Source organism: Lonchura striata, chromosome 30, assembly GCF_046129695.1.
Source record: "Lonchura striata isolate bLonStr1 chromosome 30, bLonStr1.mat, whole genome shotgun sequence".
Taxonomy (NCBI): domain Eukaryota; kingdom Metazoa; phylum Chordata; class Aves; order Passeriformes; family Estrildidae; genus Lonchura; species Lonchura striata.
Genome location: NC_134632.1, coordinates 778,500 through 1,056,572, shown reverse-complemented (window position 1 = coordinate 1,056,572; position 278,073 = coordinate 778,500). Strand labels below are relative to the sequence as shown.

At 55.2% G+C, this 278,073-nt stretch overlaps 7 protein-coding genes across 11 annotated transcripts; 5 read left to right on the top strand and 2 right to left on the bottom strand.

Annotated features, from left to right (window-relative positions):
• The first annotated feature begins 35,499 nt into the window (after positions 1 to 35,499).
• On the top strand, positions 35,500 to 37,205 carry LYZ (lysozyme). The gene is made up of 4 exons (XM_021527728.1): positions 35,500 to 35,695; positions 36,033 to 36,191; positions 36,426 to 36,504; positions 36,918 to 37,205. The coding sequence occupies exons 1-4, from the start codon at positions 35,545 to 35,547 to the stop codon at positions 36,976 to 36,978; spliced, it is 450 nt and encodes a 149-aa protein (XP_021383403.1). The 5' UTR covers positions 35,500 to 35,544; the 3' UTR covers positions 36,979 to 37,205.
• Positions 37,206 to 46,335: 9,130 nt separating this feature from the next.
• Positions 46,336 to 103,592, top strand: CACNA1S (calcium voltage-gated channel subunit alpha1 S). Its single transcript, XM_077789048.1, has 44 exons — positions 46,336 to 46,725; positions 51,210 to 51,315; positions 60,678 to 60,817; positions 61,311 to 61,444; positions 62,460 to 62,612; positions 63,161 to 63,366; positions 64,505 to 64,608; positions 66,981 to 67,129; positions 68,085 to 68,166; positions 68,654 to 68,814; positions 70,043 to 70,268; positions 70,833 to 71,040; positions 71,313 to 71,433; positions 71,844 to 71,958; positions 72,085 to 72,178; positions 72,916 to 72,985; positions 73,217 to 73,349; positions 73,636 to 73,765; positions 74,440 to 74,499; positions 75,456 to 75,562; positions 75,954 to 76,041; positions 76,249 to 76,356; positions 77,135 to 77,187; positions 77,437 to 77,583; positions 78,755 to 78,956; positions 80,983 to 81,141; positions 81,432 to 81,542; positions 81,972 to 82,055; positions 84,453 to 84,509; positions 87,283 to 87,411; positions 87,969 to 88,034; positions 88,523 to 88,614; positions 89,470 to 89,629; positions 90,283 to 90,410; positions 90,830 to 90,926; positions 92,770 to 92,872; positions 96,902 to 97,003; positions 97,101 to 97,225; positions 98,160 to 98,288; positions 100,498 to 100,697; positions 101,177 to 101,241; positions 102,107 to 102,201; positions 102,773 to 102,889; positions 103,120 to 103,592. Exons 1-44 carry the CDS (start codon positions 46,565 to 46,567, stop codon positions 103,378 to 103,380), a joined length of 5,538 nt encoding a protein of 1,845 aa, XP_077645174.1. The 5' UTR covers positions 46,336 to 46,564; the 3' UTR covers positions 103,381 to 103,592.
• A 4,765-nt stretch (positions 103,593 to 108,357) lies between these two features.
• Positions 108,358 to 159,064, top strand: KIF21B (kinesin family member 21B). Of its 5 annotated transcripts, XR_013341256.1 has the most exons (36): positions 108,358 to 108,447; positions 125,299 to 125,521; positions 125,811 to 125,993; positions 128,169 to 128,318; positions 128,545 to 128,679; positions 129,001 to 129,168; positions 129,641 to 129,756; positions 130,309 to 130,504; positions 131,404 to 131,593; positions 131,702 to 131,765; positions 132,605 to 132,826; positions 133,092 to 133,173; positions 133,563 to 133,680; positions 133,944 to 134,135; positions 134,720 to 134,919; positions 135,071 to 135,178; positions 135,848 to 135,916; positions 136,295 to 136,524; positions 136,926 to 137,073; positions 137,172 to 137,366; positions 138,183 to 138,284; positions 138,401 to 138,566; positions 138,839 to 138,899; positions 139,206 to 139,263; positions 139,676 to 139,881; positions 140,343 to 140,417; positions 140,543 to 140,656; positions 141,293 to 141,331; positions 143,378 to 143,514; positions 143,767 to 143,947; positions 147,143 to 147,307; positions 148,843 to 148,960; positions 149,658 to 149,828; positions 150,257 to 150,456; positions 150,856 to 151,114; positions 151,665 to 159,064. XR_013341256.1 is itself a non-coding variant. In XM_021527657.2 (35 exons), exons 1-35 carry the CDS (start codon positions 108,410 to 108,412, stop codon positions 151,717 to 151,719), a joined length of 4,875 nt encoding a protein of 1,624 aa, XP_021383332.1. In that variant the 5' UTR covers positions 108,358 to 108,409; the 3' UTR covers positions 151,720 to 159,064. The 5 variants fall into 5 exon arrangements, 4 of the variants coding, with proteins under 4 accessions (XP_021383332.1, XP_021383330.1, XP_021383333.1 ...); XM_021527657.2 differs by lacking the exon at positions 150,856 to 151,114; XM_021527655.3 differs by lacking the exon at positions 151,665 to 159,064 and having other exon boundaries at positions 150,856 to 151,259.
• Positions 159,065 to 163,369: 4,305 nt separating this feature from the next.
• Positions 163,370 to 167,148, top strand: ELF3 (E74 like ETS transcription factor 3). Its single transcript, XM_021527729.2, has 9 exons — positions 163,370 to 163,456; positions 164,173 to 164,341; positions 164,945 to 165,166; positions 165,395 to 165,478; positions 165,570 to 165,683; positions 165,798 to 165,887; positions 166,435 to 166,551; positions 166,711 to 166,906; positions 167,009 to 167,148. Exons 2-9 carry the CDS (start codon positions 164,179 to 164,181, stop codon positions 167,127 to 167,129), a joined length of 1,107 nt encoding a protein of 368 aa, XP_021383404.1. The 5' UTR covers positions 163,370 to 163,456; positions 164,173 to 164,178; the 3' UTR covers positions 167,130 to 167,148.
• Positions 167,149 to 223,886: 56,738 nt separating this feature from the next.
• GPR37L1 (G protein-coupled receptor 37 like 1) lies at positions 223,887 to 228,853 on the top strand. Its single transcript, XM_031506965.1, has 2 exons — positions 223,887 to 224,576; positions 227,569 to 228,853. The coding sequence occupies exons 1-2, from the start codon at positions 223,950 to 223,952 to the stop codon at positions 228,379 to 228,381; spliced, it is 1,440 nt and encodes a 479-aa protein (XP_031362825.1). The 5' UTR covers positions 223,887 to 223,949; the 3' UTR covers positions 228,382 to 228,853.
• Positions 228,854 to 230,988: 2,135 nt separating this feature from the next.
• Positions 230,989 to 248,282, bottom strand: ARL8A (ARF like GTPase 8A). The gene is made up of 7 exons (XM_021527659.2): positions 248,068 to 248,282; positions 239,047 to 239,127; positions 237,962 to 238,035; positions 235,751 to 235,844; positions 234,599 to 234,666; positions 233,097 to 233,167; positions 230,989 to 232,984 (listed from the first exon to the last, which is right to left on the bottom strand). The coding sequence occupies exons 1-7, from the start codon at positions 248,188 to 248,190 to the stop codon at positions 232,935 to 232,937; spliced, it is 561 nt and encodes a 186-aa protein (XP_021383334.1). The 5' UTR covers positions 248,191 to 248,282; the 3' UTR covers positions 230,989 to 232,934.
• Positions 248,283 to 256,185: 7,903 nt separating this feature from the next.
• PTPN7 (protein tyrosine phosphatase non-receptor type 7) lies at positions 256,186 to 264,599 on the bottom strand. Its single transcript, XM_031506958.1, has 9 exons — positions 264,469 to 264,599; positions 263,939 to 264,122; positions 263,429 to 263,513; positions 262,842 to 262,918; positions 259,767 to 259,904; positions 258,882 to 258,992; positions 258,149 to 258,306; positions 257,225 to 257,338; positions 256,186 to 256,706 (listed from the first exon to the last, which is right to left on the bottom strand). The coding sequence occupies exons 1-9, from the start codon at positions 264,597 to 264,599 to the stop codon at positions 256,613 to 256,615; spliced, it is 1,092 nt and encodes a 363-aa protein (XP_031362818.1). The 3' UTR covers positions 256,186 to 256,612.
• Between the last annotated feature and the right edge of the window lie 13,474 nt (positions 264,600 to 278,073).

Genomic DNA, 278,073 nt, shown 5'->3' with positions numbered 1-278,073 from the left:
GACAATTTCAGGATAAATTATGGCATCACCCTGAACCAAGCAGTGTTGGCTGGTGTGGAAGAGCTGGATAGAGGACAGGGCTTGTCCTAGGAACTGGGGACACCTTCCCCAACATAATGCTGGAAATGAAGAAATGTTTCCTCAGCGGGCAAAGCCAAGTCCCCCCCACCTCCAGCTGTGCCTTTTCCAGAGGGAAGAAGCCTCTCCTGCTGCTTTTCCCCTCTCCTGCCATTGCCAGACGGATTCAGGAAGGGAAGCAAGGTCTGGAAAATCATTTTTGGGATAACCTCAGTTTCAGCACAGCCCAGCGCCCTCCTGGATTTCGGGTGAGAATTCCGGCTGCGCTTCCAGAGGGGACAAAGTGGCTGCACCGCCCGTCCCTGCCGGTGGCACCGGCTTAGCTGTGCGCGGCCTTCCTCCCCTGGGAGGCCGTTCCTCATCCTCGGAGCCCCCGGGGCTCAGCCCGGGTGCCTCGGTGCCGTGCACAGCCCGTGGGGCCGCCGCTGCACCGGGCCCGGCCCGTCCCGCCGGACCCTGCTGCTCGCACGGCGGCGCCGGCGCCCGGCCAGCCTCGCTCAGTCCCCGCGGCCGCAGCGCCGTCCCCGCCCGGCCGGCGGGACCCGGACCCCGGGACCGCCGGGACCGCCCGGGACCGCCCGGGACCCCCGGCCCGGGACCGCCCGGGACCGCCCGGGACCCCCGGCCCGGGACCGCCGGGACCGCCCGGGACCGCCCGGGACCCCCGGCCCGGGACCGCCCGGGACCGCCGGGACCGCCCGGGACCGCCCGGGACCGCCGGGACCGCCCGGGACCGCCCGGGACCGCCCGGGACCGCCCGGGACCGCCCGGGACCCCCGGCCCGGAGCCCCCGGCAACGCCCGCGCTTTGGGAATGGTCGGGCGGGCTCCCTATGGCTTCGGCCAATCAAAAAAATCGCTTCGGCGCTCCCCGCCAATCAGAAGCTGTCGCTGGGTAGATTAGAGAGGGATGTAGGGGCGGAGCGGATCACGCGCGCTTCCAGCCAATCACAGTGGAGGTGAGCGGTGATTGACAAAGGAGCTAACCAATCAGCTGGCGGGACGGTTCCTTAAGGAGAAGGCGTGACCGTGCTCTGATCGACAGCTCCTCCAACCAATGGCCGCCGCCCTGGCATGGCCAGTGGGACACGCCCCCCGACGGACGGACAGCAGGACAGGCCGATGGACGGACGGACGGACGGACAGAAAGCGCGACAGATGAATCGACAGGGAGGCCCCGCCCCCTGCCCTCCCAGCGCACAACGCCAGCACGTGGAGGCGGACGGACAGACAGACAGACAGACAGACATCCTTCCTTGCAACAGCTGGGACGGACAGACAGATACATACCCGTCCCTGCGTCCCCCGGGATGGACACACGGACATCGCCCTCTGCATTCTCCAGGATGGACACACAGACAGACACAAGCTCTGAGTGTTTGATATCAGTAATAATTAAGTGTGGCACAGGTGCAAAAGTAAAATTTTAGGATTCTAGATGAGGGGTCCAAAGGGGACAAGATGGAGGAAATTGGGTGTGTCTTGTCCTTTTTCTCCTTCTTCATGCCCTCCATGTCTCACTGTGGTGTTGGCATTTTTCTGTTGGTTCAGGCTGGGGACACACTGTCCAACGGAGGTGACAGATATTGGCACGTTCTTGTAAATGCAGCCCAGGGAGTTTCTGGTATTTAATGTTTGTCACATCCCACTGAGGGCAGAGCCCCACACGCTGCCCTGCAGGACAGAGCTGGGCAGGGCAGCAGAACATGTGAGAGATAAACAGAATAAACAACCTGGAAACCAGCACAGACCAATTATGGCTTCTGCTTTGGCAGCGGGGCTGACAGACAGAGACTTTTACTTACAATCTCAGAATCATCAACACCTCAGATTCTGACATTTGGGAGCAGCTGCTGCTGTGAAAGAGACTGGGAGAGTGGGAAAATCCTAAATGTGAGAAGGAAGATGCAAAGCCACAGTGTGTTGTTAAGGGCTGCTGGGAGGAGGGGATAATCCAGGAATTTACCTGTGAAATCTTTGCTCCTTTTCTGCCAGGGTCGGGATTAAATGTGTGAGATGGTGTTTCTTGTTGGGACTCAGATGTTTATCAGTTCTCATCCATGTCACAGTCTCACAAACCCTGAGTTCTGCAGCATTTCACTCCAACAAACTAAAAATGGAGCCCTGTCTCTCTCTCTACCTTTAAGGATGTGAAAAATGCCAATCACTTATTTTTTTAAAGTTTAGAAGCTTAATAATAGTAAAATGGTTATAAAAATAATAATACAATTAGGGTAATAAAGTTTAGAGTTAGGACAATTACAAGACAATAAAAAGCAAAGAATTACAGATGTCTGGGTGCTCTTGGACGCTAAGTCAGGAAAAACATGGCTTGTGAACAAAGGAATCACCCTTAAAAAATACACTTGTTGCATATTCGTACACCTTCATGGTTATGCAACATTTTATTTAAAACAAGAAACTCTGTCTGTTTTATGTCAGCTGTTTCTTTTAACCTCCATGGTGTCTTCGAGTCTGATCAAGGCCTGAAGAAATTCACTTCTTCTGATAAGAAACCACAAATTCCTCTCCTTTGGAAGATTTAGGTGTTCCTCGAAGCGAGTATCTCATTCATAAAATAAAACTTCCCCACATACATAGTCTCTATTTTAACATTATGTTGGAACCTAAAACTATATTTAACACACTACTTAAGAGAATTAATACAACATCACTTTCTAACATTACACATATAATATTCATTGTAATAGTTGCAAAAAGCCAGTCATGAAATATGCATTTTTCACAAGGATAAGCTGTCTAATTAAGAAATGACACCTAAATTATTGTTACTTTTAACCCAATAACCAACCACCTGTGCCTGCAATGGGGACTTTTTAATCCAATTACAGAAAGCCACCCAAACTCATGGAGGAGAAGGTGAAGAAGAAGGACCAGACACCACCCTAAAACCTCCATCATTCTTTATATATTTTACTGTATTCTAGAATCTTAAACTCTGAGTTTTCCACCCTGTGATGTCACACACTTCTATGCAAACTCCACACCCAGAGCTGCAGCTGGAAACGCTTCGGTTCAGCGCTGGACTCTGTGACATGGGGAGAAAGGGAAGCTTTGTGGAGTTGAGGAAGTGTCAGTCACTGGTGTGTTTGTGAGTTTATAGGCTGCAAGGCTGCCCTGGCTTTGAGAGGAAAAGGGTTTTAAAATCATAGGGATTTAGAGTTAATAGGAAAAATAAGCTTAGTAGGCCCTGGAAAAATAAACACCCTAAGCAGAAGAATTTGTACTTGCTAGAACTGCACCTGTGTAGCTAGTGCAAGATAATTGATGTAATTGTTAGATGTGATGATTGTTTAGTAATTAAATATAATTGCTGTTTAATCATAAGAATAATAATGAGAAACTGTGGTCAGGAGCCTAAGAAAGATCACGAGAAACTCATGTCAATGTATACAATAGAACAATACAAGTTTAATAATTAATATGTAAGTTATATAAGGATAGAATATAAAATACATTCAGCTCAAAAGCCGTGTCAGAGTCAGATTTGGGTCTGTACCCCGATTCCCAGAGCTCTCAATAGAAGCACCTGCAGATAATCATATCTGTGATTCTGTGTGCTCCTGGACGCTGACAGCTGGGCTGTGTGATGCTGCTGGCCCCTGTCTCTGCTCTGTTTCTGCTGCATAATCAGCTTTGCACCTTTGAGACAGGTTCAGAGAGCAACGCGGGGAGAGAAGAAGCCTGGAGTTTGTTTTCAGAACCTGCTCTCACTCCTGCACACTGCTGCTCCTGGACTGTGTCCTGCGGACAGACGGACAGACAGAGGGACAGAGCTCTCCCTGGCTTTTAGTTAGTCTGAGCTCGCTGAGGCAGAGAGGTTCCCTGGACTGTGGGTTTCCTTTTCTTTGGAGCTGTTTAAACCTGCTCTGGACTGAAAAACGAGAAGAGCAGGGGCAGCTCGCACCTACAGTCCACTGGGATGGGCCATTTCCAGGGACTGGTAAGAGACTGATAAGAGACTGAGTCAGCTGAGCTGCAGCCCATGAAGGAGACTTTCTGAGTTTGTCTCTCTTTTGGAGCAGCCAGAGATTTTATTGTTTAATATTACTTTTTTTTAATTTTTTTTTTTTTTTTTTTTTTTGTGCTGGTGAATGCTTTGCCTGTTTAATAAACACTTTTCCCCACTTCTCTTCAAGGAGGTATTTTCCCCAAACCAGCTGAGTCGAGGGGCTGATTGAATCTGCTTCCTAGAGGAACCCATTTGGAGCTTCTCTCCCAATTTTGCCCTCAAGCAGGACAAAGGGGCAGGTGAAGACCAGTACTGGCTGTTAGTTCTAGGAATTTTTGGATGTTTTGGAGGTGTTGGGTATCTGTGAGGATGAAAGACCAGGTTGGTGCACAGATCTCTGGGGACAGTGCACATCTCCAGCAAGCACGAGGCAGGTTAATATTATCCCACTGTGGCTGTGAGTTGTTTTCTGCCTGTTTGCTGGACAGATCTCTGCTGGCCCCACGGAATAAATGTGTGCCAAGGACTCTTAGCCTTGGGCCAAAGGGCACACACAGGTGTCACCTACATCACCCTGCACTTGGTCCATGACCTTGGCTATTCGGGAGGTTTCAGGACATGGTTAGTGTGAAAAATGCTGATTTTAGAATTTTTAAATGTTTAATAATAATAAAATGGTTATAAGAATAGTCATACAATTAGAGTAATAAAAATTTAGAGTTAGGACAATTACAAGACAATAAAAAGTAAAGAATTACGGACATCCAGATGTTTTTGGGCACTGAGCTGCCAAAAAGCTGCCTTATGAACACTTAAAAGCAACAGCCTGTTGCATATTCATATCTCTTATACATGATGCATAAATTCCTTGCAAATTAAGAATTTTTCTCGTTTTTATCAACTTCTTCCCCCTAATCCTAGTGGTTCCATAAAGACAGAGAGAAGGTGGAAGAATGTTTGTCTTTCCTGATAAGGAGGCTGTAACTCTTCAGGTTTCATGTTGCTGTTATCTCTGTGCAAAGAGTTTTTGTTTATTTTACCCCTTTTCTTGAGCTAGTAAAAAAATATCTTACATCACAGCTAAAACAATATATTACACACTACTTAAAAATGATTAATACAGTATTACAAAGTAACCCTCCATAATATATATGGTTTATTATACATATACATAATATTTGTGAAGAGCCAATCATAAAATATGCATTTTCCAGAGTTGGGGTGTGTTGTACATTTCTCGGTTTAGGGGTCTGAAACAAAGCAGGGACCATGTCACAGGACATCACAGGGAGGTGTTTTCGTGGCACAAAGCAAAGGAAGCATTCCCTGGAGTTTGAATGGACACACCTCCCTGCACAGGTTGAGCCAGCCAAGGGAGGTCTCAGCTGGCTCTGAGCTGGCACTCAGCTCTCACTGTTTGTGAACGAGCTTTTTGCTGGACCATTGGAAAAAAATCCATTTTCACTGAGTCAAGGATTTCCAATTCTTGAGGTCCATAGGATGCTTCAGGGAGAAGTTTGGTCTGGACACCCTTCCCCCAGTGGGATGGTGATGAATTGTGAAAGATCTGCAGAGGCATTTTGGGGTATTGGCCGATCATCTACTGGCAAACCAACCCAGCAGGTTGAGAATGGCTCTTCAGGACTTGAATAAGTCAAACAAATGGTATCCAAGCCTTGGATGCATTGGCCAAGGTCACCCAAACATTGGTTTTTGGTTGACTCACGGGCAGGCTCGCCTTACTTAAAGCAAACAACAAAGTAATAAAGCACAAGTATGATATCTGATTTAATTTCATATTTCTCTTTGGTTTCCTTTCTGATTCAAGACACTTTCTTTTTGTCTTTTCCCAATTCTGTTTTGGGACAGGCCAAACGTAATTAAAATTTCTGTGGCCTTATACCTCATTTGAAATTCTGAATTTAGCACGATCCACACCGCACTTTTTCCAACAAGGCTCTACAAGACCAAATTTACAATTGCAATTCTGTCCCTGGGCTCTAAATGTGACTGCACAAATAGCTGAGAAAGATGGACTGATGCTGTTTTGTGCAGTTGAAAAGCTGTGAGGAGAACAAGGGGTAATCCTGCAGCTGCTTCATTCCTGGCGTGGTAATTTGTATTCTCCCTTGTCTGAGGTGGGAATTAGGGGTTTCAAAAGGAAGCTGAAGTTTCTTCTAAACTGCGTGTTGAATCCTCTCCTTTCAGCCTTGCATAGAGACCTTCAAGATCCACTGCTTAAAAAAGAGTTCCTAGAAAAATGGAGATGGTGCTGGGCATCACTTTTCCTCTGCAGTCTTAAACTGTGTGACTCACATTGGTGTTATGCTCTTTATTTCAGTTGTTGGATTATAATATTATAATATTATAATTTATACCACTACGATCAAAAACTATTTCTTAATTATAATACATTATAAGCATTTCTTATAACTTTTACTACACTGTACTATAACTGTTTTAAAATCAATAGTTTAAAATTACTCTTCACAAATTTTGCTACAAGATATCTTTTATGATTCTATTTTTCTAAAATATCTATTCTTTTGTATGACTATCTTTTAAAACTTACTTCTAGTTCTATCTCTATTTCAATAATATCTATCTCATTCTATAGCATTTCTAAATCAATATTTGTTATCTCCAAGTTTACACACAAATACATACTATGTAAACCTTTTATCAGACTTCAAGATTTTTCTACAGATTAATTTCCCACAGGTTTCTCGTTCACTTTTGAAGGATGTCAACAACACGGTGCAAACTGGAGCTTTCTTTCCAGACTAAATGTACAATCACATTCCTTCACTCTGGCAGTGCCCAGCTTCGAAACTCGCCACGTGCAGCAGCTCACACAGTGAAAGTCCTAGGGAGAAAAGCAAATATTCACTTTCCCCTTGCACCTTACCAACTGTGCCAGCTCTGTGCACCCTGAACTCCCGCAGTTAGAGCCGAGAACATCCTGCTGGTCTTTCAGAGGAGGTTCTGGAAAAAGAGGCTGTGCTGGAATTCCCTTTCCTTGGCAGCATAAAGGGCACAGCCAACAACGGGACCATTTATTTTCCTCCCAGCCTGTGCTCATCACCTCCTGCCAGTGCCCAGGGCCGGGAGCTGTGCCCCGGCAGGAACGGGCAGGGAAGGGCTTCCCTTTCCCCTGGCACTGCCCCAGCATCTCTAAAATTCTCTTTATAACCACAACCACACGATGCCGCTGCCGCCTGGCCAGAGAAGGAAACCAGCCCAGCCCAGCTCGGACACACCCCGAGGGCAGAGCCAAGATGCAAACCTCCCTGCTCTCAAATCCGCTCTGCCAGAACAAAATTATTTCGCTGATCTTCCCCTTCCAAGTGCAAATCCTTTCCTTGCACTGCAACACAAACTCGTTTCTGCTCATAGATTTTTTCATTCTTGCAGAGTGATGCTACAAACTTGAAAGCATTTGTCACAAACCTAGCTCACAAAGTGCCACCTGAGCAAGATCTTGCTGCCTATGGTTTCAACTGCACCGCTCCCCCTGCTAGCTGCACCTGCCTCCTCAGCTCTACCCTCATAATCCGTCTGTCCCACAGGATCCAAAATGAGCACCACCCCTGACTGCTCAGACACTAAAGGCAGCAGGACAAAAAGCTCAATAGTTTTGGCTTTTGAATTCTCGCTGTAACAGTTCAGCAGCACTAACCAATACAACTGTGTACTAGGAAAAGCAATCAATATCAAGACCACCCAATGTGGGGATCCAAAATTGTTTTCTTTGCCAAAGAATGGAGCTATGAGTCCACCTCAAAAGAAATGGGATTGCCTCCTCCAAAAGAGAAAACTCCTGTGAATTGATCCCTTTCAGAGATGCCAGAACGCTCTCACACTGTTACAGTACCTTTCCCTGGGCACTGTATCAGATGCACGGCAAGAATGAGGATTGCCCAAAAGCCAGGTATTGCCAAAAATTTAAGAAAACCCCCGCTTCTGAGATGTGGAAATGACATGCCAAATTGAATCTTTCAGCAGGCCACCTCATATACAGACACCAACTCCATCTCTGTGCAAGCTGCTAGGATGCTTCCCTACCAAACAAACAGGGATGGAAAGCTGATAACACCTTTTACTTCCACTAGGCAACTTCTTATCTGAATGTCCTGGTTTGAAAAGCCAGGTGTCTGCTAAGGAAGGCAGGAGCCTCCCTCGAAATGGAAAATGTAAATCCCTCGCTCTGAATTATTATAATTTTGAAATTAAGGCGCTCTCAGGCAAAGATATGGGAGTAGGAATAACAGTTCTTTAATAGGAATATTAAAAATACAAATGCAATAGTACAAAAAAGAAAACAAACCACTGCCAGAGTCAGAGCAGCCCTGTCCCCTGTGGGTCAGGGAGGTGGCTCAGCCCCATCCCAGGGGGGCTCAGCCCTCCTGCAGTGCCAGCTGTGCTTCTGCTGGAGCAGGATCCTGCACAAGGGGGGAGTTTTCCTCTGGAGCTCCAGGGCTGGGGGAGATGGGCCTGGGCTCCCCTGGGAATGCAGGGGGAAGGAAGCTGCTCCTCTGGGAATGCAGGGGAAGAAAGCTGCTCCTCTGGGAATGCAGGGGAAGGAAGCTGCTCCTCTGGGAATGCAGGGGGAAGAAAGCTGCTCCTCTGGGAATGCAGGGGGAAGGAAGCTGCTCCTCTGGGAATGCAGGGGGAAGGAAGCTGCTCCTCTGGGAATGCAGGGGAAGGAAGCTGCTCCTCTGGGAATGCAGGGGGCAAAGGCTGCTGTGCTGTTCTCAGGTCAGATTGGATCCAGGTAGGAATGCTTGGCTGCTCCCCTGGGCAGAGCATCTCCCCATGGATGATGGAATTTTCTCAGCCATGCAGGGACACTCACTGGCCATGGACAGAAGATAATTAATAATTAATGGCTCATGAACAGCAGAAATCTCGTGGAGGGATGATTGGCTGTGGGAGAGATAAAGAAAAGTGCCCAATGAACAGCAGAGAACTGCCCCAGCTCTGACAGATGGTGACAGAATGCACATCCCATTTCCAACCTAAGACACTGAAACACTGGGTTCTGTGCTTTCCTTCCCATACAAAACCACTGCTGTCCTCATTCAGGAACTTACCAGCTGAAAGTTGGGGAGCACCACCAGTGTGAAATATTTTCAAGCACTCTGAGTCCTTTGGCCTTGCCTTGCCTTCAGCACCATTGCCTGGCTTTGCCCAGCCCATCCTTGCCTGGGTCTCCCTTGGCCTGCCCTGGCTTCAATTTCCTTGCTTTTCTTTGCTTTTCCTGCCCTGCCCTGCCTTCCATCAGGCTATGCAAAACAGTCAAAATTTAGACAATTCTAGGCAAGGCAAGAGAGAAGAAGGGAAGAGAAGCCCAGGGAGGGGAAAGCGAGAGGAATGTTGGGTGAGGGGAGGTTCAGGAGCTGTAGGAAGGGTGGGTGTAGGAAGGTGAGTCCAGCCAGGCAGAAATATCTTGCCACACGTCAGCAAGGAAAACAAGTGAAGGGTGGAGCATGGACGTGCAAGGGAATGCAAGGCAAGGGAGTGTTCTGGTTGGAATATAAAACCAGTGAGAGACTCTAGGTCAGAAATACAATTTATTAGGAAAAGAGAAAAAAGAAAGCAAAATACATGCAATAATACAAAAGAAAACCCACTGACAGAGTCAGAATACAACCTGATGCCCTTTTTGGTCAGGGTGTTGGTAGCTGTCCAAATTGGAGTGGCTGCAGTCCTCCTGGAAATCCAATGGAAAAGCCTGAGTCTGGTGTCCCAAAAACCCAGATTATATCCAGTTAGGAATGCTTAGCTCCTCCCTCTGGGTGGAGCATCTCACAATGGGATGCTGCAACTTTTATCAGTGCAGTGACATTCAATAGCCCATTACAGCTGATGTCTCCCGGGAGGGAGGACTGGTTGTGGAAGAGATAAAGAAAACTGCCCAATTAACAGAAGATAACCGCCATACAGATGGCAAATAGAATATATCTTGCCTTTCAGTCTGGGACAGGGAAGCTCATCCATCGTGCTGTTGCTCCCAGAAGAAAGCAAAAGCTGCTGGCACAGACGGGTCTGGATTGCCTTGACCTCTCGTGGCTCCTGTGTAATCTTCTCCTGGATCCCTGGGGCTATGGCAAGGAAATGTGAGGAGCAGACAACAAGGCCAGAACTGGAAAAATGGGGTGGGGAAGTCAAGGAGGAGGATGAGTGAGCAAGTCAATGCAAGGCAATCAAGGGAAGGAAGGGAAAGAAAAGGACATTGAGGGGTAAGAAAAGTAAAGGAAGCGATGATCGGAAATTACATGGGAATTCAAGGCTGGGTAGGAATGGCAAGGCAAGGAAGGATACGTACTCCAAGAATGGATTAGCATGGCTCCTCCTTGGATCCACCTTTTTAGAGCAAGAAGATTCCTTGGTTGTGGTTTTAGTCCTTTTTTATCATTATCTTCAGTTTTGGGCCTTGGTCCATACTGCCTTCAGACAGTGAATGCCGATAGTTGGCAGATCTGTACAGGTGTCCTCACCCCATGTTCATTCCTATCTGTGAAAAACACCAATCACTTGGTTTTAAAATCTCAGAAGTTTATTAGTAATAAAATAGTTGTCAAAAATAGTAATAAAATTAGAGTAATAAAAATTTGGACAATGAGGATTAGGACACTATGAGACAATAAAAGCAAAGAATTACGGATGTCCAGATGTTTTTGGACACTAAACTGCCAAAAAAATGCCTTCTCAACAAAGGAATAACCCTTAAAAGCAATAGCCTGTTGCATATTCATATATCTCATCCATGATGCATAAATTCCTTGCAAATTAAGATTTTTTTTTCATTTTTGTCAACTTCTTCCCCTTAATCCTGGTGGTTTCATAAAACAGAGAGAAGGTGGAAGAATGTTTCTATTTTCCAATAAGGAGGCTGTAACTCTTCAGGTTTTGTGTTGCTGTTATCTCTGTGTGAAGAGTTTCTTGATTATCTCATCTCTTTTTTGAGATAGTAAAAAAATACCTTACATCGCATAATTTCTATTTTAACCTAAAACTATATTTTACACACTACTTAAAAAGGATCAATACAGTATTACAAAATAACCCTCCATAATACATATGGTATTCAATTTAATATTTGCGAAGAGCCAATCATAAAATAATGCATTTTTCACACATCCAAGCAGGCATTTTAACACAAGCACACTTATATCAGCTATTTCACTACTCTGTGAAATACTAAGCTTTATTAACGACATTAATACACTAAGCTTTATTAACGACAGAAATAAAAACCATACCTTTACAACAAATTTACTTTAGCACCACACATATAAAACCCATTTTAATATCAAAAAAGCCAATATTACAATATGTATCTATAACAGAATGGGCTATTTTTTTTCAGAACTGAGGTCTGTGAGTGAATGATTGTTTCCTGAGGAGTCCTGGCTGCTGTGGTCCAGGGGCAGAGCTGGCTGGGTGGTTGGGTGCAGCCATCCACTGGAGCTGCTGTCCATGGCTCTGGCAGCCTCTTGGGGCAGGACAATGTTCCGAATTCCCACCTGGAGTCTGAGAAGCTCCAGGGTGTGGGTCTGTCGCTGCAGAGACGGACACACGACAGACACACACTCCTGCAGTGACAGCAATGGCTTCTTCTTCATTATAAGTTGTTCTCAAGTTTTATACTTCTTAGCAAAACTTGATCTTAAGTCATTAGTTATATCAAAACAGCTCATTAAATTCATTGAGCAAAGCAATAGCTTATTGTATTTTATTGGTACAAAGCGATTAATATCAACAATTAATTGGCAAGAGTTTACAACAAATCATTAAGGCAGGTATTCTCTAACTGCAAATATCCCCTATGTGTCTATTTTATTGGTTTCCATGCTAAAAGCCTTGCTTTCTTCCTTGCTCTGGATAAACTCATATTTCATCAATTTTTTTCTTCTGTTAGCTCAATCGTTTGCCCTGCAGAGCAGCTGCCAAGCCTGTCCACAGTGCCCTAAAGCGAAACATGAATGTGGTGCCCTTCAGGACTGAAAAAGGAAGTGCAGCGTTTCCTGGAGATTTTCTTTATTTGTTAGATCTCAGATTCACACGACTTTTAACAGCTCATTGGCAGGATTTAAGCACATTGACATTTAAAGTCAAGCACCTGCCAGCTGCCCTCCTGAGGTGTGGCTGGAATCCACCTGTGAGATTCTATTCCCTCCACAATGGAGAAAGCAATTTTTTCTTTTTAATTTAGTGATGAAAGCAACTCAGGAGTCACAGTGATGTTCAGCACCTGTTTTACCTTCAGGTGCCACCTCATCCTTTCCCAGGCTGTCAAATGGCAGAAGGGATACATCAAACCAGCCCCACAAACGCATCCTGCCCCTCTCTTTGACCTGGAATGACAGCACGAATCCTGCTGGGCCATCTCCCCTGCTCTGTGTGAGAACCACGGTGGTGTCTTTACATTCCAGGATAAGGATTTTGTTATTTTTAAGTAACTTTGGAGCCACCTTAAGGCTGGCTGGAGGAGAACAGCAACATCCTCCCTTTCTTGGGTGTTTTCTCATTCCTGTGTATCCCATTTAAGTGATATTCTCACAATCTGGCAAAAAGAATCTATCACTTAAGTTTGGGCTTTGGTCTAATAGTCAAGAATATCAATACTGAAAGTCTTCCTGAGGTTTGGCTCAGGCCCCTAGATGCATTTTATAAAACTGCCTCTGGCCACTGTTTAAATTTACTTTTCCTTGCCCCCTGGTGATCTTAAGTGCTGAAACTCTGCAAGGGGCGGGTGGGCTGTCCTCCCTCAGTTTGCTCCCTCCTTTGGGGGGTGTGGTTAATGTTTGCTTCTTGGCTTTGCAGAGGAGAAATGCCATTAACACCCCAGCAGATTGGCACTGCTCTTGTTGGAAACCAAGGAAAAGCTTCCTGCTGCCTGACCTTGCAGGTGGGGCAGCCTGGGTTTGTCAAACCCCTCTGCAGAACCCAAAATTACCCTAAGCAGTGATGCTTTAATTAATACACTTATTTATTTAATAAATACAGACTGAAACTCAGTGATGCCGGTATTAAATCAAGGGTTTAAAGAAACTAAAAGAGTTAAAAGTTTAGCTAGATTTAGTTAGGAGGATAGGAACGATTTATAATTATTAAAAGTATATCAAGAAGAATAGAAGTAATGGGGAATAGTTAATTATTAGCAGATGGAGTAGTTAAGGCTAAGATATAAATAACTTACTTGTCTTATTGTGTTTGAAGAAGCAGGATAAAAATTTGGAGCTATTGTGAAAATGAAGAAACCGTGGCTTGCACCTGTGTCCTGGAACCAGCTAAGACCAAGTGGGGGAGTTTGGATGCAGCCCAGGGTCAGAAAGCCTGACACAAACAAAAGTGAAAAGGCCAAATCGAGGAAAACATATTTGCTTTCATCTTAAGAAGACCACTCCCCATTTCAAAACCCACCTACCATTTGAGGAACTGTGTGTGAAGGAACTTTGAACTAATTTAAATACATTTTAATATGAAGTGGGAGTAGGTGGGACTAGGTAATGAATATGTATAGGTGTTCTGGGAATTAGATGAATTTGTAAGACTTTTTTGGGTAAATACATATTGGATTAACCCCTTTTCTGACCCAGAGATGGGGCAACTGAGAGATGTTTTAAAAAATTTTATTTTATTGTCAGTCTCATGTGAAGAGTGAGACAATGCAGGAGTTATAATTCACACCATCACAATCAGAAGCCAACTATTTCCTAATTACAGCTCATTATAAGCCTTTCTTGGCCTATCAGGTTTTGCCACACCATTCTGCAAATGCCTTAAAGCCAATCATCTAAGATTACCCCTTGTGGGTTCTACTACAATGCCTCTTTCATAGTTCTATTTTTCTGCAGTGTTTTGTCTTATTTGTAAGGCCATCCTTTGAAATGCGTTTCTATTTCCATTTCTCTCTCAACAACGTCTGTCCTATTCCATGGCATTTCTAAGTCAGCATTTCTTATCTCGAGGTTTACATACAGACGTGAGGCTCACACTATGTGAGCCTTCTATCAGGTTTTGACAATTTTCTACAAATCCATTTCCTACAATTAGGGACCGGGGCTTTGTGATTTTCCACGTCTTTGGGAGGCAACTTCTCCTGTGTTCGACACTTCCAATAAACAGAACTTTGTAACTTTGACTACTTGGAGAGCTCTACTCCCTGCTTCAGTATGGATTGCATTCTTCCCACCCGGGGTTCTCTGTCCAGCTCTGGGGCCCCCAGCACGGGAAGATGTTGATCTGTTGGAATGATCACAGGGCTGGAACCCCTGTGCTCTGGAGACAGACTGAGAGATGGGGCTGGTCAGCTTGGAGAAGAGAAAGCTCTGGAGACACCTTAGAGGCCCTTCGAGTGTCTGAAGGGGCTTACAAGAAAAATAAAATTGTGGAGGGGCTTTGGGCAGAGGCTTGGAGTGACAGGACAAGGAGAGAGTGACTTCCCACTGAGAGAGGGCAGGGTTAGCTCAGATATTGGGAAGGAATTCTTCCCCATGAGAGTGGAGAGGCTCTGGCACAGATTGCCCAGAGCTGTGGCTGCCCCATCCCTGGAAGTGTCACAGAGTGGCTTGGACAGGGCTTGGAGCACCCTGGAACAGTGTGTGAGAAATGACCCTCACTTTTAAAATGTTAAAGGTTTATTAAACTTTAACAAAAAAGTACAACAAAAGGACTGCATAAGGAAAAATTACAGCATTGGGAGACCCCGTGACTACCAGCCATGTGCTCATCTTCAAGATGGATGCTCCCCTTTTCTACCTCCAGCCACTCCTGGAGTCCTGTCCATGACTCCTTCCTTGCTGCCTGGGGTGCAGATCACTTTCTCACACCTCGATTGTGAAGTAATAAACGGAATAAATAAATAGACTCCACAACCTGGGGTAGTTATGAAGTGGGTATGTATTGTCAGCGCCTGGCACAAGTGAGATATCTCTCCAAAAACTTGTGCCCCGAGCCTCAGTCTGACCCACACCTTTATTCACAAAGGTGTTTCATATGCAAAACATTACACAACTTTTCTATGCATATTCAACCCCTGGCCCTGCCTGCCCTCACCTCTCATGCTAAATAGGTCCACGCCCTTCTGGGCATATGTTGGTGGTTGCATGGTGGTGGTTGCATGGGGATCCCTCTGTGGTCTCTTGAGGCTGAAGATCGTGGTCTTCCTCATGGTTGAACTTTTGAACTTTCCCTCTTTGCACGTGCACTTTCAGTCCTTTGGTGCTTATCTGAATATGTCTGTCAGTCTTGATAGGCTTGGAGACAGGGGAGTTTCTTTATCTGGGTAATTTGCTTCTCCTGGTCTCCTCTGGTATTGTTCTTTACGCAAGTCAGAAATTTGCATTTTCCTATGCCCTTTGTAACGTGGCAAAGGTTTCTTAAGTAAAAGGTTAAAATTCAACACATAATTCTACAAGCTAAAATATAAATGCTTAATTCATTTTGTTAACTTAAGTGAACTCCAAAAATCTCCATTTCAGTTGGAGCTCAGGTGTTGCCACAGTAAGGATCCAACCCTCCCAAATTCCCGAGTGCCGAGACCATCCCATGATAACAGTGAGGGGAGGATACATTACAGTAACACAGCTCTGCATCTCCAAAACTTCCTTAACACACACAGAATGTTCACCCTCACTGTGAGAGCGACCGCCTCATTGCTCATCCCTAACGACTGGGACTGTGCCCATGGAAGGGGGTGTTTGTGGTGCCTTCCAACCCAAACCAGTCTGATTCTATGATTCATTGCTGTTGGTTCTGTGCTTTTCACTCTGAAGGCTGGAAATGCAGTTTTCAAGTGGGCTGCAGCTCTCAGGACTGAAGGCAGAGCTGCTGGTCTGTGTGTTTGCTTTTCACCTCTTCCCCTGTCCTCTCCTCTGCCTTTCCCTGTGTGAGGCTACTTTTGTGGTTCACCTTTTCTGGTGAAATGAGCTGTCACACTGTCCCAGATTGAGAAGCAAAATGTTTTCTATAACCATCTGTGTAGCAGTTGTTTTCTGTTAATTGGGCAGTTTTCCTTATCTCTTCCACAACCAATCCTCTCTCCGGGGAGACATCTGCTGATAATGGGCCATTGCATTTCACTGATAAGAGCTGTAACATCCATTGGGAGAGGCTCTGCCCAGAGGGAGGAGCCAAGCATTCCTACCTGGATATAATCTGGGTTTGGAACACCAGACTCAGCCTTTTCACTGGATCCCAATTGAAACAGCTGTTTTTTTCCACTGGACCTTCAGAAGAAGACTCGACCCTTCTACAGGATCACTGCTCTGACAGAACCACATCTGCCACTCCAGGAGGAGCCACTCCAGTTTGGACAGCTACCAACATGCTGGCCAAAGGGGTGTCAGGTTGTATTCTGACACTGCCAATGTTTTCCTTTTGTATTATTGCATGTATTCTGTTTCTTCTCCCTTTTCCCAATGAAATGTATTTCTGACTTGGAGGCTCTCACTGGTTTTGCTTTCAAACCACACCCAAACTGAGGGGAAGGGGCCAGGGGCAAGAGAGGTGTTGCAGTGCTCAATTTGCAGATTTCACCATCAGCCCTGTGCAGCAAACACAGCATGTCCCTAGGGCAGCCAGCCCTGCAGATTGTTATTGCCTACAGCTGTTCCTGTGAATACAGGACTTCACAGAGATTCACACACTACTGTGCTTCTTGTAAGTGGAATTGTTTTTATTCCTGCTAGGTAGCAAGTGCCAGCTGATAGCTTGAGGAGGAAATCATAAAATCATGGAATCTCCTGAGCTGGAAGGGGCCCACAGGGATCACTCAGTCCAACCTCTAGCCCTGCACAGACACCCCAACAACCCCACCCTGGGCACCCCTGAGAGCGCTGTCCAAACACTCCTGGAGCCCTGGCAGCCTCGGGGCAGTGCCCATTCCCTGGGACCACAACCTGGGATCCAGATTTGATTGATTATTAGTTCAGGTTTATGAGATGTAAATTTTGTAGTAAGAAATGAAAATGTTGATTGATTGCATAGGGTGTTGTACTATGTTTAGTAATTTGATGTTTACAAAAATATTTTATGGATGTCTGTGAAGTTGCAGGTGCTACCATTCTTGTGGAAGAATGTACCAGCGGAGCTCACTTTTTCTATTTAAATTGAGAGAAGCATGGTTTAATTTCACTTAAAATGTGTTCTTTTGCCCATTATAGCTTGGAGTGGTGTATTCTAACCTTTTAAACATTAAAAAAAAAAAAAAAAGCAAACCAGATCTTTGACTATGGCTAAGTGTAGGTGGAGCACCTGAGCTGGTGAAAGTCAGATAATCTCTCACTGATATCCACAATTAGTAGAGCTGTTGCAATCAAGACCTAGAAATACAGAGACATTAAACAAAGGCAGCTCAAGAACCTAGCAGTCAAGATAGAGAATAATTTTCTTCACTAACACTTTTTTTCTTTTGTTTTTTTTGCATTTAAAAGTGTATAATTTAATAAATACAGATGTATTTGAAACTCAAGTCATATCCTTCCTAGTTTATGACAAGTGTGTGGCAGACAGGACTTTTCCACTTAAAGAGATGCTGAGCTGGAGTGGAAAAAAAGGTTTCATGGAACAGGTGTGAAAGAATAAAAAGCAATAAAAGGGCTTCTCATTTTGCCTGTTGTGTGGTATGAAAATTCCAGCAGTGGCAAATCCCTCCTGGCTCTGAGGGAGCAGTGCAATATGATCCTTTATTCAAGTATTCATGCTGTATAATTATGACATGGAGGAGAAACCTTACTGGAAAATTCTTCTCCTGACATGGCTCAGCTGTGATCTCTCGGGGTGTGAGCAGGGACAGTTGCAGGTACAGGTGAACGTGGCATTGCAGCATCTCCCCCCACAGCTGCAGGGTGGAGGGGCAGCTGCTTTCCTATGCAACTGTGCAAGATTCCAAAGATTTCCTGTTTCTGCAGCAGGAGAAAACCAGAAAACCATCTGGACCAAAGAGCTTTTTGGTGAAGGAGAGGGTGGAAGAATGACATTTCCTAGAATAGCCAATATCGTGGTAGACATGCAATTTCAATTTTTAATTTTTTAAAAATTTATTTTAAATTACTTTGTTTTGTTTTGATTTGATTTTTTTTTGTAGAAGCTTAATTCTGCACTGAGGTGAAAGTCAGCTGGAACCTACACTGCTGGCCTTCTTCTGCTTAATTCTTCCTTAGTTCCTTCTCTCCTCTGACTGAAAATCTGCAAGGCTGACCAAGCCAGCCAACTGTGTGTCTGACCAGCCAAATACAAGGATGTCGTTCCCAAATAGGAGTAAACTTCAGCCAGAGTAAAAGCTGCTGAGAAAGTCATGAATCATATCCCATTCTGCAAGTCAAATTCTTGACTGTTTTCTTACTTCTGTAAATTAATGTAAATTACTTTAAAAGGCACTTAAAATGTGTAATTTTCCATACCAGTAAATTCTTGGTGCCATAAGGGAAACTTTGTGCTGAGAGGGCCCTATAAACATATGACAATGTTTGCATATATAGATTTTGTTTTCCTTCAGATAAAGTTATCTCTTAATTTCAAAGATTAGCAGAAGGATATTTGGATTTATCGTGACCTGGTATAGAAGTGTCAGCCCTCTGCTGCAGGTACAGCATAAGGACGCAAGTTGTTTAAGCACTAAATTAAAGTTTTACTTTCCATTTAGCTGTCATTTCCCCCCTCCCTCTTAATTCTTATCTTTAAAATGACAGTTTAAATATTTGCTTACCAGTGCCATGTTTACCCTGTTAAGATAATCTACTTACCTGGAAGGCAGGAAGATGAGATGACCAAGAAAACTTTTAGGAGAAGGAAGCCAGCAAGAGAGCTGGACTTTGGACAAGGATAGAGTGGATAAGGGGGAGCAGCTTCAAGCTGAAAGATGGTAGATCTAAATTGGATATTGGCATGAAATTCCTCCCTGTGAGGGTGGCAGGCCCTGGCACAGGGTGCCCAGAGCAGCTGTGGCTGCCCCTGGATCCCTGGAAGAGTCCAAGACCAGGTTGGATAGAGCTTGGAGCAGCCTGGACAGTGGAAGGTGTCCCTGCCCATGGCAGGGGTGGAACAGGACGGTCTCCTGTGGGAAATGGATTTGTAGAGAATTCTCAAAGCCTGAAAGAAGGCTCACATGGAATAGGACAGACATTGTTGAGAGAGAAATTAAACAAGTTTCAAAGGACAGCCTTGCAAATAAGAACTGGATACTTTGGAGAAACAGAACTACAAAAGATGCATTGCAGTAGGACCCAGGAGGGGTAATTTTAGATTATTTGCTTTAAAGCATTTACAGCATGGTGCAGCAAAAGCTGATAGGCCACAAAATGCTTATAATGTTTTGCAATTAGGGAAGAGTTGGTTTCCAATTGTGATGGCGTGAATTATAACATCTGTATTGTCTCACCCTTCACATGAGATTGAAAATTGAATAAAAGTTTCTAAAATGCCTCTCAGTTGCCCCATCTCTGGGTCAGAAAAAGGCTTAATCCCACAGTCTCCCGGGTTTCTTCATCCCAAACTGTTCTGGAGTTCTAGTTTATGTTCTTCAGCTGGCCAAAGCTGAGGAGGGAGAAGAGGAAAGGGAAGCACAAGAGCCCAGCTCCCTAAGGAAGTTTCAGAGGGTGAGGAGGACTGTTGCAATGGGGTTCAGAATGGACCCCCATGCTTTCTAACCTCCACACAAAGCCTGGATTCAGCTAGGTCTAATCTTAGCCTCAGATTATGACAATGGTTTATATTTAATGGAATTATCTCTATAAAATCAATAGTAGTTAATACTGAACAGCTAAATAGATTTTTTTTATTAATTCAACATGCCATCAGTCACTTACTGAGGATCTGTTGCAACTAAGAAATCTCTCTGCCTTGGGCATGGAAGGACCTCTTATTTTCAGGCAAGGGATCTGAAACCCTGAGTGGTGCTCCAGTTCAAGGGGAGAGTCACTGGTATGCAGTCCAGCTGCCACTCAGGGGCAGCTCAAATTTGCCTTACGCCAGTGGTAATATTTATTAGAGTGAAGTAGTTGGCTGCTAGTCAATAGTTTAGAGAAGATAGATGTCTTTGTTTTTGCTCTGTTATCTTCTTCTGTACCTTCGTTATTTTCCACTTCTGGGCTTTGAAACCACATTAAAAATATTTTTACAAGGCACCTTTACTTCCTTGTACCTAAGCCAGGAGCATTCCAGCTCACAAATCCATCACAGGGCGTGGGACCCGTTGCTCCATATCTGGTCTGATCCAAAGTACAGCTGATGGGGTCAAGTGTATCCATAAGAGGCACCTCAGCAATATTTGTAAAATAAATATTTTGTCTTGGGGCCTCAGTTACCATCTCTCTCTGTCACTGGTTATGATTTTTTTTTAATAGACAGGAGAGTTTTCTTCTAATTACAAAATTCAGTGTCAGCACATGACTGGTTGTGACAAATGGAGATGAGAGCTTAGACAAGTCCTGCCTTTGACTCAGATTTCTGGCAGCAGCTCTGTTTGAGGTGGCTTGCACCCCAAATGTCTCTCACTTGCAAGTTCTTAAGAATGGTGAATTACGTCTATTACAAAATTAATTATTTATTGAATAGACACAAGATTAACAGACTTCGGACTTTAAACAGTTTGCTTACTACACAGGATGAAACAAAACCAACTGCTAGTAGGTAAAAAGGTACCTATATTACAGCTAGTGAAGAAATAGTTAGATTAGGAGTCAATGTAACTTAGCATGGAATTGATGATGGAACAAACATAAGGTCCTTTCAACTCAGTTCCTGGGAAAATACTTCCGGAATTTGCATCAAACTCTGAGGAGAAATCCTTCACATTTCCAAGGTGCATGTAGGAGACTTCTGCCTCCATGAAAGTTTGTGCAGCTTTTATAGTTTGTAAAGTGAAGTGTCTGACAGTCAGAAATTCCAGCTTATATCTGCACATCTTGTTCTCAAGGCCAGTTGTTCATTGTCTGTTGGAACCCAGCACATCCCTCTGGCTGCCCTGGCTGTCCCCAGACCCTGGCAGGGGGCTCAGAGACCTTGGCATGAAGTAAAAAATATCTCTGGCTTCGATTTTAGCTCATGGAAAATACTGCCAACTCTGTATGAGGAATTACAAACCACAAGGGTTTGAGTAGTGTGATAGTTAACACAGGGTGAAAAAGTAGAATTTTGGGGCTTTTAAGAATGGGATTCAAGGGACAAGATGGAGGAATTTGAGTGTGCCCTGACCTATTTCTCCTTCTTCTTGTCATCCATGTCTTGCTGTGATGGTGACACTTTTCTATTGGTTTAAGGCAAAGACACACTGTCCAACATAAATGATAGACATTGGCACATTATTGTAAATATAGTACATGTAGTTTTTGGTACAAAATGTAAACACTGCCCTGAGGGCAGACAGAATGCCATGGCCAACCTGCTGGACAGAGCTCAGCAGGTCAGAGGAAGAATGTTCTAGATAAGGAAAAGAAACAACCTTGGGAAGCTGACCCTATGCATTCCGACTCCTTCTTTGGCTGCATGGGCTGCGAGAAAGACTTTTACAGCCTTGAGGTCACCTTGAAACCACAGACCCTGAGAATTGTCCACTGGGAGTTCCACCCCCGGTGCCAGAGAGAGAGAGAGAGAGAGACAACTCACCAGCCAGGGACAGCTCAGCAGTCAGACAGGCCAGCCTGGTTCTCTCACCAGCTCCTGTGATGGGAGGACAATGCCCAGAGCTATGGCACCAGCTGCTGGACAGACCAGACCAGCTCTCCTGTGCTGGGGGATGTCCTGCCACACTGGTTTCCAGGTTTCCAAGCAGCAGCTGGAGTTACTAAGCAGATATTACAGCTCTTATTGGCTTTAGGCAAAGGACTTGGGTTCACACCTGGCTTTTTGGTCCTTTCTTCAGTTATGTGAGACCGTGGTGCATACATGAGCATGTTTTGTTGGATGGCCCATCAGAAATGCCAGCTGGGTCTGTTCTAGCTGCTGTGGTTGTGTTTGGCAAAGCCTGACCCTCTCACCATGGGTGTATCAGTAGGAGGCCTGAAGCTGAGTGAAGGGAGCTCCTTTCTTGCAGCCTCCTGCACATCTCCTTTGCTTGTCCATCGGGCAATTTTGGCTTTCCTTACAGCAGCACCATGGGACCCATCAGTGCTGAGGGTACCAGGGGCTTTGCCCTCCATCACCACAATCCCTTCTAGAGCAGATTACAGTGACTTGAAAGGAAAGGGAGGCAACAGAGGCCATGTCTTTGTGGTTCCCTTTTCTTGGAGAACAAAGGGGATTTTGCATGCAACGCGGGTCTGAGCAGGGTGGTATTGCCCAGACTATAAACCGTAAGGGAAAAAGCACTCAATGCATCTGAGGGTAAGCTGGGAAGAGGAAAAGGAGAAGAAAGGAGAAGTTAAGGATATTTTGTTGTTGCGGCAAACAAGATGAATGCAATGGCACCATTTGTGCATCCAGTCTGGTAATTATTTCAGCACTATGCACAGTTTGACAGAAGTTAGTAACAAATTTCCCACAGTCTTGGAGCATAATGGGAACAACTGGGTAGAGGAAGCAAGCTCAGGTTAATACTTCTGTCCAGCAAAGGCAACAGCAATAAACTTCTATAGATAACAGAAACTGATAGGAAAGGTATGGTTGTTCTAACCAGAAAATCACCTCCGAGTTAGTCACTGGGCAACAAAAGTCTGTCTTTCACACACAGTTGTAAGAAACTGGGCTTCACATGTTCCAGGGTGTGTGGTTCCATTACTCTAAGGTGAATAGGGCCCAGCTCGTGGCCTCAGGGAACAAGTGCCTGCTGACACTGATGCTGCTGAGGCTGAATTGTAATAATTTCCAGAGTTCAGACATGTGTAGCCCTGTAGCAACCTTCCAATCTGTGACAAATGATACTCACATCCAAAAACATTTAAAAGGTTTATTAAAACCTTATCAACAATACAACAGAAGACTGAATAGAGAAAATATTACAGCACCAGGAGCAGAAGATCTTTCCCACCATGTGCTCAGCCACACAATGGAGGTTTCGCCTTTTAACCCTTTAGCCCCTCCTAAATTTCTGTCCATTGACTCCTTCTTCACTGTCCAGTGGTGGAGATCACTTCCTGACATCCTGATTGGAGGTCAGCTGTTGCCATAGTAACAATCCCACCCTCCCAAATGTCCCAAACCCAGGCCACCCCTGATAACAACACAAAGGGGGTAAAACATAACTATAAATCTATAAAACTTAACATATATACATAGTTGCCTTTTAATTGTGAGAGTCACTCATCGCATTACTCATCCATCACACAATCCAAACCCTCCTGCAATTGCAGGATGAATCTGTGATTGATTCTTGGCCTCTGCAAGCATCCTTTGCTTGTTTGTAGATAACTTACTAGTCAGGTGGTGGGATGGACCATCTAACCTTAAGGCAGACCTCCCAGCAGGGCCTTTTGCAAACCAAAATGGGGATGTACAGCTGCACAGTTGCCACGTGCCTATCGCCCTGGGCACCCCAATTGTGAAAGCAGAGCCCCCACGGCTGTGAGGTCAGAGCAGCTGCCTGCACAGCCCTGTGCCATGGGGACAGAACCCAGGGTGGCTGTGTGGCTGTCACTGGGCAGACATCATGTCCTGCTGCAGCTGAGGAGGCAGAGCTGAGTGCAGAGGGAAGGGGAGGAGAAAGGCTCACCAGACAAACCATTGGAGTCTTCCAAACCACTGGCAGAGGTGACTGTGGAGCTCAGCAAGTGCCCAATGAGCTGGTATGGAGTGGGCTGCTCCTGCCCAGGGTGTCAGGTTGGAACAGGAGGATGGATGTGGTTGTCAGTGGGGTTGGAGCTGCATGGGGAAGCTGAAAGGTTTTCTGAAGACCAGCCCCATGATGTGTGAAGTCCCCTTTCTGTGGGGATGGGGCCCAGCTGAGGAAGAGAAGAGACTCAAGAGACAGACATAACTTTGCTCTGGTTTCTTTTCCAAGAGATGTTCTTCAGGCTTATGTGGCAGATGCCTTTGAAATTTTCTGAGCCCATACCATCCTCACAGAGTGCACACTACAGGTTTCTACTGTGGACAGGATGGGAATGTCTGAGGGCCAGTGCAAGCAGAGGGGAGAGCAGAGGGTGTTCCCTAATCAGCAGCCCAGGGCTCTCACTTGGACGATGAAGCTTGAGCACTGCTTGTGCTGTGGCCAGTCTCAGGCAGTCTCTCCCAAAGCCTCTTGGCAGTGTCACTTGATGCTGTTGAGGCAGGACGGTATGAAAGAACTCCAGTTCAGAAGGCGAGAGAGTAAAACTCTGATTTATTTCAAATATATCACTCTTACAGAGAGCATCATCCAGACCAGTTCCATTGGTCCCAGAGCAAAAACATCTTACTCCATTGGTGTGCAGTGAATGACGCTCAGTGGCAGAACTTATCTATAAACAATGTGAACAAGAGAGATAAAGAATTATTTACATTCTTTCCCAACTGTTTCCCAAGCTCCTGCCTGGTTAGAAACCCTCAATTTTCTCTCTGACTGAACTGAGAATATCCACAGTCACTAGCACACCAGAGCCTGAGCCTCCAGCTTTGGCTGCAGAAGGACAAACTGCTGCATAGCCAAGCACTCAGGGGAGAGCCAAGCATCTGCAGGGGAAGGGTTTTCCCCACCTCTGGCAAGGGACTGTGCACATGTGGGAGAGCTCTGGGACCAAAGTCAGGCAAAGCTCCTGTGCTTCCTTGCTGTGAAGGGATTTGCCTAAATCTTGGTAATTGACAGCCCCAGGACTCTCTATCTTTCAGGGAAAAGATGGTGCAGCTGAAGAAGAGCTTTAAAGTCTTCATCGTGTTGCTCTCAGTGACTCTTGGTGAGTTTTCACAAGCAAACAGCTGAGAGTGACAGCCTGGCTGTGCTGGATACCAGCTTTTCTTCGGGGCCATTATGTGTGGAAACTCCTGTGGCCCAAGTGCTCGCTGAGGGTGCCCCTGACTGGCTTGTGGACCACCCAAAGACTCCCAGGTAGTCTCACAGCCGTGCTACTGCTCTGGCCGCTCGACTGAACGGCTTGCTGCAAGGCTGAGAGAGAAGGGCCTAGGTTATTTCCAAAGCTGAACTGGGGATGCCCTGAGGGGAGGGGAGGTGCAAGGGCAGGGGTGGGCAAGTTCCTCTCCCAGCCCCTACAGCCTGGTCCTGCTGCTGACTAAAGTGAAACAGGGAGCAGAACTGGGGCAGCGAGCACAACTGCAGGCCATGCTGCCATGTCCCCGAAGCCTGGGCTGATGGCCCTCAGTCAGAGGCACATCCTCTCTCTGCACCCCACGTTCCAGCCCCTCAGCTAACCTGCTGCCTGACCCCCAAGGCAGCAGGGAGCAGACAACCCTGCAAACCCCACTCCAGTGACTGCCTGGAGATGTGAACTGCAGGTGCTTTCTGCGGGACTGCCCTGTCAGAATGGTCACCGTGGACAAAGGGACTCGTGGAGGTTAGTGACTCGTGTGGGACAGGCCCCTCCTGCAAGGGAGTGCTGCTGATGGTGGCTGGATAAATCTGAGGCTCTTCTGCTTCTACACAGCATGACCAAGAAGAAGCAGATTGTTTTGCCTGCCCTGGGAAGCCATGGTGGCTCTGGCAGTAGATGTTCTAATTGAGATTTTTCTCTTTCAGAAGCTGCAAAGTGTATTTCCGGCAGAACTGAAAACCTTCTGGTAAGAGAGATTTCCTGAACTGGAACTGTGTCTGTGCAGAAGTGTCAGCTGACCTTGTGCTACCTGTGCTCAGTTTCCAAACGGCAACGGTTCCTGTCCTTCTGTCCTGCCTTGGCCTTTTGCTCAGCTTGGGCTGGAAAGAAGCACTGGCAAAGCAGGGAAAGCACTGGGCTCAGGTGCTTCACAGAAGGAATGGGCTGCTTTGACAAGATCTGCTTTTCTGTTCCTCCAGGAATTCACACACTTTGATTGAAACCCAAAAGTTGCAGAATCTGCTGGAAGAGGTCACTCAGCTGAGGGTGGAGATCAGTAGCTTGAAGGTGACCATGCCATTTTGGGGAAAGACGCTTGGCTGGGCAGAATCCCTAAGAAAGCTCTCCTTGGTATTGCTGGTGGGGTCAGAACGTTGTGGCCACAGACCCTGTTCCTCATGGCTGCTGTCATCAGCAGAGTTTGCCAGCTCTGCGGGCATGGCTGGCCATGCATGGCTGACACTGAGCTCTGCCTCTGTGGGTGCTGGCGGCATGCTGAACTGTCCACTGACGTGGTCCTTTCCTGTTTGCTTGTGGCTTTCCCAGGAATTGAGCCAGATGGCTTTGGAACCCTGTGTCAAGATGGACTGGGCCCTGAAGAGCTCTGGTAAGGACACGAGCAGCCCGGTCTCTTTGCCCTGTGCTTGTCTGTGTCCTGCCCACAGATTCCACAAGGGCAACTGGGGTTGCCTCCACACACGTTCCTGGGGGCATGGCACAGAAAGGACAATGTTCCTGTGTGGATGGAGGGGGTCTCTTCCTCCCCACTGCACCTGGAGAAGGAATGGCTGGCTTGTGCTTTGCTTCCTCCCAGCTCTCTTAGCCCTGTGGGAGAGGCAGTCACCAGGCATGTGGCTGCTGTCATTGTCCCCCAGGGCAGGGTGATGCAGACAGGACATGGAGCTGCCCAGTGGCACCAGAAATGGTGTCTGAGCACCAAGCCCTGCCAGTCTCTAGCTGCTTGCAGCCATTTGCCCTCTCTTCCTTGCCGGAGCCACCATTGACACACAAAGAACTTCCCAGACCTATGACTGCAAAGACAGTTTTATCTGCAGGATTTTATGCTTCTTCTGGACTGCCAGCCCTCCTGATACTATTCTGCAGGTATCTGAGCAGAAATCACCAATCTTCTCTCCTGTGAATTTGGGAACCATTCTTGAGGGCTCTCCCCTCAGCCCAGTGCTACTGATGAAGCCCACAGTAGATTGGATTCCTGAAACCAGAGCTGGAACACGGGCTGGGCTTGCTGAGAAGCAGTGTTTCCTCTCCGGAGGGGTGTGGAGCCAAACTGAGCTGTACTGCTGCAGTCCACCCACAATCCTTGGCCACAGCTGGGTGAAAGGATTTCTTTCTACCTGGTGACCCTGTCTCCACTGTCAACCCCAAGAACTGCTTTCCAGGGTGGGAGGTGGGAGGAGTGATGCCCTACAGAGTCCCTGGGCAGAGGTGTTTCTGCTTGTCCCTGAGTAAGATGGTTTTGTAACCAGTATTCTCTGTTCTACCATGCTGAACCCACTTTGGCAGGCAGGGAAGTCCTTCTGTCCATTTCCTCACATGCCCCTTATTTTCAGGCTGAAATAGAGCCCACAGACATGTCAGCCCCAATGCTTCAAGCTACATGGGTAGTTGTGTTGACCCACACATCACTGCTCTTGCATTCTTTTGCAGCCAATTTTTTTCCCAGGAAACTGCTGGGCTTTCAAAGGGCATCAGGGCCAGGTTGTCATCAACTTGCCAGCACGAGTCTACCTGACTGCCATCACAGTGCAGCACATCTCCGAAGATGCCTCTCCAAGTTGGACCATCATCAGTGCCCCCAAAGACATTGCTATCTTTGTAAGTCTGCTGGGCACTTCTGCTGGGGGTCTGGCCCAGGTGGGAGCTCAGGGCGAGGTCTTGCTTGCTTTTTGTGCATCCCCTGAGCTCTGTGTCCTGCACTCTGCTGAGCACTGCTGTGCTCAAGATGTCCATTCTTCTCAAGATTCCTTCTGGCCAAGCACCTAAGGGTTCTTGGCCAAAACACAAGGCAGAGACTGAGCTCTACCCTAACCAATGCCAGAGCCCTGGGAGAGGCTGGGTACATACGAGGGCTGGTCCAGCCTGTATTTTCCCTCTTTGCTGGGATGAGCCCGACTTGCTCTCCTTGTGCTTTGCTTCCAAGGGAGTGGATGCAGAGAGAGAAGAGGAAACTCTCCTGGGGGTGTTTATCTACAATGTGGAAAAAAACCCCACGCAGACTTTCCCTCTGAAGGTATGCTCAACATGTGGGGGCCAGGGGGCACGGAGCAAAACAGGTTTTCTTGCAAGTCCGTGGTTGGGAAGGTGCAAATGTTTCCTCCCTGGGCAGAGGGTCCTGGATCGCTGCTGAAAGAGGCCTGGTGGGGCTTGGAGGGCAGAGTAGCATGTGGTTGTGGTGGCTGAAGGACAGGGTCAGGCCCATGGCAACACAGCTCCTGAGAGATCCCTGGCTGCAGCCAATGCTTAAGAAAAGCCAGATGCACAAGCAGCCACACCACCCAAACAGCAAACAGACCTTGTGCCATGGAGAAACTGGGACAAGTGGTGGCAAAAGCCATCAGGCATCACTGCTGTTCCACTCTGTGTCCTGCTGACAAGCTGGACAGTGTCACCCCTGCACAGAGCTCCCCTTCTCTCCCATTGCTCTCTGTCTGCCAGGAGGAAGGCAGGCAGAGCGCATGGCAGGGGCTCAGTGGGGTGACACACCAGTGAGTGACTGACACACCAGTGGGTGACACACCAGTGGGTGACACACCAGTGGCGTGACACACCAGCCCCATGCACAGAAGCACATCCTCAGCCCGTGTCATCACAGAGCAAGGGGCAGAGGGAAAGGAGGAGCAACCCCAGCTGGGCCAGCCTGCAGAAGATTCCAAGTGCCTTCCCTTGCCCCCAGCCTCTCCAGCAGCCCTAGTACCAGCAGGGAGCTTCAGATCCCTATTGCTTCTCCCAGCTTCTTTTGGGAGCTTGGGAGCAGAAACAGGGTTGGCAGGGTAAGACATGTTGATTTCTCTGTTGATTTTAACACCCTCCTTTTCCCTCTTCCCAGACAATGCTGCTCCCCAGAGCCTTTTCACGTGTCAAACTTCGTGTGAAGAGCAACTGGGGAAACCCGTGGTATGCCTGAATTTACCGAGTGAAGGTTCATGGAAAGATGGAAAACCAGAAAGCCTCAACCCAGGGCCAAGACAAATAAAGAAGAAAACACAAAAGAAGAAGAAAGGGCAGGGGGGAGAAGGGAAATGGGGAGAATGATGTGGCAACCCAATGTTGATTTTAGAAGATGCATGTGGGACTGTGTCAGGTGAATTTTAGGTAAGATATTAGGAATTACAGAAACCCCTCTGTTGAAAGGGATCCACAAGGTTCATCAAGTCCAACTCCTGTCCCTGCACAGGACAGCCCCAACAACCACACCATGTGTCTGACAGCTGGCTCAGTGTCGTGACCCATTCTCTGGGAAGCCTGTTCCAGTGCCCAAACACCCTCTGAGTGAAGAACCATTTTTCTGGGTGAAAAATACCTTCTGGGTGAATCAGAATCTGCTGAGTTAGAGGGGACCCACAAGGATCATCAAGTCCAACTCCTGGCCCTGAACAGGACCACCCCAACAAGCACACCACATGTCTGACAGCTGACTTGGTGCAATAGCCAACTCTCTGGGGAACCTGCTCCTGTACCTGACCACATTCTGGGTTCTGCTTCTTCACCCAGAAAGTTCTTCACTCAGAAGGAGAAGGTTCATTACCCAAAGGTTCCTCACCAGTTACTTCTGGGTAGTTACAGGCTCTTTGGGAGGGGTAGGCAGGACAGAAGAAGTGTAGATGTCCCTTCCATGTCAGGGGTTCCATGGTTCCATGGCTCCATGATTCTATGACCAGTTGTTTCCATCCCATCTCTTGTAACCCCCTGACACAGTGCTATATGTGTCCTATCCCAGAAGCAGAGTGGAAGCCACAAGTCCAGGGTTTAAGACAATGGCAGAATGCATGGAAACATTTACTCCTTGACCATGGATGTGTAGTGAGAGACTAATTTGTGCCAGAGCCTAGCACTGTTGACTAAAACAAATAAAGCCATAGGCCCTGGGAATTGTACTTCAACCTTTGCTTGACCAGTAGAACTGTAAGCAGTAAATAAGGAAGCAAAGGATGGGGACTCTACCACCTCCCTGGGCTGCTCCTTACCACCCTTTCAGTGAAGAAATTCCTCCTGATGTCCAACCTGACCCTCCCCTGGCCCAGCCTGAGGCTGTTCCCTCTCCTCCTGTTCCTGTCCCCTGGAGCAGAGCCCGACCCCCCGGCTGTCCCCTCCTGTCAGGAGCTGTGCAGAGCCACAAGGTCCCCCTGAGCCTCCTTTGCTCCAGGCTGAGCCCCTTCCCAGCTCCCTCAGGGATTCTCCAGCCTGGCCCCAGCTCCCTCAGCTGCTCTTTATCAGACTTATGGCATATGACTTCTAGCTTGGAATTCTCTGCAAACCCCTTTGTAGCAACCTTGTGCTGCTTTACTGTCACTTAAGACAAGAATTTAATTATTTTGTTAGCAAAAATTCAGCTAAAAAAAATAAAGTCTTCTTAACAGCAACGTAGCATTAAAAAGCATCATTCTTTATTCAGTCAGATGCATGGGGGATAGCTCCTCCCAAAGCCGTGCATGCTGAGTACAGGAAAGTTTCTGTTTATATTCTGTATTTTTTATGCATATTCATTGATTATCCCAGACTAAACATTCATATGATAATAATATGATACATATAATTATGCATATGATTTTTAGACATATATTTTTTTATACATACATATGATTTCCCCAAAATCCTTTACACATTCATTCTTCTATCCTGGGGTTCTCTCTGGTGGTCCTTGGTGGTTGTGTGTTGGAAACTGAGGTATTGATGATTCCAAGATTGTAGAAAGTCTCTGTCTGTCAGCCCCCTGCCAAAGCAGAAGCCATCATTGGTCTGTGCTGGTTTCCAGGTTGTTTATTCTGTTGATCTCTCACATGTTCTGCTGCCCTGCCCAGCTCTGTCCTGCAGGGCAGCGTGTGGGGCTCTGCCCTCAGTGGGATGTGATAAACATTCAATACCAGAAACTGCCTGGGCTGCATTTACAATAACGTGCCAATATCTGTCACCTACGTTGGACAGTGTGTCCCCAGCCTGAACCAACAGAAAAATGCCAACACCACAGTGAGACATGGAGGGCATGAAGAAGGAGAAAAAGGACAAGGCACACCCAATTTCCTCCATCTTGTCCCCTTTGGACCCCTCATCTAGAATCCTAAAATTTTACTTTTGCACCCGTGCCACACTTAATTATTACTGATATCAAACACTCAGGGCTTGTAATTCATGCTGTAAGATTGAAAACTCTTTTCCATGGACAGAGATCACAGCCAGTGTCTCTGGGGGCTCTGTCCAGGGGGGTTCCTGACCCCTGCCAGGGTCCCAGGGCAGCCAGAGGGAAGCCCTGGATTCCCACAGTTGTGGACCCCAAGGTTCCAGGTGACCTGGCTGAGTTGGCAGGACACTGAGGTTGTTGGTGAATTTCCAGTTCTTCTTACACAACAGTCATTGTGCAGTTTCCATAGGCCAGTCATTCTGGAACAAGCTTTGTGTCAGCTCACCAGGTGTAGGCCATTTATCATCTGGTAACAATTTTATTTATGGCATTATCTTCATTCTTCCCCTTAACCCAGAGTTTCAAATTTAAAAAAGGAAGAACTTTTAACTGTGGTAATAACATTTTTAGTACTCCCATAAAAAAAAAAAAAAAAAAAAAAAAAAAAAATCAACTCGGGAAAAATATTCTTTCACATGACCAGTGTATGGAAGTAGCTTGCTTTATTCAGTTGAGCTTCAAGTCTGAGTTGCTGGGGAATCCCCTGGCAGCAAAAGCTCTAGCAAGTGTCACTGTCACCTTCCTTATGAATCAGACAAGTAAAGCAATCTTATATGGAAATACCAGCAACTAGTAAGGAAGCCAACTTTAAGCTATGGCACAGAATGAGCAGTGAACAGCTGAGCAGTGAACTGTGCAGCAACTAAAATCTACAGGTGTTACATTTCCCGCTGTTCCTTCAAATAATACAGGAAAGCTACTGTTGTGGATGTGAGGCTCTTTTTTTTTTTTAATTTCCTTGAAGATTACGAGTTTAATTCTTATCTGACAGCTGAATCTCAAGTCACAAAGTTGTGCAAAACTTTGTTTAAAAAGTCCAACCTTTTAAACAAAGTTGGTCTTGGAAACAAGTTATGGACTATGCAAGGGTAAATAAAATAACAAATACATATTTCACAGTTATTTTCAAATTTTATAATACCTGTCAATCATTTCAGACCCATTTACTCAAGTGTAAAGCCAAGCACTGAAATTTCACACTAAACAAACTGTCTCTAGGCAACACATTCTAGAAGTGCCTTAATAAAGGAGATCCCTTTCCCAGAAATAATAAAAACTTGCCTAGAATAAACCACAGTCATCACTGAAACTGTGGGAAAACCAAAAAGTCTCCAACAACATTTTTAGTGTTAGGGAATCAATGCATTACTTCATTCTGGACAGGATGTTGTTCTGGCCAGGATGTGCAACAGAAATAATTTCATCCACATAGCCCGGGTTATGCAGGGAAAATCCATGATATGGGAATTTTACCAGATTTTCCACAAACTTTATACAGTCAAAACCCATAGAGATACATTGATTCAAAGCTCATTGGTTCCAGGTTACACAGGCCATAATATTTGGTTTCTTAATGGTTACAGATCTCTTGGACTCAGATGCTAATTAGATCCTCATTCTTATCTATATCTTATCTATCTTTTCCCAGATCAGGTGTTATGTTTGGAGTTGATGGTTGTTTATGGTCGTTGATGGTTGTTACCTTTTGTGTATCTTTTGTGCTACCCCCAGCCTGCAGAGATGTTAAGCTCATCAGGCCTGGAGTGGTAAAACAATCTTTTGACAAGAAACTTAAATTCCTTTCCATCTGGGCAAAGGCAAACAAAACCCCTGACTAAAGTTATAAAAAAATTGTAAACTTAGAAAATTATAAGTTATATAATAACTTAATAATAATGTAATTATTAAATTATATATGTTTATAAAAATTATAGATTATATTATAATATATTATGATATTACAATATAGTATTCTAATATTATGTATTATTATATTCTATATTATTATATGATATTATATATTATTATATAAAGTGTATAAATAATATAATAACTTAATAATTATATAATAACTTATATAATTATAAGTTAAAATTTCCAACAAGAGGACCCCCATAACATCTCACTGAGCTAGAGGGTTGTAGAAGCATGGACTCCTTTTTTCCCTAGAATTCACGGCAAAGGTGAAGCCTTTGCACAATTTCCTCCAACTTAGGTGCGATGGCAGTTGATATAAAAATACATAAAGAAACCAGTGAAATTATTTCTCCTGCCAATGGCCTCTCTGACTGCTAGAGAAGAAAAAAGAAGCTCTTCTATTCAACACCTCATCCACAATCCCCTCCCAGATACTCTGTTAGCACTCAATCCTTCCTTCTTCAAATTGTATGGCAGCATTGTTAGCATGAAAGGATAGAGCTTGCTTTGCAGCTAGAGGAGGAAATAAACCATAGAGGACACTTTCAGGGTCTAAGAAGCCTGAAAACATATAGAGGGAATAGAATTCCTGCATCCTGAGTTTGCCAGCCAATGTCCTGGTTTAGCCACCAAGCCCCACACAGCCGCTGCCTCTCTCCCTTCCCAGAAGGAACAGAGAGAGAATCAGAAGGGTAAAAGCTGGAAAATTTGTGGATTGAGATAAAGACAGTTGAATATGGAAAGCAAAAGCCACGTGTGCAAACAAAGCAAACCCAGGAATTCACTCCCTGTTTCCCAGGGCAGGCAGGTGTTCAGCCATCCCACAGAGAGCAGGGTTCCAGGCCACATAACAGTGACTCCTTCCCCTCCCTCCTTCTGCCCCCCACGTCATGTACTGAGCATGAAGTCGTGTGGTGTGGAACGTGCCTCTGGTCACTTTGGGTCATCTGTCCCAGCTGTGTCTCCTCCCAACCCCCTTGCCAGCCAGGCAGTATGAAAAGCAGAAAAGGCCTTGGCTCTGTGTGACCACTGCTCAGCTGGGGATGCCAGCCTGGCCAGGGAGAGAGAAATGGCAATGGTTTCTCACAGTGGCTTGGGAGAATTTGTAGGGAGTTGTAGGAATGTGGTCACTTGTTAGTAGAACCAATCTGCAGGTGGTGCTTTTCCACCTTGTTTTTCTGTTCTTCTCAAGGTGGTGTGTGAGAAAAATGTTTTGATTAGCTAGCCAATCAAATAGAATGTATCGTATTTGTCTATATAAGCCAGAGAATCCTTTGTATTAAAGCTTTTTTTTTCTCCTCTTGCAATTCAGTCTCTCATCTGTTCTTGTGTCATTCTTGAGCAAGGGTGACACTCAGCAATAACAAAAACATCTCCATTATCGTCCCTACATTCAGCACAAATCCAAAATACAGCCCCATGCCAGCCACTGGGAGGGAAATTCCCTCAGCCACACCCAGCACAGTCACTTTTTGCTATTTCAGCATCAGACATGCCACTATGAGAGACTCCTGCTACTGAGCTGTGCCATATCTTCTTAGCATTATGTCTTTGATAACCATTGCCTCATTTCAAGATTCTTTTCTTATCCTTATTTTCTTGCACATTTTGATGCATGCAGTAGCAGAAAGAAAACTGATGTCAAAGGCAGCCATCTTGAGGTAGTGACTAACGAAGTTAATGTCCAGTGATCAGCCATGGCTTGTAAGAAACAGTCCATGCAAACAAAAACATAAAAAATCAGGTTTCTTTCTACTGTATGGAGTTTATTTTTCAGAAATGTTTTACAAGGGATTGTAGGAAGATGAATTAAGAACACAAAGCTGGCTACTCCTTCTTCACCTCCTTCACAGGAGGTTCTATTCAAGGACATTTTCCATGGTTGATTCTTAACTGATTGCCATTTATCTCAATGTGGGATCGGAGAAGGTGAGGGGAGCAGCTTGTAGACTTTTTAATGGGAGTACTAAATTAGGGAATATTATTCCTAGACCATGATGGGGAATGCAGCCAAGACATCTGACCCCCATTGACCACGGCATATCCCAGATCATACATAGTGTCCTGCTTGAAGTATAAACCTGAAGGAAGAAAAAGCAAGGAGGGGGACATTTGGAGTGATGGTGTTTGTTTTCCTGAACCACTGTTAATGTGCTGGAGCCTGGTTTTCTGGAGGAGGGTGAACATCTTCCTGCCTTCCTGGGAAGGAGTGTGTTACCTCTCTATTTCGCTTTTTCTTGCATGTCTGGCTTTTTCTTTCCCCATTAATCTGCCTGTATCTCAACCCACAAGTTTTCTAACTTTTACCTTTCCCATCCCGCTAGGGTGAGAGAGATTGAGTGACCTATCAGACTGCTGGGGTTAAACCATGACACTCACACAAGGGAACAACAGCTTTTGATCCATGACATTTGGGATTATATCCAGCTGAGGACTGCTGGGTTGTCTGGGGAAGACATATACCCCAGCCTTGAAGGACCAGGGAAATAGGTACTGGCACCTTCCAGGAATTTGTTTTGGAGTTTGGCCCACTTCCTTATTGGCTTGTTACTGTAAAGACTGCCCAGACTTCCCAGATATGCTTGCTTAACCAGCTGATCCTCCCCCTGGGAGCAGGAATAAAAGGCTGGCACTGCTGGCAGTCCTGGCAGACAGGCAGCTCAAACTGCTTTGGCACATCTAGCTGTGGAGTGCAAGATGAGAAAGTCAATGCTCTTCCTTGGCTTTCTTGTTTTCCTTGGTCTGGCTCTGCCAGGCACCCAGGGAAAAAAAATTCCCAGATGTGAGATGGTGAAGATTCTACGTCAGAATGGCTTTCAGGGCTTCGAGGGCACAACTGTTGCTGACTGTGAGTATAATGAGCTGCCACTGCACCCCTCTGCCTGTACCACCTCTGTCCATCTCAACTTCTTTTTGATCTTCCAGCAGTACTATTCTGTCCCTCCATTTCTTTGACTTCATCTTTTCCTCATCCCCTTCCTTGCTCCCTTCTATAGTTCACATAACAAATACTCATCTAAAGTTTGTCCTTCCAAGAATTTACCCATCCTGTTCTCAAGGTTATGATATCTCCAGTTTAATTACTTCTCCCCACTCCATTCATCCTGAATAGTGTCATACCTTTCCTCTTACTTACCCTCAGCATACCTTCATGCCCTCCTCTGGGATCTCTCTTCCTCCTGCAGGGATGTGCCTGGTGAAACATGAGAGTGATTATAACACGAAAGCGTACCATGACAATGGTTCAAGCAGGGACTACGGCATCTTCCAGATCAACAGCAAGTACTGGTGCAACGATGGCAAGACCTCTGGATCCAAGAATGCCTGCAAAATCAGCTGCTCAAGTAAGTGGCAGGACAGAACAAAGAACCTGTCTGTGTTCATTCCATGAAAGCACCTGCTCTGTCCATGACACCCGCCTAGCAGCTGCTCTGGGCATTTCTATCTGTCCTTCTTCCACCCATCTTCTCAGTGTCCCACCTACCCTTCCTGATAGACACCTTTCCTTCTGCCAGTCTGTCCCTGCTCTTCCTCTGCCCCGTTTTCCTCCACACTGATCTTTTCTCCTTTCTCTACAGAATTGCAAGATGATAATCTTGGGGATGATATTCGGTGTGCCAAGAAGATTGCCCGCGAGGCTCATGGCCTCAGTCCCTGGTAAGGATATTTGCAGTGGACACTGGGGAAGGGTGGGCAGAGGAGATCAATGACATTGCTGTTGACTGAGGGAGGCAGGGGGATCAGTGGATGGGAAGCTGGATTTGGTGGATTTGGTTCTTCTCTCCAAAAAAGGAGAGCTCTGGGAAAGGAGAAGATAGGAATCCTGTCTTGCAGCACCTGCTCTAATTCCCTAAACTGCCCTCCTCTCCCAGAGCTCTCCTTTTTTGTTCTCTTTCCCTTCCCCCAGCTCGCTTAGATTGAGAGCATAATAATTTTCATTTATTTGTATCTTTCAGAGAGATCTTTGAGAGTCTTCACCCAAGACTCTCAAAGATTAACCAAGTCTGTTTTCATAACCAATTCAATCATAATCGAACTCCTCAAGTTACACAATGTATTTGCTTTTTCAGGTATGGCTGGAAAAACCATTGCCGGGGCAAAGACCTGAGTTCCTTTGTCAGGGGCTGCTAAATCGCTCCACGGGTGTCGATTGTTTCCGCAGGATCACCAGAGGTGGAGAATGACAGCGTTTGGAGAGGCCAGGGAAATGCATGGGTGTGGGGAATTAAAAGCAGTATAAGCCAATAAGATAGAGTGGGCACTGTCTAGTGCTAACTCTGGAGGCCTTCACACTGCTGCAATGCAAACAGAGAACTTTCAGCTCACAGCTTAATAAAAACTGGTGTAGCAACAAGCCATTGCTGGTGGAGTTTCAGCCTTGATTTACTTGCATAATCCTGACACAAGATTTGGTTGCCCTACCAGGGCTTAGCAACATTAAGGACTTCTCTCTCCTTTTGTATCTTTCTCTGTTCTTCTTCACCCCTCCCTTCCTCCTCTCTTCCTTCCCCTTTAATTTTTTGCCTATTCTTATTGGAGTGTTTGTAGTGAGGAAATACAAAAGTTTAATGAATACTGCATAAGACATGCAGAATTATGTTGCCTTATGACTAAGACAGTCACTGATTAAGACAGATCACTGACACAGAGAGAAAACTATGCTGAGATGTGACATTACTCCTTAAATTTATCTGAGCATCTGCTCCCGGCTGGTATGAGGGATAGGGCACTGAAACATATGGGCACCTGGCCTGAGGGAATACAGCGTTTCTTATCTTTCCTTGAGGAAGTCAGTCAAACACAGCCTAGAGTGCAGGCAGCATTTCTGTGAGGAAACGATGGGTTGGAAAGGCTATTAGGGAAGGGAGAAGTTTTGCTGTTTAGTTTACAAGTCCTTTTGCCAAATGAAAGCTGGATTCAGAAACAGTGCATGAATGAAAGGTGGTAACACTGAAAAACCACGTTTATTTCTTCATGTGCTTTCTGCTGCTGCTAGGGGAGCAATGACTTCTTTGGTGCTTATGCAATAAAGGGATGCTTAAACTCATGTCTTGTGTGAATGTGTAAACCAACCATTAAGGGCACGCTTGTTTAGATGGATGCATCTTAAGAAAAAAAGCTGAAAGTAAACTTGCCAGAAGTCCCTCTTCCCCTTTTCCCCAGTGTCGGAGGTTAGGATCTTTCCTTTTAATTTTCTTTCTCTCATGGAATTTTTCTCCCATTTGTTGCCTAAGAGATGGGAGCATGGATTGTCCTGGGGTAACTCTCAAACCGAGACACAGATATTCAAGAGAGACAAAAGATATGGACACAGTGGCCAGGGAAGGGGTGTAGTTTGCTACAGTCCCTCAGCTGGGGGGTTTCCCTTGAGAAGGGCAGAGATGCTGCAGGATTTTGTCTGGGGGATTGGGGTGAAGCTCAGCTCTCTCGTGCTCTCTCTTGGGATCACAGTGGAGACAGGTGGAGTTTTGGTGCTGGAATGTTGCTGCGCAGAGGATTTGCTGCCACTGTGCAGATTTTGTCCTGCACTGCTTCTCCTTACTGTGGGTGAGATTCTGCTTGCAAGAACTGGGACCTTTCCAGCCTCACTGGGAAGGGGACCACAACCCCATCTCCCTTCCCAGAGCGAGCATCTCCCGGCTTCGTGCGGCAGCTGCTGGCGAAGCCTGCCTGCCGCTGCCCAGCCCCGCTGTTTTCTGCCCTTGCTCTGGGTTTTTCACCAACCTTTAACCCAGCAGCCCGTGCCTGCCGGGGCACCCTGCAGCTCTGCTGTGGCTCGGGGTTTCTGCCACATTTTGTTCACCACGCCGGGTGTGCCGCTGCCCCGCTGCTCCGAGCTCCGGCCAGAGCCCCTCTGCCATGCGGAGGGCACCGGGCCCTGCCCCAGGGCTGAGTGTGAGGAGTTTGTGAGGAGTTTGTGAGGAATTCCCTTCTCCATCCCCCTGCCCTCCTCCAGGGCTGTGTGTGAGGAGTTTGTGAGGAATTCCCTTCTCCATCCCCCTGCCCTGCCCCAGGGCTTTGTTTGTGAAGAATTTGTGAGGAATTGGTGAGGAATTGGTGAGGCATTCCCTTCTCCCTCTCCCCCTGCGGGAGCCGCGGCCGAGCTCGCGGCACAGCGCCCCCTGCAGGCGCGGCGGAATCACCGCTCCCGCCCTGCCCGGCCAGGAGCCGCCAGCGCCCCTGGCGGCCACGGCCGGAACTGCAGCGGAGGGGAAAGGGCCCGAGCTGGGAATGGGAATGGGAATGGGAATGGGAATGGGAATGGGAATGGGATTGGGAATGGGAATGGGAATGGGAATGGGAATGGGAATGGGAATGGGAATGGGAATGGGAATGGGAATGGGAATGGGAGTGGGATTGGGAATGGGATTGGGAATGGGAATGGGAATGGGAATGGGAATGGGAATGGGAATGGGATTTGGAATAGGAATGGGAATGGGATTTGGAATGGGAATGGGACTGTGACTGTGACTGTGACTGTGACTGGGACTGGGAATGGGAATGGGAATGGGAATGGGACTGGGAATGGGACTGGGACTGGGAATGGGAACGGGAATGGAAATGGTATTGCGACTGGGAATGGGAATGTGAATGGGACTGGGAATGGGACTGGGACTGTGGGACTGGGACTGGGAATGGGACTCTGGGGCTGGTGCTAGGACTGCCTCAGTGGGTCTGGGACTGCCTCAGTGGGTCTGGGACTGGACCTGTGGTTCTGCGTCAGCGGTTCTGGGTCAGTGGGTCTCTGGTTCTGGCTGTCACTGAGTCTCTGGTTCTGTTTGTTGTTGCTGTCGGCGTTCAGCCAGTGAAAATCCATCACAGGGTTGAACCAGAAGGGGGAATTACTTCATCACCTGTGCTTCTAATTGGGAACTCTAGTCAATTATGCTGATTTGGTACACTTATAAAACTGTGCTCATCCCATGGGGGATGGGGTTTTGTGAACATTTTTCCATAACTGCTCCTGGAGGCCTCCAATAAAGAACAGTTTTTCTATTAACTCCTGTACAAGTATTATCTCAAAAGTGTGTGTTGTTTCATTTATAGGTTCTTAAACATCCCCTTGACTGTACCAGTTGGGTGGTTAAGTGTCCCTGAGTGTACCAGAGCATAGTAAAGGTTGGAATAATTCTGACTGTAACAGTATGCCGAGTCTTTGCTTCTTGTTTTCTACCAGGGTTGGGATTAAATGTGTGAGATGGTGTTTCTTGTTGGGACTCAGATGTTTATCAGTTCTCATCCATATCACAGTCTCACAAGCCCTGAGTTCTGCAGCATTTCACTCCAACAAACTAAAAATGGAGCCCTGTCTCTCTCTCTAACAGGCCTTTTAAGGATAAACTGTCTAATTAAGATATGACACCTAAATTATTTTAACTAACCACCTGTGCCTGCAATGGGGACTTTTTAATCCAATTACACAAAACCACCCAAACCCATGGAGAAGAAGGTGAAGAAGAAGGACCAGACACCACCCTAAAACCTACATCTTGCTTTATAGATATTACTGCATTCTCAACCCTTAAACTCTGAGTTTTGCACCCCATGATGTAACACACTTCTATTCAAACTCCACCCCCACAATCCCAGTTCTGTCATTCCATTTTGGAAGCTTCTCCACGGCCTCAGGTCAGTGCAGTGTTCTCTTGGGGGTCAGTGCCTGGCAGCACAGAAAATCTCAAACTCTCACAGCCAGGGTTCCACCAGGAGGAGTCTCCAGTGACCAACCAAGATGGAGAACAAAGGAAACAGTTACCCCTGTTAGCCTTGGTAAATAATTTACCTGAGTTCTAACTTGAGTAGAATGGTACCATTGTTCCCAACCTGGGTTATAGCCAGGATGGAAATTTGGAATTGATAGGAAAGAGAATTTAGGCATTACTTTATCCTGGCCAGGATGTGCAATAGAAATTATTTCATCCACACGTGCCCAGGTTGTGCAGTGCAATTCATTCCATCACACATGCCTCTTTAGCAGACTTGTCACATATTTATACATACAAAACCCCAAAGAAATTGTCCTTCATTGGTCTTAAATTACACCATACTTAGTATTCAATCTCCTATTGGTTGTTGGTCCCTTTGCCTTCAATGCTCGTTTGGTTTTCATTCTTTGGTTCCCTTACCAATCCCCCACCCCTGACACCCCTCCTAGTGCAATCCCCACCTTTGAGAATCACTAAGGGATGTGACATATTTCACTGAACCTAAGGGGCATTTTTAGCAGGTTTCTTTGCACAGGTCAGTACAGATGTACACATCTCTGAATGTGTGTGAATTGATTCTGCTATCATGAGTCTGTTTGTAAGCCACTGTTAAAATGTAAAAAATTGAATGTTTAATTGGTAAATCAGTCCATGACTGTGTGCTGCTAAACCTTTTGCACCCTTATCCTTTTTGTACCCTGACCTTTTTGCACCCTCACTAAAGGTAGAATCCCCTCCATGTAAATCATCCTAAATGGATTCCAATCTGTTTTTCCTATACATATGACAGTCATGTAGTCAGCAACAGGGTGAACATCATAATTCAACTCCCTGAAGTTGCACTTTCACAGATTTGTATTAAAATCTGCTTTTTGCAGATTTTAAGTGCCCAAGCCATTCACTAGTGACACCAGTGGGCACACATGACTGTACACATGTGTGCACGTACAGACACATGGGAGAAATGATATTCAGTTCCAAAAAAATTAAAAGGTTTATTAAAACCTTATTAAAAATACAACAGAAGACTGAATAGAGAACATATTACAGCACCAGAAACAAAGGATTTTTACCACTCCCAAAGTTCTGTCCATCGACTCCTTCACTGTCCAGAGGTGGAGTTTACTTCTTAAATCTTGACCGGAGGTCAGATGTTGCCACAGTAACGAGCCGACCCTCCCAAATGTCCCGACTACCCAGGCCATCCCCTGATAACAGTGCAAGGGGGGGATTGTAAAACATAGCTGTAAAACTCCTTGTAACATCTACATATTATTTGCTTTTTAATTGTGAGAGACACCCATCACGTAACCCATCCATCACACCCACACATGTGTCTGGCCACAGAGATGAAGACGGGAACACCAACAGCACCAAAGCTTCATCCTGCTCCTTCTGGCTAATCATCCCTCATTCCTTGAGTGGAAAAATACACACACACATCCCCACAGGGGGATGTCCGTGCACACACGGACCCCTGAGCACTCAGGGCATCAGCGCCCCTGCCTGCCCGCGGCTCTCCCCGCGCCTCTCCGGCCGCGGGCACCGCCAGCCCCGGCGCTCGCTGCCGCCCGCACCTCGCAGCCAAAGGCGGCCCGAGCTGCTGCTCCGCTCCCGGGAGCGAGTCCCGGGCGGGGACGGAACCGCCCGGGCCCGCAGCAGCTCCGGCACCGAGGGCGGGCGGAGCTGCGGGGCCGGGCAGGGGCGGCGGACGAGCGGCAGAAGGGCTGGAGAGCGGCTACGGCAGCGTTTGGCTCGGCTCGGCTCGGCATGGCACGGCTCGGTTCGGCTCGGCACTGCTCGGCTCGGCTCGGCATGGCACGGCTCAGTTCGGCACGGCTCGGCACTGCTCGGCTCGGCACTGCTCGGCTCGGCTCGGCACAGCTCGGCTCGGTTCAGCTCGGCTCGGTTCAGCTCGGCTGAGCATGGCTCAGCTTGGCGTGGCTCAGCACGGCTCGGCTCAGCTTGGCTCGGTTCAGCTCGGCTCGGCACGGCTTGGCTCAGCTTGGCTTGGCACGGCTCAGCTCGGCACGGCTTGGCTTGGCACGGCTCAGCTCGGCTCGGCTCGGCACAGCTCAACTCGGCTCGGTTCAGCTCGGTTCGGCACGGCTCAGCTCGGCTCGGTTCAGCTCGGCTCGGCATGGCTCAGCTCGGCTCGGTTCAGCTCGGCTCGGCATGGCTCAGCTTGGCTCGGCTCGGTTCAGCTCGGTTCGGCACGGCTCAGCTCGGCTCGGTTCAGCTCGGCTCGGTTCAGCACGGCTCAGCTCGGCTCAGTTCAGCTCAGCTCGGCATGGCTCAGCTCGGCTCGGTTCAGCTCGGTTCGGCACGGCTCAGCTCGGCTCGGTTCAGCTCGGCTCGGCACGGCTCAGCTCGGCTCGGTTCGGCACAGCTCAGCTCGGCTCGGTTCAGCTCGGCTCTCGGTTCAGCACGGCTCAGCTCGGCTCAGTTCAGCTCAGCTCGGCATGGCTCAGCTCGGCTCGGTTCAGCATGGCTCAGCTCGGCTCGGTTCAGCATGGCTCAGCTCGGCTCGGCTCGGTTCGGCTCGGCACGGCACGGCGGCAGGAGATGCACCTGCGGGAGTCAGGCCCCCATCACAGCCCTTCTCTGTGGGACCTTCGCAAGGCCGTGCGCTGATGGAGCGGGAGAGGGACAGGCAGGCCCAGGAGGGTGCGAGGAAGAGGAGTGGCTGTGAGGAGGCTCCACCAGGAGGAAGGAGCCGCTCGCTGCCGGGCGGGCAGGGAGCGGCCCCGTCGGCACAGCGCTGTCCCGGGTGCGCCGGAGCCGTGCCGGGTCGGGTTTGGTGCCCCGTGCCAATCAGAAATTAGAAAACCTGAGAGAAGGCTCACATACTGTGCAGCTGTATGCAAACCCTGAGATGAGAAATGCTGACTTAGAAATGCCATGGAGTAAGACAGACGTTGTTGAGAGACAAATGGAAATAGAAACAAGTTTCAAAGGTTTTCCTTGCAAAAAAGACTAGATACTTTGGAGAAATAGAACTATGAAAGATGCATTGTAGTAGGACCCAGGAGGGGTAATTTTAGATGATTTGCTTTAAGGCATTTGCAGTATAATGTGGCAAATCTGATAGGCCATTATAGCTGATAATTATATTGTAATTAGGAAATAGTTGGCTTTTGATTGTGACGGCATGAATTATAACACCTGCATTGTCTCACCCTTCACGTGAGACTGAAAATGGGATAAAAGTTTCTAAAATGCCTCTCAGCTGCCCCATCTCTGGGTCAGAAAAGGGATTAATCCGACATGTGCCGACAGCTCCCGGCGGGGCTCAGGGCGGCTCAGGGCTGTGCGGGCCCGGAGGGGCTGCGGGGATGCCCTGCCCAGCCCCGGCCTCCTCCTCCTCGGGTTCCCGGTGTCCCGGGCAGATGTTCGTCCTGGGCACCCCCGCTATCTGGGCCCCGCGGCCTTGCAGACCCTGCACAGGCTCTTCTGCACCGGCACCAGCGGGAATAGGGCTCCTGGCTTGTGCTTAGGGTTTAGGGGGATATGATGGCTGAGTGAGAAGAGGGATCTGCCTCACAAGGAAACGGACCCCGCAGCAGAAATGATTTGACTCTGATTTGCAGAGCAGAGTGGTGTAGAAGGGGGCAGATTGCTGATTTAACCCTACTGGAAGCTGCCCTCGGCCACGGCGGGGGGTTTGGGATGAGATCGTCTGTAAGGTCCCTTCCAACCTAAGCCATTCCATGATTCTATGAACCCCTTCACAACTGAGGGCATCCTCCTCCAAAGTACATCAAAACTGGCTGGAGCAGCTGCAGGAGTTGCTCTCCCTGCCCTGGGCTCCCCCGTCACTCCTTTCTGGCCCCCAGCACAGCTGGCTGCACACCTGGCAAGCATTTCTGTCCCTGGTAGAATGACTCCACAAAGCCAGGGAGAGGAAGCTGCGAGCAAGGCAGCGCAGTGCTGTGGGTGGAGCAGCACCCTGGGATGCCCGAGGTGGAGCAGGGCACAGCTGGGCAGTCTGTAACAGCTGTAACAGCTGTACAACAGGGATGCCAGGAAAGCCCCAGGAAAACCCCCATGAAAACACATCTGGTGCCTCAGTCCCCTGCTGAGGAAGGTGCTGATAACCTGCCTCTCTCCTTAGCTCAGCTCAGGAATTTCCATACCATTCATCCAGTCAGGCTTTCCCAAGCCCAGCAGAGCTTGGCAGGACACAATCCAGCCTAGTGATGCTTCAGGTTTTGGCTTTTATCTTTTTCAGATTCTATTCTGCTTTAGTGTGTGGGTCTGGGCTTCATATTAGTGGATGGTGAGCTCTTTTCACAGAGTGGGGAGACAAAACAATTCCTTCTCTAGCTGGGGACCCAAGGACAGCTGATCCAGATCTCAGGTCCAAGAGCATAAACCATGTGGGCTGAAGAGAGAAAAACAAGAAGGATGGGACTGCATGGGCTGGGGCTTTAACTGGACAATTAACTCTAATATGCAAGTGGAGCAAAACATATAAAAGTGTGAGACCCCATGACCAGTCACCCATTTTGGGACCATTTTGGGTTGTGCTGCCCAAGGTGAATGTATTTGAGACCTCTTAATAAATCCCTACTTTATTCTTTAGCTCTGTCTAGTCTCTGTTCCAGGTCAGCCTTCACAAGGCAGCACTAGGCTGGTTGGGTTCCTGCATCCCAGACATCCTCCACACCCTGCATGCAGGACTTACCTCTGTAGGGCTGAGCAGGTGGTTGTTCAAATGACCAGTGCCAGCCAAGGGTTTCCTCTGTGCCTCCAGAAAAGCAAGCCTGAGCAGGTTTTGGACTCACCATGATTCCCTGGAGCTCTGAGATTGGGCTGTCCAGCCAGTGGAACGGACCAGCCTCGCTGGCCCTACAGCCCCAGTATGCCGTGGTGCCGGCAGAGGTGTGCACCAGCTGCAGGGGAGATCCTGCACAGGAGGGGCTGTTGCATCGCTGTAAGCTCCTCTCGCCGCAGTTCCCCGAGCGTGGCGTGCTGGGCGGCGAGGGAAGAGAACGGGCGGCCGCTCCCCCTGTGAAACTCCGCTGTCCCAGTCGGTGGTGCGGGGACAGACGGAGGCGACACGGGACTTGGGGGTGAACAGGATGGTTTTACTCAGTGAGCCCCAAGACCCCCTTGAGAGGGGGGGGCAAAGGTTTTATACAAGAACTCAGGAGGACGGGTGTAGGAACAGTAACCAATAAGGGAATAGCAGGGCAGGAGTTTAGGGCAGGACTAACATATCACAAACCTATCAGGGGAAGCAGGGGAGTGGAATAACACAAAGTAAGTAATAGGGTGTTGAGCCTCACTAAATAGACAGGGAATGCTCTGGAAGCAGGGAAGGGAGCTAGGAGGAATGACAGGGAAGGTTCCAGGAAAAGGGGTAGGGAAAGGGAGGATTGACAGCTTGGAGAGGAGAGGGTTAGGGAACAACTGGGGAGAGGAGGAGATTAGGGATGGGGGGGAACAGATATTGAACAAATATCAAATTAAAGAAGAGACACACCACTGCAAGGGGCTGATGGGGTGAGGGGGGGGAAACTTCCTTGGGAAGTGGCCAGAGCTGGCTTCTCCATCTCCCCCTGCACGATGTGATTCAGCAAATGCACATTGCCCCGGGCAGCCCGGCTGCTTCCCGGTGCAGGTGGGGACCTGGGGACAGATCTGACCTGGGGCACAGGCGCTGCTGTGTCGGAGCAGAGCCCAGCCCAGGCAGCCTGTCCCACCCCCAGCCCAGCCAGTGGCACGCCAAGCACTCGCCCAAGTCCCCATGTGCTGGGTACAGAGGGAACAGCTGCAGGGGCCCTTCTGCTGCCTCAGGAGCTGGGACAGCACCCAGAGCCAGGCCGGGATCTAAATTTAAACTCATGCTTTGTGTGTTTGTACATGCGAGTGCAGGCTCCAGCCCCCACTCCCCCAGCACCCCCCTGCTGCACGGAGGGCCAGAGGAGCTCCAGCCGGCGGGGACCTGGGGAAGGGGGGCTCCACTGCAGGGCAGCAGGGGAAGAGACAGCTAGGGGAGCAACACCATGGAGCCCTCTTCTCCCCAGGGTGACGTGAAGAAGAGGCAACAGAAGGAGAAGTCCAAGAAGCCGGTACCACCAATAGCTCCTCGTCCACCCAGGGCTCTGTTCTGCCTAACCCTGGAAAACCCCCTGCGGAAGGCGTGCATCAGCATCGTGGAGTGGAAGTATCCTCTGGCTGCAGGGCTGGGAGCAGTGTGTGTGTGTGTGTGTGTGTGTGTTTGTGTGTGCCTGTGAGCATGGCAGGGCTGCTGTGGGCACCAGAGCTGCCAGCCTGTTTCAGGCTTGTGCTGTCTGAGGCCTGTCAGAGGCAGCGAGGAGCTCAGGGAGCCTGTAGGATGCACTGGCAAAGGCAATGGCAGTGCTGCCAGGGCTGCTGCGGAAAGCTGGGACTGAGGTGTAGGTCATGGGGCTGAGGAGTGGGTCATGGGGCTGAGGGGTGGGTCATAGGGCTGAGGGGTGGGTCATGGAGATGAGGAGTAGGTCATGGAGATGAGGAGTGGGTCATGGGCTGATGGGTGGGTCATGGAGATGAGGAGTGGGTCATGGGGCTGACGAGCGGGTCATGGAGATGAGGAGCGGGTCATGGAGATGAGGAGTAGGTCATGGAGATGAGGAGTGGGTCATGGGCTGATGGGTGGGTCATGGAGATGAGGAGTGGGTCATAGGGCTGAGGAGTGGGTCATGGAGATGAAGAGTGGGTCATGAAGAGTGGGTCATGGGGTGAGGAGTGGGTCAGGCCATGGGGCCTTTGGTGGGGTTGGACAGGGACAGCCTGGGGGAGGTGAATGTTTTGTGTGTGTTGTGTGCTGGGAGCAATGTGGGACAGACAGGTGAGAGGGGAGGGGGTTTGGTGTGGCAGGAGGGGGCCCAGTGCCCATGCAGGGGTGGGGATGGGGTCAGGCTGGGGACAATGTGATACTCTGGAGTTTTGGGTGTGGGTAGGAAGACCCTGGTGAGTTGCTTGGGATGGCTCCTTGTGTTATCACAATCTGCCTGATCCCACAGCTGTGCTCCCAAATCCTTGCTGCCACCATTGTCCTCTCAGCTCCCTCTCCCATCCCTCCCCGGTACTGCTGTCACCGGTGAAGGCTTTTTGTGGGTGATGTTGTTCAGAGGGATAGTCTTTCTTTGTGCCTTTGGCTTAGTATTGTAGTTTGGGTGTTGCTTTTTGACCTTTTCACTGGGGCATTGTCGCTCAGAAGTACCAAGATGTCATGTTCCTGCCATGCATCCAGAACTATCACTTTGTTCACCTGTGTTTTATGTAAAGGAAGAGAATGGGAGATGAAATTTTTCACTTTGATTTCAGCAAAACTTTTGGGCTGTAGCAAAAAAGATGGACTGGGGAACAGAGTCGAGTTCTTCCACCACATCTTTTCTCATTTCTGTTGCTGAACCTTATCTGAATGTTCCTGGCTTTGCCAAGATGATCCCATCCCTGGCCAGGCTTTACTCTGGGAGGTGGCTTGGTCACCTTAGACTGGCTGTGTTGCTGTGGAGATACCAAAACCATGCCCAGAGATGCTGCTTTGCCCAAAGCCCAGGGAGCCTCTTGGCAGGCATGAGGTCACGCTCACAGCCCTGCTGGTGCTGGAGTTTGAGACCTCATTCCTTGACTGCAAGGGGACTCTCTGTCCTCCAGGGAGTGGAGCAGGGCCAAAACTGAGGAGTTCTCATTTTGTGTGTCTCTGGCAGGAGAAATGATGGTTCTGTGGGCGCACAGAAGGGAACTGTGCCTGTGTCTTAAACGGGCACTGAGAAAGGAGGGGAACTTGTGTGAATGCCTGAGTGGCAGTGGAGGAGCTGGAAATAGGATTTCCATCTTGCAGCATGCTCAAACACATTCCTCCTGCTGGGCCAGCACGTGCCAGAGCAAGTGCACAGCACAGGGAGGGTCTTCCCTACCTCGGTGCTCTGGGGGGACGAGTGGGTGCCCCACAGAACGGTGGCATGTGCAGGTGGTTGTGACCTGTGCAGGACAAATGATCCAGGGAATCAGGTTTCTGCAGTGCCTGGCTGTATTTATACCCAGATGCACCTGGCTGCCCTCACTCAGGGATCAGGGTATGTGACATGGTCGGGTCGTTCCAGTTCCTGGGGTTATTATGGTCTGCAGGGACATGCAGGCTGCCAAGGGGAGATTAGCTGTGAGCCTCTGGTGTGGGGGTACCTGCCTGTAGGTTCCAGTGGCAGTATGTGCTCCTGCTCCCTGGGCCCAGCACTGCTGTCAGAGCACAAAGCTGAGCCACAGGGTGGGCAAGGGGCTTTTCCAAGCAGTTGAAGGGTGGGGACCATCATTCCACTCAGCCCAGGGTGGGTGGAATGCTGACTTGAGGCAGAGGGTGTTTTGTGCTGAAATTTGCTCAAGAAATTCAAGAAATCTGTTCATTAGAACAAGGAAATGGAATGTTCTGCAGCTTACTGGGTGTTGTGTACAAGACAGTCCAACAACCTGATAGTTGTTGGGGCATGTCTGGCTTTGTGACACCACCCTGGTATTTCAGGTCAATCTGTAGCCAGGAGAACTTCAAGGCAGATGGGTGAGGACTATCGGGAGCCTGGAGAAACACAGAGCTGCAAGACACAAGGTCTAATTCCTGCTGCAAGGCAGATGTGGGGACCCTTGGATGCTGTGTGGTGGGAGCATGCTGGGCAGGAAGCAGTTAGACTGCAAGACAAGGAGATGAGGAGGATGCTGGGGCTCTGTGGCAGGAGGCAGACACGCTGTACCCAGTTACCCACATGGCTGGTTTTTTGGTTCAGTCTGTCCCACTGCCTTTCTGCCTCATAACTGTGCAAGAATCACAGGCAACAAGTGGATCCAGCTCCAGTTACAGGAGCTCCAGTGGAGGTCACCCTTCAAGGAGAGCTTGTCTTACCCTGTCCAAGCAGACAGGGAAGCCTCCAGGTCCTGGGCTCTGCCTCATTACCTGGACACAAAGGGGAACAGCTTTTCCAGCTGACTTCACTTTTTAAAGCATCATCAGGTTGATGGATAGAAAGGTTCAGAAAAGGGAACAAAGGCTGTGATGAGCCCAGGACACACCTGACAGCATGCAGGCTGGTGTGGATGGTGTGCTTCCCAGGTGGCCCTTGCTCTGAAATATTGGGCTGGACAGTGGTGTGGCCACCAGAACAGCCCTCAAGGGAGAATGCTGGGGGAAACAGAGAGTGGGGATCCTGGAGGGAGAGCCTGGCTGCAAATGAGGCTCTGGAGACACAGTTTGAGCTCTCTGGGGGCTTCAGGAAGGTGAGAGCTGAAGCTTCTCCAAGAGGTTTCAAGGCCCAACAAAACAGTGACAGCAGCAAGAGCCTGGGAGTGACCAAATTCCTGCCCCAGGGTTTTCATGGGGAAATAATAAAGTCACCCCATTCTGAGGTGTCACAGGGCCCAAACAGCCCGGTTTCCACCTGGAAGGGGGTGGGACAGTCCTCAGGCTGAGTGCTGATTCACTCCTGGGGACAGTACTGCCTGTCCAAGGCTGTAAGGACACTGGGGATGTTCTGCCACAGGAGCCCCTGGATGAACGAGCTGCCTTGTCCCAGATACCTTCATCTGGGATCACAGAGCCCACATGGATCCCAAGCTGCAGGAATCTCCTCATGGATGCCAAGTGCAGAGGGAGCTGGACCTGCCCTGCTCTGGAGGGGATGCTTGGGATGTCATAGTTGAGACAGAGAAAATAAAAAGCAACACATGCCATTTTCAGAAGGCCTCAAACTGCTTTTATTCTAGCAAATAGAATAAAACTCCTAAGTTTACTCACTGGTCACTAGAGACAAGCAAAGTGCTCATTGGAATAGGCAGTTGCAGGTTTATCTTATTTATCCTTCTTGCTTTCTTGGTTTCTATGTCAATGACCTTGGTAGAAAATTCTTTCGGGGGTAAATGTGGCAGCAGCTCTCTGGTCACAGAGAGCAGCAGAAACTTTCCCAGGCATCGTTCTGGGAAAGTCTGTGAGAAGATCAGAGAAAAGAATGAGAAGCAATTCTTACCTTCATTTGCTGCACCTGGTAGTGTGAACATGTGGAATGTGTTGTGGAGATTGGTTTACCAAAGGGTGAGTCCTTAATTAGTCAATGGTGATGGTGTTTGGACTGGAGGACCAATTAGGTCAACCTGTATCATAACTGTCTATAAAAGCAATGGGTTTCTTAATGATATAATATTAAAGAGATTGATCAGCCTTCTTAGAATCATGGAGTAAAATGCAAATTATTACCTGGCTGGGGATGCCCTGTGGTGACAGGTTTCTATGTCAACAACCTTGGTAGAGAATTCTTTCAGGGGTAAACATGGATCCTCTTATCAAACTTCTCTCTGGCTCACAGAAGTTCCTGTAAAACCTCTTCCACAGGTTCAGTGCCTACATTCTGAACAGGCTCCCGACACTTCGGGGTGATTCACTGAAGGATGAGGAGGGGAACACTGCCAGCTCTCCCCTCCCTTTGTCCTGTGTCAAAGCTGGCCCCAGGGTCCTGGCCCTGCAGCACCTGCGGATGTGCTGAGGCTGAGGTCTGGCTGCTCCCTCTGTCCCCTGCCCCTGTGGGAGGGTTGGTTCTCCACACCTACCCAGCCAGGACAGGACAGGGGTGGGATTATTCTGCTTTTTCTTTCCCGTCTGCACTCCTTAACACTTCCTCTTAGACCCTTCGAGATCATCATCCTCCTCACCATCTTTGCCAACTGTGTCGCTCTGGCCATCTACCTGCCCATGCCTGAGGATGACACCAACATCGCCAACTCCAGCCTGGTAAGGAGCACCTGGAGCCCTTCCCACAGCCCTGGGGGCTCTGTGGGCTGGTGGCTTGGGGTGACACTGCTGCAAGGTGGCAAGAGCTGGTCTGGGGCCATCTGCTGCCCCAGGGGGAGTCAGGCAGTGGCGGTCCAGCCAAAGCTGCTGCAGTCAATGGGAGGCAGGGGTGGGAAGAAGTGACTGCACAAAGGGTGTTCAGAGGGGCTGAAAGCACCTCTGGGTAGAGAGCAAAGGCAGCAGGTTGTGTGTGGAGCACACACAAAGGAAGAACTGATGCCAATGAAAGAAAAAGTTTCCTCAGCTTTTTTAAAATCACAATTTCAAAAGGAAACATCCTGTTCTAGAAAGGTTCAAATGATTTGTCTCAGCATTTTAGAATCATTTTATCTGACCTTTACTTTCAAAACTCTATTTTAATTTTGTTATCTTTTATTTAAGAGGGGAAAAACCTGTTTCTGTTATGCAGAAGGGTTACTTCTTTCCAATCATTCCATATTCTTCCACAGTTGCTCCAGATTTCCTGGAATATGTTGTTTTAATGTGACCCAGATCAATAGTTTACACTATTTTTAGACTGCCATGCCTTTCTCCTCTTCAGATCCCCACTGTGGTTCAGTCCACATTGATTTCCATTGAGAGACTGACTATGATGACTGAATAAAAACATCTGAATCCCCCTTTCACGGAAATGGGGTTTCAGGACTCCTCAGGGTAAATGCCCATGCAGGGTTAGATCCTGGCGTGTTCCTGCAGCCTCCTGGCTGGTCTGACCAGCCTCCCTAACCCCTCGGGCTGGTTTTGGATTTTTTCTTCCCTGGCTGGGGCAGAGCAGGCTTTGGTAGGTGCAGTTACCTCCGAGGAGAGGTAAAAGTGGCAAAGCAGGGCTGGGGCAGGTTGACCATGGGAAGCAGGAGATGGGGACAGTGGGGACGGGGCTTCCCCCTGGGAGAGGGCTTGGGGTGTGGCTGAGACCTGTGAGGGCAGAGCTGGGGGAAGCCCAGGGGTGTGGGGATAAGGGGATGGGGTGGCACTGGCCTCACAGGGCTCCCACAGGGGCTGATGCTGCCCCAGGAGCTTTCCCATGAGCAAGAGGCACATGGGCAAGGACCAAGTGATGTAAATTCATTGCATGAATGAAATTCCATCTATTTTTATTTCTTGTATATTGGTTTACTTATGCTATACTCTACTGGGGGATGTTTCATCCTGTTGCCACAGCAATAGGTATGAAGAGCCAGGTAGTCCCAAGCTGCTGTTCTTTCATTCCTGCCTGCTGTCCCTTTGTCACCATGTTCTGGTGGCTTTGTAGGAGCAGAGCCAGCTGAGAATTTAGCCAGGCACCCATCACCTGGGGCATCAGCCTAGCCCAGGCCTGCTGGTGGATCCCTGGCTGCTGAGAATTGGAGATTTTCTGTGCTGCCAGGCACTGACCCCCAAGAGAACTCTGCACTGACCTGAGGCTGTGGAGAAGCTTCCAAAATGGAATGACAGAACTGGGATTGTGGGTGTGGAGTTTGAATAGAAGTGTGTAACATCACAGGGTGGAAAACACAGAGTTTAAGATTTTAGAATACAGTAAAATATATAAAGAATTATGGAGGTTTTAGGGTGGTGTCTGGTGTTTCTTCTTCACCTTCTTCTCCATGGATTTGGGTGGTTTTGTGTAATTGGATTAAAAAGTCCCCATTGCAGGCACAGGTGTTTGGTTATTGGGTTAAAATTAAAAATAATTTAGGTGTCATTTCTTAATTGGACAGTTTATCCTTAAAAGGCCTGGTAGAGAGAGAGACAGGACTCCATTTTTAGTTTGCTGAAGTGCTGCAGAACTCAGGGCTTGTGAGACTGTGACATGGATGAGAACTGATAAACATCTGAGTCCCAACAAGAAACACCATCTCACACATTTAATCCCGACCCTGGCAGAGAAAAGAAACAAAGAATCCGCAGCCTGCAGGTAGTGAACAAAGGTTTGTGGAGGCATTTTCCTGCAGCAGAGAGGTGCTGTGATGTGTTTAATCTCTCCCTATCAATTTTCTGTCTCTTCATTGCCCAATCCTTTCTGGAGAAGGCTGAGTTTATAAAAACATGTTGAAAGTATTGAGAAGGCAAAATGTATGAGGGGAAACTGAGTCAGGGCAGTGAGGACACTGCCCCACATTTTTTATGTGTGGGAATTGGAAAAACAGAAACTTCCACAGACACTGAAGGGTTTGATTTGCAGCATTGGGAGAAGCTTGCATTAATGTAAAAATACAATACAGAGATATTAAGTAGAAAAATAATAAACCTATGTGTCTATAGTTGTAAATAAGAACATGCCTTAAGTAAGTGAGAAACTGTATGGGTAAGATGGTGAAATGTTTATAGAGTAGTAATATAATAGGATGGAGTAGGTTGGGAGTTTAGAAGTTATAACAGAAGTACCTGTGTACACGTGAGACAGAAGCCACTGGATAAAATTATCTGCAGTGCAGTAGAAGTGAGTAAAGGTGATAGGTCAGAAAAGCAAAATTGTCCATTGGGTTAGAAAGTTACATACTGCCTTGTAACAAAGAACTTGTGACTACTCTTGAGCTATGGCTGCTTCCTCCTCTAATATCTCACAGCCTCTGAGACTGATGTTTTGTTGCAATCTGAGGTATTGATGACTCTGAGATTGTAAAAGTCTCTGTCTGTCAGCCCCCTGCCAAAGCAGAAGCCATAATTGGTCTGTGCTGGTTTCCAGGTTGTTTATTCTGTTGATCTCTCACATGTTCTGCTGCCCTGCCCAGCTCTGTCCTGCAGGGCAGCGTGTGGGGCTCTGCCCTCAGTGGGATGTGACAAACATTAAATACCAGAAACTCCCTGGGCTGCATTTACAAGAACGTGCCAATATCTGTCACCTACGTTGGACAGTGTGTCCCCAGCCTGAACCAACAGAAAAATGCCAACACCACAGTGAGACATGGAGGGCATGAAGAAGGAGAAAAAGGACAAGGCACACCCAATTTCCTCCATCGTGTCCCCTTTGGACCCCTTATGTAGAAACCTAAAACTTCACTTTTGTACCCGTGCCACACTTAATTATTACTCATATCAAACCCTCAGAGCTTGTAATTCATCCTGTGAGATTGAAAACTCTTTTCCATGGACAGAGATCACAGCCAGTGTCTCTGGGGGCTCTGTCCAGGGGGGTTCCTGACCCCTGCCAGGGCAGCCAGAGGGAAACCCTGGACTCCCACAATGTTTATCTGAGCAATAAATCATTCTTAGCCGCAGAACAGTCCCATCCCTTCCTTAAAAGCAGCGACAGTGGTATTGGTGTGGGCAGGGCTGGGGTTCCTCTGGTCAGGGCTCCGTGCTGAGGGCGTGCAGGGCCTGCCCAGCCCAGCCTCCTCCAGGGAAGGCTCCCGCAGCCCAGAGCAGTGACAGCTCTCGGAAAAGCTTTAAAGCTGAGAGCTCCACAAGTGATGCCTTTTTGGGCTCCCTAAAAACAGAGCCTAGAGAAATGAAGAGAATAAAAAGCAGGTATATTTACTGAAGGGCCTTCAGGTACATTCCAGGCAGACAAAGCCCCCCTAGGGGCTACACCCAAAATGGACCATGGGTTTTTACACTTTTATAAGTTTGGGCCATTTGCATGTTGGGGGTTAATCTTCCAATTACAACTTCAGGTAATGAAGTCATTGACCCCAGGTTTGCTCCCCCAAGTCCCTTTTGTTCCCATCTCTGGCCTGAGGCAGTGAGGTGTCCTTGATTGCCAGGCCTGGAGAGGAATTGTTGTGTCTGCCCAAAATGGGGAAGCAGCAGCTCCCACTGTATGGAGTTAGGATTACAAATGGTTGAAAAACTGTGTGGTGTCCTCTGAGCCCAGCGCTGCCTCTGGGCTCCCCGAGTGGCTCAGGGCTCAGGACCAGCACTGAGCATCCTCACACTGAAGGGGCAGGTGAAGGATTCACCCCTGAGTGAGGGAGAGCAGAATTTGGGGCCTGGCCACTCCTCCTGCCTCCCTCCTCTGTGGTCCCAGCCAAAGAGAGTCTTCTGAAATACCAAATAATAAAAGAAATATGAAATACCACTTTCAAATAATGAAATACAGCAGGTTTAGATTAGATTTTAGGGAAAAATCCTTCCCTGTGAGGGTGGGGAGACCCTGGCAGGATTACAAATAGTTGAAAAATAGAAAAGCTAAAATCCTAAGGCATCACAAGGAGAGCCTCAGGAAGAGAGGATTCCTCGCAGACCTCTGCTGCCACTGCCTTCCTGGAGGACTGGAACACCTGCAGAGCAGCCACGCTCTGAGTTGCCGTGGCCAGCAGGGAAAATTGCAGTCAGAGTTTACACTAGGTTTAGAATTAGTCTCATGAAAGCTTGGTTAATCAGAACTCGTTTTTGGGGGTTGAAAAAATTAAATGCCATAAAAATGAAAATAACAAAATAACCATAACCATAAATTTTCTAAGAATCCATTTTGCTTTGTCCTGGAAGAAGTACAGTTGTTTAATTTCAAGATATTTCATTATTATTCTTCCTATATTAGATTTCGTTTGGTCCAGAAGGGTTTTTAAAATCCTGTTTGTATCTGATTTTGTCTTTTCTAATGGAATCAAAATTTCTTCAACCCTGATAAAATGATTTTTTACTTCTCAATTTGTTCACAGCATTTATTTTCACTTTTACTTGAGTTTCCCGAGTTTCAAACCCCACTTTTTTTCACTGGAAACCTTACTCCAGGAGCAAACAGCTTCAGAGTGTGTTTAGCAGGGCAGGTTACACACAGGGATTCACCCCAGAAAATACAGATGTGTGTGACCTGGCTGCCTGACCTCTGTTTATAAGCAGTGAAGGAATAAAGTCAAATTTAGAGTCCAGTTCATCTCACAGGGCAGCTGAGCCTTTTCTGCAGCTCCAGTGGGTGGTGTTTGACATGCTGCACACACTGAAATACCTGGTTTCCATAGAAACATAAAATTATAACATGGTTTGGGTCAGGAGGCTCATTCTACCCCCTGCCATGGGCAGGGATATTTTTGATTATCCCAGGCTGCTCCTGTCCAGCCTGGCACTGCCAGGGATGGGGCAGCCACAGCTGCTCTGGGCACCTGTGCCAGGGTCTCCCCACCCTCACAGGGAAGGATTTTTCCCTAAAATCTAATCTAAACCTGCTGTATTTCATTATTTGAAAGTGGTATTTCATATTTCTTTTATTATTTGGTATTTCAGAAGACTCTCTTTGGCTGGGACCACAGAGGAGGGAGGCAGGAGGAGTGGCCAGGCCCCAAATTCTGCTCTCCCTCACTCAGGGGTGAATCCTTCACCTGCCCCTTCAGTGTGAGGATGCTCAGTGCTGGTCCTGAGCCCTGAGCCACTCAGGGAGCCCAGAGGCAGCGCTGGGCTCAGAGGACACCACATCCCTGGCCACGCCAGCTCCCCCTGCCACAGGAGCCCAGGAGCAGCCCTGAGCAGAGTGGGCTGAGCTGGGTGTCAGCCAGTTTGAGATATTTGAAATATTTGCATTTATTGTGGAATGGTTTGGTTTGGAAAGGACCTTCAAGCCCATCTCGTTCCACCCCCACCATGGGGGGACACCTTCCACTGTCCCAGGTCACTCCAAGCCCTGCCCAGCCTGGCCTTGGGCACTGCCAGGGATCCAGGAGCAGCCACAGCTGCTCTGGGCACCTGTGCCAGGGCCTCTCACCCTCACAGGGATCAACTTTTTCCTAATATTTAAATGCACTGACTGTCAATTTAAAGCAAACTCTCTCCTCAGTTTAAAGATTTTCCCCATCAGTGGGACTCAAGGGTGACTGCTTGGAGGGAGGCCACCCTTTGAGACCACCCCAAAGCAGCTGTCCTGAGCTCTGTGGGCTTTGTAGGAATGTCAGGAGAGAGTGGGGGACAGAGCTGGAGCTCAGACTGTCAGGAAGACAATTTCAGTAGCATGGGTACCAGCCTGCTGGTGTCACAGACAATGGCTTTGGGTATTTTAGGTAGCATGAATGTTTGCACAAGGAGTATGCTTCTGAAAACCCCATTTTGGGTTGTATCTCAGCTCTGGGCTTGGGGAATTGCTGTGTTTCCAAAGCCTGAACTGGGCTCAGCTCTGGGGTTGGGGAATTCCTGTGTTTCCAAAGCCTCAGGTACAATTAAGTGACAGCAATGTGGGTGTGTGATGCAGTTGTAGGAGTCTCCCAACTTTCCATCTGCTCTGGGGAGCTGTAATTATCTGTGAATCCTACATGATGTAATTACCTGTGAGTCCTGTGTGATGTAATCACCTGTGAGTCCTGTGTGATGTAATCATCTGTGAGTCCTGTGTGATGTCTGTCACCCTGGGGCTGTGCCATGGGCATCTCAGCAGCAGTGGGACAGTTGCTTTTGGGCAGCTGACCGGTGTCCTACAGTCCCTGAGCAGAGTTTGCTGTCCATTGCTGGTTTTCAGGAGGTATTGGGCTCTGTGCCTGGAGGTTGGCATGGGTTACTTGCTGCAGGAGAGTCGTGATTGCATGTGGCTTTCCTAGAGCTTGGGGTCACCCTGGATCTCCTGGAGTCTTCCAGGAGCTGTGACCATGGGCAACACTCCTGCATATCTGTATGCACAGACTTGATAAAACTGCAGAAAATGCTGCTGCTGTGGTACTGGCACCTGGAGGGGTGCACATGCAGCTGTGTGAGCTATACCTGCCTCCCTTTGTCTTGGTTTGAAAAGCCAGGTGTCTGCTAAGGAAGTCAGGAGCCTTCCTTGAAATGGAAAATGTAAACCCCGTCCCCCTGCATTATTATAATTTTGAAATTAAGGGGCTCTCAGGCAAAGATATGGGAATAGGAATAACAGTTCTTTAATAGGAATATTAAAAATACAAATGCAATAGTACAAAAAAAAACCACCCCAAAAACAAACCACTGCCAGAGTCAGAACATGCCCTGTCCCCTGTGGGCCAGGGAGGTGGCTCAGCCCCATCCCAGGGGGGCTCAGCCCTCCTGCAGTGCCAGCTGTGCTTCTGCTGGAGCAGGATCCTGCACAAGGGGGGAGTTTTCCTCTGGAGCTCCAGGGCTGGAGGAGATGGGCCTGGGCTCCTCTGGGAATGCAGGGGGAAGAAAGCTGCTCCTCTGGGAATGCAGGGGGAAGGAAGCTGCTCCTCTGGGAATGCAGGGGGAAGGAAGCTGCTCCTCTGGGAATGCAGGGGGCAAAGGCTGCTGTGCTGTTCCCAGGTCAGATTGGATCCAGGTAGGAATGCTTGGCTCCTCCCCTGGGCAGAGCATCTCCCCATGGATGATGGAATTTTCTCAGCCATGCAAGGACACTCAGTGGCCATGAACAGAAGATAATTAATAATTAATGGCCCATGAACAGCAGAGATCTCGTGGAGGGATGATTGGCTGTGGGAGAGATAAAGAAAAGTGCCCAATGAACAGCCGAGAATTGCTCCAGCTCTGACAGATGGTGATAAACACCTCCAACTACATCTTGCAACCTAAGACAGGGGTTTATGAGAAAGATTGAGACAAACTTTTTAAGAGTGTCTGTTGCAAAGTTTTAAAGTGAAGGAGGGTAGATTTTGATTAGTTATAAAAAAAAAAAAAAAGAATTTATACTTTGGTGGTGTTGAGGTCCTGGCTCAGGTTGCCCAGAGAAGCTGGGAGTTTGCTGTCATGTCCCTCCCAGGCTGGGGGAGGCTGGCTGGGGGCAGGGGGCTGCCTGCTGCCTCTTGCTTGGCCCAGGTTTGAACCTTTCTGCTCCTCACTGGCTGCCCCTGATACCCTTGAAGCGGCACTGTTCATCTGCTGTGGGCTTCTCAAAGGGTCCTCTGAGGAATAGCAAGTCACCTTTTGATTCTGGGCAAGGACTTTTCAGAGGAAAATCCCTTCTAGTGAGAGACTGAGTCTGTTCTGCTGGAAAATCAGGGCATGGAATTGGCTTTTGCCGTGCTGGATCCTGACATCAGCCTCAGCAGCTGCATCCCACTCCAGGCTGGACCTTGCCACTCACCAGCCCCCACAGCTGCAGGGCTGCTGTAGCTTGCAGTGGGCTTTTCTGTTTTTCCTCTGCAGCTGAGGAGACACCCCACCACACCAGTGGCTGCTGGCATGGCTCTGCAGCCCCTCCATACCTGAAATGATCCTCATGGCAGTTGTATTTGCATGGGACTGAAAGGACAGGCTTTGGGGGACAGTCTGGGGGGCTTTTGTCCCCTAAGGGTGGGAGGTCAGCAGTTTTGATTTGCTGTGGCTAAAACCTTGAAGGCAGAGGCAATGCCAGGAGAATCTCTGCTCTTACCCTAGCTGCCCTCAGATCCAACAAGAAATGGCATTGTGTGGGTGACAGTCATGTAGGGACACTCAGCACAGTCACTGCTTTTGGACTCATTAATTGAGCCAGCAATGCTTCTCTCTTGAGCTCTAGCCCTGCCTTTGTCAAAGGAGTGGATTTTCCATTTGGCAGGGCATGGGGACCCTGGGAGGAAGGCGTGCTCACAGCACTACAGTATTCCCCAGTGAAGATCCACTCCCAGGCTGGTCTCAGAGAGAAATTTCTGCTTTTCTGAGGGCAATTCCCTGGAGATCCTGAGCAGTGATGCTCCTTGTCCTTCAGGGGATATAGGCTGAGGAGAGGGACCAGGAAACACCAGAAATAAAAATAGGCCCATCCACCTGGCTGCTTCAGGAGGCTTTTGGTCCCAGTCTGGAGGGGACATTGTCAGCAAGGGCAGTGGTGGCAGTGACAGGCAGAGCCAGCTGGGCACAGGCAGCCCTGGGCTGTGCTCCAGGGACAGATGAGCTGCCCTGGCCCAGCAGCTGCCAGGCTGTGCCAAGCCCCTGCACTGGGGTGCTGCCTGGGAGGGGGTGCAGCACCTCTGCCCAGTGAGCCCCAGGCCCATTTCTAGCTGGTCTGGCATTAAGGAGGAGTCCTTGAGCCCAAGACCTGCATTCCCGGGGAGCTTCCTGATCATCCCAGGCAAAAGGGGAGCCATGGTACAACTGGCTTTTCCCACAGGACAGACACAGCGAGCTCTCAGCTGGAGAGGATGAGAAGGGTCAGTGCTGCCTGTAGGAGGAAGGATGTGGGGGAATGAGAGGGTGAGCAGCAGGGAGGAGAGCCAGAGAGGAGCAGTGCCTTGGGCCACGTACCTTCAGGTGGCTTTGCTGGAGCAGTCTGTGGGAGCCAAAGCCTCAAGGGCAGGGTCCTGGCAGGGGCCATTAAAGGGCTGGGGGAATCATGCTGCAGGCCAGAGAGTGGCATGTGGTGGCTCAGCATGCCACCCTTGTCCCCAGATCCCCTTGGTGTGTGTGTGGGGCTGGTCCAGAGTCACTGGTGAGGAGGGGAGGTGACAGTCTGTTCTAATGGAGCATTCTCTCCTGCTTGCCTTTGCAATCCCCAGGAGAAGATTGAATATGCCTTCCTCATCTTCTTTGCCATTGAGGCCATGCTGAAGATAATTGCCTATGGCTTTCTGTTCCACACGGATGCCTATCTCCGAAACGGCTGGAACGTGCTCGACTTTTCCATCGTCACTCTTGGGTAAGGAAAAGTGGGAGGGCTGCTGCTGTTCAGCTTGTGTCAGGCCTCTTCCACAGCCAGTCAGGGGCTAGTTTTTGTGGTGATTGCAGTGTGTCTGGGGACACCTCCTCGACTAAGTTCATGGCCTTGTCCTGTGGGCCCCTGTTCCTGCTCTGACATCCACTGGGATCCTCTCTAACTCTAATTTCTTCCCGTCTTGACTCCTTCATGCCTCGTAGATCTCCTTGCCCGGGAGAAAGGGGGTGGCGTGGGGTCCTCCAGGGTTTGCACATGGGGTGGGAGCTCTCTGGCTGTCAGCAGTAGAGCTGGCCTTGCCAAGAGCTGCCCCCCGGGCGAGGCTGAGCACGGCTGGCAGCCCTGACCTTGCTTTGCTGCCTGCAGAGCTCTGAATTCTTGGCTCAGATTTCTCAGTCTCCATTCTCACGCCCTTCTCTTTTTCCTTGTCCTCCCTTCTGCTTCTCCTCCCTCCCTCCCTGTGCCCCGGCTCTTCCAGGCTCATCACCATGACCCTGGAGCAGGTCAACGTGAAGCAGGCGGGGCCTTCGGGGGGAAAAGGCGGCTTTGACGTGAAGGCGCTGCGCGCGTTCCGGGTGCTGAGACCCCTGCGCCTGGTGTCCGGAGTGCCGAGTGGGTGCTGGGTGCTGCTGCCAGCCAGGGCTGCTGGCTGGATGGAGCCCCGGGGCCTGGCCAGGGTGGGGAGCCACGGGACAGGTTTCTTGTTGTTGCTGAATCAAGCCCAGCCACGGAGTAGGTGTGGAGGAGGCGCGGGTTCTTCTTGCTCCTCCAGCTGGTGATTTATAGGAATGTGCCCTCTGTTGATGGAGTAAACAAGTTACTCTTTGTCTCCTTAAAAAGGTCAAAACCCACAAGTTTCTGTCCTCACTTTGGCCAAAAGACACCTCATAGGACCTTGGGGACTTCACCTCAAACTTGAGGATAGCTAATTGGACATGAGCCAAAAAGTCCCACCTAAGCAATTCACTAGAAAAAGAAGAGAACAAAAGAAGTGAATAGCTTTTGTGAAGTGTTTTAGCAGGAGCAATAACCTCTTGCCCTGGCTCAGTTTTTCTCTGTAAAGAACTTTTTTATTTTGCCTTTTATTAAAACTTTTTGTTTCCAACACTGTCACAGGAGCCATTCTGCTACTTTATGCCACCTGTGGTAGCTGAGCTATCAAGGGTATGATGTTTTGTCTATGACAGCCCATAAGACCTGACTCAAATAGATAATACAGTGATTGTCAGCCCTGGGGAGCTGCAGGCTGGCACACAGCTGGCTGCCTCCGTGGCTCAGTGGCAGTACCTTTGGGTGCCAGTGTGAAGGGGGCCAGGATCTTGCTCTGGTTTCTCAGAGCAGGGATCTTCTTCTGTAACTCATTAATACAGCCAGGGTGAGAGCACAGAACAAAGGGAGGGGCATAAAGCAGCCTTCAGCACTGCCTGGCTCTGTTGTGCTCTCCCACATGCTTTCCTGGTGGGTAGAAGAAAAGATTTCCTGCCTCAGAGATCTCAGTCCTGCCCCACCCGTGCCTCTCTTCAAGGAGCATTTCAAAGGCTGCTTATTGGTGGGATGGCAGGGATACAAGGTGCACCCCAAGCTGTTTAGGAAGTGGTTGACCTCCTCTCCCTTCACCTTTGTGCAGGCCTTCAGGTCGTCCTGAACTCCATCATCAAGGCCATGGTGCCCCTGCTCCACATCGCCCTGCTGGTGCTCTTCATGATCATCATCTACGCCATCGTGGGGCAGGAGCTCTTCAAGGGCAGGATGCACAAGACCTGCTACTACTTCGGGACAGGTGGAGCTGTGCTGGGGCAGAGCAGCAGAGCTGGCTCTGTGTGGTGCTGTGGGACCGCAGGGACTCTGTGTTTGCAGAAAGTGTGGTCTGGCCAGCATCAGGCCTGGGAGTGTGGCACGACTGAGGGACGTCTGAAACAGCACCCAGCTGGGTGTGAGGGGTGGTGAAAGGGGCCCAAATGGGGCCTTTTAACTGGTGCAAACTATGTAAGAAAAATGTCTGGAATAGTTGTTTCCTTTTCCCTCTCTCATTGCTCACGCTTTTTTTTTTTTTTTTTTGGTTTTGCATGCTTAGAAACACTGATCTGTGAGTTACTTTTTGTGTTAGCGTCCATGGCTTTCTGAAGTTTTAGCCCACCTCTCAACACATCAGTCTTTTTAGAGGCACAAGCAGCTGTGAGCAAGCCCAGCCCTGCAGCACATGGGTTGTGGCATCTTCTGCCTGCACTCCTAGCAGATGGAGCAGACCAGGGAGCAGTGTGAGGGGAGGAAGTGTGGGCTGCAGAGTTCGGCCACCCCTGCCACTCACAGCATGGCTTTGCTCCTCAGATGTGATTGCCACGGTGGGCTCGGAGAAGCCGGCGCCGTGCACCAGCTCGGGCCACGGGCGGCACTGCAGCATCAACGGCAGCGAGTGCCGCGGCGGCTGGCCCGGGCCCAACAACGGCATCACCCACTTCGACAACTTCGGCTTCGCCATGCTCACCGTCTACCAGTGCATCACCATGGAGGGCTGGACTGAGGTTCTCTACTGGGTACGTGGCTGGGCTTGAAAAGCCAGGTGTCTGCTAAGGAAGGAGGAGCTACCCTTGAAACAGAAAAAGTAAACCCCCTCCCTTCGAATTATTATAATTTTGAAATTAAGGGGCTCTCAGGCAAAGATATGGGAGTAGGGATAACAGATCTTTAATAGGAATATAAAAATTACAAATGCAATAGTACAAAAAAAAACCACCCCAAAAACAAACCGCTGCCAGAGTCAGAGCATGCCCTGTCCCCTGTGGGTCAGGGAGGTGGCTCAGCCCCATCCCAGGGGGGCTCAGCCCTCCTGCAGTGCCAGCTGTGCTTCTGCTGGAGCAGGATCCTGCACAAGGGGGGAGTTTTCCTTGGAGCTCCAGGGCTGGGGGAGATGGGCCTGGGCTCCTCTGGGAATGCAGGGGGAAGAAAGCTGCTCCTCTGGGAATGCAGGGGGAAGGAAGCTGCTCCTCTGGGAATGCAGGGGGAAGAAAGCTGCTCCTCTGGGAATGCAGGGGGCAAAGGCTGCTGTGCTGTTCTCAGGTCAGATTGGATCCAGGTAGGAATGCTTGGCTGCTCCCCTGGGCAGAGCATCTCCCCATAGGATGATGGAATTTTCTCAGCCATGCAGGGACACACACTGGCCATGGACAGAAGATAATTAATAATTAATGTCCATGAGCAGCAGAGATCTCGTGGAGGGAGGATTGGCTGTGGGAGAGATAAAGAAAAGTGCCCAATGAGTAGCAGAGAGCTGCCCCAGCTCTGACAGATGGGAATACAATGCACATCCCATTTCCAACCTAAGTCAACAGGAGATTGCTCCAGCTCCCACCCTCTGAGGGGGCATGGGCCAGACACAGCAATGACTGGTGGATGCTCCTCCAGCAATCACCATGTTTTGCAGTCCTTGTGAGACAGTTAAGCTGAAGCCTAAGCTTGGGGCTGATGTTTAAATCTGCTCCCAAAATCTTTGGGTCTGGGTGTAAATCAGACACAGTTCTAGGCAGCCAGGGCTTGGAGCCAGGTTTTTGTGCCACCATCCCAAGCACTCTCTTGGAGGGGGTAAAGATCCCAGAGTCTGTTGAGGGGCTCTGAGGGGAAACAGATGGAGGACAGTGCCTTCAGCATATTTCACCTTGCATCTCTTTTTGCCAGGTAAATGATGCCATGGGGAATGAATGGCCCTGGATCTACTTTGTCAGCCTTATCTTACTTGGCTCCTTCTTTGTGCTCAACCTGGTGCTGGGGGTGCTCAGTGGGTAAGTGCCACCCACTCCTTTCTGCCAGCAGAGGAGTTTTAACTGGTTTAAACTATACAAGAAAAAAAGCCTAGAAATTTCTGTTATTTTCCCTCTCTCATTCCTCACCCTTTTTGTTTTGCATGCTTAGAAACTCTGATCTGTGAGTTACTTTTTGTGTTAGTATCCATGGCTTTCTGAAGTTTTAGCCCAGCTCTCAACACATCAATCTTTTTTGAGGCACAAGCAGCTGTGAGCAAGCCCAGCCCTGCAGCACATGGGTTGTGGTGTCTGCTGCCTGCAGTCCCAGCAGATGGAGCAGACCAGGGAGCATGGCTGTGGGTCTGGACACTCCTCACAGATACCTCCAGCTGCCTTCCTGCTGTGGGCACACACAGTTTTCTCCTGGCCAGCCCAAGGAGAACATCTTATGATGAGTGCCAGGGATCCAAGGGAAGGATTGTTAATCTAATTACTACTTCAGCAGTCTCGTCCAAGTACACCAATGAGCTGTCATCAGTCTGTTATGACAATCTAGGCCAAATTCAATTAGTGTTAATTCCCCCAGTAGTACAGTTAAAACCTGAGATGTTACACTCAACCTCCCGTGCATTGCTGTGGGGCTGCTGCTGTCCCAGTTTTGTTGCTGGGAAATATATGTTGTCCTGAGAATTGAGGGGAGCTTTTCTCCTCAGGTCTGTGTAGGGTCAGGGTCTTTTTTATATGTTTCATTCCTTGTTTGTGCAAATGGATCAGACTCATCCCCTCTGTTAGTTCACAGGGTTAGTTCTACCCTAATTACTTGGATTTTTAAAGCTTCTTTTATGACAAGAACTGTGCCACTGTAACATTAAAACAAATTGGGTGTTACTAGAACTAAAACAAGCTTAAAACCACAAGAGAAACCACAGGAACCTGATGCTTTCATAGAGCTGACTGTAACTGCAGGACAAGCTGGACTATAGTCATCTGATCACGGAGTAAGTTACTGGCACGGTAAATGTTCTGAAATATTTTTGCAAAGACAACTAAATTACGTTTGAGATCAGCAAAATTTTTGTTGTAGTGTCTGAGACCTGTTACTAACACATGGCAACACCAGCATGGCTGGGCAGCAGGTCTACAGTCTTGCCAGACACCAGAGGAGAAAAGAAATTAATTGAAAGAGAGCAGGAAGCATGACAAGGAGCATGGCAGACCTGTTCTTTTGGTGTTACCATGAAAAGAGCGTCCAGTTTTCCTGCCATGTCACGAGCTCACCTTCTCCATATGGTCAGCTATGGGCAGATTTTTGCTTCCCAGGAGGGTGAGACCCCATTCTGCTGAGAAACTGTCCTGGCCAGGTGTCAGTTGGCCTGTCCAGCTGGAGCACCCTGCAGTGAGAAGCTCCCAAAGAGCAGCAGTGGTGGGGAAGGAGCCCTGCCTGCCATCGGGCATCAGGTGGTGGGCCCCCCGACCTTGACAAGAAGGAGGAAAGTCACTGGAGCAGTGTAGTGACAGTGCTGGTGTGTCTTGGTTTGAAAAGCCAGGTGTCTGCTAAGGAAGGCCGGAACCTCCTCTGAAATGGGAAATATAACCCCCCTCCCTCTGAATTACTATCATTTTGAAATTAAGGGGCTCTCAGGCAAAGATATGGGAGTAGAAATAACAGTTATTTACTCGAAAGACTAAAAATATAAATGCAAAAAATTAAAAATATAAATGCAATACTACAAAAAAACCTACTGCCAGAGTCAGAACATGCCCTGAGCCCCTGTGGGTCAGGGAGGTGGCTCAGCCCCATCCCAGGGGGGCTCAGCCCTCCTGCAGTGCCAGCTGTGCTTCTGCTGGAGCAGGATCCTGCACAAGGGGGGAGTTTTCCTCTGGAGCTGCAGGGCTGGGGGAGATGGGCCTGGGCTCCTCTGGGAATGCAGGGGGGAGAAAGCTGCTCCTCTGGGAATGCAGGGGGAAGGAAGCTGCTCCTCTGGGAATGCAGGGGGCAAAGGCTGCTGTGCTGTTCCCAGGTCAGATTGGATCCAGGTAGGAATGTTTGGCTCCTCCCCTGGGCAGAGCATCTCCCCATGGGATGATGGAATTTTCTCAGCCATGCAGGGACACTCAGTGGCCATGAACAGAAGATAATTAATAATTAATGGCCCATGAGCAGCAGAGATCTCGTGGAGGGATGATTGGCTGTGGGAGAGATAAAGAAAAGTGCCCAATGAACAGGAGATAACTGCCTCAGCTCTGACAGAAGAGAATAGAATGCACACCCCCATTTCCTACCTGAGACAGGGTGGCAGGGTATTTCAGGGCTTTCCTGCAAGGCCTGGCCTGGCACAGAGCTGTGGTTCCTGTGGGTTCCTGAGTTCCTCAGGGCCCTCCCTGAGCCTCTGCTGCTGGCCTTGTCCCAGGGAGTTCACCAAGGAGCGCGAGAAGGCCAAGTCGCGGGGCACCTTCCAGAAGCTGCGGGAGAAGCAGCAGCTGGAGGAGGATCTGAAGGGCTACATGGACTGGATCACCCACGCAGAGGTCATGGACAGTGATCGGGCCAGGGGAGAAGGTACCAGCTCTGCATGCTCACAGATCTTTAGCCTGAGGGGTGGGTTCCTAATGGTGACCACCTAGAGAGGCAAGGTGGGAATCTTTGAAGAAGTCAAAAAGACTCATTTTGCCTGAAAACCCATGAAACAAAATGCTTTGACTTCTGCAGGACAGTTTCCTTCCTCTTTTTTTTTTTTTTTTTTTTACATTTCCTGACTAATTTGGTTGAATCTGACCCAAACTAGCAATAATTTATCCCTGATGGTAAATCTCCACTTCAACCGCAGTGTTTAATACTTGCAGACCACAAGCAAGGCCTGAGTCTCCTTTGGCAAGAGGGGCTGAAAAGGCCATGAGAAACATGTGCCCTTGGTGTGCAGGGATACAGTGCAGGTCACAAGCTCTCACACTAGCAGATGCATGAATTTCTTGCCATCACTTGACAATTTCAAGGTATTAGAGGTGGCTCAGGGAAGGAGGTGGATGTGCAGGCATCCAGCCAAAAGCTCAGGAAGTCTGGGGAGCTGTACCACAGAGCCACAGGGTTTGCTGCGCCACCCTGTCTGGTGAAAGCACTTTTGATGCCTCAAGCTGAGTGATGCATGTGTGCAAAGAGCCTTGGGAAGCAGTGGGACAGACAAAATGCCTCTTCCAGAGCTGTGGCCCATGTTCTGTTCAGTCTTTGCTCAGATCCCAACTGGCCCCAGTTTTCTCCTACTTGCTGCTGTCCCTCTCTGAGCTGCTGCTGCTCCTCCTGCAGGGCAGGAGTTTCTCATAGCTTGTGCTTGGTTTGCACCTGACCCTCAAAGCCTTCTGCCCAAACTTTGGTTGCTGACTCCCTGGGGTGGCATTACTTGGTGGGGATTACTCACTTCTGGTGGGGAAGCTCTTCCTGGTGGACTTCTGGAAGAGGCTCCCTCCCACATGTTCTTCCCAAGGGCTCCAAGAAAAGCCTGTAATGTTATTCCTTCTAGGTATGATGCCATCAGATGAAGGAGGGTCAGAGACAGAGAGTTTGTATGAAATTGAGGGCATGAACAAGTGGATTCTCTACTTGTAAGTATGTTCTGACTGAACCATCTGCTTGCACCTGGGCTTCCACTGTCTCTCACTTGCTAGCCCAACTAGGCCAGGCTTTCCTGGTCAGCCCCCAGTTTTTGGCAGAAAGACAGGGACTGGGGAAGATGCAAACATTGGGGCAGCAAACAGGGAATTTGGCTATGGTACTGGCAAAAAGCTGCTCATGGTGAACAATGTCTGTTGTGGGAGCAGGCTCCCAGCATCCTCCCATGGCCTGTGCAGCACGGTGTGTAATTTAGGAACTGTGCCTGCAAGACCCCTTGGAGAGGGGCTGGAGGCCAAAATTCAGCCAGGAGGGCGAATGAGCTGCAATGCCTCAGTGAATGCACCGAGTTCCAGTGCAGGTTATGGTCCTTGTCCCTTTTCAGGGAGGGAGCAGGGGTGGCTTTGCCCTGCAGGCACAGCCCAAGGGGCTGGCTCTGTCCCACTGGCCACCTCTGCTGATCCTCTGCCATCTCTCCAGCCGTCAGTGGAGGCGTTGGAACCGAATGTTTCGTAGGAAGTGCAGGGATGTGGTGAAGTCCAAGTTCTTCTACTGGCTTGTCATCCTGATGGTGGCACTGAACACTCTCTCCATCGCCTCTGAGCACCACTTCCAGCCAGAATGGCTGACACGGGTGCAAGGTGAGCAAAGAGCCTGAGAGAGGAGGGCCCAGGACACCCTGCAGCCCCAGAGAGCTGTGTGAGCTCCTGCTGTGAGTGCACAGCCACACTGGCACGGCACAGAGGCTCTCGGGCACACTCTGAGTGTGTGTGTGTGTGGTCCTTGTTGTCCCCCAGCTCACACTGACCATGCTCTGTACCCTTAGGGACACGGTCTTGCGTGGTGAACGCACACAGAGCGTGTCCATTGGCATCTCTGCACACATGGCATGCACTCAGCTGTTCAGCTACACACATTTGTGCATGCAGCCCCACTGACTGTACCTGCACACACCCACACACACTCAGGCACATGGAGCACAGGTGTACCCACACACACACACAGACTTAGAGACACACAGAGCACAGGTGTGCACACACCCCCCTCACACTGAGAGGCACATGGAACACAGGTGTGCACACACACACTGAGGCACACAGAGCAGAGGTATGCACACACACACTGAGAGGCACACGGAGCACAGCTGTGCACACACACACCCCTCACACTCAGAAGCACACAGAACACAGGTGTACACACACACACAGGCACATAGAACACAGGTGTGCACACACACACTGAGAGGCACACGGAGCACAGCTGTGCACACACACACTCCTCACACTCAGAAGCACACAGAACACAGGTGTGCACACACACACACTGAGGCACACAGAGCACAGCTGTGCACACACACCCCCCTCACACTCAGAAGCACATGGAAAACAGGTGTGCACACACACACACTCAGGCACATGGAGTACAGGTATGCACACACACACCAAGAGGCACACGGAGCACAGCTGTGCACACACACACACTCAGGCACATGGAGTACAGCTTTGCACACACACACAGGCACACGGAGCACAGCTGTGCACACACACACAGGCACACGAAACACAGCTGTGCACACACACACGGAGAGGCACACGGATCACAGCTGTGCACACACACACACAGCTCAGCCCCTCATACCCACGCACACCCCACATGCCTGTCCTGCACGAGTTTGTGTGCACCGTACAGGTGTGTGCTCACACACACAGGCATGCAGCTGCACATCACCCTCTCGTCTTCCTCCTCTGTGTGGTCCTCAAAAACAGCAGCTCGGGGCTCAGAGGAGGGTGAGCACTGCCCTGTTCCCTGTCTGCCCAGCCGTGCTGGGGTTGAGGTCCCTGCTCTGACAGGCTGCATCTCCCACCCCAGACAATGCCAACCGGCTGCTGCTCGCCCTCTTTGTGGCCGAGATGCTGCTGAAGATGTACGCGCTGGGGCTGCGCCAGTACTTCATGTCACTCTTCAACCGCTTCGACTGCTTCGTGGTGTGCTCGGGGATCCTGGAGACCATCCTCGTGGAGCTGGGCACCTTGTCCCCCCTGGGCATCTCCGTGCTGCGCTGCATCCGCCTCCTCCGCATCTTCAAGATCACCAGGTTGGGGAGGGAGCTGTGTGGTTGCTGGTGGCTCAGGGTGCCCGGGCATCCCTCTCAGTTCTGGGGCATCGCTGGCCCTGTCCCCAGGGCGGGCTGCAGTGTGGACAGAGCTGGGAGCTGCTGGGCAGAGCAACAAGGCCAAGCTGGGGTTTGTCTCCAGGACGTGGTTTGACTGGGAGTGGAGAGTGGGACAGAGCTGAGGCCCCGCTCTAGCTCCGAGCTCTAGGATGTTGTGGATGGGGCTGCTGTGGGCCGGGACTCCCAGCTCTTCTTTGTGGCCCCAACCCACTGTGTGTTCACCCCTCATCCCCATCCTGCTTGCTGGTGCTCTGTGCAGGCAGTGATGTTATCTTACTTCTCACACCATGCCTGCAGCCTCATTTCTTCCTCCTGGAGCCTGCCTGGAGCAGTCCCAGAGCCCAGCCTGGGTCCAGAGTCCCTCTTTTTGGGCTGCTGGCACATCACCTTGGTCTGTTTGGCTAGGTTCCCTGTGCCTGCCTGCTCCTGCCCACAGCCTTCCCCGCTCTTTCACCTCCCACATGCCTCTGTCTCTCCTCTTCCCAGGTACTGGACATCTTTGAGCAACCTGGTGGCCTCTCTGCTCAACTCAGTCCGCTCCATTGCCTCTCTGCTCCTCCTCCTCTTCCTCTTCATCATAGTTTTTGCCCTGCTGGGCATGCAGCTCTTTGGGGGCAAGTTTGATTTCGAGGACATGAAAGTGCGGCGCAGCACGTTCGACAACTTTCCCCAGGCCCTCATCAGTGTCTTCCAGGTTTGGGGCTGTGAGAAGGGCAGTGGGAGCTGGGGGTCTCACCTGTGGGTCTCCAGGCAGGAGTTAGGTCTCAAGGGGATGTGGGTTTGTGGGGGTTTGAGACAGGAACAGGGAAATGCAGCTGGAGTTGTGAGGAGTCGTTCAGGTTCAGGGCTGTGCAGAAAGGAGGATTTGACCATGGGGCTGGAGCCAGAGGGGTAGGATCAGTCTGTGGTGTTCTGTCATGCTCTGCTGTGGATGCTCTTAAGTCTCTGTTACTGCTCTGCTCCCAGATCCTGACTGGGGAGGACTGGAATTCAATCATGTACGACGGGATCATGGCCTACGGGGGCCCGTCCTTTCCTGGCATGCTCGTCTGCATCTACTTCATCATCCTCTTTGTCTGTGGGAACTGTATCCTCTGCCTGCAAAGCCAGGCCCAGGCCCCATGGCACCAACTGCATAGGGCTGGGCAGGAGGGAAGCAGGGGCTCCCCTCAGTGTTTCAGTGAACCCTTAAGCTTTTCGGTGGTGAGAGCAGAGGAATAAACCACGGGCTTCAGGGCTTGCACTGGTGGTGGCTGAAGGCTGGGGACTAGAGGAAAGCTCATCTGGAGCAGGTCTGTGTGTGTGGCAGGCAGCGATTCAGCCAGAGAGGGCAGCCAGCTCAGAGCTCAGTGCTCACAAGGGATGGATGCTGGTCAGGGATCACCAGCCAGGGTTATCACAAGGGCTAAGCTCCAGGAAGGTTTCTAAGGGCACCCTGGAGACCATGGATGGCTCCAGACAGAAATCACACCCATGTCCTTAGCACTGTCCCCCCAGATATCCTCCTCAATGTGTTCCTGGCCATCGCAGTCGATAACCTGGCCGAGGCTGAGAGCCTGACCTTGGCCCAGAAGGCCAAAGCAGAGGAGCGCAAACGGAGGAAGATGTCCAGGTGAGTGCTGCCTTCCCTGCCCATGTCAGCTCCTGAATGAGCTGTTTGGGTGTGAGGGGACACAATGACCTTTCCCATGGCCCCTGCCCAGACCTCAGTTCCTGCTCTGCCCTCCTCTCTGCTTAGAGGGTACCCAGAGAAGACTGAAGAGGAGAAGCAGACGCTGGCAAAGAAACTGGAACAGAAAGTAAAGGGAGAAGGGATTCCCACAACAGCCAAGGTCAGTTCTGGTGGAGGTGAGCCTTGGAGAGCTCCTGGGTGGTGCCCTGGCTCCTCCTGCCACCAGCCAGGAGAGACAAAGGCTTGGAGCCAGTCTGGGTCTGGCCTCTTGAGCAGAATCACTGCTTGCCGTAGCATCCACTGGTGGTGGGTGCTCTCGGTGACAGGGGCTCTCTGGGGCCAGGCAGGACATGTTGAAACAGCTCCATTGTGGGGGATCCTTTCTCTCCAATGCACTTCTGTGGCCACAGCCAGTTGCCAGTGGCTGACATGGTCTGGTGCACACCAGTGTGGAGTGGAGCAAAGCAAGTCAGCAGCATCCCAGGTCTCCTTTATGTCCACACCAGCACCTCCCATGTGCAAACCCCTCTGTTCAGCCATGCTGGCTGTGCTGAGCTGCCTCTGAGAAGCATCTGGCCAGCAGCTACATTCCTATCCACTTTCCAGAGGTGCTTTCAGAAACTCAGGCGTTGCTCCCTATCTTATTCCCACCCCCCCCCGGCATATTTGCATGGCTCCAGGCTCTTGCCCAGCACACATTCCTGTTTCCCATCCTCTTTGCTTCGATTGCAGCATCCCCTCAGCAGGTTCCAACCTGGGCCAGCACTGTGTGTGCTTGCTGCTGTATGGGCCCAATGCAGAGATGCTGCTTTGTCCCACGTGGCTTCCAAGATGAGAGGCTCTGCCCAACAGGCACATGCAGCTGCACATCCTCCTCTCTGTCTCTCCTTGTTTCAGTTGAAAGTGGACGAATTTGAATCCAATGTCAATGAGATCAAAGACCCCTACCCTTCTGCAGACTTCCCAGGTAAGACTTGTGCCTGGCAGGGCAGCAGGAAGGCTGAGGAGATGCTGCAGAGGGATAGTGTGTGAGGAGCAAAGGATGCAGTGAACTTTCACCAGCCTTGGGGTGCTGAGGTCCTTCTGGCTTGCATGCCAAAGCAGGATCATGGGATTGAAAGACTGTCCATAAGGCCATATTCCCTCTCCCTCTCTGGATGATTATTTTCTTTTGCCTTTTTTAATGGTCACTCTACAGGTGATGATGAGGAAGATGAGCCTGAAATCCCCCTGAGTCCTCGGCCACGTCCCCTTGCAGAGCTACAGCTGAAGGAGAAGGCTGTGCCCATGCCTGAAGCTAGCTCATTCTTCATCTTCAGCCCAACCAACAAGTAGGCACTGCCCCTTCTCCCTGCCCTGTAGGGCCAGGCATGGCCCAGGTGTCCCTGGCACCAGCTGTTCACTTCAGGGTCTTGTTTGAGCTTGACAACCAGTTCTGAAGGGAGCCAGCTCATGGGGAAAAGCCTTCTGTGTGGAAGGACTGGTACAGACATCCTTCTGTGCCTAGGGCCTTCGTGTCCTCAGGGTTTAGCCACAGCCCTCTGCCAGGCTGCCACTACCCTGTCTGATGCCCCTCTGGCCCCTTGCAGCATCCCATGGCATTTCTGTCCCTGGCAGGTTTCGGGTGCTGTGCCACAGAACTGTTAATGCCACCTGGTTCACCAACTTCATCCTGCTCTTCATCCTGCTCAGCAGCATTTCCCTGGCAGCTGAGGATCCCATCCGGGCCGAGTCCTTCCGCAACCAGGTGCTCACAGAGATGTGGGGGTTTGGGATGGGTGGGGGAGACCTCATGGAGGCTCCCAGCTCCTCAGGAAGCAGGGATTTACTTGCCAGGTGCTTTTCCTAGGCTGGGATGCCAACCTTGCCTCTGGCAGGAGGTGCTGGATGTGCTTTCCATCCAGGGTGCAGCTGGGACAAGGTTTTACTGCTCCATGTCTCAGTTTACTTCTGGGTGAAAAGACCCACCTGACAGGGTGTGCAAGATTAATTTGATTTGAAACTGTGGTGGCTTACTGGGGAAGGAGACATGCTGTGAGGCAGCAAACTGGACCTCTGGCACGTGCAGTGCCCTGGAATGCTGCTGGCATGCAGCCATGGGAGCCACAGCTCCTGTCCTTCAAGGTACCATTGGGTCTCCAGGGCCTGGGGGATCTCACATGAGGCAGCTTCCCAGGGCAGTTGGGGTTTTGGAGATCGGATGCTTTCAGGTGGAACTCACCTGGTGAGGGAGAGCTTTGTCCCAGCTGCAGGTTGGGTCATGCACTGGAGAAAATCAGCAAAGCTGGTGCTGGGTTTAGAGACTGTTGAGCTAGGTGGCCTCCCCAGCCCACAGAGTGGGCAACTTCAGGATGTTTGAGCACACTGAAGCATTTCCCATGTCACCCAAGTCTCATCCTGTACTGGTGTCTCTGTCCCCAGATTCTTGGATACTTTGACATTGGTTTCACCTCTGTCTTCACAGTTGAAATTGTCTTGAAGGTGAGTCTGTGGTCTTGCCATGAGCATGGCCTAGCACACAGGTCTATGTGGATGTGACAGGTTAGTCAGAGAGAGAAACAGATAACGTTCCCAGGCATCATCCTAGGAAAGTTCTGAGAATGCTCAGAGGAAGAATTAAACCAATTCTTATCTTAATCTCTACACCTAGTGTTTGCGAACATGTAGAATATTTATATGTGGTGTTTATAAAAAAATATTTTACCAAAAAATGTTATTCCTAATTAACCAATAGTATAAAAGTGTTATTTATAAACCAAGCAAGTTCTAAGTGAACAATCCTACCTATAAATATGCAAAGTTCCTATTAAATCTCACTTTATACCTTCCAGTCATAAGAGTCAACGTTGCCTTTCTTCAGGCATTCCTAACTCAGCGGTGACAGGGCTAGACTTTTGTGGCTATGGACACTCACACTCCTGAGGCATTCATGCTCCTGAAGGTCTCAGTGAGGAGAAACTCCCAGCTGATCCTCCTGGAGAGTTCATTCATGCCATTTGGGTGGTGACCTGTCCCAGAGGCTGTGTGTCCTCTCCAGTGAGGTCAGGCAGCTAAGCCAGCTATGCTGTGACATGGGGACACATCAGCCATGGCACTGGCACACCAGTAAGAAAAAGAGACAAAGATAAAGTAGTGAAAATCTGTGGACAAAAGTTGCAACCCAAGCTGTTGCCACATGTTGTTCCACTCAAGGGTCTTTACTATTCTCTTCTTTAATTTGCTGACTGACTGGGAGAGTTTTGTCCCCAGCCTGTGCTGCACAGAGGGTTTCCACCTGAAGCCAGCTTCCTGCCTGGCTGCAGAGGTCTGAGCAGGACAGGGTCCCCAGGCCATGGAGCTGTGGGAAGTCCCTTGTTCCTTGTCCACCCTTCCTCCTATGGAGGAACCATCCCCCTGAGCCCTGTCCAGCCTCTTTCCTAACTCCTTCTGCTCCCCAGATGACAACCTACGGTGCTTTCCTGCACAAAGGCTCCTTCTGCAGGAACTCCTTCAATATCCTTGACTTACTGGTGGTCGCTGTCTCCCTCATCTCCATGGGATTTGAGTAAGCACCTCCATGTGCCACAGAGTGGGCACTGGGCTGTTCAGGCTGGTGGGGCAGCTGGGGATGGTGGAGGAGCAGCCAGCCAAATGTTCATCATGTCATGTTTGAGGGACATGGGCATGGACAACTGGAGGCATGCCCTCAAACTGGTCAAGGAGGTCAAAGGGCACTCCTTGAGTGTCAGACATATTTGGGTAGAAATTCAGTTTGGATCTGCTTTCTCCAGCTGCCAGAGTCACTTGGCCTTACGTGGGGTGATGGCTGCATGTCTCTGCCATCCCTTGTCCCTCGCTGCTGGCCCCAGCCTGCCCTCCTTGGCTGCCTGGTGGGGCTGTGCCAGCCTAGCCTGGCCAGGGAAGTGGCCCCAGCTCAGCTGTGCCTTCCTGCCCAGGTCCAGCACGATCTCTGTGGTGAAGATCCTGCGGGTGCTGAGGGTGCTGAGGCCCCTGCGAGCCATTAACAGGGCAAAGGGGCTGAAGGTAAGTGAGAGGCTGGGACAGGGGGACCTCCTCCCACGGCAGCCCTACAGGAGGCTGTGTGGCCGGCATCGTGCCCTGCTCCCACCGCCCATCTGTGGAAGGGATCTGCCCAATCCCTCTGCTCTTAGCAGGCTCCCACTCTTCCTGGAGTGGGAGGGTGTGGGACACAGAGCATGGTCACATCTGCATTGTCCTCCACCTCTGCAGCACGTGGTCCAGTGCGTGTTCGTGGCCATCAAGACCATTGGTAACATTGTGGTTGTCACGACGTTGCTGCAGTTCATGTTTGCCTGCATCGGAGTGCAGCTCTTCAAGGTGAGCTCAGGTGGGCAGGAGGGTCCTTCTGCTCAAGCACATCCTGGCCAGGCTCTCCTGGACATCACCTTGGGCATGGTGCCTGCCGGTGCTGGGGTCAGCACAGGATGTGCTCTCTGTGGTCTGCGAGAGGAGCCACAGAAGAGCCTGCAGGGAGAGGAGGGCAGGAAGCACCCAGGTCCAGACAGCACCTGTAAAGGACTGCCTCACCTCCCTTCATGCCTCAGTTTCCTCTTTCTAAGGCAGGAGGCACTTCTGACTGATTTCCTCTGTGCTTTGATTGTGGAGGGTTTCCTTTCTCACAGCACCGCTCCTTCTCTCTGGGGCTTGGCTGCTCTGAGGCAGAGCTGGCCCTGGCTGAGCTCAGTTTTATTCTAATAATTGGGCTTAAACTCTGAGCTGATGTGGGAAGAGCTTTCAGGACACCCAGCAGACTGAGCAGACCTGTCAGCATACCTTGGCTTTTAATTAATTCTCTAGGTACTGCTTTCTTCCCTATTTTCCAGAGAATTGACTCCCAGATAGGGTGAGCTAGACAGGCCTCAGCTCGGGGCCGTGGAAGGTTTGTTCCCATCTCCAGGCAGCGTTCCTTGGTCTCAGCCTGGGGCTGACCCCAGCTCTGCCCTGGCTCTGGAAATGCCTTGTGAACTGGCTGGGCCAGAGTCTGCATCAGGGTGGTGAGGGGGGGACTGACTGAGGGCTGGGAAATGTCAAAACTCCCCAGGGCTTCTAAGGTCAAAGCAACTCCATGGCCACTTCTGGTTTCTGTTGAATGCAGGGCAAGTTCTACAGGTGCACAGACCCATCCAAGCTGACGGAGAAGGAGTGCAGGTAAGAGCTCTCTGCAGCGCCCAGGTGGGCAGGGCCAGGGATGGGAGCTGGGGAATGTGGTGGGTGATGCTTGTGTTCCTGTGTGGGAGTGTTGCATCCCAAAGATGGACCTGAGGTGTCGTCCCGTTCTCTCTGGGGTAAATCAGGAGCAAGCACAGGGCTGTGCTCTCCTCCCAGGGCCCGAGGAGGGCCAGGCCCTGCTGCAGCCTGTGTGGCCCTGCCCGTGAGCTCTGTGTCCCTCTGCTGCAGGGGTCAGTTCATCAACTACGTGGACGCAGACCCCACGCAGATTGAGGTCCAGGACCGTGTCTGGATTCACAGTGACTTCCACTTCAACAACGTCTTCTCAGCCATGATGTCTCTTTTCACCGTCTCCACCTTCGAGGGCTGGCCAGAGTGAGTCTGTGCTGGGAGCAGGGCACTGCAATGGGGTCCTGGTTTGAAAAGCCAGGTGTCTGCTAAGGAAGGCAGGAGCCTGCCCTGAAATGGACAATGCAAACCCCCTCCCTCCTAATTATTATAATTTTGAAATTAAGGAGCTCTCAGGCAAAGATATGAGAGTAGGAATAACAGTTCTTTACTAGGAAAATTAAAATACAAATGCAATAGTACAAAAAAAAAAACAACTGCCAGAGTCAGAACATGCCCTGTCCCCTGTGGGTCAGGGAGGTGGCTCAGCCCCATCCCAGGGGGGCTCAGCCCTCCTGCAGTGCCAGCTGTGCTTCTGCTGGAGCAGGATCCTGCACAAGGGGGGAGTTTTCCTCTGGAGCTGCAGGGCTGGGGGAGATGGGCCTGGGCTCCTCTGGGAATGCAGGGGGAAGGAAGCTGCTCCTCTGGGAATGCAGGGGGAAGGAAGCTGCTCCTCTGGGAATGCAGGGGGAAGAAAGCTGCTCCTCTGGGAATGCAGTGGGGAGAAAGCTGCTCCTATGGGAATGCAGGGGGGAGAAAGCTGCTCCTCTGGGAATGCAGGGGGAAGGAAGCTGCTCCTATGGGAATGCAGGGGGGAGAAAGCTGCTCCTCTGGGAATGCAGGGGGAAGGAAGCTGCTCCTCTGGGAATGCAGGGGGCAAAGGCTGCTGTGCTGTTCCCAGGTCAGATTGGATCCAGGTAGGAATGTTTGGCTCCTCCCCTGGGCAGAGCATCTCCCCATGGATGATGGAATTTTCTCAGCCATGCAGGGACACTCACTGGCCATGGACAGAAGATAATTAATAATTAATGGCCCATGAACAGCAGAGATCTCCTGGAGGGAGGATTGGCTGTGGGAGGGATAAAGAAAAGTGTCCAATGAACAGCAGAGAGCTGACCCAGCTCTGACAGATGGGGATAAAATACACACCTCCAGCTAACCTGAGACACATGGGCCTTGGCCAGGGTAAAGAAAGAAGAGAAGCAGGGTGAGAAGCAGGACCAGTCACCCTGGCAGTGGTTGTGGAGCTGGCAAGGTTACCCAGGCTGTCCTGCCCCACCATTGTTGGATGTCCTCAAAGCTCTCTGTAACTTTCAAGAGGAGACATGATCTTTCCACCCCAATTAGGGTTTCTGTTGCTTCAATTTCCCTCCTGTAGGCTGCTGTACATGGCCATTGACACCAATGCTGAGGATGCAGGCCCTATCTACAACTACCGGGTGGAGATTGCAATGTTCTTCATCATCTACATCATCCTCATTGCCTTCTTCATGATGAACATCTTTGTGGGCTTTGTCATCGTCACCTTCCAGGAGCAAGGGGAGAATGAGTACAAGAACTGTGAGCTGGACAAGAATCAGGTAATGGGGCTGCTGGAACAGGACAAGGAGGACCAGCCCTGCATCTGGCACTGCTGGGGCTGGCTGATTTGGGTCAGCCCTTCTTTGTGGTGACACTGCTGACACAGATGAGTTGAACCTGCCCCAGGCCTGTTTGCTGCTGGGGCAGGGCCAGCTTGACCCGTGTCTGGCACAAAACAAGCCTGAGGGAAGGGCAGAGGGGACCAGGAACAGGGAGTGGGCCTCCCTGGACAGGTAGGGTGCCCAGAGTGAGCTGGAGCAGAGGGTTGTGCCCAGCTGTGGGCTCCACAGTACAACAGCAGCATGGATGTACTGGAGTGAGTCTAGCAAAGGGCCACTGAGATGGTGGAGGGTCTGGAGCATCTAAGGAGGGTCTGGGAGTGAAGTCTGGTGGTGAGAAGGCTCATAGGAATCTGACCTGTGGGTATAAACACCAAGGGGAAGGCATAGAGGAGACTGAGCCAGGCTCTTTTCAGTTTTTTTCAGTTGTGCCCAGTGATAAAATGCAATGGACACAAACTGAAGAAAGCAAGGAATTAAATTTAAACATTAACCCCCCCCCCTTTTTTTTTTTTTTTTATGGTGATGGTGGCTGTTTCCCCAGAGTGGCTGTGAAGCCTCCATCTTTGGAGCTTTTCAAAAGCCAGCTGTCCCGAGCAGCATGCTCTAGTTGGGCCTGCTTTGGGCAGGAAACTGTGACTTAGACCATATCCAGAAGTTTTTCTGCTGCTAGCCCTTATGTAGTCCTGTCATGCTGTCATACTGGTCAATGACAGCAAGGCTGAAGGCAGCAGAAGCATTGGCAGAAGATGTGGGACATGCTGGGAGGACACTGGGGCAACCAGGGAGTTGGCCCGGGAGTGCTGTCATGCTTCTGCACTGAGACAGCACAGGCAGCTTGAGCTGGGGGTGCCAGGGTGGTGTGAACCACACAGATACCCAGCAGAGATGGCCCTGGGCTGCTGGGGAGGCACAGGCCTGTGCAGCCATTTCAGTGCCCTCTTCACCCCTGGTTCCTGTGGTGTCTTCACAGAATTCATGGAATTACTGGGTTGGAAAAGACCTTCAAGATCATTGAGTCCAACCCAGCCCCAACAGCTCAACTCAACCCTGGCACCCAGTGCCACATCCAGGCTTGTTTTAAAAACACCTGGGGATGGTGACTCCACCACCTCCCCGGGCAGCCATTCCAGAACTTTATCACCCTTTCCATGAAAAACTTTTTCCTAATATCCAACCTGAATTTCCCTTGGTGCAGCTTGAGGCTGTGTGCTCTGGTTCTGTCAGTTGCTGCCTGGAGAAAGAGCCCAACCCCACCTGAGCACAGCCACCTTTCAGGAGCTGTGGAGAGTGACAAGGTCACCCCTGAGCCTCCTTTTCTCCAGGCTGAGCACCCCCAGCTCCCTCAGTTGTTCCAAACCCCTCTCCAGCCTCACTGCCTCCTCTGGACATGCTCAAGCATCTCAACATCCTTCCCAAACTGAGGGGCCAGAACTGGACACAGCACTCGAGGTGTGCCCTCACCAGTGCCGAGTACAGGGATAGAATGAGCTCCCTGCTCCTGCTGGCCACACCATTCCTGAGCCAGGCCAGGAGCCATTGGCCTCTTTGGCCACCTGGGCACACTGCTGGCTCATGCCCAGCCTGCTGCTGACCAGTGCCCCCAGGTCCCTTTCTGCCTGGGCACTGTCCAGCCACACTGTCAGGGTGCTCTGAGCTGGTCCTGAGAGAGCTGGGGAAATTTCCTGGGGAAATGCTGGGACAAGCAGGCAGGCTCTGCGCTGGAGGGGTCAGGCCGAGGGCAGCATGGCCATCTTTGGAGGCTGAAGTTGACTTTGGAAGCTGGTGCCATGTGGGTGCTCTGGGCTGTCTGTGCAGGAAGCACAGCGGTTCCACTCCCCATCGCTGTGCCTGTGGTTGGGCTGGGAGAAAGGGGTACTCCAGCCCTGTGGGGATGTGCAGCGAGGCTGGTGGTGTGTGTGTGTGCCCTGCAGTGGGCTCACAGCTGCCCTCCCTGCCTCCCCAGCGCCAGTGTGTGCAGTATGCGCTGAAGGCTCGCCCGCTGCGCCGCTACATCCCCAAGAACCCCTACCAGTACCAGATCTGGTACGTGGTCACCTCCTCCTACTTTGAGTACCTCATGTTCTTCCTGATCCTGCTGAACACCATCTGCCTGGGCATGCAGGTGAGGGTGCAGGGCTGGTGGGGGGCTCTGGGAGTGCCCAGGCCCTGCCATCCCCAAGAGACACTCTGGGCAGGGGGTGTTTGCCTGTGGTCTGATGGCTGGGTCAGGGCCTCTTGACCAAAATGGGACTGGTGGGATGTGGGGAGCCCAGAGAAGGGGCTGCAGGGGGGAAATTTCCTTTGTGCTGAGCCAGAGGCCTGGCTGTGGGAGGGGGGTCTGCATCTGGCACACATCTCTGAGCTCACAGTGGAGGCTGGATCATCTAATGGCTCCTTCTGCCTTATCCTCAGCATTACAACCAGTCTGCAGAAATGAACCACATCTCAGACATCCTCAATGTGGCCTTCACCGTCCTCTTCACCCTGGAGATGGTCCTTAAGCTCATGGCCTTCAAAGTCAAGGTGAGAGTAGAGCATGATCAGCATGGAAAGCAGGCCAGGCCAGGGGGTCCATTTATCCTGCACTGGGCATCTCTTGAGTACAAGCACCCCAAGACCCTTAAGGACCCCCATGCACAGGACCTTGGAGTTTCTGGAGGGACTGCTGCTTGTCAGGGCTACCCCTGTTAGCCAAATCTCACCCAGTTCAGTTGGCCATCATCTTCAGGGTCATGGCCATAGTGGGGTCATAGCTCCAGGATCCTGATCCACTCTCCTCACTTCACTGCACAGCAGGACAGGACCAAATAACTGAGCAGAGTGTGCAAGCTCTGATACCATCCCTTCTTCTGAGGATCTGAGTCACTGAAGAACCTTCTGGTACCCCTTCCTCTGTGTCCTCCTTGACTTTCACCCTTGCATGTTCACTCTTCTTTGGTTCCTCCCTGACAGGGCTACTTCGGAGACCCCTGGAATGTCTTTGACTTCCTCATAGTGATTGGCAGCATCATTGATGTCATCCTCAGCGAGATTGACGTAAGTGTCGGGGGCTCGGGCAAGGCTGTCCCCACCCAAGGCTGTGCTGGGACCTGCCCTGGCACGAGGAGGAGTGCTGGGATATGCCCAGCCCTGCAGGGGGATGGTGTCCTCCCTTCTCTCCCTGCTCTGCTTGGTTCTGAGAAGGGTCAAGCAAGGATCAGCACATGGCATGAGCCCATGGAGAGCACAGCTGGGGCCCTTTGAGCATTAAAGCACAGTTTAGACATCCCCAACTGCCCAGATGTCACATTGCCTCCTCCCCTCTGGTCTCCTGAATCTGTAGGCACTGGAGTCCTGTGCAGAACAGTCACTCAGGACTAGCCCATGAGCAGCAGGCTGTGTGCCAGCCCCTGCCCCACTGCCCCTGTGCATGCCTGGACACGGACCCACACATCCAGCCTCAGATCAATGCAGGTGGCAGTAAAGGGGTTCCACAGCTCTCGGTCCCCACAGGACTCTGCTGCCCAGGACAACCAGCAGACCCATCAGATCTCCAGACATTTGCTTTGTGTGTGTCCCTTTACACACACATACAAACACACACGCACACACACACATACACACACAAACACACACACCACACACAAACACACACACACACACACACAAACACACACACACAAATAAACAAACACACACACTACCACACACACACAACCACACACACACAACCACACACACACAACCACACACACACAAACACACACACACACGCACACACACACCACACACAAACACACACACACACACACACACACACACACAAACACACACACCACACACAAACACACACGCACACAAATAAACAAACACACACACAACCACACACACACACAACCACACACACACACCACACACTAACACACACAAACACACACAAATAAACAACCACACACACAAACACACACACACACAACCACACACACACAAACACACACACCACACACACACACACACAAACACACACAAATAAACAAACAGACACACAAACACACACACACACAAACACACACACACAAACACACACACACAAACACACACACACACACACACACAAACACACACACACACATACACAAACACACACACAAACACACACACTACACACTCTGGTGGGGTGTGTGTGCCTGTGTGAGCTCCAGCCATCCCTGCAGGAGCTCTGCAGGCTGTGAGCTGTGGTGCCTCAGGCTGTGCCTGTTTGGTGAGTGCTCTGCTGGGAGCATTTCCAAAGCAGTGCTAGGAAGCCAGCACGCCCCTGCCTTCCCTAGCTCTGGCACATCACACCTGGGTCTGGCCCTGCTGTGGGGGGTGTGTGCTTTGTTCAGCAGACCTGACGGGGCTCCAGAAGCAGCTGTGGAACAGGGGAGATGATGGATTGACCCTCTCCAGTGGCTTGGCAGTGTCTCCTCAAAGGGGCAGGGCTTGCCAGCTCCTGTGCACTGCAGGGCTGGCTCTGGTACTGCTGCTGCCTCTGCCACCCCTGCACAGGATCACCTTCCATGTTCTCTGTGCAGGAAGGTGAGCTTTCCAGAGGCCTTTGAGAGCAGTCACCTTCTTCTCTGTAGGGTATTCCATGCCTCACAGAGCTGGGATGAGCAAAACCCACCCACCATCCTCTCCTGGGAGAGCCCTGTGTCCCTCTCTGCACAGTCCTGTCCATCAGTGCAGCCATCCTCTGCCCTCTGGGCTCCTCAACCTTCATGCCAGTGCCAACAGCTTTCATTTGTCATCAGCTCCTCCTCATCCTTGCCCACCAGCTCTCTGTGCCTGTGCCTTGGTTTCCCACTGCCTGTCGGGTGTCCTTCCCCACCTGCTGTCACTCAGAACTGAAGTTCAAGGGCTGCTCAAGGCCCTGGACTCAACAGTGGTTTTCAGTCCCTCTGGAGCAGGAGAGCATTCGGCACATTTGCCAAAATCCTGCTGTCCTTGGGGGTGGGGATGCCCAGACACATCACAGGCTCCAGGGGGAGTCTGGTGCCCTGACTGGGCTGGCAGGGACTGGCCCAGGTGCTGTGCTCTGTGTGCTGCAGCACTGTTGGCAGCAGCAGGGCTGTGCAGAAGGCCAGGCAGAATTTGTGGAATGTTCTCTGTGGCCTGAGCTTCCTAGGTCCTTTTGCCCGTGTCTATGTCCTTGAGGGTCTGTGGGATGCCCAGGACACACCACAGGCACCGGGAGGAGTCTGTGCTCTGTGTGCCTCCCTGCTCAGCCAGATGCTGCCTCCGCCTCTCAACAGCCACATCACCTTGTCCCTGACCCTAAGGGATGGTGGGGCTGTGTCTGCCCTTCCCTATGCCCCTCCTCTTCTCCCCAGTTTCCATCTTACCCTTCAGTGTCTGTGTTATCTCCTTGTGTCCCTCCTTGTCCTTCTGCTGATTCTCTTCTTCTCTCCACAGACTATTCTGGCACCCAGTGGTGGATTGTACTGCCTCGGTGGTGGCTGTGATGGCACTGTAAATACCAGCTGAGTGTGCCTGCCTGCATCCCTCCCTACCTCTGGCCAGCCTTTGCATGTGCCCTGCATGTCACCGAGGCCACCACACCCAGCTGTTCCCTCTGGGCTGTAACTCTGCCCTCGCCGAGGGGGATTTGGGGTGACACACCACACACAGACTCCCCTTCCCACCCTGAGAGGTGCAAGGCTCTTCCCCAGCCCTCCTGGGCCCATCTGAAAGCCCAGCCCTGCCCTTCACCATCCCATCCCCTGGAACTGCCATGTCAGAGGAGCTTGCCAGCTGTAGGGCAGGAAAGATGGCCTTGGTCCTTCTGCCCCTCACCCTGGCTGCATAGCCTGCAGGGATGTTAGAAGGAAAGCCAGAAGGGATGCCAGAAGGGATGCAGCCTCTGACAGCCAGAGAAATGGTGAGAGGGGCAATCCCTGCCCTGTGCCCTCCCCCAGGGCTGGCTGTGTCCCCTGGGTGCAGCCCAATGTCCTGGGAGGCTGAGTGGGCCAAGCCCTGCACTGGTGGCCAAAGAGCACCGTGGGAAATGGATTTGTAGAGAATTTTCAAAGCTTGACAGAAAAATCATTCACAGCATAGTGAAGCAAAAGCTGATAGGCCAAGAAACACTCAAAATCTATTGTAATTAGAAAATAGTCAGCTTCTAATTGTGATGGCGTGAATTATAACATCTGTATTGTCTCACCCTTCACATGAGACTAAAAATAGAATACAAGTTCTTTAAACACCTCTCAGTTACCCCATCTCTAAGTCAGGAAAAGGCCTGATCCAACAGAGCACCGAGGGGTGCAGTGGCAGCGGGTGGCCTGGGTTGGTGTGAAAATGTGGAGGGAGCTGACTGCAGGGTACCACGTGCCAGAGCCTGTGCCCAGGGCCCGGGGCTGGGAACTGCAGAGTGCAAACTGGGATGGGATGGGATGGGATGGGATGGGATGGGATGGGATGGGATGGGATGGGATGGGGATGGGATGGGATGGGATGGGATGGGGTGGGATGGGGATGGGGATTGGGAATGGGAAATGGGGATGGGAAATGGGGATGGGGATGGGGCTGGGGATGGGGATGGGATGGGCTCCTCTGGGGCTGGTGGAGTGCTCCTGACCACTGTACTCACTGGATGGACACAAGGAACCAGGACAGTGAAAAAGAGCGATGTGGGAGAGGAGATGGTGTTTTCCAGTGCATCCCTGGGAGCTCGGAAGTGTTAGCTGAGGAAGGTGGAGCTACTGGGAGGGGTATTTACAGCTGGATTTTGTTGCCCTGAAGTAGCTGGGAGTTGTTGGGATTTGTAGTATTGATGATTTTGAGATTGTAGAAAGTTTTTGTCTTTTTGCTCTGTTGTTAAAGAAGAAGTTATAATTTATTTGTGTTGGTTTTTAAGGTTGTTTATTTTTGTTTATTTATAATATGTTTTGCTGCCCTGCTGCAGGTTTGTTTTGTAGGGTAGTGTGTGAGGCTCTGCCCCTCAGTGGGATGTTATAAACATTATATACTAGAAACTATGTGTGCTATATTTATAATAATGTGTTAATATTTGTTATTTTTGTTGAATAGTGTGTCTCTAGCTTAAACTAATAGAAAAATGCTAACACTATAGTGAAACATGGAGGGCATGAAGAAGGAGAAAAAGGATAAGACACATTTAATTTTTTTTATCTTGTTTCTTTTGGACTTTTAATCTAGAACTTTAAAATTTTACTTTTGCACCCGTGCCACACTTAATTATGACTTCTATCAAACACTCAGAGCTTGTAATTCATCCTGTAAGATTGAAAACTCTTTTCCATGGGCAGAGATCACAGCCAGTGTCTCTGGGGGCTCTGTCCAGGGGGGTTCCTGATCCCTGCCAGGGTCCCAGGGCAGCCAGAGGGAAGCCCTGGATTCCCACAGGGAGTGAGTAGCTTCGGGGGATGGGAGTGAGAGGGATCCAGTGGCAGCAGTAAGGCTCTGGCAGGCTAAGGGGATGTGGGAGAAGCATCCCAAGCTGTGATGGAGTCCAGGTAGGCAGTGCCAGCAGGGTCTGTTCATGGCTTCTGGTGGCAGAGACTGTGCCTGAGCCTGTGCCATGCTGGGGCTATCAAGGGAACGGGTGACCAAGCCCCCAGCATCTCCAACACCACTGTTAGGTGCTTCCAGACAAAACCAGTCCTTTCAGGCCAGGGGCTGTGCCTCCTGCCTGCCCACTGTGCCCTGAGCCCCTTCAGGGGGGATACCCACAGAGAGCAGGCATCACTGCACGGCCAGGTGACATGGCAGCACCCTGCCGAGATCTCTCCTGGTCTCTTCAGTCCCTCCTTTGGTTAAAGTCCTGCTGTAACATTCTCAATACAGCCCTTTTCTGCTTAAACAGCTCTCATTAGCCCTTCCTGTGCCTGGTGTCCCCCCTACACCTCACCCTACAAATCCAGGACATGCTGGGCAAGACCCTGGTGGGACTAAGCCTGTCTGTGGTGGCCCTGTGACCCTCACAGCTCTCGCAGTCCGTGTGGCAGCATGCCTTCCTTCCTGCATTATCCCAGTGTCAGCAGTGTGAGCGTGGGGCCCTGGGGAGGTGAGATCCCTGGGAAGGCTGGGGGAGAAGAGCCGGGGGGAGAAGTGCCAGCACGCCTTTGCAGTCTGATCCTGTGGGCAGGCAAGGGCACCGTGGCTGGTGCCTGGGCGTGGGATCTCGCCACCCTTCCTCCCCCCAGGACCTGGAGCCCTTTCCCTGAAGGCCTGGAGGCTTCAGCACTCTCTGTGCTGCAGCTCTGTGCTCTGCCTGCAGGACCCTGACGACAACTCCCGCGTCTCCATCACTTTTTTCCGGCTGTTCCGGGTGATGCGTCTGGTGAAGCTGCTGAGCCGGGGGGAAGGTGTCAGGACCCTCCTGTGGACCTTCATCAAGTCCTTTCAGGTCTGGCAGGAGCACTGGTCCCCTCCCAACAGGGCTGGCAGCAGTGGCTGACCCTCAGGCTGGTAGCATGAGCAGCCTGTGCTCGCCAGGCTGAGGAGAAAGCTCCAGTGCTGCTGCTGACCTCGGGCTGGGCCGGGGGCTTGTGGTGGGTAGAACATGGCCCCAGTGGGTGGGAAGGTGACAGCACTGAGTGTCAGAGCAGGTGCTGGCAGTACCTGCTGGGCCCGTTTGTCCTGGTCTGGCTGGGATCTGCAGCAGGTGGGTACCTCAGGGCATGCTGCAGCACCTGCTCACAGCCCACCCTGGGCACTGCCCTCCGCCCTGGGCTGCCCCGGGCTGTGCTGAGCCTCTGTCCCAGCACAGAGACCAGTGCTCCCATGGGGGCTGGCATCAGCCTTCCACGTCTGAGCACCCAGAGAAGGGTGCAGGAGGGTGTGAGAGGGGCAGGTAAGCTGTCCTCTCCCCACACAGGGACAGTACAGCTCCTGCAGCACCCCCAGAGCCCCAGCCCTGTCCCCGGGCTGTGTCTCACACAAGCCATGGTTCTTTTGTCACAGGCTCTGCCGTACGTGGCCCTGCTGATTGTGATGCTTTTCTTCATCTATGCTGTGATTGGGATGCAGGTGAGGGGCACAGGGGCAGGGGGGTGGGGATTGGTCTTCATCAGATGCCCTGAGCCTGATGGCACCCGGGGAGGTGGGACAGGGAGGGACTGGTTCCTCTGTTAGAGCCCATGATGGGACCTGTTTACCAGGTGTTTGCCAGCCCAGCAGCCTCCTGTCCCTGGGCTTCAGGCAGGGCAGCTGAGGCACATGGCAAAAAGCACTTTGGGAGTCAGTGGCACAACCCAGACACACAGGCACCAGTGCTTGTGCTGGTTCAGACCTTGTCTCCGTGGCCCAGATGAGGTGCAGTTGTAGTCAGGGGTGTTTTCAGCACTGGCAGGAATGTCCAAGTAGCTTCCAAGCCCCAGAGAACCCAGTCCCAATCTCAACCTCTTTTGGGGGTGCCCAAAGCCAAATAAACAAGAGGAAGTGGAGCTCAGGCACCAGAGGGTGGTTGGTGCCAAAGGAAGGACGGCACGCTGCAGACCTGCCACTGTGACTTACAGATGTTTGGGAAGATTGCCATGGTGGATGGGACCCAGATCAACCGAAACAACAACTTCCAGACCTTTCCACAGGCTGTGCTGCTGCTCTTCAGGTCAGTCTTGTCCTGTCATGTAAGCAGCTCCAGAAGGCTCTGAGCCAGTGGGAATGCCCAGCTTGGAGTGAGGGAGGACCAACATTTCAGTAGCTGATTTCTTTTTTGTCCTGCAGAAAGATCTTCTGCAGCAGTGGGAGCATTTCAGGACAGGCTGTGGGTTTTCTTGGTGTGGCTGGGCTGCTGGAGAGAGGGGTATTTTGGAGTATTTCCTTCCCAGACTGGATTTTAATTTGAGTATTGTGAGGAAACTCATGGGAAGCAGGAGCTCAGCCCAAAGCTTTCCTTGACTCCAGACACTTTCTGAAGCTTTCAGTGGCCCTATAGCAGCAATCCCAGAATCCTGACTGTTCTTTATTTTGTTCACAGACAGCCTTTTGCCAGTGATTCAGCCAATACACCAATTACTAATGTAAACCTGGGTGGCCTTCACCTAGCACTAGCTGTTCTCGTGTTGCATTGATGCCTCACACCCTTACAGGATAGCAGGCCTTCCTCCACTCTTCCTGGAGTGGATCTGCCATGGGTTTGCTCCGAGGGGCTGCCCATGTGCTTCTGATAACATGAACATTTTATGGGCAGTGTTACAAATCAAAGCTGGTCTTTAAGTGGCATTCTTAGGCATTGTTTCACCAAAAGCAGCTGGTAGTTATTATTTCTGCTCTCTACCTAGTGTTGTGGTAAGGTGGGAATCTAATTTACTCGATTTTTTAAAATATCAGCATATCACATCAGTGGAAGGTTTGGGTTTCCATACAAAAGCTTTCCCTACAGAAGTCCAGTCTGTTTGGGCTGGCCTCAGCCCTCCTGCATGCCCAGAGCAGTCAGGGTCCAGCAGCTGTCCCCTGTTCCCAGGTGTGCCACCGGCGAGGCGTGGCAGGAGATCCTGCTGGACTGCAGCTACGGCCGGCGCTGTGACCCCGAGTCCGACTATGCTGAGGGGGAGGAGTACACCTGTGGCACTGGCTTTGCCTACTTCTACTTCATCAGCTTCTACATGCTCTGTGCCTTCCTGGTAGGCATCTTCCATTGTTCTGTTTCTCCAAAGCATCTAGGCTTATTTGTAAGGCCGTCCTTTGAAATGTTTCCAGTTCCATTTCTCTCTCCACAATGTCTGTCCTGTTCCATGGCGTTTCTAAGTCAGCATTTCCTATCTCAATGTTTACATTTCTTATCTCAAGGTTTGCATACAGATACACACTATGTGAGCCTTCTGCCAAGCTTTGGGATTTCTCTCCAAACCCATTTCCCACAGCATGCTGGCTCCCACAGGGCCCCTTCGGCACCCCTGTCCTGCCTGGGTGTTGGTAGCCGTGTGTCTCATGGGGTGAGCCCTGAACCTCCTCCTGGGGACATCACCCCCAGCCCACCTACCCAGCCATGCTGTGAACTGACACTGCACTCCTGGGGACCCAGGATCTCCTTTCAGTGTCTTCCCTCAGCCTTCCAGAGTGTTTGTGTTGGCCTTGGCAAGGGTGGAGAGGGATAGGATGCTGATGTGCTTGTCCTTTCACACGACCTGCTTGAGCAGGAGGCTCCTCTCTGCATGGGAAGACATCATCAGCATCCTCTGACTCCAGGAGATCCCAGAACACATCTGCCCCTGTTTTCATAGTGCTGGTCTCTCTCCCCTGGCTGGGTCCTTCCCATCCCTTCCTCTGCCCTCAGATCATTAACCTCTTCGTGGCTGTCATCATGGACAACTTTGACTACCTGACACGGGACTGGTCCATCCTGGGGCCCCATCACCTGGACGAGTTCAAGCGGATCTGGGCTGAGTACGACCCCGAGGCCAAGTGAGTGTGGGTGGGCAGCATGGAGAGGGTGTTCCAGGGAGGGGGACACAGGCACAGCAGGGTGGGCTGTGGCACTGCCGACGAGCCAGGTTCCAGCATCACCGACCAGAGGTCAATGTGGAGAGAGTTGATGCAGGTCTGCTAAAAGCCATCAGGAGATTTGGGAACATAACTCTTTCAGTTCCCTCTTCATCCAGCTGTGGTGAGGCTGCTGACCCTTCCCATGCTCTGCACACCTTCACCTGCTCCCCAGGGCCACAGGGAGCGGCTGCTTTCCCAAGGAGGAGCAGAGGGAAGAGTAGGGATTTGCCCAGCACACAAGCACGAGGCAGATCCCAGGGATCAGCCCCCAGAGCAGCTCCCAGGCCACTGTCAGGCAGCTGTGCTGCCTCACTGCTGAGCTGGTGTTTCCTCTACAGGGGGAGAATCAAGCACCTGGATGTGGTGACTCTGCTGAGGCGTATCAACCCTCCCCTGGGCTTTGGGAAGTTCTGCCCACACCGTGTAGCTTGTAAGGTAAGAGCTAAGGTGGTGACAAGGTGTGTGAGCAAGGGACACCTTCCCCAAGCTGTCACTGTGTCCTCCTGGCAGACTGAGAGTGACAGTCCAGCCAGCTTACTCTCTGCTCTGACCTCTCCTTTTTAATGAGGGGGTGTATCTGGGGGCAAGAAGAGCTGCTACTGATAGAACTGAGGTGGTTCAGCTCCTCAAGATCAGGACTTACCTGTGCTCACCTCCTGCTTCAAAAACAGGGGCTGGCTCTGCCCAGAGCCCCCACTGCAGGGGACTTCCAGGCCACGGTGCAGGAGGGCAGTGCAGGCCAGGAGCATGTGGGCACGTCAGCTGGGCTGTAGAACTTGTTTCCAAGACCTGATGGTGCTTAGGGAGGAAGAAACCCCAACTTTCATAGGCGCTTTTCCTGGCTTAGCTCATTCTGAACAAATCTCTGTGAGCCTGTGTGAGGCTCATGTGTAACATGCATGGGCAGGAGCTCAGGCACTGGTGTCATCCCTCCTGGGGTTTGGGCAAACACATCAGGAGATTTGATCCCCAGACTCCTCACAGCAGCCTGGGACATGTTTTGGAGTAGGGAGTGCAATGCAAAATGACTCCCATCTCTCTGAAAGCAACTGGGGGGGTTCAGCCTGGAGAAGAGGAGGCTCAGGGGGACCTTCTTGCTCTCTACAAGTCCCTGACAGGAGGCTGAAGCCAGGTGGGAGTCGGTCTCTTCTCTCAAGTGACAGCACAAGAGGAAACAGTCTCAAGTTGCACCATGAGGGGTTTAAGATGGAAACTGGGGAAAACTTTCAATTAAAAGCTTGGTTGGACCCTGGGACAGGCTGTCCAAGGCAGTGGTGGGTTTCCACCCTGGAGGGATTTAGAAGCCATGTGGATGTGGTGCTTGTGTACGTGGTTTTTTCTGGTGGCCTTAGCAGTGCTGGGGGAACAGTTAGACCTGATGATCTCACAGTTCTTTTCAGACCTAAACAATTCTGTGATTCCATGATTTTCTCCCATGGCACCCATGTCCCTATAGGTTATCTCCCCCAGCTCTAGCCCCAGTTCAGCTGGCTGGGACCAGGAATGTCCCTGCCTCTGCAGTTGTGGTGATAGTAAAAGGGTTTTTAAATAATGGGGATTTAGGGTTCGAAGGAAAATTAAGCTTAGTAGGCCCTGAAAAAAAAAAATACCCTGGGTACATGTAGGCCTTGTACCTTGCTAAAACTGCACCTGTGTAGCTAGTACACGATAAATGATATAATTGTTAGATGTGATGATTGTTTAGTAATTAAATATAATTACTGTTTAATCATAAGAATAATCACGAGAAACTGTGGTCAGGGGCCTAAGAAAGATCACGAGAAATTAATGTCAATGTATACAATAGAACAATACAAGTTTAATAATTAATATGTAAGTTATATAAGGATAGAATATAAAATACATTCAGCTCAAAAGCCATGTCAGAGTCAGATTTGGGTCTGTACCCCGATTCCCAGAGCTCTCAATAGAAGCACCTGCAGATAATCACATCCTGTGATTCTGTGTGCTCCTGAACACTGACAGTGGTACCAGGGCTGATAGGCCAGGGAGCTCAGGGACTTGTCTGTGGGGTCAGACCCACCCGTGTGGATAAACCCCAGCCCTGCTGTTATTGCTGTTGTCTCTTTGGGCCAGAGCCCCTGGGCTGAGCCTGGGGGACGTGCTCAGCTTTGATGGCCCACGCTGGCAGCCCCAAGGGTGAACCAGTGCCACCAGTGCCACCAGTGCTGGGCATGCAGGGGGGCTGGGAGGGCTCCGTGCCCTGGGGGCTGCCGGGCTGCTCTGGCCCTGGGTCTCAGCGGTGGTTTCTGTGCAGCGCCTGGTGTGCATGAACATGCCCCTGAACAGCGACGGCACCGTCACCTTCAATGCCACCCTCTTTGCTCTGGTGAGGACAGCCCTCAAGATCAAGACAGAAGGTAAGCAGTGATCCTGGCTGCTTCTACAGGAGCCTTCCTTGTGGATTTCCCTTGGCTGACCTCCACATAGATTGCGTTTTGCTGTTGGCTGGGACCAACTGAATAACGACCAGGCAGCAATCTGACATGAAATTCCAATACAAGACATTCAGTGTCAACATTCTAGTGTTGCCTCAAACAGGAGAAAGTGCACATTAGGTTGGAAAGAAGGACAAAGCGATAGAGCATGATGAAAATTTTCCACTGTGCATGAAAACCAGCCACATGTCAACTTTTAATGGAAATCTAATGATGTTAAGCTAAAAGAGAGTTAAAAGAATGCTTCATTCTTCCAGCAGCTGACTATTGGGAGTAAAGATGTTGAGATTCAGGAAAAACCTCTGGTTTAAAACAGATGGGAGTACAAATTGTGGCTACTGCATCTGTCCACAGCTTGTTTTTACAATTCTCAATACCATGGTATTACCGCTGTCCTCTATTGTACAGGGACAGGTATGGTGCAATTCCTTCACTTAGAAAAGCCCACTTTCTATGAGTGGCTGTGGTCACACAGCATTCCCCACTGGTCAGGGAACTCAGGCACTTGTCTGTGGGATCAGACCCTGTGGATAAACCCTCAGCCCTGCTGTTGTTGCCCATGCCAGGGCCAGAATCCCTGGGTGCTGCTGGAGCTCACCCTAGGTCGGGGGTGGCTCTGTGTGCTGGAAAAGCTTCTCCTCCAAGCCGTGCTTCCCAAGAAAGGCTCAGCAGTCTCTGTTGTTAAGTCTCAAGGCAGTTTATTGCAAGTTATCTAAAAGATTTTCTTCTGGGGCTGCTGTGGTTTGCTCACAGCTCAGGCAGAGGCACACACACACCCTGACATCCTCTCTGACTCCGACTGCTTCTTCTCTCCCACCCAGGGCTGCTGCTGTCTTTTATATGGTACATTACGTGTTCCATGGTTACAGTTTTTCCCAATGCCTATTACCTATATTAAATGGTGCTTTTCTATCTTTTATATGGTACATTACGTGTTACATGGTTACAGTTTTCCCCAATGCCTATTACCTATATTAAATGGTGATTTTCTATCTTTTATATGGTACATTACGTGTTACATGGTTACAGTTTTCCCCAATGCCTATTACCTATATTAAATGGTGCTTTTCTACTCTAAACCAATCTGTGAGTGCCAACATCACCAAGAACATGGAGGTGAGGAAGGAGAAAGAGGGAGGACAGGGCAGGCCCAGATCCCAAATCCATCTTAAACCCTCTGACCCCCATGTACAAAACCAAAACCCCCCTGTACAGCACTCAAAAATTCTTCCCTCTACTTTGTGACTACTTCTACTATAATATCTAAGCTTTTGTGACTTCTTGTTCTTCCTGAAAGGTTGGTAAATCATTCCATGGTTCAAGCCCAAAATCACAGCTGTTTCCAGCTGCCTGCCAGGGTCTCAAATGCTTCTGACCTGGGCCCAGAACCTCCAAAAATGTCTGAGGGACATTTTGAGTTCCGACAGGGTGCCTGCATGGCCCTGCTCAGCCCGAGCCTGGAGGATGTGATCAGCTGGTGGCCCACGCGTGGCAGCCCTGAGGGTGAACCAGTGCCACCAGTGCCACCCTGAACAGCTTGGGAGTAGGGCTGGTCCAGCTCCCAACCTTTGAATTTAGCTTAGGGGAGGTGCTGCTGACCTGCACAGAGCTGGGGTGGTTCATGTCCTGGAGATCAGGACTTACCTGTACTCACCTCCTACTGAAGCGATACACAGAATAAATAAATAGACTCCACAACCTGGGGTAGTTATGAAGTGGGTGTTGTCTTGGTTTGAAAAGACAGGAGTCTGTGAAGAAAGGCAAGAGCCTCCTGTGAAATGGAAAAGGTAAACCTCCTCTCTCCAAATTACCACAATTTCAAAATTAAAAAGGCTCTCAGGCAAAGATATGGGAATGGGAATAACAGTTTTTTACTAGGAGAAAAACAAAATAAAAAAAATTAAAAATGTAATTAGTACAAACAAAACTAGTGATGGAGTGAGAAACCTGACACCCTGAGGAGTCAGGGGGTTGGTGATAGTCCAGGTAAATGGTGGCTGCTCCTCCTGGAGTGGCAGGTGAAATGCTGCTGGAGGGGGGATCTGGAGCAGGGTGGAGTTTTCTCTGAAGGTCTGGTGATGGAGTAGATGGGCCTGGTCTTCCTCTGGGGATCCAGCAAAAGGGCTGCTCTGATGTCCCAAAAAATGCTGATTTTCTGCAGGTAGGAATGCTTGGCTCCTCCCTCTGGGCGGAGCATCTCACCATGGGATGATGGAACTTTACCAGTCATGCAGTGAGACATTCCATGGTCCATTATCAGAAGATCTCTCCCCAGAGGTAGACATTGTTCTTGGGAGAGATAAGAAAACTGCCCAACCTCCAACAGATGGAAATAGAATACATGCTGATCTTACAAGCCAGGACAGGTGTGTATTGTCAGCGCCTGGCACAAGTGAGATATCTCTCCAAAAAGTTGTGCCCTGATCCTCAGTCTGACCCACACCTTTATTCCCAAAGGTGTTCCATATGCAGTACATTACACAACTTTTCTATGAATATTCAACCCCTGGCCCTGCCTGTCCTCACCTCTCATGCTAAATAGGTCCACGCCCTTCTGGGCACGCCTTGTTCCCTTGTTCACACGGGGATCCCTCTGTGGTCTCTTGAGGCTGAAGATCGTGGTCTTCCTCATGGTTGAACTTTTGAACTTTCCCTCTTTGCACGTGCACTTTCAGTCCTTTGGTGCTTATCTGAATATGTCTGTCAGTCTTGATAGGCTTGGAGACAGGGGAGCTTCTTTATCTGGGTAATTTGCATCCCTAGGCTTTGTTCTTTATGCAAGAAGCTTCAGGAATTTGCATTTTCCTATGCCTTTTGTACCATGGCAGATGTTTCTTAAGTGAAAGGTTAAAATTCAACACATAACTCTACAAGCTAAAATATAAATGCTTAATTAATTTTGTTAACTTAAGTGAACTCCAAAAATCTCCATTTCATTACTTCAAAGGTGTGGCACCGATGAGCTGGCTCTTCCCAGGGCCCTCATTGCAGGGGACTTCCAGGCCCCCAAATTTAGCTGTGCTGGGGAGGAGCTGCTTTCCTTTACCCCTTCCTTGCCAGCATAGTTTGCAGAGCTTTGCTGTGGGAAGGTGTCCCCACAGCTTGTTATGGGAATAAATCACACAGGACTCTATTTTCTTCATGGGGGAAAAAGGCTGTTCTTTATTCACATAACTGGTTTTTATACAGTCTTACAGACCTCGTGTGGGACTCCAATTGGTCAGTAGCTTTCTTGCCAATTACTTTTATTATTTAGTAATAAGTTATTATCCTGTATTGATTGGTCACTCAAACCCCTGGGGTGTAGGTGCAGGGAAAGTTGTTTGTGAGACATAGAAAAATGAAAACTACCTAACAGTGTAAAACCAGTTTATACAGGTGCTGGTTGTTTTTTACCCAGGAACAGGTTGTTATGTTAATGAACTGCTCACACCAGGATTGCTTTCACATGGGAACTTGCAGAGGGCTAGCCAGACTGATTTCAGGAGAGCAGGCCTGATTTTATGAAGCCTTTCTTTATAATTTTTCTGCTTCACTGCAATGCTTGACTCTGTGCCTGTGCTGTGAGCAGCTCTGGGCTGGGCAGCTGTGGCAGGAGCCAAGGCCAGGCAGTGGTGGGCTCCTGGCATCTTCCAGCAGGGTGCCATGGTGCTTCCCTCTGGCTGGGGTGGGAACGTGGCAGCCTGGGAGGAGCACGGGAGGTCTTGGAGGTAAACTGGGATTTCAGGCATAGTGAATCCTAAGGGAACACCAAAGGGGAGGTCAAAATCTGTAAAGTGTTCTGGCTAACATCAAAGCCTCACTCTTACTAAGCTCTTCTTTGTTGGGTGGGGAGACAGAGGGGAGCTGTCACACCCTCCAGGAGACTGGCCAGGTGTTCACGAGCTTTGTCTTCACTGCTGCTCACATCCCTGGGAATGAACTGCTCTGACCTGCTCGCTCTCCTCACAGGTAATTTTGAACAGGCCAATGAGGAGCTCAGAGCGATTATCAAAAAAATCTGGAAGCGAACAAGTATGAAGCTTTTGGACCAGGTCATCCCACCTATTGGAGGTATATCCCCAGGTGTCCCTTCCAGAGGGACAGAGCTGCTCCTGGCCACGGTCCCACTGCTCCAGCCAGAATCATCACGTTGGTTTCCTCCCTCCAGATGATGAGGTGACAGTGGGCAAATTCTACGCTACTTTCCTGATCCAGGAGCATTTCAGGAAGTTCATGAAGCGCCAGGAGGAGTATTATGGGTACCGGCCCAAGAAAAACCCTGTGGAGATCCAGGTTGGTGTGTGGGTGGTGCTGGAGGGGAGATTCTTCCTGGAGGCAGGCAGGGAAGGGAAGAGGCTTCCAGGGGGCTCGGAGAGCTGCAGGGAGCCTGTGCCTCAGGCCTCTGGAGGTGAGGTGGCCCAGGTGAGCCAGCACCAACGTGGCCATGAGTCCCAGCACTGAGGGGGACCTTGGTGTGCAGGCTGCAGAAAGCAGAGGAGGGTTTTGACTTTCTGCTCCACTCACTGCAGTGTAGCAAGGGCTTGGCAGGATCTGGTGCCTCACCAAGTAGTTTTAAGACCTGGAAAGTCCCACCCCATACCATTGTCTGTGCCAAATGCTGCTCGTCCATGCCCTTACCCACCTGCTCTGCTCCAGTCCCAGGGCCTTGTCCCTGCTCTGCCCTTAGCAGTGTGTGGAGAGCTCCACGTGCCTGGTGTTCTCTCAGCCTTACGGAGCAGCAGGGTCAGTGTGGCTGACTTTGAGTGGGACCACTGCAGTCAGAGAAGCCTGCACAGCAGGCCCAAGGGGTGCTGGCAGAGGATTTCTGTGCCTGCCCAGAAGGCTGGGATGTCCATGGTCTCTCCTGACTTTACAGGAGGAAATCACCTGTAGAGATAAAAGACCAGGCTCCAAAGGTGCAAAGCAAGGAAAAGAGCCAGGTCCCGGATCAGGGATGGAGGCCCAGCCTGCCCTTGGCTGTCACCAGCCCAACCCTCCATCAGTGTATTCCTTTTGTGGGACAGCTTGAGCCCAGAAACGGAGGGACAGCTGTGGGACAGCAGCTCAGGAGCAGTGTCACCAAGCACAGCCAGCTGCAGGCTGTGACCCGTGGCCTGTCCTTGGCAGGACACCTGGCAGGGGGAGCGTGCCTCACCACGCTTCCCTCTCCAAAGACCAAGGCGAGGGTAGTGGGGTCACCCCAGCCCTGCCTTCCTGTCCCCTCCAGGCTGGGCTGAGGAGCATTGAAGAAGAAGCTGCTCCTGAAATCCATCGGGCCATTTCTGGGGACTTGACTGCAGAGGAGGAGCTGGAAAGAGCCATGGTGGAGGCTGCCCTGGAGGAGGGGATATACAGGGTGAGTGCAGCCCTCAGGGCACAACACAGTCTGTGTCCCACCAGCCCTGATTTCAGAGTGCTGGTGGTGGGTCACTGTTGATTTCTTTTGGGGTTCTGAAGGTCAGGGTGACCTCAGACATCGTAAAGAGTATTTGCTTCCCTTGCCTGACCAGCCAAAGAAGGAGCCTAAAATGCTTCCAACTGTGCTTTCAATGTTGTTTATTTTTTCTGATCTAAACATTCTTTCTCTGACCTGCTGAGCTCTGCCTAGCAAGGAAGCCATGGCCATCTGCCCCCAAGCCTCGAGTGGCTCCCACCTTATATACTCAAAACAACACATGTATGTTTACAATTTCTTTACCAATTCCTATCACCCATGTTAGACTGTGAATCTCTGCCTTAAAGCAATAGAAAAGTGTCACCATCACACCAAGACATGGAGGACAAGATGAAGGAGAAGGTCAGGACACGCTCAAATTTCTCCATCTTGTACCTCCTTGAACTCCATTCTAAAAATCCCAAAATTCTACTTTTCCACCCTGTGTTAATTCAAATATCACAGTACTCAAACCCTTGTGCCTTGTAATTCCTCATACAAAATTGGCAGCTTTTTACACAGGCTAAAATTGAAGCCACAGGTGTTTTTTACTTAATGCCAGGGTCTTTGAGCCCCCTGCCAGGGTCTGGAGACAGCCAGGGCAGCCACGGGGATGTCCTGGACTTTGACAGGTCAGCTTGGCTGCTGGCTCTGGGGGACAGTCTGCAGGGTGTGGGCCACAAGGGTGAGCAGCACTTCTGTCCTTTCTGTGAGCATCAGGACATCCTGGTTGTGTCATCTTGGGCAAGCTGCTCCCTGCCTTAGTTTCCCCTCGTGAAAGAACCCATCCCATGTGCCTGGCAGGGCTGGGCTGGATATTTACCTGCTGCTTTGGAGGTTCTTACTCGCACCTTCTGCCAGGCTCAGGCAGGACAGCTCTGGTGTCACAGGAACTGATTCACTTCCCACTCCCCTGGGGCCTCAGAAACAGCCTGGGCAGCTGTGGGGTTGCAGAGTTCCTTCTGTGTCCAGAGGTGCCACCACCTCACGCTGTCCCACCTCCTGTCCTGCAGAGGTGACAGGATTTGTCATGGGCTGGCTTATTCCAGTGCTGCTTGTCTTGGTTTGAAAAGCCAGGTGTCTGCCAAGGAAGGCAGGAGCCTTCATGGAAATGGAAAATGTAAACCCCCTCCCTCCAAATTATTGTCATTTTGAATTTAAAAGGCTCTCAGGCAAAGATAAAGGAATAGGAATAATTCTTTATTAAGAAAGTTAAAATAAAAATGCAATAGTACAAAAAAGAAAACAACCCACTGCCAGAGTCAGGACATGCCTTGAGCCCCTGTGGGTCAGGGAGGTGGCTCAGCCCCATCCCAGGGGGGCTCAGCCCTCCTGCAGTGCCAGCTGTGCTTCTGCTGGAGCAGGATCCTGCACAAGGGGGGAGTTTTCCTCTGGAGCTCCAGGGCTGGGGGAGATGGGCCTGGGCTCCTCTGGGAATGCAGGGGGAAGGAAGCTGCTCCTCTGGGAATGCAGGGGGAAGGAAGCTGCTCCTCTGGGAATGCAGGGGGAAGAAAGCTGCTCCTCTGGGAATGCAGGGGGAAGGAAGCTGCTCCTCTGGGAATGCAGGGGGGAAGGAAGCTGCTCCTCTGGGAATGCAGGGGGAAGGAAGCTGCTCCTCTGGGAATGCAGGGGGAAGGAAGCTGCTCCTCTGGGAATGCAGGGGGCAAAGGCTGCTGTGCTGTTCCCAGGTCAGATTTGATCCAGGTAGGAATGCTTGGCTCCTCCCCTGGGCGGAGCATCTCCCCATGGATGATGGAATTTTCTCAGCCATGCAGGGACACACACTGGCCATGGACAGAAGATAATTAATAATTAATGGCCCATGAACAGCAGAGATCTCCTGGAGGGAGGATTGGTTGTGGGAGAGATAAAGAGAAGTGCCCAAAGAACAGCAGAGAACTGCCCCAGCTCTGGCAGATGGGAATAGAATGCACACCCCCATTTCCAACCTAAGACACTGCTGCATGGCCATCCACCCTCAGTGCCTCAGTTTCCCCACCTGGGCAGTGAAGCTTTTAGGACCATGTGGTCTGTAAGACCTGAGCAGAGCAATCACTGTTTTGACGTGGGAATGGCCCCAGAGCAGCCTGGAGCTCCAAGCTTCCCCTGATGACCTCCCTGTTGGTTGCAGAGAACAGGTGGCTTGTTTGGCCAGGTGGACAGCTTCATGGAGCCCAGCAGCCCGCTGCAGCCCCAGATGGCCAGCCAGAGGCCCCTGCAGTTCACCGAGGTGGGCACTGAGGACCTCGACTCTCCAGTGTTCCTTGATGACTTCCCCCAGGAAGGCAACACCAACATCAACAATGCCAACAGCAGCAGCTGGCTGGAGGGGTAAGGGTGTTCAGCCTCGGTGTGCAGCGAGGAGGGCAGTGCTGGCCCTGCCACTGTCTGATCTGGAGCTGTCCTGGCAGCTGGCTGCACCCATCCCCATCCCCATCCCCATCCCCATCCCCATCCCATCCCATCCCATCCCATCCCAATCTCAGTGCCATGAGCATGGAGTTGGGCAGCAGGGCTCCAGGGATTGCAGGAATCTCCCCTCCCCTGCTCCAGGGATTGCAGGAATCTCTGAGGGCCAAGGCCCAGGTTGGGTCACCAGCACGTGCCTGGGCACAGGTAGAAGGGACAAAGATGACCAGTGTAAGGGGATGTACTTAGTCTGGCTTCTTGGGGCCTCCACCCTGCTTATCCATCCCGTTGTCCCTGCAGCTCTGTCCCCAGGCTGGGCAGGGTGGGGAGGGCTGCAGCCCCGGGCAGGGCTGGGCTCAGTGAGGGGTCCCAGCCAGGCTGACCCACTGCCTGCCCTTCAGGGTGCAGTATGAGGATGAGGTGCTGAGGAGGACGGCACCAGCAGCACGCAGGCATCCAGCCTGGGGTGAGTCTGGGCTTTGTTGTTCTTCTGGGGGACTGGGACCAGCCCAGGGCCAGGGCAGGGGGAAGGGGCTGATGGTGGTGGGTGGAAGGAGGAGGTGCAGGCCCCAGTAGTGCTGAGCACAGCAGGATCTCTCTGGAGAGCTCCGAGGAGACCCTTCTCCCTCCTTCCACCCTTTGAGGTGATGAAACATGGAGACAGTGCCTCAGGTTGGGAGAGCACTGGTCATCTCAGGGTGGCAGGACCACAAGACCATGTTTATTTCCTTAAACAGGGATTTTGGGTGCTGCTGGACTCCTAAAGCCTGTTTCCCCCAGACCAGCAAGCCCAGTCCCATCTCTGTTTGGCAGTGCTGTCCTTGCTCGTGTATACATCTGATGGATGTTGAGATGCTTGAGCGAGTCCAGAGGAGGGCAACAGGGCTGGTGAGGGGTTTGGAACACAAAACCTGTGAGGAATGACTGAGGGGTCTGGGGGTGCTCAGCCTGGAGAAAAGGAGGCTCAGGAGTGACCTTGTCACTCTCCACAGCTCCTGAAAGGTGGCTGTACTCAGCTGGTGCTGGGCTCTTTCTCCAGGAGCTGACAGAAGCAGAGCTCACAGCCTCAGCTGCACCAGGGGAAATTTAGGTTGGATGTTAGGAAGAAGTTTTTTACAGAAAGGGTGACAAAGCTCTGGAATGGCTGCCTGGGGAGGTGGTGCAGTCCCCATCCCTGGGTGTGTTTAACAAAGCCTGGATGTGGCTCTGGGTGTCAGGGTGAGTTGAGGTGTTAGGGCTGGGCTGGACTCGATGATCTTTAAGGTCTCTCCCAACCTGGTGATTCTGTGAATTCTGTGATTCTGTGATGTCCTTCCCCTTCCCTCCCACAGAGCACAACCGCCCCATACCCATGGAGAGGCTGAGCAGGAGGCGAGGGTCCCCCTCTGGGGGTCTCTCATCACCAGGGCCACTCCTCCCCCAGCAGGTAAAAGGGACAGTGCATGTCAGAGGGGACACAGCGTCATGTGGGGGACACAGGTGAACCTCCCTGCCATCCTGGGAATCCTCCCTGCCATCCTGGCACAGCTGTGATGGGAAGGAGCCCCTCTCCAGGCTCGTTGGGTGAATCCAGCCTTGCTGGAGCTTTTCTCTTGGGTCAGCCTGGAGGTGGAGCTGGGCTCCCATCCTGCTGCTGTAGCAGCCACGGGGAGCTCCTCCAAGCTGGAACAGCTGGAAGCACATTCCTCTGGCTGCCCATCTGCCTCCAGAGCCAGGGCAGGCAGAAAGGGTGCATCAGATTTGCCCCCACGCTCCCTTTGCTGCCCTTTACCCAGCACGTGCAGGGCAGGGGGCCAGGGCTGGTTCCCAGCTCTCTGCTCACGCGGCCCTGCTGGTCACATTTTGGGGATGCCCTGGAGCCAGGAGCTCCAGCAGGATGGCATTGCCTGTTCAGGCACTGGACAGGGGACAGAACCTGCAGCCCCCACACTAACATGGCAGAGATCTTCCCTGGGCACTGTCCCAGCATGTTGCACCTCTCTGCTACTCTCACCCAGCTGCCCACAGAAGGTGGCACCATGACAGGAGCAGCATCCAGCTCAAGGTTCCAGCAGAGAGAAACTGGTGAGCCAGGAACATCCTCCACCCCAGCCATCACCTTCCTCATCCAGGAGGTAAGGCAAGGGCACAGCTTGGCAGAGGGAACAGCAGGGATGGCAGGAAATTCCAGGGATACCATGCTTGTGCCATGACTGGAGACTGGAGGGCACAGCTTAGCCACCAGGACAAGCAGCAGGAGTGTGCCAGCACAGAGGGCAGAAGGGAGAAGAGGGTGGGTGGGTGCCTGCAGCCAGGGCAGCTCCCCAGGCTGAGCACCCTGGCTGGGCTCTCATCCTCTGCACAGGCTCTCATCTCCGGAGGCCTCGGGGCTCTGGCCCAGGACTCGTCGTTCCTAGCAGTGACCAGGGATGAGATGGCAGCCAGCAGCCAGCTGGAGATGGATGAAGTGGAGAAGGCAGCCGTGGAGCTGCTAAAGGGAAGAGAAACACTGCAGGGCACAAAAGCTGGCTCTGCCCCTCTGGACACCTCAGCTGTGCCACCAGGCAGGTCCCCAGGGCTCGGTGCAGCTCCCTCCCAGAAGAGCATCGCTGCCACTCGCCTCTGAGCTGCCCACTGCAGTGCCCAGGGCTCTGTCCCAGGGGTGCAGGAGCAGAGCCACGCCGTTCCTGCTTCTGCCCGGGGTCCTGAGGTACTCTGGCCAGCTGTGGTGTTACTTTTGGGACAGGTCTCTGGGATGCTGGTGCAGAACAGGACAATGCTGTTCCAGCGGGGCTTTGCAAGAGCTGGACAGGTCATTAAAGTGTTCCTGCTGTGTGACTCTGGGTGCCCCTCCTGTCCTTCCTCTGCCACCCTGCCTGCACAGCCAGGAGAGGGGTTGCAAATGCGACACCATGTGTAACCAGAGCTGGCAGTGGTTCACCTGGCAGTCTCCAGTCCAGTCTTGTTGAAGTTGCCAGGCTCTGGGGATCTCCTGAAATCCCAGCAGCTGGACCCTGCACCCTTGTGTCTCTGCTGGAGCCTCCAGCCTCCTGCCTGCAGCTAACTCTGGCCTGGGAGGAGATGTGCCAGGGGCTGGCCAGCAGAATGGGGCCTGGGGCCTTCTTGGGCTTCTTGGGCTCCCTGTCCCAACTGTGTGTGAAACTGGGGCTGGGCAGAGGTGTGAAAGCATGTTAAGGCCGGGGCAGGAGCCCTGTGGCTGGCCAAGAGCAGAGCTGGACACTGTGATGCCATTTCTGCCCCTCCCGCTCTCTCCACACTGCGCTCTGGGGGTCAGGCATCCATCCCAGTCCCTGGGAAGGTTCATTCAGCCCATGGCATCCGTCCCACAGCTCAGGGGGCACGGGCAGGAGGGTGTGGAGCTGTTCCTGCCATGCTCCCAGCACTGCTGTGCTGGTGCTGAGCAGCAGCCGAGGCTGTTCCTCTCTGGGCTGCTCACAGGGCCCCCATGGGATCAGGGTGCTGAGCTCTGGGGCAGCCCCATCTGCCAGCTGAGCTCTTCAGTGGGGTCTGGCTCCCCAGAGCCCCCAGCCCGGCCTAACTGGGAACTGGGGGGCTCTTGATCACCTAATAGATATTAAAATGCAGAGAGTGGATGGGTCCCAGGGGAGGAGGCGATCAATGAGCCAGCCTGCTCTCCAGCATGGCTTTTATTGACTCGGGGAAGGGAACTGCCTGAGCTCCAGCTGCAGCCCGAGCACAGAGCCTGTCTGGTGCCTGCCCGTGGCAGCACAGCTTCCCACAGCAGGCAGCCAGCAGAGACGCATGGCGTGGGGGAAACCGGGCAGCCCTTCCTCGTGCTCCTTTGACACTCGCACCCTCACACAGACACACACACAGACACACACACACACACACACACACACACACGCACCCTCACACTCGCACCCTCACACAGACACACACACAGACACACACACACACACACAGACACAGACACACACACACGCACCCTCACACTCGCACCCTCACACAGACACACACACAGACACACACACACACCCTCACACAGGCACCCTCACACACAGACACACCCTCACACACCCTCACACACACTCCCTCACACCCACACACATACCCTCACACCCTCACACACACACTGGTGGGGGTGCATGGGGCTGCAGTTCTACTCTGGCAGCTGCTCTGCCAGGGGGTGTCAAGGACACCCTGGGGTGAGTGGTCGTGGTCTCCTGGTGGGTTTAGGGAGATGCAGCACTGTATGTATCATTGCCAAGACACGGGGGTGGTCACTGGGGACTCTAAACAGGTGACACTGTGGTGGGAACAATAGCACCGTGTTGGGGGCCCTGCACCTCTGCTGCTCTCTGGGAATGCGCAGAGCATGATTTGCTCTGAGGTTTGTGTGTGGTGTGTCTTTCTTAGGCTGATCCTAGCTGAACTGGGGACAGGTGTGATCTGTGGTACAGCTGACATGTGGGTGGGAGTAGGAAGAGAGAAACATCATGGCACAGTCACTGCCCCTCTCTGCCTGGAGCTTCAGTGGGGAAGAGTCCAGCCTCAGGAGAGCCAGCAGCTCAGGGTGGGACCTGCACCGTGCACCAGGCGTCCTTGCAAATGTGGGACAAAGAAAGAGGAATACCAGCTCCTGACAGCCTTGCAGGAAGCCAGACAGGCCAGGTCCTGCTGAGCCATGATTTTGTACCAGCATGCAGTGTCCTGGGACTGACCCATGCCAGCAGAGCTGAGGAGCTCCTGCAGGGTGCAGAGTCCTGTGCACACATGGCCCGTGGTCCTGGCACCTTGGGAGGGGCAAACACAGGCATGGGGTGAAGGGACCCAGACTGCAGAGCAGAGGGCAGGTGCTGGGCTCTGTGCTGGGCACAGCACTGCCTCACTAGCCATGGCCACCAGCTGCTAGCCACCAGTGCTGGCATGTCCTGGCTATCCCTCTCCCAGGATACAGCCTGGACTCCTCAAAAGAAACCTCTGAGTGCCTCAGTTTGCCCTTGTGCTCCGTTGCTGTTCTCCCTGACAGTGACAGCAGAGCTGGCAGCCCCCTGTAGGTCCCACCCCTGCTGGAAGATGCTTTCCCCTGCAGAGCCAGGGCCTGCCTGTGTCCGGCTGCCTTCAGCCCCAGCAACGTGAGTGCAACTCAGGAAAGCCAGAGCAGGGGCTGCTCCAGCTCCCCAGCACTGCCTGTCTCCAGCCCTGCCCTCTGATGGCCTCTGGATGTGTTTCCCTCACCAGCCTGCGAGACCAGCTCCGAGGATGGAGCCAGTGGCCCTTGGGCACAGCTCGGGGGCACTGCCCTGTGCTGCGCTCTGCCCAGCCCTGCAGCACGGGCTGTGCATGCTGCGGAGCTGTTCTGGCATCGGGACACCGTCCTGGCATGCCACGTCCTCATGCCACAGCCTTGGACAGCCCAAAGGGCTGCCAGGCCCCAGTCCCGGTGGCTCTGCCAGGAGCACTGAGCTCAGCCCTGCCCTGCCCTGTATCCTGCTGCTCCGTGGTGTCACCCCTCAGCACCAGAGGGGACAGCATCCAGTGGAACCAAGGAGGCGTCGGAGTGGTGCCAACCCTGTGGAGACACGCGGTGCAGCCCGGTATATCCCCGGTACATCCCGGGAAAGCGCTGGCACACCCTGGTGCATCCCCGGTACAGCCCGGTACATCCCGGGAAAGCGCTGGCACAGCCGGTACAGCCCGGTACAGCCCCGGTATAGCCCAGGGCAGACTGTCACAGCCCGGTACAGCCCGGGGAAGCGCTGGCACAGCCCCGGTACATCCCGGAGTAGCGCTGGCACAGCCGGTACAGCCCCGGTACAGCCCGGTACATCCCGCAGCGGCGCAGGCGGCAGCGGGGCCCTGACCCGGCAGAGGGCAGCAGGGGCTGACGAGTGTGAGTGTGAATGTGAGCTGTGTCCGTGTGTCTGTGCCTGTGTCCCTGTCCGTGAGTCCCTGTCTGTGTGTCCGTGTCCGTGTGTCCCTGTCCGTATCCCTGTCCGTGTGTCCATGTGCCCGTGTCCCTATTTCCTTGTGTCCCTGTCCACGTGTCCGTGTGTTCCTGTCTGTGTGTCCCTGTGTGTTCATGTGTTCATGTCCATGTGTCTGTGTTCCTGTGTCTGTGTCCCTATCTGTGTGTCTGTGTCTGTGTCCCTGTCCCTGTGTCCATATGTCTGTTTGTGTGTCTCTGTCCATGTGTCTGTGTGTCCGTGTGTCCTTATCCCTGTCCTTGCGTCCCTGTATTCCTGTGTCTGTTTGTCCCATCCCTGTCTGTGTGTCCCATCCCTGTCCGTGTCCGTGTGTCCCATCCCTGTCCCTGTCCCTGTCCGTGTATCCCTGTCCGTGTCCGTGTGTCCGTGTGTCCCATCCCTGTCCGTGTCCGTGTCCCTGTCCATGTCCGTGTGTCCATGTGTCCCATCCCTGTCCCTGTCCCTGTCCCTGTCCATGTCTGTGTGTCCCTGTCCGTGTCCGTGTGTCCGTGTGTCCCATCCCTGTCCGTGTGTCCCATCCCTGTCCCTGTCCCTGTCCCTGTCCCTGTCCGTGTATCCCTGTCCCTGTCCGTGTGTCCGTGTGTCCCATCCCTGTCCGTGTCCGTGTCCCTGTCCATGTCCGTGTGTCCATGTGTCCCATCCCTGTCCCTGTCCGTGTCCGTGTCCCTGTCCATGTCCGTGTTTCCATGTGTCCCATCCCTGTCCCTGTCCGTGTCCGTGTGTCCATGTGTCCCATCCCTGTCCCTGCCCGTGTCCGTGTTCCTGTCCGTGTCCGTGTCCCCGTGTGTCCCATCCGTGTCCGTGTCCGTGTTCCTGTCCGTGTCCGTGTCCCTGTCCGTGTCCGTGTCCCCGTGTGTCCCATCCGTGTCCGTGTCCGTGTTCCTGTCCGTGTCCGTGTCCCCGTGTGTCCCATCCCTGTCCGTGTCCCTGTCCATGTCCGTGTGTCCATGTGTCCCATCCCTGTCCCTGCCCGTGTCCATGTTCCTGTCCGTGTGTCCGTGTGTCCCATCCCTGCCCGTGTCCGTGTGTCCCTGTCCGTGTGTCCCATCCCTGTCCGTGTCCGTGTGTCCCTGTCCGTGTGTCCGTGTGTCCCATCCCTGTCCGTGTCCCTGTCCCTGTCCATGTCCGTGTGTCCATGTGTCCCATCCCTGTCCCTGCCCGTGTCCGTGTTCCTGTCCGTGTCCGTGTCCGTGTGTCCGTGTCCGTGTGTCCGTGTGTCCCATCCCTGCCCGTGTCCGTGTGTCCCTGTCCGTGTGTCCCATCCCCGTCCCTGTCCCTGTCCGTGTATCCCTGTCCATGTCCGTGTGTCCATGTGTCCCATCCCTGTCCGTGTCCGTGTCCCTGTCCATGTCCGTGTGTCCATGTGTCCCATCCCTGTCCCTGCCCGTGTCCGTGTTCCTGTCCGTGTCCGTGTGTCCGTGTCCGTGTGTCCGTGTCCGTGTGTCCCATCCCTGCCCGTGTCCGTGTGTCCCTGTCCGTGTGTCCCATCCCTGTCCCTGTCCGTGTCCGTGTCCGTGTCCCGGCTCCCGCCGCTCCCGCTGCGTGCTCGCGGTCCGGCCCTGGGGGCGTGTCCCGGCCGGGCCCCGCCCCGCACCTGGCGCGGCCCCGCCCCGGCCCCGCCCCGGCCCCGCCCTCCCGGCCCGCGGATGCTCCGGGGCAGCGGCGGCGGCGCCGCGCGGGGCCATGGCGGCCCCGGACAGCTGCGTGAAGGTGGCCGTGAGGTGAGTGCGGGATCGGCGCTTCCCGCGGGCCGGGCCACGCCTCGCGGAGCTCGGTGCGCCCGGCTCCGGTACCGACGGGCGGGGCGGGCGCAGCCGCTGCGCTGCGAGGCGGGGGTCGCTGGGTGCCCGCCCGGCTCCGACCCCCGCCCCGGGGCAGTGAGACCTCGCCGGGCCGGTCTCTGCCGCACCCCCTCGGCCCCGCCGCTCTCCTCCCCACCTCCGCTCCGCACCGTTTGGGATGTCTGCCCCCTCTCCCTCCGCCGCCCCCGCCGCCCGCCATCCCCCGTGGCCGGCGGAGGGCGAGGCCGGGACCCCCGGCTCCTCCACCTGCCGAGCCGGCGGGCGCCCAGCCCGGGCGGCTCCCGCCTGCTGCGGGGCGGGTTCGGCCGTCCGAAGTGTCACCAGGATGCCGGGCGTTGTGGGGGCTCCCTGCCCGCCCCCCCGGGTGGTGGGAAGCGATGCGGTATCGGTGTCCTTTGTGCTGGGAACAATGCGCCTGCAGACCCGCACCTCACGGAGGAGCTGCTGGCGGCCTCGGAGCCCGCCGGGGCTCGGGGGGCTGCGGGAGCTCGGGGGGCGTGGGCCGGGCGAGGCCGAGCCCCGCGGGAGCGGGTGACACCCCCTGTGTCACCCTCGTCTTTGTGAGCGCCATGCCCGGCCCGGTGCGCGGCGGCGGGGCTCTGCCGCTCCTGCCCCTCGGGAGGGAGGAGTCCCTGCCGAGAGAGGGGATCCGAATCCCACGGAGCGACAGCGCGGGACCCTGCCCGGCCCGGGACCTGCCGCGGCCGGAGCCGCCGTCCCGCGGGGAAGGCACCGGCCGGCCGCGCTCGCCCCGTGCCTGTGCCGGGGCAGCCGCATCTGCCGGGCCCGTGGTGGCGGTGGAGCGGGTCGGACCCCGTGGGAGCCCGGCCCCGCAGCCCGTCCCGGCCGGGCGGACACGCCGTGCCTCCCCGCCCCGTGCCCCCGGCGGTGCGGGCAGTGCGGGCTGGCGGCGGCGGGGACGCGCCGGGGCTCGGGGGGCACTGCCCGCGCCCTGCCTGGTCGGAGCGGGAGCACAAAAGATGCTGCTGGTGCAGCGGCAGTGATGGAGGGAGAGCGGGTGGGTGTGGGGCTGTGTGTGCGTGTGCACGCCGATGTGCGGGGCTGTGTGTGCGTGTGCACGCGTGTGTGTGCACCGCGACACCTCCCAGCTCCCCCTGCCCCTCCATCCTGCTCGCCCTGGCAGCAGCCGGAGGGGATTTTTTGCCATTCTCCTCTGGAAAGGCCGAGGGTCGAGGCCAGGCTTTGGCTGCGAAGGATGGGGGAGCTGCAGGAGTGACGGCAGCCCCGCTGCGGCTGCTGCTGGGGTGGCTGCACAGGGGCAGGGGGGCTGTGCCAAGATAGAGCGCCTGTGCCAGGACACTGACCCGGGAGCCGAGTTAATGCCGACCACGGGGGTGGAGATTTCCTCCTGGCCAGACTCTTCCCGTCTCCATCCTGCATTTCTCTCGAGATGATGCCTTTGAACACCATGCCGGAGATGGGGTGGGTGCCCCGTGGCATGGCGGCTGTGGAGTCCTTTCTGCGGGGCTCTCCTCATCCCTGGGTCCCTTCCAGCAGTGGGGTCCCGGGCTGGCTGCTGCTTGGCTCGGGGACCGCAGCGGGGAGGAGGCGGGGGTATGCAGCACTGCAGTGGGGCTGGAGCGGTCACGGTGAGGATCCAGGGAGGGGGGAGAGCTCCAACCCTCCTGCACCCCGTCCTTGAGGGAGCGAGCCAAGATCCCGCTCAGAGCAGCTGGTGAGAGCCGGGCACACGGGGGGATGTGGTGCTGGAGGTGAGTCGGGAGGACAAAGGAGCAGGGCTGGGAGCGAGGAGGCTGCAAAACAAAGCCATCGGGTTATGATGCTGTGCAGGAAGGTGGTTCTGATGCTGAGCTGAATGTGCAAGGGCTGAACTGCTCTCCCTGCAGACCACCCACCTTTTCTGCCACAGCAGCCCCGGGGGGCTGGGGCTGGATCCCCTCCTGTCCTGGACTTGGAGCAGAGCAAGGTTTTCCTTTGTCAGTGCTGGTGACACTCTGCCGGTGGAGCAGCCAGGCTGCAGGATTCTCTAAGACCCTTGAAGTAAACCTGCCCCCGATCCCACCTCTCTCAGCCATCAGAGCACAGAGGAGATTGAATGGTTCTGGGATGCAGCAGGACACGGATCAAAGCTCCCCTTTTGTCCCTTGATAATAACATGAATGGGCCAGCTGTGCTGTTTCTTTGGGGTCTCTGTGTCTGTGCTGCTGGTGGGAGGGAGGTGGGACCTGGGGAAGGGCCGAGGACACTGGGAAGTGATGGTTGGTGTTGCTGTCACAGCCATCAGGACCCGTCTCCGTGGTCCCACAGAGCCTTGGGGTGGGAGGAGTAGGAACAGTTGAACAGAGATGCTGGATCTGTGCATCCCAGTTCCTGCTGGTTGCCTTGGTCTGGCAGGAGAAGGCAGGAGAGATGGTGTGGTGTTTCCCTGCCAGCCTCACAGTCTCTCATCCTCTCCTTGAGACCCTGCTCTGCCCCATTTGCACTGGGCTCCAAAGAGCCTGGGTGCTGAGCTGTGGCTCCCCATGTGCTGGGAGGGAAATGGCTGGTACCTGCGGCAGCGCTGCTCTCAGCAGAAGGAAATGCAGGCCCAGCAGCTCCTCCTGGCCCAGGGGCTGATTTGTTCCTGTACCTTGTACCTGCAGCTCAGACCTGCAGTGGTTGCAAGGGCAGGGCTGGGTCCTGCCCTGGCTCTCACTCTCCCTGCCAGGAGGGTCTGCCTTTGCTTGCCCCTTAGTGTAACTTGTGAATGTCACTGTGTCTCCTGAGTGTCACTGTGTCTCCTGAGGCTGGTTCTGAATGTCAGTGTTTCCTGGGGCTGGTTCTGAATGTCACTGTATTTCCTGGGGCAGGTTCTGAGTGTCACTGTGTCTCCTGGGGCAGGTTCTGAGTGTCACTGTGTCTCCTGAGTGTCACTGTGTCTCTTTCTCAGTGTCACTGTGTCTCCTGGGGCAGGGAGGAGCCGGGCTGTGGCTCTCCAGGCCGTGCTGGGCTGGTGCAGGGAGCTGCCTCCTGCCCGGCGGTGCTGAGCAGGACCTGGGGCTGATGCTCCTCAGGCAGCAGCTGCTGCTCCTCCTTGTAGGTCACCTTCAAAGGGGTGGCTGCAATGCAGCCGGAGCAGCAGCTCCCCACTCCTGCCCTCTGCCCAGGAGCACAGAACCTCCTTGGTTGGAGGCTTGGCACAGAAACTGGGGGGCTTGTGCCCCCCAGCAGCCCCTCTCCCCACAGCCCCCTCCGGGTGTGGGCAGTGGGACGGGCTGTGTCTCAGGAAGCAGAGCTCAGCGCAGCAGTTCTGCAGTGTCAGGAAGGGCTGATGGCATCTATCGACCCCCGAAGCCATTAAACTCCTTGCCTGGAGGCCTGAGTGGCCTGGCTGGCTGCAGAGCTGCTCCCTGAGGGCACCTCCAAACTGGCTGGCTGGTTTGAGAGGGAGCAGCATCCCCTGTGCCAGGGCTGCCATGGCACTGAGCATGCCTGGCCTGCTGAGGAGACGCAGGAAACGGAGCTTGTGAAATTGGGGAAGGAAGTTGAGTCGTATTTCAAGTTTATTTAAACTCTGCAACCTCCAGTGCTCTGCTGCTCTCGTGGCCGCCCCTGCTGCGATGCTCTGTGGCCCACAACACAGCCCATGGCTGGCTGGTGCCAGGGGAGGGACTCCCAGCTCCTCCTCGGAGTCCCCCTCCCCTCATCATCTTACACCCTCGGGGCTGCTCCGGCCAAGTGACTGAGCTGCCAAGGCCTGGAGGTGGGATCAGCCGGGCTCCAGCCCTGCCAGGGTCCTGGCATCTCCAGTGCCCATGGCTGGGGCTCTCTGCCGGCTGGGATGCTTCCTGTGAGCCCAAAGCGTCTGGCACCAGCTGGGGTCACTCACCGAGGAAGTGAAGTTGTAGCGCTTCCACATCAGCTGTTCTGGGGTGGATTTGGATCCAGGGGAAAGGTGCGAAGTGTCTGTGCTGCCCAAGGGCTCCCGCGGGGAGAGGGAGGTGCAGCCCGGGTACTGCTGCCCACCCTCCCCTGCTGCCCTCTGCTGTGCCACTGGCTCCTGCATCAAAGCCATCGGCCTGGCTCTGCTCAGCTGTTACAGCCCTGCAGGGAGAGATAAGGCAATCGATTCCAGCCCAAGACACGGGATGTGACTGTCCTGGAGGGGGAGGGGAAGGGGGGAGGGGAGCAGCCCATCCCGGTGCTGGGCACAGCCCTGGGGTGCTCTGCAGGGTCGGGGGCAGCCCTGGTACTGGAAGGAGAGATCTCAGGAGGCTGCTCTACCCTCGGGGTGCAGGGCTGGCAAACCCAGCCCCTTCCTCTGCAGCCTTTGCACCTGCTGAGGGCAGCTCAGCCATGGCAGAGTGCCCCTGCCCATCCTGCGGGTGTTTTGCTGCCGGGCTGAAGCCGCCCAGCCACGCTCTGCTTTCACTCTGGGGCTCTGCAGCCTGCTGCGGCTCGGGGCTGTGTGTTCCAAGAGCTGGGGGACGGGGCTCCCCAGCCTGGAGGGAGTTTTGGGGGCCACGCTGGGCTCCGGGGGCGCTGGGCCCAGGTGTGTGCGTGCAGGGGGCTCCGTGCCTGCCTTCAGCCAGCCCTCAGTCGGCTTTTACAGCGGAAATGTTCAAAAGTGGAGCAGGGCTGCACCCCCGGATGTGCCAGCGCCCGCAGCAAAGCAGCGTGGGCAGCCTGGGGAGGGTTTGGTGCCCACCCATCACCCGTGGCAGGGCATTTAGCTGAGCACCCTGGAGCCTCAGGAACTCAGGGCCCCCCAGAATCAGTCCGAGGACGGAGGCAGCTGCTGCCTCAGCAGTGAAATTGGAGGCAGGAGAAAACTGCGGAGGAAGGCCCAAACAAAGCTGTCAGAAACATGGCTCCTGGCCCCGGGGAGGGAAGGCGATACCCTCTGTGAGGGTATCCAGTGCCAACCCGGCCGTGCTGTGCTGCTGCTCCTGCTGGGGCTGGGGCTGGCCCCGCGGGTCCCACAGGGCTGTTTGCTGCTGCAGGCTGTCACAACACGCCATGCCACCGCTTAAACAGCCGGCGGATTTGGGATGTGCCGGATCGCGGGGACAGCTGCCACGGGGGTCTGCTGCAGGAGATCATCAGTGTGCAGGGTTCCTCTGCGCCCTGGCCACTGCTGATGGATTTTACTTTGCCTTGGTGGAGAGGACTGGCACTGCCTGGCACCCCTTCCCTCTCTGGGCAGGGCAGGAGCCAGCCCAGCGCTGCCCTGCCGTGTGCTGGTAGCCCTGCACTGCTCTGGGGTGCGGCTGCCTCCTCTGGCTGGGAATCTGCCCCTCTGCTCTCTCCGTATGGATGCCATGCAGTCAGTACCCCCTCTGCCAGGGAGGGCTCAGAGCCGAGCCCCAGGACTGGGGGATGCCAGGGAGGGCTCTGGGCTGAGCCCCAGATCCGGGGGATGCCAGGGAGGGCTCAGAGCCGAGCCCCAGGACTGGGGGATGCCAGGGAGGGCTCAGGGCTGAACCCCAGGACCGGGGGATGCCAGGGAGGGCTCTGGGCTGAGCCCCAGGACTGGGGGATGCCAGGGAGGGCTCTGGGCTGAGCCCCAGGACCGGGGGATTCCCTTTGGACTGGGGGATTCCCTTTGGACCGGGGGATTCCCTTTGGACTGGGGGATTCCCTTTGGACTGGGGGATTCCCTTTGGACTGGGGGATTCCCTTTCCCAGCCCTGCAGCTCCTTGGAGCCTGACCTGGCTGGGGAGGATTTCTTGCCACAGCTCACTGTGCTGGAGCCTGGTGCCAAGCTCCCCCGTCCTGCTGCCCTGTGGGGCTGTGGGCACCTCCCTGCCTGCTGCCCATGCCCAGCTTTGGCAGCGAGATGCTCCCATCCCTGCTCTGGCCTGGGATGCTGGCAGGGAGCTGAACTCCTGCTCCTGCTCCTCCCCATGCCTCCAAGCACTGAGATCCCTGGCCTGGAAAGCACAGCCCAGCCCCTCCAGCTGGGGGAGAGGGGGGGTCTCTCAATCCATGCTGCTGGGGTCTCTGCTCAGCCATTATGCCAGGCTGCATCTGCCTGAAGGAGACATGAGGTCAAAATGTTCTCTGTTCCTTGCCCTGGTGAGGGACTGAGTTTGCTCCTGGGTACTTCAGAGCATCTCCTGTCCTGCTGGCCAAGGGCTTGGCATTTATTTATTTCTATTTATTTTTATTTAATTAACTTATTTTTATCTAAAAAATATATCTATTTATTCTATATACAAGTATACATATTTTTATGTATTTATTTTTAGCAATTTATTTATTTCTATAAACAATATAAATAATTATCGATTAATAATGCAATATAATATAATATAATATAATATAATATAATATAATATAATATAACATAACATAACATAACATAACATAACATAACATAATATAAATTATATATATTATAATATATTTATGAAGTAATATATTTAGTATTAATAAATATATTATCCAATATATTTATAAATAAGAACTATATTATCCATATCCCTTTATATCCATTTATTTATTGATATTTATTTCTTTCTATCCCCTTATTTGTATTTTGGAGAGGGGCTGGAGAGGCACCTCTTTTGTACCACCTACTCCCATGTGCTCTGGTGCTCCTGGTGAGCTCTGGGGCTGTGGAATCTTCTGCCAGGGTGAGGTAGTTGTTTCCCCAGGGGCAGCTGGAGTGCACTGGGAGCCTGCAGCACGCTGGCTCTGGGGAAGCCTCAGCTCCAGCACGGGCACACCGGCGTGGGGCTGGGGTGGGAGTGGGGCGTGGGCACCTCGCAGGGCGCCTGGGAGAGGGAGAGGTCCTGTGGGTGGGATTTGCTGAGTGGGAGGCCATGGGAGCCTCAGAGCTGGGTGGGAAGTGTGTCCCTCTGTCCCCTGGGGGATCCTGTGCTTGGTGGGATCAGTGCTGGCCTGGCAGCCCCAGGTGACTTGGGGAGTGCTGGTTTCCTCTGACTCCCCATTAACTCCACTCTGCTGCTGAGGTGGTGTTTTTGGGGCTGAAGGGGACTTGGGGCCCTGCTGGGGCGTGTGGCACATGGGATGTGCTGTCACACGTGTGTTCCCACCCCGCCTGGGGCTGGTGACACCGCAGCCTTTGCAGGTGGCTGTGCTGGGGCTGTTGTGTGCAGATATCTCCTGGTGCTGCCCTGGGGCTGAGCCCAGCCTGAGCGAAGGTCACCTACAGGGGTGAAGCTGGAGTCCAGGGACATCCCAGCCTGGGCTGGCTCTGCTCCCCTCTGGGCTGGGGAGAGCAGGGTCCCTGCAGGTCCCCACATCCCCTGGGTGTCCCTGCCTGGGGCTGGGTGTCCCTGCCTGGGGCTGGGTGTCCCTGCTGTCCCTGCCCAGGCCCTGCTGTCCCTGCTGTCCCTGCCTGGGGCTGGGTGTCCCTACCTGGGGCTGGGTGTCCCTGCTGTCCCTGCCCAGGCCCTGCTGTCCCTGCTGTCCCTGCCTGGGGCTGGGTGTCCCTACCTGGGGCTGGGTGTCCCTGCTGTCCCTGCCCAGGCCCGGGTGTCCCTGCTGTCCCTGCCTGGGGCTGGGTGTCCCTACCTGGGGCTGGGTGTCCCTGCTGTCCCTGCCCAGGCCCGGGTGTCCCTGCTGCTGGCTGTGCACGTCCCTCACCCTGCCATGCTCCTGGCAGAGCAGATGGTGCAGCTCACTGCCTCGTGCTCCTGCCACAGCTAATGAGCAGCACATGCTGCCTGCCACGGCCTGATTTAAAGGTTTCCCTAAGCCTGGGAAAGTCTGCAGTGGTGGGATTAGGGGGAGCCCAGGGGGCTCTGGGGTGAGAGGCAGGCTTGCCCAGGAGCAGGCTGGGTGGCATTGGGGTGGGTCTCCCTGGGGGATGGATGTAGAGGCACATCCCTCCTTTGGGCTGTGCCCAGCGGGGCTCTGGGTGCACCCAGCCCTGTGGGGTGCCCAGGCTGCCCAGGAGCTCTGTCTTCGCCCAGTGCTGGTCCAGCCGTGCTGGCTGAGGCACCCCCAGCCCTGGCAGGGCTTGTCTGGGGCACGGTGGCACGGGGGGCTCTGTGCTGTGCCTGCTGCTCGGGGAGGTGCCTGCCTATATCTCTTAATTGGGCTGTTTGCTGACCAGACCTGGCAGTCTCTGGGGAGCCTGATTCAATTTTCTCTGATTGCTAAGCCACTTCCCTGCCGTGGTAATTAAATGCTGAACTTTGTCTTGGTTTGTGTCCAATATAACCTGTGTGAGAGAGGCAGCCCTTGGCAGCCAGCCCTCTCCCTGGTCCCCATGCTCAGGGAGAATGGGGCTGGGAGATCCTTTTCCAGGCCAGGGGAAAAGTCTCCTATGGGATCTGGGCAGCCACTGGGGAGGGCAGGCAGTCCCATCCATGCTTGAGGTGTGGGAAATCCTGGAGCACTTTATTCTGATCCTGCCCTGGGGAGCTGCTTGGACAAGCTGAGCGCCCCACACGCCTCCTCACCTGCTGGCTCTGGGTGCCTGGGCTCTCCTTGGCCCGTGGGATGTCCTGGAAGAGCACTGGAGGATGAGATGGCTGCTCCTGGCTGAGCTGGGCTGATGGTGGGGTCACAGGGCAGAGCAGGGGGGAAGCTAGGGAGCAGAGAGGGCAGCGAGGCTGGCAGGGCTGTGGGCAGGGGCTCCTGCAGTTCTGAGGGGGCTGGGGACACTGGGAGCAGAGATGGGGCCATGGGAGGAGTGGGGATGGGAGCAGGGCAGGCACTGGGGATGTGGGGATGGGAGCAGGGCAAGCACTGGGGATGTGGGGATGGGAGCAGGGCAGGCACTGGGGATGTGGGGATGTGGGGATGGGAGCAGGGCAGGCACAGGGATGGGAGCAGGGCAGGAACAGGGATGTGGGGATGTGGGGATGGGAGCAGGGCAGGCACTGGGATGTGGGGATGGGAGCAGGGTGAATGCAAGGTCATGTAGGGGGGGAAATGGGGTGAATGCAGATGATGTGGGGCGTGGGGTGAGCACAGGTGATGTGGGAACAGAGACAGGAGCCTGAGTGCAGGCAGTGTGGGGAGAGGAGCCAGGTGCTGCCTGGGCTTGCCCAGCCCACCCGTCCTGACAGGCTGACAGAGCTGGGCTGTGCCCCTGGTGGGCTCTGCCAGCTCCAGCTCTGCCAGCCCACAGCAGCTGATGCCTGTGGCTGCGTGAGGGGCAGTGCCTCAGCAGCATTGCAGTGGGCAGCCTTGCCCCTCTGCAGATAAGGTGGACAGGAGCTGGTGGCTTTGAGCATCTGGGGCCTGGCACAGAGAGGAAAAATCCCAAGGAGCACTTCCACCCATCACTCTCCAGCTCTTTGGCTCTGCTCCCTGGGCAGCCAGCCCTTCCTGGCTGGGCAGCCTTCTTGGGAGGGAAGAGGAGCAGCTCTTTGTAGGATCTGCAGGCAGCTTGCAGAGAGGTCTTGGGAGGACAGGAGCTCTTTGTGATCCCCCAGTCTGCGAGCAGCTGCCCTACAGCCCCCTGACAGCGCTGGGAAATGTTGGAGGGTGTGTGTGTGTGCTCAGGAGGGAGGTGGAGCAGCCCCTGTGTGACACGGGCGATCCTGGGTGATGGACCTGGGTCCCTCTGCCCCCTCAGCAGGGTGGAGTGGCCTGGTGAGTGCCCACAGGCAGTCTGGAGGGGTGGGCTGGGGCTGTCAGGCTCTGGCTCTGTGCTGGAGGCTGTGGGAGTGTGCTGCCATGGCTTTGGCAAAGTGCTGGGGGCCAAAGGATGCTCCTGCTGGAATCTGAGGTATTGATGATTCCCAGATTGTAGAAAGTCTCTGTCTGTCACCCTGCTGCAGAAGCCATAATTGGTCTGTGCTGGTTTCCAGGTTGTTTATTCTGTTGATCTCTCACATGTTCTGCTGCCCTGCCCAGCTCTGTCCTGCAGGGCAGCGTGTGGGGCTCTGCCCTCAGTGGGATGTGACAAACATTAAATACCAGAAACTCCCTGGGCTGGATTTACAAGAACGTGCCAATATCTGTCACCTACGTTGGACAGTGTGTCCCCAGCCTGAACCAACAGAAAAATGCCAACACCGCAGTGAGACATGGAGGGCATGAAGAAGGAGAAAAAGGAAAAAACACACTCAATTTCTTCTATCTTGTTCCTTTTGAATTCTTAATCTAGAATCCTAAAATTTTACTTTTTCACCAGTGCCACACTTAATTATTACTTATATCAAACACTCAGAGCTGGTAATTGATCCTGTAAGATTGAAAACTCCTTTCCATGGACAGAGATCACAGCCAGTGTCTCTGGGGGCTCTGTCCAGGGGGGTTCCTGTCCCCTGCCAGGGTCCCAGGGCAGACAGGGCAGCCAGAGGGAAGCCCTGGATTCCCACATGCTCCGAGCCCCTTGGGGCTGCCGTGGTGCTGGGCTGGGAGGCAGGAAGCTGAGACAGCTGGTGAGGAGGACAGGAACCCTGCAGTCCGTGTCAGCTAAGCCGTGCCTTCCCTGCAAGGAGACAGCCTCCCTTCGGCGTGCAGGAGGCTGCTGCTGCCAGTGCTGCGTGCAGCCCTCACCTGGGGATGCTGCCTGTGCCAGCCGACCCCGTCCCTTGCCTCTTGCAGGGCTTGAGATGCTGGGATGGGGAGATCCCCCCGGGATGCTGCTCCTGCTGGGATCAGGGACCCCCACCCAGGCTGAGCCTGCCTCTGGAGCTGCCTCAGTGCCCACCTGGCACTGGGCTCCCAGCCCCTCCTCCACTCCCTGGCACGGGGCAGCAGTGCGGAACAGCTCACCCTTTGTGCCTGCCGAGCTCCTGGGCCTCAGCTCCTGCCCCTCGGCTTGCAGGGCGCTCTCCCCTCCCTCCTCCAGGATGCTCGGGCTCCGCGGCAGCCCAGCCATGGAGACGGCGCTTTCAGAGCCTGCCAGCCTGGCAGGGATGGCCAGGGGAGCGATGGGGACACTCCAGCCGAGGTCCCCTTTGTCTGTGTCCCTGCGTGGCTCGTGCTGGTGGCTTTGGATGCTGCTGCTGGATCAGGCTCCTGGTGGGATGCTGTCATTGCCCAGCGGGAGCTGCCGGCTGGGGAGGGATGTTCTGCACCCCTGCCTGCCCCTCTGTGTGCCCGTCCGTCCATCCATCCATCCATCCATCCATCCATCCATCCATCCATCCATCATCCATCCATCCATCATCCATCCATCCATCCGTCCGTCCGTCCGTCCATCCATCCATCCATCATCCATCCATCCATCCATCCATCCATCCATCCATCCATCCATCCATCCATCCACCCACCTCCTGCCTGCTGCACTGGCTGCCTGGGAAGGTTTTCTTGGCAGGGGTGTTTGGCTGGGGCCGTGCAGCTCTGCCCTGGCTCTCCAGTCCTTGTCACCATCCCTTGGCAGGGAGGTGAGGGGTTGGTTGGCGTGGCCGTGGTCCTGCTGGCTTTCTCCTTCCTGGGGTGCCTGTGTGAGGCTGCTGTGTTCATGTGGGGGGGGAGGAAGCTGAGCACTGAGCGAGCTGCTGGCCTCAGGACAGGCTGTGTCCTCCCCGTGTCAGCTTGGGGCAGAGGTGGCACCAGGGCCAGTGTGGGGCTGGCTGGGCACAGACTGTCAGGGGCTTGGGTTGCTCCTGCCAGGCTGGGGGGTGGAAGGCAGCCCCCTGCTGCTGAACTGCTGGGTCATTTTGGTTGGCACTGAGCAGGTAGGTTGCCAGCTGTCACATAACCACAGCAGCCTGTGTCACGGGCTCTCAGGAGGGCAGCAAGGCTCTCAGGGGTGTCCCAGTCCTGCACCAGGCACCCCAATGCCTTTGGCTCTGCTGTGAGTCCCAGTGGTTGGCACAAGCTGTCCTCATGACCAGGTGTGGGGCAGGTTGGCTGGCAGGTGTGGGAGCAGCTCCTTTGTTCACAGGTTTGACCCTGCCAGTATCACACCCAGTTCTGCTGGACCTATGAGCAGACAGGATGTGGCCAGGGTCTTTTTTGGTAGTGTTAGAGAGTGGTAAGGGGTGCCAGAACACACTCAGATGGTGACTTTATGGCCACTAAAGTTGCTCATCTCTGTTGGAGAATGTGGGAAGCTCAGGCAGAGGATGGCAAGCACTGAGACCTCCCCCAGCATTACCAGCTGGGGCTGAGATCAGGGCCAAGGAGAAACCTGTGCTGGTGCTTAGGGGATTGTCATGTTTGGCTGGAAAGCTGCTGGCAGGAAAGGACCTGGGGGATGCTGGTCAGTGGTGCCTGACCGTGAGCCCAGTGTGCCCAGGTGCCCAGGAGGGCCGATGGCACTTGCCTTGTACCAGCCATAGGACCAGGACAGTGCCCACCCCTCTGAGTTGGGCACTTCTGAGGCACCTCCAGTCCTGAGGTGAGCAGCCCTCACAAGAAGGACATTGAGGGGCTGGAGCGTGTCCAGAGAAGGGAATGGCGCTGGGGAAGGGTCTGGAGTTCCTGCCAGGGAACAGGAACAGGAGGAGAGGGAAGGGCCTCAAGTTGTCCTGGGGAGGTTTAGATTGGATATTAGGAAAAATTTCCTCCTTGACAGGCTGGTCAGACACAGGCTGCCCAGGGCAGTGGTGGAGTCGCCATCCCTGAGGTGTTACAAGATGTGTGGGTGTGGCACTTGGGGACATGGTTTAGTGGTGAACATGGCAGAGCTGGGGCAGTGGTTGGGCTTGGTGATGTTAGAGGGTGTTTTCTACCTGAACAGTTCCATGATTCAACTTTGGAGGTGTCATGGTGCCTGGGCATGGCTTGGAACTACACCTGAACACCTCCCTACCCCAGCTGGGGTCTCATGTTGCCCAGTTCCCAGTCTGGTGGGGTTCCTGAGAGAGCAGGGGTGCAACACTCTGGTGCAGGAGAGCTGGGGCAGCTGGACACTGGGGAGCAGAGGAGCAACTGCACTGGCCTAGAGAAACCTTCTGAGATGTCTCCTGGTGGCTGCAGGAGGCCCCAGGATGCTTTGTGATGTCTCTGTGCTTTCCCACGTGAGTTTTGGCAGCCGGTGCCCGTCCTTGCCCTCTTGCTTCACTCATCCCACTCTCACTGCATGGTCTGTGTGTTTGGCTGCAGCTCCCAGGGGCATCCCTGGGTGAGGCTGGCCAATTGCCTGAAGAGCAGGATCTTCCTGGGGGATTCCTGCATCTCCAGTGTCTCTCTGCTGCTGGGGAGATGGGACAGGATGGCATGGCGGGGGGGGAGCACACTGAGAACTGCCACTGGGTCCTCCCCAGCCCCCCAGGTCCCCTGGCTGGGAGAGCCAGGGTGAGGGATGGGCCCCTTGGGTGCTTGAAGCTGGCAGTGAGGTCTGGGGAGTGGGAGAGGGGCAGATGTTGGTGTTGGTGTATGGGCACTGGAGCAGCCCAGCATGGACAGGCTCCAAGTGAGTTCCTAAATGCCCTGTGAAAAATCCATGTGCACCCAACCCCTCTAGTGCTGCTGCTCACGCTGGTCCAAACCCCCCTTGTAGGTATTTAACCCTCTTGGGGGAGTGGGGAGACAAAGAAATGTTTTGCTGAAAACCTGCTTTAATTTTTCCTGAGAGGGAAAAAGATTCCCAAGCGTATTGTGGCTCCAGTTCCTTCATCTGCCCATTCCCTGGGGCTGCAGTTGCTGTTCATGTCTAGGGCGGGGATGAGGGAAGCACATCATCTTGCTCCAAAAGTAATTAAAGTCAGGGATAATTTTTCTGGAGGAGGGTGGAACCCTGGGAAGGCGACAGCAATGCGTCTGGGACCGAGCACATCAGAAGCTGCTTTTTATTGTGGCTGCTGAGCTAAATATATCCACAGAGGCACAGAGCAGTTCCCATGCGTCTGCTGCGTGGGGTGAGGGGTGCAGGGGTGCTTGGCACTGCCTGCCCTGCCCGGGGCACCCTGTACCCCCAAACACAGCCCAGGGCCCTCCTGGGCTTTGCTCCTGGGTGGGTGAGCATCACAGACTCATGCATGAAGCTGTGTCAGGGCAGGTTTGGGTTGGAGCTCAGGGAAAGGTTCTTCCCCCAGAGGTGCTGGCACTGCCCAGGCTCCCAGGGAATGGGCACAGCCCCGAGGCTGCCAGAGCTGCAGGAGGGTTTGGACAGCACTGCCAGAGATGCCCAGAGTGGGATTTGGGGTGTCTGGCAGGGCAGGGGTTGGACTGGGTGATCCTGGTGGGTCCCTTCCAGCCCAGGAGATTCCTGATTGTGAGTCCCAGTGCGCACGGCCGCTGCTCAGGTCTCGGCGTGGCTTGCCAGGGATGTGGTTTGAAGGAATTAATAGCTGTGTTTATGGAGCACCCGGGGACGGAGCTGTGCACTCATTAGCACTAATGAGAGCATTCTGCATGGCGCTTGGCTCCAGCTCCTTTCTCCATGAGTCCCCTGGGAGCCCCCGGCTTCCTGCAGCCGCTGCATGCAGCACAGGCAGAGCTGTGCAGCCCTGCAGCACAGGCAGATCTGTGCAGCCCTGCAGAGCAGCAGAGCAACAGTGTCTGTGCAGCCATGCAGAGCAGCAGTGCCTCTGCAGCCCTGCAGAGGAGCAGTGCCCGTGCAGCCATGCAGAGCAGCAGAGCCTGTACAGCCATGCAGAGCTGCAGTGCCTGTGCAGCCATGCAGAGCAGCAGTGTCTGTGCAGCCCTGCAGAGCAGCAGTGCCTGTACAGCCATGCAGAGCTGCAGTGCCTGTGCAGCCATGCAGAGCAGCAGTGTCTGTGCAGCCCTGCAGAGCAGCAGTGCCCATGCAGCCATGCAGAGCAGCAGTGCCTGTACAGCCATGCAGAGCAGCAGTGCCTGTGCAGTCCTGCAGAGGAGCAGTGCCCGTGCAGTCCTGCAGAGGAGCAGTGCTCGTGCAGTCCTGCAGAGCAGCAGTGTCTGTGCAGTCCTGCAGAGGAGCAGTGTCTGTGCAGCCCTGCAGAGCAGCAGAGCAACAGTGCCTGTGCAGCCCTGCAGAGCAGCAGTGCCCGTGCAGCCCTGCAGAGGAGCAGTGCTCGTGCAGCCATGCAGAGGAGCAGTGCCTGTGCAGCCATGCAGAGGAGCAGTGCCTGTACAGCCATGCAGAGCTGCAGTGCCTGTGCAGCCATGCAGAGCAACAGTGCCTGTGCAGCCCTGCAGAGGAGCAGTGCCCGTGCAGCCCTGCAGAGGAGCAGTGTCTGTGCAGCCATGCAGAGGAGCAGTGCCCATGCAGCCATGCAGAGGAGCAGTGCCTGTACAGCCATGCAGAGCAGCAGTGCCCGTGCAGTCCTGCAGAGCAGCAGTACCCATGCAGCCATGCAGAGCAGCAGTGCCCGTGCAGCCCTGCAGAGGAGCAGTGTCTGTGCAGCCATGCAGAGCAGCAGTGCCCATGCAGCCATGCAGAGGAGCAGTGCCTGTACAGCCATGCAGAGCAGCAGTGCCCGTGCAGCCCTGCAGAGCTGCAGTGCCCGTGCAGTCCTGCAGAGCAGCAGTGCTCGTGCAGCCATGCAGAGCAGCAATGCCTGTGCAGCCATGCAGAGCAGCAGTGCCCGTGCAGCCCTGCAGAGGAGCAGTGTCTGTGCAGCCATGCAGAGCAGCAGTGCCTGTGCAGCCATGCAGAGGAGCAGTGCCTGTACAGCCATGCAGAGCAGCAGTGCCCATGCAGCCATGCAGAGCAGCAGTGCCTGTGCAGTTCCAGCCACTCTGCTCCCACACGTCCCAGGCAGGGCTGCGTGCAGTGGGTGGGATGTGATGGGTGGGTCAGGCTCTGCCCGGGCCAGGAGCCGGCTCAGCCTCGCCTGTCCCGGTCCCATCGGGAGTCCGTGGCTGGGGACAGCTTTTGGGCTGGGTGGTGCTTTGCTTCAAACGGTGAGGACTGTCTTGTGGTGGTTTTGCATGTTGCATTTCAAGCCTTTGTAGCTGCGGTTTGATGTGTTTGTGTAGTTTGATGTGTCTGTGTCGGGGGTGAGTGGGGCTGTGCTGGCCTGGCTGCCCGGCTCTGCCCCGTCCCTGCTGGGGCTGATCTGGTGCCACAGCCCCTGTCCGTGCCCAGCCCTGCCAGGGGCAGTGGGTGAATGAGCCAGAGCTTAGTGAGGGGCTGGTGGGCCGGGGGCACTTCCAGGTGCAGGCTCTTTGTGCCCAGCCCTGCCTGTCAGCTCATTCATGGAGGTGCCTGGTGGTATTTCTGGGATGTGTCACCCTCTCTTCTCAGCTGCAAACAGGTCAGGGTTATGGCTGGCTGCAGCATCCCCTGCCCTGTGTGCTCTGTGCTACAGGCAGAGGTGCTGCCCGTCCCCTGCCTCCATGAGCCACGTTTCCAGCAGGAGTTGTAGAATGTCCTGAGCTGGAAGGGACCCACAGGGTCCAGCTCCTGGTTCTGTGCAGGACACCCCAGCAATCCCACCCTGTGCATCCCTGAGAGCATTGTCCAAACATTCCTGGAGCTTTGGCAGCCTCCGGGCCGTGCCCATTCCCTGGGGAGCCTGGGCAGTGCCAGCACCTCTGGGGGAAGAACCTTTCCTGATCTCCAGCCTGACCCTCACCTGGCACAGCCCCAGCTGTTGCATTGGGTCCTGTCCCTGTCCCAGAGAGCAGAGATCAGAGCTGCTCCTTGTGAGGAAGCTGCAGACTTCCATAGGTCTGACTTCAGGCTGCTTTTGTCCAGTCTGAGCAAGCCAAGTGACCTCAGCTGCTTCTCACAGGGTTCCTCAAGGCCCTTCACCATTCTTATGTCCCCTCTCTGGACACTCCCAATATCTTTCTGTCCTTCTTACGCTGTGGTGCCCCAAACTGACACAGCACTCTGCCCCAGTGCAGAGCAGTGGGGAGCAGGCTTTTCCCTCCGGTTGTGCTGGACTGGGCACACTCTAGGACATGGATCACAGGATGGGCTGTGCTCTCCTCCTCAGGACCAGCCTGGTGTCCCTCAAGCCTGTGCTGCCCTCAGCCTGCTTCTCTTCCCACAGGATCCGTCCGCAGCTGCCCAAGGAGAAGATAGAGGGGTGCCACATCTGTACCTCGGTGACACCTGGCGAGCCCCAGGTGCTGCTGGGCAAGGACAAGGCCTTCACCTATGACTTTGTCTTTGACCTGGACACGTGGCAGGAGCGGATCTACACGACGTGCATGGGGAAGCTCATCGAGGGCTGCTTCGAGGGCTACAATGCCACTGTGCTGGCCTACGGGCAGGTACGGGCTCTGCCCTCAGCACTGGGCTCTCCAGGGGTGCTGCAGGGGCACCTGGGGCATTAGGGAAGGTGGAGGGTGTCTGAGAACCTGGTATGGAGAGAACAGAGCTGTCCCTGGTTGGGTGAGAGCTGGGGGCAGGGGTGGCAGGGCTGGGAGCGTGGCACTGGGGTTCGCAGTGGCTTCGCAGGGACATCTGGGGAGCCTAAAGCAGCAGAGGGGAAATGCAGGGTGCATTGGGCAGAGCTGAGCCTGGGAGGGCCCAGCCAGCTCCCCCCCTGTCTCTGCACAGACTGGAGCAGGGAAGACCTACACCATGGGCACTGGCTTCGACATGAGCACCTCGGAGGAGGAGCAGGGCATCATCCCCCGGGCCATCAGCCACCTCTTCAGCGGCATCGAGGAGCGCAGGCGAGCGGCCCAGAGCCAGGGCCTGGCAGCGCCCGAGTTCAAAGTCAGCGCCCAGTTCCTGGAGGTGGGTGGGTGATGGCAGCTCTGGGGGACACCATGGCTCTGCCCTGTCCCTGCTCCCGTGCCTTGAGCTGTTCCAGATCTCCTGGCTGGCTCCTGGCAGAGCTGGACCCTGTGACAGGCTGGGGCTGGGATGTGTGCTGGTGCACTGGGGACTCCTACATGGCTGCACACTGGGTGGAGGGAGCTCCCACAATGGGGAAGGGCTTTATGGCTTGGTGCCCTGGGGATCCAGGGGCTCTGGGCTGTCTCATCCTTGTTTGAGGTCAAGGATAGCCCACGGCCTTGGACCAGAGCTCCCAGTTAAACAGGAGCAGAAGAAAGTGCCACTCTGGGGAGGGGGTTGGGGAAGGACTGTGCTATTTCCCATGACCTTTGTTGCATCTCTGACCTTGAGAACGAATCCTCTCTTGCCTCTGCCCAGGCTTCTCCTAGTCAAAACCTCTTCTATTAACTGCTTCATTCCCTGGAGAAGTTTGTCCTGGGAAGCCCATGGACCTCATGTGTTGGCAGCGTTTTTCCTGGAGGTTGCTCCTGGGCTGAAAGAGCAAAGAGGTGCAAGTGGGAAGTGTTTTAAGGCCCCAGTGAGAAAGCACAGGGTGGTGCTGAGCAAAGCTGAGCTCCCAAGCAAGCTTCATCTGGTTGAGGCTGTGACCCGGGATGCACCCAGAGGAGATGGGCAGGGAAGGGCCCTGTGCTGTGATCTTGCCTCCTGGTGGCTTTGTTGGCCATCGCATCTGGGTGTCTGCTGGTGGCTTGGAGAGGGCCCAAAGTCACTTCCTGGCTGGAGAAATCCTTCCCACTTATGTCTCCATCTGCAGAGTCCCTGTGGTGCTGTTTGTCCTCCCATTCCCATCTCGTGGCCTGTCCAAGTCCTGGTTGCCTGCCCAGTTGTGCTCAGTTTGTGGGGCTTCTCTTTAGGGATCCTTTGTGCTGGGATGGAAATGGGGACAATTTCCTGCCTGTCCTGAAATCCTGCGTGGCTAAAGCAGCTCATGGCCACATCAGGCACCAGTCACCAACCCTGCTGTCCTGGCAGGGGCACAGGATTTGTTCTGGCTGATCCCAGTCTTGTGACTTTGCTCCTGGGAGCAGGTTTAAACCTTTGAGGAGCCTGGTGGCACCAGGGGCAGCCAGGGATGGATTAGTCTGATCCCTTGTGCTGGCCAGGAACTGCAATCCTTGGGTGACCCAGCCCTCTGCACTGGCATGTGGGTGCAAGAGGTGACATTGAATGGTGGCAGCAGGGGACAGATGGGCAGGGGTGTCCCTCCACCCCAAGCTGAGAGGGGACTGCAGGGTTAGGATGTGGATGGAGTCAGCTCTGGGGCAGCAGGGCTTTCCTGCTTGTTCAGCACTCCCTGGGCCCCCTTATCCCCTGTACACCCAACAGAGGTGACCTTGAGCTGTGATGAGAGTGGAATTTCACTGGCTTGTGTGGCCGGGTGAGCCAGGAGGGTCAGGGGGATTTGTAGCTCCTGGGTGTCTGCTCAGTGTTTGTGTGCACCAGGAACTGGACAGCTTTGGGCAGCAGAAACCCACCCAGACTGCAGCTCAGAGCTTTGCATGGCAAGCTCTGGAGCAGCAGTGTGACGAGGAGTGGCTGAGGGAACTGGGGGGCTCAGCCTGGAGAAGAGGAGGCTCAGGGGGACCTTTTTTCTCTACAACTTCCTGACAGGAAGGTGGGGCCAGATGGGGGTCGAGCTCTACTCACAGGGACAAGGAACAGGAAGAAACAGCCTCAGATTGTGCCAGTTGAGGTTTAGATTGGATATTAGGAAAAATTTCTTCCCTGAAGTTGTGGTCTGGCATTGTCACAGGCTGCCCAGGGCAGAGGGGGAGTCACCATCCCTGGAAGTGGTCAGAAGATGTGTGGGTGTGGCACTTGAGGACATGGTTTAGTGGTGAACATGGCAGTGCTGGCATAAATGGTTGGATTTGATTATCTTAGAGGGCTTTTCCAGTCTGAAGGATTCCATGATCCTGTGCTTGTGCCTCCTCTCCTGCACATGCACACACCCCAGCTCCCCTGCTCAGCCTTGCAGCTGCTGTGAGCACACCCAGCCATGGGGGAGAGGCAGCAGGGTGCCAGAGGGCAGCTCCTGCCAGTCCTGCAGTGCCAGCTTGAGCAGCCTTGTGCTTCCTCTGCTCTCCCCACACCCTCTGCTGCCCCGCTCAGCTCTACAACGAGGAGATCCTGGACCTGTTCGACAGCACCCGCGACCCCGACGCGCGCCACCGCAAATCCAACATCAAAATCCACGAGGATGCCAGTGGGAGCATCTACACCACGGGGGTCACGTCACGCCTCATCAGCTCACAGGATGAGGTGGGTGCAGGATGGGGCAGACACAGGGCAGGGGTGGCAGCTGGGTGCCACTGGCCAGGGATGTGCGATGTGGGGACAGCTTGGTGGGGGAGAGCTCTCCCAGGATGGGAGTGCAGTGCTGGGGTGTTCTGGAAAAGGTCAGTGTGTCCACTGAGCTGCACAGGGTCTGTCCTGACTCCCCAGAAGGGGACTTTAAGGTTTCCTTCCTTGCCTGGTGTCGTTGCAGCTGATCCAGTGCCTGAAACAAGGAGCTCTTTCCCGCACCACGGCCAGCACCCAGATGAACGTGCAGAGCTCCCGATCCCATGCCATCTTCACTATTCACCTGTGCCAGACGAGAGTGTGTGCCCGCCCAGAGCTGGTGAGATGTGGTCCTGCCTCGTGGCAGGTTCTTGGGATCCATACCCAGGGGATGCATGAAGTTCCCTTGGGAAGGAGAGAGGGTTTGAAGTGTGGCAAAGGGGAGCAGGGATTTTTCTGTCTTCTTTCCAGTCATGGCCCGCATCAGGATTTAATGGGGCTGAGGGTGAGCTGATCCAAGGCAGGATGGCTCAGAGCAAGCTGCTCTTGGGATGCTGTCCCCATCTCTGGGGGGCTGGATACGGAGGGTGAATGCTCCGACTCTGGGAGCCTCTGCCTGCTCCAGTCTGGGGCGGTGACCCCTCGTGTGTCCTGGCTGCAGGTGAATGAGGAGGTGAGCAGCCTTCTGGATGGATCCCAACCGGCTGCTGAGTACGAGACCTTGACAGCCAAGTTTCACTTTGTGGACCTGGCTGGCTCGGAGAGGCTGAAGCGCACGGGTGCCACTGGCGAGAGAGCGAAGGAGGGGATCTCCATCAACTGCGGGCTGGTAGGGCACTGGGCTGTGCTGGGCAGGGGGACTGGCAAGGCAAGGCCTGCCAGGGGAAGCCTGGGACACTTCTGGCTGTTGCTTGGAGCTGCCCTGGGCTGTCGGGGTGCTGCTGTCGTGGCTGTGCCTGATGGCAAGAACATGCACAGTGCCAGTGGTGGGAGCGCAGCTCTGCTCTCAAAGGACAGCACAGCTCTGCTGCCAAAGGAGACTCATGCTGTGGGGAGGGGTGCAGCTCCCAAAAGGGTGAGATCTGCTAATCAGAGCTAAGAAACCCGCTCTGGGGCTTGATGCTGCTTCTCAGTGCAGCATGGAGAGAGGCAGAGCCCAGGCTAAGGGAAGCCCCACGCCTGCGCCTTGTGCAACCCAAAGCTGTGCTACAGGGCGTGCCCCAGGCCTGATGTGCTGGCTGCATGGCAGCTGCACCCTCAGCCAGGGTTGAACATGGGGGGGCTTCCCTTTGTGTTGGTAGCTGGCCTTGGGGAATGTCATCAGTGCCCTTGGAGACCAGAGCAAGAAGGTCGTGCACGTGCCCTACCGCGACTCCAAGCTCACCCGCCTGCTGCAGGATTCCCTCGGGGGCAACAGGTAAGGGGGCTGAGCCTGGGCTGAGGGCTGCAGGGCTGGGCCCCCCCAGATGGAGCTAAGGGGGCTCTGGAGCTATGCAGGAGCTGTCTCAGGGCTCCAGTGGCTGCCTGGTGAGGAGGAGATGCCTTCTTCCAGGCACGGCATGATTTTACAGATGTAAAGGCTGTGGTTCCTCATCAGCCTCAGGTGCAATTAGCAGCTTTGGCAGAATCAGCTGATGCAAAACCTTCCTGAGCCCTCACAGATCTGGGACTTGGCAAATGATGGTGCCCAGCATGGGATTGAATTCCCTGCCTCTTCTCCAAAGAGGGAGGCACTGAGGAAGGGCTGCCTTTGCTCAGTGCTGTGTGATGTGCTTGAGGGGTCTCGTGGGTGCTCTGGGAGGGATGAACCCAGTTCATACCTTGTTTTAAAACCCACAAGGGCCCAGGATGGGCCTCCATCCAGGATGGGTGTCTGGGGCGCCTGGTCTGTGTTGAGAGCTGAGTTTCCACCTGCTGGGCTGCTGAGCTGTGCAGGGACTGTCTTTCACCCTGCCCTTGCCTCCCCAAGCCAAACCATCATGATTGCCTGCGTGAGCCCCTCGGACCGGGATTTCATGGAGACCCTGAACACGCTCAAGTACGCCAACCGGGCCCGCAACATCAAGAACAAGGTGGTGGTGAACCAGGACAAGACGAGCCAGCAGATCAGCGCCCTGCGGGCCGAGATCGCCCGGCTGCAGATGGAGCTGATGGAGTACAAGGCCGTGAGTGCTGCCACGTCCTGTGGGACCCAGCAAGGAAGGGAGCCACATGCAGCCAGTTGTTCACTGCCCCCCAGTGGGATGGGGGAGAGAGCTGGAGAGCAACACTGAGAAAACTCCTTGGTTTGGATGCAGTTTAAGAAGTAAAGCAAACCAAGGAACTCATTCCCATCGCAGGGAGGTGTTCAGCCATTCCCAGCCCAGCAGAGCTCTGTCAAGGGTAACAGTGACTTGGGACAACACTCCAGTCATGCCTGTTTCTTCTTCTTTCCCCCAGCTTTATGTGCTGAGCATGGCATGACATAGTCTGGGATATCCCTGTGGTCAGTGGGGGACAGCTGTCCTGGCTGTGTCCCCCCAGCTCCCTGTGCATCCCTGGCCCAATGTTGGTGGGTCAGGGTGAGGGGTAGAACAGCTCCTCACTCAGCAGGAGCTAAATCATCCCTGTGGGCTCCGTGCTATTCTCAGCACAGACCCCAGCACAACATGACACAAAAGCTGCTGTGAGGAAAATGAACTCCACCAAAGGCAAACCCAGCTGATGGAGCAGACCTGGTGAGGGGGCAGAGACAGGTGCAGAAGGCCCCCTCCTTGTGTTTGAATTGGGGCAGGTTTAGTGGGACAGAGCCTCCTGCCTCCCATCCCCTGCCCTAGGAGGAGTCAGGAGGTTTCAGATACAGGGTCTCAGCTCCTGCCTGTCAAGGGAGGACCTTGGCCAGGTTTTGGGGGTGGTAAGGCAGGGAGAGGCCCTGAAGCATCTCTCACCCTCTGCATGTTCAGCTCAGGCTTTCCTGGTCCCTAGCTTTGTCCCTGCTCTCTGTTGGGGTTGCCCCGGGGGTGCAGTGGTGGTGTCTGTGTCCCAGCCTGCCCAGCACTCAGGGGCTCCCCTGCTGTGCCCGCAGGGCAAGCGGGTGATCGGGGAGGATGGCACGGAGGGCTACAGCGACCTGTTCCGGGAGAACGCCATGCTGCAGAAGGAGAACAGCGCCCTGCGCATGCGCGTCAAGGCCATGCAGGAGGCCATCGACGCCATCAACAGCAGGGTCACCTACCTCATGAGCCAGGAGGCCAACCTGATGCTGGCCAAAGCAGGTGAGGCTGGGCTGGTGGGTGCCGTGGTGGGCCAGCCCGGGCAGCAGCTGGCACGGGGCTGCGGTGCAGCAGCGTGTGCCTCTCTCCACCGCTGCCTCTGCGCTGCAGGTGACGGCAACGAAGCCATCGGCGCCCTCATCCAGAACTACATCCGGGAGATTGAGGAGCTGAGGTGAGTGGGCACACAGCTGGGGCCTCTCTGGGCTCCTGGGGCCGGGCTCTGAGGCTGGGTGGCTCACACAGCTCAGTGACTCCAGCCCTGCTGGGGTGGACTGCAAGCCTTGTGGAACAGCAGCTGGTGGCACTGCTGCTACACAGGGCTGAAGGAGGCCCAGCCTTGGTGCCAGGTGGTGCTTTGGCTATTGTTGTGCTTGGTGTGGGCATTGATGGAGGGGGAAGTTCTATCTGAAGTGCCTGGGGTCTTCCAGGGACTGCTGCCTCCCAAAGATGGGTCCATCCCAGTCTCTTGCTCGATCCTGGTACTTTGGCAGCATTGTGGCTTTCTGACCCATCATTAGCAGTAATGGCTTAGTAGTGACTCTGTCCCTGGCTCACACCATCTGGACACATCATGTTCAGTCTGTAGAAGACTGGGGAGACCCTAGAGCCCCTTCCACTGCCTAAAGGAGACTTATAAGAAAGAGGGAGAGTGCTGGATTTTATTTTTATGTGGACAGATAGCAATACGACAAGGGAAGATGGCTTTAAACTAAAAGTAGAGAGATTTAAATTAGAAGTTAGGAAGAAATTCTTCCCTGTGAGAGTGGTGAGGCAGTGGCACAGTTTGCCCAAAGCAGCTGTGTTTATCCCATATCTGTGAATGTATGGAGCTTGGAGCAACCTGGTCTAGTGGAAGGTGTCCCTGCCCCTTCCATGGCAGGAATGTGGAATGAGATGAGGTTTAAGGTCCCTTCCAGCCCAAACCATTCTGTGATTCTAAACCCAGGCAAGACCCCCGCCGCAGGGCCAGTGGGATGGCTGCTCTTTGACCGTGCTGTTTCCACTCCCCAGGACAAAGCTCCTGGAGAGCGAGTCCATGAACGAGTCCCTGCGCCGCAGCCTCTCGCGGGTCTCTGCCCGGCCCCCCTACCCCGTGGGCTCCTCGCCCGCTGGCCTGGCCGGGCTGTGCAGCCCCGCTGCCCCCCTGGACACCGAGGCCTCCGACGTCCTCCGGCGGGCCAAGCAGGACCTGGAGCGCCTGAAGAAGAAAGAGCGGCGGCAGCAGAGGAAGAGGTGAGGGGAGGTGCTGGGAAGGGGGAGGCTGAGTCTGTCCCTGCAGGGTTGGGTCTCCTGCTTCTCCATCTCTGCTATGGCCAGAGCCCGCACGCCCGCGTTCCCCTCCCAGCCCTGCCCTGCCCTCGGTCTCCTTTTCCCCGTCACGTAATTCCAGAGGCTGTTTTCCCCAAAGGGCCCAAGAGCAGGAGGGAGGGTGGCTCAGCAGAACCTGTTTCTGGCCTCTCTCATGCTGGGACTCACCAGCCCCACTCTGTTCCCCCAGCCCAGAGAAGGAGGCGTTTAAGAAGCGGCAGAAACTGCAGCAGGACAATGGGGAGGAGACCGATGAGAACGAGGTGGAAGAGGTGAGTGGGTGTCAAGGACCAAGCTCGGGCTGGAAGGGGCATTTTGCTGAGGACTCCATGCTGGAGCAGGGCAGAAGCTGGATACTCCCCAGTCAGCCTGGATGTAGAATGAGGAGTCCACATTTTTGGGGGCTTGCTTTCAATCAGCGTAAGATGAAGTGGGGTCAGCTGGGAAGGGATGGATGGGTCACATTGCTGTTCCTCTCAACAGGATGTGCTGGGGGTCCAGAAATGGTGCTGCAGCCCCTGGGATCCCGTGTGGGAGGCTGAGTCCCACCTGGGGGGCTGTGGCCCATTGCTGTAGGGTGAGCTCAGGTTTGGAGGAGGGAGAAGCTGTGGGGAGAAGGACAGACCATCCTGCTGGCTGAGATTAGGCACTCATCTCTTAGGAGGAGGAAGAACAGGATGAGAGTGGCTGTGAGGAAGAGGATGGGCGCGAGGATGAAGACGAGGATTCGGGCAGTGAAGAGAGCCTGGTGGACTCAGACTCGGATGCAGAGGAGAAGGGTAAAGTGGAATCTGTGTGCAGCCATGGGCATGGAGGGGCACGGCTGGTATCTCTGGCAGGGAACTCTGCGTGCCCCAACCATGTCTGCTCTGTGGGACTTGGAAGAGCCCCAGGGCTGCTGCAGTGCTCTTTGGGTGCTACTGCTCCCCAGCAATGTGGGCTCCCATCAGCTCCTCTGCCCTCTCCATGTGCTGTGACCCAGTGGGGCCATGGAAGTGATGCTCCACATGCCTCCCAGCCTGACTTTCTCCTCTGCCTCCAGCTGTGAATTTCCAGGCTGACCTGGCAGATCTGACCTGTGAGATTGAGATCAAGCAGAAGCTGATTGATGAACTGGAGAACAGCCAGCGGCGTTTGCAGACCCTCAAGCACCAGTATGAGGAGAAGCTGATCCTACTGCAGAACAAGATTCGGGACACACAGCTGGAGCGGGACCGGGTCCTGCAAAACCTCAGTGAGAACTGCCTCACCCATGGGATCCCATTCTGACAGCCTCAGACCCCAGTTCCAGCTCAAGCCCAGCTCACTCTAAGTCAAAGCATCCACCCCTTGGTCTGGTAGAGCTTTGTTATCCCCCTGCTTCTCCTTGAATCCCTGGCACCCCCAAGACTCTCCTTGTCTTGCCATGGGAGCATCAGTCAGCTGCACAGCTCTGGACTCTGCTGGTGCTGGAGAAGGGGGGTGAGGCAAAGTCTATTCCAGCCTTGAGCACCACTTCATGAGCTGGGGGGACTCCTGGGGAAACTGAGGGGCGAAACACCCAGTGGTGGGGCTGATCTCCAGGCTTAAAGAGGGCAGGGTCACCCATCTATGTGGCTGTGTGTCCCAGTCTGCAGCTCTGCTCAGGCCAGCCACTGCATCTCCACTCTGTGCTCAGCTCTTCCAGCGGGTATTCCCAGACAGGCCCCAGTTCACCATGGGGTGAGGGGGGCTCTGGTGGGACGGGGAGGGACACAGTGCTTGGTGCCTCCAGGCAGGGGTGTGGGTACAGGAGGATCTGGGGCTGCATGGCCATTGCGAGCTCTCCCCACCCACCAGGCACCATGGAGTGCTACACAGAGGAGAAAGCCAACAAGATCAAGGCAGACTACGAGAAGCGGCTGAAGGAGATGAACCGGGACCTGCAGAAGCTGCAGGCAGCCCAGAAGGAGCACGCCCGCCTGCTCAAGAACCAGTCTCGCTACGAGCGGGAGCTGCGCAAGCTGCAGGCAGAAGTGGCCGAGATGAAGAAGGCAAAGGTACCCGGACGTGCCAGGGCAGGGAGGAATCACCTGGACAAGCCCTGCTCCCCTCTTGGAGCAGTGCCTTGCACTCTGGTGGCCAGCGCAGAGCTGCTGTGTGCTGGTGGGTGGGTGCCTGGGGCAGAGGCACAGCGGCCCCTCCTCGCAGGTGGCACTGATGAAGCAGATGCGGGAGGAGCAGCAGCGGCGGCGGCTGGCGGAGACCAAGAGGAACCGGGAGATCGCGCAGCTCAAGAAGGAGCAGCGCCGGCAGGAGGTGAGAGCCTGGCTTGTGCCACACGGCCCCGTGCAGGGGGCTGGTCTGCCCGGGGAGGTGGGCTTTGTCCTGCTCTGGCACGTCGCTGTCGAGGCAGGACGGGAATGAGAAGACTGACTCAGAAGGCTGCTGAGAGTAAAACTCAGTTTATTCAAAATACACCACTCTTTATACAGAGCTTTGTGAAGACCAAATCCATCGGTCCCGAAGTGAAAACAACCCACAGCATTGTTGCAAAGTGCTTGACACACAGTGATAGAGCTTAACTATAAACAGTGTGAACAACAAGAGAGATAAAGAATTACTTACATTCTTCTCCAGCTCTTTCCCAGGCTGCTGCCTGGCTAGAAACTCTCAGTTTCTCTCTTTGACTGAATCTGAGACCCACACTGGCACTCCAGGTGATCACATATACCTGGAAGCTTGGTGGAGCCTTGCCGGAGGTCCTAGCAGAGCACAGCTGGATGAACGCTCCTGAAGGCTTCCCGCTGCTCCTGCTGGAGTTGTGGGATGCTGTAGGAATGGGGAATGTGCAGCCAGAGCCAGCTCAAGGCTGGGAGTCTGTTCGTTGTTAGAACTGAGAGTGAGACTATGCCAAAGGGAGCACTGGGACTGCGAGCATGTCCGGGCTGGACCTCAAGGGTGTCTTTTTCTTTCTCACTTGTGCAGTTCCAAATCAGGGCTCTGGAATCTCAGAAGCGACAGCAGGAAATAGTGCTGCGGAGGAAAACCCAGGAGGTGAGGAAAGGGGGTTCCTCCACATAGCCCCCAGCTTCCATGGAGGTCTGGGCCCCCAGTGTTTGGCTTGGAGAAATCCCATCTTTTAGACAGGGCTGGCTTTGGGAATGGGGTCCCCAAAAAGCAGGGAGAGGTTTTATGGCTCAGGAACTGGGTGGGAAGTGGATGTAGGCAGCAGTAGAGTTCCCCATCCCGAGCAGCAGAGCCTGGTGACAGGGGTGGGCTATGAGGGAGGAGAGGGAACTCCATGAGTCCTGGGCTTTGGGTCTGTGCAGCTGCTGCTGTCAGACCTGTGGGGACCTGGGGGTGATGCCAGTGGGTTTAGGCTGGGTGGGGCTGCCCAGCTGACACCTTCTCTTCTGTCCTTCCTCCGGGCAGGTGTCAGCACTGCGCCGTCTAGCCAAGCCCATGTCAGACCGGGTGGCAGGCAGGATGAGCCAGAAGCCGCCCATGATGGACTCGGGCGCCGAGGTCTCGGCCAGCACCACCTCCTCCGAGCCCGAGTCTGGCGCTCGCTCCGTCTCCAGCATTGTGCGCCAGTGGAACAGGAAAATCAACAACTTCCTGGGAGACCCCTCGTCCTCCATTAATGGGGCTCGGCCTGCCAGGTCAGGGCAGGGGCTGGGTGGTGGGGGGTGAGACATCCCTGGGAGCCCCGTGCCTGGCTTTTGGCTGGTGCTGGAGGTTGAAGGGTAGCTTAGTGGCTGCTTAGTGCCCACTTGAGCCATATTAAACCAGTGACCCAGTGATAAGCTGTGCTGGCAGAGTGTGACTGTCACTTGGGCTTGAGCTCAAAGCTGGTCTTCCATGAGGATTAAATGTTGTGGCACAAACCCTGCTGGACTCCTCTCTTGTCCCGCTTTGCCAGGAGGAAAAGTTGGGCAATGCGGAAACAACACAGATGAATCCTCTGTTTCTGGCCAGCCAGATCCCAGATCCTGGGGCAAGCCTGGCCCTCCAGCACGGTGTGGCCATCTGCCCATATGCGTCCTCTTCCCTCTGGCTGTAGGAAGAAGTTCCCCAAGAAGGGGACGAGCCAGACCTTCAGCAAAGCTGCCCGCCTCAAGTGGCAGTCCCTGGAGCGGCGCATCTTCGACATTGTCATGCAGAGAATGACCATCGTCAACCTAGAGGCAGACATGGAGAGGCTCATCAAGGTGGCTGTAGCACTGGGGACAGAGAGGGCTGGGTGGTGGGTGCAGGACAGGGAGGTGGCCATGTGGACAGTGCTAATCCCCCTTCCCTTTTCCCCCAGAAACGTGAGGAGCTATCACTGCTGCAGGAGGCATTGCTGGGCAAGCGGGCAAAGCTGCAGGCAGAGAGCCCCAAGGAGCAGAAGGGTCTACAAGAGCTGAACGAGGAAATTGAGGTGCTGGGGGCCAACATTGACTATATCAACGACAGCATTTCAGACTGCCAGGCCACCATCATGCAGATTGAGGAGACCAAGGTGGGCAGTAGGACTGGATCTGGCTAGCAGGGAGAAAATGAGAGCATCCCTCTGTGGAAAGAACATCCTTGGGCACAGCCAGCTGGGGCTGGGCTCTGCTCAGAGGACCCAGAGTCCTTTGAACTGTCACTCTTGCTGGGGCTTCACCCACACAGCCTCTTCTCATTAGGTGATTAATAACAGAGAGGAGTTGCATGTCCATGGACATACTGGTGTCCTGCTGCCCTGGAATTGTAGGGAGCCTGCGACTCCCATTTGCCCATGGGGACACATGGGGCTGGTGGTCACTTGTACCCATGTTTGTTGCTTCATGCACTGGAAACATCCTAGGAGGACTAGGATGGAAACATCCTAAGTTTCCCAGCAGAAACCATCTAGGTTTTGTGTCCAGTTGTGATATTGGGCATGCCACTGGGCAGCTCCAGACTTGCCTGAATGCCTGCAGCCTGGAATGGAGGCTGTGTGCTGTCCCTGGCTTGTCCCCAGCTGTCACCTTGATTAGCAGGGAAGAAGGGCTGCTGTTAATTCACCCTAGGCTTTGTGTTGTGCATTTGGGTGAGCCTGGTGTCTGTTCAGTATCTAGTTTTGTGTTGGAACCAGAATCTCTGTAGCAGTGCATAAGTCCTTCAGCACTGGACAGTCCCATGGCCAGATCTTCCCCAGAGCCACTGGGCAGACTGGGGAGGTGAGGGTTGCACTGGCACTGCTTGCAGGGTGATGGAAGTTCTGTGCTTGCCATGGAGGTCCTTCCAGCCATCCCACGTCCAGCAGCAAAGCTACCCTGCTGCATCCAGCCCTTGTCTATCCGTGTTTCAGGAGGAGCTGGACTCCACGGACACCTCGGTGGTGATCAGCTCCTGCTCCCTGGCCGAAGCCCGGCTGCTGCTGGACAACTTCCTGAAAGCCTCCATCGACAAGGTGTGGGGCAGGGCTGGGGTGTGGGTGTGTGGCAGGGTTTCTTGCTGGGTGCCAGGGTGGGGAGCTGGTGGCAGGGACCTGTGGCACCTGCCTGAGTGCCAGCATTTCTCCCGCAGGGGCTGCAGGTGGCCCAGAAGGAGGCGCAGATCCGGCTGCTGGAGGGGCGCCTGCGGCAGACGGACGTGGCCAGCTCCTCGCAGAACCACGCCCTGCTGGACGCCCTGAGGGAGAAGGCAGAGTCGCACCCCGAGCTGCAGGCACTGATCCACAACGTCCAGCAAGGTGGGGCCGCAGGCAGGTGCATCCTCCATCCTCAGGCCAGGTGTGCTGCCGGGGGGGGTGCCCGCCCGTCCTGGCCCTGCAGAAAGCACCTGGAGGTGCTGTGGCTGGGACCCTGCCCCAAGGGCCGTGGTGGGTGGGAGCATGTGCCCTGGCCATGGGTAGCAGGGACAAGGGCTGGGTCACCCCCACACCTTCCTGGGCTCTGCTGTGGGGTTGGGTGGGGCTGGTGGCACTGGGGTCCCCTCTGCTGATGCTCTGTCTCCCTCTCGCAGAGAACGGCTACACCAGCACGGACGAGGAGGTTTCAGAGTTCAGCCTGGCCTCGGATGGGAGGTGAGCAGCCAGCCTGGCACTGCCTGAGGTGGTGGTGGCTGGGGCACAATGCCTGATGCCATTCATGGACTCATAGAGGGGCATGGATGAACAAAGCCCCACCTGAGCTTTTCTTTGGTGCCCAACCCTTGGTGGAGGGAGCAGGATGTCTCTTGGACACGAGCAGGGAGGAAAGGCTTGGTCATTCCTTGGAGAAGGGGTGCTGGGGAGCAGGGGGTGACTCAAGGAGTCTGGTGGACCAGTGGCACCAGCTTTCTGAAGAGAGTTTGGCACTGCAGATCCATCTTTGCTCTTTTCTCCTTGCAGCATCTCCCAGTCTTTCACCATGAAGGGTTCAGCAAGCCAGGATGACTTCAAGTTCAAGGTTAGTTGGCCTTTCTGTGTGGCCTGGTCACAGAGATGGGGAGGAGGGATGGAGGGATGTTCAGTGATGCTTGAGGCCTCTACTCTGCAGTCTGAACCTTGGGGAGCCAGGCTTGGCATCAGGCAGTATGCCTGCTCTCTGGATGGGCAGAGCCAAGCTCTCCTGGCACAGAGACCTGGGAAACACCCAGCACAGCAGGCGGTACCTTCCAAATCTGAGAAGTGTCCCCGTGGAGGGAAGCAGCCATTGTTCTGTGCAGGCTGTCACGTTTGCTGGAGAGCTGGCTGTGCTGGGCATCCCAGTGGGATGTGGGGGAGCTGCTTTGTGGCCAGAGAGCACAAACTCTTCCAACCCACACTGCTGACTGCTCCCAGTGCCCCCGTGCTGTCCTGAGCCCTCTGCCCTGCTCTAGGGAGAGCCCAAGCTCTCGGGGCAGATGAAGGCAGTGTCAGCTGAGTGTCTGGGACCCACGCTGGACGTCTCCACTAAGAACATCACCAAGTCCTTGGCATCCCTCATGGAGATCAAAGAGGACGGGATCGGCTTCTCCATCCGGGACCCCTATTACAAGGAGAAGGTGTCACGCACCATCAGCCTGCCCACGCGAGGAAGCACCTTGTGAGCGTGGGCCACGAGTGGCTGGGCACTGGGAGGCTCAAGGAGGCATGGGCCTGGCTGGGGGAAGCTGTGCCTGGCCTCTGGAGGCGCAGAGGGGTGAAGGGGAGCCCAGTCCTGCATCTGTCCATGCTTGGCTACAGCATGCCGTGGTGAATTTTCTCAGCGAGGCTTGGAGAGTGTGTAGGAGTATCATGGTGTTGTTTGCAGATGGGGAGGAGGATACTTCAGGAGCAGGGAAAGAAAGGGGGCACGAGGGTCCCCAACTCCCTGCTCTGGGTTATCAGCCTTTTTGGAGGTGTCTTGGGTTGCCAAAAGCCTCTGCACTTGTGGGCTGCCTCAAGATTGTGACTCCAGCCCAATCTCTTGTCTGCTCTGCTGGGGGAGGACAGAGGTGTTCATTGTGGAGGGATCCTCCACGGTGCTGGGGCAGGCACCCACTGTGCTTTGTTCACCTGCTGCAGTCCCAGGCAGTCCCGGGGCTCGGACACTTCTCCTCTGACAAGGCGGAAATCCTATGACCGTGGGCAACCTGCCAGGTGAGCCTGGGAGAAATGGTGACACGGGCAGGGGGGGCTGTGTGGCCCAGGATTCTTTCTGGGCCCAGTCAAGTGCCAGGTGAGCAGTTCCCAAGTCATGTGTCCCTCTGATCCTTTTGGCTCAGGCCTGCAGACATTGGCTTCACTCCACCCTCATCCCCACCCACCCGTCCGCGCAACGACCGCAACGTCTTCTCCCGTCTCACGAGCACCCAGAGCCAGGGATCTGCCTTGGACAAGTAAGTCCTGCTGGGCTGAGAGTGCCTGGGCGAGGGGAACCCAGAGCAGGACAGCACGTGGCATGTACTGAGTCCTCTGGGGTACATAGCAACACCAGGGCTTGGACTGGCTCCAGCCACTGTCCTGTCACCACTGCACCTCCCTGCTTCTCCCTGGGATGGAGCAGCTGCCATGCCAGGGCTGTGCTGCTGCCCACTGTGCCCCCTCTGAGCTCACAGTCCTGGCCTCTGCCCGGAGACAGGGTGGTGCCAGACTTGGAGCCCTGGAAAGACGAGGGAGCAGGATGGGAAAGACGAGATGGGGTGAGGGGATGAGGGCTCAAAGGAAGCTGATGGACTGGCATCCAGCCACAACTGCTGCTCCAGCCTCTCCTGGCAGCAGGTCAGGGGCTGCTCTGGGCTTGCTAGCAGTGCTGGTGTTCCTGATGGAGACCTGCTGTCTGATCCTCACAAGCCTTCCTGCTCTTCTGCTCTCCCCTGGTTCTCCATGTGTGCTTCTCCTTCTCCCTCCCTCCACTCCTTCTCTCTGTCCTACACTGGCTTGGATGCAATAACAATCTTCCACCTCTGACTCCACTGCTTCCTTCTCTAGTCTGGGTTTTCTCTCCCATAATCCTGCTAATTTTCTGCCCCTAGGTCTGATGACAGCGATTCCTCTGTCTCGGAGGTGCTGAGGTATAGACAACTTTCTATTTATTATCCCTTCCTCTGCTCCTCCTTCTCTCTGTCAGGTGCCTGCTCTCCCTGTCCCTGCATGCTCTGCCTGCAGCTTGCTGCTCTCCCCCCATCCCAGCCTGTGTGTCTGTCCCCCCTGGCATGCCACCTCTGGTGCCCGATGCTGTCCCTCAGCTGCAAGATCAACTGCTCCTGCTTGGATTAGCCCTTGGGACGTGGTGCTGGGCTCACTGATGGGTGCTGGCTGCTCTGGGTTGGCAGCATGTTCTCCTCCATCTCTGATGGTTTCCTGCCAGCATGAGGCCACCACGTCCCAGCCCTTCCCCAGCTCTCCAGCAGGATGGTGAGATGGTGGGGAAGGGTGCTTGAAGCACGTGCTTTGTGCAAGCGTCTTCCAGGCAGTTATCTCAGGCTCACCTTGTGCCTGGTTGTGCTTCCCTGGTGCTGAGTTGGAAAAGGTCAGTCTCTTCCCTAGAGAAATCAAGTCAGATTGTGGTGCAGAGCTCAGCCTTGGAGTTAAGGTTCTCCTGGGCTTCTCTCCCTGCATCCACCTCACTGCAGAGCTTCCCCAGAACAAGGGCCACATCTCCCCCATTCTTTAGGAACATTGCAGCCTTCCAGTGCCTAAAGGGGCTTGTAACAAAGAGAGAGAGCAACTTTTTACATGGGCAAATAGTGACAGGTCAAGGGGGAACAGTTTAAAACTGAAAGAGGAGAGATTTGCACTAGGTGTTAGGAAGAAATTCTTCCCTGTGAGGGTGGTGAGGCCCTGGCACAGGATGCCCAGAGCAGCTGTGGCTGCCCCATCCCTGGGAGTGTCCAAGGCCAGGCTGGATGGGGCTTGGAGCCACCTGGGATAGTGGAAGGTGTCCCTGTTCATGGCACAGGCATGGAATGAGATGGTGTCTAAAGGCCCTTCCAACCCAAACCATTCCCTGATCCCATGGTCAGCCGTCCAGCACCCAGGTGTCCCCTCCCTCTGCCTGTGCCCTGAGCTCCTGCAGGCCCCCTGGCACTGGGGAGGTGACTCCAGACCAGTCTGAGCAGGGTCACCCTGGGCACTTTGTAGTCAGGGAGCCACTCAAAGTCCATGGAGGATGCAGTGCAGGGATTTCTCCTTGGTTTCAGTGTTGCTTTGAGGCTGGTGGAAGCACTGGGGGTGAGGGGAAGGCTGTTGGCTTGGCCTTGATAAGTGCAGAGCTGAGGAACATCACATGCATGTGATTTCCAAACCCAAATTAATGAGCCTGTGCTTGTCCTCACGACTAATGCAAACCTTGCCCTTCTCTAGCCCCATGCATCAGTTTCCCTGCCTGTAAGAAGAGACTGGCACAACTCGGGGTCTTGTGGCTGTGCTTGATGACCAGGCACATCGGGGTCACACATGGGAGGGTCAGGCTGGTGGTCCTCAGCACCCTGAGCATGTCTGAAGTGGAGGGGACTGGCAGGTGATGTGTCCCCCAGGACAGCAGTGTTCCCTGGCAGCAGGTGTGGCAGGGGTAGGTGTTCTCCTGCCCAGAGCCAGCAGTGGGTGCAGGAGCAGCCACTGCAGCAGGATGTGGGGTGCAGGTGCTGGTGCTGCCCTTTGTCACCCTTGTGAGCTGTGTAAAGGAGCGAGGCCCTGTCTTCAAATGTCACCAGCCAAAGGGTGACAGCCCCCAAGGGATGGGGGTGCTGATACTGGTACTCTGAAACATTATCCCAGCAGAGCTTCGGCTTCAGGCTGGAGAGGGCACAGTTTGCCCCAAAATGGACCTCAGGGCCAAGGAGCTGAGTCTCCTGAACTGTCCTGGGTCTGTGCTGGTGAGGCAGGAGAGGTCTGGGGGGAGAGCAGAGGTCACTGGGCAGCGTCCCCCTTTCCCTGTCGGATGGCAGGGGCTGCCCATGGGGAGATTCTGGGCTTTCCACAGAGACCTCAGACGTGCCACCTCCAGGTGGAGCAGCCTGTCTCAGTGCTGGGCAGTGGGAGATGCTCCTCCGTGCCCTGGGGCTGTGGGCACCGTGCCTCTCCACCTGCACTGTAGCTGTTCTCTCTCTCCTGTGAAGGGGCATCATTAACCCAGTGGGTGGCACCAAGAACGCCCGGACAGCCCCGCTGCAGTGTGTCTCGGTGGCAGAGGGACACACCAAGCCTGTGCTCTGCCTGGATGCCACCGACGAGCTGCTCTTCACCGGCTCCAAAGGTGCGTGGTGGGCAGAGGGGGCAGGCGCTGTGGCAGCAGGCTGGCAGTGGGAGCATGGAAGTGTTGGGCATTACAGGGATGGTCTCTGTCCTCAGTGCTGAGCCCTGCCCTGCCCCTGTGCTGGGGCTGGCTGGCTCCTTTCCTCTGGCCCTGTGGGTGGGAGGAGATGCTCAGAAGGTGCATTGTCCTCAGGCCACCATGCCCTTGGAGGAGACACCCCCAACACTCCTGGGCATGTTCTTCCTCCCACAGACCGGAGCTGCAAAATGTGGAACCTGGTGACAGGCCAGGAGATCGCCTCTCTCAAGGGTCACCCAAACAATGTGGTTTCCATCAAGTACTGCAGCCACACGGGGCTGGTGTTCACCGTGTCCACGTCGTACATCAAGGTGTGGGACATCCGCGACTCCGCCCGCTGCGTCCGCACCCTCACGTACGTGCAGCTCCGGGGCACCTGGGCACCCTGGGCTTCTCTGGCTTTGCAGATGCCACTTCCAGAACCTGCAGGGGCTGGGGACACAGCCAGATACCAGCTCCTTAGTGCCAGTTTGCAGTGCTGCTTCCTAAGGGAACAGGGAGGTGGGGAGAGGCTGGGGTGAGGGAGCTCATGGGGCCTCCTGCAGCAAAGGGTCAGGGTCATAAAATCACAGAACGTGCTGAGTTGGAGGGGACCCATCAGGGTCATCAGGTCTGCCTCCTGGCCTTGTGCAGGACACACCAGCAATCCCACCCAGTGTCTGGGAGCATTGTCCAAACACTTTTTGAACTCAGACAGGCTCGGAGCTGTGCCCATTTCCTGGGGAGCCTGCTCAGTGCCCCAGCACACTCTGGGGAAAGAGGCTTTTCCTAACATCCAACCTAAATATCTCCCAGCTCAGCTCCAGCCACATGCTTGAGTCCTGTCACTTGTCATGAGAGGGAATAGATCAGTACCTGCCCCTCTGCTGCCCCTGAGGACATTGAAGACCCCAGTGAGGTCTCCCCTCAGTCTCCTCTAGGCTGAACAAACCAAGTGACCTCAGCTGCCCCTCATGAGGCTTCCCCTGCAGACCCTTCACCATCTCATGGCCCTCCTTGGGATGCTCTCCAGTGGCTTAATGTCTTTTTTATATTGTGGTGCTCAAAACTGCCCTGAGGGCTTGAGGTGAGGCTGCCCCAGTGCAGAGCAGGCAGGACAGTCCCCTCTGACCAGCTGGCAACACTGTGCCTGGTGTGCCCCGGGACATGGATGTCCCTCCTGGCTGCCAGGGCACTGCTGATTCATATTCAACTTCCCACTGACCAGGATGCCCAGTCCCTCCCCAGAGCTGCTCTCCAGCCTCTGTTCCCTGCTGTACACAGCCAGGGTTGCTGTGCCCCAGCTGCAGAATCCAGCACTTGTTAAGGGTCAGGAGCTGTGAAGGGATTTTGCAGCTGTTCTGGAGCTGGCAGCTCCCGTGGAGGGGCACAGCCCCAGACAGCATCATGGCTGGGTAAATCACAGGCTCTTCAACGTGGGTCTCTGTGAGGAGTTGGAGGAGCAGAGAGGAGCGTGGAACAGACAATAGCCGTGGCTGCCAGCCTGGAGTAGGGCACAAAGGTTAGGACAGCATGGTAGGTCAGAGTTGCCCACTTGCTCTGGCACAGGTCTCCTTTCTCCATCCAGCCTCTCCTCATCTGCCTTGGCTTCTCTCTTGGCACAGAGGCCAAGACCTGATGCCAGCACTCATCTGCTCTTCCTGTGGGAAGCAGAGAGGCACAGAGGAGAGCAGAGGAAGCTCAGCTGGAAACCAGGGCAGGATGCTCTGAGGCATGCATAGGCCCTGCATCCTTGGCTGCCTTTGCAGGCCAGGCACTGGCCTGTGGACAAGGCTCTTGCTGGTCCCATTGTGGCCAGAGGGACAGGGATACTTCCAGGGCCTTTCCTCAGTGTGGGACCCAGCCCTGTGGTTCCTCAGTGGCTCTGGGCTCATCCTCCCTGATGCCTCAGGTTTTGGCTTTTATGTTTTTCACATTCTGTGCTGCTTTAGTGTGTGGGTCTGGGCTTCATATGAGGGGATGGTGAGCTCTGTGCACAGAGCAGGGAGACAAAACAGCTGGGGACCAAGGACAACCAATCCAAATTTCAGGCCCAAGAGCACAAACACCGTGGACTGAAGAGAGAAAAACAAGCAGGATGGGGCTTCATGGGCTAAAGCTGGAATTGGACAATGAACTCCAATATGCAAATGGACCAAAACATATAAAAATGAGAGACCTCGTGACCAGTTGTGCATTTTGTGACCATTTTGGCTCATCTTGTGTGCAGCCCTGGCTGGTGTTGGAATACAGGCCCCTCAGGGCACAGGTCCAGAGGCAAATCTAAGCACAAGGATTGAACTGAAACCTCTGGAGAAACTGAGCTAGATGAAGCTACAAAGTGAAATATAAATATAGATTTAGGTTATAGATTTTAGCTTTTAGTAGAAATGTATACTAAGTGCCTTGAGTATCTAAAAAGCTGCAATAGAGAATAAAAGCTTTTTTGTCTTTAGGCATAATTCTACTATAGTAGTGGTATTTCTATAAGGTTACTTTGCCCCAGCCAAAATGTGAACTGCTGGGCTCTTGTGCTGCCCAAGGTGGATCCATTGATGCCTCCTAAAAAATCCCTACTTTATTCTTTAGCCCAGTCCAGTCTCTGCTGTCTCGGGGTCTGGGTGTCGAGGTGACCCTGAGAGTGTAAAAGTCCTTGATTCCCAGCCCATGCAGCCAAAGAAGGAGTCGGAATGTGTAGGGTCAGCTTTTCAAGTTGTTTTTTTAGAACATTCTTCCTCTGACCTGCTGAGCTCTGTCCATGGCATTCTGTCTGCCCTCAGGACAGTGTTTACATTTTATATCAAAAACTACATGTACTATATGTACAATAATGTGCCAATGTCTATCATTTATGTTGGACAGTGAGTCTTTGCCTTAAACCAATAGAAAAGTGTCACCATCACAGCAAGACATGGATGACAAGAAGAAGGAAAAGTAGGTCAGGACTCGCCCAAATCCCTCCATCTTGTACCCCCGAATCACGTTCTAAAAGCCCCAGAATTCTAATTTTTCACCCTGTGTTAGTTCAGATATCACAATACTCAAACCCTTGTGGTTTGTAATTCCTCATACAAAGTTGGCAGTTTTTTCCACGGGCTCAAATCGAAGCCAGAGATGTTTTTGACGTGGTGCCAAGGTCTCTGAGCCCCCTGCCAGGGTCTGGAGACAGCCAGGGCAGCCAGAGGGATGTGCTGGGTTCTGACAGCTCTGGGCTCTGTTCAGCCTTGACAAGGCGTCACCCATTTGAACTCTCCCTCTGTCCCTGTGGAGGCAGGACGGGAATGAAGAGACTCAGATCAGAAGGCTGTGAGAGTAAAACTCTGGTTTATTCAAAATACACCACTCTTTATACAGAGATACAAGGATCAAATCCATCGGTCCTGAAGTGAAAACAACTCACATCATTGGTGTACAGTGCTTGACGGACAGTGATAGAACTTAACTATAAACAATGTGAACAACAAGAGAGATAGAGAATAATTTACATTATTTTCCAACTCTTTCCAGGCTCCTGCCTGGTAGAAACTCTCCGTTTCTCTCTTTGAATCTGAGTCCCACATCCCTCCTCCAGGTCTTCTGGGCAGGTGATCTCTGGGGACGCGTGTGCCGGGACCAGCAGCCGCACGGTGGCCAGCGTGCAGGGCGAGCACCAGATCAACCAGATCGCGCTCAACCCGGGCGGCACCGCGCTCTACGCGGCCGCCGGCAACGCCGTGCGCGCCTGGGAGCTCAGCAGGTGAGGCGCCCGGCCCGGAGGGGAGAATGAAAACCTTCAGAAATCGCCTGGCATACGGGTTTGCAGGACCCTTTCCTCTGGGACTGTAGCGGTTTTAAAAAAATCGCGAAGATTTTTTAAGGTTTTAACGTTTCAGTTGAAGATTTTCTTAGATCTTGAATCTAAGATTTTTAAATTTAATGTTTTAAATTTTTAAAAATTTAAGATTTTCGAAGCTCATAAATCTTAAGATTGAAAGAAAAAATGTTAAAAAAAATTCTTAATATTTAAGATTTCTAAATTTAAGATCTACAGTGGTGACCCAAGGGGTGATGAGCAGCACTGGAGCTGTGTGGGGTGGGGGGTTTGTCTGTGCACTGGACAGAGCTTAGCAAAAGGGAAAAGACAAGTGGAATGAGCAGCAGGACCCTGTCCTTCCCTTGTCCTTCCACCTGCCCAGTGCAGCACCCTGGGCTCTGCAGCCAGATGTTGGCACACACTCATGCTGTAGAATGTAGTTTATTAAAAGTATATAGTATCACAAAATAAAAAAATTAAAATAGAAAGTTTTAAAATATAATAATAGATATAGAACAAGATAAGAGTTTTAGAACATAAACTAATCCTTCTTCTTCATAAGTTTAAGTAGTATTTTATAATTAGACAAAAAAAATCCACTTTCCAGACTTCAAATAATTAATTATTAAATTAAAAGTAAAAATAATTTGAATATAATTTCATAATTGGACAATTTAATCTCAAAAAACCTTATAACAAAAAATAGTTAACCATTTTATACCTTATTAGTAGACTACTACAAAACTCACTACCTGTGAGACTATAACATAAATTTTAAAAAATGAACATTTAAATCTAAACACAGAGTATTGTCTCAAGTATCTTCAATCCCAATCTCAACCAAAAAAAAAAAAACCAAAAACCCAGAGTTTTACTGGTATTTAATGGTGCCCTGCGTGAGCACAACTGTTAAAGTCAAGACCTGAAGAAACAGAGATAATGTACAGCTGCAAGCTAGAAAAGAAAAAATCCCCAGAAAAAAAAAAAAAACTCAAAATCTCTAAAAACTGGTAAAACAGTTTGAACCAAAATGTAAATGCTAAACTCACCCTGTGCGGCCAGATGTTGGCACTCAGGCTGTTCAGCCAGATGTTGGCACTCTCACCCTGCACAGCCAGATGTTTGCACACTCACCCTGCACAGCCAGATCTTGACACTCTCAACCTGCACAGCCAGATGTTGGCACACTCTCACCCTGCACACCCAGATGTTTGCACACTCACCCTGCACAGCCAGATGTTGGCACTCTCACCCTGCACAGCCAGATGTTGGCACTCTCACCCTGCACAGCCAGCTGTTTGCACACTCACTGTGCAGCTGCTGGCACTCTCCCAGCTGCCCTCCTGCCCTGGAGCCATGGGGAAGGGCTCTCCCTGCCCGCTGTGCCCCGCAGGAGCAGCCCCGCAGGGCCGGGGGAGCTGTGCTGGGGGCACCTTTGGGTGGGCTCCAGCAGGGCTGACCTGCGCCCTCGCCCGCAGGCTGCAGCCCGTGGCAAAGCTGAGTGGCCACATCGGGCCAGTGATGTGTCTGACAGTGAGCCAGACGGCGAGCAACCACGACCTGGTGGTCACCGGCTCCAAGGATCACTACGTCAAGGTACTCTGCTCCCTGGGGAGCAGCACCCCCCGTCCTGCAGGGGAGCCCAGATGTTGGCAACCCTCACCCTTCTCTCCTCCTGAAAGCTGAGCCCACTTTCTGTTTTCACCACCGCATGCCAGGTTTTCACTTGTTTCCTCTTCCCAAATCTTGCCTTTTGCTTGCTCCACAATGCACCTTTGGAGAAGAAGTTGCATTTCTCTCATGCATCAGACTCTCTGGCTGGGATTTGCATGTGAGGGCTGACCCAAATGAGCAGTTCACCCTGTTCTGCTCGATAATCCCCCCGATAAAGATGCCTTGTGCCTGCTCAGTGACAACTCAGCACAGCAGGAGCCTGTCCCTTCCTTTCAGGTTTTAGCAGGTTGAATTAGAGCTGTCCCCAGGGAAGTGAGGAGGGGTAGTGAGATGGTGAGTGACACAGGATCCCACTCAGCTGTCAGCTTGGCTCCAGAGGAGTGTGAAGGCTCACCATGAGTAAAATGCAGCAGAGTGGGGCTGTCCCTGGTGGCAAATCTCTGCTTGTGGCAGGACCCTCAGCCCCAAAAGCCTCCAGCAGCCAATGCTCAGTCCTGTTTCCAGCATCACTCACGGTGCCCTGAGCCTGGAGCACAGAGGGTGGTGGCCAAACTCCCCCAGAGAGGGAGAGGGAGTCCCCAGTGCCATCTGTGGTCTGTTACCCGCTGCTCTTCCCCAGGTGTTTGAGATCACGGAGGGCATGGTGGGCAATATTGGCCCCACTCACAACTTCGAGCCCCCTCACTACGATGGCATCGAGTGCCTGGCCATCCAGGGGGATGTCCTCTTCAGCGGCTCCAGGGACAACGGCATAAAGAAGTGGGATCTGGAGCAGCAGGAACTTATCCAGGTCTGGAGGGGAGCACAGGGCAGAGGGGGGTTGCTGCTGGGGCTGGGGGTTTGTCCAGGCACCTAGTGCCAGTGGAGCTCACCAGGGAGGGCACTCCCAGTCCTGGGCTGTGTGGGGTGAGGGTGTGCTGTGCCCCCATAATTTGTCCAGCAGGGTGCTTGGGATCGCTGGCTCTCCTTCAGACAGGCTGAGGCATCAGTTGCAGTGTGGGGGCTTGTGCTCCACCCTGAACTCTGCTTGTTGTCTCCTGCCCAAAGGAGAAACCAAACCATGACTTTTGTGCCCGTACCCTTGGCTCCTACCTGGGCACCACCAGTTCCACGGTCCCAGTCAGTCCCGGGGTGTCAGTGAGGACCTGAGCTCCCTGAGACGGTGAGGAGCCACCCAGATGGTGCATGGTGGGTCATGGCTGTGCTCTGTGTCTACAGCAAATCCCCAATGCCCACAAGGACTGGGTCTGTGCCCTGGCCTTCATCCCCGGGCGCCCCATGGTGCTGAGCGCCTGCCGAGGCGGCGTCATCAAAGTGTGGAACGTGGACAGCTTCACCCCAGTCGGGGAGATCAAGGGGCACGACAGCCCCATCAACGCCATCTGCACCAACTCCAAGCACATCTTCACTGCCTCCAGGTGAGCCCCGCCTCTGCCCCACGGCCCCTGGGAAGGGGGAGACCCTGGGTTTGAGCTGCCACCCCTGGGCCTGGGCGGGTGCTGGGGGAGCGGGGAGGGAATCGCAGCTTTTTAGTCCCTCCTTCATCTCCTCCTGCCCACTGCAGCCTGCCACGGCCAGGCCTGCCCACTGCAGTGCCAAGAGCTGTGCCCGGCCATCCCCTGCCCCGCTCTGGTGATGCCCTGGGTTACTCCCCACCAGGGACCCCTCTCCCTCGGGGCTGGGCATTGTCTGCTGCTCTCGGGGAGCTCTTCAGCAGCAAGACTCTGATATCCTCTTTTCGACCCTGTCCCTTTTCTCCCTTCCTTTTTCTCTGTCTCTCTGCCTCTCCTTCTCCCCACCTCCCATCTGTGCCACAGCGACTGCCGGGTAAAGTTATGGAATTACGTGCCTGGGCTCACCCCTTGCCTTCCACGACGCGTCCTTGCCATAAAGGGCCGTGCTACTAGTCTGCCTTGACCCTCCTGCTCTTTGACTCTCTTGCTCATATGCTCCTCTTCTGTCTCCCCTTCCCTTTTCTCTCCATCTCTCCCTCCCTCTGTCCCTCTCACTGTTGCTTTTGCTACTCTCTCTCTTTCCCTCCCCCCCTTTTTCTCTGGTCTGAGCTGCTTCTTCACGGTATGAAACTATTCTGCGTTTTTCCACTTGATAAGTCTGTTAGAATGGACTCGCCCCCTTGTCCCAGTCATAGCCCCGCCTTGGTTTCACTTCTTTTTGGTTTTTTTTTCCTCGCCAAGTGCCCACATCTACTTTGGCAACTCAGTGGGAAGCCGTGGCCTGCCCGTGCCTTCGCATGGCTAGTGGGTTGGGAGTCAGCAGCCCCCCCAAACCAGCCCATGCCCCAGGAGCAAAGCAGCTCCCTGGATATCCCTGCTGGGACCTGGCTGGAGCTCGTGCAGGGCGGGGAGGAGTCCTGGTGTGGGGTCAGCCCTGGAGTTCTCCCATTCCTTTGTCCCCAGCTCCTGCCTGCGGGTGAGCTGCAGGCTGAGCCCCATTGGGCTCTTGCCTTCTCCCCAAGGTGCCTCAGACAACATCCTGCCAAGGGAAGAGGGCCTGGAAGTCTGGGGGGCTGCATGCCGGGGCTGGGGAGCGAGCAGCCCGTGGGGCAGTGCCTGGGGCTCCTGCCCCGACCCCTGGGTCATGCTGTCCCTCTCACCTTTGTTCCCAGCGACTTGACAGTGAAGCTCTGGAGTGGGAGGAGGTTGCCTGCGGGGTCAAACTAGGAACTGCAGAAAGACTGGAAGGCTGGGGCAGGGTGAAGGTCAGGGTACCTCCCCCTGCTGCCAGGACTCAGTCACCCACAGGAGCTCAGCCCAGGACAGGGATTTCTTTGTGCCTGACCCAACGGGGTGGACGATGCTGCGTCTGCTACTTCGAGCACTGTCAGCTCCTGTGAGGAAGCAGCTCTGGGGGGCACCAGCAGCTCCACCTGCCCTCCTGCTGAGGTTTCTCCATGGTTCTCCAGTGAACAGGAAATGTTTCACCTCTCCTCTCGCCCATCCTGCTGTGAGGACTTTGGGGGTCAGGGATCCCTGACTCCTCAGAGACACCCGGCTCCCTCCTGCCACTGTGGGCCCACGTGGCCTCTGCCATGCTGTGCTGCTCCCAGGCTGGTTCCTGCAGGAGCCTTCTCCACTCCACGAGGACATTTGGTGTCTGCTGGCCAGGACCACAACACAGAGGGTGCTTCTCTGGAGCCATTACTTGTGAGACACCTCTGCTGTGGGGACTGCAGAAGGATTTCCTGGTACTCCCAGCCTCCCCTTTCCTGTGTGGAAATGTCCCCAGTGGTTGGAGAGCTGCACTCTGAGCTCCTTGGCCGTGTCCCATCTGGTGAGGCACAGCAGGCCTGGGGAGATCTCCACTGGACAACTTCCAGACAGACCTGCTGCAGTTCCCTTTGACACTCTCCACACCCCAGGTGTAAACTCAACTGCCCCATGGCTCTGGGCTCTTCCCCACGTGCCCAGCTCTGCTCTGGACGTCGTGGCCCCCATCAGGGCTTCGTGCTGGGTTCCTGCAGCGAGTTAATCCCCTTGGGACGGAGAAACCAAGCAAGAATGGAGGTCACAGGGCAAAAGAGCCAAGGCTGGACTTGTCACCCCACTGCTGTGGCTCTGTCTGTCCTTCCCTTGGGTTGTGCCCTCAGAGCTCTGCCTGCACTGGGGCTTGCTCAGGCTGGGCCTGCTGGGCTGCAGGGCTGGAGAGGAGCCAGCAAGGCATGGAGCAGCCAGAGCAGAGGGGAGGGGGTTGCACACTCTGCCCTCGCACAAGGCTCCTGATTCCCCCTGTGCTCCAAGGACAGTCCTGCAGGGGATGATCTCGCACAATCTCATCTCCTTGAGGGTCTGGGGGCTCCACCCAGGAGTGTCTCCCCAAGGACGCACATTCTGCAGGCTCCTTCCTCTGTCTCTCCTGTTCAAGGGGGGCTGGTAAGGCCCTGCTCTCACACTGGAGCTTCCCTGCATCTCTCCAATGGACCATTGGACCATCCCCTGCTCTGTCCTGCCCTGGGCCACCCAGGGCTCTTGTGGAGTGGCCGAGGAGACCCCAGGATGGGTGGTCCTGCCTCACACACTCTCCTTTCCCCTTTGTCACAGAAGAAGCAGCACTTGAACTCAAATTCAAGGATTTCTCCGTGTGATCCCACCAGCACTGAACTGGGATCTTGGAGGCCAGGGGCTCCAGGACCTGCCCCATAAAGCACAGACCATTTCCCCTCTGCTCTCTCCAACCACGGTGACACCTGGACCTGCCCCAGGTCAGCTGCCACCAGCTCTTGTTCCAACATTCTGCTGGAGTGAGGGGATTCCTCTGCATCAAGAAGGACAGGAGTATCTCTGTTGATTTTGGGGGGGAAGGGGGGTTGTCTTTTTTTGGGAAAATTCCATCCTGCTGGCTTGCCTTGGTGGAGGGTAAATGGTACCTGTGTGTGAGTGTGAGAGTGAGTGTGAGTGTGAGTGACCCTGCCCAGGACTGGTCCCTGTGAAGGTGGCTGAGCCCTGCACAGCCAGGACTGGTGACTGTGTTGAGGGGAGTCTCCCACCCATCCTGTGTGACCTGTGGAGCTGAGGCTGCAGCCAAAAATGCACAGAGACCTCACCAGCCAAGGGCACACAGCCATGGTGGGGGTCTGGGGGTCTGCAGGAGCTGTCTCCACCCTAAGCCTGTCTTGGCTTTCTGCACTCATTCCTCAGCTGGTTTATCCTTTGCGTGGCTGGAGGGGCTGTGTGTGCGTGTGGGTGTCTCTGCTGAGTGCTTGGCTGTAGCCTGGTGTCGTGTGTGAGCCTCTGTCTGCCCTGAGATCTCCAGTGCCTGGAGCCTTCCCTGCTGCCATGGGTGAAGGGGGCACAGCTGGGGTCACACCTGCCTTGCCTTCTGCCACCAATACCTTCCTGTGTGCAGGCTGAAGGTGCCTGTTCAGCACTGCAGGGCTGAAGGTTGGTCCTGGGTGATGCTGGGGCATTGGTGTCCTGAGGCAGGGGGTTTGAAGTGAGGAGAGTCCTGATTTAGGAATAGCATTCTCCAGTTTACTGCTCCCACTAAAACCCTGCACCTCTCACATCCCCATCCCCATCCCCAGCAGGGTGGAGGGGGGAGTTGGAGGCACAAAAGATGAAGATCACAGATTGAGAGAAGAGCAATTTATTGGAAACAGCAGTAAGATAAAAGACAAACAGTAAAACAGCAACGATATTAATAACAGAAGTATCCAAAAGAGAGAATGATTCACGTGCAGAATGCTCACCCTGACCTGCCTGCAGCCGTGTTCTACTGACCAGAGTAGACCTCTCCTCTGGGGAGAAGAGAAAAATGGATCCTTCCCCTGAGTATCTCCATGGCATCAGGGTACACTGTGTGTAAAGCCTTACACTCTTGTGGATCTGCTGTGCCAGCCTTGGACCCACACAGCCCAACAGGGCCCATTGCTGCCCTCCCCTCCCCTAAGTGACATTTGCCTTTTTATTCTGAGCACGTGCCCACTGGAAACGGGGCTGGCATTGATCCTTGAAGGATTTCCTGCAGCTGTTGTTTTTTCTCTCAGCTCACACCCCCATGCTTGGGGCAGAGGTGGGTTTTCCTTCCCTCTTCCTCTTGTCCTCTCTGTGCCCATGCAGGTAAAACCACTGGTTGCCTTGTGGTGTGTCCCCTCTTGAGAGAGGCTCTGGTCTGTACTGGTGTGACATGGGACATTTCCTCAGTCCACAGTCCATGGGCTGGTCCAGTCTTAGACAGTCTTTTTACACAGTTGAGACAGGCTGGCAGGAAGAAAAAATCATGATCTTCATCATCAGAGTTGAGGAGTCACCTTTAACATTGTTTGTTCTCCTTCTGTTCAGATCCCTGAATAACCTCCCTAGAAATCTCTTTCTTGACTCCAAAGATTATGCGGCCTGCAGTAAGGAGACCTGGAAAAACATGATTTCCTTAACATTCAAAGGGAATTCACAACTTCAAAGCTGTTTTAACAGGAAAAGTGGGTGAAAGGCTGGGGAAAATCATCCACATCATTGCCAATGAGGCTGTGCTGTGTACAACCTCCTGGCACGTGCATGGTGTGCACTGGACCTCATCTGCAGGCACTGCTGCTTGTTTGAATCCCTAGGGACCCCCTCTGCCACTCCCTCGGGTGCTGGGCACCCTCTCCATGCTGCTCCACCTGCTTGGGTGCACTGCTCCATTATCCTCGAGGGAATGCCTTCCCTCAGCTTGGCAGGAGCTGCTGCAGAGGTGAGAGTTGCTGTGCTCTTCCCTTGCCCATGCCACGTCCCAGGACAGGGACAGTGTTTGGCTTCACTGCCATCAGGTTCCACGGCGTGGCTTCAGCATCCCAGCATTGCAGCACTGGGGTCAGCAGGGGCTCAACCCCCCTGGCAGCTGAACCCTCTTCAGCTGTCCCTCACCTGGGGATGGGGTGATTATCCCCAGCCCTGCCTGCTCCTGTTGTGAGGGCTCTGCTTCCTCTTCATCCCTCTCCCTACAAACTGGATAGAGATTTGGATTTCTTCTGTGTTGGGGCACTGCTGCCAGCACGGGTTGTTCCTGTGCTTCAGCTGCAGCTTGAGTGGCCACGGTGCTGCTGCTCTGCCTTCCTCCTCCTCCTCCTCCTCCTCCTCCTCCTCCTCCCGAGGGTGCTGTCTGGTGCAAAGCAGTGTCTGATAAATGCTGCAGTGAGGCTCCTCACTGGAACTGCTGCAACATTCTCCTTGCAAGTGCTCTGTCACTTTTACAGCACCCTGTACTTCTTCCAAACCACTGGAGGAGAGAATTTCTTCCCAAAGTGGCCCATTTTCTCCCACATTCCATGCCACTCATGACTATTCCCCTTCAGGACAGATCTCTGAATAACCTCCCTAGAAATCTCTTTCTTGACTCCAAAGATTATATGGACTGCAGTAAGGTGACCTGGAAAAATATGATTTCCTTAACATCCAAAGGGAATTCAGAGCTTCGAAAGCTGTTTTAACAGGCCTCAAGGGGGGAAAGTGGGTGAAAGTCTGGGGAAATCATCCTCCCCTGTTCCCCCCACAGGCTGGTCATAATTGTTATTAATGGACTCCCAAAGGAAGTGCCTGAGGTAAGGGTAGGAGAGCAACACTGCAGACATATCCCAAATGACCCTCACTGCCCTTGGTGTTATCATGGCATAAAGTGACAGGGCAATCCTGATCCCCCTCCCTGAGACAGAGGCTGTGATGGGAACAGACAGAAATATGAACAGGGTTAGGTTCCCACTTGGGCAGACCAGAAAACATTGTCACCACTGGCTCAGCACCTAATGCAGAAAATGTTTAGATCAAATTTGCTTCCTACCCACTCTGGGCAGATCTGTGGTTATCTCAACCATTCAAGCCCTACTTTGGATGAAAAAAAAAAAGCTGTTGTGGTTTAGGAATGGTATTCCCCAATTTAGTGTTCCCACTAAAACTGTGCACTGCCACAACCCCCAGCTCCTTCCTTCCCTGTGGTGGAATGGAGAGGAGAACTGGAGGCACAAAGGTGAAAAAATCACAGGCAGAGATAGGAACGATTGACTGGAAACAGCGATGAGATAAAAACAATTAACAGCAACAACATTAATAACGAAAGTGTACAAAAGAGAGCAAATCACATGCAAATGCTCACTGCAGTGCAAGCTACCCTGATTGGAAGAGATCCCTTCTCCCTGGAAGAGACTCCCTTCCCCTTGCCCAGCAATGATGTGAGGTGGTCTGAAAGGACCTCTGGGCTCTGGCCATGTCCCCTCCTGGCTACTGCAAAAATTAACTCTGTCCTGGCTGGAACCAGGCCAGGGGTGACTGTGATCCCATAGCTCTGTGTGTGTGTGTGTGTGTGTGTGTGTGTGTGTGTGTGTGTGTGTGTGTGTGTTTGTAGGTCTCAGTACCTGTGTGGGTTGATGTTTCTCATGCAAAAGAGCATTTTTTGGCTGTTGATCTGGTTTAGCTACCTCACGGTGCAAGCTGGGTGCTGTCGTCATTGGGTTTCCTGTTGGGGATGGGGTGGGGAGTTTGTGGTGTAAGATTTTTTTTTTTTCTCTTAATTATTGTTATTGTTATGGTCTTGACACTTGAATTCGTCCTGGGGACACGTGGCCTCACTGCCACCTTGCTGCATGTCTGAGCCACCCCCTGTGTTCCCAGCCCTGCCTCCTCCTGGGCAGGGCAGCAGGGCTGGAGCCCCTGCCCTGCCAGCTCCCCCTTTGCTGTGGGATCCCCCAGAGCCAGATTCTGCTCCCATTTCTCATAGGACTCCTGGGCTGGGGATCTGGGGTGTTCCATTGGTGATTGGGCTGATTGGCAGCCTGGGTGTGGCTCCCATGTGGTCCCACGAAGGGTGGAAGGGGAGCTCTGAAAGGCTCAGCCCAGATTTCTCCCTCTGCTCTCACAGATGCTCTCTGTGGCTGAGATGAAGCTCTCGACTGGAAATGTCAGTGCAAAGCACATTGCTGGGATGGGCTGGCTCCAGCCACCACTGCCCAGAGCCAGCTGCAGGGCAGCAGGGCCTTGGGGCTGTAAAAGCCTCTGCCCACGCTGGGGATGGTGTGTGAGAAGCTGATTCTGGTGTGAGGTGTTGATTTTTCACTCCCAAAAAACGTAGTTGTGTCAGATTCAGTGCCAGGCACTGAACAGAAACCAGGGGGACCCTGGAGCCCCCAGCTCAGGCTGGCACAGGGCCTGGGGAGCCCCAGGCCAGTTTGGGGTGACACTAAAGCACAAGGTCCCAACGCAGGTGGGTCGACGAGGGGTGGCCCCTGGGACCCTGGCCCCCCAGAGCTCCAATGGGACCATGGGCTGAGACAGGAGGAGGAGGAGGACTGGGATGAAGGCTCTTGGCCTGTGAGTGAGCTGTTCCATCCCTGTGCACTGTGCTGGCTGCACAACTGAAGTCCCCTCTGGTGGTCTCAGAGCCCCTCTGAGAGCCCCCCCGGGGCAGGGACACTTTGGAGCTGCCTTTGTACCACACCTGGATCTGTGACCAGGGTGTGATCATACCTGCACTCCTTCCTCAAGCTGCTGGGTCATGCCTCTTCCCCCAGGGCCTAACTCTTGCTCTGGGGGTCTCCTCACCCCCAGCACACAGCTCCAGCCTCTGTGCAGGGGGCAGGGCTGCCCCAGGGCTGAGCTTTGCACAACAGGGGTGGACCAGAGTCAGGAGCCTAAAAGCACTGGATCCCCAAACCACTGTGAGCCCTCCTGAGCAGTGTCCCCTCCTGCCACCTACAGCTCCGATGGCACAGGCTGGGCTGGCCAGCTGCGAGCAATGGGAGCTCTGGGTCCCATCCTGTCCCCCCCAGGTGTGATGTTCCTCCCCACCACCTCTCAGCACAGCTGCTCAGGGGTCTCAGTTGCTGCCTCCTGCCTTGGTGCTGCAAACCCAGTGCCTGCTTCCCACGGTGCTCTCCCAGTGCTCCTCACCCCTCCTTCCTGTGCTCCTCACCAGTCCTGCCCGTGCCCCCACTGGAGAGAGTCCAGGTACCATCCCTGATCCCTGCCAAGCACAGGGTTCCAGCTTGCTTCCCACAGGCTCCCTGGAGCTTCACTGTCTCCTGCAGGCTGCACATCCTCCTGAGCCCCCCTCACCCTTCTGGGAAGGGACGAGGACCCTCAGCCCCTCCAGGTGCTGCATGGTGCTCCAGCTGTGACTGGGACAGGCCCAGCTCCCAGAAAAGCAGAGCCCTGCACCTCCCTCCTGCCCAGGGCTCGTCCCCTCGCCCAGCACAGCTCTGCCCTGGCTCCTTCCAGCTCTGCCCTGGCCTGGGAGCCCCGGGTGCAGCCCAGCGAGGCTGGGGCAGCTGCAGCACTGTGTCCCCTGCTCCATCTCTTTCTGCACAAGGAGCACAACAGCAGATGCCTTTTCACACTCGGAGCTTTTTCCAGAGGCCAGCTGCTCTGGAGGCTGCTGTGGCCTCTGTGGGGGTTTGTCAGAGCATGAGGTGTGTGTGTGTTTTCTACCTTGGTGTGTTCCTGTAAATAGTGTAAGTTATTGTGCTCTCCTGCTGTACGTTTTTTCAATGGCTGTTTGTTTCTTGCCTTTTTGTCTTTGCAAATAAAATGTTCTGGACATGAAGGGACGGAGCACAGAGGTGGCTTTGAGGAGGGAAAGGGCACAGCCAGGAGCCTCCCATCCCCTCCTGTTCCCATGAGCCTGGCCCAGGGACTGGGGGATAGATGGGGAGGGGGGACCGTGGCTGCATCCCTTCTGGATGGAGTGGCAAGTGTCCCTCCCCATGACAGGGGATTAGATGTGGTGGCCCTTAAAGGTCCCTTCCACCCCAAAACATTCTGTGATTCTATAATCCTGTTGGCTGGGAGAAGTTTGGACAAGAGGAAATAGTCTCAAGTTGCTCCAGGGGAGGTTCAGGTTGGATATTGGGGGAAATTCCTGCACCAAAAGGGTGGTCAGGCCTTGGCACAGGCTTGGCACCATTGCCCAGGGCAGTGGTGGAGTCTCCATCCCTGGAAGTGTTCAAAAGACGTGTGGATGTGGCACTGGGGGACACGGGTTAGTGGTGAATGTGGCAGTGCTGGGGGAGTGGTTGGAGTTGGTGATCTCAGAGGGCTTTTCCAAAGGAAACATCCTTTCCATGGTTCTCAGGTGACCTGAGCCCCCTGGGCAGCAGGACCCCAGGCAGACGGGGCAGAACTGATCTCGGTGGGGGCAGATCCAGGGGCTGAGGTGGTGGAAGGGGCTGAGGGGCTGCCCCTGTCCTGGCCAGGAGGAGGAGGGTGCCCAGCAGGCAGTGCCAGCATCCCTGAGCCTGCAGAGGGAAGGGAAGGGAAGGGAAGGGAAGGGAAGGGAAGGGAAGGGAAGGGAAGGGAAGGGAAGGGAAGGGAAGGGAAGGGAAGGGAAGGGAAGGGAAGGGAAGGGAAGGGAAGGGAAGGGAAGGGAAGGGAAGGGAAGGGAAGGGAAGGGAAGGGAAGGGAAGGGAAGGGAAGGGAAGGGAAGGGAAGGGAAGGGAAGGGAAGGGAAGGGAGCCGGCAGGGGGCAGCGCTGGCTGCGCCACCGCGGCGCCCGGAGAGCGGGAGGGGACACGGGGCGGGGGACGGGGGCGGGATTCCGGCCGGGGGTGCGGGGGTCCTGCGGGGGTGGGGGAGATGCTGGGGGTGTGGGGGTCCTGCCGGGGGTGCGGGGGTCCTGCGGGGCTGGGGGAGATGCTGGGGGTGTGGGGGTCCTGCGGGGGTGGGGGAGATGCTGGGGGTGTGGGGGTCCTGCCGGGGGTGCGGGTCCTGCCGGGGGTGCGGGTCCTGCGGGGCTGGGGGAGATGCTGGGTGCAGTGCAGCGTCCTGCGGGATGGGGGATGTTGGGGAGTGCCTAGGTAGATCTCCCTGGTAGGAGATTTTGGGGCAGATGCTGGCAGGTGGCGCCGGCAGGGCCCTGCCGGTGGGGGTGTCGCGGTGGGCGATGCGTGGCTCGGTGTCACCGTGCGGTGCTGAGCCCCCGAGGTGAGCGATGCCGGAACGCAGCGGCGCTGGGCAGCCAGCGGCTCCAGAATGGGGAGGGGGACAGCGACCTGGAGCTCAGCCCCTGCAGCTTCCATTTGCCCTTTTGCCGGCAGCGCTGTTGAGCCGTGAGAGCTGCCAGCCTCGGTGCCCGCAGTGCCCGGGCGCGGTGCCTCCCTCCCGCACACCCCTGCCCCTGCCTGGGCACCCCTGCCCTGACACCCTGGGGCCGCAGCCCGGCTCTCAAGGTGCCTGCAGTGCTGGTCCCGCGGTGCCAGGCCAGCTCTGAGGTGTCTCTGGGGGCTGGCAGTGCCCAGCGGTGTCCCAGCCCCCAGCACCATGCCCTGTGCCACCCTCAGCTATGGCATGGCTGTCACCTTGGCATGAGCCCCCGGACCAACAGCCACCGTGGTGCAGCCTTGGGTTACAAACGTGGGGTGCCACGGGCCCAACTCCCCCTGGCAGGGCAGGGGACATTGCTCCTGCTCCCCCCTGCTGCCCCAGCCACTCGTGGCACCACAGACACGTCTTCCTGCCAGTCCTCACGGCACCATGTCACACTCATGGCCATCTCTTTCTTGCTGCAGCATGCCAAGCCTGCCTGGCAGCGACCTGTGCCATGCACCCCACATGCCTAAAGGTGCACTGGGCCAGCAGCAAGGGGACAGCAGGGACACAGCCCTGGGAGCTGCCAGCTGTGGCAATGAGATGCTGGCAGCCCCGTGCCACCCATCTGAAGGAGGGAATTGCTCTGAGCCCATCAGGGCTGTGGCTGCTACTGGGTAGGGGAGAGTCCCATGGGCACCGTTCTGCACCTTGCTGTGCCCCAGGGCTTTAGGGAGGACATGGGCACACATGAGGAAAGGCTTGTGCCCTCCCAAGCTCTCAGCAGAGTGTTGCAGCATCTCCAGGGAGTGCTGCCCATGGTGACCTCCCCAGGCTGTGGCACCTCAGTGGACGAGGGGCTGGAAGGGCATTCCTGCAGGCAGGAAAACTGGAGGGTACCTGCAGGGGTTGGGGAGGATAGCTCCTGCACTGGCCTCCTGATTCCCAAAGGCAGGGGAAGGAAGGGGCTGAGTCACGGGAGGACACCGAGGGCTCCTGCTGTGCCAAGCACTCATGGGAGGCTGAGGGTGTCACCCCTGGGTGTCCCTCTGCCATGGTGGCACTGCCTGGGCGTGTGGACTGGCTGTGGTGCCTCCCTGAGGCCAGTCTGCAGGGAAGGGACACCTGGGCAGGGGGTGCTCAGGGTGGTCTGTGCCAGGCAGCCCTGCCAGGCAGCCCCTGGGCTCCCTGGCATGGGCAGAGCTGTGGGTGGGTGGGCTGTGCACAGCTCGGGCAGGAGATTCCCAAATGACACAGGGCCACCTCCTCTCACCCCTCCGCTGGTGGCCCAGGGGATGGTGAAATTTTGGCACATCCCACCCTGCTCCAGGGACACCTGCAGTGTAGTGGTGGGTGGAAAAACCTTCCCCAGGGGCAGCTTTCCATCCACACGCACTGGCAGCCTTGCCCAGGGGGCAGCCAGCTCCCCGGGCTGCAGGCATGGCCAGGCTCTGGGGCTGCTTGCCCTGGTGGCCCTGGCTTGCCCTGTGGCTGCTCCCTGGCAGGGGGGGTCCCTGTGAGCTCTGCCCAGGACACAGAAGGGCCTGGCAGCACCCAGCACTCTGCTGAGGAGGAATGAAGCTGGGGTGAGTGATCAGCTGGTGGGACCCGGTGCCTCCTGGCTGCCCCAGGGCCTGGGGGATGTGACACAGGGGACAGGACAAGGGCCACCCTGCCCTTGTTGGTCCATGTGCCAAGCTGGAGTATCCGTGCTGGCAACAGCCTGTGAGCACAGTGTCACAGGAGATGGTTTGCTGCCAGGTTTGGAGTGATAAGGACCCTGAAGTGCCAAGGTGGCAGCTGTGTGATGCCAGGGTCTGCTCTGCTCCCAGGTGCCTGGGACTGCCTCAGTCTGCACATGGTGTGGATGTGGCTGGCTCGGCAAAGAACCAGGACCAGGCAGAGGGGGTGCCCCAGCTTTGGCTGGGACAGCCCAGGGCTAAACCCAGCAGGAATAAACCTCAAAGGGCCCCAGGTACCCCTGCCCAAGGCCAGAGAGGCAAGAGCCACCAAAGGTACTTCCCCAAATGCATCCCACGACCCTGCCTCGTCCCTTGGCACGTCCCTGGTGAGTGTGCACGCCTGCAGGTGCCAGGTGTGTGTGACTTGGCTGTCACAGCTCTGCAGCCTGCCCCAGACCTCCCCCAGGCAAAAATCAACCCCTTCTGACTGGCAGAGCAGCAATGCTCAGGCACTTGCCTGGTTTCTGCTGCACCCCCACGAAGCCCACGTGTCCCACCTGAGCCCTGCTCCCAGCACGTGCCCCGTGCCCAGCATTTGTCCTGCTTGGTCACTGAGACCCTCTTCCAGCTCTGGGAAATCTGTGCCCGTGCCACCCAAGCCTGTGCTCCAGGCACGGCCAGGGCACCCACGCACACCCTGCTGGCTGCCAGGGCTGTGCTGCCCACCTGGCCAGCTGTGTGCCCCATGTCCTGCCTCCCAGCAAACCCCAGGTAGGGATCCACAGGCCCCAGAGCCACCCCGACCCCACGGGTGGTTTTGGCTGCAGGAGCAGAGTGAACCTGCTGCTGTGAGCAAACAAACACGAGCTTGGCAAGAAAACAGCCCGTGAAGGCAGTGTGGGTGAAACTCTGGGCACCGGTGGGGCACGGGCTCTGGCAATGATTAAACTGGCCAGCCCAGATTTCCCGGCAAGGCAGCGCAGGGCTGGGACCCGGTGGTTCATATTATGCAAATCACCTGGATCTGGGAGCATGAACGTTTGGGGCTGGAATTCCCCTCGGGCTGCCAGATTGTTACGCCGCCCAAGCTATAAAAGCAGAGGCACGGGCAGGGCTTGCCCATCGGCACCAGCCTCCCGGGCCCGCAGCAGCGGCGAGCGGCCAGCCCGGGCTCCGTCTGCCCTCGCTCCTCTCTGGATTACCCGCAGCTGCTGGAGTTGCCACCACAGAAGGTACCAAAGCTTTTTTGCGAGGCCTGGTGACGTGCCCGAGGCCAGGACAGCTGCTTTGCTCTGCTCCCCGCACCTGGGCTCCCGGTGGGGATGCGCTCTGGCCTCTCCAAGCTCCACCTTGGCTCTGGCAGCCCTGCGGGGCCAGCAGCTGCCCTGCGGCCCCGGGCTTGGCAATGGACAGCAGCTGCCCTGCGGCCCCGGGCTTGGCAATGGACAGCAGCTGCCCTGCGGCCCCGGGCTTGGCAATGGACAGCGCCATTTGGCTTTTTGTGAGCGCCGGGCAGGGGCTCGGTGATAGGGACGTGCTCATTGCGAGCGGTGGACAGGACTGGAGCCGTGGCACAGCCGTGGGCAGGGGGCTCAGGAGGGGCCGAGTGCCCAAACCCGCACCCACGGAGGGGCTGGGGCACTGCTCTCTGCTCTCTGCCAGCCGCCCCTGGCTGTCACCTCCTCCGGCTGGCAGCCGGGCGAGGCCGGGCTGCTGGGGACAGGGCAGTGACTCCACGTCCCCAGCTCGCTCCGGCTCAGCTCCTCTGCGCTGGCCCCAGAGCTGGTGAGTCAGGCCCAGCCCCAGCCGGCAGGTGCTGGTGCATATTTCTGCAGAAGTGACCCAGAGGTGACGATGGGTGGAGGGAGAGCCAGCCCGACCTCGCCCAGCCCGACTCGCGGTGCTGCAGGTGCTGGGGGCCTGGGCTCACTGTCATCTCTCGGCACAGAGCTCCATGGCAGGATCTTGTGAGATCAGCAACATCTTCTCTAACTACATCAGCGCCATGTACCAGCCCGACGAGGTGCAGCCAGCCTTGGACATGCTGGGGCAGTTTGGGGATGACAGCAACCTGGGGCTCAGCCTCCCGGCCAGCCAGCCCCCAGCACAGAGCACAGGTAGGAGCAGGGGAGTGGCAGTGGTGGCACTGGGGAGACGGCACCAGGGGCAGTGTGAGGCAGTGCCGCTGGCTGGGAACAGCACTGCAAGGTCCTTGTCCCACAGGGACAGGTCAGCAGCTTCCACCGTGCCTCAGTTTCCCCAGGGAAAGGCTGTGGGAGGACACCCTGGGTGGCAGACGTATGGCTGCTGGGAGCACATCTGATTTATACAGGAGATGGGGGAATCACTGTCCCCCTCCCACAGCACAGGGGACAGGCTGCCAGGGCTCACCAGGAGCAGCTTGGAAGTACAATCCTGGTGATGGGGCCCATGTGATGGTGCTCAGGGAGACACCCTGAGAAACACACCAGCAGAGCAGGGGCGATCACAGCACAAACAGGACAAATGGCACCGAAAACAGCGGTGGGGGAAGTGTGGGGTCTGCAGGGCAGGGCACTAAGGACCCTTTAGTCCCACAGCCCTTCAAGGGCAGGACCTGTGTGTCCTGTAGGATCGCCACGGGACCACATCAGGTGTCCAGTGGGCACGGGCAGCCCACACGAGGCACATGGTGCTGGTACAGCCACCCTGCTCTGAGCCCTGCTCTCCATCCCTTGCAGACAAGCCCCAGTGGTTCAGTGAGCTCCCGTACTTCTGGACCAAGGTGCAGGTGCTGGAGTGGATCAGCTACCACGTGGAGAAGAACAAGTACGATGCCAGCTCCATCGACTTCTCCTGCTGCAACATGGACGGGCACACGCTGTGCCACTGCAGCAGGGACCAGATGCGCCTCATCTTCGGGCCCTTGGGGGATGAGCTCTACGACCGCCTGCATGAGATCAGTGAGTGCAGCAGGGTCTCCTGCATCTGCAGGCCCAGCAGCTGAAGAATGAGTCTGAGAGCCCTCCACTAGCCCAGGAGGCTGGTGCTTCCCGGGCACTGCAGAGGCAGCGTGGGAGGGTGTGGGGGCACAGACCGGAGTCCCAGCATGGCTGGGCTCAGCTCCCAGTATGCACTATTCCCCTTCATATGGAATAGGAATTGCTAACCCCAGTCCTTCACCCCTGTAGCCTCTGATGAGCTGAATTGGATCATTGATTTGCTAGAAAAAGAGGATGCGACTTCCCAGACCTTCCTCAACTCCAGCCAGCTGGGTAAGAGAGGGGCCCTGGCCAAGCCTTTTCCCCAGGGATCACATACTGATGACAGCAAGGCTAACCCCTTCTTCCCTTCTGCCCCTTCCAGAGCTGGGAAATTCCTGTGCCAAGGACTCCCTGGAGGACTTAAAGCCCACAAACCCTTTCACAGACTTCACCTACTTGCCGGGTTCCATGTCCCCAGGCAGCTCTGATGTCTCAGGTCAGTGTTTTGACAAGGGTGGGTTTGCAGCAGTCTGGTGGCAGGGGAAGGGTGGGAACCAGGGGAAAACCTCCAGATGCTCAGAGGCCTGAACCCTGATCCTTTGCCTCTCAGGGCCTGTGATGTCCCATAGCCCCAACTCTCAGGACTCCGGTGGAAGTGACCTCGACCTCGACCCTGCAGAATCAAAGCTCTTTCCTGATGGTGAGCTGCTTCCTTCCAGACAGGAGCTGGGAGGGGAGGGCTGGCTCCCGGGCAGTTGTGCACTTCCTACCTGCAATGGTTTAGGGACAACACCTGAACACCCATCCTCAGAGTGAGGAGGAGGGAAAGGCCTGTTTCCCTGAGTGTCCTGCTTCTGCTTCTCTCCGTTGAGCAGCATGATGGGCAGGGCACTGGTGATCCTGGTGGGAAGGGGTGGGTGGTGGCAGATGGGTGAAGATTGCAGCCAGGAATCCTGGGCACAGAAGTCAGTGTTTGGTATTGATCCCAGCTGGTGATGACACTGGGAACACCAGGAATGCAAGGAAGCAGTGGGGTTTGGGGAAGGAGCACATGCTGCCCTAAGCATAGTGCTGGGGATGAGGGTGGGATGAGGCTGGAGGGAATGGAGTGACTTTGCTCTCTGGGGATATTTCCCTGGTATCTGGGCCTGAAAAGAGGGTGCTCCTGGTCCCTGGGAGGACAAGGAGGGGGCTGCAGTCTGGCATGTGCTGCCCAGCCTGACATGTGCCCCTCTCTGTGTGCACAGACCACTTTCCAGGCAGCAAAAAAGGGGACAGCAAACACGGCAAGCGGAAACGGGGACGGCCCCGAAAACTCAGCAAGGAGAGCAGAGACTGCCTGGAGAACAGGAAGAGCAAGCACTGTACGTGAACCCTTCAGCCCACACTGCCTCCCCATCTTGCCTTCTTGGCTTCATGGGGAATGAAGGGAGGAAGGGCTTTGGCAGGGGGGTTTAGGGTGATCCAAAGGTTCAAGGACCTGCAGGAGCTTCCCTCCTCTACAGCTCAATGTCCTCTTTCAGCCCCAAGAGGTACCCACCTGTGGGAGTTCATCCGGGACATCCTGATCCACCCTGAGCTCAACGAGGGGCTGATGAAGTGGGAGGACCGGCGGGAGGGGGTCTTCAAGTTCCTGCGCTCGGAAGCGGTGGCTCAGCTCTGGGGCCAGAAGAAGAAAAACAGCAGCATGACCTACGAGAAGCTGAGCAGAGCCATGCGGTAAGTGCCCTACCCCGTCCTGGGGGGACTCGGCCCCATGGGGCTCAGCCTGGGCCCTCCAGCAGCTCCCCAGAGCTCTGATTGCACCTCTGTCTCTCACAGATACTACTACAAACGAGAGATCCTGGAGAGAGTCGATGGACGACGGCTGGTGTACAAGTTTGGGAAGAACTCCAGCGGCTGGAAGGAAGAGGAGGTGCTCAACAGGAACAAGGAGCTGTAGGAGTCCTGGATGAGCCAGGGTCTGATCAGCCCCTCAGGCCAGCCCTGAGCTGGGCTCCTTGACAGGAAACTTTGCCTGCAGCTGCATCTGGAAGCTGCTGGCCCATGCAGCGCGTGGAATTCCGACCCTCGCGTGGGCACGCTCGCGTGTGCAGGTGACTGCCAGCACCGAGGTGTTCAGAGCCAGTATTTTGGCTCCAGTAGGTTATTGCAAACTGTGACTTCCCTTGCTGGATCCGTACCTCCAGTTGGAGCCGTGGGGACTGGGGCTGTTTCAAAGCCTGAACAGATGCAACGGGGAAGAGAATTTCAAGCCCCACTGTGAGAGCCCAGCAGGTCTCCTGCTGTCATCCACCTCCTGCCTGGGCAGAGGGGCAGCACATCCGTGTCACCTGTGACTGAACAGAGCCTGTCCCAGCTGTGGGGTCCTCCTTCTTGCTGCTTGCACCGTGCCAAAGGTGCCCCATGTCCTCTTCACTGCATGTGGGTTGGGTGAGACCCCCTTTGTGTAGCAGCTTCTCAGTGTGGCACCTGCTGAGAGAAGATGGGAACATTGTGGAGCTTCACCTGGCCCCAGAAAGCCCTCAGTGAGTGAGAAGAGGATGTGGGACAGCAGGGCCATGCTGCATTTCCAGCCCAGCCTGTGTCTAGAGACAGGCCTTTTCTCCAAAAGTAGCTTCTAATTTATGTAAGACCCAAAAGAAGTGCAGAGTGAATGTACAGATATATTTTTTCATGAGTAAGATGTTCCTGTGTGAGAGCGTGTGCTGTGGGGCACACAGGTGTGTGGTGGCAGGTGGTGATGCTCAGCTGGACTGAAGTGATGTCACAGGGCACAGACTGGTGCTGTGCCAGCCACAGAAGAGGACACCAACCCAGCCAGGCACCCACCAGGTGCATGTGGTTTTCTCTTTTTCGAGTGGGAATATAAGATTAATAAATTGTTCATTTGTTGGGGTTTTGTACCTATCTGTGATTTTTTTGTTGTTTTTCTTAAAAACACAGTGAGGACCAGGCTCATGTTACTTGGGATGTCCCATGGCAGGAACCTTGTCTGCCACCATCTCCTGCCTGGTCATCCTGGCACAGAGTCACTGTCCTTGACAGGAAACTGTCCTGGTCATCCTGGCACAGAGTCACAGGACTGTCCTTGACAGGAAACCTTGTCTGCAGCTGTATCTGGAAGCTGCCCACCTCAGGGTAAGGTGGGTTTGTCCCAGACTGGCTCAAAGCCACCCATGGAGGGGCATCTTTACAGCCACTCCCAAACCTTGGCCCTTCTGAGATCCCTCTGGAATTCCAGCCCTGGCCTGGAGTTCCAGAGCCTTTCCTGGAGCACTGGCTCCAAGCCAGCGTTCACCAGCTGCAGGCTGGGGGGAAGCAAAGCCCTGGCTGATCTGGGGACGGTATCTCCAACACCCTCCACATAAATATCCTGTGGGAGGACCTTTAGCCTCTCCCTGGCCAGGGAGACACGGAGGGAAAGCCACGGAGCAGCACAGGCATTACAGGATGATGAATACTTGCTCCTCTCCCAGCCTGGCTGTTTTCTGGCCTCTTCCAGGACCTGTGGGGCACAAGGACCACATCTTGGGAGGGGGGACTGCAGTGACCCGGCAGTGTGAGCAGCTCGAACACATCACGTTCCCCTTCTTGCCTCCCCATCCAGCCCAGCTGTGAGGAAGCCAGGAGGTTGTCTCAGGGGTGCTGAGAGGATCTCTCCAACCCACAGGATCTGTCTTGGGGTGGCAAGAAGGAGTTCAGGGTGCTGGAGGCCAAGCAGACTCTCCGGTGTGTTTCCACCATGGATGTGGCCAGCAGCAGTGGCCCCTGGCTGGCACACGCTGCATTTCACAGTGAGTGGCACCAGAGGGTCTCTGTGCCACCCTGACCTTCTGCTGGTGCCCAGAACCTGCTGAATGGGGCACACAGGGCACTGCTCAGTTCCTGCTCACCCCCAAAGAGAAAAGCCCTGGGCTCTGAGCTTGGAGCTGGACAAGGTCTGGGATGCCACATCCTTCTGAATGGTTTCAGCCACTGCCTGGAGGGACTAAAGAAAGAAGCCAGAGCACCAGCAGGAGGGTGAGGGGAGGTTTTGCTGCCTAGTAAAGGTGCTTTGCAAAGCCTGAGATGCATTTTTGGCAGGGGGATCCAGCCATTATCATAGAATCATAGAATCTTAGAACAGTTTGGGTTGGTAGGGGACATAAAGCTCAGCTCATTCCACACCCCTGCCATGGGCAGGGACACTTTCCACTAGCCCAGGTTGCTGCAAGCCCTGTCCAGCCTGCCCTTGAACACTTCCAGGGATGGGGCAACCACAGCTTCTCTGGGCCACCTGTGCCAGGATCTTACCACACCCATAGAGAATTTTTTCCTAATATCTAATTTAATCTCTCCTCTATTCATTTAAAACCATTCTCCCTCTCCCACCTGCCCATGTTCCCCTACTGCCCTTCATTACTGCCAGAGACGTGGTGCTGTTCCACATCCCCCACCCAGCACTCGCAGGACTGGGACACATTGCAAAGGAGAGCAGGAAGCCCTTCAAAGCAAGGTCTCCAGCAGACACCTGGGCTGTCCCCCTGAGCTGTGCTGGCTGAAGCAGCTGGAATTGCTCCAGGTCTGCCTGGCCTCAGCTTGAGTGTGAGGTTGGTGGCTCGAACCCTCCTAGAGAGGCTGCAGCAACATCAAGGGCATGACCCACCTGCTTTGCAGGGGCAGAAGGTGCCCATGGGCCAGACACATCTTTTTTGTGGGTTCCACTGCTGTTTATATATGGAGTTGCCCTGCTGGTCCACCTGGGATGCCTGGTGTCATAGGGAAAACCTCTTTTCCTTGCCTTCCAGTATGCTGGGCTGAAGTTGTCTTGCTCCCAGACACACGCTGGGATGAGGAGATCAGGGCTGCCCTGTGGTGCAAGAAGAGGTCCCAGTCCCTGGGTGTGAACCTGGAGCCGGGCCCTGGTCTGGGCTGCAGCCAGACCTCCGCCAGGTTCCTTGCATAATCCTCCCCAGGGAACAGGTTTTCCTGGCTGGTGTCTGCTGGCTTCAGTGAGTGGAGGGTGCCCCAGGTCCATCCCTGACCTCCTGGAGCTCCTGCGGAGAGCAGGCTCAGGGGTGGCAGGAGGGGCACTGGCACACCCGGGAGGGGACAGGCCAGTGCCCTCTGGCCATCAGCGTGTCTGTGAGCAGACACCAACACGGCGAGTGGAGCAAGCCCAGCCCCAGGCTGGGTCTCACAGGAGCTGCCTGTGCTCCTGGCCGCTGTCCCTCAAGTTTGGGGTTGTGGGCGAGGTGTTTATTCTCCGTAAATAGATAACCCCAGCAGGCTGGCAGTGAGAGGGGAGCACTTTGTCACGCAGCCTGGTGCCCTGCCAAGCGCGCCTTGTTTGCTCAAGCAGTTTCATTTCTTTCCCGCTGCAGTTTGTGTTACCTAACTGGCCTGGGACAATGTTTAACCAGCTCCAACAGCAGCAGGGAACTTGTCTGCCTCGCCTCTGTGCCCCCGGTGTCCCCAGTGCCCATCGCTGCCACCCCACTGCGGAGTGGGTGGCACACCAGGCAGGAGCGTGGGGCAGAGGCAGGGTCTGTGGACTGTAAAGTCAGAAAAGGGTTTGGAAGGGAATTTATAGACCACCACGGCCTCCTCCCTCTGCCATGGCCAGGGACACCTTCCACTCTCCCAGGTTGCTCCAAGCACCATCCAACCTGGCCTTGGACACTTCCAGGGATGGGGCAGCCACAGCTGCTCTGGGTACCCTGTGCCAGGGCCTCACCTCCCTCACAGGGGAGAATGCCCTCCTGAAATATACTCTAACCCTTCCCTCTGTCACTGTGGAGCCATTCCCCTTTGTCCCTTGAGGTCCCTCAGCTGTGTGGGTACCTTGTGAAAGAGGAGGAGGAGGAGGAGAAGGAGGAGGAGGAGGAGGAGGAGGAGGAGGAGGAGGAGGAGGAGGAGGAGGCAGGGGTGTGTGGGCACAGACGGGGGGACCAGATCCTGCAGCCTCTCATGAAATCTGTGGGGCAGTGGGATGAAGAGCCAGGACTGGAAAGAGAGCAAGGCTGGAGCAATGCACACACATACACCAACATCAGTGCACAGCCAGCACACACTTGGGGTAACACCTACGGTGACCTCCAAGCCCATACTGAGCCACCCTAGCAGAGCCTCCCAGCAAGAGGCAGGAAAAACAGATGATTTGTTTATTTTATTATCTTTGGAGGTGCCTGGATTTTATGGCTGTGGCAAGCCATGACAAGAGCTGAAGAAAAAGAGTATTTTCCTCCAAGACTGCCTAACACTTTTACCCTGGGGTCTTTTGGAAGACTTTTCCCATCAGGTGGTCCCAAGTTGAACAGGCACACAGTTCTCATTAAAATATCTTGGGCACCCTTCAAGTCTCAGCATTAGAGCATGTTTTGTCTTCCTCAAGACTTCCCAAAGGGACACAGAGGCTGGTGCTCAGCCCTGGTCCCAGTTAGGGAAGAGAACAGCTTGCCCTGGCCACTGCTCCCCTAGGAGCTGTGGCCAAAAGCAGGTTGCTGTGGCTGAAATGTGCTGAGGGGGAGCAGAGAAATTGGGTGAGGGAAGAGGTTTCACCTCGACCAGCAAGAAGGTGTCCAATATCCCACATGCCAGACCATGAACTGCTCCTGAGCACAACCTGATTTTCCAGCCAAGCCAGACTGTGGCCATCCTTGAGCAGATCAGAGCAGATGGGAATGCAGTGGGGATGGGGACAGCTGCTAGGAGGCAGGGACCATCTCTGGTTCCCTTCAAGCTCCCTGCAGGCCCTGCTGGCTTTCACCCTTCCTTCCTTACCCTTCTGCTTTGCAGCCGAGGGCAGAGCTCAGGGATGGCAGAGCAGGGAAGCCACTATGGGAACCTTGCACACTTTGGGAACCGTGGAGAGGAGCTGGTGCACGGCATGGGAGAAGAGGGTGTGGAGCAGGTGGAACCACCGCTGAGGGGTCTCGTGGATGGAGTGTTAGGGGTTGGTCTGGGGGCAGGAAGGTGAATGTCTGGGGGGCCATGCTGTGAGGGATGGGGCTGTTACATACCTGCACTTCTGAGAGTGGAACTGCAGAGGGGAGGGCTGCTGCTAGACCAGATGTGGAGGGGCAGAGCTGCTGCCCAGGGGACCCACATCACACAGGAGCTGGCAGGACAGTGCTGCCAGGGGCTGCAGCAGGGTGCTGCTGTGGCAGGCTCCAACCCAGCCTGCTGTCAGGGCTGGGCTGGCATGCCCAGGGCTGGGCAGGCCCCCTGAGCTGCATCCCTGCTCCTCGGGGCAGCAGCAGTTACCTGGGGCCCTTACCTGGGCTCCCAGAACACCCTTCCCCTGCCTGACGGTTTCTTTGATACTTCCAGCAGCAGCTGCCAGGGGTGCCTATTTGGCCAGGGCAGCTGCCTGCTGACAGGAGCTCGTCTGGCAACCCTGGGCTGTTTGATTGTTTAGCAAGAGAAAGGCTGTTCCCACTGGAGGAATGGGGAAGCTGGTGCAGTTGCCTGGAACAGGAGGCAGCAGGGAGCCAGTGGCATCGGGAGCACCCCCGGAGCACGAGGGTACCACCCTGGGGAAGCAGGGTACCACCCTGGGACACCCACATGCCTCTGCCTGTTCAGGCCCATCTTTCCCTCTTCCTGTGCTCAGCACTGCAACCTGTGCATCCCACCCATCCCTGCTTCCAGCCAGAGCTGCTGGGGCTGTACCAGGGGGCCCCATGCTGCTCTCGATGCTTCTCTGGGACCAGAGCTCTGCTTGCACTCTGGCTCCTGCTGGCTGCAGTGGCTGGTCCCTGCTCCTCAGGGACAGACCTCATGAACAGTTTGCCCAAAAATGTTGTGGCTGCCCCATCCCTGGAAGTGCCAGGCTGGACTTTGCTTGTTCACGCAGGATGGGACTGGAGGGTCCAAGCTCCCAAAAGGTTGTCTCCTGGTTTGCCACTCGGTCATTCAGCATCAGGCATTTGCCTAGAGTCTGAGAGTAAAGCAGAAGCTGCCCTGTCACCCCTGGGGAGGGACTGTCCCAGCCTCATGGCCCCATGCTGCTCTCGATGCTTCTCTGGGACCAGAGCTCTGCTTGCACTCTGGCTCCTGCTGGCTGCGGTGGCTGGTCCCTGCTCCTCAGGGACAGACCTCATGAACAGTTTGCCCAAAAATGTTGTGGCTGCCCCATCCCTGGAAGTGCCCATGGCCAGGCTGGATGAGGCTTGGAGCAACCTGGGCTAGTGAAAGGTCCCTGGCCATGGCAGGGGGTGGAACTGGGGATCTTTAAGATCCCTTCCAACACAAACCATTCCAGGACTCTGACCACACGACCTGATTCCAGCCCAAAGATTTATTCTCACACAAATTTGACAAAGCTGCATCTCTGCCACCTCCCCAGCTCCTGTTCCTGCTCAGATGCTTCCCCTCCTGTAGAAAACACCAGATTTCAGACTGCCCAGGCTGGGGTACATGTTCAGCCCTTGGTTTCTGGCACCCTTCTTGGGTGGATGTCTCCCAGCTCCCTTCATTCTCCTCTCTCCCTCATTGCCACCAAGAATTGCCATGTTTCATTGTGGAATCAAAAGAAATGCTCATTGCATTCTTGTTTCCTGGCCAGCCCTGCCCTTTGTTATCCACCAAACGTGATACGGAGCCTGGCACTCCACCAGCCTGAAACGGAGTCTCTGGGCAGAGAGCATGAGCTGGGGACTCCAGGAATGGGAAAGCACCAACTGAAGGGCCCAGCTGAGCTCGTGGCATCCCTGATGGGCTGGCAGATGCCAAAGAGGCTGGCAAGGTCTGCTTCCATCACACAGACATTTCACTCAACTGACCAAGGCCTCCTAAGAGCTCTGCCTTCCCACAGGCAGCCAGGCACCACTGGCTGTTCTCTCCTCCTCCTCCTGAGCAGGCCACATGAAACAAGCCCAGGAGCCCTTTGCCAAGCCATCATGGCACGTGGTCCTCAGAGCCCTGTGCTCTGGAGAGGCTTGGGACTGGAGCCTGGGCTGGGTACTGAGAAGGGCATCTGGGCATCGGGGCAGCTGCAGATGCTGGGTGATGGGCACAGAGCTGGGTGAGCTCACAGGCTGCAGCTCCCAGCTGCTATCTTCTGTGCAGATTCATTCCACAGCGAGGTCACCAGGAGCCCTGATCTCCTCCACTCACTGCTCACCTTCCCACCCAGTCGTGGCCAGATGCTCATCTGTGAGTTTTTACCGAGAATACACATAGCAAATTAAGGTGTTTGAGCTCACTGTGGGTACATTCTGATCCCAGTTCAGCAAGGAACTAAGTGGCAAGAGTTACTCCTCAAAAGGCAGAATGTTGAAAGCCAGTGTGGCCAGGGCCCTGCCCCTGCTCCAGGAGTGTGAGGGGCTGTCCCAGCTGCACACCTTCCCCTGCTGCAGTATCCCAGCACAGAGCACATGCAGTCAGAGGGGGAGGAGAGCAGAATGGTGGAGAAGGAAGATGAGGAGCAGTGGTGTCTGAAATGACTGAGAGGAGATGCAAGGAAGGTGAGAACTGGAATACAGGAGCTGCCACCCTGCTGCATGGCAATGATGCCTAATGAAGACATGGGGACCCCCTTGCTGAGCATTTCATGGTGTCCACTGAGCCTGAATGCAAAGGGAAATGTCTCTCTCTGCTGCTCCACACAGGATTCTGGGGGTTCCTGACCTGCAGCACTGGGCATGTCAGGAAGGCTGCCGATGGCCAGAGATGTTAAAGGGCATCCAGGGAGGAAATGGGAACAGGACACAGCCAGTGTGTCAGCCTGTGGCAGGCCAGGGAGCCCAGCATCCCCATGGCCCTGGACAGGAGCATCACAGCCCTCCTGTGAGGATTCCTGGCAGGATTCCGAGGGTTAGTGAGTGGAAACAGGAGACAGGTATAATAAGACATCCAGCCTGCTGTGCCATGCACTGTGTTGTGCTGGGGTGTTTGCTGTATTTCCCTGCCTGCCTGCCCCTGAATCACAGAACTGTTGGGTTAGAAGGGACCTTAGAGACCATCTTGTTCCACCCCCTGCCATGGGTAGGGACACCTTTCACTATCCCAGATTTCTCAAAGATCCATCCAACCTGGCATTGAACATTTCCAGGGATGGGGCAGCCACAGCTGCTCTGGGCATCCTTTGCCAGGGCCTCACCATCCTCACAGCCAAGAATTTCTTCCCAATATCCCATCTATCCCTGCCCTAGGCAGTGGGAAGCCATTCCCCCTTGTGCTGGCACTTCAGGCCCTTGCCCAAAATCCCTCTCCACCTCTCCTGGATTCCCTTTAGGCACTGGAAGGGGCTCTAAGGTCTCCCTGGAGCCTTCTTCTCCAGGCTGAACAATTCCATATTCCCTTAGCCTTCCCTGTCTCCGTCCCCAAACACCAGAGGTTTCCACCTGCCCAGTGTGCCCGTCGGGCAGGACAGGGCTGGCGGTGCCCTGAGAGCTGCGGGCACACCCGCTGAGCGCAAGGCAGGCTGAGCACAAGGCAGGTTTGCGTGTCTCTTGCGTCAGCCCTGCTCTCTGCCAGAGCCCCAGGGCAAAGGTGTGCTGGGGCTGAGCTGTCAGAGCCCCTCCATCTCCGAAGGACAGCCTGGGCCGGGAGGTGAAGAGTGAGGACCTAGTCCTGGTATCCCAACACAAAACCCTGGAAGATATCACTTCACACTGAGCTGGCTGGGGGCAGATCCCCCTGCCTGGGCTCCCCTCATCCAGGGACCTCCTCTGCTGGGTGGTGGGGCTCTGCTGCTAAACCACCCCAGGGCAAAGGGACCGTGCCCACAGTGGCCAGGCTGTGGATGCCAGCCTCAGCTGGGGCACATCCAGGTGGCCGAGGGGCTGCCATGGTGTGCTGCCGGGTGGCAGCTCCTGTGTGCTCCTCAGGCTCCCTGGAGAGCTGGCGCTGCTCCAGCCTTTGCCTTCAGGACTGCAGGTAAGCAAGTCCAGGCCTGAGCCTGCTCTTGGGCAAAGGGTGGGTCTGACAAGATCTCATCGCTCCGGGCCTTTCTAAAAGGAGCCGAGTTTCAGAGCACTCTCTGTGGGAGCCACAAACACCGGGGCCATTACATAAGGCATGTTTGGGGTGCACAGCGGGGTGAACTGAGAACAGCCTGGCCCACAGTGCTGGTGCAAAAACCAGGGACTTTGGGGCCAGGTCCTGAGGGATGAGAGTTGTGTTTTCCCCATGGGATCTGCACTGTTCCAGCTCCAGGAGGGTGAGAGCCTTGTCTCTCTCTGACACAGTGGGCACAGCGTGGCTTGTGCCATGGGAAGTCTGCACAGGCTCCCCAGCGTGGGGGTGCCTGTCCCAGTTTCCTTCCTTGCACCTTCCCAGTGTGCCCAGCTGAGCACAGCAAGGCCTGGCTCTGGCTGACCCTGGGCTCCAGCCGGTGGCATCTGAGGTGCTGCCCTTGTCCGGAGCGAGGCCAGAGCAGGCAGCGGCTCCAGCAGGATGCTCAGGAAGTGTCTGGCCCCAGGTCTGCTTCTGGCAGTAGCCAGGGTGGTCTGTGTAGGATCCAGAGGGGCAGATGGACACTGAGTCCCTTGGTGTTTACTGGAGAAGAAGCCCTTTACCTCCTCCACCCCAACAGGCTGGTGGTATCCATGTGCAGGAAACCCTTCTCCAACAACAGGACTCAGAAGGAGGGTGCCCTGGCATGTGCCTCAAGGGCTCTTTGAGCAGCAGGAGAGGAGATAGGCACGTGGAAGAGCTGATTGTCTGTCCCCTCTCCCTGGGCACCTGCAGGGAAGCCCTGAGGCTTCCTAGGGCCTCTGGTACTGGGAGCCCTTCCCAAGCCATCCCAGGGAGCAGGTCCTAAGGGTCACTTTAGCCATGGGCAGGTCCTCAGCCTTTGTGCAGACCCATCCCTCCCGCATCCTCCCTTCCCAGAAGTGACGGTGGCAGGCGGTGGCAGGTGGCCAGCTCCACCTGTCTGACAGGTAGAGCAAGGGTGGGGGCAGTGGCTGGCACCCGCTGCCTGTCCCAGCCTGCTGGGTCCTGCCAGCAATCACCTGCTGCAGGAGTGGTGCCCCCAGCTCCAGTGCCACCGTGCAGGGACAGCTCTGCCCCAGCACAGAGGAGGTTTTATCCCTCACTGCTGGGTGAGGATATCCTGAGAGACGGAGCTGGGGTTGTTCATGCTGGAAAAGAGAAAGCTCCAGGGAGACCTTAGAGCCCCTTCCAGTGCCCCAGAGAGGCTTATAAAAAGAGAGTGTGCAGTTTTTCCACAGGAAGATAGTGACTGGACAAGGGGGAAGAGTTTTAAACTGAAAAATGAGAGACTTAGATTAGATATCAGGAAGAAATTCTTCCCTGTGAGGGTGGGGAGGCCCTGGCATAGGGTGCCCAGAGAAGCTGTGCAGTGCCATCCCTGGAAGCGTCCAAGTTGAGGCTGGGTGAGGTTTGCAGCAGCCTGGTCTAGTGGAAGGTGTCCCTGCCCATGACAGAGGGGTGGAACAAGATGACTCTCAGGGCACCTTCCAACCCAGACCTTCCCACGCTTGTGTGCCTGGGTGGCTTTGTGATCCTGCACCATGTCCTGTGACCCACACACACAGAGCTGCAGCACACAGCCAAGGGGTCAGACACTGCAGACACACTTGTGGGCACATGCAGAGTGTGGGACACTGCAAACACTGCCAAACACAGAGACACAGCTGATGCAGGCAGCACGTGAGGCCTCCAGCCAGCACACAGACACACTGTGCACTGCAGGGACAGCAGAGCGTGAGCTGCAGGTGTGCACACAGGTGTGCATTCCTGTGTGTGTGCTGCAATACTCCGTGTGCCAGCACTCACACACAGGGTTACTCACACCAGGCCCCACACATCTCCTCACCCGTGAACATACACTCCCTCAGGCAGGCTGCACCCAACTAGGTGGTGACCCAAGGCACACACACGTCCCACCTCCATCACCTTCAGAAGATGCCCAGGTGTCCCCTCACCCTCAGCCAGCCCCACACACCCCAGCCTGTCTCTTTGCTCACAGCTCCCTGGATTGAGAAGGGCTTTGGGATGGGCAGAAATCCCTGAGGGTGCTGATGGGACCAAGGAGCCATGGTGGTGTGTCATGCCCTGATCCAGCCCTGCTGGAGGCACCAGGAAAGGCACCTGATGATACAGGGTAAGTGCTCCCTGTTGTGTGGCAGCAGAACTCCCAGGTGCCAGGAGCTGACCCCCAGCCTTGCCTGGTGAAGGTGCAAGCTGACCATGGTGGGACTCTTGCCCATCCCTGTCATTTTATCAGAAGATGGTGAAGACAGGCTTGTACATGCTGGCCAGCACCCTGCCTGCTCTGGCACCCATCCTCCCAGGTGTGTCCCCAGCAGGGGCTGTGCTGGCCCGTTTGGGGCACAGCTGGGCAGTGCCCAAGGGCTGTGTGACCCCACACTGGAAATTTCCCTAGTTTCAGTCCCCACAGACTGATGGCCTCAGAGCTGCAGGGCCAGCTCACCTGGGGTCAGAGGCCTCCAGCATTCCCAGCACCTCAGCATTATCTGAGGTCACAAACACCCTTCTGGATCTGGCTGGGCCACTCCAGCCCTGAGTGACAACCAGCAGCATCTTGTTCAGCCACTTCCAAACAAGCCAAACAGCTCAAGGTCTTCCAAAGGCACTGCGGACATCTCAACCCCCTCACAAACCAGGCTGAGGTCTGGGCCGTGCCTCTCTCCTCCAGGAAGGGGTGACAGGTAGGTGGGTCCTGGCAAGCAAGCCACGGTGGGTCACACACACCAGCCCAACTGACTGGCATCGAGCTCAGTTTGCCCAGGCAAAAGCCCCCGAGCATCCCTGGGTCTGTGGGACCCAGAACACGGGGATGGGGTGATGGAGCTCACTGGGATGAAAGCAGCAATCAGGTCTCCATGAGGCAGGGACGCTGGCCAGGGTTCAAAGCAAACTTCTGCCAGCTGAGGGAGGTGAGGAGGGCTGAGGGTGCAGCACAGCAAGGGGTGACTTGGCACTGTGCAGAACTCCTGGTGCACAGGGCTCTGGGGAGAGCAGTTCTTCCTCTTGGGTCCACAACAGCAGGTTGGGAATCTCAGGGCAGAGCCTACAGCAGTCTTTATCTTGGTTCCCCCTCTTGTGCCCAAAGAGTGAGAAATTCCCATTTATTCTGAGGAAACAGGCACCTAACATGGGGTGTGCCACAGGGAAAGCTGGATGGGGAAAGGGCCATGGCTGCAGCTGACCCCGTGGCTGTCCCACGATGAGCTCATTCCGCCGTGGTTACCCTCCGCACCGCATGCCAGCTGCTTTGTCATGAGGCAAGAGGAGGAGGGGGAACAGGTTATTCGAGGTCTGCAGGGTGCAGGGCACCAGCAGGTGAGGGCAGGGGTTGGGAAGGAGGGCTGGGCCGGCAGGCAGGGTGCAGCCCCCTCCCCTTTGCACAGGAGCTCCAGGAAAGGGGGGCTCAGGGGGGAGCCAGCACCAGGCACTGCGGTACAGCCACAGGGCACAAATGGAGGAGCAGCAGACTTTGCCCCCACCTACAAGGTGTGGCACAGAGACTGAACAGTCTGCAGGGCATAATTATCATCAAAGCCGGAACAGGTGGGTTGGGAGCAGGAGAGGTCATATTTGGGTCACGTCAGGGACCTGACCTGCATGGGATCAACAGGCTGCCCCTGTGATGGGTTTTGCAGCATGACAGCCTGCGGCTCCTCAATGGTCACTGTGTCCCCCACTGTCACATTCCCAGGCTGAGAACCAGCAGCTTCGATGTGCCCAGATGGACCAGAGCAATTCCACAGCCCTGGAGAACCCTCCTGCCCTCCCCAGGCTCTTCTTTGTCACCTGTCCACCAAACAAACTCCTTTTGGAGAGGCCACGACCCTGCAAGGCACAGGGAGCAGGCAAAGCAGCCCTTCTGCTCTGCCATCCCAGGGCACTGGGCCCTCTGGGCACCTTGGAGACCTGGTGATGCTTCACAGAATACTGTTCCTCCTCTTCTGCTCCAAACATTGCTTTTCCTGCTGGCAGATGCCACAGCCAGAGCCCCTGGGCCCCATGTGCTCATCCCCCACGCCTTTGGGGGGGCTGTAGTGCTGTGTCCTCTTCCCCCCCCCCCACACACACACGTGCAGAACCTCTTCTCAGCACATCCCAACCCTGCAAACACACACTCACCATCCTTGCCCCATCTTCCCCCACCCATGTCCCTCCCTGCTCTACCCCTTGGGCTGAAGGTTGGGGGTCTTGGAGGGAGTCATGGCTGCTGACACAGGGAGTTGTCTTGGAGAGCTCAGAGCTGGAAACTTGGTGCCACATGTGGTCCGTACAAAGATGTGGCTGCTGCCAAGGTCTCCAGAAATCAGAGGAGGGGCTGGGGAAGCACTGTGAGAGGTGAGGATGCTCCCAAACCTGCCCAGCCCATGCTGTCCCAGAGCCATCCCTGTCACCAGCACAGGTGACTGTCACACAGCTGGACACCAGCAAGGGACTGGTGGGGCTCCACTCCTAGCCCAGGGCAAGAGCCAGCAGGGACCTCTGCTCCCAAGGGCTGGGGGACCACAAGAGTCCCCCTTCTTGTGGACAGGTCAAACATTGCCTCAACAGTGCATCTGGTCCTTGCTCCAGACACTGGCCTGGGAAATGGTTGCAGCTCCTCCCTGCCCTGAGATGGTTGGAAATTTTCTCTTTTTATATTGAAATATGACAAGAGACACTGTTGTCCAGTCTTGTCTCTTTCTGTGACCTTTGTGTGTGGCCAGAAAAGCTGTCCCCCACTCCTGATGGCTTTTGGAGGCCATCAGGCTGGGCTGCACCCACACCCCAGGATCTGGGGATGGAGGGAAGAGCAGAGCTGAGGGCACCTGCCCTGTATGGAGGCAGAAGGATGCCCTGAGGAGGGATGACCACACACAGGCACCAGCCCAATGCAGAGGAGAGAGGGTTTGGGAGACCTGCAAACCTGGGGCACGGCCAGGCACGGCCAGGCACGGCCAGGCACGGCTGAGCTGCACAATGCCCGGTGCACCCAGCACCAGAGGGGTCCCTGGGTCCCTCTGTGACCCGGTGGGTGGAGGGACCCCCTTGCAGGCCCCCCACAGTGGTGCAAGCGGTGGTGTTTGCGTTGTGGGAGGTGTGTACGTGTGGGCAGGGCCCCCGCGCATGGAGCTCCGTGAATGCCATGTCAGATGGGGTGTGGCACCACCCTGACATTCATTTTGCAAACAGTCCTGGGGTCATGAGCAACAGAAAGGGCAAGTGTGGGTAGTGGCAGCACCCACGCTGAGCCGTGCCTCCTCAGCTGGGTCACCCCGGGAGAGCCGACATGCAGCGGGCACACGGCGGGAGCGCACGGAAGGACGCAGGGAAGCTCTGTGCCCTGGCACAAATAAAGCACAGCACAGCTCATGCACGGCCACCATGAGGGGCTGAGGATTGCCCAGCCAAGTGCCTGCTGGGTCTGTACCAGCTGGAGCTGCATTCCTGTGCACCTCCCCCAGCACTGGGCACAGCGATCTGGGGTTCCTGACCACCTGGCTGGACTCCCGGTGGAGATGTGGGAAGCCAGGGAGGTTCCTGGCACCCATCCACATCTCCAGGGTAGCTGGGGATCTTGCAGTCCTGCTGGGTCTCCCCGGGCTGCTGAGGGTGGCCAGGCTTTTAGCTCGGTTTAGCCGTGGTGACCCCAACACCATTTACTGGTTGCTTGGTGCAGTGGCCAAAGCCAGGGCTGCATGCTCTGGTGCTCCTGCCCCTGCCCTCCCTGCCCTCTCCACAGTCCCATGGTGGGTAGGGATCCCACTGCCTGCTATTCCACCTTCCATCCCATCCCTGCGGCCAGGGCACCAGGCACAGCCCAGGGAGACCCAAGGACACCTCATCAGCCAGAGCTGTGGCTTCCCAGAAGAGGGATGTGGAAGCCTTGGCACACCCTGCTTCTCCAGCACCTCGGCAGGTTCTTTCAGATGCAGGTGGCATTTAGGGTGCAGGGGCAGCTCTGTGCCTCAGGGGTGGAACCCGTGGGGCTGTAGACTCTGGGGAACTCTGTCTCTTTTCACACATGTGCTGGTCCTGAAACTAATTTGCCTTCAAACCTGCTGCCCACAGAAATAAAGCACAACGCTGCAAGTGCCAGTGGAGGCCCCAAAGCAAGGCCCATTTTTGTCGGAATTCAAAATGTCCCTCAGACATTTTTGGATGTTCCGGGTCCAGGTCAGAAGCATTTGAGACCCTGGCAGGCAGCAGGAAACAGCTGTGATTTTGGGTTTGAACCATGGAATGATTTACCAACCTTGCAGGAAGAACAAGTCACAAAAGTTCAGATATTATAGTAGAAGCAGTCACAAAGTAGAGGGAAGAATTTTTGAGTGCTGTACAGGGGGGTTTTGGTTTTGTACATGGGGGTCAGAGGTTTTAAGATGGATTTGGGATTTGGGCCTGCCCTGTCCTCCCTCTTTCTTCTTCCTTACCTCCATGTTCTTGGTGATGTTGGCACTCACAGATTGGTTTAGAGTAGAAAGGCACCATTTAATATAGGTAATAGGCATTGGGGAAAACTGTAACCATGTAACACGTAATGTACCATATAAAAGATAGAAAAGCACCATTTAATATAGGTAATAGGCATTGGGAAAAACTGTAACCATGTCACACGTAATGTACCATATAAAAGACAGCAGCAGCCCTGGGCGGGGAGAGAAGAAGCAGTCGGGAGTCAGAGAGGATGTCAGGGTGTGTGTGTGCCTCTGCCTGAGCTGTGAGCAAACCACAGCAGCCCAAGGAGAAAATCTTTTAGATAACTTGCAATAAACTGCCTTGAGACCCAACAACAGAAGACTTCTTAACTTTTTTTTGAAAGCACTGGTTGGAGGAGAAGCTTTTCCACCACACGGAGCCACCCCTGACCTAGGGTGAGCTCCGGCCCATTTTGCAAGCCCTCCTTTCCCCCAGCCTGCAGCCCTGCTCTCACAGCTGCCCTCTGACACAAAGCTGTGCACAGCTGGACAGCAGATCAGGGCCTCAGCAAGCGTGGCAGAGCTCTTACTCCTTTTAATGCAGGGCTGGCTGAGATATCCACTGGAATAAAGGCAGCACCTTGTTCCCATTTCCTGGAGAAAGGAAGTGCTGTCAGGGAGGGGAAGGGCTGTAGGACCCTCTTGTTATAAATACATATTATAGTGTTGGCTTTTTTGCAAATATTAAAATAAATACTATACGTATAATGTTAAAATAACTTTGCTTTTATTCCTACTAAATAACACATTCTACTAAATTCAACAAAAAAATTTAATTCTACTAAATTAACACAAACTTAGACATAGTAGTAGTAGCTGCTAATAAAGTTATAAGTGAACTGTCTAATTTAGTTGAAATAACACCCAGTGAACATGTAATAAAGACCCTACTATTGATTTACCAACTATCAGCATCTACCATCTGAAGAAAGTATAAACCAAAGCCCAAACTGGGAGTGACAAAGAAAACAAACCAAAACAACAGGCAAAACCCACACATACTCTAAAAAAACAGACCCAAAGAAAAACCATACAAAATAGGTCCTAGAATATGGAAACTAGTTTATAGAAAAATATAAATATGCATAAGAGTCTATGAATATGCAAAAAACTAATGTAATAGAATTTAAAGAGTATCTCCAAAAATAACAGCGTACTCTTAGCTAAATGCCAAGAACCCATCTGATTTTAACCCTTTGCTTTATTTCTGCCTCCTACTGCCTTTTTATTAAACTTCTTAAATTTTACCATGAAAATAAACCACATTTTTCACACTTTTAACTTTGCTCCTGTCTACCTGGTACCAGGGCAGCCCACATGGGCCCCACAGCCCCAGAGGCATTGCCTGCTGCTGCCCCACACGCCATGGGGTCTGGAGGCTGCCCCTAGCCCCACCTTGCTGTGGGCACCACTGACTTGGGCTGCCATGGCTCCCTGTGCCACTGAAGGGCTGCAGGACTCTCTGAACTTCGCTCCTGTTTGCCTGGTACCAGGCAGTTCGAGCCCCAGAGGCATTATGTGGTGTTTTCCCCACACGCCTTGGGGTCTGGAGGCCTGGCCTGTGCCCCACGCTTTGCTGTGGGCATCGTTGACCTTGGGCTGGCACCATGGCTCCCTGTGCCACTGAAGGGCTGCAGGACTCTCTAGACATCGCTCCTGTTTGCCTGGTACCAGGCAGTTCGTGCCCCAGAGGCATTGCCTGCTGCTGCCCCACACGCCATGGGGTCTGGAGGCTGCCCCCAGCCCCACCTTGCTGTGGGCACCACTGACTTGGGCTGCCATGGCTCCCTGTGCCACTGAAGGGCTGCAGGACTCTCTGAACTTTGCTCCTGTTTGCCTGGTACCAGGCAGTTCGTGCCCCAGAGGTATTATGTGGTGCTTGCCCCACACGCCTTGGGGTCTGGAGGCCTGGCCTGTGCCCCACGCTTTGCTGTGGGCACCGCTGACCTTGGGCTGGCACCGTGGCTCCCTCCCCGTGCCACTGGATTTTCCGAGGGCTGGGCTGGGCTGGGCTGGGCTGCCGTGGAAATTCCCCAGGTGCCCACAGAGCAGGAGCTGCTCTCAGCACCCCGAGAGCCGCCGGGCCGTGCCCAGGCCGGGCCGTGCCCAGGCCGGGCCCTGCCTCTCCCGCGCTCTCGGTGCCCCGAGTGCTGAGCTGAGCCAGCCCTGGCAGCGCTGCAGGCTGCAAACAGTGCCCTCTTTGTCGTGCCGTGCTCCTGGGACTGATTGCTATTTATTTACGGAGGTGAATGCCTACGGCTTGTTTGAAAGGAAAACATGGCACCTCGGGGTGCAGGCACTGGTGCCTCCCCACCGGGCAAGCCCGGGCACCCAGAGCTGGGCATGTGTCCTGCAGGGTGGGAAAGGCCCAGAGCACCCAGGCACCGCTCAGTCCCCCTGCAGAGCCCACCCAGCCCTGCTGCAGGCTTCCTGGGAAAGGGGACACTGAGGCAAGAAGGCGAGGACAGCAAAAGGCCTTCTCAGGATGCTTCCTAACTGTGCTGTGGCCAGGACCTGAGGCAGACACCACATCCAGCCCCTCAGGGCTTGTCTGGATCTGCTCCAGCCCTGGCACAAGCTCATCCCACACATGGACCAGCACACGGAGTGCTGCGCCCACAGCGGGCAGCTCCTCCCTGCCTCTGGATCACAACCACAGGGAAGATGCCTCCAGGCTGCTGTGGAGTGGCTGATGTGGCACCTGATGCCATGGCCCCCAGATCCTGCTGCTCCTGGGACTGCGGGCAGTGGGCAGGGAAGATCAGGGAAACCTAGTGAGGTTGCAGTTAGGAAGAGTTGATTAATTTTGGGCTATCCTGTGGGCAGAGGAGATTTGTGTCTACCCAAACTGCAGGTCTTGGCTGCCGTGGGACCTCACTCCCACAGCCTGGCAGCAGCAGAGTTCTCCATGGCATGGGCTCAGCTGGCCAAACCCCCTCCCAGGGTGCAGCTCACTTGCCTGCAGAGAGGAGTGGCTGTGTGTTTTGGGAGGCAGGCCAGGTGAGAAGCTGGTAGGTGTGCTGGGGGGAACTCTGTAGCCTTGGGCTGTGAAGAGAAGCTGCTGAAATGTTCATGTTTCTCATCCATCAGTGCTATCTCACTAACCACAGTGCCACCTTGGCCACCCTATAACCAGCACATCTGGGCATCTTCTTCCCTATCAGTGGAGATGGCACAGTGGTCCTGCCTCTCCTCCATCCAGGAGCATCAGCAGATCCTTCAGACTCCTGCTGGAGTCTCATCCACTTGGCCCCATGGTGATCACAGCCACAGGGATGACTCCCTCCAGGAGGAACAGGGATTCTGGGTCAGGACCTCAGGAAGCCTGAGGTGTTCCAGCAGCATGTGCTCATTCTGCAGTGCTGGGGACCTGCAGAGGGGAATGTGTGCTTCTGGGGACACCAGCCTCTGATGTCCCGTGGGATGGTGACCAACAGTGATGGTGTGAGCGCGTGGGTGATGGCCATCAGCCCTGCTGCAGCTTGCCTGGTGGTCTCCCAAGAGCAGACCATTGTGGCCTTCATGTCTAAGCGAGGCTGGGGCACGTTCAGTGGCAGCAGTGGGATTTAAGCTCATCGCCAGGAGAAGCTGATGGCCAGCACAGCTTTAGGATGAGGTCCAGCAAGTCTGGGGGGTGAGTGGAGATGTAGGAGCACCGTGACCTGTTGCAAATGCTTCTCTGAGCACAGCTGATGCTGCTGATGGGGTGGCCAGAGCAGCCTGGACCATCTCCAGCCTCCTCCACACACACAGCGGGACTTGGCTGGCCTGGGAATGGCCACAGGAGGGCAATGACCACACAGGACACCTGGACAGTGCTTGTAACAAACTCAGTCAATTGAGACTTGTCCTCCATGGAGCTGGTGAGCCCACATAACACTATGGGCCACTCTCCAAGCACAGAGCTGGGTTGTTTGTTCTTTTGCTTGTATAGCATGGGCTTCCTTCCAGTTTGGCTTCAGAGCTCACAAGGGACAGAAACGAGCACAACAACTGTTCCATTTCTGCTGAAAAAGGACACCTGCACCAGCCAGTGCATAACTTACCTGCTTTGAATTCATGCAGACTGAGTCTGGAGAGGTTCTGCTCTGTCAGCAGCCTGGGCTGTGGCTGTCTCAGTGTTCTTCTGAACAAGGAGAAATCAGTTCAAACCAGCCCATCTGACTGATCAGTGCAGTTTCCCAGTGGCCACTTGCCTGGGAGAAGCCTGACAAGTCACTGGGGTGAGTTTGAGCTCTCCCCACTGTGGACAGCCATGAGTCTGCAGCCGCCAAGCATGAGATAACAAACCCTAAGAGCAAAAAGCAGAGTTCAGTGCCCTGCCATGGCTGAGACCATGGGACAATGAAGGCACAGAGGAGGGTGCAGGTTCATGGCTGGACTTGTTCAGACCCAGGGTACACCCTTGCTCCCAGTACCCACCCAGTCAGGGCAAGTTGCCTTTCCCATGCAGAAGCTCCTGTGTCATCCCCACAATCATCATATGGGAATATCTGCAGGATAACACAGCCTGTTCACCCCTGAAAGCAAGCTGCTGAATCCTGCAGCCAGCAAGAGCCCTTCTGCTCTGGCAGTTGTGGCTTGCCAGTATCCCCCACCCTGCAGCCTCCCAGCTCAAACTGGATCTGTGTTTTTATTGCAAAGCTGCTGCGGGGGGAGCAGGGGGAGGCAGGGCTGGGACTCAGCCAGGGCTGTCCCTCCCTGGCAGCTGCTGCCTGTCCCCATGTGCTGTTTGCTCAGCGCTGGGTACCGTGTGAAGGCAAACAGAGGCTGTCCCAGTCCTGCAGCCACCGGGCAGGGTGAGTGCTGCTTGGGGCTTTCCAGGGCACAGCCAAAGCCGACGGCACCCCAGGGCCCCAACAGCCCCTCACCCCTCTCAGTGGTGTGGGACACCCTCAGGCTACCACAGCCCCCTGTCCCCCCAAATTGCTTTCACAGTGCCATACGAACAAGGTGGACCAAACTCTCCAGGACAGAGAGCTTGGTGGTTCCTGGGGACACAGAGCCAGTGCCCAGCAGGAGGGTGGTTAATGCCATTACCCTAAATTTGCCATCCTTGTGTGCCATCCTGAGAAGCAGATCCTGGACTGGTGGGTGACCCTGGGCACCATCAGCAGTGTCCCCGTCCCCACATGCAGTGCCTGGCCCTCGGAGCCCCAGGCGTGTCCCCCGCTGCTGTCACCTCTGAGCCCCATCCCTCTCCACTCTCCACTGCCCCTGTGGAGGGGAGGGAGAGGAGAAGGTGAAGTATCTTTCCAGTGCTGCTGAGGAAGGACAAGCCAAGTTCAAACCAGCAGCACCTGGGGCAGACAAGGGGCCCATCTGACCCAAAAAGAGGCATGGTGGCACCATGCACCCCTGGCTCCTTGGGAGCCCTGCAGCCCATGGCCAGAGCTGACCCCATGCCAGCTGACCCTTGGTCACAGGAGACTGAACAATATGTCACCTCCTCCTCCTCTAATTAGCACAGCCATTTGCTGGGGAGCTGTGCTAATTTTCTCCTGTGACACCTGAGGTCAAGGACAGTCCCAGTTTTCCTCTTAACACCTGCTGAGAACTTGGCCCGCTCATCCCACAAGTGCCTCAGCAGCCTTTGCTCTCTGCTGGGCCTGCACAGGAGGGAGCCTGCCCCTGTGCTTTGGGAGCTATTTCTACACCTCTGAAAAGGGTACCCAAAATAACTTCTCGCCTCCCCACATCTACTCCACCCGTAGAGCAGAGGGGCCAGAGTGTCCCTGCTGTGCCAGGAGCCACCCTGACCCGGCCAAAGGGATGTGGCCGGGGGGCACAAAAACGTGCCCTGGCATTTCCAGGACCACCTCTGGCAACTGAAGGCAGAGGGAGAAATCCAACATTCACAGGCTGATCGTTGTGTGCCTGAGGTGTGGCTGCAGATACATTATCTGTCCCACGGTGGGGTCTGAAGTCCAGGAGATAAGAGGCTGGGGAAAGCACTCTGCAGAGCTGCTGTGGGAGAGATTCCAGGGTCTGGCGGAGGGTGTGGAGCAGGTTCCCAGTGGGCAGTGCTGGTGGTGCCAGGGTGTGCTGGGACAGGTCAGGTGCCCAGTGGCACTGCTCCAGCGCAGGGTGGCTGCCTGCTGTGTGCCCAGCTGTGCAGAGGGGCAGGGGCACCACTGCCATGTGCTGGGAACTGCCCAGCCAGGGTGGTGCCAGGTGGGAGAGGGCAAGAGGCATGGCTGGGGCTCACAGCAGGCAGAGGGGAGCAGATGCTGCTCTGCCAAAGCTCCGTGCACCCACCCATCCCCACACAAGAATCCTTTGTTCCTGCCATGTCCCTGTTCCCCCTGGTGCTCCCTGAGTGAGGGACGAGCCCCACGGCCCTGGTGACTCTGGCAGGCAAAATGAGAATAATTAGAAGGATGTGTCTTTATTACAGGTGTCTGTGAGAGCCTGCAGAGTCTGACCCAGAGGGCCCTTTGATCTCAGCTTTTGAAACCCTATAGCTTTGCTGACAGAGCTTCTCTGTATTTCCAGGTCACCAGGATGATCATTTCCATCTGGGAACAATGCAGCCTTTATGCTGCCCTCTGTGCTGAACTATCCCTGTGTGGAATGAGCTGGTGTGCAGGAGGATGTGCTGCTGCACAAGCTCTGTCAGCCTCGACTCCTCTGTGTGGGTGAGGGACAGCAGCAGGAGCCCCCACCCAACTCTTCATCCTCATTACCAATGGAAAATGGGGGCTCTTAGTGACAGCAGGTTAAATTTGCCCAATTCACAGTGCTGAACCTTCCTGCTCCCCTGGGGAAAAGCCCTGCACATCCCCAGCCCCAGTGGCAAGCCCAAAGGCCAGCCTCTGGGCTGGGTCACACAGGGAATTTGCACATGGGGGAATTGCTGTGCCTCCCAGAGCAGTGGACCCAACACCTCAGGGCAGGGAGCAGGAAATGCCAGGGCTCCTGAGCAGGTCCCCGAGCCAGGGCACTGCAGGGTGGCAGCTCCTGAGCTGTTTGGAGGGGTACTCACATAGCCCCCAAAACAGCACCAAGCCAGGCACTGTCCTGGGGGTCCTCAGTGCCCCACGCTCAGCCCCTGTGCTGAGCAAGCCTAAGCCTGTATTTCTCAGGGCAACATGGACTTTGCTGCAGAGCCTGGGGGCTGCTCAGGTCACCTGGGGACAAGGCAAGGACAGAAAGCACTGGGAGAGGAGAAGCCCCTCAGAACCCCCTTGTCCCACTTAGGGATTTTGTCTGAACTGAAAAAGCAGCATCTGAAAAAAACCAGCGTTTTCCTTGTTGATATGGTCTGCCTAGGCCTTTTCTCAGCCTGAGAATCTGCAGTGACACCTTCTCCTCTCCTCTCCTCTCCTCTCCTCTCCTCTCCTCTCCTCTCCTCTCCTCTCCTCTCCTCTCCTCTCCTCTCCTCTCCTCTCCTCTCCTCTCCTCTCCTCTCCTCTCCTCTCCTCTCCTCTCCTCTCCTCTCCTCTCCTCTCCTCTCCTCTCCTCTCCTCTCCTCTCCTCTCCTCTCCTCTCCTCTCCTCTCCTCTCCTCTCCTCTCCTCTCCTCTCCTCTCCTCTCCTCTCCTCTCCTCTCCTCCCCTCTCCCCGGGAATCTCCTGCTCCAGCTTGGCTGAAGCTGTGCTTTGATTTTCCTTTGTCACAAGCACCATTGTTGGGCAGCAGCTGCAGGGTGGGGACCGGTCAGGCCAGTTCCCTCAGCTGGGATGGATTTTGCTGGGGTACAAGGTAAAACCTTGTCTGGATAAGCTCCAAGGCCTGGTCCCTGGTGAACAGGGTGTCCCCACAGGGAGCGTTCACTGGGGACACCCATGGGATCCAGTCTGAGCCCTGGGGCTGTGCCTGGTGATGGATTCCTGCCTCCTGCCTGTTGGAGCAGGCTGCTCCCAGCCTGAGGAGTGAAAGCAGCTGCCCGTGTGGAGGCCAGCAGTGCCAGCCGCTGTCTTCCATACTATGAACAAAACAGCCTGGCTGGGACACTTGGGCTTGAGCTAGGTGCTGACATTGAAATGTTAATTAGCTAATTGCTCCTGGGAATCACCTACACCCCCACCCACAATGCCATTCTATGACTGGGATGCAAATAGAGGAACCAGTGGAATCGTAGGAGGGGGTTTTGGGGTGATAACACCCCTAAATGGAAAAGATGGGCACAGTGGAGGGGGCTGGATGGGTGTGCTGGTTGGGAAAAGGGAACCACATCCCTGCTCTGTGTCTGACCTGTCACCAGAGCCTGCAGGGGACTGCACTGGGCTGTGGGAAGCAGGAACAAAGGAACACAAACTCTTCCTGGTGTTACCAGGAGGGCAGGAGAGGGATAGATGCTGCTGGACTCGGCAGCAGGATCTGCACATCCCCTCACCCTTCGGAGAGCAGTGTGCTAGGAGGAAAGGAGAGAAGACTTTAGATACAGACTGGGCACCTCTTCACCTCCAGCTACCAGTGTGCCACGGAGACTCCAGGGACAGACTCTGCAGCCTTCTCCCCCTTTGGCTACCGGGAAAAAGCTCCAACAGCGGGGGCGAGCTCCGTGTTGAGCCCCCTGCCCAGCTGATCTTCTTAATAAAGAGCTGAACATTAATAAAGGCATAAGCCCTGTTCCTTACACCCACAGCAACTTGCTCCACATCCAGAGACCAGACCAGCCCTCTCCTGTGCCCATGGAGGCTTGGTGGGGACCAGGGATGGGCTCTGAAGCCAGAGCACAGATCCTGGGCAGCAGCTGGTGTGGAGATCTGTGGGGGTGATACCGACAGCCTGTCTGATGGATTCATGGGTAACAGGAACACAGCCAGCAGCATGCAGCTTCTCTGCCTGCTTGCTGCCCTCTCTGCATGGCACCTCCTGGTTTTGCAAGGCAAATCCTGGCTGTGCAGGGCCAGTGGGGTGGGGACACGTGCTTTTTGGACAGATCAATTCCCCAGGGACCAGAGCTGGAGGCAGCAGTCAGCCTCTCTGTCGGTGGGCTGTGGGACGTGGGGCACAGACCCCTCATCTCATCCCGCTCCCCCTCCCCACCGTGCTGGAGCAGAGGTGCCTCCAGGCAGCCCAGCAGGGCAAGGGGAGCCTCTCCCCTCCCCTGCCCCGGTGTGCTGGTGCCACACATACCTCACATAGCTGGATGCAGGCATCACCAGGCATCAGGATTGTTAACCCTTTGCTATTCTCCAGGCAGCAATGCCAGCTGAGTGCTGCTCTCCCAAGGGTGCCACTGACGTCCAGACCCACTTCCAGTACCCTGAGCAACCAGCATGGTGTAGGCAGTGCTGGCACCCACCTAGGCAAGGAGCCAAGAACCTCCATGGTGCCAAAAGCTGGCCTTGCTGCCTCTGTGTGTGTCCTTCAGCCATAGCAGCTCACCCTCCTCGAACCCTGGCACCTGTATTCTGCTGCCACCCCTCTGGGCCTGTGACTGCACCCCCCTCCAGCATCATCCCAGCTGCTTTAGAGACACAGAAGTCACAGAATGGTTTGGGTTAGAAGGGACCTTACAAATCATCTCATTCCACCCCCCTGCCAAGGGCAGGGACACCTGTAGGAAATTCAGGATCACTGGACAGCTATGATTAAGCAGAAGCTGTTTATTGTTTACATTATGCACTACTGTACACACTGATCACACATTTTTTATTGGTGCTTTTGTTTATCTATGTGTTTTGCATGCACGTCTCAGAATATGTGATTGGTTACAGTCTAGGTGGCTCACAGTTCTCTGTTATTTCTTTCTCATGGTTTTGGAATTTAGTTTCTTAGCTTCTTCTTTCCTATTTTAGTACAGTTTATGTCTTAGTAACTTTGATGAATTCTAGAGGGCCCTGAGAAAATTCTGATAAGAGCAGTTACAAGTGAAATGGCCAGTGCACCCTGTAGTCAAAGTTGTTCAGATACATTGCTACAGGCACCTTCTACTGTCCAGGCTGATCCAAGCCCTGTCCAGCCTGGCCTTGGACACTGCCTGAGATGGGGCAGCTACAGCTGCTCTGGGCACCCTGTGCCAGGGCCTCCCCACCCTCACAGGGAAGAATTTCTTCCTAATCTCTAATGTAACCCTGCCCTCGGGGTTTGAACCATTCCTCCTTGTCCTGTGTCCTTGGTCACAATGCAAGTTGTGATGTACAGAGTCCACTGCAGGTGGAGACTTCCCAGAAGCTCTGTGCCTGCCCTAAACAATGTTCAGCAGGATCAGACTGGATCCCTGCTTATCTCCAGGATGCTGAAAGGTCCCCCACGTTCCCTGCAGCATCTCCCAGTCCCAGATGCAGCCCAGCTATCACTCACCCCATGCTCAGGCCGTGGCGATCTGACACATCCTGCACCCAAACCTGGAACATGCAGGAAGGGAGCCTGGGGAAAAAATCAATGTGACCCCAACTGTGCGGCTCTTCTAGTTCACTGCAAACCTCCTAGGCCACATTTCAGGTCCTTGGAGGAGGAAGGTGTCTTTTCTGCTGGAATCTGAGATGCAGCTGAGCCCGTGTCAGAACAGACAGGAAGCTCTTCATGCATGTCTGGAGATGCAAGTGCTGTGTTTCCATTTTGGCACGCATGTGGATGTGTTTGTTGTAGAAGCCTCAGCAGGTGAGAATCTGCATATAGCTGGGTTCCCAGGCTGCTTTCAGGTGTTTGTGTGTTCTCCTGCTCCTGGTGCTCTCTGCAGGGTGGGTGCATGGAGCAGAGAGTCACATCATGCCTGTCCAGGGGCTGCAAGTCCTGCTCTTACTCCATCAGTTCTCATAGCAAGAACTCCATAAGATCACCCCACCCATCTCTCTGCTTAGCCCACTGCCCTGGAGTGATTTATGATGATAGCCTATTCTCTGATCCTTTACTTTATGCCCAGAAGTGGCTGCTGTATCTTCCAGGCTCAGGACTGGATGTGTTCAGGTCTGGGGAAGAGGAGGAACTTTGAGTTTTTTGGTGGCATTTTCAAAGCCTCACTGTCCAGGTGTTCCATGGTGCTGTGTGGTTTGGTTTTACTTGACTTGCTTGGGTTTTTTGGCCCAGGCAAAATGCTTTTCCCTTCCCTGGCTTGGAGAAGCAGCAATCTTTCAACTGCCTTGAGGGGAAGTGAACAGCTGCTGGCTGGGGGCTGGAGAAGTGGGACTGGTGGAAATGCACACCCTGCTCCAGCCCCAAGCCTCAGGGAGCTGAGCTGGGCAGAGAGAACACCCCAGAGAATCCAGCCCAGCTCTTTGTCTGCCCTGGACAGGAGAGCCACCAGGGGCTTGCCTCCTGCTGGAACTCCTCTGTGGAAGCTCCACTTCCCTCTGGCATGAGAGCCAGCACAATCTCAGACCATGTTTTGGGAAGGGATATTTATTTCTTCGATGTTTGCCCCACTCTCCAGGCATTTTGGGGTCTTTGTTCCTGTTGGGGGGTGAGGGGGATGAGGGTGTGAGTTCTGATAGTTCAGCTTTTAACAGTTGTTTCCTTTTCTTCCTTGCCTTGTGGGCACTGTTGTTAATAAACGGTTGGGGTTTTTTTTCTACTTTCCTTCATTAGCATTCATTTTTCAGTGGAGGGGGATTGTTGACACTCTTTAGAGGAGCCTACTCATTGCAGAATTTCTCCTCTTGAATTTGTCTCCAAACTGACACCCACACTACAAGCTTCTCCTGCATCCTCCAGCCTGCTGTCTGCCTGGCTCAGAGCAGCCCATGCTGCAGTGACACCCTGGGACTGCCTGAGGGGATTCTTCCCCCTGAGCCAGCCTGCCCACCCTGACAGCACCCATGGCTCACACCAGCGGGCTCCCAGGAGCCCTCCCAGGGCTGGGAGTGCTCTGGACACCCTCAGTCTCCGTGCTGCAGCTGCAAACCTCGCAGACTTGCACAGCCTGCAGTGGAGCAGGAGTCTGCAGGGTGGGCAGAAGCACAGAGGGATGTGCTGAGAGCAGAGCAGCTTGTGTTCGGATTGAGCACCAGTGCTGGAACTGAGAGGTTTGGGCTTCCTGTGCTGCCAGGCACTGACCCCCAAGAGAACTCTGCATTGACCTGAAGTGGTGGAGAAGCTTCCAAAATGGAATGGTATGTGGGAATCCAGAGCTTCCCTCTGGCTGCCCTGGCTGCCCTGGGACCCTGGCAGGGGTCAGGAACCCCCCTGGACAGAGCCCCCAGAGACACTGGCTGTGATCTCTGTCCATGGAAAAGAGTTTTCAACCTTACAGGATGAATTACAAGCTCTGAGTGTTTGATATAAGTAATAACTAAGTGTGGCACGGGTGCAAAAGTAAAATTTTAAAATTCTAGATTGAGTCCAAAAGAAACAAGATAAAAAAATTAAATGTGTCTTGTCCTTTTTCTTGTTCTTCATGCCCTCCATGTCTCACTGTGGTGTTGGCATTTTTCTGTTGGTTCAGGCTGGGCACACACTGTCCAACGTAGGTGACAGATATTGGCACGTTCTTGTAAATGCAGCCCAGGGAGTTTCTGGTATTTAATGTTTGTCACATCCCACTGAGGGCAGAGCCCCACACGCTGCCCTGCAGGACAGAGCTGGGCAGGGCAGCAGAACATGTGAGAGATAAACAGAATAAACAACCTGGAAACCAGCACAGACCAATTATGGCTTCTGCTTTGGCAGTGGGGCTGACAGACAGAGACTTTCTACAATCTGGGAATCATCAACACCTCAGATTCCGACAGTGGTAGAACTGGGATTGTGGGTGTGGAGTTTGAATTGAAGTGTGTAACATCACAGGGTGGAAAACTTAGAATTTAAGGCTTTAGAATATAGTAAAATATATAAATCAAGATGGAGATTTTAGGGCAGAGGCTGGTCCTTCTTCACCTTCTTCTCCGTGGGTTTGGGTGGTGTTGTGTAATTGTACAGAAAAGTCCATGTTATGGGACATGAGAGATTAGTTATTGGGTTGAAAGTGAAAATAATTTAGGTGGCATTTCTTAACTGGATAGTTTTTCTTTTAAAGACCTTCTAGGATAGAGACAGGGCCAGTTTTGTAGCTTGTTAGTGAAACACTGCAGAACTCACTGTAACATAGGTAAGAAGGAAATAAACATCTGAGTGTGAACATGAAATATCATCTCAAGCACTTTCAATCCCGACCTGCCAGAGGCAGAAAAGAAGCCAGGAACTGGCACACCAGGACAGGCCTGGCTCTCAGGGGTGCTGGGTCACACCTCAGCACAAGCAGCGTTGTTTGGAAGCATCACATGAGATCATCACATGAGATCATCACATGAGATCATCACATCACATGCAGGTGCCTCTGGAGGACACCAAAGGTGAGCTGCACACAGGAGCACCCAGCACACGCCGTGCTCCGGGTCCTTGCTGGCTAGAAGGGCAGGATGGAGGCTGAGCTGCCCAGGGCTGCCAGGAGGGTTTTGTTTGTTTGGGGAGAGGTGGGAGGAGGAGACTTCTGGGAATGCTAGCCCAGACTGGGAATGCTAGCCCAGACTGGGAATGTTAGCCCAGACTGGGAATTCTAGCCCAGACTGGGAATGTTAGCCCAGACTGGGAATGCTAGCCCAGACTGGGACTGCTAGCCCAGACTGGGAATGCTAGCCCAGACTGGGAGTGCTAGCCCAGACTGGGAATGTTTGCTAGCCCAGACTGGGAATGCTAGCCCAGACTGGGAATGTTAGCCCAGACTGGGAATGCTAGCCCAGACTGGGAATGCTAGCCCAGACTGGGAGTGCTAGCCCAGACTGGGAATGTTAGCCCAGACTGGGAATGCTAGCCCAGACTGGGAATGCTAGCCCAGACTGGGAATGTTTGCTAGCCCAGACTGGGAATGCTAGCCCAGACTGGGACTGCTAGCCCAGACTGGGAATGCTAGCCCAGACTGGGAATGCTAGCCCAGACTCTCCTTGGCTGTGGGTTCTGCCCACTGGCCCTGTAGCCCAAGAGGCTCTGCCAGGTGTGGCTGGTCCAGGCACAGCTCTCACCACCAGCACGCTCTGGCTGGTGAGTATTTTGGAGGTTCCTAATGGCAAGCACCCGGGTCCTGAGGGCAAGCTGAACTGCCCTGAGCTGGGGATGTAGGTCTGAGTGACAGAGCTCTGCTGCAGTGCTGGGTGCTGGGGACATGGCATGGAGGTGAGCAGGGAAAGGCTGGCAAGGAGCTCAGAGCACTTGGAGCAGACAGCTCTGGCACATATAGCATATTTCCATCTCCTCGGGTGTTACAGCTGTTCCAGTATTGCCAGCTCTGGAGTGAAAGGAGTTTAGGGAAACCCCAGCTTGGTGATGAGACCAGATTTAGATCTTGTGGCTAAGGAAAGAAGCCTGCTCCAGGGCATCTTCCAGCCCCAGCAGCCAGTCTGGAGCAGGTTTCCAAGCTGATGGGCACAGGGTTCAGTCCTGGGCAGTATGGCTCATGCTCAGCAAGGCTGCTCACAGCCACAGGGCAGCCTGGCTGGAGGAAGCAGTGGGTGGACGTGCCCAGGGTTACACGCAGCAGCGTTGCAGAGCCAAAGGATGGGGAGATCCCCGTGGTATGCAAACCAGTAAAGCAGAAGAACACGTCACTGTGGGGTTCACCAGCCTGAGACAGAAATTCTCGGCAGCCCCAGAGCTGAGCTGAGCCTGCTCACCCCCTCCACCTCTCCAAGCTGGTGGGCTGTGCCTGACCAGCTCCAGGCACGTGGGAAGGAGCCAGTGGCTCACACCAGCCCGATTCCCTAACGTGGCACAAGTGCCCCTAGCCCTGCCAGGTGCTGGGGTGAGCCAGGAGCGAGACCTGGCACTGAGGATTGCTCGTGCCTGCCCCAAAAGGGCATCAGCATGGGCTGCTGGCCCATGGCAGGGCTGAGCCTCAGCACAGGCTCTGCAGCCAGCAGCCCAGTGCAGGCCAGTCCAAACCCCCAGCCTGTGCCGCCCCTTTTGCCCAAGGGTGCAGGAGCAGAGCCATGCTGGGCTCCTGGAGCAGCCCAGTGCCCTGTGCCACAGGCTCTTGTGTCACCCTGCACCGGGTGCCTGCCAGCACCATCCTGCCATGCTGCCACAAGGACTTGTTTCCATGCCAGGGAGCTCCATCATTTCAAAACAAGTGGGAAGGAGATGAAGTGCTCCTTCATGGCACAGCTGGCTCTTCTCAGAGGTCCTGCAAGGTGGAGAGAACACCCCGAGAGTCTCCCAGCACCAGTCCTGGTGGGGCCCAGTGGTGAAGGAGCAGGAGCAGCTGAGCACCTCTGCAGGGAGAGGGCTCCTGCTGGCTCCGAGAGGCAGAGCCACATTCCCCACACACACAGAGTGCCTGTGTTTTTTCCCAGCTGCAGTTGCACTGTGCTTGGATAAGAGTCCTTTCCCTCTGCCAGCAGCAGAGCTGGCCCTGGCTGCACGTGCTGATGGAACTTGGAAGGGGAGCTCTGCCAAACCTTGGCAGGGGGCAGAAATTGCCCCCAGAGACTCCTCTAGGAAAGCGGGGGGGGCTGGTCATGCTCTCCTCCCACACGGGGGTAGAGCCTGATGTGTTCGGCCCTGGGGAGGATGGGTCTGATCTCTCTGGTAAACTGAGTCAGCTGCCTCCTAGCCAGGAGCCCTTCTGCCACGGATGGCAGAAATCCTGGAAGGAGAGGGAGAGGGAGAGGGAGAGGGAGAGGGAGAGGGAGAGGGAGAGGGAGAGGGAGAGGGAGAGGGAGAGGGAGAGGGAGAGGGAGAGGGAGAGGGAGAGGGAGAGGGAGAGGGAGAGGGAGAGGAGAGGAGAGGAGAGGAGAGGAGAGGAGAGGAGAGGAGAGGAGAGGAGAGGAGAGGAGAGGAGGAGAGGGAGAGGGAGAGGAGAGGAGATGGGGATGACTCAACGGTGATGTGAAGGGGTGAGGCTCAGCCCAGCCTTTCGCAATGTGTTTACCAGCACCTGGGTGGCTGCTGCCTTCCAGGATACGCAGCCCATCCTCCTCAGCCCCGAACCTGCTCACCAGGCTCAGCACGGCTGGGGAGTGACCTGTTCCCACCCCAGTCTGGCTGGCTCATGGTGGGGAGCTGGGCAGGGAGCCTCTGGCCAGCCCTGTGCCACAGCACTGCTGCTGGCATGCTGCCCTGCCCAGGGGACAGCAGTCGTGGTGTCCTCCCAGGGCAGCCAAAAACTGCCGGGTGCACCAAAACAGTCCCAAGCCACGGGAAGGTGGTGGCAGCAGTTCTATCCGCATGATGTCAGCCCTGTGAGAGGGACAGAAATTCCCCTGCATTCCTCACACGGTGCTGCCTGCCATCCCAGCCACCTGGCCACCTTCTGCCAGCTGCCAGGATACGTGTCCTGTGTGGGCAGGACAGAGTCAGGGGAAAGTCCCTTTATAGGGATAGTTTCAGAGCTAAACATGCTGTTTTGAGAAACTTCCCTAGACGAACGTCACGGGCAACACATGCAAGAAGTGTTTTATTTCAGTTCAGCTTCTTGCGGAGCTTGAGATGGGAAATGCTGGTCAGAAGCAGAAACACCAACATTTCCTTCCACAGGGGCTGGGAAGGAGGGTGGCAGGGCCATCCCCCTGCTTTCTGCTCTGGGTTAACTTGGTTTTATTGCAACAGCACTGCCAGGGGTGGGCACTCAGCACGGCGGGCATCAGTGCTCCTGCTGCAACGGGAAACAGCTGCTGTGCCATGGGCAGGGGCACCTGGCAAACAAAGACCCCGGACAAGAGGTGCTGGAGCCTTGAGCGGAGAGCTCAGGAGCTGCCAGCAGGCCCGTGCTGCTCGCTGCCACGCCGGCCACGGGGCACTGCAGAGCGCTGCCAGCGCCCGCTGCATCCTGCTGGCACCTGGCCGGCCCGGACCCTTCGTCACGCTGAGCCTGACCTGGTGCAGCAGTTAACCTCAAAACACTGTTCCCAGTTAACCTAGTTTGGCTCTGGGCAAGGCTGGGCCCTCTAGAGAAAACCACGTCTGGGCAGGTCTCCTGCCGGCCTCTCTGCTGGCCCATTTCCATGGCATGAGTCAGGCAGGTCCCGGTGCCAGTGGCCAAGCAGGAGCCTGTGCCACCGCATTGTGCCGGGTATTTACTGCCTGTGTGCTGAGCAAGGTTCAGGCTGGCAGGAGCTGGCACCGCAGGCACAAACTGGAGCTGTGGCCGGGGCAGGGTGGGAGCTGAGCCGGCGCTTCCAGCACCCCTGTGCTCTGGGGAGGGATGGGGAGAGGCAGCTGTGCGGGGCCATGGCCTGGCGTGCCCGGGAGGGTTCAGCCCTGCTCAGGGCTCAGCCATCCTCGCTGCCCTCCAGGCTCCTGCCCGGCACTCGCTCCACCCTGACAGTGCCCCGGCACTCACCCTGACTGCGTTCCTGCCCCAGCTGCACAGCAGGAACATCAGAGAGGGCAGGGCCCACACATGAAATGGAAATGGCTTCACCCACCCCATGCCAGCAATATCTGCCCGCAGGCCACGTGCCCTCACGGGCAAGGCACATTCAGCCTCAGCTGGTTCTCCAGCGGGTCCCCAAAGGTGGATTCAGCCCAGCCCCTCCCTCTCCCGGGCTGACCTGCAGCTCCCGGGCTGCAGCAGGGCCTGGCAGGGATCAGCCTGCTGTCCCCATTCCCGGGTCCAGAGGGCATCCAGGGGAGTAAATCAGGGACAAAGGGACAGCTCCTGGTGTGCCTGCAGTGCTGCGGCCTCTCCCCTGGGCTGGGCAGGAACAGGGAGTGCAGGGGCTGGGCAGTGCTGGGCTAGGCAGTGCTGGGCAGTGCTGGGCTGGGCTGTGCTGGGCTGGGCAGTGCTGGGCTAGGCAGTGCTGGGCAGTGCTGGGCAGTGCTGGGCAGTGCTGTGCTGTGCTGGGCTGGGCAGTGCTGGGCTGTGCTGGGCAGTGCTGGGCTGGGCTGTGCTGGGCAGTGCTGGGCAGTGCTGGGCTGTGCTGGGCAGTGCTGGGCTGTGCTGGGCTGTGCTGGGCAGTGCTGGGCAGTGCTGGGCTGTGCTGGGCTGTGCTGGGCAGTGCTGGGCAGTGCTGGGCTGGGCAGTGCAGGGCTGTGCTGTGCTGGGCTGTGCTGTGCTGGGCTGGGCAGTGCTGGGCTGGGCAGTGCTGGGCAGTGCTGGGCTGTGCTGGGCAGTGCTGGGCAGGGCTGTGCTGGGCAGTGCTGGGCAGTGCTGGGCAGGGCTGTGCTGTGCTGGGCAGTGCTGGGCAGTGCAGGGCTGTGCTGGGCTGGGCTGGGCAGGGCTGTGCTGGGCTGTGCAGTGCTGGGGCTATCCAAGGATGTGCCCAGGTGTATCTCAGGTGTACCCCAGCTGTGCCCAGGTGTGCTCAGGTGTGCCCAGGTGTACCCCAGATGTGCCAGGTGTATCTCAGGTGTACCCCAGGTGTGCCCAGGTGTATCTCAGGTGTGCCCAGGTGTATATCAGGTGTACCCAGGTGTGCCCAGGTGTATCTCAGGTGTACCCCAGGTGTTCCCAGGTGTACCCGAGGTGTATCTCAGGTGTACCCCAGGTGTTCCCAGGTGTACCCCAGGTGTATCTCAGGTGTTCCCAGGTGTACCCGAGGTGTATCTCAGGTGTACCCCAGGTGTTCCCAGGTGTGCCCAGATGTATCTCAGGTGTGCCCAGGTGTATCTCAGGTGTGCCCAGGTGTGCCCAGGTGTATCTCAGGTGTTCCCAGGTGTACCCCAGGTGTATCTCAGGTGTGCCAGGGGCCCCCCCGGCCGCAGCTCTGGTGACGTCATGGATGGTGCGGCGCGGGAAATCCTGACCCCGAGTAACCCCGCGCGCCGCCGCTCCTGATTGGCTGCAGCGCTGATCAGGGTGGCTCACACGGCCAATCAGAACACAGCTGCCGCTCCCGCACCTGCCGCAGAGACAGCAGGCCTCTGATTGGCTGCCGGGCCTCTCCTGAGGGTTTATTGGCGAGTGCCTGGCGCTGATTGGCTGCGTGGGCCGGTGCTGGAAGCTCATTGGTTCCTCGCTGGGCGGGCAATGGCGGCTGCGCCCGCCCCTGGCGCTGGGGGCTGTGAGGGAGGAGGGCGGCCTCAGCTGCAGCCCCGTGCCTGTCCCTGTCCCTGCTGCAGCCCTGCCCCAGCCCCCTTCCCTGTCCCTGTCCCAGCCTCTGTCCCTTTCCCTGCCCCAGCTGCAGCCCCTGTGCTGCCCCAGGCCTATGCCAGCCCCTGCCCCAGCCCCTGTCCCACTCCCAGCCCCTGTCTCTGTTCCAGCCCCTGTACTGTCCCAGCCCCATCCCCTGTCCCAGTCCCTGTGCCAGCTCCTGCCCCAGTTCCCTGTTCCTCCCCCAGCCCCTTTCCCTGCCCCAGCCCCTGTCCCAGCCCTTTCTCTATCCCTGTCCCAGCCCCTGCACTGTCCCAGCCCTATGTCCCAGCCCCTTCCCTATCCCTGTCCCAGCCCCATCCCCTGTCCCATCCCCTGTCCCAGCCCCATGTCCCAGCCCCTTCCCTATCCCTGTCCCTGTCCCATCCCCTCTCCCAGCCCCTTCCCCAGCCCCATCCCCTGTCCCTGTCCTGTCCCTGCCCCAATCTCAGTCCCAGCCCCAGCCCCATCCCCTGTCCCATCCCCTGTCCCATCCCCTGTCCCAGCCCCATCCCCTCTCCCAGCCCCTCTCCCATCCCCTGTCCCATCCCCTGTCCCAGCCCCATGTCCCAGCCCCTTCCCTATCCCTGTCCCATCCGCTGTCCCATCCCCAGTCCCAGCCCCATCCCCTGTCCCAGCCCCATCCCCTGTCTCTGTCCTGTCCCTGCCCCAATCCCAGTCCCTGTCCCAGCCCTGGTGCTGTTTCCCTCGGGCTCTCCTGTGGGGCAGAGCCTTCCCTCGGCCCATCCAGCAGTGCACGCTGTGTCGGACCCAGCCCTGGCTCCTGTCCCACCTTCGGGAGGCAGAGCCTCCCCTGCGCCCTTCTGTCCTCCCCGTTTGCTGGCAGTGGCCACTGGTGGCCAGCAAGGGCCAGGTTTTAGGAGGCAGTTCCCAGTCGTTCTTGCTCCAGTCTGTGCTCCTGGAACAAGCCCCAGAGCCTGAGAAGACAAAACTTTACAGGTGGGAAATGATTCCTGCCTGCAATCTGAGAGCTTTGAACAGTACCTGGGGTTCCTTGGAATAGCAGAAGGGAGGGGCTGTGTGATAAATGAATATAATTCATGCTAACAATTGTAACTATATCGATATTTTAGAAAAGATTTGTTAAAAAGTAATAGAGGAAATGGATTTGTAATTAATGTCATGAAACAGATGCTCTCAGATGTTCATGAGAGAACAGGCTACAGGCTGTAGTTTGAGATAAGTAAAATCCCAAAATGGAATAGGCCTCAGGATAATTAAAGAATCGGCTTTGAAACAGACAAAATTAGGATTATTCCAGGTATCTATGGAATAATAAAGATTATTTTTGGAATATAATGCTGGCTTCTATAACACAAGGCCTGGGGTGCATGTGCAACCTGCGGGGTTGTTCAAAGGACAGTGAGGATGAGGAGAAGCCTTCCTCTGAAAAGACCCCCAAAAAGGAAAAAGACCCTTTAGCAACAAGCTATGTGCTATAGAGGATAGTGACATAGATTTCGAGAATTGAAAACAGGAGGAGATTATGGGAACTACTGATGAATATGAATCAGCAGACAGTACACAAGTTGTGTTTGGATTCTTTTGTACGTGAGGCAGGGTGGGAAGCCCTCCCCTACCCTGACTGATTGGTTTTGCTTATGCTTTATCCAAACCGCTGCCAAATTTCCTTTTGTATCTGCTTGATTACACTTGATTACATTCAATTAAAATTGCTGCTGAATTCTAATTTTGTGATTTATTAAATTAGACATATTAGACCTCTTTAATAACAGATTCCATCTGTGCAGCAGGTCCTGGAGTTGGCACCTGGGCAGGCAGAGGCACTGGGCAGGGGAGATGGGAGATGCACCACTCGTTTCCATCCCCCCTTGTGCCTGAATCGGTGCCAGAAGAGCAGTCCTTCGTGCTCCATCCCACACACAGGGGGTCCTGAGGAGCTCAGTCTGAGGCACCAACCTCACTGCTGGCCCTGGGGCACCCTAAGTTCTCCTTCTGGGGCAGCACCAGCTCCAGAGAGGATTCCCTCAGTCTCTGGGGAGCACTTCACTGCCCAGATCACTCTGACACTTAGCACAGCTCCCTGCCAGGCCACAGGGCCTGGATCCTGCTGGGCAGCAGCCCCACCTGTGAGCTCCCAAACCCGGGCTGAAGACATTTCTCCATGTGAAGAGCCTGACATTTTTCTCTCCGTTCATGTAAACAAATGTGTTCTGCAATGTTCCTCTCCTGGCATCCTCGCATGAGGGACCTCCTGGCATGGCTTCAGCGTGCAGAAAGAGCACAGCCCGAGTGCCTCAGCAGGGACAGCAGTGCGAGGGACTCATCTCACTTCTCCTTACAGCTCATTCTCATGAGTGCTCCTGTTGTATCCGTTGTTTGTTGACTCCAACCTCTTGGGCAGGCAACCACCTTTTGTCTACTCACAAAAACACTGTGCTGTTAGTTGTTATACCTTTAGCAAGTTGTTCCTCAAAAAAAACCAGTTGGCTTGCCTGAGCATGGTTTCACATTTCACTTGCCCAGGTTTCCCCTCCTTGCTGTTTGGACACGGTTATGGCTTATTCAAAGATATCACTTTACTTCAGCTCGTTTGCTGTAACTCTGCCACAGCCTCTGTGAGCAGGCACACACGTTCCCTTTCTGCCTCCAGGGTCACATTTGCACAACAGCCAGCACGTTATAAGGGCAAGAGACAAAGCTGCTAGGGAACAGCCAAAGGAGTCCTGGAGGGGCTGAGGGCACTCTCAGGGACAGGGTTGCATTGTTGGGGTGTCCTCTGCAGGGCCAGGGGTTGCACTCAAAAGCCACTTCCAGCTCAGGAACTCTTCTGGTTGCTAATTTTAATTTCTTAATTTCTTAATTTTAATTTCTTAATTTCCTTATTTTTTTTTATTTTCTTAAGTTTCATCATGTCCCTTTTTTTGCACATAACTGTTGCTGCTCGTTTTCCTGTCCTAAAGATCTTTGTGGTCATCAGAAGGACATTTTGGCCTAGGTTTGTTGTCCTGCAGGTAAAGTCAACATGTACTCTGAGACTGGGATGAAGGAAGTGTCTGTGTGACTGGCTGGGTTTGGAAGTACCAGAATGAAATCTAAAGAGGAAAATTACGAGTGTGGCTTGCACAGGGCACAGTCAAGACCAGGAAGATGCTGAGCAATCTTTTGTTTGCATCAGCTCACATAGCTGGACTTTGATTTGGGCTGGGGTGCTGGTAACACCAGCAGGAGAGCTGTGCTTTGATAGTGGGAGGATGGCCACAAGATACAAATACATCCCTCACATCTCCTCCCCTGGCACCATGACAGCACCTCTGAAGGCACCACAGCGAGGACAGCCAGGCAGAGGCAATAATGCAGCCTGGGAGGTGGATCAGACACTCGGGACAGTGGTCAGTTCCTACAGGGTGTAAAAAGAGCTGCTGGCACCGTGTGCTGTAGGCAGTGAAGAGGAACCCCTGAGGCACAGAAAGGACCCAGCGACCATCATCCTCACCCAGTGCTGCACCTGGGCAGCCCCTGAGCAGGTGAGTGTGAGGGTGAGTGACACTGGGACATGCACAGTGGCAGTGACTGAGGCTAATGCTGGTTCTTGACTTCTTTTCTGCCTGGGTCAGAGTCGGGATTGAAAGCCCATGAGATGGTATTTTGGGACTCAGATGTTTATTATTTCTTATCTATGTCACAGTCTCACAAACCCTGAGTTCTACAGCATTTCACTCTAACAAACTAAAAATGGAGCCCTGTCTCTCTCTCTACAAGGCCTTTTAAGGATAAACTGTCCAATTAAGAAATGACACCTAAATGATTTTTACTTTTAACCCAGTACCAACCACCTGTGCCCTGCAATGTGAGCTTTTTAATCCAATTACACAAAACCACCCAAACCCATGGAGAAGAAGGCGAAGAAGGACCAGACACCACCCTGAAACCTCCATTTTGCTTTATATACATTACTATATTTTAAAACCTTTAAGTTTTCCACCTTGTAGTATTACACACTTGTATTCAAACTCCACACCCACAATCCCAGTTCTGTCATTTTGGAAGTTTCTCCACAGTCTCAGGTCAGTGCAAAGTTCTCTTGGGGGTCAGTGCCTGGCAGCACAGAAAGTCTCAAATTCTCTGCAGCCAGGGTTCCAACATTAGGCAGGCAGTTTATTTTAATTAAAATCCTTTTCTCCAAGGAATTTACACATATAATGTGCCTGACCCAGAGGAAACACAACCCCCAGCATGCACCCCACTGGTACAGCCTTGGAGGGATTTCCTGGCCAGTTTTGGGGGGCTGAGGTGCCAGTGGTATCTGTGTGCCTTCAGCCTCTGCCACACGCCTGTGCCTTGGCTGGGGCTGTTCCTGGACCTGCAGTCCCTTTGCCCGGTGCAGTTTTCTGTGCACTGAGGAGCTGCTGATGTGCTGGCCAGGCTGGCAGTGCTGCTTCCTGCAGCTGCTGGGAGCACGTTCTTGGAGAGTGAGGTTGGATTCCACAAGGCAGCGCCCCTGTGAAATCCTAGAGAGCTGCAAAGAGCTGCCAAGCAGCCGTGAGCTGGGGATGGTGTGCAGAGAGCAATGGTTGGTGCTGTGCCCTCCCCAAACCCTCCCAGTCCATGCAGGTCCATGGAGAGGGGCTCTCCTGAAGGCTGCCAGAACCACGGTTCCGTGCCGTGGTTACCCCCTGGCAGCACTGCTTCTGTTCCCCAGAGCTGGGGAGGGCTTGGCTTGGTGTGGCACCAACCCTGCAGGAGGAGAATAACGCTTGAGAGAGGATCTCTGCTGGAGATCACCCTGGCCCTGCTGAGACCTGCAGATCCATGCCTGTGGCAGGGTGGCAGGGTGGTAGAAATGCTGCCACCTCCCTCAAAATATCTCCTTCAGAAGGCACGTGGAGTAAGGCCACAAGAACAGCCATTTCAAGTCCATGCACACACACACCACAGATAGCTCAGCAGAGGAAAGGCAGGAAGGGTCTTTGTGTGATGTATTCCAGCGAAGGTTTATTGCATCCACCACGCCAAAGGGATCAGGGACAAAGACACAACCGTGTGCTGTGCACAGGCAAGTGTGGGGACAGTGGCCAATGACCTGAGGGCATAGGGGCAGGACAAAGGGCAGCAACCTGTAAAGGGGGATGAGGGATGAACATTTGGGGTGGGCAGGGTCAGCTGGCCAATAGGGGAAGCAATCTAATGTAGAGTGGCAATAGTGCTGCAGAGCACCATGGGCTGAGTCCTCTCTTTCAGCCTTAGTGGGGAAAAGCCTATGGTGGTAGACCTTTCCAGGGCAAAGTCTGGAGGTTTCCAAGGGTGTTTTTTATGTTCCCACACGTGTCTGGACAGGCTTCACCCAGGAGAAGATCCCTGTGGTGTCACCCCAGTGCAGGGCACTGAGGCTGCCCAGGAAAGGGGCTGCTCAGGGGACAGCACTACCCCAGCAGAGGTGGGGCTCCCAGCAAGGTGCAGGTGTGGCCATGTCACCTGCAGGTAAAGACATCACCCCCAGACTGGGAGATCCCCTGCATCCCTTGGGTCATGTTGTTGTCCTTTTGTTGTCCTTCCCTGCCGCCCCATCCCAGCTGCATTCCTGCAGCCTGACTCAGGGTTTGCAGATACTGCCCACGCCTGCCCAGCCACACGGGAGGGCTCAGCCCCTCCTCCTGGCAGAGCAAGTTGGCAGAACTGGGTCAGTCAAGGTCACAAAGGTGTTTGGAATCAGGGAAAGGGGGAGGGAGGAGTATGGGTACCACCATGGAAGACCTGGAGCTACAGTAGATGGGTTTTGCAGGGCTCCTTGCTCCTGTGAGAGACCTCTGCAGTGACCCATCAGCACGATTTTTCAGGATATCCCAGGCTCAGCACCCCTCCAAAGCAGACTCCAAGGAAACCACAGCAGCACTGAGTTACTGGCACCCAGCACTTAATGCTCCTTGTCACTCGTTCATCACTGAGTGGGAAAAGACCAGTAGGATTAGAAGGATCCTTCCATCTTCCAGGCTGAGGTTAGGAAACTTCAGCATCTGCAAATGCTGGTCAAGAAGAAAAGTGAGCAAAGAGTGATAGGAAAAAAGTCATTTCAGCAAATTGTTCCATTTCAACAAAGCTCAGAGGAGGAGATGCCTGAAGATGGGTCCCCAGGTTGAGCATGGGTGAGGGACCAGAGGTGTTTCTGCCAGTGGCACAGGAGATGAGAAAGACACTCTAGGCTATAGGCCATGTTGGACAGCAGAAATTGCAGACCTTTCCCCAAGTTCCAGGGACTGTTTGTGTCTGAAAGTCTGCCTACAAGCAGGTATTGTCCCCAGTGAACTGGTGACCTCCTTACTGGGGCCATGGCACTGATCAAATTAGGCTGGAGAAGGTCAGAGCAGAAGTGCAGGAGGAGCAACAACTTCCTCCCAAGCATGCACCAAAACTCAGGGCCAGACCTTGATGTCAGGGGATTTCTATTTTAAGTGGAACTGACTCAGACTCTCACACTTCTGGTCTCTGTCATCCTCAGGGCCGCCCCCACCCTGAGGTGTTTGCACAAGGGGCACGGCTGAGACACAGGACAGGGCTGCCACGTCAAGTCTCCTCTGCATGGGGATCTCTCAACTGGCAGCGACAAAACAGTTTTGGGGAAGGTTTTGGATGCATCAGCAATTATTATTGCAGGATCTTTCCCCTCCAAACACTGCTCTCTTCACCTTCCACAGGACTCAGGCAGAGCTTTTTAGCTGTTCATTTTCATTGTGGGTGTCTTTTCTGACTGATATCTGTCAAAGTGTTGGGAAAGGAAGGACATGGGGTGTCTGCTGGCATCACCTCATGCTGCAGGAGTGGGCTGGCACTCAGGGCTGGCAGCAGCATCCTTGCACCGCCTGGCAGCATTGCCACCTTCCTGGCAGCATTGCCACCTGCCTGGCAGCCCGTTCTTTCCCTGGTCCTGGAGCCTGGCACTCACTGAAATACCTGCCCGTGGTACCTTATCTGCCAGCCTGCTGCACACAGGAGTGGGGAGGTGGCCCAGGTGTTCCATTTCATGGGTTCCCTACATCCACAGGCACGAGCTGGCCACAGCACAGGCACCCAGGGCAGGAGCAGCCTGGCTGTGCCCCACTGGCTCTGCTCAGCACTGGTCCTCTGCTCTCCTGTGCCTTCTCTGGGGCTCACTCAGCACCCACAGACACAGGGATGTCAGGTGCCGAGGGGCAGGAAATCCTGCAGAGCTTTGTCCATGATGCTCATGGAGTATCAGCACTTGGATCGTCCTCTCCTGCTGTCCCCTCTGACCTTGCTCCCTGCTGGCAGCCCCAGGACTGCTCCTGTGCAGGGAGAGCAGAGAAATGTTTCAGTATTCTGAGTGTCCCAGACAGGAGAGAGAGACCTGCCAGGCTGGGCAGGACATGGTCCCCTGCATGGCCACCATGAGGACTTCAGACAGCCTGGTAGAACCAAGGGACCATCTGCCCCAAACACAAATCAGCCCCAGGAGTGTGCTGGGCTTGCAGCCAGCCCTGGACCCTGCTCCATTACAGAACCAGAGAATCATGGAATCTCCTGTGCTGGAAGGGACCTACAAGGATCATCAGCTCCTGGCCCTGCACAGACTCCCCAACAATCCCACCCTGGGCATCCCTGAGAGCGTTGTCCAGATGCTCACAGAATCCACAGAATTCACATAATCACAGAATCACAGAATCCACAGAATCCACAGAATTCACAGAAACACAAAATCACAGAATAACAGAATTCACAGAATCACAAAATCACAGAATCACAGAATCCACAGAATTCACAGAATCACAAAATCACAGAATCACAGAATAACAGAATTCACAGAATCACAGAATCACAGAATCACAGAATAACAGAATCACAGAATCACAGAATTACAGAATCACAGAATTCACAGAATTCACAGAATCACAGAATTCACAGAATCACAGAATCACAGAATCACAGAATCACTGGGCTGGAAGAGACCTTGAGGATCATCGAGTCCAACCCACCACAACTCAACCCTGGCAGCCAGAGCCACATCCAGGCTTTTTTAAACACACCCAGGGATGGTGACTCCACCACGTCCCCAGGCAGCCATTCCAGAGCTTTGTCACAGAGCTCCTGCAGCTCTGGCAGCCTCGGGGCCGTGCCCGTTCCCTGGGGAGCCTGGGCAGTGCTCGACCACTCTGGGGGAAGAGCCTTTCCCTGATCTCCAGCCTGAGCCTCCCCTGGCACAGCTTCGTGCCGTTCTTCAGGTCCTGGCACAGAGGAGGAGGTGGTGCCAGGGGCTGGCTCTGTCCCCAGCTGGGACACCTGGCTCTGAGGAGTGGGCAGGAAAGGTCCCAGTGTGATGGGCAGGATGTGTAGGCAGCAGAGTGTGCCCATGGCTCTGCTGTCCGGGACAGGGACAGAGCGGTGAGGAGCCTTCCTTGGAGCTCAATAGCTTCTCCCAGGGAAGAAGGGCCCAAATCCTGGCAGACATTGGACATCTGCCAGCTGAGTGATCTGTCTCACCAGCTCCTCAGCAATTGCCCAAAGCTGTGAATAGCAGGGAGAGCTCCCCCACCTACAGCCAGGAGTGCTGTGAGCACCGAGGTGCATTGCTGCTGCATTGCCTCACATCACCCGTGGTGCTGCCACACCTGAGACACCTGAGACATTCCAGCAGGGCAGCGTCACCGGTGACTCAGGGCTGCTGGCTTTGGCTCTGCACGGGAGCCGTGACCCGAGCCTAGGGGACAATGTCCTGCTGCTGGCCCTGCCTCCTGTGGCACTGAGGAGCTCCAGGCCTCTGTGGGTCAGCGCTGGGCAATTCACAGCCCGGGACTGGGTCACTGCACAGAGGGGAGAACTGCTCGGGTGGCCTGGGTGGTTCTCCATCCTCTCCCTCGGGCTCTGCTGCTGCCACAGCCATAGGTGACAGCTCTGCCCTGCGGGTGGCAGGGCTTGGAGCCTGCCATGGGTGCTGCTGACAGCCTCGGGAATCCCACTTGCACCTCTGTGCTTGCGACTGGCCATACTGCAGACGTGCAGAGCAGCTGTGACACTGCTGGAGCAGATCTTGCCCACCCGTGGACAGGTCCTTGTGGTTGTCACGAGGGCATCTCACGGTGCAGAGAGCCTGCAAAGTAAAAAGCTTAGCAGGGAGTTTTTCCCTTCCTGCATCATCCTGCAAGCATCCCAGGCAGTATCCTGGAAAACAGGGATTTTAGTCAAGGCTCAGATATTCCCTTGCTGTCCTGTGCCCTCCCCTGAGCCTGGAAACCCTCAGAGCAGCTCTGGGCCCTCAGGGGGCTCCTGCCCCACAAACCATGCAGCATCAGTGCAGTGCCAGCACTGCAGTCCCCTGCAGTGGGCACAGGTACCAAACCCACATGGCAGAGCATGGACAGATGCCTGCCACAGCCTCCTGCCTCCGAGGAGCCTGGCATAACCTTCCTCCCCACCTGTGCACAGCAATGGGGACCTGACCTGCTCCACAGAACACCCCTGGGACCTTGGCATGGCCCTGACTGGGTGTGAGCTCAGCGAGGCTTCTCTGGCCCCAGGCAAGCCCCAGGGGAATGGGGTCTGTGTGGCAGGGCAGGGGCACAGCCCAGCCCGGGTCACAGACAGGCTGGGCACACGGCCATGCCCTGTGCCAGGCCATCTCCAGGGCAAGGACAGGTTTTGAGGGGCCAACAGATGTGGTGGTGACCTCAGTGGGGGCAGAATGGAAACCCCCAGCCTGGCTGGGGCTTGGGGAAGGGAATGCAGTGGCAGGGGCGTGGGCACAGCTCCCCAGCCCTCATTTGCATGTGTGCAAAGCAGGGAATTTTCCACCAGCGAGCAGCCGAAATGTCTGCACGGCGACCTTTGTCCCAGGCAGGCTGGGAGCCCACGGCAGCTGACAAATGTCACCGTGGTGGGGCAGCCAGGGCACTGCGTTCTGCCCCGCAGCCTGGCACTGCCAGCTCAAACCAGCAGTGTTACAGTGCACTTGGACATGCCTTTTCCCCCTTCCCCAGGACCCCGGGACTCTGATCACATAACCCTGGACCCTCCTTCCTGCCCTGACAGGGTTGGTGGAGAGCCAAGGAGCCCTCCCTGCCCAAAGCCTGGATAAACCCCTGACATTTCCTGTTCGTCCCCTTTTTGCCCCACTCTCCCCATGGACATCACAGAATAAAGAGTGCTGGACAACTACATCGGGGTAAGAGCCTCTTTTGGAAATCTTTGCCTCTCCTGATATTCCTCCCTTCAAAGCCTCGGATCTCTGGGCTAGCCTGATGATTTAGGGGCTGGGACGGGGGAAACATCACAGCAGGGCCCCCCTGATCTCCCCCAGGGAGGGCAGGGAGGGCCCCCAGCCACCTCTGGGCATCAGCGGGGCCCAGTGCCCCCAGTCTCCCCTGCCCAGCCTGTAGCAGCCCCTGGTGCCCCTGGGCAGATGATGGACGGGCATTTCTGGGGTCACTCAGTGCACCACAGCACCGGGCCCTGTGCCAGGGGCTGCCGTGGGTGCAGCACGGGCAGGATCTGCTCAGCATGGAGAGGCTGAACTGTCTGTGGGAGGGCTGGAAGTGGGACACCCAGAAGAGGCTGCTCAGGAGATGAAGAATGTGGGTGGGAGGTCTCTGGGTAGCACCCCTGCAGCTGGGACACCTGAGGCCACCAGCTGAGGAGCTGGCAGCCACTGCAGGCAGGGCTGCAGGTGCTCAGGAGCCCTTGGATGCACCTCGGCCCTCCCAGATCTCCCAGCACAGCTGGCTGGGCGCTGGGCACCCTCCCGGGGGTGTGACACTGGTGTCCCTGGTGAGGGTGTGACACTGGTGTCCGTGGTGAGGGGGTGACACTGGTGTTCCTGGTGAGGATGTGACACTGGTGCCCCTGGTGAGGATGTGACACTGGTGTTCCTGGTGAGGATGTGACACTGGTGTCCCTGGTGAGGATGTGACACTGGTGTTCCTGGTGAGGGGGTGGCACTGGTGCCCCTGGTGAGGAGGTGACACTGGTGCCCCTGGTGAGGATGTGACACTGGTGTTCCTGGTGAGAGGGTGACACTGGTGCCCCTGGTGAGGGTGTGACACTGGTGCCCCTGGTGAGGATGTGACACTGGTGCCCCTGGTGAGGGTGTGACACTGGTGTCCCTGGTGAGGATGTGACACTGGTGTTCCTGGTGAGGGTGTGACACTGGTGTCCCGGCTGAGGCCCCGCAGGCCCTGGCAGGTGTCCCTTGCCCTGAGGGACACACAAAGCACAAACTGCCCTGCACCGCCTCCCCCTCACAGCGTCCCGGGAAACGCAATGACAGCGTTCCCAACAGCAGTGTTCCCTAAGTTAGTGCTCCTGGGAGGCACAAGCCCTCTGGGCTTTCACCCAGAGCCTGGAACAGCCGTGGCAGAGCGTGGCCAGGCAGCAGGGCCGTGCCTGGCTCGGGGCTCATGGCTCTGGGCTCATGGCTCTGGGAGCAGGCTGCTTCCCACAGGTGCTTCCCACAGGTGCTGCCCAGCACCAGTGCAGGTGGCTGCAGGCACAGGCCACCCCTGAAGGGCAGCCCCAGCACAGACTCTGCCCCAGAGCTCCCCCAGAGCCTCCCCGAGTTTCTCTGGAGCCTCAGTGTGCCCTGTGGCCAGAAGGGCTGGGCCCCCATGGCTGCAGGAGGTGCTGGTTTCACTGAGAGTGGCCAGGGATGCTGAAGCACCCTGAGAGGGGTGCTGGAAACGGGGAAGGAGCACATCACCTTCACCAGGATGGCTCCTGGGCTGCAGCACCCCGTGCAGATGTCACCCCAGCCAAGATCCACGCAGCTCTGGAGCCCCTGGGCACAGCGTGAGATGGCCAGAATGGGGTCACAGCAGCAAGGGAACAGGAGGGTTACCCACAGCAGGGAAAAATGAAGGATTTCTTGCTAGAGACAGAGGGACTGAACTGACACTAATGGAGAAACCAAACACTCATCCCAAAAGAAAGGCAGTGGACTTGAGGTTGATTTATTTTCTACACTTAGGAGTGTTTTTGCTCCAAGTCACATTTTTACATTTGTGACTTCTCCCTGACATTTACAGGGAATTTAAAGGTAAACCACCGAGGGGGGTCCCCCAAAAGGAAGAGCTCACGGCCTCTCCCATCAGCCTTCTGCTGCTTGCAGAGCACTGCTTGTTCAGTTGTTCAATTCCATGTGCAAACACTGCCTCTGCCCTAAGCTGAGCTCGCTGTGGGTTCTCAGTTCCTCTGGGAAAACAGTGCGAGTGCCCCATGCAGCAGTGCAGCCCCTGCTCTCAGAGCTGGAACACTCCTGGCACAGCCATGGCACCCACCCAGCAGTGCCAGGCTGTTCCCGGGCCCTCATGTAAGGGAAATTCCACTGGCATTTGGGTTTTACTGCTGTGAATGGGGTTTGAGTGTTCCTGCCCTGCTTTACACCCGTGACTCCTGGGGAACTGCTGATGGAGCCGGGCTGGTGTAAGGAACAGGGTCTATGCCTTTATTAATGTTCAGCTCTTTATTAAGAAGATCAGCTGGGCAGGGGGCTCGACACGGAGCTCGCCCCCGCTGTTGGAGCTTTTTCCCGGTAGCCGAAGGGGGAGAAGGCTGCAGAGTCTGTCCCTGGAGTCTCCGTGGCACACTGGTAGCCGGAGGTGCAGAGGTGTGCAGCCTGTGTCTGCAGTCCCAATCACCAGACCATCCTCTCTCCTTTCCTCCTGGCACACTGCTCTCCGAAGGGTGAGGGGATGTGCAGATCCTGCTGCCGAGTCCAGCAGCATCTATCCCTCTCCTGCCCTCCTGGTAACACCAGGAAGAGTTTTGTTCCTTTGTTCCTGCTTCCCACAGCCCAGTGCAGTCCCCTGCAGGCTCTGGTGACAGGTCAGACACAGAGCAGGGATGTGGTTCCCTTTTCCCAACCAGCACACCCATCCAGCTCCCTCCACTGTGCCCATCTTTTCCATTTAGGGGTGTTTTCACCCCAAAACCCCCTCCCACGATTCCACTGGTTCCTCTATTTGCATCCCAGCCCTAGAATGGCATTGTGGGTGGGGCGGTAGGTGATTCCTAGGAGCAATTAGCTAATTAACATTTCAATGTCAGTACTTAGCCCAAGTGTCCCAGCCAGGCTGTTTTGTTCATAAGCTGGGATCCCACAGAGCCCTGGAGGCTGCGAGTTCACAGTGCAGTGTGCCATGCCCAGCCAGGAGCAGCTTTTCATCATCTCCGGGGAGCGAGGAGGAGAAAGCAGGTGCAGAGCCTGTCCTGGCTCCTGGCTGGCACCACTGAGGTGCTCCACTCCCCGTGGCACAGCATCCCCGTGGCCGGGAGCAGTGGCACGGCCGGGCTGCAGGGGATGGGTTTCTGTGCCTCCCTCCTTGCCTCTGCAGGCAGCCCCTGCTCCCCGTTCCCGCTCCGGGAGCCTGGCAGGGTGTGGGGTCAGGGCACTGCTGGGCACCCCAGTGTGGCTGGGGCAGGCTCGGCTTGGTGCCCCGGGGCTGGCACGGACATTGGGCCGGCCTCGGTGTCCTTCCTGGGAAGGACACAAAATCGCAGGGTGCCGTCCCCGAGGGACCCTCGGTGGTGCCCTCGGCCCTCCAGCAGCAGCAGCCGAGCCCTGGCGGAGCCGCAGCCGCCGTCTGTGTTTGCTGTGTCCCCTCCCTGCCCTCTCCCTCCTTTCCTGGGCAAACAGGCGTGGAGCAGCCCGGTCAGTGCCCGCTCCCGCAGCCCGGCTGTTTGCTGGAAACAAAAGGGAAGCTTTTCCTCCTGCCACGGGGCATCTCTGCCTCACGTGCCCCGGCTCTGTGCAGCACGAGAGGTGCCAGGGGAGGTGCCAGGGGATGAGCGAGAGGTGCCAGGGGATGAGCGGTCATGCAGGAGCTGGGGGGTCTGCAGCAGTGTCCCCTGTGACACCTCTGCAGGCCACCAGGACGGGTCTGCTGCTCTGTGTGTGGGTGCAGAGAGCTGCTGGCAGCCCTGGCAGCTCACCAGAGCTCTCCAGAGGCCGGCTGAAGCCTCATGGGGCTCTGACATCGATTCTGAGTTTAGAAAAAAAAGATGTTTTCATTGACAGAGCAGGGGTGAAAGAGTCTGAGCCCTGCAGAGCCCTGGGAGAGCTGAGCCTGGCTGGGTCTGCTCACACTGCCAGGGGCTGATAAGGGATTCTGCCAAGGGCAGAGGGGCTGGGCAGCCCTGGCATCCCCTGAGCTCGGTGTGAGGATGCTCTGTGACTGTGGTGGCCACATGAAGAGAAGCCTGAGGTCACGGACAAGAGCCTCAGGGACAGGGTGACAGGGTGCTGCACGCCTTGGGGACAGGGCAGCTTGTCCCTGCTGCCCTCCCAGCCTAAGGCAAGCAGCTCAGCATCACTGGCAAAGTCACCTCCCAGCAAAGATGCTCCTCGTCCTGCACACAGGCAGCCCCCTCTGCCCTCAGGGGACCCATCCCCTTCACATCCCCTGCTCATCCCCTGCCCATCCACTTCACATCCCCTGCTCATCCCCTGCCCATCCACTGCCCATCCCCTGCCCATCCCACTGCCCATCCCACTGCCCATCCCACTGCCCATCCCCTGTCCATCCCCTGTCCATCCCCTGCCCATCCCCTGCCCATCCCCTGCCCATCTCATTGCCCATCCCTGCCCATCTCAGCACCAGCACCACCCTTGCAGGCACTGCTGCCTTACTGCTACCCAGCCTTTCAAGCTTTCTCCATCTCAGCCATTCTTCTGGGCTCGGATTGGAACAAATGGCATGGAGAAACTCTCCTTTTCCCCAGGAATTCCCGGGTGAGTGAGCAGTGCCAGAGAGACTACACACAGCTCACCCCACTGGGCCCCACCAGGCAGTTGCTGGAGCAGGAGAGCACAGGGGCATCCTGCAGGGCAAGGAGGGACTCTGAGAAACTCGTCAGAGAGCTGGGGGTCCCAGCTGTGCCCACCCACTCACCCTGGTGTTTTGGTGCTGTACCCTCACTGTCCTCCCCACCCATGGGGTCAGACCATGGGGTCAGCGCCTGGGGAGCCGTGGGGGTACAGGGACATGGGGGCATGGGGTGAGACAGATTCCCTGGGGGTGCTACACCTGCCCTTGGCTGCAGCAGAGCTCTCCTGCCCCAGAGGAACAGCTCTGAAGAGCCTCAGAATGGGGCAGTTTGTTGGTGTGTGCTGAAGCCCACCCCAGGGCAGGGGTGGCTCCGTGTGCTGGAAAAATCTCTCCTCCAAGCCGAGCTTCCAAAGAAAGGCTCAGCAGTCTCTGCTGTTCTTCTCTCCCCGCCCAGGGCTGCTGCTGTCTTTTATATGGGACATTACGTGTTACATGTTTACAGTTTTCCCCAATGCCTATTACCTATATTAAATGGTGCTTTTCTATCTTTTATATGGTACATTACGTGTTACATGTTTACAGTTTTCCCCAATGCCTATTACCTATATTAAATATGCTTTTCTATCTTTTATATGGTACATTACGTGTTACATGGTTACAGTTTTCCCCAATGCCTATTACCTATATTAAATGGTGATTTTCTACTCTAAATCAATCTGTGAGTGCCAACATCACCAAGAACATGGAGGTGAGGAAGAAGAAAGAGGAAGGACAGGGCAGGCCCAAATCCCAAATCCATCTTAAACCCTCTGACCCCCATGTACAAAACCAAACCCCCCTGTACAGCACTCAAAAATTCTTCCCTCTACTTTGTGACTACTTCTACTATAATATCTGAACTTTTGTGACTTCTTGTTCTTCCTGCAAGGTTGGTAACTCATTCCATGGCTCAAACCCAAAATCACAGCTGTTTCCAGCTGCCTGCCAGGGTCTTAGACCTTCCAGGGCAACCAGAGGGATGCCCTGGATTCCCAGAGGTGTGGTGCAGTGCAGGACCCGTGTTCCTCTTTTATCAGAGCGTTTGGAATGTGCTGCTGGGTTTGGAATGTGCACTGGGGGTGTCCCTGGGGGCCACAACATGGGGGGATGTCAGTAGTGTGTGATTTTTATGCAGACTTGTCCAAAACACAGAGGGCTGAATGAATATCTGGAGGGGGGGGGGATGTAGGAAAAACACCTCTCCTGGGTCACAGTGGAATATTTGGACTCTGGTGAGGCACCTCCCAGGAGACATCTGCAAAACACACGCTCGTCTCCTGGGGAACAGGGTCACCCCCGTGTGAGCTCAGGCAGGAGAGGATAAATGTGCCATTCCCAAGCAGGGAGAGGTTAAATAAATGTGCCATTCCCAAGCAGGGAGAGGATAAATGTGCCATTCCCAAGCAGGGGCCAGGGCTGCTGTCTGAGCCCAGCCTGGAGGCAGCCAGGGACCCTCACTGCAAAGCTGCAAAGAGGGAGGGAAGGGAGAGGAGAATCTCAAGGAGGCAGCTTGAACAGTGATTCTGTGGGTTCCAGAGCCAGCCTGAGGTCACTCCTGTGCCACTGAAGTGTCTCCTTGCCCCAGTGACCTCTCCTGTTGTGCCCAGGCAGCTCCGTGACAACGCCTGGCCCTTGTGCAATGCCAGGAGTGAAACTAAAAATATCTGCAGCTCCTGGCAGAGCACCTGGCTGCCAGCACCTGCCAGGACTGCGCTCCGAGGGCTCCCTCCTCCGAGCTGCTGTGGGCACTGAGGCAGGAACTCCGCAGCTCTCGCCTGCCCGAGCCTTGCCTGGCCTCTGCTCAGCCCCTGCTCAGCCATCTGGGGCGTGTTGGAAGGGTGCTCCAGGGTGCTGTGGGATGCTGGGGCATGCTAAGATGTTACTGGAGATTTTGGGGGGAAGCTGGGCAATGTTGGAAGGTGTTCAGGGGATGCTGGGGGCTGCCAAGCTGCCCATCGCGGCCCCTGGCACAGCGTGGGCACAGCCCAAGCCTCACAAGGTGCAGTGCCATCATTCCCTGAGCCTGATGTGGGGACTGGTGCCCCATCTCTCCTGCCAGAGCTTTGCAGAGGGAGTGGGATCAGCACTGGGGGTTTGCTGAGCAGCCAGGGCAAGTGATCCATCAAGTTATCCATCCTTCAGTGAACCACTTGGTGCTTGGCTGGCCAAGCTGCCCACGCCCTGACTCTGCTGGCACCCCCACACCCGGGCACAGCGCTGTGCTCTGTTCAAACAGGACACGGGTCGGGTTTGGACATTTTTTCTCCACTAGGGAAGATGCTGGGCTCATTTCAGGTTTAGAGCAGTGGACCAAGGGCAGAGCAGTCATGAGCCCTGAGGTTGTACAGGTTCCCTGGAGTCCTTGCAGCCAGAGCCCCTGGAGCACACAGGAGTCCTGTCAGGTCCCTGGGCTCTCAGGGAGCTCAGGCTGAGCTGTTCTTCCCCTGCTGCAGCTGGGCTCTTCCAGCATCAGCCCAGGGATCCCTCCGAGGCTGCAGTGCTTCCCTCACTCAGGCCAGACCCCAGGCATTGCCAGTCTGCTCCTGTAGAATCCAGCAGGAGCCAAAATCCTCTTTTTCTCATGAAAATTTCCAAATAGTGTTCTAAACTGATGTTGTTGAGAGTCAGGGAGCAGCACATGGCTGCAGAAGCAGTGTGAGTGATGCCTTGTGAAGGCTGGCCTGGAACAGAGGCTGGACAGAGCTAAAGAATAAAGCAGGGATTTATTAGGAGGCCTCCATGGATCCACCTTGGGCAGCACAAGAGCCCAGCCAGGGCTGCACCCAAGATGAAACAAAATGGTCACAAAATGCACAACTGGTCACAGGGTCTCTCACTTTGATCAGTTCTGCTCCATTTGCATATTGGAGTTCATTGTCCAATTCCAGCTTCAGCCCAGGCAGTCCCATCCTTCTGGTTTTTCTCTCTCCAGCCCAGGGTGTTTGTGCTCTTGGGCTGAGATTTGGATCATTTGTCCCTGGCCCCCAGCTGGAGCAGGAATTGTTTTGTCTCCCTGCTCTGTGCAGAGAGCTCAGCATCCCCTCACATGGAGCCCAGACCCCACACTGAAGCAGCACAGAATGTGCAAAAGCCAAAAGCCAAAAGCCGAGGCACGGTGAGAAGGGAGAGCCCCCGGGCACCGCCGAGCCCAGCCGGGCTCTGTGGCCGTGGCTGACCCTCGCTGCCAGCCAGGAGGAGCAGCTCCAGTCAGGAGTGATGAGGGGCTCGTGCCTCACTGAGCCCACTGGTGTGGGAGCCCTCACTCCTCCTGCCCCCCAGCCCCAGAGTTGGTGCCAGCCCAGCTGTGCTGGCCAGCACCGAGTGCCAGCTGAGCTCAGGGTGACTTTGATGGGAGCAAGGGCCCATCCCAGCACCTGAACCCCTTCAGCAATGTCCCACACCATAACCCACGCCAGCAGCACCCTGTGTTCCCCCCAGAACCCCTGTCAGTGCTGTCCTGCCCATCTGGGGCACACTTCCCCTCAGGGATGTGAAAAATGCATATTTATGATTGGCATTTTGCAAATGTTACAACGAATATTATATGTCATGTTAGAAAGTTATGCTGTATTAACTCTTAAATAGTGTGTTAAATATAGTTTTAGGTTCCAACATAATGTTAAAATAGAGACTATGTATGTGGGGAAGTTTTATTTTAGGAATGAGATACTCGCTTCAAGGAACACCTAAATCTTCCAAAGGAGAGGAATTTATGGTTTCTTATCAGAAGAAGCTAATTTCTTCAGGCCTTGCTCAACTCCAAGATGCCAGGGGATTAAAGGAAACAGTTGACATACAACAGACAGAGTTTCTTGTTTAAAATAGAATGTACGCATAACCATGAAGGATATATGAATATGCAACAAGTGTATTGTTTTAAGGTTATTCCTTTGTTAACAAGTCATACTTTTCCTGACTTAGTGTCCAAGAGCATCTGGACGTCCATAATTCTTTGCTTTTATTGTCTTGTAATTGTCCTAACTAAACTTTATTGCTCTAATTGTATTACTATTTTTAGAACCATTTTATTATTATTATTAAACTTTAAAAATTTTAAAAACCAAGTGATTGGTGTTTTCCACAGGGAGCCCCTCTGGGTCCCAGGGCTCATCCCCTGCTCTGGCTCCGGTGCCATTGTCTGTCCCAGCTCCAGGGACACAGCGGGAGCTCGTGTCCCCTGTGCTCGGGGTGCCAGCCCCTCGTCCCTTCTGCTCGGGCAGGGCTGGGAGTGCTGGACAGACGTGGCAAGAGGGTTGAGTTTTTATCTTCTTTTCTGCCAGGGTCGGGATTAAATGTGTGAGATGGTGTTTCTTTTTGGGACTCAGATGTTTATCAGTTCTCATCCATGTCACAGTCTCACAAACCCTGAGTTCTGCAGCACTTCAACAAACTAAAAATGGAGCCCTGTCTCTCTCTCTACCAGGCCTTTTAAGGATAAACTGTCCAATTAAGAGATGACACCTAAATTATTTTTATTTTATCCCAGTAACCAACCACCTGTGCCAACAATGGGAACTTTTAAATCCAATTACACAAAACCACCCAAACCCATGGAGAAGAAGGTGAAGAAGAAGGACCAGACACCACCCTAAAACCTCCATCATTCTTTATAGATATTACTGCATTCTCAACCCTTAAACTCTGAGTTTTCCACCCTGTGATGTTACACACTTCTATTCAAACTCCACACCCACAATCCCAGTTCTGTCATTCCATTTTGGAAGCTTCTCCACGGCCTCAGGTCAGTGCAGAGTTCTCTTGGGGTTCAGTGTGGCAGCACAGAGAGTTTCAAACTCTCAGTAACCAGGGTGTCAAAAGCAGGGTGTCCCAGGACAGGAGAAGCTGGGGTTTGCTGGCTGCCAGTGTTGAGGTTGGGCGGGACAGGGACACAGTCCTGCCACTCCAGGCTGCCTGCATGACACAGGGCATGTCCCCAAAGGACACGTCCCCATGGCCCTCCCATCCCACAGGCTGAGAATGAGGTGACAGAGCAGGGAGGGACCACAGGTGGGGGAGCAGAGCACTGGGACAGAGGAGATGAGGTGGATTTGGGGACAGGAGGGGGACACAGGGAAAGACAGTGGGGCACCTGGGGAGAGTCTGGGACTGGGGAAGAGTCCCAGATACAGAGATCAGACACTGTCCTGGCTTGTAAGATCAGCATGTATTCTATTGCCATCTGTTGGAGGTGGGGCAGTTTTCTTATCTCTCCCAAGAACAATGTCTCCCTCTGGGGAGGTATCTTCTGTTAATGGGCCATTAATGACTCACTGCAAAGTTCCATCATCCCATTGTGAGATGCTCCACCCAGAGGGAGGAGCCAAGCATTCCTACCTGCATAAAATCAGCATTTTTTGGACATCAGAGCAGCCCTTCGCTGGATTCCCAGAGGAGCAACTTCTTCCCTGCTGGATCCCCGGAGTGTGGGAACTCAAAATGTCCCTCAGACATTTTTGGAGGTTCAGGTCAGAAGCATTTGAGACCCTGGCAGGCAGCTGGAAACAGCTGTGATTTTGGGTTTGAACCATGGAATGATTTACCAACCTAGCAGGAAGGACAAGAAGTCACAAAAGTTTAGATATTATAGTAGAAGTAGTCACAATATAGAGGGAAGAATTTTTGAGTGCTGTACAGGGGGGTTTTGGTTTTGTACATGGGGATCAGAGGGTTTAAGATGGATTTGGGATCTGGGCCTGCCCTGTCCTCCCTCTTTCTTCTTCCTCACCTCCATGTTCTTGGTGATGTTGGCACTCACAGGTTGGTTTAGAGTAGAAAATCATCATTTAATATAGGTAGTAGGCATTGGGGAAAACTGTGACCATGTCACACGTAATGTACCATATAAAAGATAGAAAATCACCATTTAATATGGGTAATAGGCATTGGGGAAAAACTGTAACCATGTAACACGTAATGTTCCATATAAAAGACAGCAGCAGCCCTGGGCGAGAGAGAAGCAGCAGTCGGGGTCAGAGAGGATGTCAGGGTGTGTGTGTGCCTCTGCCTGAGCTGTGAGCAAACCACAGCAGCCTGAGGAGAAAATCTTTTAGATAACTTGCAGTAAACTGCCTTGAGACTGAACAACAGAGACTGCTGAGCCTTTCTTTGGGAGTATGGCTTGGAGGAGAAGTTTTTTTCACCACACAAAGCCACCCTGCAACCTAGCGTGGGCTTCAACACCAGAGGAAGACCAGGCCCATCTACTCCATCACCAGACCTTCAGAGAAAACTCCACCCTGCTCCAGATCCCCACTCCAGCAGCATTCCATCTGCCCCTCCAGGAGGAGCAGCCACCATTTAACTGGACTATTACCAACACCCTGACTCCTCAGGGTGTCAGGCTTCTGACTCCATCACTAGTTTTGTTTGTACTAATTACATTTTTTATTATTATTTAGTTTTTCCCTAGTAAAAAACTGTTATTCCCATTCCCATATCTTTGCATGAGAGCCTTTTTAATTTTGAAATTGTGGTAATTCAGAGGGAGGGGGTTTACGTTTTCCATTTCACAGGAGGCTCTTGCCTTCCTTCACAGACTCCTGTCTTTCCAAACCAAGACAGACACCCAGTTCTGGTTAGGGCTAGGGTTGCGGTCAGGGTTAGGGTTAGGGTTGGGTTTAGGTTTAGGGTCAGGGTTATGGTTAGGTTTGGGGTTAGGGTGAGGTTTGGGGTTGGGGTTTGGGTTTGAGTTTGGGTTGGGTTTGGGGGTGGGGTTGGGGTTAGGCTTAGGCTTAGGTTTAGGCTTAGTGTTAGGTTTGGGGTTTGGATTAGGGGTAGAGTTGTGTTCAAACCACTGAGGAGAAGTCAGCAGGAAAAGCAGCAACAAGCCTTGGGAGACCTGGGCCAGCACATCCAACCCCACATTTTTGCCAGGATCATCTCCTATAGTTGTCTGTCCTTATTCTTGCCATGGGCATCCATGTTGTGCCCTATCTGCAGGTGGTGATTTTGCCATTTGAGGCTGTCCTGTGGCCTGGCTGAGTGGGCAGGGGCTGTGCCACATTGTGCCCGGTGCCAGCCCTGCCACAGGAGGCCCAGTGCTGCCCTCAGGACTCCTGAGTGCCCCCTGCTCCAGGGAAAGTGTGGAATATCTGCCATGGGAAAAGCTGAGCTTGGCCAGTGCCAGGGTGTGGGCACCCCTCACCTGTTCTCAGGGGATCCTGGGGGATGCTTGTGGCTGTTGTGGAGTGTTGGAGAATCTTGGGGGATATTTGGGATGCAGAGGGAAGCTGGGGGTGTTGGGGCATACGGAGTATTCCAGGATGGGCTATTTTATGGGGGATGCTGAAGGATGTTTGGGGTCATTGGGGAATTTTTTGTGGATGCTCATGGTATATTGGGGAACGTTTAGGGATACTGGGGAATTTGTGGGGATGCCGGGGAGAGGTTTGAGGATGTTTTGGGGATGTCGCGGGGCTGTTTGGGGCTGTTGGGGTAGACGCTGGGGGTGCTGGGGGCTGTGGCCCTGCCCGGTCTGGCCGCTGCCCCATTTTGCGGGCGGTGGGCGGCCAGCAGAGGGCTCGGCTCCCCTCCCGAGCTTGGTGCTGCCCAGCGCTCCCGGGCGCGCAGAGGCGCGGCCGGAGCCGGAGCGAGCGGCCGTGCCCGGAGCCGCTCGGGGCTGCGGGACCGCCGCGGGGCACGATGCAGAGCCCAGCCCCGCTGCTGCTGCTGCTGCTGCCGCTGCTGCCGCTGCTGCTGCTGGCCCCGGGGACGCGGGGCAGCGCCGGGCACGGCCCCGAGCTGCCGGCGGGGCGGCCGCGGCCGCGCCGGGGCGCGGACGGGGACCCCCGGTCGGTGCAGCGCTACGGGCCGGGGGTGCGGGTGGAGTTCCCGCGGCCCCTCAGCTCCGCCAGCCTGCAGCCCACCAGGGCCCTGCTGCCGTCCAGCACCGACCCCTCGGAACAGCTGCCCGGGGTGCCCACGGAGCGGGACGGGGCAGAGCCCCGAGCCAACCTCAGCACCGTGTCCGACAAGCGGCTGCAGATCCACAACCCCCTGTACCCGGTGACAGAGAGCTCCTACAGCGCCTACGCCGTCATGTTCCTGTCCCTCGTCGTCTTCACCGTGGGGATCATCGGGAACCTCTCGGTGATGTGCATCGTGTGGCACAACTACTACATGAAGAGCGCCTGGAACTCCATCCTGGCCAGCCTGGCTTTCTGGGACTTCCTCATCCTCTTCTTCTGCCTGCCCGTGGTCATCTTCAACGAGATCACCAAGAAGAGGCTGCTGGGGGACATGTCCTGTCGCATCGTGCCCTTCATGGAGGTAAGGGGCTGCGGGGGTCCCACAGGGATCCAGGACTCTGCTCCCCTCTGCCCTCTTGCTCCGGGGCAGTCCGGTGGCCTGGCACAAGGACTGTGTGCCAGAGACCCCCAGTGGGGCACGGCAGGGAGCTGAGGGACAGTCCCATAGTGACCTTCCCTCTGTCCCAGGCATTCCTCAGGCTCTGCAGCCAGCACCCGTGCTGCCAGGGCTGGGAAAAGCCCATTAGAGCCTCATCCAGCCAGCACAGGGACTTCTGACAGCAGGGTCCCTCCCTTTGTCTGTTCCTGGCCCACCCCAAAGCCTGGGGGCTCAGCCCTGCTGTGTGCTGGCCCAGCAAGTGGCCACTGTGGGCTGCTGAGGGTGGCCAGGGGCAGGGGCTGCAGGTGGACAGTGCTGGTCAGCACTGGAATGGGACAGCCCAGGAATCAGGTCTGGAAGCCCGGGATCTGTGCTTGTCCTCAAACCTCAGGTGTGACAGGCTGGCCACACTCAGGGAGAGCCAGGCACCCACTGGGAAGGCCAGAGGGACTGTGGTGACAGGGATGGCAGAATGAGCAGAAATGCCCCAGAGGGCAGGATCTGGGCTGATGCTGCTCCTGTGCTGCAAACCAACCCTCCGTGTGCTCATCTCCCATCCTCGAGGGAGCCTTGGGGTCCAGCTGTGCCCCTCGGTGCCCTGGTGGCACACACAGACCAAGCCTGCCCATTCTCTGTGCTCAATGCCCCGTTTATCAAAGGGTGCAAATGCCTGGGAGAGCTCAGGGGCAGTGACTGAAGAACCTCTCAGGCTTGGTTGGACCAGCTGGTGTTCAGAACCTGCCCCTCCCACTGAGCATCCACCCCAGTGCTCCAGGTGTTCCCGGCTGCTCCGTGCCCTGCTGGCCCCAGAACAGTCACCTGTGGCACTCACCTGTGCCAGACACCTGTGGCACTCACCTGTGGCACCCACCTGTCCGTGCCCCAGGTCTGCACTCGTGCGAGGGTCCCTGGCTGGGCACAGCCCTACAAGCTCCACCAATGCCCCTGGGTGCTCTGGGTGCAGGGTGAGGACCAGGAGCACAGCCCCAAACCTGCAGAGCACAGCCCAGCACAGGGATGGGCTGTGTGCTGGGGGAGCCCCCCTGCTCCCCTGTGCCCCTGCCCATGGGCATTGCTCCTTTCCAGAGGTGTCCCACCCCATCCTCTCACTATCAGATCCCTCAGATCTCCCTGGAGACAGCATCTGTTTTGGGAACATCCCCCTTCCCTGGGACACTGAGCCAGCCTGAGGTGGAGTACAGGGATGAGGCAAACACTCCACCTCGGGCTTCCAACACTGCGTCTGGGTGAGCTCAGAGAGGGGCAGGCATCTGCCCAAGCTGGCTCAGTGTCCCAGAGAAGGGGGATGTTCCCAAAACAGATGCTGTCTCCAGGGAGATCTGAGGGATCTCTGCTGCTCATGGACTCTCTGGCCCCATGAGAGAAGCCTGGGGGTGGCATCACCAGGTTCGGGGATTCAGCAGCACCAGGGTGCCCTGGGACAGCTTGGTGCCAGAGGAGTCAGGGACAGGAATGGTGGGATGGAGAAGGACAAGTGTGTCACAGCTGGGAAGCACAGTTCTGGTGTGGGGGGTCCTGCTCTGCCCCCCAGCACCAGCCCTGCACTGCCCTCCTGCCCCCCAAAGCGTGGGCAGAAAGGGGCTCCCAGCAAAGAGTCAGCTGTGAAAGGGGAACCACCTGAGCCAGGGGCTCCTGTCTGCTGGGGCTGCGGCTCAGCCACGCTGTGGGCACAGAGGCACCCTCAGTGCTGTGGCACAGGGCCAGGCTTTGGGAGCAAAGCTGGTTCTGGGGGCTCCTGGGGACAGGCCGTGGGCAGGGATGTGCTGCACTGATGGTGCCACCAGTGCCATCCCTGCCAGGGCACTGCAGATGGCTGCTCCACAGGGCCAAGGGCACCAGGAGGGACAGAAGAGCCCCTGGAAGGGTGTAGGGGTAGGAGGCAGCAGCACAGCAGCACCAAGGGCTGCAGTGCCAGCCAGGGAACAGGCACAGTGTGCTGGGGGCAGAGCAGGCTGCTGGGTGCCCAGGCTGGCTCTGGGCAGAGGAGCTGGGACATGCTGGGAGGTGCTGGTGCTGGGCTGGTCCTCATTCTGTGTCTGGACACAGGAGTGCTGGCATCACTTTGGCCATCAGCTGCTGCAGTGACCAGCCCAGGGCCAAGGAAAAGGCTGGGGGGTTGGGGGCAGTGTTCCAGGCTGTTCCCCACACAGCACGTGGAGTCCTGGGAAGTTTCCTGAGTGCTGGGAAGGCCTTTCAGCACAGGGTTTGATGTTTGATGGCTTCGTGAGGCCAGGAACGGCCACAGCACTGGGACACCAGCATGTGACTCTGCCATCATCTTGGCCAGGGGCTGTGGGACTTGGCTCCCAGCTCTGGGGCTAGCACTGGGAATGCTGGTCAGTCCTGGCCAGCCCTCCCAGAGCCACAGCGAATCCTCTCCCCCCCTTGGCCTCCTCCTTTGGCAAGGGGGATGTTTTTCTTGCTATTCTCAATGCAGCGGAAATTGCCCCAAGCTGATTTGGGACAAGAGCGCCTTCAACTCACTTGGCCCGTCCAGGCAGGCCTTGGGAACCCTGGGAAGGTGCTGGTGGGTGTGATGGTCCCTGCTTCTCCTCTGCAAGAGCCACCCAGAATAGAGGGACAGCCTGAAGGACAATCCTGCTCTTCCCACCTTGGCTGGATGGACAGACAGATATCCAGCTAAACTTCTCCCTTCTGCAGAAAAGGGAGCTGGGCAGGGACTAGAGGGTCAGAGGACATTTTTGTCCTTTCAGGAGTCACAGAAAAGTGACTCTAAACCCTGGGATGCAGCCACAGGCTGTGACCTCCCTACAGCCTTTGGAGGAGGGGTGGTGGTCTTAGGCAGCCAGGGCTTTGCCACGACCCTGGTAGAGCCAAGCCCCCCGTGATGTCCCTGCAGCAGGGCCCACCTGTTCTGCTCCTCCCTCGCCAGGTATCGTCACTGGGAGTCACCACCTTCAGCCTCTGTGCCCTGGGCATCGACAGGTTCCACGCAGCCACCAGCCCCCAGGCCAGCACCCGGCCCATCGAGCAGTGCCAGTCCATCATTGCCAAGCTGGCCGTCATCTGGGTGGGCTCCATGACGCTGGCGGTGCCCGAGATCCTGCTGTGGCAGCTGGCGCGGGACGCGTCGCCCGCGTCCGGCGCGGCCACCGAGTCCTGCGCCATGAAGCCCTCGTCCAACCTGCCCGAGTCCATCTACTCGCTGGTGCTGACCTACCAGAACGCCCGCATGTGGTGGTACTTCGGCTGCTACTTCTGCCTGCCCGTGCTGTTCACCGTCAGCTGCCAGCTGGTGACGCGGCGCGTCCGCGGCTCCGACAGGAAGGGCGAGTGCCGGGGCGCCAAGCACGGCCAGAGCGAGGGGCACCTCAACTGCACCATCATCGCCCTGACCGTCATCTACGGGCTCTGCGCCACCCCCGAGAACGTCTGCAACATCGTGGTGGCCTACATGTCCCCCGACCTGTCTAAGCACACCTTGGATCTGCTCAACCTCATCAACCAGTTCTTCCTGTTCTTTAAGTGCTCGGTGACGCCCGTCCTGCTCTTGTGTCTCTGTCGTCCCCTGGGCCAGGCCTTCATGGACTGCTGCTGCTGCTGCTGCGAGGGCTGCGGCCCCGACACCACTTCCAGCGAGAGCAGCGCCGACAGCAAGCTCAAAACCGAGATGTCCTCCTCCATCTTCTTCGACAAGCCCCGGGAGACTCCCCCACCCCTCCTGGCCCTTGGCACCCCCTGCTAAGTGCCACAGGGGAGCCGTAGTGATCGTTTCACCACCTCCTCCCAAGACCAAACGTTGTTCTGCCATTAGTACTCGTGTCTGGACGTGGAACGAGCAGAGAGAGACAGCTCAGGGGGCTGCGCCGTGGGCTTCAAACCCAGCATTGGGCAGGTGGGGCTTGAAATGCCAGTCCCCGTGGCTGCACTGGTGACCCTCTTGCCTCTGCCCAAAGGTCAGCGAGGACAGCGGCACCCTCCTGTCCCGGCACCCTGGGGCTGCTGCTCTGGAGATGGCGTTGTGCCGGAAAGGTCTTACCTGAAGCTACAGAGGCTGACCATGATGGCTCACAGAGGACACAGCAAACACAAACTGCCCTCTTCCCGTCCCCTCCCCTCCTGCCAGCCCCTCCACAAGAGGAAAAGCTCCAACTGGCTGTATCCCACGGGTTCCAGCCGTGCCCTGTACGAGCTCAATAAACCAGTAACCTAGAGCACCCCGTGCTTGCAGCCGCTGGCACTGCTGGGCTGAGCCCTGCGAGCCCCTCGGAATGGCTCTTCCCTAAAACCGGGGGGCTCTGGGGTGGGCATGGGCAGTTGGGGGGCAGGAGGGCAGGGAAGCAGCTGTGCCAGAGCGGGCAGCAGCCAGGGGAGATGGGGAAAGGCCCCCAGCCCCTTTACTCCCTCCCTCTGGGGTGATGCTGAGCAGTGCCTGGAAGAGGGTTCCCACTGAAGTGTTTGGTTTGGGATGATTTGCAGGACTTGAACTGGACTCAGTAAAACCCAGCCAGCCCAGCACAGGGCTGAGGCAGCCCCCAGCCTGCTGGTTCCCCATGTGCACAACCAAGGTGCTGCTGCTGCACCCTGCTGCTGTGCAGCGCTGTGGGAAGATGTGGCACCACCACCCCCAGCACCCCTTGGGGTGAGAGCGTCTCCCCCAAACTGCCCCACAGGGCTCCTGGCCCTCATCCACGTGCCCCTGCAGGGACAGGACTGGCCCAGGAGGACGCTTCAGGGCATCAGGGTGTCCAAGCCCACATGGCCCCGGCAGGGCAAGGCAGGGGGGTCAGGAGCAGGGGGGTCAGGAGCAGGCAGGACGGATCTGCCCCAGGGCAGCCTGGCCACGCAGCCCATCCATCCAGAGGAGCTGTGAGAGCTCCTTGTCCCGGGCTGGCAGCCGGCCCAGCCCCGAGTGCCAGGGCGAGGGAGCGGGTTGCCAGGGGCGCTGAAAGCCGGGGGCTCACTGCGGCCTTTGTGCGCAACACCCACCGGGCTCCGCGCTCCGCTTTCACAGAGCCGTTTCCAGGGAAACAACAGCCCCAGTTTTCTTTCCAGAGCACAGAACTGGGTTTTTCCTTTCATCCTCCTCCCCTCAGCCCGTGCTGGGCCCCACAGTTTGGGAGAAGAGGGGTCTCGTCTGGGCACAGGGATAGCCAGGGGGGCTCAGAGCCCAGGCCATGCCTTCAGCCCCATGTCCCGGGGGGCAGCGGGGTCCCGGGAGGCTTTGGGGGGTGGGGGAGGGCACCTCTCATGTGCCTGGTCCTCATCGCTCCGTCCTGAGCCTGGGCCAAGGGCGAACAAAGCCAGGCTTGTGCTGTGGCCCCACGGGGCTGCGGGCGTGGGGAGGGGCAGGGGGGCAGGCTGTTGGGAAGGATGGATAAATATAATTATTCATAAATAATACAGCCAAGATAAAACAGTCCTCCCTGCTAGCCGGACAATGCCCCTGCCTGCGGATGGGTCCAGGGGTCAAATGGACTGTTCCATCTCACCCCCCAAAATGTACAGTTCACCCCACACCTGTATCCCTCCCCTAAAACATCAAGTGCCTGTAACCCCATTGGCCCGAGCCTTGTTCCAGCCCACCTTGAAGCTCCTTGAAAAGGGGGCTTCGAGGGGCCACACATTCTCTTGGAACTCCCCCTCCTCTTGGAACTCACCCTCTCCTAGAGCATCCTTTTTTCTCTCCCCTCTCCCATCCTCTCAAGCCTCACCACGTGCTGTGTCTGGCAGCTCGAGGCAGGACCTTACTCCATCCCTGATAAACCTTGTACCCCAAGAACAGCCTTCAGAGATCCCTCGTCTCCATTCACCCAAACCATCCTGGAGCAGCAGAGCTCTCCACAGCAGGCAGCGCTGCCCCACGGGCTGTGGCAGTGCTCCCAGCCTGCTGCCAGGGCAGCCCACATGGCACGGGCCACCCTGGGGACATGGCACGGTGGGACCTGGCAGCGGTGGCCACCAGCTCCCAGGGACAGCGGGAAGGAGCCAGCCCCGAAGGAGCCCTGCAGCAGCGGGCACAGCCCCCAGGAGGGAGCGGGGACAGGGGGCAGGAGCACTGCAGGGCCCCCAAACCCAGCAGGGCTCTGCAGCAGTTCTGGGACACTGCAGGGGCAGATGAAGGTCCAGCAGCAACCATGGCTGCGGATGGAGTGTCCGAGCTGCTCTTGGCACCCAGGCCACGGAAGCAAAGCATCTGGAAGCATCAGATGTGCCTCCAGCACCTCCTGGGTGAGCACGGCCACACAGGTGCCCAGTGCTACCCAGGGCACAGGGACCTCCCTCCCTGGCAGGGCCCCCAAGGATGGGTGGCACAGATGGCGAGGAAGTAACGTGACAGCAACCACACCCGCAACGCAAAATTGTTAATTTATTATTAGGAGGCAAAAAAAATTGTACAGTTACAAGAATCATTTCCCAACAGAGGTCAAATCTGAGTCAAAATATCTCTTACAAAAAAAAAAAAAAGGGGGGGGGGTGGGGGGAGACAACACTTTACAAGTCGTTAAATTAAAAAAAAAAAAAAAACAACAAAAAGAAACCTCTCTTTGTGCAATTCTGCAAAAACAAGAACAGAAGGTAAATTCCTGGCCTGATGTCCTGGAGCTGAGGGGGAAGAGGCTGAGAGGGGCCCTGCAGCCCCCCTGACCATGTCCACCCTGTGCCCCAGCCCTGCACTGGGACCAGCAGCTGCCCCCCCTGCACACCCACCCTCCAGTGCCAGCCCAGTGCCCCCAAACTGGCCCCAAACAACGTGGCCAGGCCCCAGGCTGCACCTCAGAGCCCCAGCCCATGGCACAGACATGGCACAGACAGCCACAGCCTTTGCCACCCCACAGGACTCCCACCGTCCCCCATGGTGCACACCCAGACCTGACCATCGTCCCCACAAGCCCTGCTGCCCCCTGCCCCACTGCTCCCGTGCCTCCCAGCCAGGGCAGCAGGGCAGGGGTGGCACAGGGAGCAGGGCACAGGGAGCAGGGCATGGGGAGCAGGGCATGGGGAGCAGGGCACGGGGAGTAGGGCATGGGGAGCAGGGCACGGGGAGTAGGCATGGGGAGCAGGGCATGGGGAGCAGGCACAGGGAGCTGGGCATGAGCAAGGCATGGGGAGCAGGCACAGGGAGAAGGGCATGGGGAGAAGGGCACAGGGAGCAGGACATGAGGAGGTGGGCATGAGGAGCAGGGCACGGGGAGCAGGGCACAGGGAGAAGGGCACGGGGAGCAGGCACAGGGCACAACCCCTGGGACTGGTGAGCAGCACTGAGCGTGCACAGATGTTCTGAGTGTGTCTCCAGGTGGCTCCATGTGCCCCTCCCTCTCTGGCATCCCAAGGGATGTCCCTGGCCAGGGCAGAGCCAGCAGCCCCAGCCGGGCACAGGCGATGCCACTTGGCACGTGGGGAGCCAGCACAGCTGTCCTGAGGGGCTACATGGGGCTGAGGCAGGTTACATGGGGACAGGGGGAGGCAGATGCCAGCCCCAGCTCCCCCAGGGGCTGCTGGCATTGCTGGGCCCCCAGCACTGGCACCAGTGCCCCAGGTCATCCCCTGAGCCACCAGGCTTGGCAGTGGGCAGGATCTGGCCCAGGCACAAGAGCAGGGGACACATGGGGCAGGGGGACAAGTGGCCCTGGACCCCAGAGAAGGGTTAGGGAAGTGGAGGCAGCAGGGGGAGGCTGATGGCAGTGGCTTGTGGCTAATCCCTGTCCCCCGGAGGGGTGAGGAGCCTGCAGGTGGCATTGACACACTCCCCTCTCCAAGCCCAAGGCAGGCAGGGCATGGTGGGCACCCCCAACACCCCCAGGGTGGTCTCTGCCTAGAGGCAGCAGCAGGACACCCAGAGAAGGGAAAAGGGAGCCCCAGGGAACCTGCCTGCAGCTGGCACAGCCCCATCCCCAAGGGCTGCCTTCTGCTACCACCCTCCTCATCCCAACACTGACCCTTGGCTGGCCTTGGGGAGCCCCAGCTTTCCTACTGTTCACAGGGCCCAATTTAATAACAGCACTATCCCTTAAATTAAAAAATTAAAATATATATACATATATATATACTGTATACACAGACAACAACAGAACAGTGCCAAAATGGAGGAAGAGAGGGGGAGGAGAGGAAAGGGGAAGAGGAGGGCAGTCAGACATCTCCTTTACAATAAAAACAAGGACTCTGCCCCAATGTCAGCAGAGTCTGGGGTCCCCTAAAAATACCCATCTAGAGAGAGAGCTGGAGGGACAGAGCAGGAGAGAGGGGCGTGGGCTTGGACAATGGCATCTTCCCAATCCGAGCCAGGCCCGCAGGATCTCAGCTTCGCCTGGACTTCGAGTGCTGGATAAGCCACTGTAGGGTGATGTCTGCAGAGGCAAGGGGACGCTTAGAGCCTGTTCTGGCTGTCACCTCCCCCTGTACCCGGGCAAACACGTGGGCATGGGCTGCCCCCCTTGCCCCCCAGCCCACAGCACTCACCGATGTTGTCCTTTTCTTTGCAGGAGATGGAATAGCAACAGATCTCTCGGTCCTGGATGGCAGAGAGGTTCCTGTGGGGAGGGAGCAAGTGCTGCCTGCAGCCTCTGAGCTGTGTGGGGTGGCCATGGGAGACACCCCTGGGCAGCCCCTGAAGGGTCTCTCTGGACTCTCTGAGACAGGGCACAGTGGAGGGGCAGCAGCTCCCCAGGCTCTCCAGGAGCTGGGTGTGGGCCAGGTGAGGGCACCATGGCAGGTCTGGGGTGGGACTGTGTGACAGGGCAGGAGGGACCCGATCCCACAGAGACCCTGGCCACCAAATTCCATAGGTTCCCCCAGCTCTGCAGCCAGATGGGGCAGGGAGGTTTTGGGAGCAGCATGGGAGCTGCACAGGAGCCCACAGTCCAGAGGTGCTCTGAGAGGTGGCTGAAGGGGAGGAAATGCTGGGAGTCAGTGCAGCATCCCAGATCCCCCCAGTGGAGGAGCCCAGTCCCACTGCCCAGTGAGCAGCTCCAGCAGCCAGTGCCACGCTGTGCCAGGCCCCCACGCCACCATGTGGCACGTGGGACCCAGCCTGGCACTGGTGGTTCCATCTCCTCTGTGTCTCCACAAGGTGTCACCTTGGACATCCTCAGCCACTCAACTCTGCCAGCCCACCCCAGGCCCACAGTGCCACCCCAGACAGGCCATCGTGCTGGTGGGGACAGGGCAGAACAGGGATGGGCCACACTGTGTCACACCCCCTGTGCCCGTGGGTCACACCCCCTGTGCCCGGGGTCACACTGTGTCACACCCCCTGTGCCCCAGGGTCACACTGTGTCACAGTCCCTGAGGGTCACACTGTGTCACACCCCCCTGTGCCCAGGGTCATACTGTGTCACAGTCCCTGTGCCCGGGGTCACACTGTGTCACACCCCCCGTGCCCCAGGGTCACACTGTGTCACAGTCCCTGTGCCCAGGGGTCACACTGTGTCACAGTCCCTGTGCCCGGGGTCACACTGTGTCACACCCCCTGTGCCCGTGGTCACACTGTGTCACAGTCCCTGTGCCCAGGGGTCACACTGTGTCACAGTCCCTGTGCCCGGGGTCACACTGTGTCACACCCCCTGTGCCCAGGGTTACACTGTGTAACACACCCCCTGTGCCCGGGGTCACACTGTGTCACAGTCCCTGCAGGTCACACTGTGTCACACACCCCCTGTGCCTGGGGTCACACTGTGTCACAGCCCCTGTGCCTGGGGTCACACTGTGTCACACACCCCCTGTGCCTGGGGTCACACTGTGTCACAGCCCCTGTGCCTGGGGTCACACTGTGTCACACACCCCCTGTGCCCGGGGTCACACTGTGTCACAGTCCCTGCAGGTCACACTGTGTCACACCCCCTGTGCCTGGGGTCACACTGTGTCACAGTCCCTGTGCCCAGGGATCACAATGTCACACCCCCCCGTGCCCCAGGGTCACACTGTCACACCCCCCGTGCCCGGGGGGGCACTGGCACACTTACATCTTCTCAATGAGCTCCTTCTCATCCAAGGCACCGGGCAGGTCCCGCTTGTTCCCCAGGACGAGGACCTGCAGGGCAGGACAGGGGACACCTGAAGCACCCGGCCAGCAGACCAGGCAGGAATTGGCTTCTGCCAGCCAGAAGCAGAGCTGCTCGTGACACCACACAGCCCTGGCTACTCCACTAGGATGTCCCAGACAGAGGAACTCCCTTCAGCAGCACTCAGACGACAGAGCACTTCAATTAACTGCTTTAATTAGCCATACACAGCATCTCCTGTGCACTCCCTGCTCCCAGTGTGGAGATGGCCCCACAGCACATCCCCTCTGAAGGGCACCAGCATCTGCTGTGCCACCCAGGACATTCTCCCAGGAGCCTCTCGCTGTCTCTGGGGAAAAAAATCAAACGAAATGGCTAACACTGACTTTATCCAGCAGGAGCAAGCCCTAGATGCTGAGCAGAGCACACTCTGCAGGCAGGCAGCCCAAGGCAGGATCAGCTGGTTGTGCCATCCCTGTTCCTCCCAGCAGGACTGGTTTGTCCCTCGGAGCAGTGTGACTGTCACCTGACAGGGGAGGTGCTGTGGCTGCCTGCACTGGGCAGGCTCAGCTCAGCAGGATGAGCATCTCCCCACCCCAGTCCCCATCAGGAGGCTTCTTCTCAGAGAGAGCCTTCAGAGGCCTGCAACTGCAGCCTGGTATGTCAGGAGCTTAATTTAGCTGGCAGTGGGCATTTGGGACCCTTGGCAAGATCTTCAGTTAGCTCCTTTCAAAGGATGCTGATTTGGGATGGCTGGTGCACAGCCCACCTGGCAGAACAGCCTACCTGTGACATGTCCCACCTCCTGCACGTGTCACAGCCCAGCAGCTCCTCTCACAGGAGACAGCACCTTCTGTCACACCACAAATCAGGTGCAAATCCATGTGAGAGGACAGATTTCCCCCAGGGGACCTGACCTGTGCTCTCTGCCCTAAAGGTCCCTCTGTGTTGCTTGGCCCAGTTCTGACCTAGGAAGTGCCACTGTCCCAGCTGGCTCCCTCAGGAGTGCAGCAGGGAAGTGATGCCTGCAAGGAAGGAGAGCTCCTCACTGAATCTGCTCTGCGAGCCCTGGCAGTGCCCAGCCCGGGGACCACGAGGGAGGCACCAGCTCACCGGGATGCCCTGGAGCTGTGGCTTGTCAAGCAGGTTGTGCAGTTCATTCTTAGAGGCTTCTATCTTCTCCTGGTCAGCAGCATCCACCATGTACCTGCAAGGGAAGGGACAGCCCTGAGCACAGGGGCCCAGGTCTCCGTGCCACCCCCAAACCTCGTCCCACAGCAGCTCACTGCCCCCCCCGGGAACTGGGCCAGCACGTGGGGGTGGTTGGTAACAGGATCCTTCCACCTCTTCCCAAGGGTGGCTGTGGAGCTGAGCCCCTCATGTCTCCCAGGGGAGTGGGGCAGCACCTCATCCTTGTCCCTGCAGCTGTCACCCTGCTGACAGCCCCAGGCTGGGCGAGGGAAGCCAGGCAGGAGAAGCTGCAGGACACACATTGTCTCCAACAACACACACATGGCAGCTGCCATGGAAACACTCAGGACAAGCAGAGAAGGCAGGAGAAGCTGAGGATGCAGAGGTGACAATGAGACAAGAAGGGGAAGGATCTCCTCATCCCATCAATGGGGTAAGTTTGGGAGGGGCCATGGAGGACGTGGATGTGAAGCCGGTGGCCACCAATGCTCCTCTGAGCAAAAGAGGAGATTTGGGAAAGGACTTTGTTCTTAAAGGCCAACTTTTATCCTACAAATGACGTCAGTGAAGCCAAAACTTGGGTGAGGAACTGATCAAAGCAGCCTTGATTTCAAAGATCAAGAAGCTGGGAGAGAAGGAGTGAGAAAGACCAGCTCATCAGGCTTTGGGGAATTATTTAAAAATAGGAAAAGAGCTCCTAACTACTGAAGTACTTAACACAGGAAAATGGGAACGCTGTGCCAAGAGGGAAAACCACCCCCAGGGACTGCCCCAGCCTTTGGCATGCTGGGCATGGGGGGCAGCTGAGAGCAAAGGGAAAGGCACCTGACACAGCTCGATGTGACGAGGCCTGGAGTGTGACCTGGATGCTCACAGGTCCTTCTGCTTCCTGACAACCACATGGGCCAAAATTACAACATTATGAAAGGAGGCAGCAAAAGGAGTGAAAAGACAAGAGATTTTATCATTTCCAGCAAAGCTCATTGTCATAAAAAGTGTAATAAAAACACTCCTGCAGGTCCAAAGCCATGTCCCACCATGGTGACAGTCTGCAAGGGCAGGAGCAGACACCACTGTCTCAACATGCAGAACAAGCAGTACCACACTCCTCCTCATCTGCCAAGGCTTAGGGCTGGGAAGGGCAGCACAGAAAGCAGCCCTCCAAATCTCAGGGTATGGTCACCTGGGAAAGATCCCATAAACCTCATTTTCTGACTGGGTTTAAGTAATCCCAGCATGGTGTCCCAAGATCAGTATTTGTCCTTTGGAATAGGCAAGCTGCTTCCCATGAGTGCCTTGCCACGCTCACCCCAAGCCTGGACTCCCTGGGATTGCTTTTCCTGCACTGTTTGCAGGCAGGGGACACCCAGGGACACTCAGATTTGCTGACTCAGTAGCGGGTGAGACTCCTGCTCTCAGCACAAGATTTATCTGGCAGCACATAAACATCCTGACCTGGAAACCAGCCTCTCCTCTGGAAAGAGCTGAGCCTCATGACCGGGTTTGCTCAGCCCCTGCAGTGAGCAGCCAGCACAGAGGATGCATGGGAGCCTGGAAGGGTGAGATCTGAGCAACAGAGCTGCACTGAGGGATGCTGGAAGGGAAGAGGAGGCTCTGAACAGCTGGAGGGACCTGGCTGTCCTCTGCTCATAGCCCATGTAGACTTCAGTCCCCAAGGGAAGTATCTGGAAATAAGGAAGCTCAGGGGGACCTTCTCAGTCTCTCCAATTCCCTGACAGGAGGGTGGAGCCAGGTGGGGGTCGGGCTCTCCTTCCAGGAAACAAGCAACAGGACCAGAAGAAATGGCCTCAGGTTGGATTAGGGGAGGTTTAGGTTGGGTATTAGGGAAAATTTCTTCCCTAAAAGGGTGGCCAGGCCCTGGCACAGGCTGCTCAGGGCAGTGTAGAGTCACCATCCCTGCAGGTATTCAAAAACCATCTGGGAACAGTCTAGTGGTGAATACAGTGGTGCTGGGTTAATGGCTGGACTTTATGATCTTAGCCTTCGTGACTCCATGCTGACTCGGTGATTCCAACTCCTGCCACGGGTGTCCAGCTCGGGCAGCAAAGGCACCCCAGCACCCCTGGCACGGCCCAGCAGCAGCAGGGTGACAGCAGGGCTCTGGGTACTCACACGATGGCACTCACTCCACGGCAGTATCGCTCCCACATGCTGCGGAACCGCGGCTGCCCCCCGATGTCCCAGAGCTGTGACAGGGAGATGGCACGGTTACCCTGGCACCCACCCAGCACCTACACTCCTGCCCAGCACTCTTCCCCCTCCATGTGGCCACCTGGGGCATTCATGCACCAAACCCACCCCCATCCTCTCCTCTTCAGCTCAAACCTCAGGAGGAGGCTCCTGACTTGATAAAGGAGGAAGAAATCTCAGGAAGGGGAGCTGGAGGATGCTGAATCAATCCCCCTGTGGTGTGCCTCTGCTGGCATGGAGAAACCCCTGGCCCAAGCTGGGTGCTCCTCCCCATGCCCATCACACCTCCTGCCATTTCCCTGAGGCACATCCCATTTAAGAACATTCTGCACACTCTCAAAAGTGCTCCTGCAGCAGACAGAGATCCCCCAGCCAGCTTTTCAAGCCTGTCCAACAGCTATTTCCCAGTACAACACCGGGCCCTTGGAAAGTCCAGAACAGATAGAACCCTCCTCCTCCTTTGCTCTCAAGGCAGAGACCACCACTGCAAGCCATGACCTGTTTTCCCCAGCACTACCACCCTCAGCAAGGTGACCACATCCATAAGTTCCTCCCAGCAAGCCAGAGATCCAAGGAAACCTCCAGCTTTGCAGCCCAGACCAGCTCTCACTGCACAAGTCTGGATCTCCTACAGCCCTTCCCACCACCTCTGGTGGGTACCTGCAGGACCCTAAGAGGGCAAATCTTTAACTTCCAGGTGGTGGAATCACATTCCCTGGAAATGTTAACAAAACACCTGGATGTGGCACTTGGAGACACGGTTTAGTGGTGAACATGGCACCCCTGGTCAGACTCCATCTTAAAGGGACTTTCCACCCTTAATGCTGCTATGATTCTATTCTATTCTATTCTATTCTATTCTATTCTATTCTATTCTATTCTATCCTATCCTATCCTATCCTACCCTATCCTATTCGCTGCAGCTGGGATCCCTGGAATTCTTTCACCTCCCTCACCTTCACCTTTCATCCCAAGAGCCCTCACCAGCAGTAACAACTGCATCTTACCTTTATGGTAACATTCCCTTTGGTGATCTTCCTCATGTTGAAACCCACTGTCGGGATCATGTCTTCATTGAACTGTCCTGACTGCAGGGAACAAGGTGAGACAGCGTTAGCATGAAACGTAAATTTTAAGGAATTTAGAGATTTTAGAGGAACTAAGATTTTAGTTAGAGATAAGCCTTACTAGAGTTAATTAAAATAAATGAGTAGGCCTTGATGAAGTTAAGAGTTAGTAGTTAACTGATAACTGATTGCTTGTCAGCACAATGTTTAGTTAGCTGGGTTTATAATGAAGAATACACAAACTGACAAATTGCTTTTAGGAACGTAAGACAATTGTGGCCTCCTCTGTTCTGAAACCAATTGAAGACAAGGAATGGGAGTTCTACCAAGAGTTCATTTGTCATATTTGCATTGAAAAGGTAGAAAGGTCAGAATGAGGAAGACTTCATTTACTTCCTCATTTTGGGACCCCTCCCCATGAAAGGGACACCGACCCATATCAAGGAACAAACCACACATGCTTAAACAGCTTTTGGAGTGATTAGCATAGGAAGTGAGGAATGGGATGTACCAAAATGATGAATATGTATTTGTATTTTGGTTATTCAATACTTGTATGGATAAAAGGGCTCTGTAATCACCTGGAAGCTGCGGTGTGGATTTGGGAGCTATCCCACACACAATAAACACACACTTTCTAACTTTAAACTGTTAGAGAGTTTTTGTCCGTCACAGTTGGATATTGGTAATAAATCAATATCCATATTTTTTTAATAAATCAAGCAGGTAGAGGAATGGGGCCAGCTCACCCTGGCAGGGCAGCAAGGCTGACAGCCTGGTTTAACCCCAAAGGCTCTGCCAGCCCTGCCCTGGGCACGGTGCAACCCTCCCGCAGGTGCCAGGAGCACAGAGCCCAGGAGACACGGTGCCACCAGGACTACAGGAATGCTGCTCTTTTCCAGCTGGGAGAAAGCCTGGTGGGCAGAAGGAAGCCATTGTGCCATTGTGCCAGGCTTGGTGAGCATTTTGCATGTAAATCACCCTCTCCCAGTACACTTTTGTTATTAGTAGTGCTGCTTATTGTCTTCTTATCTCGTTGCTGTCTCTAGTAAATTATTCTTATCTCAACCCATCATCTTTGCCTTTTGTGCTTCCAGTTGGAGGGGGAAGGGGAAGCAAGAGGCAGCCAACACCTAACAGCAGCGGGAGCTCCAAACTGGGGAATACCATTCCTAAACCATGACACTGGCTGCTGCCAGTGCCACAGGTGCCCTGGGTGTCCCAATGCAGGCCCCAACCCTGCAGCGAGCTGCCACCCTCAGCCCTGGTCTCACTGGTGTCCCAGTGGGCTGGGGGCTTGCCCATCCCAGCTCTCTCAAGCCCTCTGTGGGAGGAGGCTGAGCCCTTGCTCCTCTGCAGTGACTGCAGCCCTGGAAGGACCCCCTGGTTCCAGGCTGGGCTCCCCACCCAGGAGCCACCTCCTGCTCCAGCTCCTTTCCAGCTGCAAGTCCTGGGGGCACCAGCATGTTTTGTGCTTTGGATCATTTACAGCCCAGCTGAAACCAGACTGACTTCTGCTTTCAAATGAGAGCTGTCTGCACTGGTACCCAGTTCTGCATCCTGCCTGTGCTGGGTGACTTGGGGATCACAAAGGGCTTCCCTCCTGCCCCCAGAACTGCTCCCAGTGCAGCTCCAATGTCTGTTGAGCTCATGCATCAGATGCACAGGATCCCTGCGGGGCTGCAGCAGCCCAGCCTTGCTGTGGAACGGGGCAGGCTTGCTGGAGCAGTGAGCAGGAGCCATCCCCCTGCTGCTGCTGGCTCACGAGCTCAGGAGCCCAGCACCACACCAAGGGGTCCTGTGAAAAACAACCCTCACTTTTAAAATGTTAAAGGTTTATTAAACCTTAACAAAAACTACAACAAAAGGACTGCATAAGGAAAAATTACAGCACTGGGAGACCCTGTGACTACCAGCCATGTGCTCATCTTCAGGATGGATGCTCCCCTTTTCTACCTCCAGCCACTCCTGGAGTCCTGTCCCTGACTCCTTCCTTGCTGCCCGGGGTGCAGATCACTTTCTCACACCTCGGCTGGAGCTCCGGTGTTGCCACAGTAAGGATCCAACCCTCCCAAATTCCCGAGTGCCGAGGCCATCCCATGATAACAGTGAGGGGAGGATACATTACAGTAACACAGCTCTGCATCTCCAAAACTTCCTTAACACACACAGAATGTTCAACCAGCTCATTGCTCATCTCCAACAGTGTGGCAAAGCCCACCCCACGTCCCTGCGTGCTGCTCAAATCCCAAGGCTGCAGGATGGGCCCAGGTGGAGCAGCACAGGGACATTACGGGCAGTGCCAGCAGTGATGTGGCAGCTCTGGGGCAGGAGACAGGAGCTGGCACAGCCCTGCAGCTTCCCTGGCACTAAACCAGGCTTATGGCCCAGAAATACATCCTGGGGGGAGGCCATGCTGTGGAATGCTGAGGAGCCAGTAGGGCAGAATGTCTGACAGCCAGCACAGTGCAGCCTTGGGGATTTCAGCCATCAGTGCCAGAAACCTGCAGCAACCACCAACCATGGCCGAACTCATCCTAGCAGGTCTTTACTACCTTAAAATCCTCACTTTCTTGAGGGCTTTTCTCTTAGTTAACACAAGCCTCAAAACAGGAAGTCAGTTTATGCTGTTTTGTCACAAGCAGATTTTTGTGCCTGGTTGAGCCTGTGGCTCCTCCAGATGCACCACATCAGCAAGTCCCCAGGGTTTTCCTGACCTCTTCCAAAGGCTCTGCAATACACCCGGCTTCCCTTTTTCACATCCCTTTTGCATTCAGCAGCCAAGGGGGGTTCAGGCCACGCTGCACCCAGAAAGAACTGTGAGGAAGGGCATGGGAGAGGAGGGGAAGCAGGCAGGGATCCACAGGGGACCTCTCCTGTGGACTGAGGTTCAACACACAACTGAGCTTTATGAACCGGTGGGCACGGAGAGCAATTGCTGAAGAGCTCTTGGAAGCTGCAGGCACTTCCCTCAGGAATTCCAGATCACATCATGGGATCATGTGGCTGTGCAAAAGCCACACAAGGTAAGGTTCCCATGTGACAGAACCTTCTTCCAGGAAGGGATGATCTGCAGGAGCCAGAAGTCACCTCTTCTTTCTTCCACAGGTAGGACAGAGCATGTCTGAGTGACCACAGCCTTGCCTGCCCCAAACCCCTCTCCCACTGCAGCACCTGCCTCCAGGCTGTCCATGGCCAAGGGCCAAAATAAAACTACTTGAGCTGTCCAAAAGAGGCTGAGCAGGGAGTGCGAGGCACTGAGCTCCAGGATGGCTCACACGTGCTCCCTGCTGTCCCAGCACCCACAGAAGCATCTTGCACATGCTCCTCTTCCATCAGCTCATCCTGCATCAGCTCTTCTCTGAAAGCAACTCTCACTGGTGGAAACACAGAGTTTTCTCTTCCTTCTCCAACCATCCCTGATACTGGTGCCTTCATCATATTTTTAACTCCCTGAAGGGTCCAGCTATCCACAGCTCCATTGCCAGGAAAGCAGTGAGCACTCAGATGGAGACAAGCAAAAGCTTCACTGGACACACTCTTCCCCCAAATTTTGGTTATGTAATGGACATACATCCATGCTCAACCTGAAGATGATGCCAAGCCACATCAATTGCTTAAGAACAGAATTCACAGAATTACTAGGTTGGAAGAAATCTTCAAGATCATTGAGTCCAACCCAATTCCACCAGGAAGCACAAAAATTGTTGCAGGCAAGATGGATTTTGTGGCCACAAATGGCAGATCAGGTCTTTACAGACTCCAGTTCATTGCTGGTTTTGCCAGGGCCACCCACTGCTCTGCCCAAACCACTCTGCCTTGGTGCCCTGCCCCAACACTCTCCAGCTGGGTCACTGGGAGAGGTCAGAATTCAGCTTTTGCCAGGGCAAGCGGTGCCCCCAGCTCATGCTGAGCCCCATCCTGACACATGCCCATGGGCACCACATCACCTGCCACTACAGCCATCAGGCCTGGCTCAGACAGGGACCTCGGCTCCTGGCATGTGCACAGGAGCCCCCTCAGCCTCCCCCTGCTCTGGTGAGCAGCATGCAGGGCTGAGGTGGCCAAGCCTTCCTCCTCACTGCAGCCAGGTGGTTGTCACCCTGTCCCAGCACAGGATGACACTGAACTGATGTGACCTGCTCCAGATACATCACTGCTGGCTGTTCTGCAGCCCTGCCCCCCAGAAGGCAGAGATGGTAGTGCTGGAAGCCCTGGGGCTCTGCAGCTGTGTCTGCACCAGAGTATGGCCCTTTGTGGGGCAGGCAGAAGCCCAAAGCACCTCGGGTTGGGTGCCTCCCACCACTGCCTGGACCATCCCCAAAACTGCCCAGCCTGGCACTTCTGCAGGCATCTCCTGCCATGTGGCACTTGAGTCCCTGCCAAACCCTGTCCAAGCTCTAACATAGAGGGAAACTTACAGATAAAATACTTAAAAAAGAAATGTTTTATGATCTGAGAGGTAAGGCTCTGGCACAGGTTACCCAGAGAAGCTGTGGCTGCCCCATCCCTGGGAATGTTCAAGGTGAGGCTGGATGGGGCTTGGAGCAAACCAGGCTAGTGGAAGGTGCCTGTATGTGCCTGCCAACGGTAAGGGTGTTGGACAAGGTGATCTTTAAAGGTCCCTTCAAACCCAAATCACTCTGGGATCCTATCTCAGGAAAGCCACACTGTCCATCCATTTTTCTTGGCTCATGTTGACAGAGCTTCCAGCAGCAAGACAAGACCATGCCTCAGCCAGATTCTCCTCCTCTTCCAGGAATATGGAGAAACCCTCCCCTCCCCCAGAAAACACCACACCTTCTGCACTATGAGGCAAGGTGCAAAGACACATCGTGGAGGGCCCAGGTGCTGCATGTGGAGGCAGCAGGAGAACCCATGGCCACCTCCCACCCACGCTGGCCCTGCCAGACCCCACTCGGGGCACACCCAGGAGAGGTGGTGCCAAGACAGAACAGTGCAAACCCATCAGAACATCTCCCTGCTACTTCCTCAGCATCTCTCTGCTCTACCTCCCCAGCAAACCCTGGGCACCTTGCACACCTGGAGCTGCACGTTCCCTCCCAGGCTCATCCAGGGCACATCCTGCCCACATGGTCAGCTGGCCGGCCAAGGGCTCAGTGTCTGTCTGAGGAGGGGTGGGAGCAGGTGCTGAGCTCTGCAGTCCTCTGAGTCACTTCCAGGCCATGCCTCCCCTGGCAGTGCTGTTGCAGAGCTGGCTACTGCCCCACCATCCACCATCCTACCTGGTGCCAAACACCGGGCTGATGTGGTTTCACAGGATGGGTCAGGTTGGAAGGACCACAGTGGGTCACCTGATCCCACCTCCTTGCTCAACCAGGATCACCCCAGAGCACATGGCACAGCATTATTCCCAGACAGCTCTGGAATGTCTCCAGGGAGGGAGACTCGTGCTCTCTGGGCAGCCTGTTCAGTGCACAGTCACTGCAGAGAAAGTTCTTCCTCATGTCCAGAGGGAACTTCCTGGGCATCAGCTCCTGCCCGTTCCTCTTGTTCCATTGCTGGGCCCCAGGGAGCAGAGCCTCTGACCCCTCCCTGCAGACACTGACAGACACTGCTGAGGGCCCCTCTCAGCCACCTCTTTTTGTCTGTTTGGCTCAACAGCCTCAGCTCGCTCAGCCTGTCCTCATAAGAGAGATGCTCCAGTCCTGTCAGCATCTTCACAGCCTCCACTGAACTCGCTCCAGGAGCTCCATGTTTCCTCTTGCAGCGCTGGTCTGAATCACTTTCCAGCCAGGCTGGAGCAGAGAGCAGAGGATTGTGCTCCAGAGCGCCCACCACACGTCCAACACTCCGGCACTTGTGCCTTCACTCTCTTGGAAGGCTCTAGCACAGGCAGAAAGCATGTGATGCTAAAAGGCAGCAATGCTCTCTTGCTCTAACCATGGCCTGCACTGACAGGTTTTGGGCCCCAGCACCTGCTGAGGAGCTCTCAACACCCTTGAGTCATTCATGGCACCACCAGGCTGGAGAAAAGGCAGCTAAAAGCCCACTAGCTTCAGGTTAAATCAAGACCAGGTGTATCTACAGTGTTCACTTCTCCTTGCAGGAAAGACTTGAAGCCTCAGCTATCAACAGCTAGGAAAAGAAAAAATAAGTCCTGGAAAATCAAAGTTCCCACCCCAGGCAGGTGAGCCTCGAGAAGTCACCCTGATCACAGCTGGCTTCTGCAAAGTCTTTGCCTGGCACAAGCACAGCCTGGCTGCTGGAGGGAGCCACCCACCTTCCAGGGAACCAGAGTCCACTATTCAGTCAGGTGCAGCTACAAATCCTCCAAGAAAAGGCCAGTTCCAACCTGCCCAGAGCAGCTCCGGCCCCAGAAAAGCTTCTTGTGACATCTCTCCAACACCTAAATCCCATACTTCTTCAGTTCAGGTTTTATCCTCCCACTAAGCCCAAATCACAGCTATTTCCCCTTCCAACAACCCCATTGCAACACCCTAAAGCCAGGCGCCTCCAGACCTCAGGCAGTTCCTGTTGAGTTGGCATTTCCTGTGCCATGCTTCTCTTTCACTGTGCCAAACAATTCCAGGATGTCTTCTCAAAAGCTGGTGCCTCTTCTTGTGTGCATCTGCCACAAAATTTGAACTTTCCAAATAACTTGAGAGGCCACACTCAGCACCCTCAGCCTGACTGCCATGTGAGGGTCTCAAACACCCCACAACAGACCAGCAGACCATGGTGCCAACTTCAGCCACCTCAAGAGCTGCTGCAATTCCTCAAAGTTCCTTTTCCCTACACCAGCAATCCTGACTAAGTAGAGAGAGTCCCAGTGCATGGGCCTTGCCAGTGGGGTCTTGCCCACAGTTACAGTGCCAGGTACAAAGTATTTTACTCACAGAAGTAAATCCCACAAAGCTCACACTGAGCCCTGTCTGCCCCAGATGTGGCTGGGAGAGGAGGAGGCATGTGGGGAACAGGGAACCGAGGAACACCAACCCTTGGGGTTTCCAGCCCTGCGAGGCAGAACAGTGAAGCAGGTCTGGGATAAAACTCCATCACCCTTCACAGCTTAAGCGGGTGATTAAAACCAACACTAAATTACTTTGCCATTTTTAAGGTAGCCTGGGTGCTGTAAACAGGCAGCAGCACCCAGCAGATCAAGAGCAGGAGCAGCTCACACGTGGCACCACCACATCCCACCCTGGCATGGGATTACAAAAATTGACTATTAAACACGCAAGTGGCAGGGAGAGGTCCCCCAAAAATAGGATTGGTACTCAGGGTCACTGCCCTAAAGCCAAAATGCTCCCTGTCCCCAGACACTGGTGTTGGTTTATGGGGGGAACCAGCAGGAGATTGGAGCACTAAGAAGTGACTTCCAGCAAAACGGCTTGAGAGCAGGAGCGCCATCATCTCCACGATGAAAAGTATTTTAGGGTGTCCTTTCTCTGTCCCTAGACACTTCAGGAAGGACATTTTCGTCCCTCAGCACCTCCCAAAGGGCAGTGCAATAAAGCCTCCATATGAGCTCCAGCAGCTTCCAGCACCAACTCGCTCTGCTTTGGAGCCGTGGCAGGCACGGACTTCGGCGCAACCAGGGACCAGGGGCCAGTGGGGGAAGCAGGGCGGATCTGCATCCGCCACCCTCCATGAAACCCTCGGGGGACAACAGCCCAAACCCACCCCCTCAGGATCCTCCCGCCTTGCACCATCACTAGTGACAGGGCGAGAACAACCCGAAAAGGCAGAGGGGCGAGTGCCGAGCATCCCCAGGGGTGAAGCCACGCCCTGGCTTCGGGATCCAGGGCACGCAGCTCCCGATGCGCTGCCGGATGCAGGGTGCGCCCTGCCCGGCCCCGCTCGGCCGCCGCTGCGGGAGCCGCCGGCGCCCCCAGCGCGCTGCTGCCGGGGAAGGGCGCCGGGCACACACCTCCACACCGGCCCCCAGGCACGGGGCCCCGGGGCACCGAGCCCGCCGGGGTCCGCATGAGGCCCCACTGCGCGTCCCGGCGGCGCGGAGGATGACAAAGCGCCCCGGAGCTCCCGCAGTGCCCCGGCGGCACGGCCCGGCCCGGCCCGGCCCGGCACCGGCACCGCCCGCGGAGCACGGCCCGGCCCGGGCCTGCCCCGGCTGCGGCCCGAGCACTCCCTCGGCCCCGGGGATGCGGTTTGCCTGGAACGGCCCGGGCCTGCACCCACCCTGCACCCCATTGCTGCACCCTGCACCGCACCCTGCACCGCACCCTGCACCCCGCTGCTGAACCCCGCACCCCCAGCCTGCACCCCCTCCCCAAAGGCATTTTCAGGCTGGGGCGCGATGGGGCGGAGACGTTCTGAGAAATACCCAGGGGTGCAATGGGGACATGCAGTGGGGATGCAGCGGGGGCGTAGAAGGTGCGGGGATGCAGTGGGGACGCCATGGGGTGCAATGGGGTTACAATGGGGATGCAATGGGGATATAATGGGGATGCAGTGGGGTGCAATGGGGATGCAATGGGGTTACAATGGGGATGCAATGGGGATATAATGGGGATGCAGTGGGGTGCAATGGGGATGCAATGGGGTTACAATGGGGTGCAATGGGATTACAATGGGGATGCAATGGGGATATAATGGGGATGCAGTGGGGTGCAATGGGGTGCAATGGGATTACAATGGGGATGCAATGGGGATATAATGGGGATGCAGTAGGGTGCAATGGGGATGCAATGGGGATATAATGGGGATGCAGTGGGGTGCAATGGGATTACAATGGGGATGCAATGGGGATATAATGGGGATGCAGTGGGGTGCAATGGGGTTACAATGGGGTGCAATGGGATTACAATGGGGATGCAATGGGGATATAATGGGGATGCAGTGGGGTGCAATAGGGATGCAATGGGAGTACAATGGGGTGCAATGGGGATACAATAGGGGTACAATGGGGACGCAACGGGGGTCCAAGGGTGAAGCCCTGGGTGGGCAGGTGACCCCTCGGGGCGTCGCCGGGCTCACCGCGATAACGTTGACGAAGGTGGTCTTGCCCGAGTACTGCAGCCCCACCAGGGTCAGCTCCATCTCCTCCTTCCAGAACAGCGCCCGGAACCAGTCCAGCAGCTTGTTGAAGAGCGCCAGCATGGTGCCGGCCGGGCCGGGCCGCGCTGAGCGGGGCCGAGTTGAGCCGAGCGGAGCCGGGCCGGGCCGGGCCGAGCGGGGCTGGGCCGGGCCGAGCCGAGCGCGGCCGGGCCGGGCAGGGCAGGGCCGAGCGAGGCCGAGCGGAGCCGAGCGAGGCCGAGGCGGGGCGGGGCCAGTCGGGGTGGGGCCGAGCGGGGCCGAAGGAGGCCGAGCGGGACCGAGCGGGGCCGAAGGAGGCCGAGCGGAGCCGAAGGAGGCCGAGCGGAGCCGAGCGGAGCCGAGCGGGGCCGAAGGAGGCCGAGCCGCCGCCGGTATTGTCCGCGCGCCGCGGGCCCTGCTGCCGCACCGGGTGGGGCCCGCGCGCCGCCTCCCCCGCCCCGCTGCACCGCCCCCTGCCGGCCTGGAGGAGCCGCTGCACCGCGCCAGCCGGACAGACGGACAGCCGGACAGCCTGACAGAGGGACAGCCGGACAGCCTGACAGAGGGACAGCCCGGACAGCCGGACAGCCGGACAGCTGGACAGACCGGACAGGTCGAGAGCCCGGACAGACGGACAGAGGGACAGCCCGACAGCCGGACAGCCGGACAGCCCGGACAGAGGGACAGACGGACAGCCCGGACAGAGGGACAGCCCGACAGGGGAACAGCCCGGACAGAGGGACAGCCGGACAGAGGGACAGGCGGACAACCCGGACAGAGGGACAGACGGACAACCAGACAGCCGGACAGCCGGACAGCACGGACAGAGGGACAGCCGGACAAACAGACAGCCCGACAGAGGGACAGACCGGATAGAGGGACAGTCCGGACAGCCGGACAGAGGGACAGCCAGACAGAGGGACAGCCCGACAGAGGGACAGCCGGACAGAGGGACAGACGGACAGCCCGGACAGACTGGACAGACCAGACAGCCGGACAGCCAGACAGACGGACAGCCCGGACAGCCGGAATATCCCATAGCCCTGCCCTGGTCACTGCCGGCATCCCCGACCCCCGGTAGCCCCGGGCTCCTCAGATCACAGTACGGCCCGAGGGAGGGGGGATGCACCCTCCTACCGCTGCACCCCACAGCCCTGCACATCCCACAGCCGAGCCACCCCTGCACCCCGACACCCCTGCACCCCAGTTCCCCTGCAGCCTTCCCCCCGTGCCCCCTGCACCCCCAATATCCCCCCAGCCCGTGCTCCTGTGCTCCCAGCACCTCTTCACCGGGTGCTTGCTGCACCCAGCACCCCCACCTCCATCACCCCAGTGCCTCCCGTGCTGGGCATCTGCACCCAGCACCCCTACCTCCATCACCCCAGTGCCCCCCGTGCACTCCCAGTGCCTCCCTGGGTGCAGCCACCTGGCCACAGCCAAGGCAGGAGCTGCCCTGGCCATGGGTGCCCCGTGCCCGGGGCTGGTGGCAGGTGCACCCAAAGGGGGGTGTGGCAGGGTAATGCCAGGGGTGGGTGGCCCCAGCAGGAACCCTGGCTCCTGAGGCCCGGGGAGCACCCGTGGGTGAGGGGGCTCCTGGGGGTCCAGCCCTGAGGGAGGTGCACCCTGCTGCAATGGGAGCTCCACGGGCACAGAGAGGATCTCATGCACCTGCTGCTTCCTTCTGTGAGGGGCCAGTCATTGCTTTGGTGGCTTTGGAGCTGTGCCTTGAGCTGGTGCCTCAGGCCTCAGTTTCCCCAGGTGATGTTGGTGTGATGGTTCAGGTGCAGGCTGCAGGGGTGCAGGGATGGTTCAGGTGCAGGCTGCACAGGTGCAGGGATGGTTCAGGTGCAGGCTGCAGGGGTGTAGGGTTGGTTCAGGTGCAGGGATGGTTCAGGTGCAGGCTGCACAGGTGCAGGGATGGTTCAGGTGCAGGCTGCAGGGGTGTAGGGTTGTTTCAGGTGCAGGCTGCACAGGTGCAGGGATGGTTCAGGTGCAGGGATGGTTCAGGTACAGGCTGCAGAGGTGCAGGGATGGTTCAGGTGCAGGCTGCAGGGGTGCTGGGGGTGCAGGTGTTTGAGAGGTGTGGGCAGTGTGGGCAGTGCTGGCGGGGGAGATGCAGGGGTGCAGGGCTTGCAGAGGTCCTGGGGTACTTGAGGGTGCAGGGTGTGATCAGTGCAGGAGAACTGGGGGTGCAGGAGAGCTGGGGGCCAGCAGCCAGGGTGTCACCGGGGTGTAGGGGGTGCCAGGAGCCCCCAGGAGCTGACAGCTCCCACCTGGAGAAGGAGACACAAGGCAAAGGCACAGCTCCCTCGAAGGATGCTCCTGTCAGACCTCCAGCCAGCCCGCTGCCACAGCAGCCCCCAGCCACCAGGCTGGGCCCTGCAGCCTCACACTCCCCCTGCTTTGGCGCTGCCCAGCTCTGCTGGGCTGCCCCCGGGTGTGTGCTGGCTCCGCTGTGCTCCCCAGCCCTGCTGGGCGCCCAGGCTGTGCCACACCAACAGGGCTCCCTGCACCCTCGGGGGTTTGAGCCAGGCCTAAGGCAGGACTAACGCAGCAGGCTGTTTGCAGTGCCCTCCTTTGCTGCAGCAGTGCTGGGCACAGCCCAGAGCAGAGGCTGCTCTCCTGAGAGACAAAGTGCTGAATCCACGGCTGGGGCTGCCTGAGGCAAATGTGTGTGCACAGGAAACGGGAACCTGGGCTGGGGCTGGGGTTCAGCTCACCTCACAGCCCCCGACAGTTAACGGTGGGCAAGTTTCCCTCATGTGCTATAAGTCACGGGGAAGCTGACTTTATTTTTGGAGACAAAGCTTTTTGCTTTCCAAGCTGCTGCAGCCTGCTCAAGATCCCTGTGCTCCCGAAGGGAGGCCTGAGGAAGCAGAAATATTTTCTGCAATCACCCCTTCAGAGCTCCTCACACCAGCGAAAAATTCATCATCCCCCAAATGTAATTTCTGCTTGAAGATTTTTTTTTTTTTTTCATAGAATCAGAGGATTGTTCAGATGAGAAATTACCTCTGTTATCACTGAGTCCAACCATTATCCCAGCACTGCCATGGTCACCACTGAACCATGACCCAAGTCATTGTCCTGCAGGGATGGATACTCCACCACTGCCCTGGGCAGCCTGTGCCAGGGCCTGGCCACTCTTTTTGGTGAAGAAATCTTTCCTAATGTCCAATCTAATCTGCCCCCAGTGCATCTTGAGGCCATTTCCCCTCCTCCTGTCCCTGTTCCCTGGAGCACAGCCTGACCCCTCTGGCTGTCCTCTCCTGTCAGGAGCTGTGCAGAGCCACAGGGTCCCCCCTGAGCCTCCTGTTCTCCAGGCTGAGCCCCTTCCCAGCTTCTCCTGGTGCTCCAGACCCTTCCCCAGCTCCAGTCCCTTCTCTGGATATGCTCCAGCACTTTCTTTTCATGAGGGGCCCAAAACTCTACCCAGCATTTGAGGTGGGGCCTCACAAATACGGGGGGAAACCAGATTTTTCATAAGCATTCCAGCCCAAAGAATGTCCCTACACCAGTTTGGAGCTTCCCCCAGCATTCCTGTAGCACTGAAGCTGTTAGAGGTTGCCCCTGGGTGTTCCTGCAGTCCTGCCACAGACACTGCCCATCCAGTGCTCAAACCAAGCTCACCCCTCACAGCAGGGACCCCAGCTCAGTTGTTGACCATCCCCACACTGGGAGAGGCATGAACAAATGAGCAAAAAAGATCATTTTCATGCACTATCCCCACTCCAGCCACTCTATTTCCCTTACTCCCATCAAGGGGAGTCAGCCCTGACAGGTTTGGGGATATTTGGCTGTTTCCCACTGGTTTGAAGCAGGGTCCCAAGCTCTGCTCCCTGCAGAGGGGCCGGTGGCTCATGCAGGGGTGCACACAGCAGATCTGGTCCCAGTGGCTGCACCCTTGCAGCACTGTCCCCATGGTGTCCCCATGGTGTCCATGGGGCAGAGTCCTGTGCAAGAGCTGGCACCACCCCCGGGCCTCTCCAGACCTGAGACCCCCAGAGCTCTCCAGAGCATGTTTGACATTCCCAGGAGGCTTTGATGTGGTTGCTCAACCAAATTCCTTAAGGAAACAGAGGTCAGGGCTGTGCCAGCCCACGTGGGTAAGGAGAGGCTTTTCCTCATGCTCCCCTGGCTGAATTTAACCCTGGTTTACCCAGGACCAGCACAAAGAGCTGTCAGTGCCACGTCCCTCTGTTCCTGGTGCTCCCAGCCCCTGGCTCTCTCTGGGTGGGTGCTGCTGTGGGGCTCATCCTCTGTGGGGTCCCACCTGCTGCAGGTGCTCTCATGGGGCCTTCTGAGATGCTGGGACCCCAGTGCTGCCTGGAAATGTCAAAGCATGCCCTGAAATGTCTCCTTTCCAGGTCATGGCTTGGTCGCTGATAACTTGGAGTCCACAGGTGCTGTTGGAGCCTATGGTTGCTCCAACAAGTAAGAGCAAAGCTACTACTAATTACTCAAAATGCTGGATTTTGGCACACACTCTGCCTTTCCAAGGACCTGCTGAAGCAGTGCTCTGTTTGATGGCATTGAATCTTTCCACCAGCTGCAGGTAAATTTGGAGCATTCTGGGTCTACTTACCACCACCAAAGCTGGTGTGTGCCACATCATGATGTGTGCCACAACATGATGTGTGCCACGTGGCCACCTTGTTTTGTTCCTCCCATCCCAGTGAGTTGTTGCAAGGGGAGGGAATGGACTACCAGCCTGGAAAACCCCAGGCCAAAATTGCAGTCATGTGCATAGAACAGGATCTCATAACTTCATACCTAATATATTTTCTTAGATGTAAGAAAGAAATCCTTCACTAAGGGTGGTGAGGCCCTGGCACAGGCTGCCCACAGAAGCTGTGGCTGCCCCAAGCCTGCAAGTGCCCAGGACCAGGCTGGACTTGGAGCAGCCTGGGAGAGTGGAGGGGGTTAGGAACAGATGGCCTTGCAACCCAAACTGCTTTATGATTCTGTGGAGGAAGGACTTCTCCTGAGCCCTGGGCAGGAGCTGGTCTCCTGGGGCCCTCAGGGTGCTGCAGCTCAGGGCCCCAGCTCTGCCTGCCTGGGCTGTACCTCCCGTGGAACACAGGAACACCACGGGAAGGGTAAGGACAGCTGGGACCCCACCTGGGGTTTCAGGGGGGAGTGAGGAACAGCAGCGATCTTGGCTGTGCTGACCCAAGTTCAGGGGCTTAATGCTAGCCCAGGGCATGGGGAAGCACGAGATTTTAGAGAGATTCCTTTCCTCTTCTAGCACCCTGTGCTCTTCATGGACCAGGTGAGGGGGTTTCTCAGGACACAGCCAGAGCAGATCAAACCTGTCACAGCTGAGACAGCCACAATACAGAGTGGCACCATACAATAGCAGAAGGCTTCAATCCAAACAGAGCAACACCACACTGCTTCTGAAGGCTTCAAGCATGAGCCCTTCTTGTTCTTCAGCCCAGCCTTTTATACCCCCATGGTTCATGCAGTGCCCCTGTGTGCCCTCTGCTCCCTGTGTGAGTGCTCAGCACACCTGGGCACTCCGTGTCTCATTGCTGTCAGTGCTGCTCACCTGCTTCTCACAGCTGGACCCATTGGGATGAGGCTCTGGGCACAGCCCCATCCCAGCTACCACGAACTGTGTGCCTGCACAAACCCTGCTGCAGCCCTGGCGTGGGCTGAGGCCAGGAGAGCTTGGCAGTAACACAGGCGAGGCTCAGCACAGCCCCCAGCACTGCCCAGGGGTCAGAGCAGAGGATGGACAGAACTCACACAGGGGCCAGGTGATGGAGCTGGTAAAAAATGAGATCAAAAGGCAGGAAACCTGCTCAACTGATCATAATCTGATCATGTTTAACTGACCAGCATCTGCATCAGACACCTGGGCTGGAAACACTCCCAGCACCTGGTGGGGACTCTGGGAGGAGGTGACAACACGCCTGGCCCAGCTGTGACCCTGCTGCTGCTTCTCCATGCCCTGGGAGAGCCTCGTGCAGCCCTTGGCCTGAGCCTGCCCTGAGCTCTCCTCTGGACAGCAAACTGAACGTGTGAGGAAAGTGTGTGTGTCCTGCTGTCCAGGGAGGGCAGGAAAACTGTCCAGGTGCAGTTTGCAAGCCTTCAACTTCTCCTGCCTGATGGCAGTGGGTGAGTGTGGGAAAGCAGAGCTTCCCTCTGGCTGCCCTGGCAGGTCTGGGACCCTGGCAGGGGTCAGGAACCCCCCTGGACAGAGCCCCCAGAGACACTGGCTGTGATCTCTGTCCATGGAAAAGAGTTTTCAATCTTACAGGGTGAATTACCAGCTCTGAGTGCTTGATATGAGTCATAATTAAGTGTGGCACGGGTGCAAAAGTAAAATTTTTGGATTCTAGATTAAGAATTCAAAAGGAACAAGATAGAAGAAATTGAGTGTGTTTTTTCCTTTTTCTCCTTCTTCATGCCCTCCATGTCTCACTGTGGTGTTGGCATTTTTCTGTTGGTTCAGGCTGGGGACACACTGTCCAACGTAGGTGACAGATATTGGCACGTTCTTGTAAATGCAGCCCAGGGAGTTTCTGGTATTTAATGTTTGTCACATCCCACTGAGGGCAGAGCCCCACACGCTGCCCTGCAGGACAGAGCTGGGCAGGGCAGCAGAACATGTGAGAGATCAACAGAATAAACAACCTGGAAACCAGCACAGACCAATTATGGCTTCTGCTTTGGCAGGGGGCTGACAGACAGAGACTTTTACAATCTCAGAATCATCAACACCTCAGATTCCGACAGGTGAGGAAAGACTTGAGGAAGGGGATGCTGAAGAAAGCCTGTCTCACAACTCAAACTCTATGGTTGTCTCAGAGACACCATTAAAGGCAACAGTGCTACACCAAATTCCCTGAAAAGACAAAGTCCTGAGCCATGCACTGACCTGCAGGGAGCTTGCAGAAGTTCCACAGCCCCTCCAAGTACCCAAGCATCACACAGGAATCCCACAAAGAACACAATTCTCCCCCAAAGCACCTGGCTGGGCAGGCTGGGGCAAGAGGAAGGGCTGAAATGGCACTAAGAGCAGGGGGATTTCTCTGCCAGGGTGATGGAAATGCAGCAGGTGAAAAGATGTTACTTGAGATCTGCTCCTTTTCCTGCTGCTGGGCCAGGAAGCAGATTTGTTCCTGGTGCCAGGGGAGGGATGTGGACAGGGAAGACCACAGGGCAGCAATTCAGCTGCATTTTGGGGGCCCATGGAGTGGTGAAGGGGTAGGTCATGCACACAGCCCTGAGCTGGGGAAGCTCAGGGAGCCCAGGCAAGCTCAGCCTCGTTCAGCAGGAAGATTGAGCCTTTTTCCCTGGATCTCACTCTGGGTCATGTCAGGGCCTAGGACATGGGCACAGACTGGGCAGATCCCATCTCCTTCCCAGCCCTCACTGCCCAAGTGGGTGTCCAATGCCCATTGGCAAGGGCAGTTTGAATACCTGCACAGTACTTCAAAATCCTTCACAGAGTATTTCCATCCTCATGATTTACGACAAAATATTTTTCTGTCTCCTATTTTTCTCCCCCTGGATTTATCAGTTACAAAGACAACCTTATAAAACCCAAATATTGTTTTGTTCCGATTTCAGAAAAAAACCCCAAGAATTCAAAATCCCCACCCTCATGTAACAAAAGGGAATTGGGAACACATCACTTGCAAACTGCACTTGGGAATCTCCCCTGCTAGAGAGAGGGGGGGTCTGGGTTGGATATTGGGGAGAATTTCTTCCCTGAAGGGTAGGCAGACACTGGCACAGGCTGCCCAGGGAGGTGGTACACCCACCATCCCTGGAGGTGCTCAAGAAACAAATATATATGGCAATTCATGATACAGTTCAGTGGGCACAGTGGGGTCTGATCAGAGGTTGGACTCGATGATCTTGGAGGTCTTTTCCCACCTTAATAACTCTATGGTTGTACTTTAAGGCTGTTGAGAAGGTGTTGGCTGAAGGTGGAGAGGAAAGCAAGCTGTGGAACGCCGTTAGCCAACCGTGCACGAAGCCATCAAGGTGTGTCTTTAGCAAGAAGAGTTTTGTGGTGCATGTTTGGAGCAAGCCCAGCCCTGCCCACAAAGGATGCACAGCCAGGACAGAGACTCCATTTATTTCAGGGTAGTTCCACCAGTGCTGTGTCTAACAGGGTGGACATTTGTCTGCAGCTGAAAGGGAAACCAAGCTTCCAGCATCTGCCAGCTGCAGATCCTCTGCACATCTTGCTCTTCTGGTTCAGGATCTTGCACCTCTCAAAAGCCAGAGCTGCTCTCTATGGGTGAAATCTGCCTGGAGCCAGCAGCAGTGGCCACCTCGAGCACCCAGTGCAGCACCTCACCTTGCTCATCCCCAGCGTCCAAAGCCACAGTGGCCGTGGGTTGGCTCAGCTGTACTCATCCCGAGGGATGTCCACGCTGCTGCTCTGTGGCCTGGCAGCATCAGGAGAGGTTTTGATGAAGGTATCCCCGAGGCTGGTGCAGGGGAGGTCAGAGCAGGCAGCCACAAGGCCGGTGGGAGCCCTGCACTAGCAGCCTGCCCCCTCCGGCAGCTGGGAAGCGAAGAGAGCTAGCGTGTGATGGAGGAACTGGTACTGCTCGCTCGTCTGGATCATCCCACCTCTGCAAGGGAAAGGCAGGGCCCACTGACACTTCACCAGACACAGAACCCTGCTCCCAGGGCACAAATATTCCCGCTTCACCAGCCATGTCGAGATGCCTCTGAAACAGGCACCAGAGCAGCCCAAAGGAGAGAGGCGTTCAGAAGCATTGCTGGGCTGTTCAAAACGAGATTAGCAGCTGATTTGGTGCTAATTTTCACCTGTACTTCTTGAAAAGTGGCCAGGTGGAGTGTTTCTGGATTTCGTGGTGGAGCTGGAAGGGAGGAGCAGATGGCTGCCAGGTTCACAGCCCCTCTCCTCTCCCTCATGTCAGAGCTACAAAAGCTCTGACTGCAGAACCAGCCTGGCACTGGGGATTGCTTGTATCCACACACCTGCATCCCCCAGCCACCCTTCTGGTTTCTATCAGAAATAGTCCCCATGCCCTCCCCATGTCTCTGCCACATCCATGCCAAGCCCTGCTCTCAGGCTTGGCACCCAGCAGGACCCTCCCAGGAGCCACCTGCTCCGTGTACCCACCTGTCTATGCGCAGATGGCACACGATTCCAAGGATATCCACCTCCCCCTTGTCCTGCAGCTGCTGGCACCCGATCCTGGTGGCGATGAAGCAGCCGGTGCGGCCGATGCCCGCGCTGCAGGGCAGACACAGCTGGGTGAGCACGCACAGCACCACTGCCTGCACTCACACTGCTGAGCTGGGTGCACTCCTGCATTGGTTTGCTGGCATTTCTTCCTAGGGGGATGCTGGGCCCTGGCCCCAGCTGCCAGACCAAGCTTCTTAGGCAGGCAACAGAAGCCTCGGGCTGGGGTCACTCTGCCACGGCAAGGAGTCCTTGCCATGTGGCACAGCCTGGCTGAGGCTGCTCTGGAAGCACAAAACCAGTCTGTGCCCACCCTGTGCAGTGCAGGGGGCCCTGCAGCCCCCTCCCTCCCAGCTGGGCTCTAACCCCAGCTTTGCACATTCCCTAGGGACAAACGAGTGCTCTGCTCCACTGTCCCCAAATTCACTCAGCAAGGAGAGAACAGGCAGAGGCCACCTCCTGCAGGAGGGCTGTCCTGAAACAAGGCTCCACATCCAAGCCACAGGTGGTGCTTGGTGGCACAGGGAGCAGGAATCACAGAATTACAGAACGGGTCAGGTTCAAAGGGACCAGCCACAGGGTCACCTGCTTCCATCTCCCTGTTCAAGCAGGATCTTCCAGAGCTGGAGCTGTGTTGGTCCCAAATGCAGACCCCTCCTGCTCCCTCCCTGCTGGACCCCAGTGCAGGATATGCTGCTCTCGTGCCACCATCCTGCTGCCAGGACAGGAGCTGCAGATTGGCAGCTCTGCTGGAGGGTGGCTGCACATTTCTGCACCACCGTGGGACCTGTGTGAGGACTCGTGTGGGATTGACCCCAAGGAGAAGCACAGACAGGGCTCAGGGGAGCTGCAAGCTCTTACCTGCAGTGCACCACGATGGGCCCTGGGCTGGCTGCAGTCTGCAGAGCCTCCTCCACCTTGGACAGCAGGCGCAGCAGGGGCTTGGCTGACTCGGGTGTCTGCTGGTCCGGCCAGGAAGGGAAGAGGATGTGTTTGACCTTGCGGCTTTCCTTCCCAAGCTTTTCCAGCACGGAACAAAGAGAAATGGGGATGTGAGGGCACGGGCCAAATGAAACGGGGAGTTCAGCCCAAGCAGAGGTCAAGCAGCCCGTACCCATCTCAGCCACTCTCCTCCTGAATCCCTCTTTGACCTCTGCCAGACATGAGGCAGAGACCCCCGGGCCAGGGACAATGGCTGTGCCCCATGCCAGAGGATGAGAACACACGCAGAGGGTTCCAATGCTGCCACCAGAGTGCAGGCAAAGCAAGGCAGACCCTTTAGGCTGGTGTCAGCCCAGGGTGACACAGAGAGCCCATGGGCCAGGGCCCAACGACACAGTGCAAAAACACTGGGCTGGCGCTGCTCTGCCCAGCTGACCCCTTCTCCCCTGTACCCCAGGGCTGCCTCCTGCTCCCTCCCAGCCTCTCCAGGCTCTGCACACCCCTCCTCTGGCAGGGGCCTCCTGAGAATCATGAACCCTCCTCTTTCCTGCCACGGGGCATTGCCATCCCACTAGAGATCCCAGGGGGGTCAGGGGCACTGCTGGGCCCCAGCGTGCCCCCTCTGTGCCCCCAGGATGAGGCTCAGACCCACCTGGATGGAGAGGTCCCGCACCACGTACTCCACAGACTCACTCACCCCCTGCACCTGGATGGTGAAGGGGCCATAGGTGCCCTCCTTCTCGGGCCAGTAGTGGACACATTTCTGGAGAACAAGGCAGGTTTGTGGCTGTGGAGATGGTCAATGCACCCACTGGATGTTTGAACTGGGCTTGAGTCAGTGTTCTTGGGAAGGGGCAGCACCTTAGGGGTGCTAGGGGAGAGGGGTAGGTGGATGCAGAGTGATACAGAGGGAAAGCAAAGAAGGGACAGATCCCTGCCCCTGCATCTGCTGCCCTGCATCCTCTCCCATGCCCTGCCCTGGCTTCAGGCCCCAGGGGTGCATATCCCTGCTCAGCCCAGGAAGCTTCCAGATGCAGCTGGACCCAGGGCACAGGGAGGCTGTCGGCTGGGGGAGAAGGGAGCAAGGACATGGCCAGGAAAGTTTCCAGTTCTCAGTTGCCCCAGGCAGGTGCTGTTGGCTCCCATCCCAGAAGCAGAAGCAGTGGGCAGCAGTGCCCCCCTGGCCCCCCAGCTCTCCCCTAGGCTGAGAGCTCTCAGCCAGGGGATCCAGCCCAGGGGAGAGCTCTGGGGAGCCAGAGGGGCACTGCTGCCCACTGCTTTCCCCCATCCCTGGGGGTTGCCCTAAACCCTCTCTCCCATTACCCAGCTGGTAAAGCTGCCCAGAGCACACAGCCACGTGAGGAGGAATATTGCCAGACGGGGCCAAGGCTGCAGCCCCGGGCATCTCCTCCTCCACTTGTGATTCAGCAGGGCACCCTCGGAGACAGAAGCACAAGTGGGTGCACAGCCCCACATGTGGCCTCACACAACCCTGCGCTGCCAGCAGCACCCCTGGGCGGGGCATGTTCGGTGGTACCTCCTTGCGCTCCGGGAGCTCGGTGATCATGACGATGAGAGGAGCCTCCTCCTGCCACACCATCTGCCAGAAGTCGCTCACGGTGCTCAGCAGGGGTCCCTGCGTGGCGATGTACTCCCGGGGCCGCCCCGCGTAGCCCTGCCGAGCACAGCCCGTCAGGGGACAGGGCCACCTGGGCCACCTGGGCCACCTGGGCCACCCTGGGGCCACCCTGGGGCCACCCTGGGGCCACCTGGGGCCACCTGGGGACACCTGGGGACACCTGGGACCACCCTGGGGCCACCCTGGGGCCACCTGGGGACACCTGGGGACACCTGGGCCACCTGGGGCCACCTGGGGACACCCTGGGGACACCTGGGCCACCTGGGGCCACATGGGGACACCTGGGGACACCTGGGACCACCCTGGGGCCACCTGGGGACACCTGGGACCACCCTGGGGCCACCCTGGGGCTACCCTGAGGCCACCCTGGGGCCACCTGGGGCCACCCTGAGGCCACCCTGGGGCCACCTGGGGCCACCCTGTGGCCACCTGGGCCACCCTGGGGCCACTCTGGGGCCACCTGGGACCAACCTGGGGCCACCCTGGGGCCACCGGGGCTGTCCCCAGCTCCCTCCAGCCCTCGCCACGCTTTTCCCCTCCACGGTTTAGAGGCTGAGCTACACGTGCTGTTTCCTACTAAACCTGTCCTTAAAATGCTTTTGCAGATCTGCTGAGGAGCCACCAGGCATCGTCCCCAGCTCGTCCCATCATCCAGGAGCGAGTCCCTGCAGCTGGCCTTGCACACCCAAGTGCATCCCCAACTCGTCCCATCACCCAGGAGCGAGTCCCTGCAGCTGGCCTTGCACACCCAAGTGCATCCCCAACTCGTCCCATCACCCAGGAGCGAGTCCCTGCAGCTGGCCTTGCACACCCAAGTGCACATCCCATCAGCGTGATGGGTGCCTTGGCGAGGCAAAGCTCACACAAGGAGCTGTGCTCCTCACTGTGGCCATTCCCACAAGGACAAGCAGGAATCCCTGCTTCACAGCTGGCATCCTCTGTCTCCAGACACTTCTCCTGGTATAAAATTGCCAAAGGTATAGAAAATCCAGGCCTTCCCAGCAGTCTGTTAATGGTTTGGCCTCACACCAAAGTTGTACTGGCCCAGCTAAGAGACAGGAATGTTTTCAGGAAAATTTCGCAGAGCCCTACTTTCATACCTTGAAATGATTTATTTTTCCTAGGAAATGTGATTTTCCATTCACTTGGGGGTGTCAACCCTGGGAATTCCACCTTCCCCCCACAGCCATGCTCAAAAACATTTCATGGAGCACCATCAACAGGAACAGCATCAATGCCAGGCGGGGCTGATGTGATCAAACACCTGCAGAGCCCTCCCAAATTCCTGTGCCTCCCAGGCATGCCCAGGCAGGCTGGGTTGCCAATTTTCTGATGTGCCCATGAATTCCTGCACCGTTACACCTTTGAAGAGGCGAGGGGGAGGAAGGGGTCAGGAAATGCCAGCTGCACACAGGGGTGTGTGGCACAGGTGTGCTCAGTGTGCACACCTGTGTGCAGGTGTGTATTCCACAGGGACTGGCAGTGCTTGTGCATTGCCAGCAGTCAGGTGAGACAGAGGGGATGCAAAAAGAGGGGGAGATGTTGGAGTTGTGGAGGCTGAGAGTTTTACACTTTCTGTGCTGACAGACTCTGACCCCCAGGGGAGCACTCTGTTTGACCTGGGGCCATAGGGAAGGCTTCCAAAATTGATTGATAGCACTGGGATTATGAATGTATAGTTTAGTTAGAAGTGTGTAATATCACCAAGTAGAAAACTTTGAGTTCTAGAATACAATAATATATATAGGACTAAAATAGAAATTTTAAAGCATTTACTAGTCCTTCTTCACCTTCTTCTTCATAAGCTTTAGTAGTGTTTTGTAATTAGACAAAAAAGCCCGCATTGCAGACTTTGAGTAATTATTTGAGTTATTGAGTTAAAATGAAAATAATGTAGGTGTCATTTCTTAATTAAATAGCTTAGCCTTAAAAGACCTTGTAAAGAAAAGCCCAGCATCCCCGAGTGTCCCACGTCCTGGGGCACAGGGACAGTGCCAGTATCACCTGATGTGCAGATGCCAGGCTGCCTCAGGAAGACACAGCTCCTCTGCTGCCCGTGGCCCAGCTGCCCCTGGAGCTCCCAGCAGCTCTGGGCACAGCGTTCCTGTCTCAAAGGAGCACCCTCCGTGCTGGCTGCTGCTGTGCCACAGGCACCATCAGAAAAGAAACGTTCCTGACTGCCTCCAGCTCCACCTCCACATCCCAGGGGTTTGTCTGTCACCCCAGACAGCCTTTTCGGTGGGCTGCTTTTCCAAGTCCTGCTTTCCCTCACTGCCAGGCACCCACAGCACCCACAGCCTGGGCAGCCCAAGGGCAGGGTGCTGCAGTGAGATCACTCACTCAGCAGGAAGCCTGCCAGGCAAAGCTGGCACCTGGCTCACACGGGATCCCATTCTGGCAGAAACCACAGCCTGGAAGGGTTTGCACAGGGATGGAATCAAAACCAAGTTGTCTAAGTAACACCCTAGGGTCTGGGGATTTCTCAGTTTCTGGAAAGGAGCCCCACCACGAGCCAAAAATAAACCACACCCCATCTTCATTAGCTCCCTTCCTGGGAAATTGCAGCAAGCTCCCCGAGCAGAGAGGAAATCCCAGGATGTGTGAGGTGTGAGGATCTCTGAGCTGCCATAACCTGCTGGCACAGCTTGCCTCCCATGGCTTTGCCAGACAATGGGCCAGTGTGTGAGGAGGAGATGGAGAAGCCACTGCATGGGAGCCTTTTGGGGTGCTCAGTGTGCCCAGGACCCGAGAGCAGCTCCCTCCTGAGGCTCTCCCACCACGGGAACAAAGAATCTGCCCTGTGCAGATGGAGCCACATCCCTCCAGCTCCAACAGGTGTGGCAAGTGAAGTCTGCTGCCCCAGGGCAGCCTCAGGGGAGCAGGTGAGGGTGCCCCAGCATGTGTGACCCAGTGTGGCACCTGCAGCCCGGTGCCCTGGGAGCCCTGGGCTGCAGGCCCCGGGAGGACACTCACTGTGATGTAGTTGGCATTTATGTAGCTGTCTTCCTCCTGGCTGCCAGCCCTCCTGAGGCAGACCCGGCTCTCAGGATCTGAAAGATGTCACAGGTCTTACCCAAGGGACTGATCCTGCCCAGCCTCCCTGCCTCGACCTCAGGGGCTGGAGGTGAGTCCTGCTGCTCCGTGCCATGCCCAGAGCTGTCTGCACCCTCCCTCAGGCCTGTTCTTGTCCCACTCCAGCCTCACTCCCCTGGCAGGGCACAGCCCAGACCTGCAGGTGCCATAGTGAGCAGGTGGGCAACTCCCCTGCAGTCATCCCCCAGGACGTCCCACAGACCCTGACTGGAGCCCAGCCGAGTCCCTCCAGAACACCCTCAGCCTTTAGGACCATGCCAAGCCCCACGAGTGCTGCACACGTGGGGAGGACAGCCCTGGAGCAGCTCCCCATGTACCCCCCAGCTCTGTGTGCCCCTGGAACACGGCACCCAGCTCCACACAGGAGCAGCAACAGCACCCAGGGGTGCCCACCCCAGTGCCAGGGCTGCTCTGAGACATCCCTCACCCACAGGCAAGCACAGGCAAAGGGACACAGTGGAACGTACTGGGGAGAATGGTTTTGTATCTGTCCTTGAAAGCACGTCCAGGGATTTCCAGCTCCTCCGGACTCACAAAGTTGGGTGGGATTTTCTGCAGGGGGAGAAAACAGCCATGAGGAAAAGCCCATTGCTGCCACTCGTGTCCCCTGGTGGTGGCAGACCTGGCTGCCCAGCAGGGCAGAGCTGACCCAGGGGCACCACCAGGGCTGCCAGCTCCTGGGATGAGTCCTGTCTTCACTCCAGCTGTGGTGGGACTCCTTCCAGAGAGGCAGTGCTGGAAGAAGAGCATGGCATGGGAGGGCAGGACAGGGTTTTCCAGGGACCCCAACAGAACACCAAGGAGCAGGTGGGACGTGGGCACCCCTCCCCTCTGTTTGCTCACACCACCTGCCCTCCCCCTGGGGCTGTGGGCACAGCTGGGCTCAGAGTCCCATGTTCACCCCTGTCAGTCCCACCACTGCCAGCCCCTGCTGCCCCTCCTGTGAGGAGGGAGAAGGAAAATCGTGATCATCGCACCGAAAACTCTTCCTGGAGCTGTGCCAGGCTCTGGGCATGCTGCTGCAGCTCCTGCTTCCTCAGCACGTGGCTGGACGTCCTCAGAAACTGCAGTGTGATGTCCCGTGGCGTGCAGACAGGCTGGATGGGCTCCACGTTCCCTAGGGAGCTCATATCCAGCACCAGTGACACGTTGGAGCCCCTCCTGCAAGGCACAGGGGTCCCTGGCTGCCCTACTGCCACCCTGGGACAGCAGGACAGACCACCCCACAGCAGCACCAGGTAAAACCACCCCACACTGAGCAAAAGCCACATGGAGACCCCAGCAGACGGGGAGGAACAAGGAATTAACTGAACGTTTTGCCTTTCTGCTGGGAAGCCCCTGAAGGACTGAAGGTGTCGGGATCTGTCCAGGGCTGGGTGGGGGCCAGGGCTGCCTCCACACTCAGAGCTGGCACCTGCAGGTGCTGGCAGGCAGAGGGCTGGCAGGAAGGAATGTTTGGGGAGCCCTGGGGATGAGCAGTGCCACGGGCACCCCGAGGCACACTCACCTCTCCTGGAGCCGCACGTGCTTCTTGGCAGAGGGACTGGGCTTGTCCTGCTTGTCCATGTCCGCTGCAGCTGCCCGGGCTGCCAGGCTGCCCCTATGAACTCTGGAGCACACCAAGCAGGCTTGGACCATGCTGCAGCAACCACAGAGCCCTCAAACTGAAGCACAGCAGGGCCACACGGGGGGCTCTCAGCTCCTGGGAGACCTTGGAGCCATCAGAGGAGAAGCAGCTGGAAAAGCAAATCAGACCTGAGAGATACCACAAGGCTGGATGGAGCTCCCACACATGGTCTGCAAGATCTAAGTGCTCAGGACTTCAAGTCCTGGAAGCAGGACCCCCAGCCCTGTATCCAGGAGATACAGGAGATATCCTGGAGAGCTCCCAGCAGAGTCACCCTCGGGGCTGCCTGCAGCACTGCAGCCCACACTGGTGACCCTGGGCATGGCACAAGGGCCACCTGCTTCCCTGAGGGGAGGACACCCACCCTGTGGTGGCAGGGCAGGTCTGGTCTGGGGGAGCCCCAGGTGCTCTCCCCCTCCATGGAAGCACAGGGCCTGTGTTCCCAGCCCTTCCCCAGCACGTGCCCCTGCTTCGTCCTGGGGACATGGTGGGGAACAGTGAGAGCTGGAATGTCTGAGCACAGACAGCTCAGCAGGTGACACAAGGAGGCTGTAGCCACTGCAGGGAGTCTGGCCATCTCCTGCTGCAGGGACACACAGACCAGGCACCCTCAACAGCCTCACGACCCTGGGACGGCTTCTTCCATCCTGCAGGTCACAGCAAGTGTCAAGAGGAAACTGCTTTATCTGGGTGGTTGAGCAAAAGGCCATGGGGCAGCCAGCTGGGGAAGGTGCCAGACATCCTCCATCACTAGCCACGGGTCAGGCCCTGGCAGGGCTGGGGAAGGGCTGGGAACACAGGCCCTGTGCTTCCATGGAGGGATCCTGAGCCTCCTTCTCATGCCCTGCTTCCTCCCTGAGGAGGAGCCAGACCCACGGAGGCAGCGAATGATGCAGAGTCAGAGTTCTCGGTGGGCAAAGAGCAGGATCCCAGGCAGCCCATCTGCTCAGGGAGGTCTTGTGGAGAGCAGGTGTCCACATGGTGGTTGGGAACACAGCGAGGGCAGGAGCCGCTCCCCAGGATTCCCTGCTGCCCGGTGGCATTTCTGGGAGTGACAATGCCACCACTGCCACTCACACCGTCCCCGTGCCCCACGCAGGGTGTTCTCAGTCCAGGCAGGACAAGAGCAGCTGCTGAGCAGGGACAGCCAGTGTGTGCTCCCATCCCAGCGTGGCCAGGAAACACCTGGGAGATGCCCAGGGAAGCGCCTCAGCTGCCAGCACCCACAAGGAGAGCTCTCGCATGGCCTGCCCAGCATCCCAGCCTGCCTGGCATTGCCATCCGCACACACGTGCCCACCACCCCTGCACGGGCACTGCCCGGGCTCTGCTGTCCAGCCTGGCACTGCCCAAGGCTCTCCTGTCCAGCCTGTCCAGCCTGTCCAGCCTGGCACTGCCTGGGCTCTGCTGTCCAGCCTGGCACTGCCTGGGCTCTCCTGTCCAGCCTGGCGCTGCCTGGGGCTCTCCTGTCCAGCCTGGCACTGCCCAGGCTCTCCTGTCCAGGCTGTCCAGCCTGGCACTACCCAGGCTCTGCTGTCCAGCCTGGCACTGGCCAGGCTCTGCTGTCCAGCCTGGCGCTGCCTACCTGCTGCCCTCGGCGAGGAGCTCGGTCCTGGCACGGGCCCGCGGGCACCATGCTGTCGGCCTGACAGCGCGGTTTGAAAGTGTTCAGGAAGCTGCTTATCAAAGAGCTGCTGCCTCTGCCTCTGCTGCTTCCTCTCCCTCCTTCTCCCCCACCCCGGCTGCTGCCCACACACATACCGGCCACATCTCTGCAGCTCGGCTCTGCTGCACGCCCTGCCCGCCCCGCCAGCCTGCCCGCGGGCACGGCCGGCCTGGCCTGCCGGGCCCCGGGCTGGATCCAGGGGCGGCTCCAAGGGGCTGCTGGGCTGTGCTGGTGCCCGCTGTGACACGCTGTGACACGCTGTAACATGCTGTGACATGCTGTGGCACGCTGTGACACGCTGTGGCACACTGTGACACGTTGTGACACGTTGTGGCACACTGTGGCACGCTGTGACACGCTGTGGCACACTGTGACACTCTGTGACACACTGTGACACACTGTGACACACTGTGACACGCTGTGACACGCTGTGGCACACTGTGACACGTTGTGACACGTTGTGGCACACTATGGCACGCTGTGGCACACTGTGGCACGCTGTGGCACGCTGTGGCACCCCACGGCCGGCGCCCATGGGGCACGGAGGGGTGGGCGAGAGCAGCCGTGCGGCTGGCAGGAGGAATGAGGCAGCGTGCTTGGCATGGTGCCATGGGGCTGCTGGGGGGCACCATGCCCCACTGGCCCTGCAGGAAGCCAGGGTGAATCCTCCCATGCCCGCTGTCCTCTGGCCCAGGCCGTGGCCCGGCCGTTCCCCACGCTCCTGGAATGTGCCAGCTCTCGCTCAGTGCCTCTCGCCCTCAGCGCCTGCCTGCGTGCTCCTTGTGCCACCCCACTGTCCCAGCCCTGCCCACGCGGGGACACCCCTCAGCGCCCACGAGCACCCCTGGGTACCTCAGGGCAGGACAGGTGGGCTCCCGCTCCCCAGCAGGGAAGGGCAGGGCTGTATTTGGGGACGCAGGTCCCTGGGGCCTGGCTCAGGTGGGTCAGGTCTGCCCGTGGGGCACTGCACATCCTCGCTGACACATCCCCACTGCTCTTCCTGTTTGCTCTGCCGGGCTCTGCACACTTCCTTCCTCCTCAGCCCCCACGCCGCTGCGCTGCAGCAGCTCCCGCTGCACCCCAACAGCCCCACGGACCCCAAACACTTCCCCGTGTCTGCTCCGAGGGCTGCTCTGGCCAGAGCCACCCCAGGCAGCTCACGGAGGTGACTGTGCTGTCACCTCTACGGAGAGCTGTGCGTCTGTGCACACCCGTGTGTTTGCAGGTGTGCCAGAACAACAGCTTCCCTGGGCAGTCCTGACAGACCTGCCAGTGCCACCCGAGGGCCCAAGCTCCAGAGCAAAGTTCTGGGCTTGGCCAGCAGCAGCACAGCCTTATCCTGCAGAAAGGGCCACCAGCACCTGTGTCTCACCTGCAGATCCTACAGTGGCCGGAGGATAGACTGAGGAATTGTTCTGTGCCCTGTGAGGGATGAAAGAACACATCTGTAAGGCCTGGAGGCAGCCCCACCACACACTGCCCTTCCTTCCCCCTGTCCCTGCCAGAGCTTAGCAATTCCTGGCATGAGCAGCACCGTGACACTTAGCAAGGTGTCTGCAGAAACTTCCAGAAGGATCCAGGGTAAACAAACCAGGTTCTTGCTGGAGTAACAGGCTGTCAGACATGCAGACACTTCCTGAGGCTGGACTGTGTCTGTGCTCTCAGTGTGCAGGACACCTCTCACATCTGGGTGTCTTGGAGCTTAAGGAGCTCCTGAGGAGAGTGTCTCAGGTGGGAAATGGGGCTGTGCATTCTGTCACCATCTGTCAGAGCTGGGTCAGCTCTCTGCTGTTCATTGGGCACTTTTCTTTATCTCTCCCACAGCCAATCCTCCCTCCACGAGATCTCTTCAATTATTAATTATCTTCTGTTCACGGCCAGTGTGTGTCCCTGCATGGCTGAGAAAATTCCATCATCCATGGGGAGATGCTCTGCCCAGGGGAGGAGCCAAGCATTCCTACCTGGATCCAATCTGACCTGGGAACAGCACAGCAGCCTTTGCCCCCTGCATTCCCAGAGGAGCAGCTTTCTTCCCCCTGCATTCCCAGAGGAGCAGCTTTCTTCCCACTGCATTCCCAGAGGAGCAGCTTTCTTCCCCCTGCATTCCCAGAGGAGCAGCTTCCTTCCCCCTGCATTCCCAGAGGAGCCCAGGCCCATCTCTCCAGCCCTGGAGCTCCAGAGGAAAACTCCCCCCTTGTGCAGATCCTGCTCCAGCAGAAGCACAGCTGGCACTGCAGGAGGGCTGAGCCACCCTGGGATGGGGCTGAGCCACCTCCCTGACCCACAGGGGCTCAGGGCATGCACTGACTCTGGCAGTGTTTATTTTTTGTACTATTGCATTTGTATTTTTAGTTTTCCTAGTAAATAACTGTTATTCCTACTCCCATCTCTTTACCTGAGAGCCCCTTAATTTTAAAATTATAATAACTTGTAGGGAGGGACATTTTCCATTTCAAGGGAGGATCCTGCTTTCACTAGCAGACACCTGGCTTTTCAAACCAAGACATTCCTCCTGCCAGGTTCTGCCTTGGTCATGAAATGCCCCTGGATGCTGCAGAGAAGATGTTGATGCACTTCCTTTGCAAAATTACTTATTTGGTAATTTGGTCAGAAAGAGAAAGAGGAAAGAGAAAGAGGAAGCTGAGATGCTGGGATGCAGTGCATCCTCTGCCTCCGAAGCATCACAACACCAAGTCCTCATGCTCAGGGATGTCCTCAGGAAAGCCTTGCAGCACTTTCCCTTGGCTGCTGACAGAGCTCCCCGTGCTGCTGGCTTGGCTCTGCCAGTCACACACCTGCCTGTGCTGGCTGCAGCTAAGCAGGACACCCAGGATGTCGCCTCTGGAACTACACCTGGCCCCTTGGGCTGCTCCTTGTGCAGAAAACTTCGATGGAGACTGAAGGGATTGGGTGAAGGGCCATGGCCACTCACCCCGGATAGGAGGAACACAGTAGGGATGTTGTGTGGGGATGTGCCAAGGCCCAGGCTCCTAGGAGCTGAAAAGTTTGCACTGCTGAGATGTCCTGACCCTTACACACCTCTGATGGTGCACAACTGGAGCCCAGTGTGCTCCCACCTGCCAGCATGGCTGCTCCTCCTCCCCTCTGCCAAAGCAGCAGCATCTGAGGAGGTGCATTTGAAGGGAGAGCATGGAGGGGACACAGGCCTGTGCAGACCCACAGCACGAAAATGAAGGTGCTGGTGGAAAGAGGCATGAGCCGGTAGAGAGAGACTGGATGTGAGACCAAGAGCAGAGGGAATCAGAACACACTGCTTGCCCCAGGGCATTTTTCAGTTCTCAGTGCCACCTGGGCAGCAAGCTGTCCCCTGTACCTTGTTGCACCCACCTACGTCTGCTGCCCTCCCAGGAGTGAGCCCTGCCCCTCCTCCTGCCCGCTGGGCACAGGGCAGGTGCCCACCCACACCTGCAGATGTCCCTGGTCACCCATCAGTGCCCATCCATGCTGGTGGGCAGAGCCCTCGAGCAGGGAAGTGCAGCCATGCCCTCCCTCCCCACAAATGCACCTTTGGGCACATCACTTCTGGCCACCTCTGAGCCCCTGTTTGGAAGATGATGCTGCCAGCTGGCTCCTCCTGAGGGAGCCTGGCTGGGCTCACAGAGGGTGCAGGGGAGCAGAGGGCTGGGAGGTCTCTGGCCAGGGCTCACAGAGGGTGCAGGGGGAGCACAGGGCTGGGAGGTCTCTGGCCAGGGCTCACAAAGGGGTGCAGGGGGAGCAGAGGGCTGGGAGGTCTCTGGCCAGGACGGTGCCTTTCGTGTGCAGCCCTGCTTGTCCCATGTCACATCCCCAGCTCTGCAGCAGCTGCATCAGCCTGGCCTGGGGAGCAGAGCTGCTGGATCCAGGGACTGCTGGGGCCAGAGAGGACCTGGCTTTGAGGGGAGATGGTGTCCAGGCTGGGGCAGATCCCAACTCAGGGTCAGTTTGCTGTAAGGACAGGATCAGGACACCAGGACAGCCATTGCAATCTGGTGTGAGCAAAGAGGAACCTGACAGTCTCCAGGGACAAAACCAGGAGGGGATGGGAGGAAGGAAATGGCTCCAGGCAGGTCACTGCTGTGCCCCTCACCTTCCTGCCTCCCTCCCTTGGTGGGGAAGGACCGGTGAGGTCCCAGAACAGGAACATCCCTTGTCCCCCAGCATTCCTTTCTGCTCTGACCTTGGTGGCAGTGGGGTGTCAGGGGTGATGGTGATGCCCAGAGCGGTGCTGGGAGGGTTGGTGATAGAGGGAAGAGTGCCAGCTGTTACCACACCAGCCATTCACCCTGGCCCGACCAGGGATGTGCCACACATGGGATCCCCTGCGTCCTCTGTCCGTGAACATCTGTGCATTAGGATTATCTGTTGGGATGTAAGGACTAGAGAGGTCTGGGACACAGTCTCAGGGGCCTTGAAGAGTCCTTATAGGTGTGGCTTTACTTTCAGCAAGATATGGGGTCCCTATGGAGTTGGTGCTCTGGAAAGGAAGATCTGGATTTATCCCTGACTGGTACTTGCTGTTCGTTCACTTGCATTTTAAAACTCCAATTTCTTGGGGTCATGTTGCACCTCTGGCCATGATTTCATAGCCAGTTCCCTCTGTGCAAAGAGCACCTTCCAGCTCCAAACTGGGACCTGCTTTCCCTCTAATGACCAGCCAACCCTTATGCCCATTTCTGCCCCAAAGCCTGGACAGAGCATGGGCTCCCTCAGCCAGCCTCCCTGCCCGGATCCACACCCCAGCGCCTCTCCTCACCCTCTCCACACAGCACTGCAGCCCCAAAGTCACCCCAGCCTGGGCAGGCACTGAGCTGGCACCCAAAGCACAGACGCTGCCCCCAACACTTTCATGCCCAGGTTGCCGATCGCACCACGGCTTTGTCCCAGCGGCCCCGTCACCTCTGGGTCGGGCACTCAGGAAGGGACGCTTCTGCTTCCGTCGCCGCGGCTGGCAGTCAGGATGTCCTGCAGGCTGCTGGAATCAGCTCTCCTCCGCTGCCTGAGCATCGCTGCAGGCTTGAAGGTGAAGCAGCTGCCTGGGGATGAGCAGCCGCTCTGCGAGCTGCCCGAGGTGCCGCCGGCCGGGCACGGGAGGACGGTGCGGCCGCGCCGAGCATCCCGCGGGGCAGCGAGCCTCCGGCGCCTTACCTGGGCCCGCCCGCGGGGCTGGGGCCGGCAGCCGCGGGGAGCAGCCCGGCCCCGCCGATGGCTTCTCCGGGGAGCAGCGGCTCGCTGTTCCAGCGTCCTCCACGGGAGCGCGTTCCCAAGGACAGCCCCGGCCGAGCATCCTGCGGGCGGGCTGCGGGAGCCCCGGCTCAGCGCGGACCCCGGGGCATCCCCCGCGGTGGAGCCGGTCCCGGCTGGTGACCTTCCCCGGCGCTGCTGCCGCTCCGTGCAGAGTTCGCTCCTGCTGCTGCCTGGCTGGAGCTGGAGCAATTAAGCGATTGCTGGTTCCTTTTGCCAAGGCATTGCCGCTGACGCTGCCAGCCCCTGCGCTTCTGCCCTCTCCTCAAGGAGAACCAGAAGTAGAGTTCAGGACCAGGATTTCCTGCTAAACTCTGGATTGTTTTCTTTGAATCGCTCTGTTTGTTCAGCCTAGAGAAGAGGAGACTGAGGGGAGACCTTGCTGAGCTCTTCAGCATCCTCACGAGGGGCAGCTCCAGGCTCTGCTCTCTGTGACCAGTTACAGGACTAGAGGAAACAGATGGATCTGTGTCACAGGAGGTTTAAATGATTAAAGGGAAAAGTTTTTCACCCAAAGGGTGGTTGAGCACTGGAGCAGGCTCCCCTGGGAAGTGGCCACAGCTCCGAGCCTGTCTGAGCTCCAGGAGCGTTTGGACAAAGCTCTCAGGCACAGGGTAGGACTGTTGGGATGTCTGTGCAGGGCCAGGGGTTGGACTTGGTAATCCTGATGGGTTCCTTCCAAATCAGCAAATTCTATGGTTCTATGAGTGCTGAGTAGAACCATGTTTGGCTTCTGGAATTAGACACTCTCCTGTATCTCCTGCAAACAAACTGAGCTTTCCTCCAAAATTGCCAACAGAAAAGCACAGCTGGGCTGCACCAGCACCACTGGGCTGGGCTAACACTGATGCAGAGCTGGTGCTGCTGTGGACTAAAGAAGGTGCCTTAGCACAGGAACAGTTCCCCTGGGAAAGGTGATCTCCAGAGTGAAAGTGCTTTATATCAGCTTGGTTTGTTCCTCTCTTCATGTGGGAAGAAGCTCCCCCTGACCATTTTACAGTGGAGGACTGTTCCTAAGCCAGGTGTATAGAACCAGGAAATGACAGAAACATGAAGGTAGAAAAATCCTTCTAAGATCATTAAGTCCAACCATTAACTGACCAGTGCCACGTTCACCAGTAAATCGTGTCCCCAGGGGGTGAGGGTAAAGGGGATCTAAGCCAACACATGGGACCAGTCCTCCAAGGTGCTGAGACTTTGACACTGTAGCCAACAAATGCCACTGGAGAAGCCACGGAGGGCCAGCAAGGGCCACAGAATGACTTGGTTACCAGGACAGTCTGCTGGGGACACAGCCCCAGCACCTGTGGTAGCATCTGTCTCATCCATGTGCCACTTGGGCTTGTCCTGTGCTTTCCTGGATGCCTCCAAGAGAGCTGTGCTTTTAGAAATGCTGTCAGGAAAATGCTGTGTGCTTCGGTTTCCCCTGGGGAGAGAGCCTTGCTTGGACACCTGTGGGCTGGCCAGGAGGCACACACACATCCCCTCGGGAGGCTGCAGGACACAGACCTGCCTCCAAAAAGAAGGCTCCCAGTAACAGGACACCCCCTAGCACCTCTCTGTCCTCACAGCACACAGGGCAAAACAGTTCTCAGTGAAAAAGTCACCAAAAAGGCCTGAAAATCTTCAAGACTCATCATGTTATTGCTATGCTGGGTGCCTTGACACGCTTCAGCAGCGGGACCTGCTGCCCCAGAATTCACAGATTCACAGAATAATGAGGTTGGAAGAGACCTCTAAGATCATCAAGTCCAACCTGTGCCCTAACTCCACAAGTAGACTATAGCACCAAGTGCAAAGTCCAGTCTTTTTTTAAACATATCCAGAGATGGTGATTCCACCACCTCCCTAGGAAGATTATTCCAGTATTTTATTATTCTTTCAGTGAAAAATTTTTTCCTAATATCCAACCTAAACCTTCCTTGATGTAGCTTGAGACTGTGTTGGCAGCCACTTCGCTGGATTCCCAGAGAAGCAGCTTCTCTCCTAAATTCCCAGAGGAAGAGCAGGCCCATCTACTCCATCCCCAGACCTTCAGAGAAAACTCCACCCTTCTCCAGATCCCCGCTCCAGCATCATTCCATCTGCCCCTCCAGGAGGAGCAGCCACCATTTAACTGGACTATTACCAACACCCTGACTCCTCAGTGTGTCAGGTTTCTTACTCCATCACTAGTTTCATTTGTACTAATTACATTTATTTTTTTTTTTTTTTTTCTCCTAGTAAAGAACTGTTATTCCCATTCCAATATCTTTGCCTGAGAGCCTCTTTTTAAAATTGTGGTAATTCGGAAGGAGGGGGTTTACCTTTTCCATTTCACAGGAGACTTTTGCCTTCCTTCACAGACTCCTGTCTTTTCAAACCAAGACACAGTGAAAATTTTTTTCCTAATATCCAACCTAAACCTTCCCCAATGTAGCTTGAGACTGTGTCCTCCTGTTCTGTCAGTGCTGCAGGTGGAAGAGACCGACCCCACCTGTCTGAACCTCCCTTCAGGAGCTGTAGAGAGCAATAAGGTCACCTCTGAGCCTCCTCTTCCCCAGGCTGAACAGCCCCAACTCTCTCAAATGTTCTGTGTAGTGCTTGTGTTCCAAACCTCTCACCAGCCTCACTGTCCTCCTCTGGACGCGCTCAAGCATCTCAATGTCCTTCTGGAACTGAGGTGCCCAGAACTGGACACAGCACTCAAGATGTGGTATCACCAGTGCCGAGTATAGGGGAAGAATGACCTCCCTACTCCTGCTGGTCACACAATTCCAAATGCAGGCCAGGATGCCATTGGCCTTCTTGGCCACCTGTGGGAATCCAGGGCTTCCCTCTGGCTGCCCTGGCAGGTCTGGGACCCTGGCAGGGGTCAGGAACCCCCCTGGACAGAGCCCCCAGAGACACTGGCTGTGATCTCTGGCCATGGAAAAGAGTTTTCAATCTTACAGCATGAATTACAAGCTCTGAGTGTTTGATATGAGTAATAATTAAGTGTGGCACGGGTGCAAAAGTAAAATTTTTGGATTCTAGATTAGGGGTCCAAAGGGGACAAGATGGAGGAAATTGGGTGTGCCTTGTCCTTTTTCTCCTTCTTCATGCCCTCCATGTCTCACTGCGGTGTTGGCATTTTTCTGTTGGTTCAGGCTGGGGACACACTGTCCAACGTAGGTGACAGATATTGGCACATTCTTGTCAATCCAGCCCAGGGAGTTTCTGGTATTTGATGTTTGTCACATCCCACTGAGGGCAGAGCCCCACACGCTGCCCTGCAGGACAGAGCTGGGCAGGGCAGCAGAACATGTGAGAGATCAACAGAATAAACAACCTGGAAACCAGCACAGACCAATTATGGCTTCTGCTTTGGTTTTGGGGCTGACAGACAGAGACTTTCTACAGTCTCAGAATTATCAATACCTCAGATTCCAACAGCCACCAAGGCACATTGCTGGCTCATGTCCAGCTGGCTTTCAGCAGCACCCCCAGGTCCCTTTGTGCCTCAAAGGCAGCTCCCCAGCCCCTGGGCTGCTCCCTCGGGGGGACACCGAGCCTGGTGACCTCTCCGCAGTGCCATTATCAGTAAGAGGAAACAAGCTGGGCAGGAGGGGCAGGAGCCAGAGCCCCAGATGGAAAGGAAGCGGTTAGAGAGGCGCCAGTGCCACGTCTGCCGCGCGAAGCTGCGCCCACGCACCGCGGGCACCGCGCTGCCCTCCCCAGCCCCGGCTGCTCCCGCCTCACCAGGGAGAGCTTGTGGTGCAGGCACATGTTGGAACCCGGCCGTGGGAATTTCAGACTTTCTGTGCTGCCAGGCACTGACCCCCAAGAGAACTCTGCACTGACCTGAGGCCGTCAGAGGCTTCCAAAATGACAGAACTGGGATTGTGGGTGTGGAGTTTGAACAGAAGTGTGTAACATCACAGGGATGATACACACTCAGAGTTTAAAGTTTTAGAATCTATAATTTAGCAATATATATAAAGCAAGATGGAAGTTTTAAGGCAGAAGATGGTCCTTCTTCACAAGATTAAGTAGTCTTGTGTAATTAGATTAAAAAGTCCACATTGCAGGCCACAGGTAGTTAGTTATTAGCAAATTAGTTATTAATAATTAATTATTAATCAATTATCAATTACTATTAATTAGTAATTAGTTATTAGTTATTAAAATAAAAATAATTTAGGTGTAATCTCTTAATGACAGTTTATCCTTAAAAGGCCATGTAGATACAGAGACAGGGCTCCATTTTTAGTTTGTTGAAGTGCTGTAGGACTCTGGGTTTGTGGTACTGTGCCATAGATGAGAACTGATAAACATCTGAGTCCCAACAAGAAACACCATCTCACACATTTAATCCCAACCCTGGCAAAAAGAATTTAAGACTTGACAGGCACAGATCCTCTTCTAGCATTTGATAACAACTAGAAAGGTGCTTAAAACAGCCCATACTCAGCCAATGTCTGCTGCAGAAATAGCTGTGGGCAGTCCAGCCTGTGGCAAGTTGTGGGAGTTGGAAAAACAGAAACTTCCACAGATACTGAAGGATTGATTTGTTACAAAAAGTTACTAAACTTAAAAGTTAATAAACTTCTAAAAAATTATTAAAAGTTATAATAAAAGCATATGTGTATATGTGAGTTAGAAGCCCATTAAATAAAAATATCCACACTACAGTAAAAGTAAGTAAAAGTGGTAAGTTAACAAATCCAAAATAAACTCTGTAGCTGCTATCAGTTTAAAAAGTTATATATTACCTTATAACAAATAAACTTGTGACTACTTTAAACTATAACCAAATACTTACTCCTTTAAAATCTCACAACCTCTGAGATTAATATTTATCTAAACAAAAAAATCATTCTTAACCCAAAAAGAATCCCATCCCTTCATTGCTAACAACAGCAATGACAACAAATGAGTCACTGCTCGGGGGTTCAGACACTTGACAGAGTCTCTAGCAGAGGCAGACTGCACATGATGCTGCCTGTGTCCTGCCCAGCACAGGATGGGTCTGGGGATGCAGCTGCCTGGGCCAAATGGCCATGGAGGATGTGCTTATATTTGAGGGAAAATATCCTCACTGAAAGGGTGATCAGCCAGGGTGAAGACAAATGTGGCTATTAGGGATGAGCAATGAGGCAGCCGCTCTCACAGTGAGGGTGAACATTCTGTGTGTGTAAAGGAAGTTTTGGAGATGCAGAGCTGTGTTACTGTAATGTATCCTCCCCTCACTCTTATCATGGGATGGCCTCGGCACTCGGGAATTTGGGAGGGTTGGATCCTTACTGTGGCAACACCTGAGCTCCAGCCGAGGTGTGAGAAAGTGATCTGCACCCCGGGCAGCAAGGAAGGAGTCACGGACAGGACTCCAGGAGGGGCTGGAGGTAGAAAAGGGGAGCATCCATCCTGAAGATGAGCACATGGCTGGTAGTCACGGGGGCTCCCAGTGCTGTGATTTTTCCTTATTCAGTCCTTTTGTTGTACTTTTTTGTTAAAGTTTAATAAGCCTTCCAAAATTTAAAAAGTGAGCAGTGGTTTCTCACATAGCCCTTGGGGACATGGCGGAGTGGTGCACAGGGCAGAGCTGGGGCAGTGGTTGGACTTGGTGATGTTGGAAGGCTTTTCCAGCCTGAACAATTCTGTGATGATTGTGGCATGGCAAGAGGCAGAGCCCCTGACAGGCTCGGCAGAGGCAGCCAGAGGGCAGCAGTGCAGAGATGATGGATCTGCCCGATGCTGCTCCTCCAGCTCCTGGCCACTACAGAATCTGGGCCTGTCTGCTTTTGAAAGCTGCTCTGCATTGTGCTTTCTGGCCTCAGAAGTTTTGGAAGTGCCATGTTGGGCCATGCATGCTCCTCCTGTGATTCCTCCGAGTCCTCTTGCTCTTGTGGCTGTAGGTGTGAGCCACGGGAGCTTGCAGCATGTGGGGTCTGCTTTGTCCCACTTCCAGGCATCAGAAATGTTCCTGTCTGCTCACAGTGGGGAAGCCACGGTGCTTGGAGACACAGATGCCCCACATCTGGAGGAAAAGCAAAGAAACTGTGAGCTTTTTAGTTTCTTTTCTTCTGCTGTTGGGGCTGAGAGGGGCCCCTAGATGCTCTGGGGCTGAGAACACCTTTCCTGCAGCAAGTCCAAGGATGGAGCCATGGAGTTTTCAGCACTGGAGGAGAAATGCAGGCAGCAGCTGGTGTCACCAAGGCCCCAGGTGCAGCAGTGCCAAAGCCCCACTTTAGGTCAGGGGTGGCTCCGTGTGGTGGAAAAGTCTCTCCTCCAACCCGAGCTTCCCAAGAAAGGCTCAGCAGTCTCTGTTGTTCGGTCTCAAGGCAGTTTATTGCAAGTTATCTAAAAGATTTTCTCCTGGGGCTGCTGTGGTTTGCTCACAGCTCAGGCAGAGGCACACACACACCCTGACATCCTCTCTGACCCCGACTGCTTCTTCTCTCCTGCCCAGGGCTGCTGCTGTCTTTTATATGGTACATTATGTGTGACAGGGTTACAGTTTTTCCCAATGCCTATTACCTATATTAAATGGTGCCTTTCTACTCTAAACAAATCTATGAGTGCCAACATCACCAAGAACATGGAGGTGAGGAAGAAGAA

Bases quoted from the DNA above. Each gene is read 5' to 3' on its own strand.
- ARL8A (XM_021527659.2), bottom strand. From the start codon at position 248,190: ATGCTGGCGCTCTTCAACAAGCTGCTGGACTGGTTCCGGGCGCTGTTC. The intron at 238,036-239,046 runs GTAAGATGCAGT...TCCCTGTCACAG, and splicing joins AAGGGAATGTTACCATAAAG to CTCTGGGACATCGGGGGGCA. The intron at 232,985-233,096 runs GTGAGTGCTGTG...TTGCCTCTGCAG, and splicing joins CAAAGAAAAGGACAACATCG to ACATCACCCTACAGTGGCTT.
- GPR37L1 (XM_031506965.1), top strand. From the start codon at position 223,950: ATGCAGAGCCCAGCCCCGCTGCTGCTGCTGCTGCTGCCGCTGCTGCCG. The intron at 224,577-227,568 runs GTAAGGGGCTGC...CTCCCTCGCCAG, and splicing joins GCATCGTGCCCTTCATGGAG to GTATCGTCACTGGGAGTCAC.
- PTPN7 (XM_031506958.1), bottom strand. From the start codon at position 264,599: ATGGTCCAAGCCTGCTTGGTGTGCTCCAGAGTTCATAGGGGCAGCCTG. The intron at 259,905-262,841 runs GTGAGTGTCCTC...TGTGCTCGGCAG, and splicing joins TAAATGCCAACTACATCACA to GGCTACGCGGGGCGGCCCCG. The intron at 258,993-259,766 runs GTACCACCGAAC...CTTGTTCTCCAG, and splicing joins AGCTCCCGGAGCGCAAGGAG to AAATGTGTCCACTACTGGCC.
- ELF3 (XM_021527729.2), top strand. From the start codon at position 164,179: ATGGCAGGATCTTGTGAGATCAGCAACATCTTCTCTAACTACATCAGC. The intron at 165,479-165,569 runs GTAAGAGAGGGG...TGCCCCTTCCAG, and splicing joins CCTCAACTCCAGCCAGCTGG to AGCTGGGAAATTCCTGTGCC. The intron at 166,907-167,008 runs GTAAGTGCCCTA...TGTCTCTCACAG, and splicing joins AAGCTGAGCAGAGCCATGCG to ATACTACTACAAACGAGAGA.
- CACNA1S (XM_077789048.1), top strand. From the start codon at position 46,565: ATGGAGCCCTCTTCTCCCCAGGGTGACGTGAAGAAGAGGCAACAGAAG. The intron at 84,510-87,282 runs GTAAATACCAGC...CTCTGCCTGCAG, and splicing joins GTGGTGGCTGTGATGGCACT to GACCCTGACGACAACTCCCG. The intron at 87,412-87,968 runs GTCTGGCAGGAG...CTTTTGTCACAG, and splicing joins CCTTCATCAAGTCCTTTCAG to GCTCTGCCGTACGTGGCCCT.
- LYZ (XM_021527728.1), top strand. From the start codon at position 35,545: ATGAGAAAGTCAATGCTCTTCCTTGGCTTTCTTGTTTTCCTTGGTCTG. The intron at 36,192-36,425 runs GTAAGTGGCAGG...CTTTCTCTACAG, and splicing joins CTGCAAAATCAGCTGCTCAA to AATTGCAAGATGATAATCTT. The intron at 36,505-36,917 runs GTAAGGATATTT...TTGCTTTTTCAG, and splicing joins GCTCATGGCCTCAGTCCCTG to GTATGGCTGGAAAAACCATT.
- KIF21B (XM_021527655.3), top strand. From the start codon at position 108,410: ATGGCGGCCCCGGACAGCTGCGTGAAGGTGGCCGTGAG. The intron at 130,505-131,403 runs GTGAGTGCTGCC...CTGTGCCCGCAG, and splicing joins AGCTGATGGAGTACAAGGCC to GGCAAGCGGGTGATCGGGGA. The intron at 133,174-133,562 runs GTGAGTGGGTGT...CTCATCTCTTAG, and splicing joins ATGAGAACGAGGTGGAAGAG to GAGGAGGAAGAACAGGATGA.